Source organism: Atractosteus spatula, chromosome 13 (genome assembly GCF_055471065.1).
Source record: "Atractosteus spatula isolate fAtrSpa1 chromosome 13, fAtrSpa1.hap1, whole genome shotgun sequence".
Lineage (NCBI taxonomy): Eukaryota > Metazoa > Chordata > Actinopteri > Semionotiformes > Lepisosteidae > Atractosteus > Atractosteus spatula.
The window spans coordinates 6,518,686-6,768,480 of record NC_142718.1 but is presented as its reverse complement, the minus strand read 5'-3'; the positions used below and the strand labels follow the sequence as shown (position 1 = coordinate 6,768,480).

The 249,795-nt window shown below is 42.0% G+C and overlaps 3 protein-coding genes across 5 annotated transcripts; 2 read left to right on the top strand and 1 right to left on the bottom strand.

Moving 5' to 3' along the window:
* Nucleotides 1-4,459: 4,459 nt before the first annotated feature.
* usp40 (ubiquitin specific peptidase 40) lies at nucleotides 4,460-37,896 on the bottom strand. Its single transcript, XM_088931099.1, has 31 exons — nucleotides 36,802-37,896; nucleotides 36,182-36,249; nucleotides 35,037-35,150; nucleotides 33,001-33,165; nucleotides 32,581-32,727; nucleotides 31,355-31,498; nucleotides 29,699-29,827; nucleotides 27,644-27,754; nucleotides 26,331-26,438; nucleotides 25,884-26,166; nucleotides 25,670-25,751; nucleotides 24,954-25,125; nucleotides 24,393-24,474; nucleotides 22,575-22,645; nucleotides 21,260-21,576; nucleotides 20,010-20,154; nucleotides 19,195-19,255; nucleotides 18,324-18,377; nucleotides 17,209-17,297; nucleotides 15,861-15,947; nucleotides 15,729-15,765; nucleotides 15,302-15,366; nucleotides 14,729-14,803; nucleotides 13,503-13,626; nucleotides 13,152-13,231; nucleotides 12,668-12,786; nucleotides 11,181-11,246; nucleotides 9,914-10,124; nucleotides 7,846-7,941; nucleotides 6,816-6,907; nucleotides 4,460-6,156 (listed from the first exon to the last, which is right to left on the bottom strand). Exons 1-31 carry the CDS (start codon nucleotides 37,001-37,003, stop codon nucleotides 6,042-6,044), a joined length of 3,711 nt encoding a protein of 1,236 aa, XP_088787225.1. The 5' UTR covers nucleotides 37,004-37,896; the 3' UTR covers nucleotides 4,460-6,041.
* A 1,145-nt stretch (nucleotides 37,897-39,041) lies between these two features.
* Nucleotides 39,042-71,892, top strand: LOC148821712 (uncharacterized). The gene is made up of 22 exons (XM_088931467.1): nucleotides 39,042-39,244; nucleotides 41,442-41,597; nucleotides 42,533-42,676; nucleotides 44,031-44,108; nucleotides 45,024-45,094; nucleotides 45,301-45,466; nucleotides 45,934-46,040; nucleotides 46,884-47,123; nucleotides 49,582-49,720; nucleotides 52,342-52,485; nucleotides 53,830-53,990; nucleotides 54,076-54,225; nucleotides 54,624-54,780; nucleotides 56,063-56,209; nucleotides 56,598-56,828; nucleotides 58,565-58,758; nucleotides 59,488-59,615; nucleotides 59,873-63,234; nucleotides 64,435-64,617; nucleotides 65,699-65,776; nucleotides 68,771-68,836; nucleotides 71,164-71,892. Exons 2-22 carry the CDS (start codon nucleotides 41,457-41,459, stop codon nucleotides 71,389-71,391), a joined length of 6,315 nt encoding a protein of 2,104 aa, XP_088787593.1. The 5' UTR covers nucleotides 39,042-39,244; nucleotides 41,442-41,456; the 3' UTR covers nucleotides 71,392-71,892.
* Nucleotides 71,893-77,679: 5,787 nt separating this feature from the next.
* Nucleotides 77,680-246,094, top strand: bmpr2b (bone morphogenetic protein receptor type 2b). Of its 3 annotated transcripts, none has more exons than XM_088931447.1 (13): nucleotides 77,680-78,932; nucleotides 159,053-159,223; nucleotides 161,866-162,045; nucleotides 215,173-215,280; nucleotides 217,590-217,678; nucleotides 219,462-219,692; nucleotides 222,367-222,481; nucleotides 230,771-230,931; nucleotides 232,069-232,216; nucleotides 232,936-233,072; nucleotides 233,434-233,606; nucleotides 235,617-236,908; nucleotides 241,185-246,094. In XM_088931447.1, the coding sequence occupies exons 1-13, from the start codon at nucleotides 78,770-78,772 to the stop codon at nucleotides 241,430-241,432; spliced, it is 3,216 nt and encodes a 1,071-aa protein (XP_088787573.1). In that variant the 5' UTR covers nucleotides 77,680-78,769; the 3' UTR covers nucleotides 241,433-246,094. The 3 variants fall into 3 exon arrangements, with proteins under 3 accessions (XP_088787573.1, XP_088787572.1, XP_088787574.1); XM_088931446.1 differs by having other exon boundaries at nucleotides 217,587-217,678; XM_088931448.1 differs by lacking the exons at nucleotides 77,680-78,932; nucleotides 159,053-159,223; nucleotides 161,866-162,045 and adding an exon at nucleotides 199,624-199,700 and having other exon boundaries at nucleotides 217,587-217,678.
* Nucleotides 246,095-249,795: the final 3,701 nt, after the last annotated feature.

Below are 249,795 nucleotides of genomic sequence, written 5' to 3'. Positions count from 1 at the left end.
ACTGTCCTACACCCACTTTTTGTCACTCCATGACATTTACTTACTGTACATGTCAAAACAGAAGACAAACCCTCTCTTCTTAGAAGTGGAGCAAACCAGTAAAAACATGTTAGCTGGTTAGTTGGAAAGTGTGATGCATCGGGAAATTACTATGAAATTAGAGGAGAGTCAGAAAAGCCGTTAAAAACGAAAACATGCAGTTTATGCTGTGACTTGTTACATTGGGACACACAGAGCCTTAGAAAGAACCGATTCCACACTGAAAATAAACATTGTCACAGAGTGAGCTGCGTTTCTTGCCAATTATATGTTTAAAAAACATTGTATATATTTAAGGTGATACAGCCAGTTTCCAGCTTTCCTCTTACAACAGTATGAGAGAATCTGTGAAGTATAGCAGTAGGTTTGAATGTGCATTTAAAATCTCTTATCTGCTTTATTATATCTTACTGCTGTTACATCTGCTAACAGAATTATCAGTTTCAGTCCTATTATTCTTGGAAATAGATCAAGAAAGTGAAAATGTGCTTGAATGTTAGAAAGTATGTTATAACAGGAAATTGCAATATACATGACTACTCCATATCTCTTGTTTACTGTTGCAACTCCTCTGAAGCATTTGTTAAGAGAGGTTGCAATTTAGTGGCAAATTCAGTTGTTTGTTTATTTCTTTCATGACAAAATGTATGTAACTAAAATTATTTCAAACTATTACTGGGATTTCAAAAGCAGAGTTCATTTTCTAATAGGAAGCATTTAACTTAAAAATATAAAGTTTGTCCATGTGCCTGACGTCTCAGGCACACAAAGTAAGAAGCACTTTAAGGAAAAGGAGTGGAAGGTTTAACATTTGCTTCTTGTTACTTCCATTGTGACCTTTTCTGATTACTGTGCCAGTAACTACATTGCAAACCTTAAAAAGAGCTGATGCCACACTGAAAAAGAAAAACGAAAGAAGAGGTTGGGTGTGTTAAGGCTCTTCAGACAGAAATGTTTTTGCTTCCTTCTCTTTACACTCAGAGTGGAAATAACCACTTCTTGACCTTTGCAGTACTCGCTCTCACACAGCTCAGCCTATCAAACGTTTACCTACAGTGTGTGCCAAAAATAAACATTCTCTGTTAGCCAGATTAAGATTTCTATCATTAAACAACAATGTAAATGGAAATTATTGATTTACACAGCAATTCAATAACCTTCTCAAAACCTTGCAGTGGAGTATGTTTTATTAGCATTATGATGACGTAAGATCACTTATAAAAGAGAGGAGGCTGTTCAAACATCTAGCCCCGTTGGCAGTTAGTAGCTAATTGAGCCAAGTATCTAATCCTGCAGTTAGTTGAAGGAAACCAGGGTACCAACTTCTAACATGCCTGGGGTGGCTTGTACCACACTACCAGAAACACTTTGGTTAAAGAACTTTGTTTTAAATGCACATCCATGTAGTTTCCACTAAGTTGTGTTTCTCTGTTTATTCTGAAGGAGTCCACTGAGTTCACTGCATCAGTGCCTTTGAGGATTTTACATATTTGCATCAAGTGCCCTTATAGTCAAAACCTAAAAGTGTCAGTTCCTTCCGTCGGAACTTCCCTTAAGCACTGGAATTTATCTGCTTACTGTTCTAAAGACCTGTTCCAGAGTAGCAATATATTTTGCTTAGCATGATGAAAAGAATTATGTACAGTAATCTCAACGAGGCCTTACTTCTGCATAAAACAGTTTTAATATAAAATATGCCTTTAACTATATACTGCAATATCACATTGCAAGATTTTCTTTGTGTTCGTGTTGCATTCTTAGGGAACATGAAGAATAATTTCAGATCATGAAACCTGAAAGTGTCTCCTTTCTTCTTTATTTTTTTATTTTCTTGTAAGAAGAACCTTGAACTGCAAGGCAACACTATTGAGATTGTACAAAATGATTAGCAGTAAAAAAAGCAGAAGTGAAATACTCAGTTAAATATCACATCTTGACATATATATTTAAGTTGAATATTTAATAATATTTTGTATATATAAATGAGATGAAATAGGCACTTTCCAGATCTCCTCTTAAACTGGTATCAGTGAAGTACAGTGGTAGGTTTACATCTGCATTGCATTGAATTTAAATTATCTTATCTGATTACATAGGAATTTGAATCATTCATAGTCCAAACATTCTTGGAAGTAGAACAAAAAAGTAAAAAGAAAATATGGTAGCAGAAAAATATGTTACAACACGAAATTGCAAAATACATGACACTTTGACATCCTGTTTAGTGTTGCACTTACCCTGAATTCATTTTAAAAAGATAAAATTTTAAATACTAATTCAGCCTTTCCTTTATTTATTTTCTAATATAATAAATGTAACTAAACTGATCTCAACCTCTCCATTGCTTGGTTGTGTTAGGTGGAGTAATATCCCGAAAAAAGTCTTTTGGCCTCTGAATATCCTTTCCCCGTGTCTGACATCACAACCTTAAATTAAAATATAATAATAATAATAATAATACTTGCTTACACTTATATAGCACTTTTCTGGACACTCCACTCAAAGCGCTTTACTGGTAATGGGGACTCCAGATGGAGTGTCCAGAAAAGTGCTATATAAGTGTAAGCAATTATTAATTATTATAATTCTTACTTGTCTGTAACAGAGGATTGGAATGCTCTCATTTGCTATTTTACAGCAGGGTTACAGTATTACAGCCTGATCTCATTCTATCTCAAAAGTCAAGCAAGGCTTATTCTGGTCTTTACTGAAATGGGAGAGCTGTAATGAAAATCAATGGCCTTTTTCACCATGACCAGATGTATTCACTCTAGCATGACAGAGATGCCGCAACATTCAGGACCATTAAGTATTGATTAATATTGGCCTTGCCTTTTAAGGGGAATGTACATGTGTCCAAACCAGGCCAGCAAAATGTGTCCCACAACATTAGAGACCCACCAGAGCACTTCCCTGCTAGAGCTAAGCACCGAATGTTGTAGAGTTATTTAAATTGAGGTGCCGCGCATACTGTACACTCATCCTTTTGTTGACAACTTAGGGAAAGCTGTTTCATCAGACCAGATCACAATTCTCCACTGCTCACTAGTCGATTGCCTGTGCTCTTTGCACCACTGGACTCATATGCTCCCTCTCCAGACTGGCTCTAGAGCTAATAGAAACTCTCTGCTTTATATGCTGCTATACCAGCCAGAATTTGGTGGCTGATTAGAGATATACAAAATGTAGAAATAGTTTGAATAACAGGAAATGCATGCTTCAAATTATTTTAAAATTACATTTGGTGAGTTTAAAACCTTGTGTGTGCTTACAGGAGGGCTAAGAGATAGCAGCAGTTGTTTTAAATCTCTTTTGCTTTCATAAGAAAATGTAATCAACCACCATTCTTGGAAATGGAGAAAACATGAAAACACATGTTAGCGTGGCACTTGGAATGTGTTACAACAGGAAACTGCACCATGTTCAAGATAAACTATTTGGAAATAAAATCTGTTTTCAGCTGTACCCTGCTCATACATACTGTAGGCATCTCCTGTTATTTGTACACGGATTTTAAAGTACAAATACCTGTCAGGTGAAAGTCAGGGATACATGCTGTATAATAACTAAGGATTTAATTCTGATTTATTATGCATGTAAACACTGCTGAGGGGGAAGCAGAAATTCACTGTGCTGAAGGTGGAAACAAGAAATGCAAGTTCTGTATAAGGAGTCTTTCGTAGCTTCAGTTCAGAGAACATTTCAACGTGATTTAAGAGCTCTGAGAGAGAGGATGTCTGTGCTGTAAGAATGAATCACATCATGGCAGATGCATCATTAATTGACAGCAGGTATTGTGAAAGATTTGTCCTGTGGGTTTCAAATTTTAGATAATCCTTAAGGAATGCCTAGGAAGAGCCAAAGAAACTAAATCAAGAAAAACGGACCTGTTTAACTTATGATGTATTGTAAAGCAAGGCTGGTGCACTGCTGTCTCAGAATGGTAACTATGCATCACCCATGCATGGAATAATGGGAGAAGATCAGGTCAAGAAGTGGAAAATTCCGTCATAAATCAATTATGAGAGAATGTTCCATAGGCAATGTTGTGCAATCCCAGAATGGAATTTAGTCAGTATCAAGCAGGTGTTTTTTTCAAATATAAAACATGATGTGTTAATGTACTGGAACAGCTTTACATTTTCTTTTGCTTTGATTTTTGTGCAATTAACTCAAACTACTGTACATTAACTAAAATCGCACATATTGGAATGTAAAAGAATTGAAACGATTGTGTATTGGTGTTGGTGGGTTTAATATACCACCAAAACCAGTTCATTAAAAGAAATGGCAAACTGCTTATTTCTGAAGAGTTGGCGATTCTCACAGACCCGATTCAGGCTTCTGTTAATGCTGGGAACAAGCTGGGAAGACCTTCACATTTCAAAAACACAGTGACCCTCACACAGACTCTTCCAAAAATGTCAGATTGGTTTTTAATTTTGTTTTCATAAAACAAATATGCAAACGTTAACAAAACCCATATTTCTGTAGTAAATCAATTTTTTTTCCTGATTTTCACAAAATAAATGAAAAATCCTGAGATGTTCAATTGGATCAGCATGCCACTGCAGTTTAATAAGAGGCAACTCATACTTCCAGATGCCACTGCAAAGCTGTGCCTTCTTCTATTTTTTAGATCATTTTAAGAACATTGAAGCAGGCTGCATTTATTTACACAACAGAAAGAATCTATACAAAAAATAAGAAAATAGCCATTTTTCCTACGATTTTCTCAAGCCAAACATTTGATGATAGAGCTCTGTTTTTCCTGCACCAGCACCACAGTCGCTTTCACTTCATGTGCTTGTCGACTGAGCAGAGATTAAATGTACATTTTCAGCCATAAAGCTCTGTGGAGATGTGGCGTGCTTGGATACCTCAATCTCATGTCCAGCCCAACTACATTAAGATGATTTTACAAAGCCTTACTACAACATGATCAGACACCACAAAGAGTATCCTGAAATGGGATTTATTGTCATTAAGAAAAAAACGAACTTAAAATCATCCCATCCTACTCCCTAAGCTTCAATACAAGCTGGTAATACAGAAGTACGTGACAAACCTACATTTTGTCATTAAAGTACAAAATATTTTGTTTGTAGCATCTTTAAGCAAACTGTTTATGATTGATTCTTGTTGTTAACATTTATGTACATTTTACATAAAAAACTAAATTCCTATTAATCAACTGCTACTTTTGCCGTTTGATCTCTAATGACTATTAGGGTACAAAATTAACTGGCACCTGGAAACCAGTCAGTTACTTGTTTTCGTTTGTCAAATTGTGTTGGAAAACTGCTCAGCATGTTAACACTAGGCTTAATTAAGCACATGATAAATACTTATAATAGCACTTCATAACCACAGATTGTACTACGACTTTAATTGCATAGTTATAGTATGTTCGAGCAGGGAGTTAATTTAAAAGCTGCTTAAGTGTAGTTGAGTGACCAACCAGAAGAGTCCTGAAGCCAAGTCTAAACTGTCCCTGCATCAACAGGTATGTCCCTTTACAATTTTTGCTACCTGTAAATGTTAGGCCTTGCTTATATTTATGTCTCCAGCCCTGGCCCTAGGGAGTCCCTAAGCAGCAATTTTCATTAGTAATCATTAAATCATCAGTTCCTTAAGACCTGAAATAGTCATCAGTTAAACACATCAGCCCCTAAAGACCAATTTCTCTTAACTGAACAAATTACTGTACTTGCCCGGCTTGTCGATAACGTCCATGTGTCCTTAACCTAAAAACACAAGTGGTTTAGGGTGACCCAGAAGACTAACCGCTCTGCTACACCATCTGGACGTCCGCAATGGTTGGCGCCATTTCACCTCTTCAGGCAAACTGCACAATCGACCAAAGCCAGGCACAAACCAGGTAGAGAGTGTGGAAAATATTGTTGCTTGACACAGGAAAAGCGACCAAAGGAAGATTTAAAAAAAAACAACCCCAAACAAACATCATATGCGTCGACACATTAACAGATGAGAGGTCACTGCTATCTGAAAACTCCAACGTTGATGGAAAGGGCAACTTCGGGTTTCCTGTTGCGTCCAGACGGCTTCCTCTCTGGGTAAGACTCTGCGTTCTGAAAGCTGACCCTCTTCCCACTGCTGTAAAGAGATAACAATGAGCTAAGAAAAGACTGGAGCATATTTGTTCTAGGATTTGTGCAGTTTCATTTTTTTTTAATTATTCCAATCAGTGTTTTATAGTCTCAGCTTACAGTTACAAGAAGATAAGAAAGGTTACAAATGCGAAGAGGCAGTTCAGCACATTCAGTGGGCAAGCTGGAGGAGTCTGCCTACATATCCTCCAATCTCTCCTGTGTGATGTGGCACAGTTTTTCAAGGTCCTCATTGGCACTGATAAAACCAACCCAGTGGATGTCTTCAGAATGAAGAGGGCCCACTTGGAAACTATGTGGACGTGCATTTAAAACCGAGAGCACAAAGCATGTTGTGACGCATAGAGTTGTGGGAGTATGGAACAAGCTACCCAGCCATGTTGTGGGGTAAGCTGCCACTCAAGATTCCTTTCTGAAAATCCTGGATGAGATGCAGAGATTGATAAGCTACCAACTACCAAACAGCCTGGACAGGCTAAATGACCTCTTCCTGTTTGAAAAGCACATGAATTTTAGAAAAGCTTAGGAGCACCAAATCACTTAAAAAAATATTGTGGGCCTGTTATCGGTGAAGAATACTTGGATATTTGGACATTAGAGTGGCAAAAGACTACAATGGGAGAGGATCAATCATGAATAACCTACTTCCTCTTGTTTTCCACTTCCTGCCTGAGCTGCTGCTTCCCAATGTCATCTCGCAGCGTGCTGAAGTCTTTATTGTGGTCTATAAGAAGGTTCTGTTACGTGAAAAGACACTTGTTACTTTTAACCACTATTCCGCACCCTAGGGGTCAATGCAGGTTAAAAAAAACAACAAGAACAAGTAATTATTATAAAGAACCGCTGATGTAAAACCTACATTAAAATACAAATTAAGCAACCACTCAGAAGACAATTTAGTTGAATAACCTCAAAGTGACCTTAATGCATAACTATTGAATATACATATAAAGTAGTATGTATAGCAGGTTTGCTTTCATTAAGTTTTGGAGTTAGCATACCTCATACATAATTTTTGAATATACAAAGTAAGTTTAGCACACAAAGTCAAAATGAAAACCACAGGTAACCTGTTAAAATGATGTGTCACTTAAAAACTATTTCCAAAACTGTTTAGGGTAAAACAATGCAGTTCAAGTAACAGAAATGTAAAAAAATCAACAGTTATTGGAGAACACTTAGAAATATGAAGAATCGTTTAAATTGTAAAGCTTTATTGCAACTGCTAGATCTACTGCACTTCCCTAACAAAGATGTGAAACAGGTGACATCACGCTAATTCACGGATGGCACGCACGCAGTTTCACAATTTCACAGGAGCCAGTTAACCCACCAGCACGTCTTTGGACTGTGGGAGGAAACCAGAGCACCTGGAGGAAACCCATGCAAACAACGGCAGACCATGCAAACTCCATGCATATGGCACCACAGATCCAAAATTGAACCCAGGGCCCATTACTGTGAGGCAGCAATGCTAACCACTGTGCCACCATGCCACCAGAAAGAAGAGTTATGAGCAGGAATGACAACAGAAAAATAAATGCTATTGCAGTTTCTAACAAAGAACTGAAAATAGAAGTTTAAAAAATAGTACAGCTAAATTACATCATTACCCATAGCTTTGTCCCTGGACACATTCATAATGCTTCTGGCTGAATTTCAAACAGAACATTACCTTGACCCCTATGACATCCCCATCTTTTAGGTGAAAAGGTGCCCCCTGTAAATTCTCTATCTTTTTCTTCTTTTTACGTTTGGATACCTGCTGGCTCTGAAAAAAACAAAACAAGCACCTAATTAAAGGCAATTGGTGCACAACGTGATTTTTTCACTGTGCGTGTGCAGCCTGTGGACTTTGATTTCGTAAACGCTTTCAAACCTTTGTTTCCCCAGAGGTAACCTGTACATTATAAATTAAAAGAATTTGTTTCTGGCCATACAGCTACAAAAGAATGTGTAATAATGAAGTGTAAGTTTGGAAGTTTCAAATACAGTATGTGAAAAGCCACAAAGTCAATCAAAAAGCTCGCAAAGTAACTTAACAGACGTAAGCTGGAAGCTGTTGGTTAGAATCACAGATAAAAGCAGCTGAGGCTGGGAAAAGAGAATGCTGGGATAAGAGGTCACTGACAGGAGTCCTGCGTCTGTGTTTCCAAGTTTAAAACAAATACAGTCGATTCATAGCCCACGAAGTGTCAACTTAAATGGTGGCTCCGGAAAATAAAAAAAAAATGAAGAAAATGCTTTATTCTGTGAAACATTTGTCATGCACACGTATGATAGCAAGTTAGTAAGCCTATACAGTCGTCTTATTTACTTTTATTCACTATTTTTATACTTAAATATCTTCCATAAGAGATTAAAAGGGTTTTTTTTTTTATAAGGGTTATAGGGTAAAATCTGACTATTGTGAATTTGGGTTTATGTCCTTCTCAAAATCCCTAATTTGTCAGTGCCAGATCTAGCCTTGACCCATTCTCTGCAGCTTTCCTTCTCCATACTGACCCACAAAGCTGTCCCAAACCTGTTACTAAGACTTATTCTTCTAGTTTCAAGACCAGTCACCTAGGTCCCAAAGTTTCGACAGCGGTGCTGAGCAGTGATTAGGGGGTTCTGGGGGCTGTTCGTTCTCACCTGAAGCCTCTTTGAAAATAAAGGTCTAAATAAAAAAAACTGAACAGCAGTAAGATCACAAATGGGAGAAGGTCACTTGGCCTGTTTGGTTATATTTCTCCCAGCCAATACTGGGACCAAAACTCACCATGTGTGAAGCACCCCTGCATTAAAAGACAATTTTAAAGCACCGGTAGGTGTCGATGGCCCGACTGAGGGGATGGAGGCTTCGGTGTGAGGTTAGCAAGAACCGAAAATAACACAAAAAAGGGGGCAAAAACAATAATTAAAAGGAAAAAGAAAAATGTGTCGCTGTACACCCCGAGTCCAGTCTGGGGGGGGGGGGGGGGAAGAACCGCTTAGCGCCTCGGTGACCAGACTGGACTTAACAGGGTTCCAGCCTGGAAGAGCAGGGAGCGCGGGGCCAAACACAAAATCAAAACTCGACGTGTGAAAAGGGTCAGCCTGACACATGACGGGACGGGCAAAAAGAAAAAAGAAAAACGATGGAAAAACAGCGGCCTTACGCCCGAGTACAATCCCCTCCGGGACTGCCGGTGGACGTTCCTCCCCTTCCTGGGGGGTGGCCCTGCTCGTCCCTCCTGGAGGGGGGGGTGTCCAGTGTGCTTTTAAAGAGCCCTCACAGCTGTGGCTCGTCCCCAGGCAGCCGGAACAGCTGGGACAACACAGGCTAACGCTGAACATGCCCCCCCCCGTGTAGTGCTATACAATCAAATGGAATAGTGATGCGCGGTTTGGTGTTTTTTTGGGGGGGACCCGCACCCACCCGGCCCCCCGAGTAAACCCACCCCCGCCCCCATGGGTGCGACTCAACCCGCGCATCACTAAAATGTAGTCTGTGTAAAAAAAACTGGAGCATCAGAGAGAACCCAGGGGGAACAGAAGGAGATCATGCAGACTAGATACAGACAGGCAGGCCTGCATGCATGGAAGAAATCAAATGGATATGGAATTAACAGATGGGCTCAGGAGCATCTCACCTGCTTTCCGTGCACAGTCTAAATGTGAGAATATTGAGAAGACAGGCTGGCCTAATCTCACAATGTAAGGGGCAGAAGCAGTTGACCGACGCCTTACATTGGAAACCAGAACCGCCGGTCTCGTCTTACCCAGCTGGACACCACCATCCACTCGTACTTGTCTGGGAAGTATTTGGCCACTTCCACCTTGTCGAGGGGCAGCGAGTAATGGCTGGCAATGGCCTGGCGCAGTGCCCGGGCTGTGCACTCCTTGGCCGTGTCCCATACCAGCTCCTCAGCCGGGTAGTATTGGCGCTGGGCTGGCACGCCCATTTGCACTCTCAGAAGCAGCTCCTTAAGACTACCACAGGGCACTCGTTAATAACACTGGCTTTACGAATACAACCTAACTGTGATGCTATGCAAAACAAACACATATCATCCAACCACGTTCAAACCTCTTTATCCAATACAGGTTTCCTGGCAAGCAATGGGCGCAAGACAGGGTACACCCTGGACTGGACACATGCCCATCGCAGGGCAGAGACACAGAATCAGACCTACAGTACACACACCCACACACCAGGGCCAATTCTCCCAGATGATAATTAACCTACTAGCATGTCTTTGGACTGGGGGGAAAAACCAAAGCGCATGGAGAAAACACCTCATTAACACAGGGATGAACATGCAAACTCCACACAGAGAGCACCCCAGGTCTGGAATTGAACCCGGAATCTCATTTTACAGCAGCTTAGTTCGGCATGACCACACACTCCTAGTGATACAGTTAAGAAAAATCTTTAGATGAAGGTAAGATCATAGTATAAAGGTAACCTGCATGAATGGAGAAAGCTTAATTTGGTTTCACAAAAATGTGTTTCCATCAGGAGAACTCAGTGCTCTATTATACAATACCACCACTAAAAAGTAATTGTTGGGTTCAGGATATTTATTCTAAATAAAGTATTAGTTTTGTGTTATGCTAGCAACACAGAGATGGCCAAGTAACCTGTGAAATACAGGTGCGCCAAAAAAGAAAAAAGAAGGTGCATTTAATTCTTTTTGTGTTGATCACATCTCTGCAACATCCTGACCAAAAGTGGAAAATAGTGCTACCTCTCATGAGCTAAAAAAAAATAGCTGTTTTATGTATAATAAAAATGAGGACATCTTAAAAGTATCAATTTTACATACAAAAATGATATTTACCAGCACGGTAGATCAAAAACAGAACCTAGAAAAGTGGTTAGTTTTCAAGGACAATTTCATAAATATAATTGTGATAATATTCTTGTATACTGAGTACATGCAAATACACAAATACTCTAACAAAATATTAAGCCTGGGTCTAGACCAACAATTTTATAGCTCTTAGTTTAATGAAAGCAGCTTTTTAAAAATGTTTACAACTTACCCAAGGTTTTCTTCTTTGCAAAGACGCTGGACACAGATTTCAGTCCCACTTCCTAATTTTAAAGTGCTGTTTAATTAAAAAAAGGGAGAAGAAACCTTCAATCAAAGGCTGTTTTAGATTCACCTATGTGTACCATCTTGGGCTCATATTGTATCTTGCTGGAGGAAAAAAGAAAATATAACCACAAGATATAACCACAAGAAAGGCACTAAATTAGCTTCAAGACTTTATTAAGATACTGGCTGGTCAAGTGGAATGAAAACTAGCTGGTTTGGGATACTGGTCCTGGCCCAGAGGATGATGAAAAAACAAAGAATGCCATCTTCCATTTGGATATAAGTGACTTACAGCAATTTCAGGACGTGTTATTGAAACACAGGACAATCTCTGAAGATGGAAAATAGTGAATTCAGGAACTGTAGGAGGCTAGCATTGAAAGTTTCAACGTGCAAGTTATATTCGCTAGGCAAAATGGCATCAAACTAAATAAGGGCAATAATTATGTGTATTTAAATCACCAGATGAAAACCAGATGTCTTAATTCAAGAGAAAAACAATCTTCCTGCAGCACTGAGCAATATTAAGATAACAATAATAAACTTTATTTATATAGCGCTTTACAGAATGACAACAACAATAAATAAAAAGAATACACAAGATAAAACACAATTACAATACAGAGGAGACTATGGATGGTGGTACAAAGTAAAATAGGAGCAGAGGGATAAAGAATGGAACCAGTTAAGAAAAGGCTTTTCTGAAGAGGGTTTTGAGTCCGGATTTGAAGGAGTTTAGAGAAGCTGACTCTCTGGTATCCTTGGTGAGAGAGTTCCAGAGCTTGGGGGCATAACAGGAGAAGGCCCTGTCACCCATACAATGTAGGCGGGCTTGGGGGACAGTTAGGAGACCAGAATTAGAAGAATTAGAAGATGGGAAACTGCCTGTTTCCATAAATAAAAAGCATCTGACTATTGTGCTCTGCCTTTACTATAGTATGGATTATTATTACTACTAACGTATTTGCTTATTACTAATGCTTTCATCCACATTAACTCACATTTATACCCATTTAGACATCTGCAGATATTCCTGCAGAAATCTGGCTGACGTATTTGCTCAAGGGTACAACAGCAGTTCTGCCCTGCCTGGGATTTGAACCTGCAAATCTGAACCTTTCAGTTCGAGTCTAGAACCCTAACCACTGCTCCTCAGTGCCACCTCCATTCCACGGTACTGCTGTGACACGCTTGGAACAATAAAACGAAGAAGGAAGTGATAAAGTAGCGTCTGACAACATTGTACAGCCTATATTAAACTTTAAAAAAAGATGTGGTCTTTTAATCAAACTATGGCCGGTGTTGTGTGTGCACACTATAACATGACCAAGGGCCAAAAAAATACTACAAGAGGAGGGCATTCAACCCCTCTAGATCTTTTGACTTTCTTGTAGTTGACTCATCCAGGTGTTTCCTGAAAAAGCCACTTACTTGATCGGCTGCTGGTTTCCCCTGAGGATCTTGGCTGGTCGTTTGCCTTCCAGCACCCAGACTCTGAGAAATTCGGACGATGGCACACACAGATCCTGGAAGTTTGGCAAGGTCATGACCTGCGACATACCCAAACAAAGCAAGGAAATACAATTTGGGGAACTTATTTCACTTCAGCCACTGGTTTGCAATAGTTTTTGCACACACATCACAGGATCCACATATAAACTAAAAATAAAATGGATGCTACAAGCATGCAGTTTTCTATCATGTGTGTACCTTGAAATGGTTGGTTAAATGCCAAATTAATAGTTTGCTACCGACCAGACAATTCTTTTGTGCTTTTTTCACCAGGAAAGTTGAAAAGTGTGCAAAAGGCTAACTGCCACTTAAAAAAAGTAACAGTGAGGTCTGTTTGTTTAATGATGTACTTGATAGGCTTGTACTCTATATAGATCTCCATGAGCTTCAAAGTAAGATATACCTGCATTTTGAGATCTTCCAGGCTGGCTTCTCCTGAGATCTCAACAAGTCCCATAAACTGAAGATGCAATTCCGATGCGTCTACAGACCAAAGAAAATCTCATCACAGTTCTGACCAACACTCCTCAATTAGACCACCATAGATCCCCAAGAGCATAGTTATTCACTCCTGTTCCTAGAGGCCACAATCCACTAGGTTTTAAAGGTAACTTAAAATCCTCAATGAATAACAACCTGGAAACACAATTTAAATTGCTTTCTTATTTAAAAACACTTAATTCACAGCTTCAAGCACTTTCAGGATACAGATGTTCTAAAAGTTTCAACAGGAGCTCCTGAAGGGAGTTCTCACCTGCAGTGGAAGTGTCCAACGACAATTCTCCTATTTGCTCCGCAACATGATTTATCTGAGGGTCTTGCTGGCTTAAGGAAATGCTCGGCTCTCCATACAGCCAGACCGGTAACCTCAAGAAGCCCTGCAGCATGGGAGAGGAGGAGAAGGCGACAGGGATTTGGGAATCCTGTCCCTACAATCCACAGATGGCCGATTCCACCTAAGCTATTTCGTTAGCTGGCTTTGTTCAGCATTTCCCGAAATGTGGCGCACGGATCATTGAGCAACGCTCAGGCTGGATAGTTCGGGCACTGAACATAGGTAACTAAGACCTACGGGGCACTTGCAAACTGGCAAGTGATGCCACTGAGAAACATGCTGGTCACAATTAGTGCCCAACGTATCCACTGTCAAAAGGTGGATCGGTGGCGCAGAACCACAGTACAGCGGTTGTAGCAGTAAGTCAAACAGATAGAGATTCCAAACAGGAAAGTTTTTAAATGAAGAATACCACTGTCTCCCTAAGATCAAGGATAAGAAATAGAAAATGGCACTGCTTGTGAAAGAAATTGGGTTTCCATCTTCCTGTGGAATCATCTCAATGACGTTTTCAGAAAGATCACTGTTAACATGTTATAATAGCAAAACTAGGGCCTTACAGAACCACAAGCTTAACTCCTCGTCATGTAGAGGCCCATCAATTTTTTCCATTTTTTTTCTTCCATTTGATCACTCAGGTGTTCTTCACTATAATGGATCGTGTATTGACTTCATTGAATAAACCAGTCCTTAACAGGGGGAATCCTATTCAGAAAAGCATGACAACCTTGTCATATTTAAATGTATACAGAGCTTGATCTGGAGGTCGGTCCAGGCTATGGTCTAAACTTAGGCAGCTTCTAAATAAGTACAGGACGAGTGCAGACCACGGTACTGGAATCCTTATTTAGACTAACAAAGGTATGAGCTACATTCTCATATAGCTGGGTATCAGAATTCATACTTCATGTTGATGTTTAAATTAGTCTTTTGCCACAAAACCCCCTTTCGGTTCTGTATGTAAATATATGCCGTGTTCATGTCCTAAACGCAACACTGAGAGGAACATAATTTATGGGAAGTCTTTCAACGTGGAACTGACTCGCGCTGCAACTTCCTGTGTTACTCATTTAGAAAAGGAGAGGACTAAGCGCTGCTAAAGTGAGGCCGATGAGGAACTTATTTTCCCCGGGGAATTTATCTACCTTCGGTGGGAGGCGGCCCTCTGTGACCACCAAGGTGTCTCCACTTCTGACCTTCAGTTTGGCGAGTGTGGTGTCCTGGAAAAGAGGAGGAAATACACCTGATGACAGGTGGGACAGAGGCCAAGACACCCGTGTGCTTCACAGCCTGTACCGGATTTGCCTTATCCACTAGTACATTGTATGGACACCCTAGTCTTCCTTTCTGTTTTACTATTTATTAATTATGGCGACACTTAAAGCAGGGTAAAAAGAGAACGAGTCTTAATTTTTTTCAAGTGGCATCTGGAAGAATTAATCATGCATGCTGGGCTGAATGTGAAAACTATACATTGCCCCCAAAGCAGTTTGCGTATTCCAAGAAATTTTTAAAAGAACAAACTGCCTGAGCTAAAATATTTCTCAAGATTAGTTCGCTGAACATGGGGCCAGGGAGAGTGAGTGTTAATGCATTAAGTTTGCCCTAGTCATCAGAATAAACTAAAAAGTGAAAAGGCTTAATCTCTTTCTCTCCATCTAATGAAGGATATAAAGAATAAAACAGCTACGTCAGCAATCCATGACATATGTACTCACCTCTTCATTAAGTGGATCACCAATTTCATAGCACCAATCTACCTTTCTGAGGTGCCAACATTCCCCTGCAAAGAATAAGACCTTTCATACACACAGGCACATCAACATCGGTATTTTAGAATAAGTGAAGAATGCTGAGGCATAAGACATCACACAATCCTTTTAAATCACATAATCTGTTTTTGCATTATAAATACGAAAGTGTCTGTGGAAAAGCTACAGAAGACCTTGTGAAACAAGTCATAATATATTACTACTTTGGCCCTGTGGAGAATTATGTTGAGAAGCCCATATGAAGGCATTCTTAGCCGACTGATATCTTTTGGGAAGAAGAAAACTAAGGGCTAGAAATCACACACAAAAAAACCAAACTCTTGACTCATTTCAACGCATTTGAATTGCACATCAGAAACAGTTTTCTTTTTACCTTCCAGTCCTGCCCTCTTCAACATGAGCTTCAGGCACTGCAATAAGAAGAGTTTTATGTCAAGAAAGCTTGGCCAGTTTTTTTCGCCCGTCAAAATGCTGGGAATGGTGAGGTATAGTTTTTGCCCCCTACCTCTTTAACAGTGACTGTGTCCTCGACGATTATCTCCATCTCTGGCCCAGCTGGAGGATCTGTGCCAACAGTGAAGTAGAGAAACAGCTGCAACACAAGCAAGGAGAGCATATCACAGCAACAAGCCCTGGTGAGACTATCCTACCCTCCTTCACACACACACACGTGGACTGGGTAATTTATCTATAATTGTCATATATATTTACACTTATACTATGCTTGTGAATTGTGCCATACATCTATACAGTGCGATACATTTTCTTTGTGCACTGTACATTCTGGTTTATTTTGTATTGTGTGCAATTCTTCACACACACGCACATTTTTTATTGCATTTCTTACTGACTGTATTTTTGTGTTTTGTACTTGTATAAATGTATTATTGCATTAGTAAGTTGTACTGTGCTGTGTTGATTGTGCCTAGTTGCTGATGCACTGCAAGTTCCCTTACCGGATTAATAAAGTATGTATCTATTTAGCTATGTAGCTATCACAGGGGTACAGTGCTGCCAGGTGTGTTCTTTGGGTGTTAAAAGAGAAGCTTTTAAATTAAACATCTTAAAAATCAACAGTCTGTAACTCATGTTAAGAACTCTGATCTTCACACCTGACTGCACAGGCTTATTAAAAGCGCCCCCTTTTCAAGATCTTTATTAGGAAGATCCTGAAGTCTTACTCTAGTGTGAAACTACATAAAAGAAAAACAATTGAAAACATCCACAAGAGAGACCTACCTAGTTTATACTGCGTCCAACAACTGCCACATTGACTAGCGCCAAGTGTTTTTTCGCTAATTTATTCGGGTGATTAGTAGTTTCTTTGAAATTCGTGTCATTTGATGTTATTAATTTTCCCCACTTTCTATTCTATTTTAACAAAATCGTTGGGGTTCAATACCAGGAGACGGAGTTGTGTTGGACAATACCACATTGTTTGGCACTTTTGTTTAACTGAAATTATTTGCAGTGCCTCAAACCAAATTATATACCTTATAAAGTCACTGCTGTTCCTACAGTTTAAAAAGCTTAAACTCTTAAATGTGTAATGTTTTATGCTAAATGTGGTGAAATCTGAATAGCAGTGCCCAATATTATTTTTACATGGACAGCTTTTATTAACTGAACTATAAAAGGTTCTGTTAAAATTTCTCTGGTCTTGTTGCAAAAGAGCATCCTATTCTCTACTAATATTCTTCCAGAATCTAACTGGCAAAAAACAAAATCAAGCCCTCCTTGGGCTCAAGAAAAAGGCTTACTTTCTGTTATCTTTAGCCATCTGTGCTATGTAAATCTTTCAAATTATTTCAGATTCTGCAAACTTCGTATTCAATCCGCATGGGGAGACCCACCTGTTGTGGTCCAGGTGCTGGGCCTGGGCAAAGGGACAAAGTGCTCATCAGTTTCACCCCTGCCTCACGGATACTCATATCCTCCCGCACTGTAGGGGACAACAGAACAGCATGCGACACATCACAACAATCGCAATCATTTTCCATCCATTCCTCCATTTTCTAACCGATTTCTGCAATACAAGGTAACAGGGGGAGCCAGAACCTATCCAGACATGCAATAGGCACAAGGCAGGATACACCCTGGACAGGACGTCAGTCCAGCACTTGGCACACAGACACACTCACACCGGGGACAATTTTCCCAGGAGCCAATTCATCTACCTGTGCGTCTTTGGACTGTGGGAGGAAACCAGAGCACCAGGAGGAAACCCACATGAACATGGGGAGAACATACAAACTCCACACAGACAGCACCACAGGTTCGGAACAGAACCTGAGGCTACAGCACTGTGATTTTCAGCTACTTTAATTCTGTGCCGCTTCTCAGCCTGTTGCAACTATAGTAGTTCAGGTGGGTAGCTGCGTCAGCATGCATAGGCTGCAAAGAAACAAGTAGTAGGTTTATTCCATGCTGAAAAAAAGAAGAAAGAGAACACAACGTTTTGGCCGTGGAGCCTTCTTCAGGTGTGACCTGGTGCTAGGCGGGTCCCAGGACATCCGAACCCTCAATGCTGGGCGAGGAGGAAAGGGCAGTACCATTCGGGCTTGGTTGGGTCAGGTCTCGGGTATGGGCCGGGTTCAGGCTTCAATTTCATGCCTGTGCAGAACTCAACTCAGAAGTAAGAGTGAGCCCACTGATGGGGCACCCTGTTTTCTTAGTATTAGCGGAGCGGTGGCTCTGTGGCTAAGGATCTGCACCTGTGACTGGAAGGTTGCTGGTTCAAATCCCACAGTTGGAAGAGGAATCCTACTCTGTTGGGCCCCTGAGCAAGACCCTTAACCCCAACTGCTCCAGGGGCACCATATAAATGACTGACCCTGCGCTCTGACCCCAAGCTTCTCTCCCTGACTATGTGTCTCATGGAGAGCAAGCCGGGGTATGCGAAAAGACAAATTCCTAATGCAAGAAATTGTATATGACTAATAAAGTGATCTTAGCTGTGCAGGCATACCTGGGGGCAGGAGCCTGCCGCTGTTGTCAGCCTGTCTCAGACAGCACTCGCTTCCTAGAGAGAAGAGGAAGCAGTTTTTGAGGAAGGGTGAACAAAACAACAAGGCGCACAAGCTCAGATGGAGAACGAAGGTCAGACAGCATGTGTTCTGAAAATGCTGCAATCATAAAACTGTTTTTCACATAGAGGTCACAGTCACTTTGACGGGAAATCTGGTGCGAGGCAAATATCAAAACTAACCATACTGTAGATCAGACTTACATCACTCTGTGGCAATTGTATGCCCAAAAGCATTGCTACAATGCAACACTGCCAATGTTGGAAAACTAAAAACCTGGTTTTGGTCATCTAAGGAATTTCATTTGAAGCGAGATTTGGGTTTGAATTTTTGGCATACGTTTCAGTTTTAATTACTGAAGCTGAAATAAATGTGCTATCACGCAGATCCCCCTTCCTGCTAGAAAATCCACATCCAAACACACTTTTAAGGGTTTTGCACCTTATTTTGAACTGAACAAAGAGCTAGTAATAACATGCTCTTCTTCACTCTATCACTCACCTTGCCACTGCTGAGAACGGAATACATTTATGCATTCACCAAAATTACAGTGTCGGCACTGGGATTCTGTACAGAATTTTCAAGCAGTGGGTTTGTGACTTAGATCAGACTTGACATTATTTCAATAAATCACTACTTTCACAGTCACATTGACAGAAAAGGGTTCTTGTGTTTCATTCATTATCACAGAATTGTGAATTGTGTATTATTCTTTAATTGTATTACAATCAGATTTACCAATGTTAAATAAGTGATATTATCTACTGCTGAGACACGCTGTGCTGTCTTCACAGATGTTTTCTCCAGTCTTACCTAATAATTGGTCCTGTAAACACAGTTCCTCCATGGCCTTCAGTTTAACCTCTGACAGCAGCTTCAACACAAAGCCAAATATGACTTTACAAATTGAGCATCCTGTTACACTCCATCCGTCTCTCTTAAGCAAATAATTCACCAACAAGTTATCACCTATAAAACTAGACTACCGAACGCTTAGCAAAGTATTAGGTAAAGCAAAATATTTCTTTACCTAGCGTTCTGTACAACTGCATCATTCACTTTTTAGTTCTAATCATAAAGCTCAATTCAAAGGCACATCTTCATTTTTATTAAGAGTTAAACAGAATGAATAAACAGATCAAATCACGTTGTTCAGCATTCCTATGAACATGTAAGAAAGATAATAATAATAATAATAAGCAAATAATCCTGAAATGTCTAAATGGCTAGGTGGCTCTTATTTTTCATAGGTACATGTATTATAAATAAGAGGAAGGCATTAGGCCATCTTTCTCATGTGGCTGACTCAATTCACCCATCTTGTCTAGTCATTTCTTGAAGTCATAAAAGCATTAAAAAAATGGAAGCCATTTCGCCCGTCTTTCTCATTCGGTCAAAATGCCAGAGCGAACTTCGATGGCTAGCCTACAAGTCCGCTAACCGTTTTCTACGTCCAGGACCTAGAGACCTAAAAGACACATACTGCGCCAAATGTCACATCTCGAACGCGAGGCAAGACAAGATGGCGTACACTTTCAAAAGGAGAGTTAAGTACAATATTGTTTTTGGGGAAACTGCTAATTCACTGTTGCTAAGAGAAACTGTAACTCCCATGAAGGGAGGCTCACCATGTCTCCCGAGGCTGGGACCTTAACCGCTTTGCCATCCACCTCTCCTGCTGCTTCCCCTGTCCAGGGAGGGAACTCCACCTGCAGCCACCTGCACTCTGAGGGGGTCGTCACGGCGACTATGTCCCCATTGAGAGTGAACTGGCTGCGGACAAAACAACACACTTTTTTGTTATGACAGGAAGCAGCTTTCCTCAGTTAGACAGAACCTTGCCTAGTGGCGTCCAAAAGAAATCCCGCTTTTAACATAGGGCTGACCGTAACTGAGAACGAGCCATAGCTGATGAGAGATGATGTACAGTGTCAGCAGTCAAGGCAGAGAGCATACATTATTATTGCTCCACTTAAACTGAATTAAAATACACCATTTAGTTGCAGGCAAGCTGTAGATTTATCAATGCAATATAAATTGCATATTGCAAGACACAGAAGACTGATTATTATTCCTTTATGGTTTATAACCATACCATTAATAGTCCGGTCAGTATTACACACTTTGGGTACTAACTACCTTGGCTTGTTAAGCTATCCTTTTGCCTTCTTAACGAAGGTGCTCAGTTGTAACCCTGGCCAGTACCAGGATGGGAGACCTCCTAGGAAAGCGAAGGTTGTTGCTGGAAGACTTGTTAGTGGGACCAGTAGGGGGCGCTCACCATGCAGTCTGTGTATGTCCTAATGCCCCAGTATAGTGACAGGGACACGGTACTGTAAAAAAGGCTCCATCCTTTGGGTGCGATGTAAAACCAAGGTCCTAACTCTCTGTGATAATTAAAAATCCCAGAGAGTTCCTCAAAAAGAGTACAGGTGTTAAACCTGGTGTCCTGGCCATATTTCCTGCTGGTCTTTACCAATCGCAGCCTCCTAATAATCCCCATCTATGAATTGGCTTCAATATTCTGTTCTCCTCCCCACTGATAGCTGATGTGTGAGGAGCGTACTGGCGCACCATCACCCAGGTGGGGGCTACACATTGGTGGAGGTAGTGGGATTCCCCATTACATGTAAAGTGCCTTGAGTGGAGTGTCCAGAAAAGTGCTATATAAGTGTAAGAAATTCTTATTGAATCAGCTTGTTACTTGTCACCATCAGCTGGTGTCACAGCAGTTGATGGAAGATGAAGAACAGATACTGATGAGAGGCCATTTGGCCCATGAAGCCCCTTTGGTCATTAGCAGTTAATTGAACAATCCAGCTGTTTTGCAACACTGGATTAGAAACGAAAGGTAGTGTGACAGGAAGGGGGGTCAAACCTCAGGTCCAAGGCCTGGGGCTCCAGCACCAGTATGGAGTCTCCGTCCCTCAGGGCCAGCTCTTTAATGGTCTTGTGCATGTCTGCCGGTGGAAACACCCTCCAGCCTGAGCCATGAGTGCCAAGCCCCTTCTCTTCCTGGCACAGCAGGAGCTCCTCTTTACCCAGGGCCTGGCACACTGCTCCCAGCTCGAGGCCCCCAGAGAAGCCCTGGGGTGCCTCCGATAGCCCAGGGTCGTCACCGCCAACAGAGGGCCGCACCAGGTTCAGCAGCACCGGTTCCCAGTCCACACCCGTCTGGACATTCACGCCACCCACCTGGGGAAGACAGGGGAACAGCCCGTTTCCAAAACGCAGAATTCCTGGAGGGCTTTTATGGGGCAGAGGGGTGGCACTGTGGCTAAGGAAGGTTGCCGGCTCAAATCCCGCGGCCGGCAGAGGAATCCTACTCCGTTGGGCCCCTGAGCCAGGCCCTTAACCCCAACTGCTCCAGGGGCGCCGTATAAATGGCTGACCCGGCTCTCTGACCCCAAGCTTCTCTCTCCCCGTCTGTGTGTCTCATGGAGAGCAAGCTGGGGTATGAGAAAAGACAAATTCCCAATACAAGAAATTGTATATGGCCAATAAAGTGATCTTATCTGATCTTGGACACCTTGGGGTGCTACAGAAATTGTTGATGTGGGATTATACTTTCAAAACAATAGTTGCACATTTATAACAAGCATCGTTCACAAGATTATCAATTGGATCTTTAAAAAAGTGGCGCAGTGGTCTCCATCACTGCCTTAAGGGCTGGGGCTCTGGTTCAATTCCGGCAGTGGGGTGCTGTCCGCATGGAGTTTGTATGTTTTCCTCATGTTCCGCGTCGGTTTCCTCCAGGTGCTCTGGGTTTCCTTCCACAGTCCAAAGACATACTGGTAGGTTAACTGGCTTCTGGAAAATTGGCCCTGGTGTGAGTGTGTGTTTGTGTCTGTCTGCCCTGTAATGAACAGGCGTCCTGTCCAGGTTGTATCCTGCCTTGTGCCTGTTGCTTGCTGGGATAGGCTTCAGCTTCAATGAATGGCTTGAAAATGGATGAATGGATCATTCAAACACAGCACGATCCTTGGGTCAGCATGGTACTAGCAATTATGCACTTCTCCTCTCTGTAACCTTTCTTAAATTATCTAAACACTATTTGTCTTGGAAAGCATTCATCCTGGTCAAAGAAGAGATATGTCACATTATGGAAATAAAGGTAACAGGGATATTAACAAATGAAAAACAAAATCAAGCCAGATGAGCCAGTATTAAACAAAATCTCCCATTGCTCCTACCTCTCGCCCATTCCACACAAACAGATCCATCCCATCTGTGATACCAGAGCTGTACAGAGACAGCTGGTCATCTGTAAGAGAACAATGTCAAGCTGTTTCCCCAGAAAAAAAAGCAAACTTTAAGACAGAAAATGTTTTACTTGAAGTAGGTAAAAATAAGTCACTGTAATGTTATAACCAGACTTAAAAGCATTGCTGTTGGATTCAACAGTCAAAGAGCCCAAAGGGAAAATAAAGACAAAATACTTCATACTGAATCTTTAAATCTGCCAGGAGAACTTAAGAATATTTCCACAAAAGGTTTACATTTATAATTTAAACCAAATTCTGTTTTTATTTTGTCATGTTACAGAAATATTGAAGTAGGTGTATGACATAGCAAGTGACACCAAGTTCAGTGTCTGAAAATCAAAGTTTAAAGAGAAAAAACAGACAAAAACATTATGAGTTCAGGTCAACTGAGTACAATGGAGAATGGCGTTGCTGAGAATTCAGTTTATCAAAATTAAAATTAAAATTTAATTCCTAAAGTTAGAAAATCCCCAATGATATTCTACCAATGGTGCTAAATGAAATGAGGGACATAGCTTATACACCATTAACAAAACTCAATGTAGAAACCAAGAGATTCAAGCCTGAAGTGTCCATTCATCAAGCCAAGCTTTATTGTATGCATACTGTACATGGAACCACAATAAGGACCATAGTAGTTCTAGTAGTTCAAGGGGGATATGGCTCTACACAGCTTATATATACACGTTCCTCTACATCCTCCCCCTCCCGTCTTTGAGGTAGCTCTCTCAAGAAACGCCAGGACTCAGAAAGCCCTTAAAACATTCCTTTCTTATCAGGGAGTTTAGTATAAACATTCCCCCATCAGGGAGTTTAGTATAAACATTCCCCCATCAGGGAGTTTAGTACAGAAGATGGGAGTTCAGTACAGGGAGGGAGAAGCATCTGTGCTACAGCAAGCGTGAAGGTGAGAGTTTAGCATGTGGATTCAGCAGGAGCCTGTGGGGATCCAAAGTAATAAGTAATAAGTAATGAGTGCTCAAATTAAGGTAATGTAATTAGTGGAATACCACAGGCAACAATAATAGGACACCTGCTCTTCTTAAGATTGAGCTATATTACCTAGCCATATCCAATCATATACAGTACTATTGACACTGTACATTTATCAATTTCACCAGATGATACCAGAACAGGTTAATTAACAAATACTGAAAATTTGTTATATGCTAATAGATCATTTTCCTCCTCCTCAGGACTTGAAAGTAAGAATGTAAATCAAGGAATATTTTATTTTTTTCCAATGCTTTAAGTTAAAGAAATTTCCAGTACGGACCAGCTTCTCTGTTTAAGACAAGATAGGCAACCAGTTTAAATTATTCAAAACCCTCAAAGGCATTAGCAAAGTCAGCTGCAAATGAACTTCGGCAGGATCAACAGGGACAAGACAATAAAAAAAACTACTTTGAACTGTAATTTAAATTAAAAACAGGAGGCATCTTTTTATACAAAGGGTTGTCAGTGTGTAGAACAAACTACACATCCATTGTGTTAAAGATGACACCTTGGTTTCAATCAAGATATGTTTAGGTGAGAACCTCCCATCAATAAGCTACTCATTACAAACTGGCTTCCTCTTGTTTGAAGCCTCAATGTTCTTAAAATGTAAAAATACTAGTGTAGTGACTGACATAGAGAAATCTATATGGTTATTCTGATCTTAAGAATTGTCAAACTCAGATGAGTCTGCATTTCTACAGTACATACCTGATCAGGTTCATCATTAATCTTAGCTGACTGTCTTACCTATTAGGGTGTCATACAGATGGAGGCCTGCTGGTAAACTCTTAACAACTGTAAGAGCCATATCTCCTTCCCAGGAATGCATCTGAAATGCAAGGGAAAACAAGAATGAGGCAGTGCATCTGAATGAATACACCTTCTCATTAAACTTACTGTATAAGGCTCACACAGATTCTCTTGAATGACTTGGACAAAAAATAAGACTGCAATATGCAATGAGTTCAAGGAATTGCATTCTATAAGTTATTTAAAACACATTATTAGTTTATTATGGGGTTCTATCTGTGTGGAGTTTGCATGTTCTCCCTGGGTTTGTGGGGGCTTTCTCTGGGTGCTCAGGTTTCCTCCCACAGTCCTAAGACATACTGGTAGGTTAGTTGTCTTCTGGTGAAATTGGTCCTGGTGTGAGTGTCTGTTTGTGTCTGTCTGTGCCGTGAGACAGACTGACGTCCTGTCCTGGGTGTACCCTGCCTTACGCTCGCTCTTGCCGGAAGAGTTTACAGCACCCCCACAACCCTGAATTGGATGAAGTGGTTAGGAATCGGGTGGATGAATGAATGTTACCTGGTAGATGGCCTGTCGAAGGTCCCCCACAGTCTTGCGCCGGTCGAAAGCCAACGGCAGCACGCTGTCCTGAGGTGACGAACTCGGGTGCAAAGCCCCGTTTTCCACCTTGTAATGTGGGGCCAGATGCAGACGCACCTCAATGGTGTTGCTGGACTCTTCAAACTCTGACCTATAGAGAGAACTATGCAAGTTCATATCACACTCTTCACCGCACAGTAATGACGGTCTACGTCTCAACACCTCTTGCAGCCATTCTTTTAAATATGATTGCACTGAACATATTAAACGCATAAACATCAAACAATTTGACAAATGATATTTTGTGCAAAGAGGTTCTGAAGCCTTGCAGGTTACAGCACTGTCACTGTCAGGCTATAATATTTAAACACATTTTAATGCCCTGGTTTGAGCGCGTGTGTGTGTTTGTGTCAGTGTGTGCCCTGCGATGGACTGGCGTTCCATCCAGGGAGTATCCTGCCTTGCACCCGTTGCTTGCCGGGATAGGGTGGATGAAGCAGTTATGGAATGTATGGATGGAAACGAGGTAAAATTGCATTATACAACACACAGTTATAAGGGAATCTAGTATACTTTGAAATGGAACTCATTGTTTTCCTCAACAGCTCTCCACACACCAGACCAGGAGCAGGGAGCGATACAGAGGAGGTTCATAAAAGCCCTTTTAGTCACGTTTTCATGGCAACAGCTGCTACCTCATCCGCTGCAGTTTCTTGTTTTCTTCCTCAGTTTCCTGAAGCAAATGGACAGGAACTTTGTATCTTGGGTTCTTTCTGGCTGTGGAAAATACAAACCCCAGCGTAAATTGATCAGTTACAAAATCTGTAGAGCCCCCACGGACACAAAAACGGGTTTTCTACCTCTACTGCTGGAACAAATTTAGCACAGGTGTACAATGTCAGGCCATACCTTCCGCAGGCCTCTGGAGCTCGGCTTTCCTGTAGAACAGCATGTAGGCACTCTCCTTGCCCTGAAACTGCTTTTCAATGTCCTGCTCTCTGATGGGCTGCACAGAGGTGTCGTTCAGGTCGAACCAGTGGTGCTCATCACCCGGTACTGGCACCTCTGTCCTTTCTGGTGTGACCGGGTCGGCCTTCTGGCTCGGTTCTACAGCCTCCAGTCCACTGGGCTTGAGGTGAACTCGGGTGCCATTTGAAACCAACAAAAATACATCCGCATGGCTCTGGAGAAACTGGAATAGAAATGGGAGGCACAGTAAGAGATGGGCATTTGTAACACCAGAGGCTGTATTCATAAAACATTTCTACCAACAGAGATCCGGGTTTGGAGTTTGGAGCCTTCCTCTAAGTCTCAGAACTCTGGTTTCATAACCCAAGTTTGAAAACAAAGGCTCACCTTTCCGATTGGTCCGTGCTGTTTGCGAAATTTTTTGTTCCAGGACACCCCAATTTTATCTAGTAGCTTTTGGCCCAACTGGTCGACAAGGATGCTCTTTGATTCTTCCTGCAGAGAATAACAAAAATCTTCAAGAACGCAGCGACCGTGAGAGTACATCGGAAATAGAGGAAGAAGAAAACAAAATTTATTCTGGCATCTTGATGCAGCACGAAAAAAATGGAAACAAGTGAAACAGGTGCTACTGGGTTGATTTCCTGCAGAGGGGAAGACTACCAGGCAAGCAACTGATGGATTCCTTTCCCACACAGGGATACATTCAGTTTAGCCATAATGAGAATTCAGGAAAGGTGGTCATAGAGGTTCATTAGGCCTAGTGATAGCATAACACAGCAGTAGTTCAGGTGGGTAGCTGTGTCAGCATGCGTAGGCTGCAAAGGAACAAGCAATAGGTTTATTCCATGCTGAAAAAAAGACGAAAGAAAACAAGTTTCGGCCGTGGAGCCTTCTTCAGGTGTGAGGGTGTGTGCCCTCACACCTCAGATGTGGACAGATGTGGTGTGAGGGTGTCAGGTGTGTGCTCAGGTATGTTTTGGTTCCACGGCTAACGTTGTTTTCTTTCTTCTTTTTTCAGCATAAAATAGACCTATTACTTGTTCCATAACACAGCAGTGCCTAGTTATCTTCCTAGGCTTATCCACTCAGACCCCAGTGGGTATTTTCATCAATGTCAGGGTCAGGAAACACCTAGCCTCAGCCTCTGAATCTCTTACATGGGACAATGATGAAATCACACTACCAAGCAGCGTTCTCGACCACAAAAAGTAGAAAATGCACCCATCAGATCCTAACATACAAAGTTTCAGAAATGCTAAAGTCTGAAAATGAGCTGGTTTTCTTTGCTTTGGTGCATTTTAGCCAGCAGACATGAGCCACGCAGTGAGCCCTGTTGGAAAACGTTTCTGCAAAGGGGACTGCAGAGTGGAGCACGGGATGAGCTCGTGTATTTTAGGCACGGCTAATTCAAAGCGAGGCAATGAGACTAGCATGGGGCTCAAAGCAGCAGCTATAGTGCCATGGTTTAAAATGACACAACAGTGAGTGCACCACAGAAAAGATGTATAAAAATAAAGAAGAGAAAAATAACTTTAAAATATCCCATCAGTTAACTTATACTCGAGAGAGGCTAAAAAGGACAGAGCAGAACAGGCCCCTTTTCCTCAAGCACAAACAGGAACACAGACTGCTCTGTGGAGGTCTAAGGAGCTGAGCTGTACTGTACAGTCAGTGAGACAGTGCAAAGCAGTACTGACCTGAGACAATATGGCTTTCAGCACTGCCAGCGGGTCCTCTACTTCCAGCTCAGAATCAGGAGCTTTCACGTCTTTTTTTGGCAATTTCGGCTTGGCTTCTTCTTCCTGAACCTGCCACCAGCGGCAACAACAAGAAAAAAAAGACGATGGGCCGACAATGAGCTTGCTTTTTAAAACTGAAGCCATCTTGCGCTTGAAATGATTAGGCGGGCTTAGTCAAATTACAGTTTTCACAGTGGCAGCATATTTTCCCAGCAAAAAATAAAGGGTGGGATTTTTTTTTAAAACTGCAGGCGATTCTTTGAAAATGGTAACCGTAGGATATTCTCACTGCTCTTGTCAAGCTGTCAACAGGGGAGGAATAATAAAGTTTCTTCATGAGCAAGGGTGTGGGTTCTTGTCATTTCTGAGTTAAACTGTCTGTTTTGTACAGCCACAGGGCCAGGCACGAGTCAATACTCCTGACTGTAAAACCAACCAAACGCAACGTGATTCTTGCCGATGTGCAAAGATTACATTACAAAGCTTAAAATGACGTATTAAACAAAACTAGTTTTAGCTCAAGATGAGGAATATTCTCACCTCCAGGTCTGCAAGCTGTAACGGCTAAACCCTTTGCTAGCAAGTTTCTTTTATTCCTCATTACCCAAATAATCATGATGTCATTATTGCCGTTATTTTTATAAGTTTGCGTTCAATTTTTCAAACTTCCCATATCTATCTGAACGTAATCTGCGTAGAGCCTACAGCAAAAAAACTTTTGATTTTGAATAAATATGAAAACTCTACGAAATACAAAGTCCAAAAAACGTTCTCTAGACAGCCGTTTTCCTGCTTTTTGACATTATAACCTAGCAGATAATATATACTGTATTTGTTAAAACTCTGAAGGGGTGATTATAGAGGGCAATGCAAAGTTTATGTTTAATCAATGATTTTATTTTGTGTAGCTATAACAAAAATCGAACAAGTTCCAAACATTTTAGCATACTGAATTATGTACACGTCCCCGTACGATTAATATCATCTGCTTGAGTAACAATACGATCATCTTGAAAATCGGTCATGAATTCTTCCCGTTTTGACCATTTTCAATACAGTAACTTCATTGCACAAGTACTCCAAACTACAGAACCAGTAGGGTGATCCAAACCCGGGTCCTGTTGAACTGCTGCCTCTTCTGCGTTTTGCTCCAGCTGCGATCTCAATCACAGATTAAGTGATTTTCGTTTACTTATCGATACACTGTCACTCCCTCCTGTGCCTGTCAGACATTGATCACTTATAAATGACTGTTTAGTCAGAAATAAGATTAAGTGGAAGAGAGACTAATTAAAAGTCTGTAAGCTGATGTTTGAGGGCATTTTTGAAATGAGGAAATTAGACATCTAAACAAGCAAGCAAATGAAGGTACTGGAAATCATTAGTGAACAGTTAACCCAGGTGGAACAAAAACTAATGATCCCTCATAACCTGAGCTGGGGACACCTGTTCCAATGTATCTGTGCAAAAACACAGAGTCAACAGTAGCTTTGATGGACAACTGAAATCTGATGTAACATGCCTGAAAGAATTAGAGCAGAGCAAAGCATGAACAAAACGAACTGCACCTCAACAGGATGGCCCTTTCACAATAATGAAGAAAACCATCTTAAAACAAAGCTGTTGTGCCGGACAGTTATCCCCGTCATGGAAATGATTTCTAAACTCACCGAGGTGTCTGTAAAGAAAGGAAAACTTGGGGAACCGAGACAATTTTGCCCCAAGGATGGTGGGTAGGAATTGGGCAATATGTTCCCTTTGACAGTAAACACTCCCCCATGCTATGACAAGTCTCTTTCATAATATTTTACGAATAAACTTCAAGTGGGAAAGTGACTGGAATGAACAACTAGTAATAATGCCTTCTCAGCTCTTTTTGATCATGCAATGTAAAGCTACTGCAAAGGACAGAACAGCAAGCACATCGTCCTTTTAAACAAAACAAACGCATGAGTGATGGGGAAAAAAAGGTAACACCATCGTGTTCAATGCCGGACCCCTTGTCATACTTACGGGAGACTCCCAGTTGCCCAGTTGGTCGAGATCTTTGATATACACGTGGTAGTGTCCCCCATAACAGCCACCTTTGTGTATAATAACAGAAAAGAGTTCATATTCATACTCTGAGTCTGCCCGCTCTGCCTGTACAGAAGAAACAGAATGGGTTACAGGCATGCCAGCTGGTAAACAGGAGAATAACAACCACACAGTCTGGCTGCAGAGAAACATGAACTTGAGCTACCGAATTTGTGCCACGAACATCAGCCACCTCAACCGAGAAGACGGAAAAACACTACTTCAGATCTTCCTATTTTGAATTTTCACGGGAAAGGCACAAAAATATTTCTTACTACATTGTTTGCACTTTCAAAATGATTTCACAATTATCTAGAACTGTTTAATGTCACCACCCGGTGGAAGAATGGGCTGATCACAGCTTAAATGTCTCAATTTTAGTTTCATGGGATTCTTACTCAATATTTTTCTGATTCACTTTTTTAGGACATGACTATACAGTTCTAATTAAATTCAAATTAATATAAATAAGCTCTATAATGATATAAACTATAATGATAAAAAGACATCAGAAAATGAAGGGGCATTAATGACATTAGACATCAAATGACAAACAAAAATTCAACCGCAGTTTTGATATGCTGTTTTGAATAAAGGGCGGTCAATAAAAAAAACACAATAAAATAATGAGAAATGTCATTTAAACCCAAGGGGAGTCAAGATCTATTCACAACAGAGGCTGAAGTCCACACAGTTCTTGACTCCTAGTGTTGACCATGAGGTTTTTCAGAGACTGACCAGTGTGCAAGTTTAATCTAGGTTGTGGCTGGTGATGTGTGCTGAACACTGATGAGTTCACGTGCAGAAGCAGCGACGATGTGCCACTGACGTTTGGAGAGGGTTGGGGGAAAAAAATATTTAAAACCCAACTTCAAAATGATGCATTCTGCTTGACAACGCCTCAGTGTTTCAAAGTTCTAAACATACTCAAACAGATCCACCTGATGGAGGGCTGAACAATGTGGGTTATGATACAGTACTTTTACCCCACAGCATACTAAAGGAATCAAAGGAGATCCCAGAATATGAAGTCTATCGCAAAACACATTGACAAGTAATTCAAAACCTGGACATTACTGGAAGACTCATCTCAGTTTAAAGTATTACAGCCTTTTACTGACCTATTACTCTATATTAACATATTAATAAAGCTTTATAAATATAATATTCTATATCTATCTGTATTATACAGACCTAATATTCTATAACTCTAACATTATATTTTTGATTAATACATTTTATGCACACATAACCCTCCGGTCTGCTTTGGCCTGCTCACCAAACCTGTTACACAGGTAAAGTGAAGGGAGAGTCAATGTGTATTCAAGTCATTAGTGTGACGTATCTTTTGTGTCTCTGTTTTGCTAGGTGAGCACGGAACGAAACCCAGATGCATTACTGCAAAATTCATAAATGTGTTCCAGAACAACCACTGAGAAAACCGGGCTGATTCTGAAATGACTGAAACTGGGAAAATGGCAGATTGTTTCTATTTACACTAGACTCATTCCATTCAGCCATTTTACTCCTGTTTCGTGCTTCATTGGTATCCATGTTTTTCGACAACGTTCCAGGCAGTCTGCGGTCTCCTACCTGCTCACAGAAAGGCCGGAGGTTCATTCTGACGGGGAACGTGTATCGGCCTGTTTCCTTGTACCGCTCACATTTGGTAAAGTCAAAGCTGAACCTCAGCAGGGAGATAGTTAGAAAGGGAGGCAGCTTCCTCAGTTTGGCCGACTGCAAGAACAGGCACAAAGGAAGTGACAGGAAATGGGGAGGGAAGAAAAACTAAAAACTCAGCAGCTGGTTGAACGCAACATTCCAACAATCTCCATCCACCTATTTTCAAAACCCAAAGTGCTTTATCCGGTACAAAGTCTCGAGGGAAGTCGGAGCCTATCCTGGCAAGCTAATTCCTCCCGTGGAATTGTTTTCAGCCTCAACTTTGGTTAGCAGGGGACTTTTGGAAACAAACATTTAATGGGAAAAGGCAAAACGTAATTAAAGTGGCATTCTGCTCCACTCTGCAATCACCCTTATTCTCTATAGTGGGTGAATCTAACCCTACTCCTAGTGAGTCCCAGTACACAGCAAGCTTAGTATGTGGCCACTAAACCACCAATTTCTAAAGATCTCGGACACTTTAACTGATATCAATTAAACCAAAGATGTGTGAAATTTATTAGAGACCATTCGGAACAAAAATCAAAATACCAGACCCTTCATCTGAACAATATGTGAGTGAACTACCTGCACACCTGCACTACCTGGATACCTGGGGCGGTGCAGTGGCTCCGTGGCTAAGGATCTGCACCGGTTGCCGGTTCAAATCCAGCGAACGGCAGAGGAATCCTACTCTGTTGGGCCCCTGAGCGAGGCCCTTAACCCCAACTGCTCCAGGGCCGTCATATAAATGGCTGACCCTGCGCTCTGACCCCAGGCTTCTCTCCCTGTCTGTGTGACTCATGGAGAGCAAGCTGGGGTATTCGAAAAGACAAATTCCTAATGCAAGAAATTGTATATGGCCAATAAAGTGATCTTATTGTCTCTCTATAGACTAAGGGGACTGGGGCGCTCCAACTCCAACTTTATAAAGTGCACACATGACCAACGGATACAATTTACCGTTTTAGATCTCCATCAACCAGGCATGAGTTGAACTAGTCTTAATTGATCACGGGTATTTATAAATGAAAAGAGTAAAATCAGATGAGTATTGATTCTAACTAGCATTTCCTCTAAATCTCAGCAGCTCATGCCCCCGTTGGTGGGATACGGTCAACTAAAGTCAATCTAATACAAGCTCTGGCCCCTCTTACCTTGGCCGCCGTGACCAAGTTGCCACAGCAGCTACAGCGATACAGGTTATTGCCCTCAAAGAACTCCTCCTCCACAAACATGCTCCACAGCGCCTCCAACAGGCCACTCAAGCCTTTCACCGACACCGTCAGGTCCAGAATGTCCTCCTGTAACACCCCAAAAGTTACATGAGGACACGAGCTGAATGTCTTGATCCACTCACCTCTCCGTTCACACATTTCTGAAAAACCATGCAGGAAGGAAAAGGTGTAATACCAGCAGATACAGCGTTTTAGAAGAGAGGCTTACAGCGTTCCAACACATGCCTGAAGAAAAAGATCTACAGACACGTGGAAGGTTGGCCAAGGTCAACAACACTTCTCTTAAAAGGCCAGAGGCATCATTGTTCGTGACAGCCCTTGAATGTGTGCTGGACAGACCTGTCGCTCGCTGACATTGCCACACTCCTTGCAGACAATCTGATTGACGACTGTGCCGTGGTAGAGACGGCTTATGATATCACTCCCTGACGTGCCGACCAGAGAGCTTTCCAGGGCACTGAACAGGATCCGGTTCAGCTCCTGCACATCCTGCTGGCTTGTCTCCTGTGAGAGAAATTCCACGGATTCAGGAAAAAAAAAAACAGGACAGAGCAGTGGATTGGAAAGAGACGAGCAGGAGTTTTAAACAAGGCACTTCATGCTTCATTCGATCCGACTACACAACCTGTATAGAACCATTTACTGTATTTAAGGCTGCTTACAATTTATCTAACAATTTTCAACTTTGAACACCATAGAAACCAGAAATTTTCCCTCTACTATACACCTAGTTTTGTTAAAGACTTGAACCAGCCAGAGGGGGAAACAATCTCTCATAAGCCTTTTCCAAAAAAATATTCTCTTTAAAATGTTCTCATTATGCTCAATTTAATTAAAGTTTCATGCAGTTCAAAAATGCAATCTCTGTTAAGCATGTCAGATGGGCAAAGGACATCCTTTCCTTACAACCTAATCATGTCACAATTATTTTAATTTTTTTCCTGTAATTATAAGATAGTAACAAACAAAGATTTAATCTTTATTCCTGGTCATAGAAAGTCAAATTTAATTCTGTTTTGCATGCGTCCCAAGCTCTCAGTGGCTTAATTAAATCAATTACTGACTGAAATGGGTCGGTCCAAAAGGAGGTTCCGTACATGCTGAAATATTGTGGACAAGGAGAGAGAATTCCCATTTAAGATGATTAAAGATGATTTCTTTTCAAGAAACGCCCTGGGATTTTTAATGACCACAGAGAGTCAGGACCTCGGTTTTACGTCTCATCCGAAGGACGGCACCTGTTTACAGTATAGTGTCCCCGTCACCATACTGGGGCATTAGGACCCACATGGACAACATGGTGAGCGCCCCCTGCTGGCCCCACTAACACCTCTTCCAGCAGCAACCTTAGTTTTTACCAGGAGGTCTACCATCCAGGTACTGACCAGGCTCACACCTGCTGAGCTTCAGTGGGTTGCCAGCTGTGAGTTGCAGAGTGATATGGCTGCTGGCCATTCAAGTAGGTAGCTGTGTCACTGTGTCAGCATGTGTAGGCTGCAAAGGAACAAGTAAAGGTTCATTCCATGCAGAAAGGAGAAAAAAAGAAGCACAACGCTTCAGCTGTGGAGTCTTCTTCAGGTGTGAAGACCTTCAGGAGCTGAAGAAGGCTCTACAGCCGAAACATTGTGTTTCTTTTCTTCTCCTTTCAGCGCGGAATAAACTTTCACTTGCTCCTAATGCATACATGGATGTGAAATGCTGAAGGAAAACTAGGCAACTCCACTCTACAGGAAGGGTTTATATAGCAATGTGCAAGGATTCCATTGGAACATTCATAACAGCAGCCAGCAGCCATATCACCCTGCAACTCACAGCTGGCAACCCACTGAAGCTCAGCAGGTGTGAGCCTGGTCAGTACCTGGATGGGAGACTCCTGGGAAAAACTAAGGTTGCTGCTGGAAGAGGTGTTAGTGGGACCTAATACCCCAGTATAGTGATGGGGATACTATACTTTATAAAGGTGTCATCCTTCGAATGAGGTCCTGACTCTCTGTGGTCATTAAAATTCCCAGGGTGTTTCTCGAAAAGACTAGGGGTGTAACCCCAGCGTCCTGGCCAAATTTTCCATTGGCCCTTACCAATCATGGCCTCCTAATAATCTCCGTTTCTGAATTGGCTTCATTACTCTGCTCTCCTCCTCACTGATAGCTGATGTGTGGTGAGCGTTCTGGCGCACTATGGCTGCCGTCGCATCATCCAGGTGGATGCTGCACATTGGTGGTGGTGGAGGGGAGTCCCCATTACCTGTAAAGCTCTTTGAGTGGAGTGTCCAGAAAAGCGCTATAGAAGTGTAAGCAATTATTATTATTATTATTATTATTAACAGCCAACGGTAAGAGTAGAGGAATAGGGCTTCCTGCAGTGCTTTACTGTACCTCATTACTGGTCCATCCAAAGCTATCAGTGAGGTCTGCTGTAGAGGCAGCCTGCTGATCCACCAACAAGAGGTAAGCAAACAGCCGCTGCAGCTCCAAGGGGATCACTCTCACCTGGAGACAAGAACCAAGAGCATGAGAGCTGTATGGGAACAGATGCAAAACGTATAAGGAAGGAAAAGTTAATTCCACGCTGATAGAACAAAACTGATGTTTTGGCCGCAAAGTTTTCTTTGAGTGCGTCAGAAAACCCTTTTAAGCATGGAATTAACCGACTCGTTCCATTGCAGTTCCCCTTTCTTAACTCCAGAAGACAGAAGTCCGCCAAACGTGCCTGAACAAGCACTCCTGGAGTCAACAAGTCTGAGCTTCGCAATGCAGGGGGTGTAATGGTTTAAACTTCATTTTGTAGTGTAGAAAATGATAGGGTGACATTAAGGCAACCTGAGCAGCATAGTGGTTCAGTGGTTAGCATTGCTGCCTCACGGCGCTGGCGTCCAGGGTTTAATTTAAAAAACTGGGGTGTTGTCTGCGTGGAGTTTGTAGGCTCTCCCCGTTTTTGTGTGGGGTTTTTCGCCACATACTCTGGTGTCCTCCCACAGTCCAAAGTCATGCTGCCAGGTGAACTGGTTTCTGGGAAAACTGGCCCTGTTGTGAGTGTGTGTCTGTGTTTGCCCTGCGATGGACTGGTGTCCCATCCAGAGCGTATCCTGCCTTGCGTCCGCTGCTGGCCAGGATAGGCTCTGGCACTTCCACAATGCTCAACTGGATGAAGCAGTTAGAAAATAGAGAGACAAAAGGCAACCCTGACTAGACTAAGAAGCTCTTTACCCTTTACAGTCTATGGACATAAAACCAAGATCCTGACTCACCACGGTCACTAAAAATCCCAGGACATTTCTCGAAAAGAGTAGGGGTGTTACCCCGGTACACTAGCCAAATTTCCCCCTGGCCCTTACCAATCATGGCCTCCTAATAACCCCCCCCATCTATGAACTGGCTTCATTACTCTGCTCTCCTCCCCACTGGTGATAGCTAGTGTGTGGTGAGTGTACTGGCGCACTATGGCTGCCATCACATCATCCAAGTGGGGGCTGAGAAGAGTGTATTAATAAGTGTATTATTATTACTGCTTCTCCTACTACCTTGGCCTCAGGCTTGTCCTTGTCTGACAGATAACCCAGCTCTTCTGGTCCCAGACTGAACAGCACCTCTGTAAGAAGTACAAAAAAAAACTGAGAACGAAACATGACAAAAACCAAAGTGAATTCAAACAAGACATGGTGTACTATGACTGGTGAAAAAAACAGGTAGGACCCCTTTCTCTTTTCATATGTTTGATGTATCAACATATGTTTATATTTGGTGTGTGATATGATATTTAATATTATATTTTAAATATCACATCATAATTTTACATTGCTAGTTTTGTATTATTGACCACAGAGAAGAGATTCAGTGCAGTGGTGCCTCAATACTCCTGAACACTGACATTCTGAAAAAAATCAAGAACTCAAAAGCAGAACAAAGCAGAAATATTAGGACACGCCAACTAAAAGCAGAACCAACCTGAGAAAATCAGACGAGTCAGTAACTTGAAATGAAGACTACTGATTGACCATCTGCTCTCTGAAAGATCCGCCGTTATCAGTTAAGGGAATCGGGTGTCGAATGACAGCCGGGCGTGAAATGAAAAACTCAGGAAGGCGTGTCAAGTCAGTCACTACATTTTTACCCACCACAAAACAGAAGTGTCATAGCTCACCTCTGAACTCGGGTGTGAAGAGCAGCGTCTGTAGCAGGGAATTGAGGTAGCAGGTTCCGCCTTGATTCCTGATTCCAGACAGATTGACCATTCCCCTCGGCGGTGGGGGCTCACTGTTTTTCCCCTGACATTTCGTGCCATCGGAACTAGTGCTTTGGGGCACAAATGCTACGTCGTCTTCTTCGAACAGGTTCCCGAACATGCCCGGCAGTGCGAAACTCAACGCCCCACGCCAAAAAAAATAATAATCTGATATTCAATTTAAAACAAATCAAGTTTCTTCCGCAAATACCTTATCTTATACTTGTTTGTGCACACTGCTCTGAAGATTCAGTGACAACGGTTTGCACTGAAGTAGGGCTCATAAAACTTAACATTGAAACCGCCGAGTTAATTTTTATACAAAGAAAAGCCGACTGCTGTGAAGTCAAAATAAAAGGTTTTGGTGCAAAAATGCCATATTTCACCAAAAGACATTAATAATTTTATTGTCACGCATAATTTTATTCCACGTGCGATGCTCAAACGCCCCTTTTTTGTCTATAACCTCATATTTAGCATGTCGGTTTTTTAAACGGTCAAGAATTTTGATGAAAATTACGAAAAAGAATCAAACATAACATAAACACACACTTTATTCCTAACTAAAATCATACGCAACTTCTAATCTAAAAATATGTTAAGTATTTTATTTACAGTATTTTGAGGCAATATTTAATAAATCACGTCCATCTCTTTACAAATTATTAAAATAAAAAGCATAATTCAAAAATGATTTGCAATGCTTCCTAGTAGTGCTTCCAACAGTGCCTAGTTGACTACAGTTCAATCGTGCTGGTGAGCAATTCTCCGGGGTTTGAAAAAACCTTCGAATTTGCTTCATTTAAATCTTTCCAAGTTGCACGTTTACCTTTCAACAGCTGCTTTGCACGATAGTTAGTTTTTAAAATGCGGATTGAAAATCGAGGAGGTAAAAAAACAGCAGTGGATTTCAACAGCGTTCAGCTCACTCTCACAGCTGTCGGTTCCTAGACCAAACAAATCTCAACTACTTTCATTTCCACTGAAACGAAGCACAGAACGTAAATAAAGACACCCATCGTGTGTGCGGCCATGTTTTTTAGGCAGAAGCGGACGGCATCATGATGCCCTCTGGTACTTGTAGTCTGGGGGGGGGCTATCTGAACCACCAAATCAATCTGAAGCGCTTTGTTCAAGCAACTACAAATCCCAGCTGTCTCTCTTAAAACCGACCATGTGTGCCATGCGTGTCGGTGTGTGTAGTGTTCTCTTTCAACTTAATGAAGACTGAGTGCCGTTTTCTTAAAGTCATGTTTACACTGTTAATTTAAATAACCATTCATACAAGCTGTCAACTGAAACGGAAACAAAAATGTTGATACCGCTGGCCATAGTGACATCAAATATGTACTGTGTCCGTGAGAATTCATTGTCCATGGTCTCATTTTTACGTGTAACAAATTCCAATTGTAATTGTTCCATAGTGCAGTTTTTTTTTCAAATAAACTGATCTAGCAAAACGCCTTCGTGAACTCCCTGTAGGTACTGTATACATACAAAGAAAAAGAAGCACACAGAAGGACTGGTTAAAGTCTGACACGAGCGAATTCAAAATGCCGCAGGTTCAAATGGTCATTTTCAATCACAAAATAAGTACAGCACACGAGTGCTTGATGAAAGATAGGCTAAGCATACACAGACATCAATTTCATGCAGATTGGCTCTCTGCCTTGCATTACAGACTCGCAATACTGGGGCTCTGGGTTCAATTCCTGAGGTGGTATCTCCATGTGTTTTTTGTGGGTTTCCTTTGGGTGCTATGATTTTAATCCCACAGTCCAAAGTCATGCTGATGTGTTTGTCTCTGCTCTGTGATGGACTCTCGTATTCTGCCTTGTGCCCATTGCTAGCCAGGATAGGCTCTGGCGACACTGTGACCCTGTATTAGACAAAGTGGTTAGAAAATGGATGTATGTAGCCATTGTATGTCATCTTGAATATAGCCATCACCTATATTAAATACACAAACAGGACGCAAGCTTACATCAATGGAACTCTTTCAAAGCAACAATCCAGAAAACAGACTTCTATGCATCTCCTGACATTTTTTCCTCCCGTCCACTAAGCGGCGCTGTTTAGATTTAAGACGTGTTCCATGCATGTATTTCTCTTTTTTTTCTGTTTTCGATGGAGGTCAAGGGTTGAGTCGGTGAATTTGAATCCGGTTAAAAATGGTTTTGTAGGCAATAGTGAAATAGTTTGGAAAAGTTGTTTTTAATAGTATGCGTTCCTCGGGGAAAAAAAAAACTGCACCAGGAAATCGGACATGTCACGTCCATTTTTCTGTTTTACATTTCGTACGTTAGGGGATAATGTCAGCGATCCGTCACGTCTGCAGATTGAGCCATAGTTGTTAGCCGTGGTAAGTCACAGTTTAGCCTTTTGTATAAGTAAAACTATCCAGGGAAATAAAATCCCTTCAGTGACACCGTAAGTTGTAGGAGTATGTTCTGTAATGACATCCTTGCAAAACAAAACCAGGACACAAGTCTTAACGTAGTGTATCATGTTTGTTGTTTTATTTTTTTTTCACTATTCGGACATTTAAGTTGTAGTACCTTTAAGTACCTCCGTTGATAGACGAGGTTAAATTAATTTTATAGGTTTCAGGATTTTACTGATCTTTACTTGCACTAAGTGAGATGCGCTTAGAGAGTGACCTTTTATTTAAGGTTAGTAGTTCTTATTGGAGTTTTTTCCATCTCTAATTCATTCTGCTATGTCACCTGCTACCCACATTTCCTGGCTCGGAATCCAAGGTAATGTGCGCACATTGATTGAAAACTGCAGACTAATAGGGGGCATTTCATTTCATGGGCTTAACTTCTCAGTGGGTAGGCGCGATGTACTGTACCTTAGGAATCCGTTGCCTTTCATGGTCTACATCAACAATTTAGAGTCTGGAATGGTCAGTGTAATTAATCATGCAGATGCAAGTGAGTAACTGGCAAAAAAACTGACAAGGGACTTATAAAAAGACGTGGATTCCATTAAATTGACAAAATCGTGGCAAGTTTAATGTACTACTTAGGGACTTGTGTGCTGTTATTTACTATGCCTTCATCAATGGGTCAATTCAGATTAAATCTGCCAAAAAATGACCCGTTTGTGACGTAATCCCGGTTTGATTTTAACAAGCAGTTCCCTAAATGTTTGCCCTTGGGAGAAAGAGACCATTCGGCATTCAGGAGACACGTGTGCTCTAAAGATTACCATAGAAGGGTGATTTTGATACTGTTTTAAAGCCTATGATCAGGCATGTAAAAATGTTTAATAATTTGTTAAAATTAGTTATGAAAACGGGGTTATTTGACCTTTCATGTCAATAATCTCAATTTATCAACTCATTTTTATGTAATTTTCAGATATATTATACTTTAGACCCTTGCTCTCATCTCATGAAGTTTTTGTTGTATCCACCATTGAGTCACAACATACACTTGAATACAGTTTGCAAGGTCAGGTGTGTTCAAACAGATCAAGAGAGGCCATGTGGCTGTGAGGTTCTCTTTGTAACCAGTGTTCTGGGGCTTCTGCTGCTTTGCTCATCTCTTCTGGACTCAGTGTGTATATTCTGTCAGTTGCTGTCTTAAGTGAACTTGATCAGCTAGGTTAGGGAACGTAAATGATCTAGAACATCCCTTTGGGCAAAGGAAAGTCTCTGTAGGAAATCCTCCTAGTCATTTGGATCATCAGACAAGACAAACCCAAGGCAAAGCTGTGAGCCAGGGCCTGGGCTTCTGCTTCAACTGCAGCAGCCATGTCACCCTGCAACTCACAACTGGCAGCCCACTGAAGCTCAGCAGGTGTGAGCCTGGTCAGTACCTGGATGGGAGACCCCCTGGGAAAAACTAAGGTTGCTGCTGGAAGAGGTGTTAGTGGGGCCTAATACCCCAGTATAGTGATGGGGATACTATACTTTATAAAGGTGCCGTCCTTCGGATGAGGTCCTGACTCTCTGTGGTCATTAAAAATCCTAGGGAGCTTCTCGAAAAGACTAGGGGTGTAACCCCGGCATCCTGGCCAAATTTCCCATTGGCCTTTACCAATCACGGCCTCCTAATAATCTCCGTTTCTGAACTGGCTTCATCACTCTGCTCTCCTCCCTACTGATAGCTGGTGTGTGGTGAGCGTACTGGTGCACTAGGGCTGCCAGGTGGGGGCTACACATTGGTGGTGGTAGTGGGATTCCCTATTACCTGTGAAGTGCTTTAAGTGGAGTGTCCAGAAAAGCGCTATATAAGTGTATCAATTATTATTATTAACTGTGGTCAGTTCTCCAGTTTGATTTATCTGACTGAACCATGACGTGAAAAGCTTGTTCTCTGCAAGCCTTTGGGCAGTCAGGGGTTCAGGGATATGGGATATCTCCCTTGTTGTGGAATTTGGTTCTGCTCTGCATTGCAACCCAGTTCTTGTAGCTGTTAATTAATTGTTTCTCCATCCCAAAGTCATTTCCCATGTGCCGTTGCAAAGAACTTTGCTAAAACTAAGTTTTATGTGGTGTGGTGTCTCAGAGAAGTGAGACGCACTGAGGCCTGCCATTCTGTTGGTTTCAGCTCCTGCTAAATAGCATGGATACCAGCCAGCTGATTGGATGGGGAGAGGAGAAGCAGGAGCTGAAGGCCGAGCTCTCCAAGCTGCAGAATCTGTTAGCTGAGAGCCGGGCAGAGAGAGACGAACTGGAGGCGAGGAACCAGATTCTGAAAGACAGAGTGAGTGATTCTTGGGTGTTTGTCCGATACCAAACCATGGACAGGGCAGTCTTAGTCTTTTCATGCTCTGATCTTTGGAGTCTGAGAACGTGTTTTCAACCCTTCCTTGGTTGGCCCAGTGCTTTTGCTGTCCTTCATGAACAAACTAGATCAAGCTCCTATGGAAGTCTTGAATCGGCACGCGATGGTCTGTATTCATTAATATGCTATTCTATAATATAAGTGAATATTCATATTTATTAATAACAATGTCCTTTTCTGCTGTGCTACGTTTTACCACTGTTTACCGCTGTTCTTTTGGGGCATAACACAAAAACATGTTGGAAAGTATCACAGCCATTTTCCAATGTATTAAGAAATATTACAATATATTTTTAAAGCATTTCTCTTGGAATTTGTAACATTAAGGGTTTTGTCTTTGTCTTTTTAGAGTAAACCTAAAGTGAAGGATTTATGAATATGGTCTGATGCCTTTGCTTAACTCTGTTCACCAAAATAATTTGTGTTTTGCCAGCTCACTTCCTGTTCCTCAGATACACTTTATGTATTCTACCTCTTATGTTCTGTGTGATTTATCTAATGGTGCACAAAAAAAATTAGTTTTATTCTTTTGACTTGGAGGAGTTATAATTACTAGTGGTGAGTTATTGCATATTGTTTTCTCTGCAGTAGTTATCAGGTCATTCCAATTACTCAGCCCTTTGTGAATAGCTCTTTTGTTTTGTACCTTGTCGTAGTCCTTCGTAAGTAATAAAATGCCATTTTCTTTTACATTCCTTCCAGAAAGGGCACGTAAATCAGCCAGGGTTGGAATTTGTTTTCATCATTGAGACTAAAGTCATCTTCCATTTAAAAAAAAAAAGCAATGTTGTCATTGGTCCACTGGAGCTCTGTGGGGCCTCACAGTTACACATTGACGTGCTCTCTCTCCTCAGCTCTCTGTCTCTCTGGACCCGTCTCTTTCTCTGTCCCTCCGACACCGGCTGGACTGTGACCAGCGGGAATTCAGGAGGAAACTGCGAGAATGTCAGGAGAGGGAGGGGAGGCAGGCCGTGCTTGTGCAGAAGCTCCAGAATAAAGTAAGTGTGGGTGACGTGGAGAATGATTGCAGTCGGTGCTGCTCGGTTTCTCAGAGCTCCTACAAGAGACATTTCTCGTGTTGATCTGGTCTTTTGAAACAATTAGAGATAGAATGAGGAAAGCAGAGCTGAGAGAAACATACAGGCAACTGTGATCACAAAGTGTTATGCTTTGCAATTTGAGATAGTGAAGAAAAGATTCTGCTTGAAGCTCAAGACTGGTGTGTCCTAACATTAATTATAAATAAATATTGAACTGTAAATGATATGAAATCACTGTTTAAAATCAACAAAGAAGAAAGCAACTTGCCTTTATATTCTGTCCTAAATATTATTAGCATAGAAGAGGCAAAAGTGTTTCCTGCACTAGAAACACTCAGGATCTCCAGAGCCTGATGGTATCCTGCAAATTGTACTCAAGGAAATGAGAGATGTTATTCATAAGCCATTGACACAACTCTTTCAATAGTCAATCAAGACAGGGGCAGTACCTACAGTATAGATGGGAGAATTAGTAATGTAGTGCCCAACCATAAGAAGGGTAAGGTGAGTCAAGCAGAGATAAATAAATATATCTGACATCGATTCCACTTAAGGTAATTTAAACTATAATGAAAGTTAAGTTAGAGAATCATTTACATGAAGATAAGATCCTAGGTTATAGTCAACACGGATTTAGAAAAGGCAGGTCTTGCTTAACTAGCTAGTTAGAGTTCTTTGAACAAGCACAACGAGTTTCTCTTTGAAGCCTAGAGCTTGAACATAATTAAGACCTCACGCAAAACTGTAAAAACTTGAGATAGAATGAGGTGGAATTCGGAAATGAGATAGAAAAATATAAAGGATAGAAATGAGATGGAAATCTGATAGAATGAAATAGGAAAAACTTGATTCAAGAAGAGAGTCTTGATACACATTGATACAGGGGGTTGGTTCTCCCTGCTAGATCAATACCCTTTTGCAAGTTGTTGAATGCGGTTATGCCTCTGTCTTTTAGCGTGAATGTATGTATGTTACTAAGGAGTATCTGCTAATATGGGCAATTTTTAATCACTTGCAGCCTGCATGGTTAAAGAAGGGTTATACAGGTATGTTAAGTGGTCTGATTAACGGAGAAAGAGGGAGAGATCAGTACAGGAAGGGAGAGTCAGTCATTTTCCTCCATCAAGACTATTTGAGGTTAGCAGTTTCAAGAAGTATGTCTACTGCGATCCCCCTCATTGGGTAAAAGAATTGGGTCTTGGTTGTCCAATCGCGGAAAGTCTCCGATCAGCTCAATCCGCACAACGGTGTCGATACATTGTATTGCTCCAGCGTGCAACAGGGGGTGTCTGAGTTGTTCCCTTTCTCCCAGGTGTGCGAGTATCGAGCCCGTTGCCAGCAGCTGGAGCAGCAGCTGATGACCAAGGACAGCGAGCTACGCCACAAAGAGGTGCCTTGAGACTGGGAAGGGGCCATCCAGTGCCCTTCTGAGACCGACACGTTTCTAACGGGCCCACGTTCGATTGCACACAGAGCTGTGGCAGCAGCAGAGCATTTTCCACGAGTGTGTGTTTCATTTCGGATGTGGATTTCTTCGCTGCTTTTGTCTGTGCGTGCTGTATAAAGACGGCCTGTTGAAAATTCACCCTCCCTGAGCCCTTTCAAATCAAGACTCAAAACTTTCGTTAGAATGCTCTTCTTTTAATTGCTTTACTTTTCTGCTGTATTCCAAACTCTTTTTGTAACTGTGTAATTCTTCTGCTGTTAGAGAAGCCACTTTTAAAGGCGCCATATATTAATAATAATAATAATATTTTAGAAACTGCTGTAGTTCCAGGATACTGCCATGTTAAACCCCCTTTTCTTTTGCTTAGGCATATGTAAGTCACTGTTATGTGCTTGGAAAGTGTTGGGTTTTGGACAACAGTGTGCCTTGGTCTTGGCCTCACACTCGTCTTTCTGATCTTGTTCATGTTACTTTCTGGAGCCTGTAGGAAGATCACTGAACCTGGAAATGCACTTACACCCCTGAGTCAAAGAAAAAGAAGAATCGACTGATTGAGATAGTTACCTATTCAAGCAAAGTTGTTTTCTAAGTCTAAAGAAACATGGTATTGTAATTTTAAGCTATTACCAAGACACCTTTTTTCATTTTTTTTTAACAAAAGGATGTTCTGTAGAATGTTTGCGGATGATAACACATGCTTGATTTTGTTTTAATTATGGTGGATCTGGAAAAAGAAAAAAAACTGGAGGCTTCCAAATTGGCATAACTCTTTGTCCTTTGACATTGTTTCACTTTCCCCGACAGTTGCCTGACTGTACATTCTCTCATTGCTAAACAACACTCCTTCTCTTGTTGTAGATGAGAATTCGAGATGAGCACAGTGACAGTTTAGAGAGTGCCCTCATCAGGTTGGAAGAGGAACAGCAGAGGTGAGTAGGATTTCTTCATAAAGGGTTGATGGAATACAAAAGATGGAATTCTGAACCCTCAGTGCTGAATCCTCTAAAAACAGAACCGTGGCCCTTTGTAGTGTCCAGTAGCTCTTTGATAACTCGGCAATAAATGAGCAGTGTGTAACTGAGACTAGAGGTGAAAGACTTCAGGATATCCTGCCTTCCTGGCTCTCTCTCTGCAGGTCTCTGGGGCTTGCTGAGCTGAACGCACTCCTGCGCGGTCAGCTCAACCAATCGTGCGAAGTGAATGAAGCCCTGAGAGAGGATCTGGGGAAGCTGACAGCTGATTGGACAAGAGCAGTAGAGGAAGTGGGACTGAAAGAAGCCGACTGGCAGAAAGAGAGGGAGGTAAAGAGCACAAATGCATCAGGGAAAACATAATTCAGTCTCCGATTTCCGTGAGTCAATCCCCAAGCCAATCCGAAGCAGAAAGATTGTGTCTGAAACGGGTTTTTCAAAAGCCAGAAAGTCGACCTTCATAGATTTAACTAAATGAAATTATTTTGCACGTCACTCTATTTGTATGTCATAATGAAGGAATATGTATTTTTCACTAGAATTATTTTTTTTGCAGTCTGTAGAAATGATTGTTTTCTCGAATGAATTGATATATATAAATTTAGTTGCCCTAGTACAGCTCAAATACTGCTGTGTGAGTGTGTATACTTGTCATTGCTGGAGACTTGAACCTCTTGAGTCTTATTGGGGAAGAGCCCACATTGATCTGTCCATGGAAGTTTTGAATCAAATTCTTTTAGAGGTGAAAGGACTTGTCTGGTAGCCAGTAATAGCTGCTCATCTCTGTGCCCTTTCAGTTGCTGACAGCTCACATTAGCCATGAGCATGATCGCCTGCTGTCTCTGTGGAGAGAAGTAGTGGCTTTTCGTCGTCACTTTCAGACCATGAAGACTGCCACCGACAGGTACAAAATCCACTCCCTGGGCTCCTGGGTTGCTCAATCAGAAAAGGCTTCTTCTCTGAACACATTGAGCTCCATAGTCCAATGACTGCTGGTTCCAGTTGGGGCGCTATAGTCCAATGACTGCTGGTTCCAGTTGGGGCGCTATAGTCCAATGACTGCTGATTCCAGTTGGGGCGCTATAGTCCAATGACTGCTGATTCCAGTTGGGGCTCTATAGTCTTATGATTGCTGATTCCAGTTGGGGCTCTATAGTCCAACGACTGCTGATTCATGTTATTATGTGATATCCATCTCTGCTGCATTAGGGTTGTCTGAGCAGTTGATGAATATGTGTGGGTAGCCAGGAGATATAGGACATAGAGAAGAAATTGTAATTACAAGGATTCCTGAAGATGAGACGCAGAACTGGCTCAGTGCTCCCTAGATCAGGCCACAAATTAGCCAGCCTGGCAAAGCATAGCTGCTCCTGTGACATGACGATCATGTGGAGGCTTGCAGTGATGTTAGCTGCCACTTCCCATCAAGTGCTAACCCTCCCATACATCACTGCAGAGCTTGTAGTACGGCAAAAGTGCTTGATGGAATGGTTTGGTTTTGTCTGCCATTCCCTGTGTGGAAAAAGGTTTGTTTTTTTGAGCCAACATGTACAGTAAAGTGGTAATTCCACTTTACAGTGCCCAAGTATGAGTATATTATAAAACTAATTGGCAATTCTAAAATTTGAAAACCCCCCAAAACAGTGAGTTGTCTTGACTCCGTCACCAGTTGTGCTACTAAAGGTAAAGATGAGAACCATCAAAATGGATGTTTAAAAGTAAGGTCGACACCTGTCCCTTTCTGCAGGGATCTCTGGGAGCTGAGGGCGGACTTCTCGCGCTTGTCCACGTCCCTGCTTTCCAGCTGGGGGGCACTCGGCTCCAGCCTTCCCCCTGCCTCCCTGTCCGACGCATCCGCCCCCTCCTCCCTCCCTCGGCCCCCAGCTCTCACTCTTCAGGACCTCGCCGACGAGCTCCGCGAGAAGGAGCAGGAGGCCGCGACGCTGCGCCTCCAGCACGACGCGGAGAACGAGGAGCTGAGGGCCAGGTGAGAGCCAACGGTGGAACTACGCCGCTGTTTTCCTGTTTCGGGGGTAGGGAAGAATCGGCGTTGATGAGGGCATTTCAAACCCCAGTAAAAGTAAAATGTACACAGTAACTTGTAAAACCTCCAACTGACATCACAAAAAGTTTCCAGGTATATACAGCACCATGTTCTGCGATTCAGAATGAGGCAACAAAACGTCCAGTGACGTGTTGCAACCTAATGACACTGTACACAAGCAGGCCCGTGAATTACATCTCTTATAATCCAAAAGAAATACTGCTTCCGGTTTCGAGACAGTTTTGGTGACAAATGCTACTTGTTAAGTCTGCATGCAGAGCACAGTGGAACATTTCTGTGTGGAAATGTCTGCTGCACAACCTTACCCCCCCCATACGTCACCTTACATTAGTCATTAGGGTGACTAGTGAGCAGGAAGGGCCGCATCTCATCGCAATTTGTGGGAACTTGAATGCAAGTTTGCAAGAACACAGTGACCTTCAAAACTTTCACAAAGCTCATGGTTTTGTTCCTAATTCGAAATTTGAATTTTGTTTCTATAACATCATTGAATTTGTTTTGTTACCGACATTTAATAACTGGTCTGAGAAATTGGGACTGCAGTTCCCCGTTAATATTATGAGAAGCTCAAATGCTCGAGTACAGTTCTTCAGCTTAGAGTTATGTAACAATTAGTTGCTTTTTAAATTGGAATTTTCATCCACAGGAATCCGAGACCACTTTACATATAAGACGGGACCCACTTCATCCACAATTGGGTGAAGGCAAGAAAGCTATGACAATGCATGAGTTTGTGAATTACTGTTTCTTACCATGCTATCCTTGTTTAATCACGACTTGCTCTACCAGTTTGAGACAGTTTTTTGAGACACATTCAGTCATAGATGGAACAATTAGTTCAGTGTTGTTCTGTATCAGCAGGTTGTGGAGGAAAATGTTAAGCCATTCTTTTGTCAGCTGCGCGGAAAGACCGATGGGTCATGGAGCAAGGCGATCTTAAAAATACAAGTAAATTCAAACAGCATAGCTAGAAAACAAAAATTTGCACTTTGGATTGGCAGAGTCAAAGTCCGACTCTAAACCGCGGTGAAACGAATGTTAATTCATTCACCTGACTCTAACTGTTTATGCAGGGAAACCCTCAAGTGATAGAATGCACCAAATGTCATCAATGCTGATGCAAGAGACATGAATATTCACAGGAAATATCTAGTTGAAGTCCTGGCTGCTCAAGGAGGTGCCACAAATTAAGATATCTAAGGGTTCACTCACCTATTCACAAGTGCATATTTAAAGTTGGGGCATTATGCTATATATTTATCCAAACATGTCTTATGTCTTTGTATTAAATGTTTAATAAAAGAAGAAGTTAACCTTAAGACTTTCTTGACGATATACGTAGATTTAAGTCTAAAAAGTACAGGAATATGGACCCACCCGGGGAGTTCGCAAACATTCTCAGCACCGTCTGTGCCAGCAGACACACTGTACTCTGTACGACGGATCAGATCGAGTGAGAAGTAACTTCCACAACGGAGTTAAGGGGAGACAGATTGTTCAAGTCCAGAGTGGAACACTAGGGTTCGTTAGCATCATATCCAGGGTGTGTGCCAGCTTGGGCCAGCTGCTTGCTGGGATAGGCTCCGGCTCTTCCATGACCGTGAATTGGAAGAAGGGGTTAGATGGACATGTAGAAGAAATAAAGTCATGCCAACAAAGGCAAAACCAGACTGAAGAGTAGACGCTTTCAGTTAATGGTGTTTAATTATCGAAACCACTTTTTTGATGTACATATCATTTTGGGGATTACAGCCTTGTGTCCATCGCATGCCGGGATAGGCTTTTGGCTCCCCCATGACTACGTATTGGATAAAAACAGTTGTGAAAATAGAGGTTTCTTATGTATTTGAAAACAGCAAATTCACTGTAAAAGCAGGTTTCTACCTAGAAGCTCTTCGAACTATTTGCAGAGCGTTGTAAATCACTGTGTACAGAATGGTTCATGTTTAATTTTGTTTGAATGTTGACAAAATTAAAATCAAATCAAAAATATTGTATCGAGATTTTCTGTTTCAACTATATTTATAGTCTTCAGACCTAAAAATGGCTTAGACTTTTTTTATTATTGCGTCTCTGCTTTAGTATGTGAAAAAAATCTCCATTACACAGCAGGGCCAGATTGGTTTGGAATAGAGGGACACCAGCCTGCCTGGCCTAGGCTGTTTTGTTAAATAATTCCCGTTCCCTCTGAAACTGAAGGGTTTGGAATCAATTTCAGAATAGACCTCCAGGAGTAAAAACATCACTGGTGGTGGAACTATAAATCAGGTATACAAAGAAGAGTTGTTTTGTAGATTAGAGCTTCATTGTTTCCTTTTATCGATGGATGTTCAGCACTGCTTTGGAAAGCCTTATTAATCCTTGAGGTTCTTCTTTCCAGGATTGCAAACCTCACTGTCTCCCTGCATTCCTTTGAGCTGGAGAGAGAGGAGTGGGAAACGCAGAGGCAGAGATACCTGGACAGAACCCGAGAGACAGAAATGGATTTGGAATCAGTCCGAGAAGCCATTGAGAAGCTGGTAAGAGAAATTCCTCAGTTGTTCCGTTAGGGCAGAGAAGGGCATTTCTTATTGTATCCGAGCCCATGTGAAGATTTTCACTCGGCCAAACCACGTATAAGATGACGAAACATGTTTTCTTACAGGGCGATACCATCTTCCTCAATTTCTGAAAGCAGACTGTACTGTCTGACTATCTAATCTCCTAAGAATGTTTCAGACAATTAAGAGTTTTTGCAGTTGACATAAAATTGAAAGAAATCTAAATTTTAGCCCTGTTACTTTGTAGTTATCTTTGAAAATGAAATTGTGTTGGATATAAAGTTTTGTTCTGCAATGGACTGGCGATGCAGCCGGCCTTGCCTTGGGCCTGTTGCATGCTGGGATAGACTCCGGCTCCCCTGCGATGAAGAAAATTGGATGAAGAGTTTTGAAGATGGATGGGCTTGAAGGTTGCAGTCTATCATCGCCCGCCCCCGCAATTTGACTGAGTTTGAACAGTTCTGTAAGGATGAATGTGCAAATATTGCCACATATAGGTGTCCTACATTGGTACAGACATATTAAGACGGAATGATGGTAATTCTAGCAGAAGGTGCTTCCAACAAAAACTAACACAGTGGTGTGTCCACTTATCCAACCCATTTTTCTATGTTTTCAGTAGTAATAGCTTTGCAGAATGTTTTTCACTTGGCAGTTGTGTGTTACAATGTGTAAATAAAATATAAAAATTAATGTGTCTTGATTTCAGACTCTTAGGCCACAAAATGTGTTACTTTGAAAAGGATGTGTAGACTTTATGTAGGCACTTTATATTCTGTCATTAACAACAAATAAGCTGGACTTTTTCTGACATAACAATAAAACATAAAATATATATCAATTTATCAGTTTAGAACTGTTTCTAGTGTTTGGGATTTTAAGTATTGGAAATTAATACATTCTGTGAACTCTGAAGTTCTTACTTGGCATCAGTAATTGGAAATTGGGAGTCAGAAACTTCTTTAACGCAGAGTGCAGCTGTCCATATTGATTTCATTAACTTTGCTCGAAAACCTTTTAAAGGAAGTTAGTTTCACATTGCTGATGATTCAGTGTGAACAGTTCTTCCAGCTTTTTCCAGTCTCTGGTTAAGAGAGGATCTTTTATTTAAAGAAATTAAAATGCTGGATTTATCTTGTGAAAATACTGGAATTGATGGTAAAAAATCTTTTTTTTAAGAATACAAATCGAGCTAATTTTCTGTCTGTTAAAAAAAAGGCCCAGTTTGCAGTGAAAATGTCAACTTGATCCCATACTGTCTCTAACCATTTATTGTCTTTGATAACCCTCAAGTGACCCTAGATGTCTCTTTTTGGCTTCAATGCAGGTAAACTACTATGGCATTTCAGCATATAAAATAATTTCTATGTTAATAAAGGACATCTAAAAGCAGCACTAAATATCAGCTCATTTCCTAGGAGGGGGGAATATGGAGCACAGATCACTTCAGCACAAAGCAGAGGAGAAAGAAGAATGTACTACAGGTCACATACTCAACATGATCAGCCAGAAGAAAACTCACAGTAATAGAACAGTGAACTTAGTCCTTAATCATGGAAATGCAATCGAAGAAATTAAGAGAGTTGAGAGACATGGCAGCCCACATCTCTGTCATAACCCTTTTTGCCAGACCAGAAACAAAAAAGTCAGTGAGTGGGATTATTTGGTCTACAAGTACAGTATATCTAAACATGCCCTGTAGCAGCCAGAGTATCCAAAAAGAAAAACTCTGAGTCTAGCGGCCAACAGCAAAGGAAAGGGTGCAGTCTATCAGCTAGACTTGCCTCTTCATATCCCTGAGCTCAGTCTTTTCTCTTCATGTGCCAGTGGGCTTGAGCTGATCTTCAGCTTGGCTTAAACCAGAAGCTCGGTTCCCCCCGGTGGAAAAGGTTTTCTGCATTTTTGTTTCTACATAGAGGAGTAATCTAGCAATTACAGTAATGACCCTCTGTCGTGCAGAATTGGTGAGTGAAAAATGACTTTAAGAATGAGTTGTCAGAGTCTATCAAAGATGTAGAATAAAAATGTGCAAATAAATGTAATAGGGTGGTAGCAAACAAGATTAGCCATTTTGGTAGGCATTCTAAAAAAACGAGTGGGGTCATTTAAGTTGATGCCCTGCTGCAGCCTGACTTTATGGACGTTGCAGTCTTCAGTCACAAACTGAAGGAACTAGACATTCTCAGTCTTGAACAGCAAAGATTACAAGAGGACCTCATGCCAGTAATCAAAATCCGCTAAGGCATGGATGTTAACCCAGAGGATTTCTTCCAAATTAACTGTGAAACAGAGAAAAGGAGACACTTGTTTTGCCAAAGGGTTGTGGGAGTCGTACCCAGCAGCTGGTAATGGGGATCCCCTCCACCACCGCCACCACCACCAATGTGCAGCCCCCACCTGGAAGATGCAACCGCAGCCATAGTGCGCCGGTACTCTCACCACATACCAGCTATCAGTGGGGAGGAGACCAAAGTGATGAAGCCAACTCATAGATGGGGGTTGTGCAAATGAAACTGGCTTATCCTTGTGTTTCTCTAGGCATTCGTTTTGTGTCATGTACAAAAAGATAGGGAAACCTGACTGTCTTGTCCTCTGTGCAGTCAAGAGTTGTCTGCAGTCAAAAGGCTTATGGGATGGCTGCAGCTCTGTTCCCATCAGCACCTTTGACAGAGGGTCTCCCAGCCCTCCTGAACGCCATCGCTGAGGCTGAAAGCACCCTTCAGTGGAAACACCAGAAGCTCCAGGTACCAGCTGAGGAGAACCGCCACAGTATCACTCATTAATGGTTTTTCTGTATAATTTGTTACACATTGTTAGTCACTGTAATTAGGTTATAGTTTTCACTAGCTTGTAGCTGTAATAATTTAATGTTTTTCAAAGAACAATTCTTAGTTCTCAGTTCTCAGTTCTTAATGACCTTTTTTAGGCTACTTCATAAAGTAGGAATCAGGAAGCACTTGAATAGATCAGATGAAATCAAGTGAAAGCTGTCAGGGGGAGTCTTTATAGTCGGACACAATAATGCTGATTCTTTGATCAAACTTTTGTTTCCTAATGAACTTGATGTATCAATTTTTTTACATTATTATTTTTGCTTTTACTTTTACGTTTTAATAAAGATTCAGTAAAAGTTTAGTAAGTTTTAGTGTTGTTTCACAGAGCTTGTTTTATGTGCTAAATAACTGGCTTTTACTGGAAACAAGGATATATGTACTTTAGATCTGCTTCAATTGTAATAATAAATATTACTGCTTCTAGAACAGTGGTCCAATCACTAATAGGATCGTATGGGGATAAGGTACATTATGCGAGTATGAGACCTGGTTTCCCCCTTGAGAAATAACTAATTGTAGAAGAAAGTGTAACGAGTTACATTTTTGTTAAGTTGAAATAACTGTGATTACATTTTTGCTCATCTTGCCCAAAGATTATCATGAAATAATTCCAAGCTGAAAAGCAGTAAGAAGAAACAACTCTTTTTATCAGTTGTGTGCTGTAGCTCTAGTGTGATATCAATCCTTTGCAGCCAACGTTAGCTGTCACACATACCCACTCAAACTTCAGAACTAAATATATTTCAAAAGTAACTTCCCCCACCACTGTGTCTGTGTTTGTGGGCACTGTTTAACAAATATGCCAGCAGCTATATCATCCTGCAGCTCTCAACTGGCAGCCCACTGAATGTAAGCAGGTGTAAACCTGACCAGTGGCTCCAGGAAAAAACTAAGGTTGCTTTTGAAAGAGGTGTTAGTGGGACCAGTAGGGGGCGCTCACCCTGGGTCCTAATGCCCCAGTATAGTGACAGGGTCACCATACTGTAAACAAGGTGCCGTCCTACAGATGAGATATGAATCCAAGATCTTGACTCTCTGGTCGTTAAAAATCTTGCGTTTCTCGAACATTAGTAGGAGTGTTACCCTGGTGTCCTCATTGGCCTTTACCAGTCATGGTCTCCTAATAATCCTCCATCTTCCCTACTGATGACGATGACGGTAATAATAACATGAGCAATAATAATAATACAGTTCTTGACATCTAAATATTTTGTTTCTAATTGAAAATTTGTCTCTTGTTGGCATGCCTTTCAGGAAGCAGAAGTGTGTCTGAAAAAGGCAGTAGCAGAGCGAATGAGCGACCGCGAGGCACTCGAGCAGCGAATCAAAGAGCTGGAGCAGGAGGGGATGGAGCTAATGGAGAGGCTGGAGAGAGAAGCCCAGGTGCTGAGAGATGCACAGGAGTCGTTACAGAGGTAACATCAGCGCAGGGCTTTTTTCCCCCCCATTTACTAGCTTCTCTGTAGGTCCTGACCTGTGAAATTCTGTGCCTTGTTACAGTGAGAAGGCATCTGTGGCCTCCTGCAAAAAACAGCTGGAAGAGATGGAGCACCAGACTGAGGAGCTGAGGAGGGAGAACGAGTATCTGAGAAGGCAGAGGGAGAAAGAGGAGGAGGAGAGGAGAGAGCTGGAGAAGGAGAAAGAGAAATGGTACTTTTGCTTTCAGAAAAGCACAAAATGTTTTTGACATTCCAAAGGAAACGAAGTGGCAGCACGGTCTCCTTCATTCCAGGTTCTACGAGATGCTAGCTCAACAAATTCTGTTGATACAGTAGAAATATAAAGCATACGTTATCATTTTGAATTAAGTTTCACCCTCCTGTCCATTTAGATTTTTACAAAACAGGACAAGAAGCATGATGTACTGTATCTAGCACCGATATGGAAAAAATATGTAAAATATGGAATGGACCAAGCTGCTGTCTAGTAGGAGACATTCCTGTATCACCATTAGTAGAATTAGTGAAGGTTAATTGTGATTTTTATCATCATTGTAATGAACTGATCCAATGGTCATGCTATGTGATGGGATTGCTACACTGTGGCAGGCTGCATGGCCAGGAGCTGGAGAACACCCAGTACAGTGAGAGAGAGGCCGAGAGGAGACAGGAGATACTGGCCCTGAAGGAGATGCTGGAGAAGGCCCGGATGGACAGAGTCCTGACCGAGCAGGAGAACAGTGAGCTGAAAGACGCACTGTTCACGGTAACTGTGCTCATCCCAACTCTCTAATTGTCTCCTTTCCTTTCAGACGACTTTAGGAAATCATTCCATTCATCAAAAGGTAGAATTCCAGCCCCAGACTTTAGTGCTTATTTTCCTCATTTAAATTATGTATTTTTCCTGCGGGACAAGTAGTGAGTGAGGAGGTTTGGAAAGGAATCAATGTCTAAAGTGAGTCAACTGACTTGGATCGGGCATGGAATGGTAGGGGTGGTGATGTGATTCCAGGATTCCTCTTCTTCCTGTATAATATCATGGGTTACTAAACACATATCCCCTGTGATGTACCTTGCTCTACCCACTTCAGTTTGCTATGTCACTGTGCTAAGAAGGCCACACTGTGGCTGATCCCTGGAGCCAGCATGGCATCTAGTACATGTTCCATGCCATTCTGTAACTGTGCTGATCCCTGGAGCCAGCTTGATGGTATCCGGTGTGTGTGCTGACATGCCAGTGCATGCTGTCACTGGGCTGATCCCTGGAGCCAGCTTGAAGTTGTCTGGTGTGTGCTGATATGTCAGTGCATGCTGTGACTGGGCTGATCCCTGGAGCCAGCTTGGTGGTATCCAGTGTGTGTGTGCTGATATGTCAGTGCATGCTGTCACTGGGCTGATCCCTAAAGCCAGCTTGAAGTTGTCTGGTGTGTGCTGATATGTCAGTGCATACTGTGACTGGGCTGATCCCTGGAGCCAGCTTGGTGGTATCCAGTGTGTGTGTGCTGATATGTCAGTGCATGCTGTCACTGGGCTGATCCCTGGAGCCAGCTTGAAGTTGTCTGGTGTGTGCTGATATGTCAGTGCATGCTGTGACTGGGCTGATCCTTGGAGCCAGTCTGATGTTTTGTGTGCTGATCACAGGAGCACTGCAGTCAAAGCAGCCATCAACTAAACTGCCAAGACTGAAGTGAAAATATGTGTCTATAGGTGTTTAAGATGCAGTTTAAGAAACTCATTATTATACTTAAATATTGCTTGAGCTGTGGACTACCACTATCTGCGCCTGCACATTTTGAACTGGAAACAAGTGGAAATGTCTTGTGTTTGCACTCTGCATGGCTAGCCTGGTATTACTTTACATTTCACTCCCATTTTGTGCAACATAGTGTTTTTTGCCTTACTTGTCATGTTTTAGTCTTTAAAATCATCGTCTTTAGTTTTAACAAACAGGTCTTGAAGACAACATTCTTCCTCTCCCTTCTTATCAACGCTTTTTGCTTCACTTGTTCTAACGCCATCATGACCACTGTCTCTTTCTGTCTGTGGAGGCCCGGGACTCTGTCTGTAGCCTGTCTGTTTCTCAAGACCAGCTAAAGAAGGATTTGTCTGACTCTCGGGATGCCTTGGAGAAGATGGCAGCACTGAATGAAGTACTGGCTGCAGACAAGAGAGACCTTAGTGCTCACGTGCTTCAGGTCTGTGAAGGCAATTCTAGTACTCAGGCAGTGAACCCTCCCCTATAAGTACATCATTTACAAACTCATTTGCAACCTTATTTCACTTTCTTTGTGTAGCTCTGGCTTTTGGTCATCTACTGCACAGTGGCAAATATGGTGTCTCTCAGTGGCTGCAAGGACATTAGATAAAGCATAACATTATTTTATGTGTTTGTAAGATTTTTTGGTAATTAGAAATGCAATGCTTCTTCTTTTTTAAAAAGAAAAAAAAATACTTTGGTGTGTATTGCTTTTAAAACTCCAGTTTGTTAAGGAGTTTTATGATTTGACTATACATCTTAAAAAACTGTCCTGCAGAAAATGAAGTGTAGCTTCTCTCTCACTTTTCATCTTGGATTTGTGGCAGCTGGAGACGGAGGTGACTAGTTTACGATCCCGGCTGGAGTCTCTGACATCCGAGAGCCTCTGTCTGAGGCGGGAGCTGAAGGTGGTGTCCGAGGAGGCGGACGAACTCAAGGCCCAGCGGGCCACGAGCAAGGGCTCACTGCGTCAGGCCGAGGAGAGAGAAGGCGAGCTGGAGAGAGAGGCTGTCAAGCTGAGAGAGGAGAGGGAGAGAGACCAAGAGAGACTGGAAGAGGTAGGCGAGAATGGAAGTAGACACTATTTTCTAGATTTCAGTGGTCATTTGAGGAGGTTAGTCGTGAGTGGTTCTCACAATAATAGCCTCCATTTGAGAGTGGCTTCAGATGTTTCTGATTTAATATCGTGACCACTACCCAGCTCTAGCAAGGATCTGCCAGAAGCAGTGCAGAATTGTTATATTGGGGTGAATAAGATGGGGAATTCTTACTTCACTGTGCACGACAAATAATATTATTAATAATTGCAGGCATTTGCAATGAAGTTAAAATCCCAAAGCATTTTGCAATGAGGTTGGAACCCATTTCATCCACTACTGAAGAACCACGACCACTTAGGTGATGTATGGCAGCCATTGTTCAACAGTACAGTACAGTTCAGCAGCACTGCAGATGAGGCCAAGCAGTGAGAAACTACTCTACCCGCTGAATTAAGGGGGATATTTTTGGTAGTTTTGATTATGCAAGCCCAAAGCAAATTTCACCAGGACACTGAGGTTATCACCTTTACTAGCCTGTGCTGCTCCCAAAAAAGAGCTTGTTTTTAACATTCCAGCAGAAGGATGGCACCTCCTTCTGAGGGTCAGAGCTGTGAGATAAGCAAGCTGAGGATGCAGCCATCTTTAGCCCATGCGCATTAACAGTTGTATGTTTTCTGCTCCTGAGCATTTCGATATATGACTGGTAATGTCTAGAGGCTAGGACTCAAAGTGAGCTGCAAATGAGCTTTCCTTGGTTAAGCCTCTCTGGAGCACCCAAATTCCCAGTTCTTTACAGTGACTACAGACAATAAATTAAATTTCAGTCAAACGGAATTTATCCTGAGTGCACTTTCATTTTCATTGGTGAACTCTTAAGGCACTCAGCCAGATGGTGTGTCTCAGGAAAATAAAACTTCCTCAGGCTTGTACTTCATCCATTTTTAACCAGTGCCAATAGGAATTTGGACTTTTAACCTCTAAAAATCTCAAACACTGGGGTATATTAATTATAAATAAAAAATGTTATTAAGGCTGAGAAATTAGCTTCTTTCAAGAAACTCCTGGATGACGTCCTCCAGTCAGGACAAGAGGCACTTTTTTAAACAAAGAGGTGTTGAGCTAACCAGCTGAAGCTGAAACTGTGGCTTGTTTCAAGGAAATGGATCTTATCTGATGACCAATTAGCTACTAACAGATAGGCTAGCTGGGCCTAATGGCCACCTCGCAAGTGTAGTCGATCTTATCGTCTTAGTGGATAAGGTGTTATTCTTGTGGAAATTCATCATGTCCGATAGTTTCATCCATCCATCCATTTTCTAACCGCGTCTTCCAATTCTGGGTCGTCACGGGGCAGCTGGGGCGAATCCCAGCAAGCAACAGGCACAAGGCAGGGTACGCCCTGGACAAGACGCCAGTCTATTGCAGGGCACACACACACAGACACGCATGCAGTCACACCAGGGCCAATTTTCCCAGAAGCCAATGCACCTAACTGTGTGTCTCCGGACCGTGGGAGGAAACCGGAGCACCGGGACACGGCGAGAACATGCAAGCTCCACACAGATAGTGACCCAGGTCTAGAACTGAACCCAGAGCCCGAGAGCAATGCTATCCAGTGCACCACCGTGCCACCCCTGACAATTTTATATTTAATGCTTTGTCTTTTGAACAACTTTCCTCGGTCTCGTACGGGATAGTCAGCCGATAAAAACTGAGCCACGAAAGCTGAGGAGAAGCTTTTTCCATCCACCCAGCTGTCCCGGCTCCACGGCGCCGCCTGTTCGGAGCTGCAGGCTCTGCGGGAGGAGCTGAGCCGGATCTCGGCGCTCCAAAGCCGCGCAGAGCGGGAGAAGGAAGCTCTACTCCGGGAAGGAGAGAAGCTGGAGGCCGGGAAGAGGATTCTGGAGAAAGAGAAAGAGGGACTGGAGAACGAGAGACAGGAGCTCAGGTAAAACACGACTGCCCTTACAGTACCTTACTGTGAGTGTGGCAATATCTTGTGTCCTGTCTTCATCCAAAAATGTAATTGCCTTTTAATTAGATTGTGCACGGTTTTTAACCGTTCCAAGAATAAGTGACTCAAAAGATTCTATAGTTAAATTTTTAAGAAAGATATAAATTCTTAGCGTGGTGAATGTCATACTCCACACCATTGTAAATAACCAAACAGAATATCTTACGGTTAATAGTTTTTAACTTCTATGGAGTCTTTCTTTGGAGTTTATTCCAACTGCTACTGCTAAGAAAATATTTTCTTAGATTTTCTGCATTGTTTTTTTTCTATTTTGAGTTATACTGTGCCCTAATTTGTTATGAGATAATACTCACCACAAATGTTTTCCATAAAAAAAAACATAATTTGCATAAGTGACTTTCTTCACACTGTGCATTTGTGTCACTGGCGCTGAATGGTGTCAGATACAAATGTTCACAGCATTCAGAACTTAGTATGTCAACCTCTGCATTCAGCCACACTTCTGTTCTCGTAAATATGTCACACTATTATCTTTACCGCATTGCAACAGATTTAGATTCATAGTTGTGCTATTGTTTATTCTTTAGTGTAAATGACAAATAGGATCCACACCGCAGATGTGCATAACTGTGTTTTTTAATCGGAGAAAGTGTACGGTCGGGCAGTTTTGTGTCAGATAAATTTGCTGTGAAACCTCCACAGGTCGCATGTTGAGTCTCTGCAGGTTCAGCTCTCAAACACCAATCAGAGGAACTCCAACGTGGAAATACTGCAAGGCCAACTGGAGGTCAAAGTTCAAACGCTACTTCAGGCAAAGGAAGTTCTGCAAGGTATCGTAAACAGACTACTTAGCCTTGGTAGATAGACTACTCAATCTTTGATTGGGTAAAGAGAAAAACAATTACCATGTCATGGGGGTGAATATTATCATAGGTGTCTTCCAAAGTCCAAACTGATCTGTTCCTCCGAGGAAGATCCAGACAGTTTTTTTCAGTGTCATACATAGTTGCACAAAAACCTCACAAACCACAAACCCCTTCAATATGAGTGTGACAGGGTAAGGTGTCAGATTGCGTCTTGTTTCTAGGTGAGATCCAATGCCTGCGCGCAGAGCTGGAGAGCGAGACCTCCCGGGCAGAGCAGGAGCGGGAGAGACTACAGAGGACGACGGAGCAGAGCCGGAGAGAGACTGAGAACCAAGAGAGGGAGATCCAGAGGCTCCTGCAGGCCCTGAGCACGCTGGAGGACAAGAGGAGGAAGGAGGATGAGGCGAGACAGGGGGAGAGGGAGGGCTGGCAGAGAGAGAGGGAGGTGCTGAGTTCAGAGCTGGGGGAGCGAGACGGAGAGGTGGAGACACTGGGGAAGAGGCTGGAGGCCCTGCTGCGAGAAAAAGAGGAGCTGACGGCAAGGGACGCCGAGATCGAAAAGCTCCAGACGCGGTTGGGAACAGAGCGCAGGGCCAAGGACGAGAAAATCAAAGAGATCAATGAAGACGCCGCCAGGCTGAGAGCTAGAGTGCAGGCTCTGGAGCAGGAGAGAGAAGGGCTGAGGGGCAGAGTGGAGGAGCTGCAGGCTCTGGAGGGGCAGGCACGGGCACTGGAGCAGGACAAAGAGGAGTTCTCGGCACGGCTGAGGCAGAAAGAGCTGGTCCTGAGGGACCGGGAGGTAGAGATCGAGAGCTTAAAGACCAGGTTGCCCGATCTGGAGGGAGAAAGAGACAGGCTGGCCTCGGCCCTGCAGGGTAGAGAGGGCCTGGAGAGCAGATTGGCCGCACTGGAGGAGATCAACTCAGAGATGAGGCAGAGGGAGCGATTGATGCAGCAGGCCCTGAAGGAGGAGGAAAAGAAGGTGCAACAGAGGGTGGAGGAGATGGAGCTCCTCAGGAGCCTGGGGAGAGAAAGGGAAGACAAGCTAAGGAGGGACCTTGGACAGAGAGACTCCGAGGTAGGCCGGCTGAAGGCCAGGGTGGAGATACTTGAAAGAGAGCAGGAAAGAGACAGAACACAGGTGGAAGAGCTCCAGAGGCAATCCGAGAGTCAGAGGGCCCTCCTGAGGGACAAGGAGGAAGAAGTGGAGAGGCTGAAGGGAAGACTGCACAGGGAGAAGGAAGAGGTGTCCGTAAGCGTCCGGCAGAGGGAGGAAGAGGCCGCAAGGCTGAGGGTTAGAGTCCACGAGCTAGAAAGACTAGCAGAGGGGCTGAGCAGCCAGCTCGGAGAAGCAGAGAGCCAGCTTGAGAGGGAGAGAGCTCTCTGGATGGAGAAAGAAGAAGAGCATAAGAGTGCGGTTGAGGAACTTGAGAACGCAGAGGGAGAGGTGAGGAGGCTGAGTGAACAACTGAATGAGAGCGAGAGGGAGCGGATGAGAGTTTCTCGGTGCGTCGAAGAGCGGGATGGAGAAGTGGCCAGTTTGAAGGAGAGAATGGAAGAGAGGGACAGGGAGATGGAGAGGATTTTGGAGCGGCTCGGAGAAAGGGAGGGAGATTTGGAGGAGCTGAGAGCAAGGTACAAGGAAAGTTCCTGCAAGTGGGACGAGGTCTCCCAGTCCGTCAGAGAGCGGGAGCAGGAGATAGAGAGAGTTAAGGAAACGGCATGTATGATGGAGAAGGAGCGGGAAGGCATGGCATCTCGGCTGAGTGAGAGGGAGACCGAGATTGAGAGGCTGAACAGGAGAGTTGGGGAGCTGCAGGAGCGCCAGCGAACTTTGTTGGAAGAGAAGGGGGGACAAGCGAAGCTGCTGGGAGACCGTGTGCAGGACCTCGAGGCTGAAAGGGATCATCTTCTCGCTGAGATCAGAAGGAAAGATGGAGAGGCTGCTGCTCTGAAAGACGAGATTGAGCAAGCATGCCGAGAGAGAGGGAAGATGAGTGACTCCCTGAGGCTGCAGGAAGAAGAGATGCGAGAGCTGAAGAAGGTGGAGGAGGCCCGATTATCAGAGATAGATTCTTTGCAGAAGCGAGTGGGAGAGATTAAGCAAGAACTGGAGAAGACGAGAGCAGAAGTACGCGAGAAGCGGCAAGAGAATGAGAAAATGCGAGATGGGCTGCAGGACAGCATTCGAGAGATGGAAACTTTCAAGGAGCTACTGAAAGGCAGCCACCAAGAAGGGGAGAAGCTGAGGACTCTTTTGAAAGAGAAGACGGAGGAATTAGTGAGGGGAAGAGAGGAGCATTTGAGAGTAGCCAAGCGAGAGACTGAGGAACTGAGGAACAGGACAAAGATCCTAGAGCAAGAGAGGCAGGAGCTGCGTTCTCAGCTGCGACAGAGAGACAGAGAGGTGCTGAGTGAGAAGGAGGCGAAAAGCAGAGAAACGGGTGCCCTCAGGGAAAAACTGGAGGAAGCCCAGGAGGAGGAGAGAAGGCTTAGGGCTGCGTTGAGAGACAGGGAACGTGAAGTGGCCAGACTGAGGGACACGGCTGGGAACCTGGACCAGCAGAGGGCTGTTTTTAGTCTGGGGATCACAGAAAGGGACATGGAAATTACTGGTCTGAGGGAGACAGCTAAGGAAATTGAGAGAGAGCTGGACATACTCAAAGAAGAAAAGAGCCAGGAAGTAGAACGATTGAAGGAGCGCATGGTCACCCTTGTGAAGGAAGGAGAAGAAAAACTGGGGAGACTAGAGAGGGAGGCTGCAGTTCAGAGAGAAGAGGGAAGGGAACAGTACCTCAGGGAGCAGCAGCTGCGGCGAGAGAGGGAGTCCGAGATCGAGCGGCTGAAGACGGTTGCGTCAGAAAAAGAAAGGCGATTGGAGCTGGTATCTAAATCTCTGAAAGAGAGGGAGGAAGAGATGGGGAGGCTGGCGGAGAGTAGAGAAGAGACTGAAAGAGAGAGGGACAGGGTGTTGGCACGCCTCAAGGAGCGAGAGAGAGAATTAGAAAGGCTGAGGGAGAGAGTGGAGGGACGGGAGAAGGTGGCCATGGAAGGCAGCCGACGCGAAGCCCTTCTGAGGGAGGAGATGGAGGCGGAGAGACGCCGCATTTTGGAACTGGAGACTGAGAAAGAGAAGCTGAGGGCCCGAGAATCCCAGCTCTTGAAAGAAGCTGCAGAGAGGGAAAATGAGGAGTCGAAAAGTCTGGTGGCTGTGCTGGAACGAGAAGAGAAGACAAGGGTCACCCTGAGCGAGAGAGACAGGGAGCTGCAGGAGCTGAAAAACAGCTTACAGACCCGGGACAGGGAACGGGAAGACTTCCTCTCAAGGACGGAGGAAGAGATGAAAAGGCTGAGAGGGAGGGTGTCTTCCTTACTGGTGGACAAGGAGGAATCTGCTCAGGTCCGGAGAGAATTGGAAGCAGAGATGCGTGTGCTGAAAGAGAGAGCCGAGGAGCTGGTGAGGGACAGAGAGCGGTTGCAGAAGGCACTGGAGATGACAGAGGGGACTCTAATCGAATGGCGTGAGCGCATTAAGGAGCTGGAACAGGAGCCAAAGGCCTCAGCAGCACCTCAGCTTCTGCAGGTCAGTCAAACACATGCCCGTTCTCTATCTACCCTTATACTCTCTGTAGTGGAGTGCATTTCTTTAGCATTTCTGGGAACAGTGATATCTAATCTAGCTATTGTTATGCATGATTCATCAAGGCGCCGTGTAGGCCTTAGGCCCCATACAAAACTCTTTTCACCAAGAAGCTTTGCGTTATCTACAACATTTACATCAATTTATAATATTGTTAACAGTATCGGGCACAATGTGTTTTGGTTTTTTATTAAACCCACAAGGCTGCTGATTCCATGGATCATCTGAGCAGGACAATCTAAATTGTTTAGCAGGAGACACTATACGTGTTGTTATGAAGATCCATTCGGAAGCATCGCCATTTGATTCTAGGGTACCCACCGAGATGTGAATAATGCAGATGGGCATATATTGAAGTTGTGATTATTTGTACTATGTGGAAAATCTTTGAGTGTATAATGATGCTGTAATATGCAGTAACAGAGGCTAAAACTAACAAAACAGAGTAAGTGTGATGAAAAGTATCTCTTTGCCTACATTCTTAGTTTTACGACTCTGATGTTCTCAAAGTTAAAATGAAATAATGATCACATATTTAGAGAAACCAGAAAGTCCTCAAAATTTACCAGAGTGCATCAGGTAGCTGTTTAAACCCAAAACATGTTCCTAGGGGGACATGCCCATAGATCACTACAGGATTATGTCTACCTCATGAGTGGTATTCCAGAAAATGTCTTGATTAGGTGGCAAGTCCAACATTCATATGCAGTTATGCCCTTGGGCATTATCATCTCAAACTCAATGTCCTTCTAACCCATCCCAACACAGAAGTGTCATTTTTGATGTTGATTGATTTATATAGGCAGATATAATATTTCTCTGAATTTCTTCAGCCATTCTGTAGTTGATCTGCTTTTATGCTTCGGACCTTTGTCTTTCCGCACGTTTTGGTGTCTTTTCATTTCGTATAGCATAAGTTGGGCAGGTGCCCACGACACGGCATGAGTGGAATTGGGGGGGAAACATCTTTGTGAGATGGGGGGGGGAGTCAGATTGCAAAGTACTGTCTGTGAAAAACTAAAAGAAGCAGAAGGAGAACGAATGAGTGATATCTGCTTTGGGAGGGGGAAGGGGCGAGCGGGTAGAGATGGCCTTGGGCCCGGTGCCAGGAGTTCAGCTGTAGTTTGTGTTTGATTCCCGAAGGACGGGAAGGACGCCTCTCCACCAGAGGGCGCCTCTGCCCCGGAGAGGCTCCGTGCCATGCAGCGGGCCGTGGCACAGCTGGAGCACGACAAAGAGCATCTGGAAGCAGAGAGGAGGCGTCTGGAGCGGTGCGTTGAACGACTGAAGAGGGAGCGAAGCCAGCTGAGAGAAACCCTGACTCAGGTGCCCCCTCGTTAAGAGAAGATCAGATCACTGTGTTGGCCATATACAATTTCTTGCATTAGGAATTTGTCTTTTTGTCTTTTCGCATACCCCCAACTTGCTCTCCATGAGACACACAGACAGGGAGAGAAGCTTGAGGTCAGAATGCAGGGTCAGCCATTTATACGGCGCCCCTGGAGCAGTAGGGGTTAAGGGCCTGGCTCAGGGGCCCAACGGATTAGGATTCCTCTGCCAGCCGCGGGATTTGAACCTGCAACCTTCCAGCCACAGATCCTTAGCCACAGAGCCACCGCTCCGCCCCATTTTTTTCTTTAAGAACTGAGAGAACAGGTTTCCCATTGATCTGTCTATTTGTGTGTGATTATCTGTTCTTTCTGACAGTCCATTAACGCCTAACCCATATGCAGCCTCATCTTTCTCTAATAGTGTATATAGATTAAAATGAAAGGAGCAAACCCTTGTCAAGTGCTGGGATTTACAGCTGTGCTTGCCCTCTTTAAATATATTCCTGCCCGACGATTTCCTTTCTTCAGCATCTAACACATTTTTCAAATGACCTTTACATTCAAAAACACAAGGCATTATTCATATTCTTGACATATTACTTAGCCATTAACTTTATTATTTATTTCTTGGTCCAGCATAAGTGCATGGTGGTTGTCTTACTAGGGCAGAATTCTGAGATTAATTCCCAGAGCTGTAATTCCTAGATCTTTATTCTAACTAATACAAGTGGTTGACGTATTCAATTGTTTTGACTATATTATTTTTAAAAATCTAGGTACATTAAAGGAAACACATTATAAATTAATGCCTTTGATGGTTTAGTTGTAGTTAATTAATATCAAGTTTTAATTGCAACAGTTACTGTACTGGTGGATCTGATGACCTTAGGAATGTGTTACTAATTTTTTCTGTTCAGTTGCCCGAATCCAAATAAAGTATGCCATGTTTTTTATACAGAGCGAGTAGTTTGTTCTGTGCAGCTTTCAAATTCACAGAGCCTTATTCGCATGACTGCCGAATTACATTGCTGCCAAAGCAATGGCAATTATCATGAAACCCTGTCTTTTTTAATTAGGTGGAGGAGGAGAGATTAAGACTGCGACACCAGCTGTCACACTCGGACTCAGCGAATAAAAGTCAGGCCAGCTCCGAGGTCAGTAAACAAAGAGTTTAGTCTTACTTTAAATGAAAGTCTGAATAACTTAACTTCATTTCTTTAATATCCTTTAATGCTTGTACAATTTTCATGTTCTCAAGTGCTTAAAACGAATAACATCTAACTGTGCCTCGATCACTCTGGTACAAAGATTCAACCATAAATATGCTAAATAGGGAAAAAGATAAATTGAAACGCCCACACACAGCTTTTAGCCAACATTTGGTCTATAACTGCAAAAAACATGCATAAACCTCTGGACCTTTGTTATGATAACACCTGAGCAACATTGCGTTAAAAAGTGAAGAACCACAGCATACAGGATACAAAAGCTAATCCTTACTCCTCATCGCCTGGAGATCGGTTACGGGCGTGCTGAAGAGTACTGTGTGGATAAACCAGTGTTGAATGCAGTTTTTTTTTGTTTTCTGTTAGAAAGTCCTAAAGACTAAAAAAGACTCTAAACACAAAAACGCATAAACACTAAAAAAGACTCATTACGTCTTCTGAGGTCTGAGGTGCTCCTTTTCACTTCTGTCCAAAACAAAAAAAATGGAAAACAGCCATTTCGTTTTAAAACAAAACTGCCGACAGATCGTTTCATTTACATTTACATATGAGAAGACCCAGCTATAGCTGCTAAACCCTCAAAGGTACACTTTGCTAATTTAAAAAGTTTGTGTATGGATACACTGGAATTAATTCATGTGGAATAATGATCACCCAAACTATCTTTTACAGTTCTTTAATAATAATAATTATTATTATTATTTAATTAAAGTAGTCTTTTCCAGACTATTTTATTATTTTAATACTATTTTTCCAATTCTTGGAAAGCCTGCCCTCAACTCAACTGCTGAATAATAATCTAAGCCAACCAGCTACGTCTACAAGGGGAAATGTCTTAGATAACTATATAATAGCAGGAAATCGTGTTTTAAAGCTCTTATTGTTTGTTAACATTAGCAAAAAAAGAATTGTAAGAGAAACACGGAGAATAACCTTAAGGCATCAACATGACAGATAGCCAACCCCAAAACTGTAAAGTACACTTTCCATCCACCCATCATCTATCTATATCTATAAAAAACAAGTGAGTGGGCTGCATGCCTTTTCATGTGTTGTCTTTGAGTCTCTGTGTTTCTGTCCTGGTTCAGGTCCTGCCTGGTAATTTCTTTAATTGGAAGCACAGTTATAGTAATAATAATAATAATAATAATAATAATAATAATTGCTTACACTTATATAGCGCTTTTCTGGACACTCCATTCTACCACCACCAATGTGCAGCCCCACCTGGATGATGCGATGGCAGCCATAGTGCACCATGCATCAGCTATCAGTGGGGAGGAGAACAGAGTAATGAAGCTAATTCAAATAGTTATAGATTATAGATTGTTAGTCAGCGTGTTTCAACAATATCAAGTCAGCTGAATTGCTAAAAACTGAGCACCTTTTATGGCATTTTTATGAAATTGCATGACTTGAGCTCACTTCAGGACCTGCTGTAACATTTCAGTGGGGTTTAGGCTTGAACTTTAACTTAGCCAATCCAAAATGTAAAATTTCATCAGCCATTGTGTTGTAGATCTGCTTGAATGCTTAGGAGCTTCAGCTGACGAATGGATGATCCGAGTTTCTCCTCCATAATTTGCTAATTCAATGCCGAATTCGTGGTTCTGTCGATGATGGCAAGTCATCCAGGGCCTGAGGCAGAAAATCATGATACTCCCACCACCATGCTTGATGGTAGGGATGAGGTTCTTCTGTTGGAAGGCAGGGTTTTGGGCTTTTTCAACCCAAAACATTTGTCATTATGGCCTAAAAGTTCAATTTGTGACTCATCTGTAAGCTAAAGATCAGTCCAGTAACCTTGTGAATCCTCCTGCTGTTCTTTGGCAGAAGTGAGACAGATAGGAATGTCCTTATTAGAGAGAGCATTGGTTTCTTTTTGGCTATCCTCCCATGAAAACCTTTCCTGTTCATTTTTTTCTGATAATTGAGTGATGAACACTGAACTCTGCTGCAGCAAAAGAGCTCTACAGATGCTTAGTCGTTAGCCTGGGGGGGTTTTGTGACTTCACAGGTTGCTTTTAGAGAGATTTTGGCAGGACATTCTGTGTGGAATCACTATGATCTTGAATATTTAACAAAAGGGTAAAGATTGTCAGCTCTCGGGCATTTTATAATGATAAAAAAATTAACATAATCCTCCACAAACTAAATGTCTCATTCAATTTGAGTGATAACTATGTTTTTTAATAGATTTATAATACTAACTTGTTGGACTTTTTACTTTAAAGATGTGACTTGTTTTCAGCTACACATAGAAACTGTGGATCTGAGGTAATTAATAGCATATAGCTTTTTTAATTGTGTGAATATTTAGGCATGACTACCTACTCTCAGTAGTTTTTAAAAAAAATATTGCAGTTTTTCAAAATCTCAAACCTACAGACTTTTTCCAAGCTATGTCTATAAATATGAATATTAAGCCAAAAGTTAGATTGGTCATACTGTAGCTGTGACAAGTAAAAATTCCCTTAGACTGGCTTCTTTATGTCTGCATACATCCATCTGTTTTCTAACTGCTTGTTCCAGTACAGGGTAGCAGGAGAATCGGAGCCTATCCCAGCAAGCAACGGGCGAAAGGCACACACTCACACCTGGGCCAGTTATCCTACCAGTTTATCTTTGGACTGTGGGAGGAAACCCACACAATGGGAGAACATACGAACTCCACACAGATAGCACCCCTGATCTGGAACTGAACGCAGACCCCCCAACACTGTGAGGCAGTGCGGACCACTGTGCCTCTGTACCTTCCTTTCGTATTCTTTTGTAGTAATTCATGCTGCCTGGGAGGCACAGGGATATGAATAAATACACTGTCTACTGTGGCAGTGGGCAGTAGTCGTCTTAAGTAGTACTGTCATGTGTCTGCAAACAGGAATAACCAGCTAAATTAAGGCTTCCTGTCCACTCCTCCAGCAGGTGCAGTCTGAAGAAGAGCAGATGGGTAGACTGAGAGCTCGGGTCAGAGAGCTGGAGGAGCAGGTAAGAAGAGAAAATGTTCTGAGCACAAGCAGGCAGCAGCCCCGAAGGACAGTGAAAAAACGTTCCCTGATACCGCAAACCCCGAAGCAGGGTCACAGCAAACAAAATAGCTTCTGCTTCAAATAATAGATGCTAACGTAAAAAAGGTTGTCGGGAAGAAAAGGGGGTGAGCTTTCAAAACACAGATGATTGAAAAACTTTTCAAAATATGTCAAATCAGTCCGTTGTGCTTTGAGTTTGCTTTCTTTGCCAGTTTTGTATTCCACAAGGATATCATTATTTTATTGTTGATTTTAGATTTGTTTTGCTCATTAGCCCCTGAACCCTTCAGTCTAATGATCTGTAATTCACTTAAATCAAAGCATCACAAGCATTTCATTTCATTCCCGTCACGTAGTTAACGAGCACTGTTAGGATTGTGATCTGTTGTTTTGCTCATAGATAGTAAACCCTTGTTCAGTCATCACTCCTTTGAGCCTGTGCTGATGAGACATTTCCATGGAAGCTACAGAGCAAGACTGAGGCGTCTTCAGTCAGAGCCACCCACCCAAGCCTGACTCTGGGCACTGACACATCGTTTTTATCTTCTGGATTCTGTGGAGAATCAGTAAAAAAGCAGAGGCTGTGGTTAAAACTGTAGACTTTAAATCCAGGGATGTAATGTTAAAATACAGTTCTCTCGTGAGCCCTTGTTTAGAATATTGGGTTCATTTTTGGTCACCAACATGCGAAAAGATATTTCTGCATTTAAAATGCGAAAATGAGAATAGACATTTTCTTACCCAGAGTGATCCAGCTACCCTGTTATGTTATTGAAGCTTATGTCTTTGCACCTTTCACACAACAGTCAGATCCTTGATTAGCTAGAAAGGCTGAATGGTATAATCATGACAGTGTTCATATTCATACCCTGCAATGTCTTGCATCCCCAGTCGGGCTTTCTGTGGATGCCCACTTAACTGGTTTTTAATTTGGCAGAAAATAAACCAAAACCATACTCACACTTTTCAGGTTGCTTATCGAGGTAGTGTCATGCCCCACACTCTCCCTCGCAAACGTTGTTGCATTCCCAAACCCACTGTTTCCTAATTGAACCCATCACATTCCCACGTGCACCAGATTCCACGAAATCTCACTCCCAAACCAATTATCCTACCACATCCCTTTCCTTTCAGTATTTAAAGTTCCCTCTCACTCCAACCCTTGCTCGCTATTGAGAAGCCTCTTGTAGTATTCTCCAGTGCGCGTTTCCAAGCCTTTTGACTGATCTCCCGTTACTAATCTTTTGACCTCGCCTTCTGGATTTTGTCTTTTGGATTGTTTTTGGTTATCTCTCGTTACCGGACCCTTTGCCTCCCTTATCGACCAAGCCTTTGGATTTCGTCTTTTGGATTGTCCCTTTGCTACTCTGCGTTCTGTGGTATTCACGGTCACGCATAAGGATCCTCCAATTCTACCTATAGGTTCCCTGACAGGTAGCACTTTTAAATTAGGAAACTGTTAACATTTAGAGGATGGTGCTTCCTTTTGGGAATCACACTGGTTACTGTCCAGTTCCTGGCTCTGCATTGTTGGATAAATGTTCCAGCCATTCCCTTGAATCAAACATGCTTCCCTAGTTTACATGCTCTGGATCTACTGTATATAGCACCAGAGTGTCTCAGTCTTACTGTAAAAATCTCAGAAAATCAGTAGTCAGAAATCAAGCAGCATGGCTGGTGTTGTGCTGTGATGGTTTTGAATTTACCAGAACAATTAGAAATTGGACCAGCAAATTGTTAAGAGTGGTTTTGTGGTTACTAGGAATTATAGTCACACAAAAAAAATCAGAAAACAGATTCAGAATATATAATAGACAATTGTATTATTACACAGCAAACCTGTATACAATAATCAGTCTGTCTTGGTGTAAATGGCTGATTATTCACGTAGGGATTACAAAGATAGGAATAACATCACAGTTAAAATACATTAACTATAGAATTTATGGTCCAGCTCAAAAGTTAATTCAGTCCCTTCATAGGTCATTAACACTCATAATCTTGAAGCAAACATAAAATTATGAAACTCTATCAAACACGTATGGAATAATAGATTCTCAAGATTTCTAACGTAAATATCGATGTTTTACTCGTCCTAGAGCTACACACTGGCCAGGCTGTTGGAGGGTAGGATTTGGAAACTCTGCAGACTGACAGCTGACCTGGGTGTTAATTGTTTATTTACAGAGTACGCAATCTACATCGTGCTTCGCACTTGCTGTGGACACAGTTTTTATGTCTGTGTCCATGACATGCGCTCAGAGATTTTCTCTCCCTTTCTTGCAGGTGCATTACCTCAGATTAACTCTGGCCATTGATTTCCAAGAGAGGGCCGAGTTCATCGAACGCGCATCCAGAAACAACCAGTGGTTGCTGGGCCTGCGGCAGGACCTGAGTGACTCTCTGGCACAGGTGTCGAAGAAGCCCCTCCCCTCGGTAATGGAGATGGAAACTCAGCGATTGGACAGGAGTCTGAGGGAGGAGGAGCTCCGCTTGTCCCTCAGCCAATCGTAAAAGAGCAGGAAGCAAAAAAAGGCTAAGGCAATTTTGCACTGAAGGTGGACGTAATTTAACACCTTTTAGTTGACTTCTTCCCCCCCAAAAAAGTTTACCTGTTTACTTACAGCTTCCTTGTTTAAATGCACATCCTGTTTCACGCATGCAGTATGGGTTTTGAAGCACAAAGTCTCTTGAACTACCTGTCAGACACAGATAACTTAGTTAATTACATGTGACTTCTGTCCTCTAACAGTATATTCACCAGAGTATGTACAGTATATGAATTAAAAAAACCTGTACTGAGGCAGCCTGTGTGTACACTTGTATATGCTTGACATAGGATATGATATTTACTGTAACATTAATTTAGAAAGTTCTCATAAGCTTGAAAGTGTCCTGTATGAATTTGTAAATAGTTTACCTTATTTATATTGTATGCACAGTACCTTATAAACCAATTTAACCCCTGTACATCCTAAGATCTTAACATTTTTTTTATTTTTGTAATTTAATGACTGTTTTCCTGTAAATGTAAAAAATCCTAAATATAATATTTTCTTTATTTTTTAAATATGTTGTCTATTTTTTGAAGGAGTGGGGTGCGATAGGAATTTAGCAGGGATTTGTCATTCTTATAAGTTAATATAGCTTCAAGTTATATAGTCATTGACATTCTTTTAATTGATGTATCATCTAAAGTGGAGTGTTTTTCATAAAAGACCAAGGTTTAGTCGCCTTTTAAGACACATGGGTCAAGTGAAGAGCCAATTCTTAATTTCTAGTGTGGCAAGTGTTTACAGTGGTTTCAAGACAGTGACTGTAGTGTGTGACATTACATAGAACTGCCAAGACGAAAGACAATCACGTTGAGCTTTTCCAATTTGGAATTAAAAGTTTTTCTGGAAGATTTAATTTGTGAGAAATTATCATCAAATTCTTGTCTAAAAAAGTCCACACAAGTCTGAAAGGGCTGTTTATGTCTTAACCTTAGTGTGTAACGTTAGGATGTGAGCAAAGTGAATTCCAAGAAAGGTGACCTCTGGGTGCTTAATAATGGTAGATATTCAAATAGCCAAGAGGTGTTGGCAAATCACCTCTCGAAAACCCAGAACTGTCGGTTAATTTAAAGAAACCAGATTTTTTGTATTCTTCTATTTGTCAGCAAGTTTTTGTGTTAAATCAGTTTTTAAAAATAAAACCAGAAACATTCTGGACCTGACAGGAATAAATTGAAAGCCATTTGTGTGCAACGCTTCTCAGAGCCACTGACTCAAAAAGGGATGACCTTTCACTACAAATCAGGATAATGATATAAATCTTTTTTTTAATGGGGGACAATATTAAAAGTTTCTGTACACACTTGTGAACAATTCCTAAACATCTGTATTAATGGTTTTTCGATTTTTATACGGCACAAAACAGAGGTTCTCCAGAGGTATCAAACTCATTTTGAATTGATCGAAAGGGAGCAGGAAACAGTAAGGTGAGGCTAAAATTTTTTATATCAAGATGGAATCTGTGTTTGCTCTCGGAATGAATATTTTTTCAATATTGTCGGAATCGTCGCACAAAGGTGGCGAAGTCCTCACCAGACCCGAGGAGGTCTGCTTCTGCTCCAGAAAAGATGCTGATATATTTCAGGAGATGGAACTTCTTCCACCTGTTTTGCTTTTAAAGGACTTGATAGCCAGAGTATAAAGGATGCAGGAATCCTAACAGGCTTCACAGTCACCAGAGAAGCTCCAGGACTGAGGGAGCCATTCCACACCGCTGCCTGTCAATGCTGACCCTAGGTTCGACTGCAAGGATGAGGGGGTGAACTTTAGAACCCATAAAATATAACTATAAGACTATAAGTGTTTAATAAGAGGTACTTATTAAAAAAGTGTTAATTTTTCTACATTACGTTTTGCTAGGTAGTGTGACACAGTGGTTAACACTGCTTTGCACTACTGTGGTCCTAGGTTCAATTCCAGAGGTGCGGTCTACATGGAGTTCGTATGTTCTCCCTGTGTTTGCATGGGTTTCCTCCAGGTGCTCCGGTTTCCTCCCACAGTCCAGAGACATACTGGTAAGTTAATTGGCCTCTGGGAACATTAACCCCAAATGTGAGTGTCTCTGTTGGTGGCTGTGCTTCTGGCCTGCGATGGACTGAACGGAGGACTGGAAGTGGACGGAGGGGTAGTGGGAGTTCTATACAAAGACAAAATGAACGAGGTCCTGCTCTTCGAACTTTTAGATGTTAAGGACGCACAACAACCTCTGGGAGCGATTTTGTTTCCATTTGAGAAAGAATGTTATTCCATCACGAAGGCAGAAATCTGGATAGCATGTCGTTAACACAGAGACGTATTCTGGATATTTACAGCTGGAAACATTATTTCCTAAGGGAATGAATGCGGAATTAGGTTTTGCCCCATTTCTTTTGAATCAATATTTCATTATACTACAACAGTGGTATGCCGTAATGGTTTATGGACTCACTTTTTTTATATCTTTAGCGTTCAATATGACATATTGTTAATATCTTATGTATTATATTTAGAGTGTTTTCATCTAACAATAATTTTCCTTGGAAGAACCAATGTGCAGAATTATTATGAATGCCCTGGGGACTATAATTATGTTTGTCAATAACCAGAACAATGTGTACAAAGTCAAGCTGTAAGCTGAACCTCGCACTGCTGTTAAAATAGCATGTGGGGAAAGGAAATCTTTCTTTTTCACTTCACTGTCCAAGTATAGCTTTTCCTCAGTCAAGATGTTAAAGGATAGAATCAGAAACAGAAATTTTGGGGCTGATGGATTCTATCCTGCTGGGCTACCTAATACCCTTAAGTAGGTACTTGCATTTACAATCAACTATTCTAAGGCCAGCCAAGCAATTTAAAGGGAGGGTGCCAACATAGAATTCAAACAGCGATAATAAAAAATACTGATAATTCCAGACTATTTTATTATTTTAATACTATTTTACCTCTTTTCCAGACCTTTTCTATAATAATAATTGCTTACACTTATATAGTGCTTTTCTGGACACTCCATTCAAAGCGCTTTACAGGTAATGGGGACTCCCCTCCACCACCACCAGTGTGCAGCCCCACCTGGATGATGCGACGGCAGCCATAGTGCGCCAGAACACTCACCACACATCAGCTATCAGTGGAGAGGAGAACAGAGTGATGAAGCCAATTCATAGATGGAGACTATTTGGAGGCCATGATTGGTAAAGGCCAGGGGGAAATTTGGCCAGGACGCCGGCGTAACACCCCTACTCTTTTGGAGAAATCCCATGGGATGTTTAATGACAACAGAGAGTCAGGACCTCAGTTTTACATCTCATCCGAAGGACGGCGCCTTTTTACAGTATAGTATCCCCGTCACTATACTGGGGCATTAGGACCCACAAACAAGGATGAGCGCCCCCCACTGGTCCCACTAACAGCGTTCACAGGAAGGCTTCCCATCCAGATACTGGCCAGGCTCATACCTGCTTAGCTTCAGTGGGCTGCCAGTTGTGACTTGTAGACTAATATAGCTGCTGGATTTAGAATATATAAGAATATATGAAATCATCATAGTCTGTGAAGTGTGAATTAACGTTTATTAATGCTGCGCACAATTTGTAAAGACAGTAAAAGAAGATGAAAACCTGCATGAACTTTGTATGCTTTTCCCCATGTTCAAGTGGTTTCCCCCTCCACTCCAAAGACATGCTGGTAGGTGAATTGGCTTCTGGGAAAATTGGTCCTGGTCTGAGTGAGTGTGTGTTTCTGTCTTGACTGGTGTCCCATCCATGATGTGTCCTGCCTTCCACCCATTGCTTGTTGGAATAGGCTCCGTCTCCACCCGAACTGCAAGAAGTGGTTAGAAAATGGATGGATGGAAAGCCATTGAGAACGAATGGTGAATATCACTGAGTGAGGAGATGGTAAGTTCAGGCAAGATGGCTGTTCTTGTCCGAACTACATTTCCCAGATGGCTGTGGGAAATTTTTTGTTGCCCACAGTCTCCTGAAGGTAAGGTATAGTAGGTGAAGGCTAAAAACTAGGAAGCTGAGGCTTCCAGAAGCGTGAACATTTTGGGTGTCTCTTACTACGACACCCAAAATACCCAGGTGTATCACAGTTAATTCACACCTTTATGAGGGTGCTGAGAACAATTGTAACGCAGAGTCGTCTGTCAATGTCATGCATTTAACTTTGCTTTGCAAAATTAGGCTGCTCGTGGATGAACTTCGCCCTGTTTAACTTTCAACCAGCAGGACTTCTTGTTTTCCTGCTTCTAACCCCATGGAGACCAGCTCCCTGCCAAGGTCTCCAGTAAAGCACTCAAAAACAAGGTCTTGCAGAAATTAAACAATAATCAAAAATACTGGTCTCTTTCAAAACTGTTGCAATGTAAAACCCAGGAGAAATTTCCTCAGCTGGAGCAAATTGTGCAATCTCCTGTAAGTGCTGCCTAGTGTATTTGATTTCAAAGGTTAAGAAGGAAAACCATTTTGAATTAGTGTGTTAAAGAACAATACACTGCTCCTCTTTTACTTTAACAGTGTTGTTTTGCCATTTGGATTGCAACACAAATAAATGTTGACCATTTATCCTGATTGTGATGAAACTGGAAGAAGCCTTCTGTGTTTTCAAAATTTTTTGATCACTGTTATTAAAAAATTGTATCCTGATTTCTAAAAAGTTAGAACTGAACACAGCTGGGCTCTTGCATGGCTCAACCCAAAAAGTGTTAGCTCGTAGAGCAAATTGAGCTCTGTAATCCAAATGCCTGGTTCGTGACACTTAGCTAACAGTGACTGGGACTCCACCCTGGTGCCAGAGCATAGAGACTCAGTGCTGCCGGTGGTAGAAGAGTCTGCCTGATCAGGACCCTGTGCAGACGGTATAATCCGGAAGTAAGTGGAGAAGGACAACAGGGAAAAGATGTAGAAGATCAGGATGGGTTGACAGACAGGGGGAGCGTGACGATGGTGATCCGGTGCTCGGGGGGCATGGCGAAGGCAAACGAGTCCAAACAGTCCCAAGGGGAATCCGGGGCGCAGTCCAGGGTCCAGGAACCGTGGGAATCCATCCAGGACGAGACAACCAAGGTTAAAATCCGGAACGGGATCCGGAACAGGGACAGGGAATAAAACCAGGGTAATGAGGCCAGGCGCGCCGAGCCCCGGACCCAGACGGTCAGGACGCTGTGATGAAGCCTATGCCTTCGGGTCTCTCCTGAACCCGCTGGTAGGTGGGATTCCGGGCGTCCATCTCCCAGCGCTGAGCCAGGAATGGCGAGAGCACCAGGCTTAAATAATGAGAGACAAAACAGGTGCACATAATCAACCAAAATACGAAAGTATCAGAGCGCCCTTAGAGTTAACTTTTTTTCCATTTGACATTCAAAGCAGAACTCTGCATCTCAGACACCTTGTGGGTTGCCTATGAAATATCTGGGGTTTCACCAATATGGGCCATTGCAAGCCTTAATTCACAGCGCCACCATAAAAGAGTTTTCTCCTGATACAAGTTTTGAAAATCCTCCAAGGCACAGACAAAGTCCACTCAGAGGCTTTCTCTGGAAAGGAAAAATGAAACACAAACCAGACGGGGCGAGTGGAAACGACGTGAAAGTGCATTTAAAACCGAGAACACGTTTCACTTCTTCACCCACAGGGCTGTAGGGAGTGTGAAACAAGCTACCCAGCCATATCTGGATGAATTTCTTGTATCGTTTAACTATTACCTACCAAAATGCGCCAGATGTGCCTAAAGGCCTACTCTTGTTTGTAACATTTCTGATTTTCTTCTGAATATGCAAGTCAAGACTTTTTAGTAAATACAACTGCTCGAAAACATATAGCATTGTTTTTTTTTAAATGAGAATAACCACTCACGGAATGTTTGTCTCCACATAAGAGATTTTAAAAATCAGGTTTTTATTTAACATGCCAGACTGTTTAACGTTTTTACAAGTCGGGTGGCGTTTTGGATAACCTTCAGACGACGGCTGAGAGAGCACAGAGGTGGTTTCAGAAAACGTGCGCCCAGCGCACGCATGCCTGCCCTAAGGCGGACGAGCCCCAGGCCAGCGCCGCTCTTTCCGCGACCGGCTGTGCACCGCTAGCGGGAGCTCTACTCCTTTCCCACACTGCGCGGAAGTGAGACGGCTCGGCTAGCGTGTTTAGTGCTGCAAGCGCCGCAGACAATCCCGGGATGAGGCGTATCCCAGTCACAGACGCTCTGTCTCGCTGTCTGCTGCTCCATGGTCACTAGCGCTGACAGCCAGCCAGCCAGCCCTCCCTCCCTCCTTCTGAAACTGCAGACAAACCGAAACGGAGGCAGTCTGCTCCCCGTAACCAAAACAGTGCAGAACTAAGTGTTGGGTGGGGGGGGGAGGACGTGCCTGTTTACAAAATTTTTATTTGGGGTGGGGGGGGGGGGGGTAGGTTGTAATTTTTTTTTTACAGAAATGGGCTTTGCGCAAGGATTTTTTTCGATGGAGATTTATTGGAATTCATAGCCTTGTTTAAAGGTGGAGATCTGAAAGTGTTGAAGGAAGAAAAAAAAAGGGGGGGGCCTCCTTTAATATCCTGGACAAGGGGGGGGGGGGGATCTGCGAATCTCGGCTGGGATCGCTCCTGAAAACAAACACCGTGCCCTGCGTAGGAACAGCAAAACGGGAGGGGAAATAAAATGCTTACAGTTTTTCCTGTTGGCAGCGAAGTTAGCAGGCGCTTTTCACAAAGGGGCTTCATTTAAAGGGAAAAGAAAAAACGGAATTTGTGCACCGCGGACTTTAAAAGTCGGAGCTGCTTGGCAGAAGCCGTGGGTTCTTGGAGGGGGAAAAAAAAGGCCTTTTTTTTGGAGGATTGCAGGAAATTTCTCGCCAAGGACTTATTTTTTTTATTTTTTCACAAGAAAAAAATGGAATCCTCGGATTTTCATATTAAGTTGGAGACGCGCTCGCCTGCACGTTAATTGTTTTTGCTGAAGGACATTTGCAATTCGGGAAGCTTTAGGGTAGCAAACGTTAGCTACCCAACCTTCGTATATCTGCAGAAACCAAATCAAAGGGAATAGAATAGCTGTTCAGACCGATTCTGGTTGTCTTAAGGTTTTTATTTTGCAGCCGGGAGTGGAAATTAAAGAACCGAGCCTCCCTATTTTTAAAACCGGAATCACCCAGTTCATTTCACGAATGATGTAACTGGCGAGGGCTTTTTATAAAGGGGGAAAAAAAATCTAGCACGTTAAATGATTGAGATAAGTAGCTGGCTGTTCCAAGAAAATGTTAATTTTAACGCCGGCCAGCACGAAGACGAACTGAAAACAAAAACGACGAGGCACCGGTGGACAATGATGGGATTCTTCATTTGAATCGGGATTACAGTCAACGAATGTTTCTGGATTGGTCATTTCTAGGAAGAGGAAAAAATTATAAAACTTTTTGGAGGTGTTTATTATCGCGGATACCGGGTTTGGTGCTCAGCATGGCCGCCTTCCACCGCCTGTCTATCCTGGTGTTGGGAGTCTACGCAGTCCTGCTCAGTACGGTAGCTGGTAAGTGCCTACATAACTGCAGGCTGAAATCAGACTTAATGGCCCTGTAAAAAAAAAATGATTTGGGCTTCCAATAAATAAACACTGTTCTATTTCAGGTAAACGAAACGACACCGAAAATAACCCAAGCAGAGAATCTCAATATTTAACTTTTTTATACGGCCGAATATGTTTTCGACCGTGGTTGAACCGCCTTGTTGTAGCTTTTAACAGCCAGGAAAGGTTAAATTCACCCAAGAAAAATAAAACTATTATTTAAGTAACTTCATGGGCACCTCTTGGTAGTCTCCAGGTAACCAGGGTCTCCAGCAAGGTCCGACAACATTTTATTTTCCATGAGTTGGACCGCGGGTGGAATCGCTGAAAATCTTTCCAAGAACAAATGAGAAAACGCTTTGCAATCGAGTATAGCGATTATATAATTGTTACCAAGGGATAGCACAATTGAAAATACGGCAGGCGTAATAATGTCACAACTTGAGATACATATATGGTGTGTAATGTCATAGGTGTAGCCTAAGTAATGTGCAGTATTGCATGTCTCGGTCTCTCATTTATTACTCCATTAACAGTAACGTTCAAATGTGCATGTCACTATTTGAGTAGTCCAGGTTTTCAGATGTGACAACAGCGGTTTCAGTTATTTGGGTGACTTGAACTGAATGCTTTAATAACGTGCAATTGCATCTGTAAGTACGGTAGTTAAGATCCTGGTGTCTGCTGTGCGCTGTCTGTGAAGGGTAGTGCACAGACCTCAGCATCGTTTTATCTCGTTCATTCACTTCACATGGACGTGAGATGCACCTTTTTATGACAGAACAAGGGCTCTTTTTATGTCCTGCCTTCTTGCCATCTTGCCATTAGATCCAGTGTAGATTGAAATATAAACATCTGGATTAAAAATAAGTCCTACTTTTAAAATATTTTCCCCTTTCCTCCTCCTAAAAGTGTCACATCACCAGAGTATAGAAAATGTCTATTGGTCATTGCAGACAGTCCCGAATGAGTAATATGTTAATTTCTGCTTTGAGGTGTTTTTTAATTGATCTTTTTTGACGTACTTCCTTTCGGTTTAGAGGGAAAAACCCAACCAGTAAAATCTGAGCAAGTGTTCTGCCATTTGTCAACCATGTTGCTCTGATGCCTGGTGATCCTGACAGGCATTTGAACTATAAGGCTTCAGTGATGTCTCCTCTGATAAGGCAGTCTTTTTAGATTCGGTTTTTTTTTAGTTTGTGTTCCATTTTGAAGTGGGAGAACATGCTTCTGAGATACTCCCCAGTTGTCCATAGGTTGAGTCTTGTAGGGTTGGTAGCCTTTCAGTCCCTGAACGCGTTTTCGGGATCATGACCCTTTAAGCAGGTTGTCGAGCCAAGCTTTTCTGCCTTACACAACACAGCTTGAGCGACTGGGGAAGATTAAGACATCTTGTATAACCTGAGCTAATTCTGACAAAGGTTTTTTTTCTTCTTCTAAGAACTTACTCCTATTTGGCCACAGACGTGGTCTAGAAATTCTTATCCTTTATGTTTGTGGAGAAAAAAATGTGTGGCGCTATAATTCAGATTCCCCTCTGGCCACGTCTGATCCAAAAGGACAACTCTGCTGTGTCCACTTCTTAGCAATACCCAGACTTTCGATTGCAGGCATTAAACCACTGAATGGAAACGAGTGAGGCCGTAACTGTTGCCTTAGAGATACTCTAAATGAGGGGCTGCCCAGTGACGCAGTGGTTAGTACTGCTGTCTCACAGCGCTGGGGCCCTGGGTTCAATTCCAGATCTTGCGTGCTGTCTGTGTGGAGTCTGTATGTTCTCCCTGGGCTCGCGTGAGACTTCTCCCACAGCCCCAAGACATACTGGTTGGTTAAACTGGCCCCGGTGCGATGATTGCGTTTGTGTGTCTGCTCTGCGATGGACTGGCGTCCCATCCAGGGTGTACCCCCGCCTTGCACCCGTTGCTTGTCTGGGGTCCCCAGTGATCCGGAACTGGATATAGCTTTTCGAAAACGGATTAAGAACAAGCACACAGATTCTCTCGTTTCTCCTACCTTTGAATCGCATGCCCTGGGGTCAAACGGCTGCTCTGCTCCCTCCCATTCCCACACGATGATGCTGTGAGGGTCTTGAGCCAGGCTCATGCTCAGTCATAGTCGGGGTGTAAGATGAGGCTCTGCAGCTTCAGCCTCTGTGCTGCAGAGGTGGAATGAGAACCCACGGAAGTATAAGATCCTTTAACACATTGAGAATCACCCAGTAACTCGCAGCAGGGTTTCACAACTCTGTGCCCGGAGGCCCACACAGCAGCAGTTTCCATTCCAGTGGAGCCTCATGACCTAATTGAAGCCTTAATTGAACTAGCAAGTTGCTTTATGGGAGTATTCCTCAGTAGCGTTTTCTTTTCCTCCTCGGAAGTCTTGGATTTGATGTTACTTGTGAAATGCAGTAGCTGAAAGCTGCCCTCCAGCATTTGCAGGAGCTGAGCCCAGATCAGGTTGTCCAAATTAGTCCTATTTTTTTAAACGTTCTTTTTTTTTAAACCTTTAACAGTAGCAGTGAGTAGTCGGTTAACAGCATGCTGGTCATTGACATTCATAAAATCCCATCCTCATCCGTGCATACAAAAAGAAACTACATAATGATGTGTTTGGGCATATAGGGACAAAACTGCACAGCCTTCCTGTATCGATATAATCCCAGAAAGAAAAAAAAACAAAATTAAGAAAGCTGGTTTTCCAAATAAGTCCAAAGGGGAGAACAGATCTTCCTAAAGTGCTCTGATCGCGAGCGGAGATCATATCAGTTTTTCTAGGGAGAGCCACATTTAGACAGTTGGTACTTGTAGACAGGCATACATTTCCTAGCATAATGATCAAGCGTAGAAAATAGACATTCTGAATCTTTGTCAAGTTGGAGTGTATAATCGCTGTCTAGAAGGTATAATTCTGCCGACATGGTAAAATGCAAACCAAAGATGTTTTCGATGACAGAATGTACATAATTCCCATATTGTTTAATTTTATCGCACGGCCAGAATAAATTAACAAGATTACCTATCTGAGAGTGAAACACTGATTCGATCTGCCTGGGTATATCTTTTGGAGTAGGACTGGGGGGGTCAGATAGAATTCATTAAGTTCAGCTATTGTATAGTAATAGAAGTGCACTTGGGAAACAGATTAGTCCTGTTCTAAAGTCAGTTAGGATCCAGTGATGTGCCCGAGAGCTCTACTAGAACAAAAAAACCAGCAGGTGTTTTGGCCTCCGGGACGAAGACTGGGCATTCCTGCCTAATAGGGCACTCGCTGTGGAGTGGAGGAGCAGGTGCATGTCTCATTGACCTTACTGCAAGGCTAGCAGCAGGTCCACAGGAGTCCCTGTTTGCACTGAAAAACAGAACAGACCCTGGCTGAGCCCAGGTGCTCAGTCAGTAGTGTGCTCAGTCCTTGGATATGCATGACGCAGGATGATTTCTGGCCCCTAAGCTCGACCCGCACTTTAGCTACTCGTGAGCACTGGCATCTGAGCTAAAGAAATGCAGTGGCAGTGCTGTGTACCAGTTGGAAAGGAGACTGTGTGATGTTCTCTTAGGCTGTGCAGTGTGCACCTTAACCAGGTGATTCATTGAATGACTTGTGCTCTGCCTTGGTTTGAATCTTTTGTTTAAAAGAAAAAAAGAAAACGGATCATTAACATGCATAAAGCATGCTATTTTATCCTCTGGAAAAGATACAATGCTAGCTGTCTGAATAGTAACATTATTGTGTACAGGATTTCTGTGCATTTTGACTTATCGCCTTTAACTGGTGTTGTGACAGCTAACACAGAGGTCTTAACCTTTATTTTCTGATGTGCATATTTGAATCTATGGGGTTACATATCACCACATTCAGATGTTCTGCAGTGAATGCATGTCTGGTGCAGTGGTTGGGTCACATTTAAAATCGCTGATATGTGCAATAACTGCACACTCATCTGAATCAATTAGCGAACAACAAAACAAGCAAGTGATTCAACAGGAAAGCCATTCGTCAGTAATATGAGTGTGTGAGTGCTTTATCTTCTAGGGTCAGCGTTATAAATCCTGATCTGATTGATCGTTTGCTAGGCTTGAGTATTTGGAGGTGCAGTCCGTGATGTTTATGCAGCAGTTTTTAAGTGCTCATTGTACTCTGTCCAATAAAAATAGTGAATGATTGTGCCTTGCAGTTCCTTAAATGCTTTTCTAAGGATAATCAGCACCCCCTTCATCATTGCTCATGTCTATCCTGGTTTATTTTTAGTACGTGGTTGTAGGATTTGGACAGTGAGTTCATAAGATAGTTCTCGTCACTCCCATTTCTGGATGTACATTCATTGTAAGCTAATTTTTTTTTGAAAGCTTAGCATATTATAGAGCAAACATTACAAAAAAAAGTGAGATTCTTTAATAGTGGATGGCTCTTTGTGTGGATAAGAACTTGAGTTTGACACAAGAAAGAAGTAAACAGTAGCTGTTAGTAGGCTTAGCCTTCACACAAGGCCCTTGGGGGGTGAAATAAAGCTTACTTTAGGCCTTGAAAAAGATAAGAGAGCACAAACACAACCAAACAGGAGTTTTGAAGCTTCCATGTCTGATATGGTCATGTGTTGCGCTGTGAAGACACTGATGTGATTTTAATAGTTCTGCTATAATTCTTACAAGAAAGGGAATAATTAAAATCAGCTGTCCCTGGCTAAGAAAAACTTAATTTCATATTTATAATACTTAACAGGAAGCCGGTCCTTTACAATTTCATCAATTTCCCTATGGGATTAATAAAGTCTTATCTATCTATCAATTCTTTGTGGCTGTAATGTTCATTTTTATAGACACAGTTATGTACATATAGACTTTGATTTCCTACTGAAGAGACTATTTATGGACACAGGAAATTAGGCGATTACCCACTGATGGACGTATTTAGAGAGAGGAACACAGAGCTGAATTTGAATATGCACAGTGTTTAACATCAACTCTTAAGGGGGGAGAAAAAAATGGAAGGCAGGAGCTTTATGTGTTCCATCATTCATGGTGCATGTTAAATTTGTAGCCATAAAGCATCCATTTTCAATGACTTTTCAGACCCATTTAGCTTTAGTATGGCATTATCCACCATAAAAAGACCAGCGCCAAGCATGACAATGAGTGTTGGGTTTAATCTCGTCCAGCCCTGACTGGGAATGTGTCTTCAAATCAACTATCACAGCATCTACAGAAATGTATTAGAACTAATGGCAGCCAGATAGAAACTCAGCTTTTTTCCTAGTCAGCGATGAAATAAAATAGAGATCTGGCCATTTAAACATCTGTGAGCAGAAAACACGATAATACGAAGATGATAAGGAAAAGATTGATCTGAAATGAAAATGGAATTGACCAATCTGAAGAGCAAATATGTGAAGTGTCATTCACATATTATTATGCACAGTCAGTAATGATCTTAAAATACGAGCACACCAAGATGTCAGCTTCAGTAAGAGTTGGCAGGGTAATGAAGTGCTGCCTAGTTTACTGGCACATAGACAATTATAATGTTTTTTTTTAACCAAAATGTCACCAGAAGGCTTAGGAAAACGAGACCTGTGCTTTGAAATCTACATTGCTTTCAACGTATGATTAATAACCTACACAGCCATGAAGTGGTGGAATGAAAATTGTTTACATTCATGAGACGTTATCATCTGTTTGCATAGCTATTGAATGATTTGTGGGAGGCATGTTGGCGCAGGGGTTAGCATTGCTGCCTGGTAGCGCTGGGGTCCTGGGTTAAATTCCAGACCCCGGGTGCTATCTGTGTGGAGTTTGCATGTTCTCCCCTTGTTCGCCTGGATTTTTTCCCACAGTCCAAAGCCATACTGGTAGGTTAATTGGCGTCTGAGAAAACTGACCTGTTGTTTCTGTGCGTCTGCCCTGTGATGGACTGGTGTCCTGTCCAGGGTGTACCCTGCCTTGTGCCTGTTGCTTGCTGGAATAGTCTTCGTCTTCCCTGCGATCCTGAGTTAGAAAAGGGCAGTTAGAAAATGGGTGGACTAATAATTTTAGTTTTTTTTTATACGTTTTTGTTGGTGTCTGTGCTGTAGTGTTAACGATAAAGCAGATGTTGAGCAGCTCTTGAGCAATATGGAGCTGAACAAGTTATGCTGTGGAGACAGAGCCGTTGTAGACGACCAGTTGCATCAAAAGTACTATGTGATCAGAACACAGAATGTCTGAAGCAGTTTAGAGTATGTTTTAGGATCATGGTAAATCTTACAGGTTCATTTGATACAACAAAAATTATTAGGTGTTTAATGTGTGCTCTGTGACATTTAAAAAAATGATCTTGCTGAATGAAGGAATATGTCATTCTTGTTGTTTAAATAAAATGGATGCAGGTTAATACACTTCCTATTCAAAAACATCAAATGTCAGTTTACCTCTTTATGGTAGATCTTTTTGTTACAGGAGTTTTTTTTCCTTATTATTATGCCGTTAAAGTAAATGAGGCTTCTGTTGTAGGGAGTGGTTTTGCCCAGGGGCATGTTGTCAAATCTGAAAGCTGCTTAGCTCAATTTCTGGGCTGAGAATAACATTGATTTACTTGCTTAGTCGTTGTTTTGCTGGGACTCCTTGTTCATCAGGAAACAAATGAGAGGGTTAGTCATCGGTGTTGTCTGAGAATTCATCTGAAGCAGACATGTGGTTGATTTGTACTGTGCTAATTAATGCAACTGACATTCCCTATTCAGGTGCTCAATCGACAATAATGAAAACATTTCTATTATTTGTTGGGTCTTCGTTATGAGCATTTGTCTTTGATGTGACGATATGATGTCAAACTGTGGAGGATGACGATTTCTGTGGACATTGGAAGCTTTTTTTGTTCAAATGCAGGCATGATGTTCATGGCACTACAAGATTGATACAAATCTTTAATAGGGTTCTTTGGGCAGCTTCAAGACTGGGGTTCTCTGGTCCTGGTTCGCCAGAGTGTCTTTGGGGTTTCATTCCAGATTCTCATCCTTTCACAATGATAATGGGTTATTTGCTTAGTTACACCAGTTCCTCTCAGCCTTTAAAGAAACTTGGAAAACCAGCAGGTGTACTGGCAAACCTGCGTTATCTTGCTACAGTAGCATCTGTGTCTGTGTCAGATTAAGCGTCAGGTGGTTTGCTTTTTATCTTTAGGAATCTCCTTTGTTAGTGTTATCTAAGCTGTGTAGTTTTCTTGTGACCCAGCTGCAGAAAATCATGTATGCCTTCAATCTGACCATTACATATTTTGAGTCTATATGGAATCAGAACATTACAGTCCTTTCCTGCTTAGCCCACTTTAGAAAGCCAGAGCAAGGCCAGTGCTTACAAAGAAAACTTCACAATAACGACCAGGTTGAGTTTCCCTCACTTAATGTGAATAGTGTGGCGTGATTGTCCCGCCTAATCCCACCCAAATTGGAATTGCTGGATGAAAGTGCTACCCTGATATCACGGCCCCTGTTCAGCTGGTTTCCTTTTTTTTGTTGTTAATTTTGTTTCTGTAAGAAAAGTCTGCTTCACACATGTAGGTTTTTGTGAAAGGCAGCGATAAACCTGCTTATTTTACTCATCAGTAGATATTCTTTGGATACTCCCTATCAAGTTTGATGGATTTATGCTGTGTTTTCATCACAGCAGTGATTAATTCTGTTTGCTCAGGGGTCAGATTTAGGTCTAGTTTGGCCTCAGAAGTGTCTAGGAGTGAAACTGTCTGGGTTGCTATGCATCTTTTTTTTTTTGTCCAACGCGGCAAATCCACCTTGCAATCATCTTGCTGCACGTGCCTAATGAAAATCGCCGGCGTTGAGCACTCTGCAGATTCGTTCCTTCTGCCCAATAGGTTTAGCAAAATCCCTCGCTGACCGGAGCTGCGCTACAAGTACGGCTTCTGATATTTCTGCGGCTTTCGGTAACGTCACCCAGAGGCCAGCTCTTGAATTTGTCGTAAAACAAAAAAGAAAAATGCTACAAAAATCTGCTGCCCAAAGTAGCTGACCGACTGAGAATGAGGGTTCATAAGGTGTGCTCCTGTTGTTCCCTTTAGGGATAGACAAGTGGATTATCTGTGCATTCAACGCATTTTGTTTCTAAGTGCCACATTGGGGTTGGCTTTAGCACCTATCAATGAAGCCTTCTTACTTCAGGAAATCTAGACTGTATGCCCTCCACTGTGCTGCCTTCTCTTTGGAAGGCTGTTCAGAGGAGATGCAGGCATCCTCTCTTGTCTTTATTGTGGGAGGCCTTTGCTGTACATAGTACATCTCTCCCCTGCTGCTGCTGTGGTATTGGGAAGCTGTGTTTCTGAACTTTTTTTTCTTATTACAGAACAGCAGGTATTTTTTTGGCTTTTCTGGTTTTTATACAAACAGGAAAAATCTGATTCTCCTTACAGCAGTGGGCGGGATGGAAAAGCAATATGAGTGATTGGTTTTACTTAATCAGCTAGGTTATCCACAGATGTCATTTTTCAAACTTAATAGGTGTTTGGTTCAGCTCAGAATGTACTGCATGCCAGATGTTGTTTGTGATTTTGTTTTCTATTGGTGCTGTCATTACGTATCTTATTTTAAATAAGCGTTAACATTTGAATTGGCAAGCCAGCCCAGTTCCTGACATTCAGTGACCTGTAATGGTAAAAAACTGGTGCCTTACGCCTTGGGAGATTAAAAGGCAACCATTTAGTTTAAGCTTTTAGTGGAACGGATTTTCTTTCAGCATTGAAACTTACAATCAGAAGACACACAGCCACCTAAACAAACATTGACGACATAATACAGTAAGAAAGATATCTCTACTGCAATCTTATCCACCTTGTGCTGATAAACTGGAGTTGATCATGTTGAATTCTTGCTTTCTTCCTTAGGAAGAGTTAGGTGTGTGGGCACAGTCAGATTTTCAGGGGAAACCCCCCCCCCATTAAAGTCAGTGTGGGTCAAAGGTCATTTTTTAATAGCACTTGGCATCTGTCGGTGTTTTCTTTTTTTAATCGGAGGTTTCTAGCTTAAGTTTCCTTTCCATGGTTACTTGTGAAATGTGCCCCAGATGTGAAGAGAGGTACCCAGCTGTGGTATTAATACCGCTGCCGCCATGTGATGTCATTGGCTCGGGTCTGTGCTGATCCGAGAAGGAACGTTAGACAATGTCTCCTGCAGTTGTGTTCCGTAATCATTTCCAGTTAAGTGCTGCCTCCAGTTATTAAAATAGCTTGAATCTCCATTTTTTCGTACTTTCTTTGTGATGCATTGCTGTGAACATTAACCAAAGGGGAATGTTGCTGTTTTTTTTATCGCAAAATCACCTCCTCGTCCTCGTTTTCCTGTCACAAATGGGGTGAGGCTTGGAACTCCCGAGGGCACGCTCCCATGCCACGACTTAAAAAGTCCAGGGTTGTCTGCCATTTTGACCTTCCGGTCTGCGTAGTCGGACTCACCCTTCCTCAAGACACAATACTCTGAACATGTGCTCACAGAACATCGTTTCCGCTGATTCTCTGTTAAATGCTGCTGTGTTGTACGGAAGGTCGTTCAGCTGTTAAACCTCCGCACACGTGCGTGGAGCCCAAAAGCCACAGGAGCCCCAACAGCAGAGATGTAAGACATAAGAAAAGATACAGAGAAGAAGAGGCCCTTCAGTTCATCTTGTCTCTGTGGGGCTCCGGTGCTGTTTATCCAGGGGAGAAAATGAAGGCCCATACTGTTTCTTAGCGATATAGTAATGGCTGCGTAAAATGTTTTATTCCTAAGTTTTTTATTATTCATTTAGAAACTGCACTTAAGAAATTGAGATATAAAAACAAGTTATTTTAGCTGTTTTTGTATACTCTACATGGACTATAATTAGTTACAGAAGCTCCCGTGATCTCGGTTAATCTTTTAGCTTATGTTAAGGTAACATAAGTTCGATTTTCAAAACCGGAATTGTCAAATTCCGGTAAGCCATCGCTATCTTGGCCTGCAAAGACTGTGGAGAGGTGAGAGGCGGTGAATTGTAGCAGAAGGTGCTCTCCATGCTGCCTGCTTAGTGCCATGCATTATTCAGAGCAGTCAATAAACCAGGGTTATTATTAGAATAATGCAGGTCAGATGAGTGTACCACAGGCCCTGACTTGGCACCTTTCTTTATATGACGAGGGAGTGAGTCTATGGGTGGCTCAGCACCATAGCCATTTCTGATGGACATTTTAAATTCTTGCGCACTCCAGGAAGCTTTTAATATCGGTCCTGGATCAAAGGACTATGAAGCCAGTCCTCTGCGGACTGCGGTCTACAGCACGTTCCTGACTAGCACAGTGGGCTACAGTGCTTCTGCAACCTTGTGTGCTGACAGCATGTGGGAAGAGAAACTATAAACAGAAACAGGCAAGTCCACAGGTATATACTGTAAACGTAATTGGGTATATGAAAATAATTGGTCGAAAATGCGTATGAGAATGTTTTGTAGTTTTTATGAATTTCCTGGGAGGAATATAACATCCAGGCACCTTCTAGCTTCCTATTTTCATCTTAAATCAGCTTTATGTAACAGCTCGTTAGTTAGGCAAGCTTGGGCAGAATGATCCAAAATGGTTGAGTGCTTTCTCTTTGGCTCATCACTTGAGCTCTTGTCAGCACAATTCCCAAACTAACAGTCAAAGCAATAGTCTAGAGAACAGGAACACGTCAAAGCTTTATTCCATGCTGAAAAGCGAAGAAAGGAGACTCCAACGTTTCGGCTGAGGGAAATGTCGACACAGGCACCTACTTGAACTACTTCTAGAAAATAGTGCGAGAATGTCCATCAGTAGGGCAGCAATATTGTTAGACCCTTTTTATCGTTATTGCTCATTTTTGTTGACTCATGGGGTTGACGCGGGACTTTTCTTTTTGTGATTTAGTTGATTTCTTGTCTCAGGGTTTTCCAAGGTTGCGTTGTCTGTTTAAAGAGCAGGATGCCTCACTGTAAAACCACACGTCTCCCTCTCGGGGAGCAGGGCGGAGGTGTAGCTGGGGATAAGGCTGGTATGCAGACTGCTATAGGAAATGAGCTGCGTGTGGCACCAGATAGCTACGAGATAAAACGATTGCAAACGTCTTTACAAACAGGACGATAAAGCGATTGCCTTCTTAGCTTGCCTGCTGTTAACTTTAGCGTGTACTGTTTGTCTTTGAATAATATTTCAGAACTTTTTTTTGTCTCTGCTTTGTAAATCTTCATTTTTTTTACTGTTTATTGAGAAGGTCTCTCAAGTCTTATAGTTCACATTTAAATGTCCTCTTTTGATTTCATTTTATGAGACTTTAGAATTTAGGAGTTCATTAACGCCTTGGTTGTCTATGGGACATTTTGGTTTAAACAAAAATACTGCAATCAAACAAAGGGAGCAAAACAGTTTTCCGTTTGAAATCTCTGCTGTTTCTAAATTAATATGACAATAAAGGAGCATGTTAGTTGTAGCCTGTTGCATGTACTGCATCTTGTAATTATTGTATCATAACAGGAATGTCTCATAACTATCTTTAAACATGATAATATCCCATACTTTACTTTCTGGACAATACATTTAAAGTAGCTGGCACCTTGTTTATGAACTGCCAAACCAGAAAAGGATCAAATGTTTTTCAGCGGTAGATCTTCAGCCTATTGCCCATCAGGTTTTTGTGTTATTCAAGTTCTCCAGTATCTACAAAGCACAAAGATGTTCATAATTTAGTATCGGGCTTTGCAGTCTGATTACGTGAAAAGTACTTTTTCACTGAACAGCATCACAGAGGAATGTTGAGCAAGTATAGGACCGTTCCTGTTAGTTTTGATAGGAGGTATGCAAAAGAGAGCCATCTAGGATGCTTTATTATCTGTAGGGTATGGGGCAGTAAAATCAAGTCAAACATTGGGTAGAAAGAGGCTATGTTACTCTTTTGCAGCGTTGACTATGTGCTTCCTGCAAAATCGAATTTTTCGGTTTATTGCTCTCATGTCGCTGTAATTAAACAATCACAACACACCGCGCTGTTCAGTCGGATTTCAGTTAATTAGACGTACATATTTAGAGCCTTATGATATTAAAGTGTGTAACCTTGACATGGCAGTGTTACAGTTCTGCGAAAACACCAGGCACAAAACAGAAGAAGCACTAACCCACCTTAACTGAGACTCATCTTTCATGCTCCTAAATGATATTTAGAAATTGAATGACATGCTTTAGCTATTTTAAGATAAGACATATCTTGCACTAGAAAATCATTGTGAAGTTACAATATTCAACTTTTAGTTACTAATTAGTTGAGATTTTTTGGTGGCAGAACTTTGTTCTGGTTCAAATACCGAATTGATTTCTGATTGTTGGGTTTAAACTAGGGAGACATTTAAGCATTTATATTGGAAGGCACTGTCATGATTTAATTTTTTATTTTTAAACGGATGATTATTGTAACTTAAGCAGGTTTATCTGCTTTTGATATTGCTTGAATTAATTGCAATAGTTTATGAATTACATTGTTTTCACAGAAATCACTTATTATGGAAGTGCATGAAACTATAACAGTCTCTGTCATAGGTTTCCACAGTCATAAATCTGTAATATTTTAAGTTCTGAAGCCCTTACGAATTCCCTCTTTGACCTGGGAGTAGGAAAGTAGGTGATATTGAACTAATATTTCTGCTTATATTTGCCATCATTGCCAGTTTAAAAGCAGCATTCTTAAAATCTATCATGAATGAGGAATAATCAAGATGCACAGAAGAACTGGAAAGAGGACTTCCAGTGCATTAACTGTTTCCCGCTGTTTGGTTTAATGGTGGAACAAAATTAAAGTTTGAAGTGATGATCATGTCTTTCGTATTTAAAATAATTAAGACCTAGAAAAAGTCAAACTAACTATTGTTAGTGATCAATCCTCCTAACTACTAGTGTCTATAGATTTGGAGATGTGGACAAAAACTTTGATATAATATTTGTGTAGGCACACGTTCCTACGAATGTAGCTTACATTAAGTGATTATTTAGGCTTTTATCTGATCTGTTGAAGGAATTTAGGGTTTAGCCTCTCCAGCGTGTGCTGATTCCCTGCTGAGATTTTACTATATTAGTAAGTGTATCAGTATATTTATTCTGTGATGACAAAATGATACAGACAGATTATGTCGAAGAGATTTAAGTAATCAGATGTGATTTTTTGGTGGGGGACAATTTCAGATTACATGCCTTGTTTATATACTGAGACATTCCTGTCCTACTCTGGTGAACAAGTAAACAATTCAAAATCACAAGCCCAGAAACAAGCCCCTTCCGTAAGTAAAAAAAAAAATAGTTGGGTTTCGGGCGCTTTTGAGATTTCTGTGAAATAATTTGTAGTTCTGATGAATAATTGTTCTGTTTCTTTTTCTAGCATAAGCCTCCTTAAATTGAGTGGAAAGTTAATCATCAATCAGGTTTTGGCAGTATTACACCCTCTCAGATTTTCTTGTAACGGAGCATGAGGGAGTTTATGAGCGATTGTTTTCATTTAACAATGTTCTGTTCAGTTTATATTTTATCTCTGCCTTATTGTTTTCATTTAACAATGTTCTGTTCAGTTTATATTTTATCTCTGCCTTATTTACAGCACTAAACCCCTTGCCTCCTTTTGCATGTGCCGTCTTCCTCCAAGTTCATTTATCCTTCGGGCCAGACACCGATTACTCTGACCTTGATAAAGCTTTTTTTTCCCCGGCGTGTGTCATCTGAGCGCCGTTTCTTCAGGCCCGACAACAGGTAGGGCAGGAGGTTAATCTCTCTGAACCTTCGAGCCTCAAACACTCCGCGCAAGTCTCTCATGAAATACAGATGGACCTCGGGGGTCTCCGAGGATATTGTGGCCACCCAGGTTGTTTGGAATTAGGCCCGGTCCCGGGAAGACAGGAAAAGGGTCATGGAGACCAAACTGACACTGTGACAATGAAAATGGACTGTTTCAGTCCGCTTTCCCCTAGTGCGATGTCCAGGGAGCTGTTTCCTGCTATGTGTAGAGATTTTTACATATAGAACCAAATAATAGGCACCCACAAAGAAAGAAAGCAGGGAGAAGACTGCGAGTTAGGCGATAGGATGTTTTGGAGCACATCGGTGGTGTACTATTTATTTTCCAAAAAGCATAAAACTGAACTTGCATCTTTGCACTGTGGGGTCTTTTGTGTAAAAGTGACATGTAGTTTGATTGTTGTCGGCAGCTGATTTGGAGTGTTCCAGGCACAGCTGATTAAGTGTCAGTTCTGTACAGATAGACTGATTGTACAGCAGCTCTAATCTCCAAAAAGTACTAAGCGGCTTCTCTGAATAAGCGCGGGACCAATTCTGTTGTAGATGAAGGAATTCTATAAAACCCCCACTTCTGAAAGTTAATTAAACCCGCAATCTGTGGCGTGTACAACATGTGGAGCTTCCTGGAGGAATTTCGACTTCCTCTCTACATCTACCTGGTCTTGGGAGTTTTATTTCAATCTTTCTGAATCTGTGAAAACGGCCACAAAGTTCAGTACCTCATGGAAAAGGGGAATATACTGGAAACTGAGCTGCGTGGCTTAAGAGATCACCCCGAGTTGGAAGATCGGGCAAATCCCACATTCGTGGAGGTATGTGGGATCGCCGAAGCAGGAACACTAAGAAGCTGACGGAGAGGAGCAAACAGTACAATCCCAGCTATCCTGACAGTGTTGCTGATTGTCAGACAAGTTTGCTCCCTTCCAGGACCTGACAACAGACATGAAAGACATGAAAAAACAAAAGACATGAAAGAGATAGCAGCACCCACAACACTCTCTGGGCTTGTCTGCATTGAAGACTGACCCGGTCTTGAATTTTATTTTGTCTTCTTGAATTTCGTTTGCTGCTGCTTCTACAGCATTTGTTAATCCTCCTAATTTGGTATCAGCTGTAAAACTTGACTAATTTATCAACTAAGCCAGCATCTAGATCATTGACATAAAGTAGGTGGAGCAGTGGTCCTTTTGTACTCCCTTATCTGTACCCCCTGGAATCCTGCCTGAAACATGCCAAGGTCACCAACTGAAAACCTTCCTCCTTAAACACGGGATGAGTATACGGAGTCCACTTTCTCCACCTTTCTGTGGCGAAGGCCACCTTTACAGGCATGATGAGTTGTGTCAGACTGGGCAGGTATGATGACCGGTGTGCTAGGGGCAGGTCTCTGTCTAAAACCTGAAAATAATAACAAGATGAATGGAATACAGCTGAAGGGAAGGGGCGGAAAATCCACTTAAAATTTGCACGGGTGCTACAAAGGCAGCAAACCAAGCCACCAAGGGGACTTCAAGAGAAGCACCAGTGCTGCAGCAGGTGACTGCAGTGTAATTAGAATCATTGAAGCCAGTGATTGAAGAGGAAGAGGTGAAGGTGTAGCACTATACATCAGGAACAAGACTCAGACACGGGACGTTAAGCTTGATGAATCAAGGGTCTCAATCTGTATGGGTCAGCATTGTTCCAGAAACGAAAGGACATAGTGTTAATAGCAGACTATGTGCCATCCAATTCCAATATTTTATAATTAGGTAAGGGATGTGTTTGTACAGTCAGAAGCGGTGATAATGGGGCTTATTTTTCCTTGAGTAGAGTAGGAAAAATCTTCAGGGCTGTCATTAGATGAAGCTAAAATAGCAGACGTGACCAACAATTGCTTCCTTACTCAGTTTGTCAGGACATTGACTAGAGGGACTGAGTGCTGATCTGGTCTTTTAAACACCGAGGAGAGAGAGGAAAACCGAGGCGAGAGAATGGCTGGCAAATTGATTGAGGTATGGTGTGCCTTGAAGTATATTTTATCACTGTACAGGTATGCTTCAAAGTATATTTTGAAGCTAGCGTGCAAAACAAAGGTTTCAAATTTCAGGAAAGCAGACTGGAGGAATGAGACCGTAGATTTGGAGGACAGACAAGGAATGAAGTAGAGAAAGCAGGGTATCAGTTTAAATATAGACGTTTTGATTGGTGCACAGAAGTGATTTATCCATGACTAAGCAAATTCAGGGCTAAACATACACCAATTGAAAGTATACACAAAGAAAGGACTTAAACATTTACCAGCAACTGTATCACCCTCCAACTCACAACTGGCAGCCCACTGAAGCTCAGCAGGTGTGAGTCTGGCCAGTACCTGGATGGGAGACCTTCTGGGAAAGCTGAGGTTGCTGCTGGAAAAAGTGTCTGAGATGAAAGTGGGGAAACTTTCTAAATAATAAAAATAATTGTATCAAAAATTGAGCTCAGGTGTGTTAATTATTTTTTTTTAAAGATACTTGTCTTTCAGGTCTAGCACTGCAGAGGAAAGCGGTTTTGTGAAAGGCACAGGAGAGCTTTTTGTCTGCTTTTAAAGGGAAAACAAATGTGTGCCACAATCCAGTGGCTTGCGCAGCTGAATTGCACAAATAGTGGATGATGCCGTTTCTGAGGCTTCCTTTGGGTCTCTCGGCTGGTGAGCCCAGCCCGTCGGCGGTATTTTCACAGTTTGGAATGAGCCTGGCTTTATCGGAGATCTTCGGTATGTACAGTGGGCTGCCTGGCAGAGGCTTAGACTAAACAATAAGTTCCGCGCTCGGCTGGTGAAGAGACCATTATGTCGAAGCAGCAAAAACTTTCCCCGCGGTCTCTTTCTCCCCCTCCACCTCCTGAAGCTGAACAGATTGGAGATTGAGGTCCGGCGCGGGCTTCTTATTCACACGGCAATCGTCGTGCCCCTGCCGGTGGCACTCTTCACACTAATTGAAAAATCGTTTCGGTAGCTCGGTGTTTGAGGGGCCGTCCTACTGCAGAGAGCTCCGTTCTGCAGCTGTCCGGCCTGGTTTTTACCAGGATCACATAGATGGCCACCCGCAGGCGCCACAAACGCTCGATTTTTTTTTGTCTTTGTTTGATTTTGTTTAGTAGGCTGTGGGGGGGGGGGGGGGGGAAGCCTAAGAAAGCTCACAAGCGAAAGAAGGTAGCGCGAGTCGTTTAGCTCGTTTGGTTTTTTCATACCGGATTGACGTGAGGAGCCCGCAGCGTTCTTTCTCGAAAGAAACGACGGGATTGGCTTCGACGACGGCTAGGGATCTTGTTCCAGACGGCCACCACTCTTATTTTAGGACACAATATCTCTGGATGCCGCATTATGGGTCGCTGTTTCCTGCGTAAAGAAAGGCCAGCCAAATGCCTGGCACAGTCTGCTGAACAGACCTGTGGGCTGTTAAGGGTCAAATTTAACATGGCCTATTTTATCACAGAAGAAGGGCTTTTCTTGAAATGTCTCCCATTGATACACTATGTAAGGAAACCCTGGCCACACAAACCACAAGCGGTGTTAATAGCGAACTGGCTTGTTAAGTCAGGTCGGCTTATTACCTGTTGATTCATAGTGGTGGGCAGAGACATTTCCACCCAGGAGCGTGGAAACTATTTCCATGCGGCTTTGTGAGAATAGAAAACTTATCAACTGACCTGTTGCACAGCACCTGCTAATGGCATTCAGGAGAGAATGGCGAGTAGCAGTGATGCTTTTCTTCAATACAGGATTTTGTTTTTCTTAGACTTCAATCATTATTCTAACTGACAGCTGCACTATAATTCAGCTCTAGGTTGCTCAGCTTGTGAAAAGATTGTGGCGACAATTTTACACTAAAACACAAATTTATACAGAGCGTGCATGTTCTACTGAACAGTAAGAACATACCTAAAATAGTTAAGTAGGTTTAAAATTAAGCTGTTGTGAACGCTGTGTTATACGCTAATAATTAACATTCTATGTCGAAACAGGGAAGGCCGTTTAGCAGCACGTGACTGCAACCAGAAAGACATTTTATTCACGAATCCTATCGGTAGGATCACAAAACTGAATTGAGAGCTCTAAGTGTAGAAGGCTCCATCGAGAGGGACTTTGTTACGGTCCTTCAGTCAGCGATCCGGCGTCTTAAATCACTTGCTGGCCAAGGCCACACAGGTGCCTTCTCCTTGTTGGCAGGACTCTTTCCTCGCTGCCGTTTGGAGAACGTTGGGCTCGGTGTTATTGTGAAAAGAGGCTCCAAACTCCAAAGGAGCTGGAGGGGAGCAAAAGTCGGGACACCTGCTCGCCTGCCTCTCCTGTGGCCCTGTCCCCTGGATGGCTCCTTGCTCCAAAACAAAGCCCCAAAACAAAGCCCCCCCCTCTGCCCCTCCTGCTGGCAGCCCGCCACGGGCAAGCTCTCTTCTTCCTCCCCTCCTTAAACTCATTTTTCTAAAAAAATAAAGGCGAAGGTTTTCATCCGATACGTAAATATAGGTCTGTAAGCTCTAGGTTTTGGGGCGCCTGCAATTCGTATTCATGTTGGTCATCTGATTTTTTTGTCCGCCCCTTTCCCAAATATTTAATCTGGGTAGTCCTCGCAGAAGATGAAGAAAATATATCCCTTAAGTAGTCAGTGAACGTTTTGTGTGCGCATGCTGACTGCACATTGCAGTTGTCGACACTGTAATTTTGACTCCTAGCTTTTTTCTAACCAGGTGTGCAAATTTGAGGGGGAAAGAAGTTCCTCCAGCTGTTTTGCCCTTTTCTGTGCTTTGTCTTTCATTATCCCTTACTTTGTACCGACCAGAGGTCCCTGGAGAGGGTTTCTTTAACGAATCCTTTACCCGGATTTGCCGGAGGATTTCACGGTAAACTATGCTTGATAATGGCTACTTGCATTCGTACAGCGTTTCAGTGCAGAGGCTGCACAAGTGCCTTCTGTACAAGAGGAGATCCACTTCTTCCACCACTAGCGCAGTAACCATGTGCACCAGCAGCCCAGGTATACTGCAGATCAGGTGGGTAAATGAGAAATTGCTTCACAAGCAGAATTAAGGGGAACTTGAGGGAGATCAGGTTGTACAGAGTGCAATTTCACCAGCATACCATGAAAAACCCCTTATAAATTCTTATAAACGTTGCTGTCAAAAGACTAACCTTTAAAGACATGCTGTATTGTGAGCTGTGGTTTAATAAGTCCTCCTGGGGATAGACCCTCCTAAACAATACTGGCAGGGCCAGTGTGGTTTGGAAATTCTGGTCAAGACAACCACCTGCTGGTCCACCAACATCACGCGTGGTAGCAACCTGGTTTGTCCTTCGAGATATCCCATCCCGGGCCAGATGTACAGGTAACGCTGCTGTCAGCCTGTCGAGTTAATTCGTTTGTCATCAGAAATCAAGCGTGGCATAACTTTCATCATTGAACACCTGTCATTGAAATGTGGGTAATGGTTTTGAGGCGGGTACAGAGTGCTGCACAGATTGATTACTTGAGTGCTCAGATTTTCTGGGAAGGGGGTCAAATTTGCACTATGGTGAATAATGCTTTAAATTGAGGCACATCTTTAGAAGAAAAGATCACTTTATTGGCCATATACAGTTTCTTGCATTAGGAATTAGTCTTTTCGCATACCCCAGCCTGCTCTCCATGAGACACGCAGGCACACAGACGGAAATGGGTGTTATCAGAGGAGCACGTTATGGAAATATAGTTAAGGAACTGATCCAGCCTAGATGATAGGAAAAGGATTCTTCCCGTCTACCTTTATGTTCGTTTTGTTCTTGATTCAGTGAATATCAGTTTTGTAGTCAGGGCTATTGAATTTTGAACACCATAATGCCATTCTGCTGAAAATGTAGACCGGATTGCAGTAGAAGGTATGATAAGACAGTCCTCCACTGTACCGCCCATCCCTGATAGGGGAGGGTAAGTAGTTACAGAGTAGAGGCAAGGTCAAGAAATGAACATGCCTACTGATTGCCTGGTTTTGACAGTGCGCAGCAAAGGAGCGAGATTTCAATTTGAGATTGAGCTACTAACAGCGGTGCTAGCTTGTCATTGTGGCTTTTGTTCCTGGAATCCTTCTCGAAATTCCCTGCAATTTCCTTTTCGTGCAGGGAATCGTTTTGGTGCCTTTTCATTTTTAGCTGGGCTGTTTGATTGTGGGCTGGGATGGTTTTAGCTTTGTCCTTTTGCTCCAAGCAATATTTCTCTTTGAAAGTGAGCATTACCAGTTTAATGCTCAGAAAGACCAGATGAAGTCTTGCAAGCTTCGGCACCATTCATTTTGGTAACGGCTTTTAAAAATATGTGGAAGTATGGTTCACTTTTTTAAATGACGTGTCGCTGCAATAGTAAAACATTTAGATGAAAGGCCAGAGTCACAACTGAAATACCTATGACCATATGATGATTTGAAAAGAAAAGCATCTTTGTAAAGCTTAAATTGGCAGTGCGCAGTGACCTCATTTTTATCCACATAGCAGACAAGTTTTGTATTGAGTACTGTCAGCAGTAATGTTAAATCAATGATTTGTTTTTAATTTGAGGACACCACAATGTGATAGAGAACATTTTGATTACAAAGGTTGACCTGTCCCAGCTGCTGTGACAATTGTCTTACCCAGTGGATACCCCATTCAGAAAGGAAATCATTCATTTTCTCTGCAACACCACCAAGATTGTGTGCATTTCACTGTCAGCTTATGTTTTCAGGGGAGTACAGTGAACTAGGCCACAACAGCTTCCAAACTTTAGTATAATTTTTTTCTTTCAGCCAAGTGATGCAGTTTTCTAAAAAAAAATTATCAAGCCATTTGGTGTCGGGTTTTTCAGTCTCTCTTGGTACTATGGCAATCTCTGCAGCTGCACATTATCTAAGACGTTCCTCTTGAAAGGACGCCTTGTGATTTACAGGAACAGTAATCCTGTTAAAGAGGGCCTTGCACAGGCTATTCAAAGTTCAAATTGTGATCAACATACTGAGCCTGCCCTGGAGAAATAATTTAAGAATGAATCTGGGGGGGGGCAAGACTTCTTTTTAACGAGGAAGGGGTGTGTGAAAAAGATGAGGGCATAACCGAACATTCTGAATATTACAGGTTTTCTCAGTTACATGAAGACTTTGGCATTTTCATTAATGAAGAGTGCAGCTGAGTGGTACATCAAAGTTCAGAAGCTTGTTTGCATACCAGCCTGCGCAGAAACTTTGGATATTTAACTTTTACTATGGTAATTGCAATGTATAGGGGTAATTTGTTGGGAACAATGCTCTAAAAACCGTGTAAATTAAGATATCGGTCCTACTGGGTCAATTAAATGATTTGGCAATTCTGAATTCTCAGGAGCTGGGGTTGTGGTTTGACCTACAGTACAGTCATGAGTCTTGGCTCTGAACATATCAGTTTAAACTTGTTTTGTGGTGAAGTGGGGCAGTAAAACCTTCGACTTCCAGACCTTCGCAAGTTTCGGATACCGAAAATATTTTAGGAAAACTGTCTTTATTAGTGACAGTTTTTAATTCTGATGAATTCTGAGTGTGAACCCTCAGAACCTTAAAAAGTCATCCCCGCTCAGAAAGCAAATAAGCATGGCGGGAATTTCAGTTTTGCATGTCAAATTTAAATAGGAAAGCCTTTTATTTAAAGTCTAAAAAAAGTGATTTATAATTTTAAACAAGTTTAAGAGTCGCTGTCACTCTTTTTGTTTCAAACTAACAAAAAAAAAAGGCCCAGCGGCCTGCTGTGTACACTTTGGCAGTTTGGCCAAAGACCTAATATGCCCGCTTTCTCTGAAGTGAAAAATGAACACTTCTTGGCACGTCTCTCTGCGTGTTTGGGTGGCAAGTTCAACGTTCCTCTGCCAAAACAACATGAAAAGAGTAACTAACGGAACCTCTGTGAGCAGTCTTAGAGGTGGAAGCTCAGTTTACTAAATCCAGTAGAAAGGTCAGGCAGCGACATATTAGTTAAGTGACAAGTTGCAGCAACAGTTAAAGCAAAGAGTTGAGGTCCTTCAGTCTTTTGTGGTTTTGTCTTTGTTTTTCCTTGCTCAACTTTAAAAACTGAGCTGGAAATTGTATCTAAACACCACCTTGTGTAATAAGTTAGACTTGGTGTTTAAACCCATTTCAACTTCACTGGGGGATAGCTGCCATTCTTGGTTTGTATTTTTAAAATTGCGAATTTCAGTCGGGAGTCCAGACTAAACTAAAAAAAAACAGTTACACCTGGTTTAAAGCTTTCGTTCTTGAAAATGAACCTGGAAGAACCTACCCCCCTCCACAGCAGTTTTCATTCAAAAAAGAATTAAAAATATGTTTCTTCTTTTACTGCAAATGTGTGAACCCTGGTCTCGTACCTTTTCACAGGAAGATCACTCAGCCAAGGCAACCTGAAATTTTGTACCAGGTGTCTGGCTTTCATTGTAGCTGGGGAAGCTGTGATTAAAATAGGAGTTCAGAAACCATTATTCCTCTTCTGGACCCTTGTCTGCCGCCAGTCTCTCCTCCATTTGAAATTCTCCAACCTGTCACGTTTCTGGAAGGTTCTGTCAAAACGAAAGCCTCTGCTGCCAGCGCTAATGAGGCCGGGAAGAACGCCTGCTGTAATTTTTGACTGAAGGGTCTTGAATTTTACATGTTTGCAGGGAAACGGACAGAGCAGTATGAAGTCATTAACCCGAATTCCCACTAATTAATGGCAAGGACGGGTGGGAGGCAGTTAATTGAGAGGGAAAGTTCAGGAGGGAATGATGTAGAGCAGAGCATGTCAGGAATGTGATTTTTGAAACTCGTGTTTTTATCAGTCTTTAATTTCGCCTCACTGCTGCTTTGTGACAAATTGAAGTTGCTGATGTGCCGGCTTCATAGATTTAGAAATATCCCTTTTGTTACTGGTGGGCAGTTTCATTTTTTCATTAACAGCATTGTCACCCTACACCCCTCTGTCATTGTCACACTACTTTTTCTAGCTGCGGCTTTTGTCTTCGCCGACTTTCTTTTAAAATAAACCTCGCGGAACGTTTTAAGAATCTGTCTGTCTGGATACATCATACAGCATGGAAGAGCCAAAAGACGTTTGTTCAATATGAAATAAAAACCCCGTCTGTACACGAGGGGTGTAACAATACCCATGCAAACAAATCCCCGATAAAGTGCAAAAATTAGCATTCATTTAATTAAAAACAAACTATTTACAGAAAAGACAGGCTTGGAACAAAAGAAGATCCAACCAAGCAAGAGAACAGCACACACTCACTCAAATGGGCCTTTCTCGTCACTTCAGAAGGGACGATTTAAATATTTTAAGTCCCACCCAATTCTCCCAGTTTGCCAGTCACCGAATAACCTTCTCAAAGGACCATACAGAAGCCAACAACAACAACACACTAGTGCACGTGTTAATGATCCTGTCCTGGCCAGGTGTTGGATACTGTAGGTGTGTCTGTAACTTCACAACAAGAATCGGTCCAGTTTGAGGGTGCATCTAAAAATACGAGCCTGCAGTTAATGAAGTGACAGCAATACAACACACTGAAATTTCATGATAAACAATACAGTCTGGAGGTAGTTTGGCACCTTCCAGCCCTCTCCTCCGTCTATCATACACGTGTTTTGCGTAAAGCAAAATCCATCTGCGATGATCCTAAACACCCCTTGTTTCATAACTTCCAGTTACTCCCATCAGAACGCAGATACTGACTCCCCAACTCCAAAACCAACAGATTCAAGTTCTCATTCATACCTGTAGCAATATCGTTACTTAAGACTTTACCTTCTATGTAAATATGTCTGTATATTGTTGTTCCTGTAGTTTTTTTTTTCTTCTGTCCGTCTGTACAGCAACACTGCCCCCGGGGATAATAAAGACTCTCTCTCTCCTTTAACCAAACGGCAAACTCCATCTTTGTCACGGAAGTCCTTCTGTGCGCTTAGGAATGATTTTTATCAGCTCTTGATTTCAGCCACATTGCAAGCTCCCGACTTTAACCTTTGGTGACAGCAGCGTGTAGGTTCTTCAGACGGGTCTTTCTCAGTTTGAATAAAGCCCAGACAGGACAGCAGTCAGCCTAGCCCTGGAAAGATGTGATCTGCTTGGGTCTACTGACCTTTGGTCAATCTTGGAAGCTAGAAATTCATGTCCTGTAGCCAAATACAGCTGAAGCTTTTTAAGGACGCTCTGTCACGTCATCAGGACTTGCCAGTCATGGCTGGGTTTAGAAAATTAGAGAACTTGAGCTGAAAATACTTTGCCCCCTCCTTTTCTTGAACCTGTGGGTGCACCCTTTAAATACAGTATAAGTAGCATTTTTCTTTTTGGTCTTGTCAGCTGAGGCACGAAGCACGGTATTATCTAGCGATGGCTTTTGAGTTATGCCATCGGTGTAAAATCGAGCTGTTGCCAGTTGCCGTGGTGACCATGTCGAAGCTTGGAGAGCAAGGGCAACCAGCTACCTCTATGGCTAATATCCTGTCAAGGCTATATTGTCGGAATGAGATGTATTGTAACACTAGAGGCTCCAGCGCCTTTCTTAAGGCATGTATAGCCTTCTCTCGTCGTGACAAAAGGGCTACAGCTTGGAAATATTACAATATCTGTTTTACAAGCTTGCCTCCATTCTCTTGGTGAGAGAGACAGGGCCTTTGTGTAGCACAAGGCCAGAACTATGGGGGTTTTGTATCGTTATGGAAACCAGCAGCCTGATGGTACACCTCGTGCATCTAGCGCATGGAAAGCTTTCAAGTCGGCGAGCTCTCTGCCGACTGCCAGTGTGAAATTAGGAGTTTTTTGTCACGTGAATTGAAACCTACAGAGCTTCTGCAGTAAACAGTTTTAATTAATGTTCATCATTGTTGGTTGAACTCCGCAGTCGGTTCAAATTGTGAAAATATATTTAGAAAATGGAGGGTTTACACAATTTCCTAAATTCTTTTTGTCATTTTTCTGCTGTGGTCAGAGGTACGCTGAACTTCACCATCAGGGTAATGGCTCTATTTCTGGCTGAGTATGCTGGAGTAAGGGATTTGTAAAATGGAGACTGCGCAGGAGGCTGTACGACTGCCAACACAACTGCAACAAGTCTTACAGCAATCCCGAGTCACCAAGGACAATGTGTGGAAAGTATGTGTGAGATAAACAGCCTCAAAATAAAAAGCAGGGGCTGTGGGATCGAAGAATTTTTTCTGCAAGTTGTTTTTTTTCTCTCGGTCTGGAAACCAGTTGTTTTATTGTCAGAGAAGCTCATTTGAGGTCTCGGTCGCTCGAGTCACGTTTTACCCCATAAGCCAAGGACTTCGGATGGGATCGGGCTCCCGAAACCGCCACGCTTCTCTCCTCTCAACTGAGCAGTCTGCCCCCCCCAAGCCCACCTGCCCCTGTGGCACGTGGCTGTGCGCGTTTTCCTCTTTTCCGCTGTTCGTACGCGGGGGAGACGCATCACAGGCGCGGATCCCCCTGAGGCTGAGTGAATCTCGCGCTGCCATTTTGTCGGGACGGTGGCGCGTCTCGCCTTGCGAAAGCCAGCCTCGAGAGATGCTGAGAGATCTCCCAGCGGGTCCCACCCACTATCCTGGCTCCTGCACCCCCTAATTCGCACCACCCATTTACAATGAACAGGTGGCGCATTCGGGCCTGGAACCAGTAATCTACAGGCTTTCGGCATCATCCTGCATTCTGGACAGAGTTGCCTCCACTTGCACAAGCTGTCTTTGGGAGGAGCGTTTTGTCTTTTGTCGCTAGATAAAGAGCTGTTGTGTAATTAGAAATGTATGAGCTATTTGCCTCCGATTTGTTGCAAATCCTGAACAGGTGAAGGACTAATGGCTTTGCATGCCTTCGCTGCAAAAGAAATTTGGTTCGATAAGATTTTTTTTTTGCTGCAGTCTTAAATGCCTTGCAGTGCCTTCTGTTTCATGGTCTGTTATGTAGTCATGTTAGTCAATAGCTGTGGGTTGTGCAGTATCAAGGCCTCTGGCTGGAAGCTATTAGTGGAAAATAAGTATTTTCAAGGAGAGCTTTTCAGTGACCTTCCTCGCTATGCCTTTTCCCCCTCGGGAGTATTGAATGGATAGTTTGTGAATGCTCTCTGCATTTAATGAGTGAAATAAAAAGGCAAAACTGACATGATTGCATTGATTCTAGAATGAATGCTATTAGGTGGAAGAACTTTCATTTTGTTTTTGGTTGTCTCTGTCGTCTAGGTCTCAGGTCATTTGTCTCAATGAGCTTACCTGGTTAGAATGCATTTCTAAAAACTGTAAATCCGCTAGTTGGTCTTGGTAAGCCATGCGGTTCTTTTTTCCCCTAGAACGTTTCCTGCAGGATATCAGTCAAACTAGACACAGCTCTATCTCTAAATAGCAGCGTCCCTTTCCGCTGTCTTATCAATTCAATTTACGGTGTAGAACCACCCTTTTCAAAATGTGAGGGCTTTGGGTTAAGGGCAAAAACCATTTGCAGGATCCAGATCTTAGGAATGATCTAAAAAATGATGTTCTCGAGTGACGTTCAGGAGAGATCTGGAAAAGGATGTTCCCTGGTGACGTTCAGGGGTGATCTAGAAAATGAGAGTTCCTCAGAGTAATTGTGCTTAACCTCCTGTTACCTGTGGATCCTGGTCCTACCAACTGCCTCCATCTGAAACTATAGTTGTGTTTCTGGCAAACGGCTGTTGTCGTGTCGTTGTTAAGGCAATCATAGCGCTGAGATGGATTTCTACCCGTCTTGAGATTTGTGCTGCCTCTGAGAGCATCAAAAAAAAAGTCATAGGTGCAGCAGATCAGCAGGCCAGCTTTAGAGATCGTTAGTGGCGTTCATTGCTTAGGACTCTATTGCAGGGGTGACACAGCCTGTCTGCCTGCTTTTGAGCCACGTCAGGCATGAGTCCTGTAAAGTCTTCACTGTTTAACTGATCCTATTCACTGGGGTCAATTTAAGCATGTTGAGTTAATAAGGGAATAAACTACTGGTTAGCTCAAATCCGTGCAGTGGCTTGACATTGTATTGTCTGTTCTGGGCACCTTTGTGTTTAAGGTGGAGAGCATGTACGTCCCATGAAGAACAACTGTTTCACATTGTGACGGAGGTAATCTAAACACATAACGTTCTTCACAATTCCTGGAAAGCCTGCCCTCAACTCAACTGCTGAATAATAATCTAAGCCAACCAGCTACGTCTACAAGGGGAAATGTCTTAGATAACTATATAATAGCAGGAAATCGTGTTTTAAAGCTCTTATTGTTTGTTAACATTAGCAAAAAAAACAATTGTAAGAGAAACACGGAGAATAACCTTAAGGCATCAACATGACAGATGGCCAACCCCAAAACTGTAAAGTACTCTTTCCATCCACCCATCATCTATCTATATCTATAAAAAACAAGTGAGTGGGCTGCATGCCTTTTCATGTGTTGCCTTTGAGTCTCTGTGTTTCTGTCCTGGTTCAGGTCCTGCCTGGTAATTTCTTTAATTGGAAGCACAGTTATAGTAATAATAATAATAATAATAATTGCTTACACTTATATAGCGCTTTTCTGGACACTCCACTCAAAGCGCTTTACAGGTAATGGGGTCTTCCCTCCACCACCACCAATGTGCAGCCCCCACCTGGATGATGCGACGGCAGCCATAGTGCGCCAGAACGCTCACCACACACCAGCTATTAGTGGGGAGGAGAGCAGAGAGTAATGAAGCCAATTTATAGTAGATGTATAGATGCAATTATCACCATTTCGCAGTTGTTCACACCCGCTATTCAGCAGTTTGTGAAGTGTGTATAAAATGATTTCTAAACCTTTTTCACAGTGATAATTTTATTTCCAGTTATCAAACAATGATTTATCCTGGCACGTGGCATTTTTCTAGTGGGCTCACTCATGTACAGTACATCGCCGGCTGTGAAGACGTGTATCTGGCTTGTAAAATCAGTCAAGAATTCTGATCCCCTGTGGCTCACTTTTAAAAACAAAGAACCTTAAAATGACCCTGCCTTCTTAGTTTTATTTAAAGCTGTGGGTTTGAGTTTGCTTGTCGTGTGTGATTTATACAGGGCATAAGTACTCAACCCCTTGCCGTGCCATTACGAAGTAAATGCATTTTTTGAAAGGAAATATTTTCAATCAGAATCCAAACCGAATGCTTTTGATCAACTGAACATTAAAATAAGTTGTTTGCGTGAGAATTGAACTCCCCTAGTGAAAGCACCTTAGGCGCTAAATTACAAAAGCAAGTCCTTTTGCAAGTCTTTGTATATGACTTGATATTTGAATATATGACATTGTATATGACTAACTGCAGTGCCTCAGACTCAATGCACGTCTGCACCATGCACTTTTTGCATGGTTTACCATGTTTTGTCTTTCAGTTCTACATATTTATTGTTCAGTTGTTATTATGTTGTAATGTATCGTCTAAATTGTGTGGCGTTGTCCGCTGTACCATGAATATCCCGTGAGGTTAGCTTGAATAAGAATTCCAGCGTACTTGTACATATGGCAATAAACTCCTCCACTCTATACAATGCAAGTTCAAATGCTAAGAAACAGAAATTATAACAAAATGCTCTGGAATAATTCAGGTATTGTTAATTTGAAATAATGTGCTACAATAAACTGATTAGAACAAAATGCCAGTGGGATCCTTAAAAGCAGGCAGGGTCCGTGCATCCAGAAATACTGTCCAATTAAACCACAGTGTATGTGTTTTGTTATTTTTGTAGATGTTTAAAGGCTTATACTTCATCCATGAAGAGGCATAAGGACTTTTTGTAAGCTATGTGTGGTAATAAAAGCTTGAAATATGTTTTTGAGATTCTGAGGTTTTAAAAAAGCACATCATCTTTTTTTTTTTTTTCCTCTGCTGCGTCGGGGGCTGCTGGGATAATTACTGTTGACGCTGCCGGAGCCGCGGACCGGCCCCCCTGGCGGGCGCGGCATGCACAGCGGCCCAGCCCTGATGGGGCAGCCCCGATCCCGTCACCGGTCCTGCTGAGCTGGCTGCTCCTCGGCTCCGCTGTCCCCGACCAGCAGCGTCGCCTACAGGGTGTAAACCCACCCACGTCCTCCGCCGCCGGCTCCAGCTCCTCCCCGCGTCCCCCCTCACGGCCCAGATCCCACAGCCTGTCTGCGAGAGAGACCGGGGAAGCAGCCTGTGAGCTCAGCATCGGGCCCTCTGCGCTCGGAAGAGCTGCAGTCGTAAATTGCCTCTGCCTATCGGTTTTGTGGTTTTGAAGGCACGCGGGAATTTTTCTGGTTCTTTTTACTAATCCCAAACTGAACGATCGCCATCATTCCTTGTAGTTTTCTCATGCTCCTCATCCCAGAGGCTTCTCACCTAGAAGGAGACTCTCTTCATCCACTTTCGAAGTGCAGGCTTGTTTATCCCGGTTTCTTTTAAATAACGGCCGAGGGAGATCCTGGGATCCATTCACCACCACGTGGTTGGTAAGACGGTTAGTCAAATAGCCTCCTGTTGTGTGTAACCTTTATTATGGGGTATGTATGGCAGCTGTTCTGCACCAGCAGGACCAGTACACAGCTTAACGGGAAGGAGGTTCACTTTACCAATTGAATTAAAGTAGAATTATACAAACCCAGTGTGGAATTTAGGTAGAACACCAGGGTAGACACCCCTTACTCTTTCGAAAGGTGCTATGGGACATTTAATGACCCTGTTGTCAGGATCTCCGTTTGATTTCTTATTTGAAGGATGGCAGCTCTTGCAGCAGAGTGTGGCTCCTGTTACCACATTAGGCCATTGAAGAGTCTACTTACTTTTCCAGCAAAATCAATTGCAATCTTCCCTGGAGGACTCTTATCCCAGTACTGACCAGTCCCAGCCTTGCTTTCCTAGGAAAGCTCCACTCTTAAGCTGCACTACAACAGTGACTTGATTTCATAGAGCACTCTTTGAACATGTCCTAAACTTCACTTCAGTTAACCATAGGACCTTAGTACACACAATACAAACAGCCTGAGCAGGATTGTGGAGGTAGCCAGCAAAGTTACTGGTTTCAGACTTCTGTGTCAGAAATCCAGGGCAGAAAGCCAATATAATCATGGACTGTCATGACCACCTCTTGCATGGTGAATATGAGCTCCTTCTATCTGGGTGTTGACTACCTAAATTCAAATGTAATAGAACTAAGTTATTTTTTATTTCCATTGCATTACATTGCTTAATTTACATTGCTTAATTTGCACAATTGATTGTACATTTTACTTATTTTGTATTGTGTTCTGTCTTTTAGCTGCCTGCAAAGCACATTTCCCATCTGGGACAGTAAAATGAAGTGTGTAAGAGATGTAATGAGACCAGCCTACGGTGTGGTAACACTGCTGCCTTTTGAATGTGTTTTTTTTTTGTTTTTAGTGGGGAGGGGGAAAAAAAAACTCACCACTGATTCAGTTGAGGCACACGGAGTCCGAACCTGCATTTGGCCTATTAAACGTGATTGTTGTGATTGTGCCATGCATGTTGAATAGCATTGCGACAAGGCAGAGGCGGAGAACCGGTCTGTCTTCATTCCAGACACAGTCACAAGAAGCGAGACTTAAGTCACCTTCAGGGTTAAGTTTTCAGAGAAAAGAAACGTAATCACGCTGGCTGAGACCTAGACACCATTGTTTACAGAGCCATGCGAATGGATTTTACTGGAAGCACTGTGTAGGAAAATTAGCCGAGGTTTCGCTCATTGTGCTTGTGCTGTGAGCGGTTGAGTGATTCAAGTTAGATAACCTTTGGTCTCGGGCATTATTCATATAGTTTACTATGCTCTTTAGGAGGCATGTGGGAAACCAGAATCCATTTCATTTGGTTCTCCGTTTCATTTGGTGTAAAGGCTTTTACCTTAGAAGGTGAGAGCGACCGATATAAACTGGGGTGTGAATGGCTGAGGGTTGCATAGCACAAACTGGAAATGTACGTGTCCTTTAGAGAGCAAATTCCTGTCTTCGAGCATGGTGCTATGGTGATAATTCAATTTCAGAAGTAGTAGAAGAAGAGAAGATCACTTTATTGGCCATATACAATTTCTTGTATTAGGAATTTGTCTTTTCGCCTATCCAAACTCTTCATGAGACACAGACAGGGAGAGCGCAGGCTCAGCCATTTCTACGGCGCCCCTGGAGCAGTTGGGGTTCAGGGCCTTGCTCAGGGGCCCAACGGAGTAGGATTCCTCTGCCGGCTGCGGGATACGAACCGGCAACCTTCCAGCCTCAGGCGAAGATCCTGAGCCACAGAGCCACTGCAGTGGAATATTCTAGCTTTGCAAAGGCCCGTTTGATCAGACAGAACTAGGTATGGAGCAGAGAGCAGCAATGCTTAGTCAGCAGTGTACTTCTTACACAGAAGGCTTTTAACTTAGTGCTTTTTGAATCCTTGTTTTAGTTCTGATACACATCAACCTGCTACTGAAGCTCAGTTTGTGTGAAGTAATGTTTGCGTTCATTGTGTGCCTTTGTCTGCTGTTACAAAATTTGATACGTTTAGATGATAAGGCAACTACAAAGTGAGGAGTGTGAAGGTTGTAATAAGGGCTGTGGGGAATTCTGCACATCCTGAGATCTGGTTTAGATTTCCGTTATCACGGATGTGTCTGAGTTATGGACCCCTGGGGATAAAGTAGGCTCTCATGATTATGCTAAATGTCTCCCATCATCATCAGAGAGAGAAGGTGTTGAGAGCACCAATGAAAGCTTTTGTTTGGCTCCAACACAATAATAGAAGTGCAATCTTGCTAACATCGCAGTTTAAAGAAACAAAATTGCAGGCTGACACCACTTAAATTTTGTCTTTCAGATTCTTACCTCAATCTGCTGTTGCTTCTTTTGGCCCTTCTTGTAGTTTGCTTCTGCAGAGCGGGAATCTGGATGCCGAACAATGGCTGTGTTCATTCACCACCCTAGGAAGCCAGCTCGTTTTGTCTGTTTGGAAAGGCTTCCTGACTGCTGTCTCTTGACAGTACAGTGTACCCTTTCCTGCCTGCTTAGCTTACTTACCATTGCAGAATGTCACCGTGGATCATTTTAGTGAGTGAACTGGGATGAACCCCACACTTCACAAACCAGCACTCTGCATTATTCAGAAAAGCTGCATCTCTTCCTATGGAATGCTCATAGGAATAATAATAAAAATTGCTTACACTTTTATAGCGCTTTTCTGGACACTTCACTCAAAGCACTTCACTGGTAATGGGGACTCCCCTCCACCACCACCAGTGTGTAGCCCCCACTTGGATGATGTGACGGCAGCCATAGTGCACCAGAATGCTAACCACACACCAGCTATCAGTGGGGAGGAGAGCAGAGTAATGAAGCCAGTTCAGAGATGGGGATTATTAGGAGGCAATGATTGGTAAGGGCCAATGGGAAATTTGGCCAGGAAGCCAGGGTTACACCCCTACTCTTTTCAGAAATGCCCTGGGATTTTTAATGACCAAAGAGAATCAGGACCTCGGTTTTACGTCTCATCCGAAGGACGGCGCCTGTTTACAGTATGGTGTCCTTGTCATTATACTGGGGCATTAGGACCCACATGGACCGCAGGGTGAGTGCCCCCTGCTGGCCCCACTAACACCTCTTCCAGCAGCAACCTTAGCTTTCCCAGGAGGTCTCCCATCCAGGTACTGGCCAGCCTCGCACCTGCTGAGCTTCAGTGGGGCTGCCAGTTGTGAGTTGCAGGGTGATATGCCTGCTGGCTGCTGCTTCTGGATTTCACTGCTGCAGTATAAAAAGATGGTCAGGAGTGATCCTTCAGAGCCGAGTTACTTGACTTAATTGATCTTGTGGGCTGTTCTTGCTTAGGAAACTGGATGAGCAAATCCACCTTTTCTGAATTTCATGACATGTTATGCTACCAATGGGAACCTCAATCTGAATGTTGGCTGATTTTTGCATTGCTTTATTCTGTGTGTCTGCCTAGCTGGGATCATACTCATTAATGCAACAGTTTTAATTTATTATATACAATGCGAATTGCCAGTTCTTTTTAGACTCGGTTCATAGCGATCTTTAGCAGAGCGGGCAGAAGATTTAGCACCACCTGGAGGGGTGACATGACTTGAGTTCGCAGCAGACATGCCTGGATGATAGTTCTCAACCTGCATTCTGAGCAATCGTCTTTACTGGTCGAGCTACTTAGAAGCCTTGACATAACGGGCTTTAATGATAATGGGTTAATGAATCAGAAAAAAAAACATGGCTAATAGAGCATAATTATACTGATACTCCAGATAAATACTACAACAATTTAGGGTTTGCTAAAATGCTGCATGTTCTCCAAATTGTGGTGAAAGGTTTACTGTAAATACCCAGGTTACATTTTTTTATTTCACTGACACGGTTCATTCAATCAATGAAATAGGAATGACCACCATGGGTATCTTTTCGCATTTTAATGAGCGAAATCACAAAGGCAAAAAGAAGTGTTTAGTAACAGAACATGAAAAAACATAGAAACAATTTCCTTCCGCTTGGTTCAAGTCCGTCGGCGAGTCCAGAGCGAGCCTGTGGACTTTTTGCAGAGTGCGGGCGTGGATGTACAGTATGTAAAAGGTCCTGTCTCTGTACCGGAAAGAGGGGGGAGTGTCGATCTGTTTCTCTGGATGGAAGGGCATTTGAAGTGACCCGCTCTGCTGGACTGGAAGAGGAGAATGAGACATGGGTGGATAAGAAGGCATTAACAAGCTTGTCCAAAGAGGAAAGAAATGTTTCACCTTGCCATACTGGACATTTCTGAGCCCCTGCTTTCCCGTGTCATCTGAAGATAAATTTCAAAGACGCGTAACCGCTGGCCACACCAGGGTTGTGAGTTCAGTACAGCGTGCTTGACTTACACCCCTGCTCTGGGTCCGGAACTGTATAATACAGTTTAAAAACACTCTACATCTTCAAAAATCTGAGTTCTTTCACTAATGAAAACCTAAGCTTAGGGAGGGAGTCGATCTGTTACACAGGCCAGTTTTTAAATCGGCTGTGAATTTCGCTACTTAGCGTTTAAAATAAGGTCGAACTCGTTTGACTCCAAATCTCCATTGCTAGAAGCCCCAACTCTAATTAAACATGGGGGGGGGGGGGGAGTCCTGATGGCAGCTCATTCAAAATATTTTCCTGTCTGCTTCTCCCACTCGCCCGTAAGGAAGGGATCTCTCGCTGCTTCTCTTACACTGGACGGTCGTGGAGGTTATGCTCGAACATGGACAAGCTGTTTAATTCTCTCCTTCTGCCCAGAGTTTTTAAGGGATGAAGGAGCTGTGTGTGCGGTTCCTGTCTGGTAAGCAAGCAAGCTGCCGGGCGGTTTTATGGTTTTGTGTGTGTGTGTGCGCGCGCGTCTCTGTGCCCCGAATGGCGTCTGTAGGACAGGGGGGCCTGCAGAAGCTCATTACTGGAGTCTGGAGGGCTGCCAGGCCAGCGATTCAGCTCGAAGAGGCCCTGCCGCTTTCCCTGGGAACCAGCTGAAGGAGGAGTGGCGGGGCCTGGCCACGATCTGTTTCGCTGCTGCAGAAACAGGGAGGGAACGAGGGGACAGTTGGCTCAGCGCTTCAAAGCACTGCCCCGTCTCGAGGCTCTTGTTCAGGAAAGGGCAGCAGTACTCCTTGAAGATTATTCCACTGTATTCCTTCTTTGCCCTCTTTTCCTTTTTTTTCCCTCCTCCATCCCCCCCCCCCCCGTCACCTCAGGTCCTGTCAACAGCTGCACGGGAGAGAGAACAAAGCTGGGTGTTTCACCAAAATGAAAAAAAAAAACACGAAACAAAACCAGAGAAAACCTTACAAGGGGAGACGGGACTTGTTTTTGTGAAGGGTTTGTGAAGACCCGCCGACTGCGCTCGATTTGAGGGGAGTTCTTTAAGATCGGCGGCAAAGCCAAGGACCCGGGGACGAACCGGGGAATTTAGGCTCAGGGCCACGCGAGAGGCGGTCGAGGAAGTCGGTAACCGGCTTCGAAGTCAGGAAATCCAAGCTATTGGGAATCCTTCAAAAACGGGATAAGTAGAAGCCTTGAGCAATCGCATGAACTCATTTGGAAAGTTTCTTATGAGGCGAGGCTCCCAAGGAGTGAAACTGGTGCTCAGCTGGTTGGCCCTGACTGCTTGGCATGTGTACATGTTTTGCCACTTGCAGACATAACCTCAGCCTCGGCAGTGATTGGCGATATAATAGCTAGGTGGTGTCTACATAGATAAGGCAATCAGTAGAAAAATAATAGTAATAAGTACAGTTTAACCCTAGGCAGAGGTGTAGGAGATTATTTGGTTTGGGTTTTGTAGATTTCAGAAATGAAATCATGTGTAATAGGTGATCCAATTGATAATAAATGATATTATCACATAGTAGGTTAATTGATGTTTGAGTTAAATATTTTGGGATTTGATTGATTAATAATGCTTAATGAATTTAACACATTTAACAACAATCACCTCAGCTAGTCTAACTCATCTTTGGGAATAGTAATCCTAAGGAAAACTGATCTAAACCGGTTCGATTTTTTGCATCTCCTGCATGCAGACGGGTGAGGGATGGTTAAGGTGCTTACAAAACATTTTCTCTTTTTGTGTGAACTGGAGATGGAGGGAGTAGCTGACAAGTGGTAATGATAATTCCATACACTGTGCTGTTTTCCATTCCAACAGATCCCCAAGTGCTTTGCTAGTGGAATCGGGGGACAACCTTGGAAAGGCCACTCACTGGGATTAGTCCTCGCCCCTCCTCCTCCTGAAAACATGGGATAAATCATCAAGTAGTCAGGATCTGATGTTGTCTCATCCAAAACAATGGCAACTCCTACAGCACAGTGTCCCTGGTCACAGCCCTGAGCCACTGACTTGGCAGTTCTGTTCCATTTGGAAGATCCCAACCTACTGTGTCACCAGCAGCACTTGGAGAAACCACTAGGTTTCTCTATAGGCCTCCCAGTTCCATAATGACCAAGCCTAGCCTTGCTTAACTTGTTAAGTCTGATACAGTCATTAGCTGCAAGGTGATTTCACGGTAGAAGTGTCAGAAACTGCTTTATTGAGGGCTTTAGCTTCAAAATATTATACTTCCCAAATGAATGCTTCATCTCCCTCAAAGCCTCCTATTGATAACCCCCAAATGTATGGCACTAAATGCTTGCGTGACCCAAAGTTTTGGTCTTTTGGTCCTAATGAAGATTATTTGCATCAGACAGTTTACAAGATGGCCTCTGCTAAAAATAAAATTCATTTCTACATCACTCATTCAAGTTGAAATAAAAAAAAGATCAAAAATAATGTTCTCCATCTTAAGGGTTTAATAAAAGTCACATTGCCTGGGTTTCGTATTGCTGTAGTTAAAACAAGCCTTAAGCCGGTGTTCTGTCTAGGAGGGTGTAATTAAATGTTCGTTAAGAATTCTGTAGAGTAAGGCAACGTACAAATTACCCCAGCTGCATGGAGGTTTCCTGTCAGGAATCCATTGGAATATTTTGGGATGCAATATGAGAGTAATTGTATCGCATTGAAGCACATTAGGAAAAAAAAAGAGATTGAATCTCTCATCTCTGAGGAATTTGCTGGCAGACTCACTAGGCTGCAGACCAAAGCTCGCTGTCTCCAGGATGGTAACCTTGCCTTTTCATTTAATTTAAATTATTGCCAATAAAAATGTTTTAAAGTGGGATACTGCACCCTCCCTTCCAGGAAGAAGACTGCTCTTCCCAAGTCTGCTTGGATGTTTCATGAAAATGTGTACATTGGACCTAGAAAGGAAAGCATTTTCATTTAGTCATCATCAAGTGACATGAAATTGTGACATGAAACATATTGTGGTATTTGGTGGCTTGAGACTTACTGGTAGATATTTTTTCAGGCTTACAAGAGCATTTAAGTAAATGTGCGGTTTTTACTGAATAGTTGAGCAGGTGTTACATTATTGTTATCTTTGATTTGCCTTTAGCCAGGTTGTCTTTGCATTAATATACAATATCTAGTATAAAGATAGTCGTCAAAATGAGTACACCGGTTTAGTATAGTTCTTGTGTAAATGTGGCATAACTCAAAAGAAATAATTCAGTAAGTGTTTTTATTAGTGGTAGGACATTTATTCTGGGCTGTGTTCATTTTTAAAATTTAAAGCCATTAGTACTCAGAATAGATAAGAAATTCATTTCTAGTTTAAATTATATGAGTAGAATCTTGTGTGAATTTTTATTACATTTCGGGGAGGCACAAGTTGGAGTATTTGTCTCTCCTCTCTGTATCAGGGTGCTGTTACAGTGATTCTAAAAGGAGGGGTCCTGTGTTAGCCTGGTCCTTACCTGCACCCATTGGGACCAAATATCAGTCTAAACCAGGGTAATGCCGTGTAGGCAGGCTTGCTTTCTTTGAATATCGGACAGCTTTGAACTAGCCAGTACGTGCATGGGTGGGCATTCAGAAATGGTCAGCTGAGCTCCTCTTCCCCTGAGGAATCCTGCTCTAGGTCAGCTGCAGCAGGTTAAAGTGATGCCTGCTTTTGCAGTCTGATCACAATTTCTTTTGCAACATTGGCTAATGCTTTTTTTTTAAATAGAATTTGCCTTTATTTGTAGATGTACAATAGTATATTATACAATATTGCTTTAGTGTTTAGTGAAATGTTAAGACTTCTTGTGTTGCGACTGTTTTTTCTTTAGAAACTGCATTACGCTGGGATACACTTTCCTGCCCTTTTCCCGTTAAAAAGGTGGAACAAGATGTCATTTACTTGAGCTGCTGAATAGTTCTTCATTTTGATGGCTGCTGCTCCAGAATAATTGATAAGCGTACTCATTTTTAAAGTTCATATTGGTCATTGATCACATCAAGTGTACATATATACAGTACATTTAATATCTTAGGTATTATTGCTTCATTTTATGTATTGCAGATCTGAGGGCTGTTGTATTTTTAAGTAATGCAGATTATCTGCTATCTGTTTGTGGGCTTGACATTCTGTTAAGAATTTAAGCTTTTCTGTGAATTTACATTGTCCTATTAAAAAACGTTTTCTCTCTCTGTAGGAATATTCATTAGAAACCTGATCACTAGAGGTCATTGTGTTGTTTGTTTGATATAAGGGAGGGCAGAAAATGAAATGACGGTGAACCTGGAGATGTTTTTCCTGTTTGTGTAGCTTGCATGCAGGAGCACCACTGTCATTTTCTTCCTCCAAAACCTGCCAGCAAACCTCTTAGAGGATGACATCTGAAGCTTGTATTTGAGGGAAAGAGATGCCTGTCCTTTGGGTTTATGACCCTTTGGTGATGTTTGACAGTGTTCTGGAAGGAGAAGAAAGGGCTTCCGTCCTTAGGGTAAAGGTCATTATGTTGGGTTTTGACACGAGCAGCTGATCCCCATGTGGCTTCTGTTACATATAAAATACACAGGGCATTTAAAGCAGATGTTCTGCACAGGAGCCTTCTGCAATGTCTTTGCTGGCATTGTCAGAAAACCCAGCTGTTTCATTTTCCATAGTTTATATGTGATATTGCTCAAGGACACTAGCATGATTGGTTTAACTTTCATTGCTGTTTGAATGAAACAAGTTATGAGCAGGAGCCTCAGACTCTTTATTTTATAAAGAATGCGCTCAAGGACTTTTCCTTTTACAATGTCTTTTATCCAAAAGTTAATGTAATGTTTTTTGACAGTTGTGCTCTGTTGGTAAAGAATGAGGGTGGCGCAGTTAGTCGGTTAGTATCGCTGCCTCACAGCGCTGGGGCCCTGGGTTCAGTTCCAGACCTGGGCTGCTGTCTGTGTGGAGTCTGTATGTTCTCCCTGCGTTTGTATGGGTTTCCTTGGGATGCTCCGGTTTCATTCCACAATTCGGAACAGGGAAAATGCACAAATAATAAAACAAGGTAAAAATAAATACAGTACTACGTAGGTTTGAAGTTCAGGAACATCGATATTGCACTATGGGGTAGGCTATTAGATTATGGTGCTGTGTTTCTTGTGCTTTAGTGAATTTTCTGCAGTAAATTTACAACACATGAAATAAGGAGCTTGTATATTCGTGATAAAAATAAAAAATTGAGATGTATATATGTAATGGTTCAGTTTTACTTAGTTGTAATGGTTGTAATGGTTCAATTATACTTTTTCACTTATTTTTTTATTTTGAAATTATAATAAAACCACAAACAGCATCACGCCACATTTTCAAAAGTTTTATTTGCTACATTTTCATTGCAGTAAAAGACCTCATTGCATAATAACGGATGAGAGCTGTTATCTTACTGCCAAACAGTTTTTCTGCTGCTTGAAATTAAGATAAGAAGCCGTGTCTAATTGGTGTATAGTTATGGATGTGTTCGGGGCTTGGTAATTTGTAGGTCGGTGGCAGGCCTGTCCAATCTGGACTTTACAGAGGCTACTGCATCTTGAAATTCAGACCATTGTATATCTGAGCCCAGCAGGACCGTAATGTGGGCAGCTGTATGAGGAGGTGGATGATCAATCCACTGTTGTAACACAGTGTTATGACATCAGACTTTTAACAGACCCTGGTATAAACACTTTCGGCATACATCTGTATTTGCATACAGCTGCAGCAGTTCAGTAACTGTAGTACAGTGACTGCTAAAAATGGAAAGGAGGAGCTTAAAAACAGGGCTTCTCAAAGTAAAGCACTGAAGTTGAAATAGATCATTTCTGTTCTATTTTCTCTGTTTCTGTTTTTCTATGCTCATTGTTGCCTTTTACGGTAGTAGCATTTATCACATTGTAGCCTGATCTCATCAGATCCTAGTTGGCACTCGGTTGGGAGACCTAAAAAGAAAGCCAGGTTGCTGTTAGACTGTACATGGCTCTTTTACCAGAATTTACCAGGGCTCTGTCCCACTGTGGTGCCCAGACATTATACCGAGGTCCTGACTTGTAGGGATGTTAGACTTGGTCTCCTGGCAATGTTAATCTGGTATTCCTAAAGCTCCCCCTTAATGCAGTTGAAGTCGTTTTCACTTCTGTGCCTGATCTGCAGTGCTACACATCAGGCTATAGGTACCCAGCTAGGAGCTACACTTCGGTGAAGTGGGTTCCCTCTTGTGTGTAAAGCACTATATAAACGCAAGAAATCATTCATTTTACTTCAGCTCTCTGCCTTTGACACTTGACTTCTGCTCGCCCTGATAAAGGTGGACAGTCCTTCACAGGTTGAGCGCGAAGGGGTGTATAAAGTGGGCAGCCACTGTGATGCCTTGCTGTCAGTTTTCCATGACCTGTACGGAACTGTAGTTTTGTTCCACTACTGTTAAATCTTACTCTACTGTGACATTATTTGCTTCACTGTTTACATTCGCTTGGGAAGAAGTTGGTCTGTGTTCGTCAGGTTCAACAGCTCAAAGATTTTGAACCAAACCATTTATATAGCCTAATGCAATTTATTTACTGCGAAGCTCCTTTGAAATAAAGTGGGAGGCATGGTGGTACAGTGGGTAGCATTGCTGCTCAATTTCTGAGGTGCTGTCTGTGTGGAGTTTATATGTTCTCCCTGGGTTTTCCTGGTTTTCCTCCAGGTGATCCTGTTTCCTCCCACAGTTCAGAGACATACTGGTAGGTTATTTGGCCTCTGGGAACGTTGGTCCTGGTGTGAGTGCCAGTCTACCCTGTGGTGGACTGGCATCCTGTCTGGGCTGTATCCTGCTTTGTGCCAGGATAGCCTCCATCTGTCCTGCATCCCTGTATTAGGGAAAAAGCAGTTAGAAAATGGATGATTGGCTGACAAAAGTTTTAAATGAATAGTGAGGAAAACCGTGTATTTTTGGCATTTCTTTTAGACTGGGAGCAGAAGTTTTAGTTTCGTCTCCCTGTGACTTAGGGCTTTGTCCGTGGGTGTTGTTATTCAAATTGATCTAAAGTAAGTTGGCATGAAGTTGGCAGTGCCCAATTCTCAATGAAGATCCTCCTCTTCCTCCCCCAGTATCTCCCCAGGAAGAGATTGTCCCAGGGCGGGTATGTCTGCCTGTGAAGAGAGGGGAAGAAATATCCGAGGCAGCTCTTTATGAATGTAGGCGGTCAGGCAGAGCCCCACAGCGAGGAATGGGCAGCTCTTGGAAGAGATCTGGGCCTGGCAGGGTGGCTATGGGGCCTGACGGCGTTTCCCAGTGTTCCCAGGCTGTGCCAGCTCCCTGCCAGACCGAGGGAAAGATCGGAGCTAAAAAAAAACACCTCTCTTGCCATTGACAAGTCAAGAGCCCCTGTGAAGGGAAACTTCCTTTTCAGATTCCCCCGGGCATTGTCTTTGTGGGCTATCTTTCTTTCCCCCCCTCTTCCCTATTTTTTTGTTCTCTGGCATTAAATGAAAGTCGGATGACATGCACTGTCTGGCACTGTTTCAGTGTGGCACCCTGATTTCAGGAATCTGCTTTACATCAGAATAGCGAGGGGGGGGAACGGCTCCAAACCACTTTGTTAGGAGGCAAAAGAGGGGCTCGATTTGCTGCTGTTAAGAAAGAAACACCAGGGCCGAAAAGAATCTGGCATCTTGGTCAAACATGCAAATTGACCTTATTTGAAATTTAAATGGCCTGCGGAATGGGTAAAAAGTTGCACTTCACCTTCAAACGCTCTTGTCGTTAAACACGGGGTGCAGCCCCAAGTAACAAACACAAACAGGCCGGGATGTGAGAGCAGAAACTCATTAATTATTGCAGTTTTTATGTGATCAAATGAGATGGAATCTGTAGAGTACTGTGACTAATTTATTTTTTAGATCGTACTGAATGTAGCAAGCACTGACTAACAGGCTTGATTCAATGAAAATGCAAATTACTACTGTACCAGAAAGCGGTTTGTTTTTTGGACACCTAGTTGTTTTTTTTTTTCCCCTGAATAATTTGGACCAACTGCTTCATCAATTGATTTTAATGGCCCGTGCTCTGTTTTAGCAGCTTAGCACTGCATAAGCCCCTGAATTGGCTCCTGCTTGATGCCGAATGATTTTCTTCCACTAACCAGGACGTGATTCACCACGTGTAGTTTACATCTCATGTTTGCAGTGACCATTACATTCTTTTGTGCTGAACTCATTCACTTTCAAATGGTCTTTCTCTGCGTTTCACTGCAGGTTTTATCCAGAGTGGCTAATGAGCCACTTGGTGCTTGTTTGCTCCCGGGTTAATTAAATGTGGATTAAAATAGGTTCTCTGCAAGTTAATTTCTAGCCGTTCTTTGTGAGATTTTCGGCAGCGTCTAAAGATGGAGGTGGGCGAAACCTTGGAATGTTTTGAATAATTTTATGTTTCTGTGTGCGCATTCATATCGTTTTACCCCTGCTCGGGGAGTTGAAGGTGCAGCTGACCCCTGCAGAACAATTTCAAGATTGAAAGAAGGTGTTATTTGTTCCCATTGAAAATGCCATAAAAATTCTAATTGCAAAAATTGTATTGACATTACACTAAATTATTAACACCCCCTTCTTTCATAATGGACTTGTCTGCTCGTGACTACTCATAATGAGGCTTCTGTGCACTGCCAGCCTTCAGAGCATAATAAATTCTTGTCTTCCACGGAGAAGCTATCAAAAGACCGTGCTGAATAGACCCGAGGCATTGTGAAAATAGATGATAAAAGCCGAGATACTCCCTTCAGTGCTTCTGCGGCTGCCTGTCTTCATCAGATTTGAGTCGTTGGTTTTATCTGAAGTCTCTTAAGTGAGCTAAGCCAACTGCCTGGGTGAAAAGGCATGGTCTCCGAAGCCAGGTGATTTACCCTGCTTCGGAGACGCAACAGCAAAGGAGTCTCCAAAATATAATCTCACACCCAGCAGCTGTGAATGAGGTCTTCAGATGTGCTTCACACACTCCTAGTTTTAATGGCTGAGGTCCCTAGCTAGGATCTGAACTCGCTGGGAGTTGCAGTGACTCCACAGGTCTAAAGATGTTTTATTTGCCGTTGTTGAGCAATGTTTCAGTCAGAAATAGTCTTTATCATTTAAGTTGTTTAAATGTAAGTAATTTTTTTTTTAGAGCATCCATTACAAATAACAGTGAAGGCGGTCAGTTGCAAGTAATACTGAATTTGAAGTCTCATGTTAGTCTAATGTTGTCATTCCGTTAATGTTTGTCAGTATTTTGTCACAACTATTACGCTAACATTATCCTCTCAGAGATCTATTGTCACTATCATTCTCAAAACGTAGCACAGAAACACTAACCTCAACTTAAAACAGGGATGTAGTAGGAACACAGAGGAGCTATGATTTCAGTATTTCTTCTTAAAAGCTTAACTCTCAAATTACTTTAGTGGGCATTTGTATGTTTGAATTGAGAATGAAGTTATATAGAAAACAGTACAGGTAAGGGATAAAAGTTCAAATTGGGGTGATGTAATTACTGTAGTACCTTAAGGTTCGGTACTTGGACCTCATTTCTTCCTGATTTATTTCTGTGATCTAGATTCTGGTGTAGTTGGGAGGCTCAGATTTACAGGCGATACCAAATTAGGAAAAAGAGCAGCAAACTAAATTAAAAAAGAATTAGATAAAACTCAAGACTGAGCAGTACCTAGCAGATGTCATTCAATGTAGATAAGTGCAGGGTATTACATGCAATTAGCAAAACCATGCTATGAATACAAAATGGGAAATGTTGAGCCGAAAACACTGTTTATGAAAGACTGTTTTTTATGTTGACATATTTCCAAATCATTTATAGACAATACGGGGAAACAATAATGCAAACAATCTTAGGATCTACAGTTAATAACAGAATTGAAATCAATTTTTAAAGTCATACAGTGCACTAATAAGATGTAATCTAAAAAATGAATATAAATTTGGTTGCTACCAAGATATTTCTGGCCTCAAATCAGGTCAGAAAAGAGCAACCAGATACCTTCTGGGACTTTCAGTGCGACACTGAAAGACTGAAAGAATCAACAGTTTTTTTTATTTTAAAAGAGAAGACTGAAGGGACCTCCCAAGTATTCAGAATCAACCCAGTGGGATTCTTTAGTAAAACAGGAACCAGTGGGCGCAAGTGGAAAGAATGTAGAATTTAAAACCAAGAAGGCACTTCTCTGTGCCAAGAGTTGTGGGAGCATGGAACATGCAACCCAACCATGTTGTTGAAGCTGCCTTGTTTCAGGAAAAGACTGGATAAGATCCTCGGATTGTGGCTCCTTCCAAGAAAAGACTGGATAAGATCCTCAGATCAATTAGTTAATAACCACCCCGTGGGCTAAATTGACGGAATGGTCTCGTCTCATTGAAATCCCTTATGTTCTTAAGTTAAAACCATAAATGTTGAAGGCATTAAAAATTAAACCCTTAAACGGGATCATTCTTTATTTCTACTTGACGTAAGTCTGATTATATTAAAAGGAGACACGAGACCAGGGGTCTTTTTCGCTTATAAAAAAGCTGTACGTTATGCAAATGGCTGGGTGTTTGTGAATCGTAAATGCCCCATCTTGAGATGTGAACCACGAAGCCTCTTGAACTTCACTCTCATGGGACAGAAGACACTTTCCTGGTTTCATGATTTCCAGTGCAATTTTTATAGATGGTCTCTCATCCACTATTCATTAGTGCTGCTGCAAGACATTGATCCATCGTTTAATTGAATCGTGTAAAAACCATTGATAGACGACATAAAAATTGATTTTCAACAATGGAGAGGATACTACAGGGAAAAATAGCCTTTGAGGTTCTGGAAATGAGTTTAACCACCTATGCCAGTACTTCCTTAAATTAATAATTAAAAGACGCCCCCATGAACTACACACTAGTGCTGTTTTTTCCCTTATAGAATTTATTTGCCAGCAGTAGCTTCTTAATAGAGCTACAACTTTGTAATACAAAAAAGCCATCAGTTTTTTGTATTTACGTTGTCATAATACAAAAGGCCAGGAATTTTTTTAACCAAGGAAACCAATCTCGATTATTTTGCGCAATTTAGCTGAGCTGTGTGAAGACAAATTAGTTTAGAAAGTTGACCATCCATCCAGCACGACCAAAGAGCAAGTGTTCACTCCATTTGTGAAGCCAAAAATTTGACCCAGGAACTGCCAGAATGAGGGACACCCCTGATTTAATTGTGAATAATTATATGAGGTATTAGAATATCCTTTGTAGTATCAGTATTCATTTATGAAATTGTTTTGCAGATTCTTTTGAGACAGTAAAAGAAGTCAGTATTTGTATTTCATATTTAGTGAAGAGTATAATACTGTCGAAGAGAAATGTCAATATTAAGAGTTATTCAAAGTATTTAAAGTTGTCCATTTTTGCTTCATAAATATTACCACACATTGTTGAATCATACTGATAAGGTAGTGGTATAAGAAATGTTACTGTTACTTTGAATTATAAATCCATTTACTGAGGCTTTAAGAAGTGTTTGTTGAAGAGGAGTGCTGCAGAATACAGTGAACACAGATTAAGAGAGAGAGAGATAAGATCACTTTATTAGCTATATACAATTTCTTGCATTAGGAATTTGTCTTTTCGCATACCCCAGCTTGCTCTCCATGAGTCACAGATACACAGACAGGGAGAGAAGCTTGGGGTCAGAGCGCAGGGTCAGCCATTGTACAGCGCCCCTGGAGCAGCTGGGGTTAAGGGCCTTGCTCAGGAGCCCAATGGAGTAGGATTCCTCTGCTGGCTGCGGGATTTGAACCGGCAACCTTCCAGCCACGGGCACAGACCCTGCGCCACAGAGCCACCATTCCACCCCACGAAGATTGAAGAAGATTAGAAGATTGTCCTGTCAGTTCTAAATGAATAATATGAAATAAAAACTCAGAAGACTCAAATGTTATGTTGCAACCGGTGTACAGTTGTCTGGTTCTCTTGTATTTTAGTGATGTCAGTTGATTGTTATTGATTTTCTTTGTCTACATTCAGCAAACCTCTTCATCTTCGCTGGTCCCTTTTAAAAAAAAAATTGGTTATCGTAGTTTGGAAACACTGCTCATTTTAGAAATGTCTCAAAATGTGGTGTTACAGTATGGGTTGCACAAAAGGTCTTGACCGACAATTCAGTCAGCACAGACGCAAAAACAAGTTGCATATACAATGGTCTGTATATTTAAGGATTTAAAGATTGGGGCTGTTCTTTTTTTTCCTTTTCTGCTGAATTTGAAACAAAAGGTAAAATGCTTTTTGCTTAACATTACAAGCACAGTTTTAAAGGTGACCCTGTTTCCTTATTCTCCTTCAACTAGTTTAAGGTGCCTTTCAGTCCAGTGGGTTCTCCCAATTTAACCTTATTTGTTTATTGTTATTGTGCATTTCTTTTCACCAGTAGTTTTACATTTGTGTCCACACAAAAGTGCTTTTCAGCAGAATAAAAGCTATGCAATAGGCAATAAGAAGATTGCTTAAGTAGTCAATAAAGCCCCTAAACCCAGAAAGAAATTCAGCATTTTCTCTAAAATGGGACAAAGTAGATGACAATCAACAAAATGGTGATTTGTCACTTGAAAAACTGAAAGCGCAGATCCCTGCCAAGTTGTGGCACGGCACCTGATCTGTAAGCAGCTATTTAACCTGTGTAAAAGGAACCAAGTTTGCATGGTTCTTGCAGTGGAATTGCAGTGGATATAGCCATATCACCCTGCAACTCACAACTGGCAACCCACTGAAGCTAAGCAGGTGTGAGCCTGGTCAGTACCTGGATGAGAGACCTCCTGGGAAAAACTAAGGTTGCTGCTGGAAGAGGTGTTAGTGGGGCCAGCAGGGGGCGCTCACCCTGCGGTCCATGTGGGTCCTAATGCCCCAGTATAGTTACGGGGACACTATACTGTAAACAGGCGCCGTCCTTCGGATGAGACATAAAACCGAGGTCCTGACTCTCTGTGGTCATTAAAAATCCCAGGGCGTTTCTTGAAAAGAGTAGGGGTGTAACCCTGGCATTCTGGCCAAATTTCCCATTGGCCCTTACCAATCATGGCCTCCTAATAATCCCCATCTATGAACTGGCTTCATCACTCTGTTCTCCTCCCCACTGATAGCTGATGTGTGGTGAGCGTTCTGGCGCACTATGGCTGCCGTTGCATCATCCAGGTGGGGGCTGCACATTGGTGGTGGAGGGGAGTCCCCATTACCTGTAAAGTGCTTGAGTGGAGTGTCCAGAAAAGCGCTATATAAGTGTAAGCAATTATTATTATTATTATTAATTACGAGCAAACCAAGCCACCTAAAAGCAAGAAAACAAGCCCGGAAATCTCCTCTCCGCTTCAGAAACAAACTGTACATTTGAATGTCAATATGCGACCACACCCGGTAATCCTAACTGGGAATGTTTGAAGCAAGTCTGGTGTGAAATGGTTTTTCCCCGACCTTATTGTTCTTGCAGGAAGTGCACTGTAGATTCTGTTGGCGATCCTTTCCCTTTCTTCGATAGTGGCTTGCGTGGGAGGGTCTGAAAAAAGGCAAAACTTTGCTGACCTCTTACCGCTGTCCGTGCAGTGTTGTTGAGCAGGGCTCCAAATGGTTTTATTTGGATTATGACGATAAGATTGTTGCTGGGAGGTGAGTGAAGACATAAGTAAAATAATGTGATATACCTGTCATGTGATATACCTGGCTATTTAATTCTATCACAGTTTCACTTTTACGTTTTTATTGAACTTTTCTCAACTGTTATTGTTTTATTTAACTGTCCTGATCGAGGGTCATCAGCATTATGGTGTTCTTGTGTCCTAACCAGGTAGTGGTTCAGCAGTCCGCAAGAAAGTGGCAAAGCATTTTTCCGTTTTTTTAGAGTCAAATGGTGTACTTATACAGATTTTTTTCCTAGCAAAGTAATTTTGCTTTTGTATAGTAATAAGCTGAAAAATCGTAATTTAGTCATCTGTAGCCAGACGTGTGAAGAAAAAAAGGCCTCCGCTCACAGCCCATGTATTAACGTCTCTGCTTCTCCTCGGTAAGAAAATCCTTTGAAATTGTATTCCTGGGTTTTCATTTCATATGATCGTTCTATGCTAAATCAAATCACTGACCCCCACTGGCGTTCACAAATAAACCCAGTGCTTTTCAGCATTCTGTTTGGCCTGAGATCTGCCCTTTTCATTATCAACCTGATAAAAACTTGCCACCGAGAACTAGGTTTGTGATCTGTCAATGGGCAGGTGACCTGAAGACGTAATTGAATACAGGCCAAATAGCATGTATTTAAAAAATGAGTTCCCCTTCAGTTAAGTTTATTGCAGATAGAATAATGATCGAGCAAACTCGAGGCTTATCGACAGAGGTCTCTGTACGGTTTCTGTCGGCTTTGATCGCTTATCTCCCAGTGAGCAGTCTGTTGTTGTCAGTGTGTGCAGCAGACAAGAGATTGGTGCACAGGGTTGTGTGGGTGATAGACAAAGGATGAAAGAATGATTAAAGCAATTTTTTAGGAAGCATTACCTTTTCTGAATCTATTAAGTTTTTCCTTTTTTATTTTAAATAAGGACTAGTGTGTTTGATCCCTTTGAGTAGGAAGTTTTCTTTGGCTCCACTTTAGATCTGAGGAAACGTACTTAACTCAGAATTTCCTTCTAAGTGTTTTTTAACTTGAAAACCAAGAATGAGGTTTCAAGTCTTTCAAGCTGGCTGGATATTGCCGTTTCCCCCCCCACCCCACACAAACACTCACCTTGAGATTTTTCTGCCGGCCATTTCAACAAAACACATTTTTTGATCCATTGATAGATGCATTTGCAGCTTGTAAGAAACCAGACATCCTGTCGGGTTTCAGTGCGTTTACTGACAATTAAATGAGGGCGCAGCAGACGCAAACAACAACAAAAAAAAAGATAATTACAGAAAGAACTCCGGGCTCTTCTCTAGCTCGTCCGATAAGAGCTTTTTCCAGGAATCCGGGAGGATTGCACGGTTCAAATCCTGGGGCGTCACTCCCTGACTGTAGGCCCACTAGTAGACCTGGATTGGTTTGAGTATCGTCAGGGTGCTACTGTTTTGATTGAATTTGGGAGAAATAGCTTTTAACGTGGCCTGGCAACTGTGCCGTTGTGCGACTGTAAAGTGCTGTCGATTAGATGAAATCATTCTGTTTGAACCTTGAACTAAATTTGAGCAAAACCCTAAAGCCCAACATTTGCCTGTTTGGAATGATAGTGCTGAAGGCAGAAGGAGCTCTCTCTGTTCCTGCATGCTATAGAGAGAGCAAGACAACAGGCCTGCTGAGTCATTGTCAGATCACACTGCTTTGATTACCTTAGGAGACTGATGGCGGTGGAGAGCCAAATGATTATAATAAAAGCTAACGGGTTATTCAAAATAAATTTTTATTCAGTGGTTCGTGAAGGCCTCATTTGCTCAGAGGGTGCCCCTGAAGTGATTCTACGAAACAGTAAGGAGAGGTTGTCTGAGATGTCAGTGCCTCCTCATTCAATTAAGTTTTAAAAAAATATATATATTTTCCTGCAACGCTAATTATATTTGTCTGCTCTCATAATGAAATCCTTGTTTATCGCAAAACCACATACAAATTTGGCGTATGCAAGCTCTGTGCTGAGATGTAGTGAGATAGAAATTTCACTCCCTGGTTTTCTCTCCATTTCTTGGTCTTTTAATAAGAACGCATGTATCCGTCTTGAAGGAGTCTTAGAGTTGACTGCTGTCTAGCTTTTACAACAAGTGAGGAAGTGAATCTCTTTGCATGTTGTAGCTTTCCCTAATGAGACCTATCCCTGCTCATGAGTGAATTACTGTGCTAGGAAATTAGATATGCTGTTTTTTTAGATGGTGGCATGCTGGAGCAGTGGTTAGCATTTCTGCCTCGCAGTGCAGGGGCTCTGAGTTCAGTTCCTGGGGTGCTATCAGTGTGGAGTGTGTATGGAACAAGTAATAGGTTTATTCCATGCTGAAAAAAAGAAGAAAGAAAACACAACGTTTCGGCCGTGGAGCCTTCTTCAGGTGTGTGGCTGGTGTCCTTGATGTATGAGGGAAGACTTTCAACCAGCGGTCTCGTGAGGCTGTCGAGAAAGGCCGAGATGTAAGTAGTCGGAAAGTTACATGCTGAGACGATGGGGCGTCCAGGGGTGTCCGGTTTGTGGATTTTGGGGAGGAGGTAAAATTGAGATACCTGCGGATGTTCCATGATGACCCGGTTCGCCTCCTGGGGGAGCTCCTTGCTGCTGATAAGAAGGGAGATGGTGGATACCACTTCCTTTTGGTAGTCAGTGGTAGGGTCCTGTTGGAGAGGGAGGTAGGCAGAAGTGTCAGTTAGTTGTCTAGAGGCTTCAGAGATGTATAGATCCTTACGCCACACCACAACAGCGCCTCCTTTGTCCGCGGGTTTGATGACGATATCATCTCTGTTGCGGAGAGACTGGAGCGCCTGAATTTCTCCTTGGGTGAGGTTGGACCTGTGTTTACTGGGTATAGAGAGTCTCTTGGGAGTGTATATGTTCTCTTCACGTTTGCATGGGTTTCCTCTGGGTGCTCTGGTTTCCTGTCGAAGTCCAAAGACATGCTGGTAGGTTGATCGGCATTCCCGGAAGATTGCCCCTGGTGTGAGTGTGTCTGCCCTGTGATGGACAGGAATCCTGTCCAGGCTCTGTCCTGCCTTGTGCCTGTTGCTTTCTGGGATAGACTCCGACTCCCCCCTGTACTCTACCTTGTAATAAAGTTATTAAAAAAAATGGACGGGTGGTTCCGTAGCTATTTGTGTCTTTTTGATATTTTTCTGAACAAAATAATGTGAGAGTATGTTGTAGAGTAAGAAATGGTTGCCCTTTGTAGCAGTGTCTGCTGCAGTCGGCACTTTACCGTTTGTCCTGGAGTTGAAGTGCTTGCATTTTAGTGCAGTAAGGTCTTTGTGTACAAGCAAGATGGTTTTACTGATTTCAAAGAACCCATTTGGAGGCCTTATGCGATCAAAGCTGCCATTTGTAGGCAGATCCATCCATTTCCTTACCTTTTTATCCAGTACAGGGTCTCAGGGGAGGCAGAGCCTATCCCGGCAAGCAACAGGCCCAAGGGAGGATCACCCTAGACAGGACGCCAGTCAGCTGCGGGGTACATACAGACACAATTACGCACATACACACCAGGGCCAGTTTTTCCAGAATCCTGGTCATCTACCGGACTGCGGAAGGAAATAGGATCACCTGGAGGAAATCCATGTGACCACAGGGAGAACGTACAAACACCTCACAGACAGCACCCCAGGAATTGAACCCAGGCTCCCAGCACTGCAAGGCAGCGTTACCAACTAGGCCATTGTAGGCAGAGATAGACTGTTCAAATTTAAGCATTGTTGAAAAGGAGCTGGACTGTGTCTCCAAAAACCAGGCTGATTTCTCTGTCACTGTGGGGTTAGCCTATACATTTTTCTGTGAAATCCTAGGATCTGAAAGAAACCTCCACAGTCCTATGTGTACTTGTCAGCTGCTAGCTCCGCTCGTGTGTGTATCGAGGTGGGGGGGAACTGCTACAGGAAGCCCTAGTTATCCTGCTTCAGGCCCAAGGCTTTTTTTTTCTGCCTGGCTGCTTCCTTTGAGATAAACTTTGACTTCCCTTCAAAGCTACAAATACTTCGACATTTTAAATTACCGCAGTCTCCTTGGTGCTGACACACAGAGCCGTCCGGTTTGTGGGAACGCTGGGGAGCTGGGCGGCTCTGAAGTGTTGTAACAGAAGGAGAAATCTGCTCGCTCTAAGACATCGGTTCCCGACTTTCTCTTAGCAGCGCCCATACGAGCAGGCAGAAGAACACTCCTAGCCCTTAATCTGAATTTGCTGGTGCTTTAAAATGGGAAACGAGGCCTCCCAAGAAATCTCTTTAATATGGCCTTAGAAAAATAGAGGGAATGGTCCAAAACAAACCAGAATTTTATCATAATGGGCAATGGGAGTTTCGAAATATCTAGAACGTTACATGACCCTTCAGTTTTATTCTCTGTGTGTCCAGCACTAGGTTTTTATCATTCGCATCAGCTAGAGGTATGCAGCGACCGGTCCCTTCATAAACAAAAGACCGCTACAAGTTTGTTTCTTTCCCCAAAGGATGCAATTCTTTAACACCAGGGCAGACGTTATACTTGATTGAGGGGATTATGTTGAGGGGAAAAGGTTTATCAAAGTTTCTTTTGGAAAATATTGGTTTGGCAGCGCACAAAGCCCACACATTTCAAAGGAGTTTTTTCTGCCTGAAAATGAGCACACAGCAGTATATTGGAGTCCGGATAAGTGAACAAAATATCTTCAGCACGAGACAGAAATTCTTACAAAATGGGGCAGGGTGGTGACGTACAGTCACAGGGGAAGCAATTTTATCAAACTTAGAATATTATTACACGTACACATAACAGGATTGTAAGAATCACTATTTAAGATGATGATGGTTTCCTAGGAGATGTCTGATTATATACATTTTAATAATACTCACAGTAAATATCTTTGTTTCCCGAGTGTCGTATGAAACACGTTTTTTGTCTGTGTATGTGATGTATATTTGATCACAGAAGCTCCACAGCTATCAAGAGTGAAGGAAGGCTGAGATGTCTGTAATACTCAGGGCTGTTTTCTTCAGCGTCTTTCTGATTTTCTTGAGGAAATTGGGGTAGAGAATCTTACGACTGTAAAGAATTAAATTGAATTTTCCACACAAAATTTAGTTTTCAAATGTAATAGCCTTTTCTTTATTTAGAGTAATAAACTCCAGCCTAAAAAAATGGTTAACATATTTTAATACATTCTTCCTGTAGCTCTCAATAAAAATGGTTCTTACTTAGAGCTCATATTTCTACAAGGGTTTGTTATATACGTGGACAGTTTCGACAGGTGCTCGTGTTATGTTTTCTACTACTAGGTAGTAAACCTTTAACTGTATTCCAGATAAAAAAAAAACTGTGTTGGAATTGTGCTGTAAGCTCTTTGGAAAATATATAAGATGTTGGTATGAGATCTGAAAATATTTGTTTAAATTAAATACATTACTGAAGGCTAGTGTGGACTCCGTTTAGTGAAGTGTTCTTGTGAAAAAGTAATTAAAAGAAGCTGATGCCAGGTATTTACTCACAGATTAAATGGGTATGTAAATTTGAACGAAGTGGAGCTAAAGACAAATGTGAAACCTCGCGGAACGGTTGTGGTACAGGGAGGGCACTTTGAAGCAACAATGTCTTTTTAAATCCCTAAATTATTGCCAGGAGCTGGAATGACCAGTGCATGTAGATGCTTACATTTAATGGTAATTGACCAGGGATTATGCAGGCAGCGAGCTCCATTCGCTTAATTGGGTTGAAAGGTACAGGAGGTCAGGAGCGACATAATGAGCTCCTGCAGCGGTCTGGCCCTCATGTTCCTGGTTGCCACTCCAGTAAGGAAGTCAGTATAGGAGCTCAAATCCACCCAAGTGCTGTATTGGTCTTCAGCTGGACCAGGCTTACATACCCCTTCAGTGTCCATCCTTTGGCAGACTTCGGTGACGATGATGACAGCGAGATCAGCCTGGTTTTACAGACGAAAACAGCCTGGCTCCTTTTCTACAAAAGCTTAAATTTGAACAACCTATCTGCCCACAATGGCAAAGGGGGCGCAGTTAGGCCCTTTTTGCAGCTTCTGAACTCAGGCCAGTAACGCCAATCCTAGATCTGTCAGTTTTAGGCCAAGACCATGTGGAGTGCCTCGCCAGTATCTCCCAAAGGCGGTATGTGAACTGAAAACCACTTATCCCTATTTGCTTTTCTCGTACAAATATTGAGTATTTTTTGTCAGTGAAATAGTAGGCTTGTATAATAGACAATTACACATAATAGCTGGTACAGCAGGCTTGGGAGGTGATGATACATTTCATTAGTTTGCTTTATTTTTCTATTTGTTTTTGTTAAATATGACTAATTTTGGGTGCCCCTGGACTCTAAAAAGGATGCAATGTCTCAGATAATGCAAAGAAACAAGTCAACCTGCACATCTTTTTCTCAAACAAGGCTCTGTGTGCTACTGCTGTCTGATTCTAATCAGGTCTCATACTGATGCCCGTCTCTGTCTGGGAGTCATCGTTACATTAACCTGAGAGGTCAACTAAAAATCAATCATATTAAACCTGATGGTGCAGTGCAGTTTCAGCCTTTTCTGTTGGGGAGAAGCGAAGGTTTGTGTGCGGTTATTTTAGCGTTCTCGAGGAAGAGCTTTGAATGGCTAAGTCACACATGACCGAAGGAGATCTATGATTGCTGATCATGAATTGTGTTTCCTGGGAATCCGTGTGTCCAGATGTGTGATCCGTGACTTGTTCTTCTGGGGAATCCACCTATCCAGGCATGCCATAGATGAACTGTTTCTTGGGAATCCACCTATTTCTATGCCCTTACGCTCGTGTCTGTTTTTAATCCAGTATTACAGCACCCTGGTGTTTAAGGAGGGCTCAGCCCCTAAGATAGGAATCAGACTGGTTGAACGTGTGCCAAGTCGTCTGTCTCGGCCATGTACAGTGTCAAGCAGGTTTGCAGTTTGTTAGATGTTGCTGAGAGTGGAATGACTACAACTCTGGGTTCTGGTTTGGGGGTAATGGATACTGTACTGGTGCAGCATTAAGGGATTTTGCTGTTATTTGCTCCAGTAAATGCTCCACAGTACTAGTGGATTTTCGAGGTTGTCATTAGAAATGAGAATTTGCTTGCACTTGATGCATGTGGTTAAATAACGGAAGAAGTCTCCTTAGCTGCTTTTGTTATTTGGATTTTATTGATAGGAAACGGTTCCACACTTTGACAGCTTCTCTATTGCTGCTTGCCACACAGCGATGCACGATAGATAGTAAATGCTTAAAAAGACAGGATTAGGATCCTGTTTTTCCCTGCTTGGATTACCCTTTCAGAAAATTAACTTGACATTGAAGGTATTATGACAACTGGAACTGAAATTGAGCTTTGGTTTTGAAAGGCATTTGACAACGTGGCGTTGAAGTCAATCTCGGGTTTGAACGTTTTTATTGTGGAGCCAACAGACACAAGGAGCATGTGTTTTGAATATAAAGAAAATCAGTCTTACAGCAAGATGGTAAAACGTACGATATAGCTCCGTTGAAGGAATTTTAGATGTTTTTAAAGGTATTTGGAAAACAAAGTGGAAATGGTCATTCTAAAAGTACCTGCATGGCCAGAAATGTCCTGATATGAGGCCAGATTAGTGAGCTTTTTCAAATCTAGACGCAAAACCTTCTTTTACTTTTTTTATTTAACTTTCTGTGTGCCTCTTTCCCATCTGCCATCTCCTCTCGTTGTTTTTTCTGTAAAGCACTTTGAGAAGCCACTTTTAAAGGCGCTATATAAAAATAGTATATCTAATATAATCTAATAATAATCTATATAACTATAACTTTGATGTTTGTTTGTTTTATGCGGGACACAAAATATCTTAATAGTAAAAAATACTTTAAAATGTCTTATTAATAGTATCATAATAAAACTTTTTACTTTTATAGAAAGAAAAATAATTTAATGGAGGCACGTGTTTTGTTTAAACTGACTTTTACACCTGATTTCTGACCAGAGGTTTGGGAAGCCTCTGAAAACCTGTTTGTATTCTGTATTAATGTTAAAATACAAGCAGCCTCAAATCTCTTAATTTAGTTGCAGTGGGACAGAGTTTCGTCTTGGACTTCTCATAAAAATAAAAAAAAATATCATGGTTGAGAGAGGGTACTCTGAATACTCTTATTTTCTTAAATGTTGGTTTTACATGTAAAAAAAACACAGCTGCTTCATTAGTTCTGAGAGCAACAGAACTTCATTTAAATTGCTGGTTAATATTTCCTGTATCATATAGTTAAACAGGTTAAAAAAGCAGGTAACACGTATTTTAGGTGAAAAAACAGTATGTTATTACTGCCTTTTGTTTGCATCAAAAACATAAATGTTGCAAATGACACAGGCCCAGTTAGAATTCTATGCTCAGACACCTATGAAAATGAGGAAGCACATATCTGGTCCATAGGGTTTGTTTTTCTTGTAAAAATATTAAGTGTATTTTGTCAGTGAAATAGTAGGCTTGTATAATAGACAGTTACACATAATGGTTGGTACAGCAGGCCTGGGAGGTGACGATACATTGCATTAGTTTGGTATTTTTTCGTTTTTGTTAAATATAAAAAAGTCAACCTGCACATCTTTTTCTCAAACAAGGCTCTGTGTGGTACTGCTGTCTGATTCTTATCAGGTCTCATACTGATGCTCGTCTCTGTCTGGGAGTCATAGTTACAGTAACCTGAGAGGTCAACTAAAAATCAATGTTTTGTATCATATTAAACCTGATGGTGCAGTGCAGTTTCAGCCTTTTCTGTTGGGGAGAAGCGAAGGTTTGTTTGCAGTTATTCTCAAGGAAGCTTTGAATGGCTAAATCACACATGACTGAAGGAGATCGTCATTTACATGCATTTGGACTCTGCTTGCCCGTTTAGTTTCAAAATATAATTTGAAGGGTATCGTATATCTTCATCAAGATAAATATCTACATCAGGTAAAATAATTTCTGTTAGCAAATTTTGTTGGCCAAATAACCTGCCTTTTGTATCGGTATTCTTCTATTCTAAATTCAGTTATTCTTTTCAGTGTGTATTTTTTGCCACCTTACCTGTGTATTTAACATTTTCTTCAGAAGGCACTGTCTGCTTCCTTTGGCATGAAAAATGAGGATATCAGCTGGAGGTCATAAACATCTGTCAAGAGTTGGCGGCGTTCTGACACATGAACTTATTATCCTCCATGGAATCTTCTCCTCCATCTAGTTATTTTCCTGTTTTTCCTGGGAGTCGGGGAATCCTAGCCAGAAAAATCCCAGCGGCTCTCAGCCATGCAAGACGGGGGGGAAAAAAAAGAAAAATACGTCTTAACCCACACATCTGCCCTTTAATTAGTTATTCTAATGGATGTTGGGATGTTAATAAGATATTGGATTGCAAAGAATTCTGGACCAGCTCCTTACCAAGGACCAAGGCAGAGACTGCCAAAGTGAAGTCCTGTCGGTCTATGTCTGGTGGCATAGCACTATATAATAATGCTTTTCATTGTCTGTAGTGCTATGGTGCAGTAGTTTCGCAGAAAAGCTGTAAATGTTTGACAGTGAGATGGAAGAGACCTTTGCCTATACCCGTTTTTCGTCCCGGTGAAATTTCAGTGTTTTCAGAAAGTGCTAGGAGCCCTTAAGCAGTGCTAGAAACAGCCTCTCCTTTGGGTGTTTCAGTGCCCTTGAAAGCAGATAGCATCTGGATGTCTTCAGGGGCACTGTGTCTGCAGCCCCTGACTGAGATCTTGTCCCTCGTGATGGTTTAGGAGGTCTCGAGCAAGTGTCTCTGGGGTGCAGTGCAATTAGAAATGGTGGATTTGCCACGTGCAGACTAGTCAGGGTAAATTAAACCATTTTCCTTAGGGTTTTTTGTTAAACGTTATGGTTTTCTGTTAGGCAGTGATTGTTATTTAGTTTTGAAGTACGATTTCTACAAATCATAAAAATAAAAGCATGTGCAACACAAAAAGGAATTGCACTGTAGATTTTCTTTAGTTCCATTACATCTGTTACACATTTGCAGGGTGTCTTACAGTATGCTAAAAATGAAATACTGTTCTCAGAAGTGTTGAAATTAAAAATAGCTTAAACTGTGTTTGCTCCTAAACTGTAGTACATTACCAAATACAATTGAAATAAGTATTCAAATACAGAAGCAGGCAGTGAGAGACAACAGTTAAATTAGATTATTGAGGTGTTACACCATAGTGTCTGTTATTCGTATATTCAGTGACATTCGACACAAGCAAAATGTTCAAAAATCCGACACAAGCAAAAATGTGACAAAATTGGGCACAGGTCTTGTGTATCTGAAAAGGTGTTGCTTATATGCAAATACGTAGACTCAAGAAAAAGTAATAAATGATGTTGTGCAATCTTACCTTATATTATCTTTTGCATTAATTATACACACAGAATCATTTTAGTAACCATCAACTTAGTCTGGGAAAGTCACTAGATAAAAAGCATTTTTGCCAAGGAGAATTGATTTGAGCTTACTGCAGACTTTGCATGAAAATTGGGAAATGAGGCTTTGTTCCTAAAATGTGCATTCTTATTGCGGAAACAATAAAGATTTATTAATAATAATAATTGCTTACACTTATATAGTGCTTTCCTGGACACTCCACTCAAAGCACTTACAGGTAATGGGGAATCCCACTACCACCACCAAGGTGCAGCCCCACCTGGATGATGTGATGGCAGCCATAGTGCGCCAGTACACTCACCACACACCAGCTCTCAGTGGGAAGGATAACAGAGTGATGAAGCCAGTTCAGAGATGGGGATTATTAGGAGGCCATGATTGATAAGGGCCAATGGGAAATTTGGCCAGTACGCCGGGGTTACACCCCTACTCTTTTTGAGAAACGCCCTGGGATTTTTAATGACCTCAGTGAGTCAAGACCTCGGTTTTACGTCTCATCGGAAGAACAGCGCCTGTTTACAATATAGTGTCCCCGTCACTATACTGGGGCATTAGGACCCACATGGACCGCAGGTTGAGCCTCCCCCTGCTGGCTCCACTAACACCTCTTCCAGCAGCAACCTTAGTTTTTCCCAGGAGGTCTCCCATCCAGGTACTGACCAGGCTCACACCTGCTGAGCTTCAGTGGGTTGCCAGTTGCAGAGTGATATGCCTGATGGCAAAGTACTTTTTTTGTAGTACTTTTAGCACTACAAAGTGCATACCTGTATAAAGTGCAGTGACTGTGTTTAATGTAAACCCTCTTTTGAAATCTTTTCGTGAGACCAATGAAAGTCTCCAGTGTACTTTTAGAAAACTGTTTTGCTCGAGATTTCCAGGAAGCCTGAATCGAGGATTCGGTCCTGCCTTGCACTTATCAGTTTGACCAGATGCACTTTTAACATTTGCTGATTTGGTGGCCGAGCTGAGGGGATTTCATTGAAATTCAGTTCCCTTGAACTAACCTTGGTTACTAATGGCAAAGTGAAACACTGTTTACAGAGGTGGGCTTTGGCAGCCCTACAGAGAAGCTTCAAAAACAGCCTTCTGAAACGCAACCCAGGGTTTTCGTTTCCCTCTCACTGAACTCCAAAAAGCTCATGAAACTTAATTTGTCAGAAGTGTTTTGTGGAAGTCTTATAGTATTTCTGGGTTCATATGTAATTAAGGTATTAAAATATCCAGTACGATGCAAGAGTATTATTAAATCAGTAGAGAAATATACCAATAAAGGTGATCAAACTGCAGCATTTGTTTAAAGAATATGTGTACCTAATACCCAATAAAATAGGTAATTAACTTTTTGTAGCAATTAAGCTTTAACTGGTCTTTGCAGGTATACCATTTGTGTAATGTAATACACTTGGAAAAAGCTTAAGATCTGCTCCCCTGAACAGATTATCTTCATGTTCTTGATTCTTTTCAGCAAGAAGCATAATCTATCATAAAACGCCCTTAAATATCTGTTACACTGGACAAGCATTGTTTGTTCAGTCATTAAAATTATACCTTGTTTCTTTTGATCCACATTTCCGAACCCAGTTTGATTTGTATCTTGTTTCATAGTTGTGAATTTCAAAGTTTATTCAAACCTTCTATACTTGTTTTATATTGGTTCTGAATCACAAAGTGTACTTTTATAAAAGTTTTATTTTGTGTGTGAGGAGTATAAAAACTGGAAACTTTATTAATCAGAATGAATATCGCTATTCTTGGTTTTAATCAAGAAGTGGATAAAAATACCCAAAGATGTAAATTAAAAATATCTCTTCATATAGATATACATGTCTATACTTCTGTACACGAACAGTATAGGCTTGAAATTTCAATATATTTCCTAAACTCGGAATGTGAATAAATGTACATGAACAAGTGGCGAATTTTCTCAAACTGCCCTGTGAACATGAGGTATGCCGAATTGTATAGTTGTTATGCGTAAAATGTATAATTCAAATGGCTTAATATGACCGTTTTAAACAGTTGCAGTTTAAAATCTAATCCCTGAAGTGAAAACGCTTTTGGAACATTACAAACAAGGAACAGCTGCCAAGAATCCGGTGCTGTTTGTGGTTTTGCTACTGTGCTTTTCGACCCAAAGATACTCTGTGTTCCGGCCTTATCTGTCCCCTCACTTACACATTATCTGCAGTAAACCCAGGTTCAGGGACCCAGCCGTGCTGAGATTAAGCTTTTTGTCTGAACACCAGCTGTGGGCTGACGCGGAGGCAGCTGGGTGTCGGAGCCAGCGTCAGGACGGCAGGAACCTGCCAGATACCCTTCGTTCTCCTCAGTAAAGCTGCCTGCCTTCCAGCCTTCCTTCTCCCCACCATCCTTGCTGTCCGTCATGGAAGATTCAACTGCAAACAACCCCTTTGGTTAAAAGAAGACTATTATTTCCCTAGTAGTCTTCGCCTGCGTCTCACCAGCGACCCTTGGCCACTCCTCCGACCCATCAAGTCGTCCACGTTTGGATAGGGTCCGAGCTCTGCAGCGACATGCAGGACAGCCAGTTCTGACTGGAAGAGAATGCGTACCTCACTGATGTCACTGCTTGCAGCCAGGAAGCTCAGAACGTCTTGCCTGCCCTGGGACCCTAGAGAGCCCTGCCCAACCAATCCCAGCCCTACTGGTGGCAGTGCTGAGACAACTGTGCTGAAATGTCTTGGGGGGAGGGGGGGGGATCCTGGTCACAGTTGGTTAGTGACATGACCCAGACTACAGCTAGCACTACCTGGAGTATAGATCTCCACCTGTACTGGATAGGCTAACTGGTCACAGCTAATCCTGGTCACAGCTGGCTAGTGGCGTGACACAGGCTAGAACTAGCAACACCTGGATTAGAGATCTCCACCTGTACTGGATAGGCTAACTGGTCACAGCTAATCCTGGTCACAGCTGGCTAGTGGCGTGACACAGGCTAGAACTAGCAACACCTGGATTAGAGATCTCCACCTGTACTGGATAGGCTAACTGGTCACAGCTAATCCTGGTCACAGCTGGCTAGTGGCGTGACACAGGCTAGAACTAGCAACACCTGGATTAGAGATCTCCACCTGTACTGGATAGGCTAACTGGTCACAGCTAATCCTGGTCACAGCTGGCTAGTGGCGTGACACAGGCTAGAACTAGCAACACCTGGATTAGAGATCTCCACCTGTACTGGATAGGCTAACTGGGCACAGTTTATCCTGGTCACAGCTGGTTGGTGGCTTGACCCAGGCTAGAACTAGCAACACCTGGATTATAGATCTCCACCTGTACTGGATAGGCTAACTGGTCACAGCTAATCCTGGTCACAGCTGGCTAGTGGCGTGACACAGGCTAGAACTAGCAACACCTGGATTAGAGATCTCCACCTGTACTGGATAGGCTAACTGGTCACAGCTGGTTGGTGGCTTGACCCAGGCTAGAACTAGCAGCACCTGGATAATGAGGCATAATGCTTGGCCTTGATTTGGGGAATCAGGAGATGTTTAGAAGACATGAACAGCATGAGTGTCCTGTGATGGACAGGAGTCCCATCCTGTCCAGGGTGTGCTCTGCGGTTGCTCCCCTTGCATGTGCCGGGATAGGATCTGGCTCCCTCGCGACCCACAGTTGGAACAAGCGTTTAGAAAATGGGAAGATGAACAGCACGAGGAGGAAGCGTTAATCTCTGTACCTATGACTTAACACTGAATTAGTCAGTGAGATCAGGTTGTGCTTGAACACACTTGACATCAAGAAGCCCAATCTTGCCGGTCATTGCTAGCATAATAAATATTTTGGTGTTGTCATCTGTACATTTAGATTAGTTCAACCTGGTCTCCCAGTTGATTGGGAGATCACGGTTTTCTTTCTGGTGGTGTTATCAAATTTGATATGGTAAATTTGGGTCAAACACAAATTCCAAATTTAGAAATCCTTTCTCGATGGTCCTTAAGAGATGAACCCTTCAGTGTGATGAGTTGTAATATCAACTGTGGAAAGCAAGAGCAAGGTAAAGAATAATATAACACACTTGTTGCAAGTACAGCAGTTAGTTCCATACTGACTTGTATTCCACTTTAATAAAATATACTTTTTTAGCATTTTTTAGATTCAAAGCTTTCAGCACAGAACTACAGTCCACAAATGCTTTAGGGAGATTTATGTCAAACTTCATTACAAAGATTGCCTGGAAACGATATGGACAGGTGTCTCATAACTCATAATATTGTGTGTAGTCTTTCTGATCAGTTATGTGTAGGTCATTACTAATTATGTGAACAATATTGGGGACATAGCAGAACAACCTACAAGAACATCAACTCGAACTGGCATAACCCTTTCCCTTCTATGTTCTGTTGAAAGCTCGTTCCTTGCTTTTAAGCTAAGCTATTGAGCAGGCACTAAAGCTTACAAACTATATTAGGACCAAATGAGAATGAGCATAAGCTTTAGGTGAGTGGCTCTGCATTTGTTAAGGTCAATTATATATGCATTGCTCGGGCAGATGGAATATGCCTGGATCACCCCAAGGCGGTGACACCTGCCAGCCATATTCTACCACCAGCCACTTGCCTTGCAGTGGTACAGTAGAGGAACCATAGTGTCAGAGCTCCCACTGCGCCACACAGCTCAAACTGTCTGTCTTGATCACGTGTCTCTGCGAGACCTGGTACACAGACCCATCTGCCACTGGGGCTACGTCGTTTCCTACTGCTCGCTGGCCTACAGCTGCGGGTGGTGGGTTACAAGAGCTGGTCCTGACGGGGCCCTCCTGTAGACCTGCCCTCCAGTACCTACGCACGCCACAACATCAAAACGCGATTCTGGGGTTTTATCACTGCGATGCTGTGGGCTATGCAGTCAACCTGTTCACAATACAGTGCACATAAATTGAGCATCAGAGGCAATGCTGCCTCTAGGTATAACAAATACTTATGATCTTTTATATAGCACTTGCTCTGATGTTTTATTGAAATGCATGACATGGGTAAAATTATACTCTTTATAATTATACTATTTCTAGTGTTGATCATTAGGTGATGTACTATGAATATTGCAGGCCAGCAGCAATGGCAAGGAAGTACCTTTCATGTTATATAGCTTGAACCAGCATCTGCCTGTTCACTGGTGTCTGAGCCCTAGATGCCACATGTCCTCGCTGCTTCTGTCACAGATTTTCAAAGAGGGATATAATGACATCCATGGCTTAGCTGGCACAATCTCACCTCACAGGAAAGCTATTGTTACACAAGCGGCATGAAACAGTTCCTTCCATTTTTTAAGTGCTTTATCCAATACAGGGTCAGGAAGTAGTCCGATCCCATCCTGAAATGCAGCTGGTGCGAGGCGGGATACATCCTGGATGGGACACCAGTCCATTGCTAGGCAGACACAGACATATACACTCACACCAGTGCCCATTTTCCAAGTAGCCCATTGTCCTACCACCATGTCTTTGGACTGTGGGAGAAAACCAGAGCACCCAGAGGAAACCCACAGAAACATGGGGAGAACAAACAAACAGAGATAGCACCCCAGGAATTGAATCCAGGGCCCCAGCACTGTGAGGCAGCAGTGCCAACCCCTGCTCCACCGTACTACCCACAGAAAGTTGTGAAGTGTCCTACTGAAATGTTGTCACACCAGGATAAGCCTGCAAGAAAGGCAGCAACTGAGAGGTCCCAGCACTTGATCAATGTGGCACTGTCCATTCAAGTTGCCATCAATCACTTCTAGAGCAGTTCAGCAGTGACTAGATGCTATTGCGCGGACTGTCACACACAGACCTCCCCATCGATCTTCTGAGGTGCCATGACTCCTTTTCTCCAAGATAATGACCTGATATTGAAGGACTGTGTTTGTCTGCAACGTCTTGACAGATTAAGAATTACTGGCTGTGAACACCCCACATATGTACCGATGACACAAAAGCACTGGTCTCTTGATAAGAAGAACATATTGGCTCCTTGCTGTGTTTTCAGTTCTTCATCCTGCTTGATACCCAGTACCCCAACAAATAAGTGACTAAGTCTCATTAACAGGAATGCTGTTATGTTATCAAGATATAAGGATTGTAATCTGTTACTAAACTCTCCAAGAAAAAAATAAGATAGAGATTCTGGCCTATTTGAGAAATGATTTCCTTATTTGCCATCCTCTGTCACAACTTAAACAATGAAAAATGGCGATAGTCAACAGGTCTATTAAATAAACTCAAAGGATCAGAAGAGTTGATCTTCAGACAGTGATCTGGGCTGGGATTTTTTGCAGAAGTCTTTTGTCTGTAAATGTTTAACACCCAGAGTTTTAGCTACAATTGTCCCATACACGCTGGGGTACAAACTACAAATTTCAAAATTCTGTTTCGCAAGTTACAGTGAAAACTGCAGGGGTATAAAAGTTTGTGCAGTGAGTTGAGGGAACGGCACCTGGGGGTTCCAAAAAGAAATTTTGGTAGGCTTTAGCCACAGGGCTGGTATGAGGAGGCCTTCAGCTCTGCTCAGACAAAGCATTCCTGTCTGCACGCCAATCAAAACAGCTCTGCTTTGAGGTAATGAGGGGTGGCAGAGCGCATGGCCTGCACACAGCAGCCAGAGATTAGGCTAGAGAAAGGATGCCAGTGGGAGACGGTACAAATGAGCCCATTGCAGGGCCCAACAAAGGGTACAGCCAGCCTGATGTGGTTTAGCCTGCACTTGAAGATTTCTGTTATGTTAAATAATGAGTTCCTTTTGAGCCCCGAGCCAAACCCCATCACCTTTTATCGACAGAAACCGCCGTGTGTGTGTGTGTGTCCGTCCATTCCTTTGAGCTGGTTTCATTTTGCTCAAAATTGGTTTTGTCAGTTCCCCTCGGCAAGCTCGGTTCTGCCTGCTTGGGGATTTCAAGGGACTGAGAACCGGGAGGAGAAAAAGTGGAATGTTATTTTCTCTGAAAGACGCGGCAAACATGGCGTGGGGTCATGCTGGCCAAGGCGGCCCCCAGAATTTTTTCCGTAGTTTTTCTCCCAACCGGTTGTTAGAACATCGCGGTTGTTTTCTCCACACGGTATGGGTTAGCCAGCTGCGCATTGCTGTTGGATTTTGGGGTATTTCATTGTTAAAAGATTAAAAAGTAGCAGCCAAAATATCCTGTTAAAAACATAGTACACGTAATTTCTTTCCTTATCTTGTATAGTTATTTATTGCGTTACATGATAGCTAAAACCATGTGTTTTAATTAACAAGCTGTTAATTTTACCTGCCTGTTTTGAGCAATTACATTGTAATGGCTGACCTGTACAATCTGGAGCAAACAGAGAGGTACTGAGGGTGGTTTCATCTTATTTCTCTTTACTCCTATCGAATAAAACTGTAAATAATCTTTTTTCATGCAAATTCCTCATACAGGTTGAATGAAAACATCTCTATTATTCCATTGATTTAACATTTCACTCAGTAGATGAGTATTTGTTTGCAAATGCCTCATTTGCTGTGCCCACCATTTTCATTCTCATGTCTGCAGTGTTTTCTAATTGTTATTGTTGATGGGTTAAAGCCTTCGTCTGAATCGGTGATATCTCCAGGCAGCGAGACTTTATTGTGTTTGAATCCAGAAGGGTTGGCATTCCGATCATAACGATTATTTTTTTGCCAACTGCACGTTGCAAGTACCAGGATACAAGACAAATGGAATTTGAGCATCCATCTCATGACTTTCCAACTCTAAATACGGAGCCACGTTCCAAACAAATGCCCTGCAACAGAGTTGGGAGAGCCATATAGCTCGTGGCACGGATACTGTGGAAAGCACTCATTATCGCAATGTCTCCCTCTATCCTTGAGCACTTCATCATAAAGGACAGAGCTTACCAATGCATGCTAGACTTATTTCCTATTATAATTTTAAACCCAACACAGTATTGAGCTTTGCTACAGCAATGTAATGTTAAGACCTTAGGCTGGGAGCTGTAAGGAATTTCCTATTGTTTTATAAGGAATTTCCTTTTTCCTTTTGAATTTCCAATTGTTTGCTTTGAACGAAAACTGGGTAACAAATTGTACACCCTGTCCTTGAGAGTTGTGTGGTCGAAGGTTGGGTTAGGGTTGTTTGATTGCAACACATTCCATAAACAGAGATCTTTGAGTTTATTAGTAGCTGTCGGTGCTACTAATTTGACTTTTATAAACCCCGTGTAATAGCCGGTGGTCTGGTAGTATTTTGTAGGCAGGGAAAAGACTGTGGCTCAAGTTTACATTGTAGCTAAATTGCTGAGGTCTGCAGTGGACAGGCAGGGCAGTGACCTGAGCTGAATGGCTGCACTCAGTTCTTTGAGAGCGACTGGCTCTGCTACGTTTCTCCAAACTTGTTTGCTCAGGACACTTGAGTTATGGCCCAAAAAGCCCCAAACACAGCGTTGTCCCATTGTGCTTCCAGAAAGCAGACGAGCCAGCTCTCTGGGTGTGACTGATAGAGGTGCTTTAGAGCTCAACCGTCTACATCCATCCAGGAACTCTACAACACCAGTAGTGTGGAAAAAGCCACCAAAATTATGTCTGACCCCCCTCACCCCAGTCACAACCTGTTCGTCCCCCTACCATCTGGTAAAAGGTTCCAGACGATCCAGTCGCACACAGCAAGACTCCGAAATAGCTTCTTCCCCAGAGCCATCAAGCTGGTGACGCCCCCACTCCCACCCACCAAACTATGTCCTCTCCTCACTTCTTCCTATACCCACAAAGACTGTACGCCTACACCACTACATAAGCCATACCTCCGACAATTGAATGCAAGCCGACCTTGAACTTAAAACTGTACTTGATTGAGTTGTACTATTTGATAATCGCCATATTATTTTGCACTGTTCGCTCTGTGTACTTTTGCACAGTTTTTAACAGATATGGGTACTGTCGCACTGTTACCATACTTGTTTACATTGTTGTTGTATTTGCTGTCTATTGTCTTGTCTGCTGTTCTATATATATACTGCACCTGAGAGACTAATGAGAAACACTTTACATTATACTATGCACTTGTGTAAATATAATGCAAAAAAAAAAGTTGAATTGAATTGAACAGTGGAGTTCTGTTTGCAGACAACACAACTGCTGTAGCTAAAACATTCTCTAATCTCATTCAATCTCAGCAGGAGCACGCGTGTGACAAGAGATAAGTCTTGGAGGTTTATCCGGCTTCGGTATGCACCACGAAGTGCTCTGCTCTGGCCTCCTTGTAAAGAGTTGGGGAGGGAATTGTTTGTACCATCTGGATTTTGCCAGGAATTTATCGCTCACAGTGCAGGAATAGCAGAAGAACCACCCCACCATAATAAATGAGAAACAGGAGGAGCGCTAAAGTAAAGCACATTACTGCCCTAGGATAAGTTGGTCCAAGATGCACAGAAACCATTTTCAAGTATAGAGGTTTACAGTATAATTGATTGTAATACAAATGCAGAGATTTATTATGCTTTTATATGATGCCAATGATGTTTACAAGGAAAATGGGTGGTTTATATTCACAGACAGCATTGATGTTCAGGTAATAATAATTTACAATGTGATTTACATTTTTCTCATAGACGCCTCTGAGAAATACACATTTTTCCTATATGACAGCTGTGTCCTCTTACAGGCCCCTTTCAATCACATGATTCAGTTTTTTTCCCACAAAGGAGATTCTTGTTTTGGAAATTAAAGAACTGTTTTTTCAGCAAGTGGTAAATGACTGAATATCCATTTCTTTGCTCTATCCCCTTGGCGATTTTGGTTTTTTGGTGTCTTTCATTGTCTTTTGCTGAAGCCTCTTTGTTTTTAATCAGCACCAAGGAAGAATTTCAGCCTTTTTTTTCCGTTCTGTAAATGGTTCCTGTAGCTCTCCGGACGTGTTGATATAAACAGTGTGTGTTAAACACCCACCCACCCGATCTGAGACTGAAGGCAGCATCTTCACCAACAGCAGCCATAGACTCCAGGGCAAATACTTAGCTCTTTTACAGTTTTAATCATATGCTGTAACTAATGCTTAACATCATTACCGACGAACCATTGGACTGAAATGTGACTGTCTTGCCAGATAAATCTTTACTGCCCTTTTTAATTTAGAATGCTTCTTTAAAGAATGCCTCAAGCCTCCTTGGAAATCTCTGAAAAATAAGAACATAAGAGTTACAAATGAGAGGAAGCCATTTGTTCCATCGAGCCTAGCCTGTTTGGTAGTTAGTAGTTCATAAATCCCAAGGATCTCATCCAGCTGTGTCTTGAAAGAAACCAGGGTGAAGAGAGAAACTAAGATAAACCAAGACACTTCAGAAGGTAAAAGCACTCTGGGAACCTTTGGGATGAGAAGCATTAGAAAACTGGAAAGAATTACGATGCTCGTTCCTGATTATTACAAAACAAATCCTCTAGGATTAAAAAAGACGCTGTCTCATGGAGTTAGTTTCATGGAGCAGATCCAATAAAGTACAAATGCCAGCCAAAGAAAAATGGCTAAGTCTTATTAGCCAGTAGGACAACGGTAAAACCCCATAAAAGTTAATGTTGTCGTGAAGGAAAAGGCTGACATTTTTCGGGGAAGAGCCCCTCCTGGCTTCCAGCCGGGCTGACCTTGTGGAGCTGCAGGGGAGGGGGTGGGATTGCTGAGCCTTTTTGGCTACAAAAGCACAGACTTTTGAAATAAACGAAGCTGGACATTCACAGAAAAGCGGTCAAGTGTTATTTTTCAGGGAAACGAGACCCTCATGACAAGTTTTTTGCGAGCAACATGTGATATAGTACAATTAATAATTATATCAGTGATAATAGCACAGATATATTGCTTTTGCTGTTGTAGGCATTTTTTTTTTCATTCTGGTCTCATCCATTATTGTCCTTTGTGCTGTTGGAGGTATTTACTACTGTATAAGAACATTCGAGAGTCTACAAATGAAAAGAGGCTTTTTGGCCTATCTTGCCTTTTGGGTAGTTAGACGTTAATCCAAGGATACAGCCGTTTCTCGAAAGAAACCCAGGTGTCGGCTTCAACAACATGGCTGAGTAGCTTGCGCTTTACTCAAAGGGTTGTGGTGTTCCTGTTCTTGGTTTTAAATTCACTTTGTTTCCACTTGTGTCTTTTAGTTTGAGCTCACTGAAGAAGTCCGCTGTGCAGTCTTTGCCGGTACCTTTGAGGATTTTGAATACTTCTATCTGACCCCTCGTATTCTCCTTAGTTCAAGACTCAAACTGTTTACCTCCTCTGTCAATGTAGACCAGAATGTATCTGGTCGTTCTTCTCTGGACTGATTCCAGAGCTGTAGTTCTTTTCTGTCCAGAAACCGTGCGAAGCTCGGGCACTTTCCATTCTCCGAAGACTTGCTTTCCTTCACTATCTTCCCTGGCACAGTCTTGACCCCCCCCCCCCCCTTCTGCTTAAACAACGAACAGCAGACTTTAATTGGAGTTGCCACAATTAACGCGGAGTCCTCCCATCACGGTGAGAGCTTTATCACTGTCCCCGCGTGAAAAACGGCTGCTGGACTCTGATGTCATTTCAGCTGCGTTTATCTTTTCCCATCATCCCTTCTTTTCCGTCGACTCGGAAATTAAGTGAGCAGGCGGTCTGTTTTTTAAGATTTTTTTTTTTTTATACGAGGGAGAAGATACCGACAGTTGTTTCAGTTTTAATAAAGCTAGCCGTAGTCTGATGCTGTTGAGTCGGTATCAGTACTGCAGCACCATACAGCTGTGGTATCAGCTTGTATATTAAAATCGTCCGCATACAAATGTAAGGTTGCTGAACCCCCTGAGTCGAAATACATTCTACACTGTGCTTTTGTGTCCGCAGTTGATGACGTGAATACATGAGTTTTATTTTCTCTCTGGGGCTCACTTTCATTGGGGAGCGTATTGTTTTATTTTTTTTTTCTTTTCTGATCTTCTTTAAAGGCAGTGAGTCGTTTGAGCCCTCCCTGCATCTGGGAATATGCAGGCTGCTGCCGGTAGCCTCCATTTGTCTCGGAAATTACAGGAATTACAGGAAATGGCAGTGGCTAATGACCTTTCATCCCCGCTCTGGGGATTTGTGCTGGTGCGCACACGTCCTCACAAACGTGCACGCAGATATACCCGCAGCAACACACATACAAACAGTATTATTCCGCAATACAGGGCTGTCATAAGCTCTGTTGATAATTTACAAGTGCCTTGGTGGTGGCAAAAAATGTTTTCTGCCATGATTTTGACCGATTGTTGTTAATAACCAGCTGGTACACTCAAGTGAGTTTCATTTCTGCATAAACGTTAAATCACCTCTTTCGCGAGATGCCAGTTGAGCACAGGTAATAACATGATTTAACCTGTTGAAGGTTTGTACGTCTAGGAATCAATATGCCCTGCTTATCAAAAGTCAAAAGTCAATGTAATCTTTCTTGCCGTCTGAGGTGTTCAGAGCTAGTACTTCCTAACCTGGCCAGTGTTGCACATTCTTTCAGTGATAAACTGTGATCTGGGTGTCTCACAGCACTGTACGAAGATCAATGTGGAGATCCAGGTACGATGGGCTGGTCCGGTATGACTAGTTTCTGCAGAACTCCTTTTATAGTGACCGTTGGCAACTGCATGGAACTAAATCGAACCGATCTGAAGACCTCGCATGCTGTCCTTCCCGTGGGCTCATCCTGACATTACTGTAGGATAACGGACATCCTCAGCCCGCTCAGTGTAACAATGTTTGTGTGAGGGGAGGTTCTGGCAGGTGTGCTGTGGATGGCCTAACTCCCTGACTTGAGCCCCTTGGACCGTTAGATGATGGTGGTTGTTGCAGCTCATCCCACGTAGTCACGGAGAGCAATGAGCAGACTTTACAAGAGAAAGGAAATTTAAGCTGTCAAAGTAGCAATTGCAACTTGGTACAAAGAATGAATGTACAGTATCACAGATCGACATGTTTTTTGGTGACAAAGTTTAATCAGTGTAATGAATTTACCCATGTCATGCTTATTCAGTTAAGAGTGCACCTGCTACAAAAAGCTGTTCCCCACACAAAACTTTCAGTCCTGATGTTTATATGTGCAATGTTTTTTTTTTTGCAATTAATCCACAACTTTGCAATGTCAACTATTACAATTACTACAGAACAGGACAGTTGATTAGTTGTGATTTGTTATTCTCTCTTTGGTTGTTAACCCATTTTGTACCTTTGATAAGTCTAACATCACATTAAAAAAGTCCCATTTAGGTCGAGCTCAAGCCATAAGATCATTAAGAATGTGAGAATGGTTCCACAGGAGAGACAACCTTGCTCAGTTGGTTAAGTAATAAATCCCCAAATCCACTGAGCTGAACCCGTAGTCAACAGCATATATTATTAAGTATCTGACCATCAAATCCACAGTTATCCTCATCCTCTAACTGTTGGGTTGTTTCTTGTTAGTCTCGTGGTCTAGGCAGGAATCTAGAGTTATAGCTGGACAGTTGTAGGTTCGAATCCTAGGTGTAACACAGCTGTTGTACACTTGAGCAACTTAATTCACGTGGGAATTACCAGTCAAATGCCCAACTATATAAATTGGTGCTAATGCACGTTAGTTGTTTAATGAAAGAATCAACCACATAAATTAGTAGTAATATTATTAATTTTTCTAAATCTGCCATTGTGATACAAGCATGGAAAGCATGGCAGTGCTACTGTGGTGAACTTGAACTTTATTGCCATATGTAACCGGTACATGTACTGGTACAATGGAATTCTTACTTACAGAAAGTCTCTCGATTGATTAAAAAAAAGTGTAAAAACACAAAGTGCAGACAGTGCATGAAGGCAATAAACAAACCAACAGTAGACAACGTACAAGCAAACAGTTCGAATGCAAACATTGCAGACAATAACTGCAGGTGTGCAATAAATAAAATTACAGTGAGGTAGATGCTACAGGTGTGGTCCGAGGAGCGTGGCCAAATGCGTTCGCCCATCGCACTGCTTGTGGATAGAAGCTGTTGAAGAATCTGGTGGCAAGTGTCCGTATGCTCTTGTACTGCATCTCTTGCCTGGGGGCAAAGAGCTCATGCCCGGGGTGGTGACTGTCCTCTGTGATGGCCCGAATTCTACCACAGCAGCGGCCCTCATAGAGCTGTTTAATCTCTGTGAGACCACAGCCGATGATCTTCTGGGGTTTGGGAAATAAAACAGTGCTGGTTTATGAGAGTTTTTGAAAATCAGTATTATAAAGCATTACACTTTTCAAAGTTGGGATAAACCTAATACATTGAAGGCCGTACTGCTTTAAGGTTTAGGAGAAGTGCTTCTAGGTTTTAGTCTGACTTGCATAATTACAGTACGTTACAGCTGTAGTACGTAGTATGCTACATTGGGCACAAGCTTGATAAAAGACGAGTGCCCTTTAAGGATGAATTACATTAGCCTGCAATACAATATCACATCTTTAACCCTTTTTGTCTTGTCTTATCTTTTATGTCTGAATTTAATTACACATGAAATGAGATTTGAAAACGCGGCAGCTTCTGAGATTCACGGAAATTGACAGCAAAAAGCATTCAGTCGTCGCACTAGATCACAGTCATTTACTTAACAGAGTAAGCAAATAGCAAATTAATTGAAGCATTATAATTCTGAAGGTTGAGTGACTGGTGATTACTATGATGTAAATCTATGTCTGAAAGATTGTCCTTTTTTAAATATTGCTTATTATAATAAGAAAACATTGCTTGTATTATTTAGTTATGTCTGAATTCATTGGGCAGTGTGGTGGCTCTGTGGCTCAGGATCTGTGCCTGTGGCTGGAAGGTTGCCGGTTCGTATCCTGCGGCAGGCAGAGGAATCCGACTCCGTTGGGCCCCTGAGCAAGGCCCTGAACACCAGCTGCTCCAGGGGTGCCGTATAAATGGCTGACCCTGCGCTCTGACCCCAAGCTTCTCTCTCCCTGTCTGTGTGTCTCATGGAGAGCAAGTTGGGGTATCTCTCTCTCTCTTATCTCTGGTTTTATCTAAAACCATTTCTTCTCAATAGAAACACAATTTTTTTTGAAAGCAGAAATCTAGTCTTGGGCTCACTTCCTGCTTTTTGCTGGCATGGTGGTGGTGGTGGAAAACAATGAGGATGAGCACATGACATTGTCATATTCCTGTCTCAGCTGACTGCTGAATACTGGTGAGTGAGTTGAACTTTCTTTACTGGAATGGTTGTGGGACTCTAGATGAAGCTTCCAGACATGTTACTGAAGCAGATACCTTTACTACTTTCAAGAAATAGGTAAATGAGATCCTTAGAACAGCAGGCTACCAGCAAACAAAAGGGCCCAGTGGACTGATCTAATTTTAATCTTATGTTCCTTTGGGTTTCTAAAGATAGAAATCACTGGCCTTTCTCTGTGAGAGGAGTCCTGAGCAGTCTTGGTGAACTGGTATCTTGCATCTCTTCCACAAAGGTTAAATTCATCGTGTAGCTGACTTCCTTCAGTGTACCACAAAACGGAGTATGAGGTGCTCACATGTGGCCTTCAAATTTTTTCGTATCCTTGGTAAAATTGTGAGTTACAGATTTTCCTAATGTTCCTAAAACTGGTGCACTGCACACAGTTGTAATAAATAATGAATTGAGTCCCAGAAGACACAAGGGTTACATTTATTCACATTTTGAGTTATTCATTTAATAAAAATAAGCAAATTACATATATTATAACATTGTTTTTTTGGAAGAACAATGGAAACTTCTGGAACTGTGTAGAGGCTTCTGATGGTTTCTTGTTTCCTATTGGTATTAAAGGAGAAAACACAAACAAAATACATTTATTAATAGTACGTCATCATCATGATTAAGGTCATCGACTCCCACTAGTTATGGGATGCCTATGAAAGAGACAAATGATTTGGGAGCAAAACCATAAACTCATAGCTACAAAGCAAACATAAACTACAGAGCTGTGAATAAATGTGACCATGTTTTCAAGTCCTAAAATAATTAGCACATACGGCTTTGTTTTGAGCTGCACTATTAAGATTACAGTGTAACATTGAGATTCTTTAAAGCACCATGGATTATTGAATATGTCATTTTTATTCTTATTTCATCAGGGGTGTGAATAAATCCGTATTAAAAAATGTTGTATAGTAGGGAAAGCTGAATAGTCTTTATTGTGAGTGTCTTGTCACTCCTTTATAGTGCTTTCTTTGTGTCCTCATTGGTTTTATCTAAATCTTTTCTCTAAATGTTATATAACATTAGATAAATGTTACCCCAAAGGAGCTGTTTTAATATATCAAAAAAGAGGGGCTTGACAAATGAAAAGATTTGCTCTTATCTTTGCTCTTATTTAAATACGTCTGCCTCTTCCTTCTCCTTTCAGTACTGCACTCATATGTTGTAAGGTATGTTTCCTCAATTTTAACTGGGAGCAATTTCAAAATGCACTGTCCATGTAAGTGTATTCATTGTATACAAACTCTACTATTTTGGTAAGCAATGCAATTAATTAGACACAGTGATAGACACTTCTATTTAATTTTAAATTAGTTCCCCTTGCAAGCAGGTGTAAGCTCTATTTTGCACCCGTCTGCTGTTGTCACAAAAGCTGCAGTGCCTGCGCATTGCAAACTTGAAAGAGTGCTGCTACTGCTTTAGGATAAAGAGGAAGATAAAAACAGGAACTTGGGAAACCCTTCTCAATATAATTTAGGCTTTACCTAAAGAATAAGACAATATCTCATGATTGCATTATAAATTGTTAATTGCTCAGAGGAAACTCAGAATGCATCTGTTTGCATAAAACTGTGAAATGATTTTTTAGATAGAACATAACAGGTAACACAGTCACTTCATATTTATCAGCCTTGCTGACGTGGGTCTCTGGTAATTTCCCCTAAAGATCCAAGCTTTTTTGGTGGTCTTAGGTCCTTGTTAAGATCAACAGTTTATTATTTTACATTTCACTATGAGAGCCATATCATTTATTTACACAGCCTTTATGGAATAATGATCAACAGCCTTCAAATGTAAGACTTGAAGGAATGTGATGCACTTCCATCACAGTTGGGCGAGACATATTGTTATGATAGTTTATTTTTCAGAAAATCCCTTGTGGGGAATTCAGGGCCTGAATTACTATGTCTGTTACACAAGGTTTCTATCCTGATATTTTCAAACTGTGTTATTAGCCAAAGCTGGGGATAGGGATCTAGACCAGCTTGTTTTTCAACAAATTGACAGGAAGCAACTGAAAGGTACAGCACAAGAAAGCACTGGATCATGTTTATAAATAGAGTACATTATCTAGATGAAGATAAACCAAACTAATGCACTTGAAGTACTTGGACTTGTGTTTATTCTCTGCAAGAGCTTCAAAACGCAGAAGAATTGGAGAACTTCAAGAACCCACTGTGTAGGCTGTCTCTTAACATTCAAACAGGCTTGTAGTCTTGTTCTTAGTAGACCTTATTGATCGGTACACACGCGTTAGAATAAAAAAAACAACAGCTACAAATATCATGTGAATTTCCTGCGCTAGCGTTTTTTGCGTCTGTAAAAGAGGAAGCTAAAATAAAAGTATAAGTAATAAACAGGATGTGTTTTAATGAAACCTTAGGGCTGTGCTTAAATGTTTATTTTGAAAAGCGAAATAAAAAAGAATCGTACACGTGAACACAGATTGTGGAACAACACTTCCTGTTTGTCTTGTCCTCTCATTTAGTTTCCCCAATGTGGGATGAAATGTGCTGCTTTAATTGATAATGTACTGCACTCATGGCTCGGATTTGGTAGAAACAAGCACTTAAAGCACTTACCGAGGGAACAAACAGACTGTTCCGTTCTTTAATGGCAATTAGCCCTGTAGCATAAGGATGCTTAAAAGATGCCGGTGTATGGAGAATTGAACTTTAATAGTATAATAATAAACTTTTTTATATATAGCACCTTTAAAAGTAGCTTCTCAGAGTGCTTTACAAGTAAGAACAAACAATGATGAGGAGGTAAAGGTAGTACAATAAAAAGCAAGGGTTTTAAGTGCAGTAGAAGATGCAAATAGTGGAAACAAACAACCTGTAACTAAAAGCCCTTTTGATAAAGAAGGTTTTGAGTCTGGATTTGAAAGTGCTCAGGGTAGGTGGCCCTCTGATATCCTTGGGGTCATAGCAAGAGAAGGTCCTTCTTATATAGTATGAAGACGTGCTTGGGGGACAAAGAGGAGAGTGGAGTCGGAAGAATGAGGGGTGCGAGGTGGGGAGTTGGGAGATTAACAATGGTTACTGCCCTTAACTATTTGAACGGGGGGAGGCCGGACTAGGCCCACATTAATCAACTTGTTGACAGGCCTGCAAAGCCCATGGAGGGTGGCACCCTTTGTGCCATCCTGCCAAATGTCAGGGTTGGGGACAGCTGGCTGCTACAGCATCATGCCAGACTCTCTCAAGGGCACCTCTTTCCAGGTGATTCTTCCCCTGATCCCTGCCATGATCCTAGCATCATGGCTGAATGCCTGTGTCCTAAGCTTTATTTCCTGTGCACAGCGGAAGATAACATTACTCAAACTGATAGGTCTTTGTGCACGACTAATCAGTCTAATTTGATGTTTTGAATGTTTGTTAGTATTAGGATAGACGCCATTGTTTAGCATGAAAATAAGTCACTTGTTTCTGTACTTTATACTGAATTAAGAATGATTCATTCTAGAGGGCAGCACAGTGGTGCAGCGGTTCGCATCACTTCCTCACAGCGCAGGGGCACTGGGTTCAGGTCCGACCTGGGGTGCTATCTGCTTGTAGTTTGTATGTTCTCCCCGTGTTTCTTCCCACAGTCCAAAGACATACTGGTAGGTTATGGAAGAATTGGCCCTGGTGTAAGTGTGTGTGCTTGTGTCTGTCTGCCCTGTGATGGACTGGCGTCCCACCCAGGGTGTATCCTGCCATGCGCTCATTCCTTGCCAAGATAGGCGCCGGCTCTCCCTGCGACCATGAATTGGATGAAGCGGTTGGATGGATAGATATTGTAGAATTTGTGTGAGTTTGTAGTGGGCCTGTGCTTGCAATGTAGGGCTGGGCTATGTAGTACCCTGGTACAGATCTTGGTTTCTCTTTTTCCGTTGAGATTTCTGAGCAGAGGATGAGCGAGGTCGTGGCTGGCAAAAGTATTCCTTGTCTTGCTGCACAGCAAAGCCCCCTGTCTTTTGACTAGATGGCTGTGATCTGGCAGAGTTTTCAGAAAACCGCAACAGTGTTCCATCTGTGCTGACCTGAGCTGTTTGCTCAGCAGGTTTGCAGTGTGGAGCAGAGAGAGATACTTGCAGCGCTAGTGTCCACGCAGATGAGGTCTCCTCTTGTGCTGGTATAAGTGATGAGAGGTGAAATGAGTTGACTTACAATGTATTATTACATTTGGGGTCACATCAGTCTGTGGCATTTTCAAGATGATTGAAAAAAGTCTCAGTTCTGTGCGCAAAGCTGGGGAAACTGAAGGAAGGGAAAATTGTGCTGCCTTAGTTCAGTTCATCTTGAGAAAAGGGCATTCTGCTGTGGAACCAGCAGGCTCTCTCTCCTCTAAACTGTATCAACTTGTTTATAAACACTTAATATTTAGTTACATGATATGTATACTTATAATCTTAAGTGAACTGCATTGAAAATAAACATAACATAAAATGAACAAGCAAAGCAAGCAGATTTCAGTCTGAAGCCCAGGTTAATTAAAAGTCAGAAATGTGTATAACATGGTGTTAGAACACTAAAAGAAGTGTAGAAATTTTCTTTGTTAGATGTTCTCACAGTTAACTAGCATGTTACCTCATTTACCTTTTGTCACCAATTATTGGTAAACAGGTGAGGGTAATTAAATATTAAGTGTTTATAGACAAGTTTAAAGCAGAGATAATCAGGTAAAACCTGGTTTCAAGGAGTTGTACTCAAACGTTTGACTGGTACTGTAGTCTGCTGCATGATAAAATGAAGAGCTCCATTCTGATTCTCCCACAGCCCAGTGTTAACTAGTGCTTCCAGGTTAATCCGAGAGTCCAAAAGGCACTTGACTGTGTTTGACTTCTACTAAAATGTTGGCCTTATTTTACCATCAAAGAATCTAACAGTAGTAAAATGAAAACCCTTGTAGAAAGTAAAAAAAAAAATGCTAGCAAGCAGGTTGACTAACCAATTAACCAAAATTACATAAACTGGTGTGCATTTCAGCTTGAATATTTACGGTATATTGCATTATGGTATTGGCATTGTTAACACATCGAGAAGTTGGGTGGCCAGGATTTTGCAATACTTAATTAGACTGCTATTTGAATGTAGTACGTTCTATTTTCTATATGAGTGCTATGTAATGTACAAAACTGTTTTATAAACTCAGTTAAGGTCACCAGTAAGAAATTTAGTATTTAATTTGCTTCACTTTTCTTCGTATTGGGTTTTCAATGAAGTACCTTAATTAGTATATTGATTTTTCAATTTCTGTGCGTCTTGTCTGTGATTTATTAAGGTGACAAAGGATCAAAAAAAGTGATCTGTTTCTGCTGTCCAGAAGTTTGTGCCCTGCTTTACTCTTTGAACAAAAAAAAAGTGCTATATGGAGTCATTTTCTCCAGGAAGAGCTGTTTACACCTGCTTCTCAGTAGTTACCATGACGCCGGTGTGCTAAAAAAAGGAGTTATCATTTCTGAGTGCTTGATCAGACAGGTATGGAGTACACAAACAGGTAATTTAAGACCAGGAGTTCAAGCTGAAATGCTTTACTTTTTTTTTGCTTTTGAAGTGGCATTTGAAATGGAAAAAATGGCCCATGTATTTTATGAACCCCGGATGTTGTTTTTTTTCCCTAAATTCCCAGAAATTGGTTCTGCCACTCTCTTCAAACCTTTTCTTGATATTGTTTGAAGGTGTACATCCCTCTTTTTTGTCCAATTTTTATGCCAAGTACTTTGATATACTTCTATATTTGTAGAAAAGGGAAAATATAACCAACAGATGTCTTCACAAAGCAAACAGAGCACTTGGCCTTCTGGGTTTCAGTAACACAGCCTCTGCATTTTCCCACAAGCCCTTTTTTGCAGCACTGATGACGTGCAGTTTCCATCGGGCTGTGCTTTTGTAGCATCTTCAGAAGCACACAATACTGAAACCCATAGTTTATGAAAGTACTTGCTGCCCATACTGGATGAGGCTCTTTTTTGTGGTTCTCATTGAATTTAATCATTGCTGTTTCCTCTTCTAAGCAAGTTTTTTTTGTTGCCAACATTAAAAATAGAAAATAGTGGGTAGATAGGCAGGTTGCCATGAATTTAATGATAGATTTGTGACCCTTTGTCTCTTTTTACCAAAAATGTCCATTTTAATCAACTTCAGCTGCTCAGAAAAATAATAAATAGCAAAAAAACACGAGACAAGCTGAACGTTTGACATTTTGACGGCAAAAGATGTTTTCGCTTTTTGAGAAGCATGCCCATTTTAATGATTTTTTTTCCATCTTTTGACCACAAAATGCCTAAATAAACATGTGCCAGCCTCCCTAGATAATTGATTCTGCCTTATCCCACAAACTTTTTCTTACTTTTCTTACTTTATTGTTACTTTATTGTCCCAGGTGGGAAGTTAGCTTTGCAGGCAGGTAAAAGACACAACACAGCACAGCGCATTTAACACAACGTGAACCCATTTACAGATAAAAGACATGCATGTATGATGAGAAAGAAAATAATATGTGTAATAACGCAAAATATACAGTCAGTTGTCCAAACTGAGCAGTTAATAGCTGTGGGAATAAAAGGTGACTTCTTTATTCCCAGTCTAAATCAACGCTCAGGTGGATGGAGCTCATATTCACTGTGCAAGAGGTGGTCATGACAGTCCATGATTGTATTTGCCTTCTGCACTATTTGCTTGATGTAGAAGTCTAACCTTTGTGTACCAATAATTTTGCTGGCTATCTCTACAATCCTGCTTAGGCTGTTTTTATTGTGGTTATTAAAGTTTACCAAACCAGGCTCCTGCAGGGAATGTTAGGACAGATTCAAAGAAAATTCCATGGAATCATGTCATTGTTGCAGTGCAGACATTAGAAGAGCAGAGCTTTCTTAGGAAAGCAAGGCTGGGACTGGTCAGTACTGGGATGAGAGACCTCCAAGGAAAATCAGCTAATTACTACAAGTGAGTTTGGTGGGAAATTATGTAGATCCTTCCATCCAGATCAGAATTAAACGAAAGATCCCAAAGAAATTGTTGGTATTAAACAGAGATCCTGAGATGTTTTTATTGTGTTTATTAAGGTTCCCAAACCAGGATACCACAGTGAATGTTAGGACAGGTTCTGTGGAATAAAATCAGGGTTGTGACGCACACATCAAAAGAGTTTTCTTAGGAAGAACAATCGCTAAGGCTCTTCTTACACACGGCATCCGTGTTTTTCCTCAAAGGCTAGTTTGTGATCAGCCATGTTTGTGACCGCTGACGATCCTGCTCTCCCGCTCCTCTGTCTCCCCGCAGCCGCGCAGAGTGAGGAGAGGGTGTGCGCGTTCAACGACCAGCAGCCCCAGTTCGAGGAGCAGGTGTCCGGGGACACGCGGGAGAACGGCACCATCCGCTGCGCCAAGGGGAGCCGCTGCTACGGCCTGTGGGAGAAGGCGCACGACGGCGACATTCGCCTGGTGAAGCAAGGTGATGCCGCGACCGACCGCACGACCACACCGCGGGCAGTTCAGCCTGGCCAGGAGTGACGGTTTGCAGCCCTCTGAGAGCAGCTGTCACCAAAAAATCTTTCTTTTGAGTGACATGAAGATATAATAATAGAACCATCAGCGGCAGCTTTATCTTCAGAGGGGAATTGACGTGCAGCGACTTGAAAAAATATTCAAACCCTTCCTGTGGTCTCCCATTTTTGTGAACTTAAAAATAACGCACACACACTCACAGATTTACACAGCACACACGTTTTTAAATTATACTTTTGTATCAAAAACCTGAACACTCAAAGTGAAAACTTCAAAGGGTTTGGTAAGTTACAGTAAATGCCAGCAGAAAGTAAAGAGAAAACAAACTGAAAAGTGTTGATTGCAGAAGCATTCAGGCCTGTGAATTCACAATTTGCTGGAATTACAGCCCCCAAGCTTTTTGGGGAAGCCTCAACCAAAATTTGTATGTTGATTAGTCTTGACAGATTTGATCGAGCTCTCCCATGTTACTTGGAAGTCATTTATGGATGGCAATTTTCAAGTCTTTCTGCGATTTCTCAATAGAAGTCAATAGAAAGGAAGTCAGGACTTTGACTTTGTCATTCAGTCACATTCTCATTCTTAGGCCAGTCCGCTGTAGCTTTGACCTTGTGTTTCAGATCGTTTTCCCACTGAAAAGGAATTGTCCTGGTTTTAGATCTGCAGGTTTTCTACTTAGATTTGCCAGTGCTTTGCTCCATCTACTGTATGTTCCCATCAGTCATGAGAAGTTGCGCAGTCCCAAGCGACACTAATGATGGCGTTGACTGACTCATGTGGGGTGCTCATCAGATGTAACGCTTACATTTTGATAAAAAAGTTGGAATTTTGTCTTTTCTGATCGTAAAACATTTGATCACAAACCCGCCTTGTGGAGTCACTAGGAAATTGTTGACTGTTGGACTTTTTCTCCCATCTCAGCTTGTGACCTCTGTAACACTTTCAAAGTAGCCATTTGCCTCACTCGTTTTCTCCTTGCCCAGCTGCTCAGTTTGGAGGGACTGCCTGATCTTGATAGTGTCAGGATAACTTCCACTTATAACTATGGACTTTGCCATGCTCAGAGAGATATTAAAGGTCTTATAGATGCCTTTATGCCATTCACCTGATCTGCACCTTTATACAACTTTGTCCTGGAGTTGGTTTGTAAGCTCCTTGATCTTCATGGGTGAATCTTGGCTTGAAATTCACTACCTGACTAAGGGACTTTACAGAGATAGGCGCATGTATTGGGAAATCGCTTGAACCACTATTGGTGCACACAGAGGCCACTCAGTTCTGTGGCATGTCCAGGTAACTTTGTGTACCTAAATGTAAATGTGTTTACCACCACATAGGCTATGAATACTTAGGCAATTTTGTCTTTTCCATTATTCTTCCACATTAATTTTCAATTTACTTCTTTATCTTTTATGTTTTTACTTTGGAGTAGGTTGTGTATACAGTATATCAAATATTTCTATCAAAATATCATGACTCTGTAGGCTTTACAGCAACAAAATGTGAAAACGGCAAGGGTCTGAATGCTTTGGCAAGGCACTGTATATACAGATGTAGAAGGGTGGTGTAATTAAACTTGTGAAGAATAATCTCAAGTGGCAACAGTCGTTTGACTCGTTTGAGTTTGTTTGTGCTGTGTAAGCTGTTGTTGTTTTTGAACAGTAAGGAATTGCTGTATTTCGCTGCGGAATTGATCACAAATGCAATCTCTGAAGAGCTGCGTCATTGGTTTTCAGCCAGTAAAAATGTGATGCCTCAGCCTATGGGCCAGGACTGCATTGCATTCCTGCTTTTTGCAGTCTCTGCACCACTGCTGAGAAATACCTGCCTTCCTTGGGTTCAGCTAACTGTGCAGCTGGTGTCATTTTAAAACAAGGTTAAACTGCACTTTTAAACAGGGATCACTTAGAGTGGATGTGTATTATTATTTTTATGTGCAACAGGACACTAATTAATAATTAGTAACTCATTGTGTGTAGAACCACACAAAATTAATTTGAGCGCTACGTCTGGATTTTAGTTATCAAACCTGCCATCATCTGATTGCCCACTCTGAGTAGTTGTAGAAGCCGTATTGTGATTTTAATGTATTAGGCCAAGTGTTTTAGCTTGAATGTGTGTGCATGTCGAAGTAACCCTGCACTCCGTTTCCCGACCAACTGCGTAACTCCATGCATTTTTAAAAAAAGAACAAGTTCTTCTTTCACTAGGGAGCAAATAAGCCTTTGGTGATGGTTCTGTTTCAGGGTCGACGAAGACCAGATGGTGGATATCTCAGGCTTGTAGTTTTGATCACGTTTTCCTACAGCTAGATGTCAGCTGTACTGATTTTTGGTGCACTGTTACAAGGTGAAGTGTGAGAGTTGACAGCTTGAAGGCTGATTTGCCTCCTTACCTCCTTCTACCCGTGCTGAAGGTCTGGGAGGCCTTCAGAAGTCAAGGCCCAAATTGTCAGTAAGACAAAACATCTTCAGCAGCTCCTTAATTTCCTTAAGCTCTACCAACTGGCATGTTTTGGAGGAGGAGGGTCCTGAGGCGAGTGTGTGGGTCTCCGGTCCCCCCCCCCTCATGAGCGTGTCTGTCCCGCAGGGTGCTGGGCTCACCTGGGGGACCAGCAGGAGTGCCACGACGATCGCTGCGTGGTGACCACCACCCCGTCACAGATCCAGAACGGCACCTATCGCTTCTGCTGCTGCAGCACCAACATGTGCAACGTGAACTTCACCGAGGACTTCCCGCCCCCGAGCCCCACCAGCGCACAGCCCATCAGTAAGTGACCGCGTCGGTCGTGTGAGACGGGCGGGGGGGGGGGGGGGGGGCAGACCAGACCATCAGATCCTGGTTGTTCTTTTGTTTCCAGACCTCCTGTGCTGGCAGTGTTCTTATCTGGGGCTAGTTGTTAGTCTTAGGTCAAAGCAAGATCTGTAGGTTGTAAACAGTGGTTAATTACAGATTAACCCATCTCTTTAATAATAACATCACTTTATTAAACCTTTACAATTTCTTGCATTAGAAATGATCTTTTCGCATATTCCAGCTTGCTCTCCATGAGAAACCCAGACAGGGAGAGAGCCTGGGGTCAGAGCGCAGGGTCTGCCATTGTACAGCGCCCCTGGAGCTGTTGGGGTTAAGGGCCTTGCTCAGGAGCCCAGCAGAGTAGGATTCCTCTGCTGGCTGCGGGATTTGAACCAGCAACCTTCCAGCCACAGAGCCACCGCTCTGCCCCATTAACTACTCTTTGCTTTTTTTAAAGCTATTGTCCAGTTATTTTGAAATCTGCTTTCACTGCATGTGTCCTGCATGTACTGCAATGCTAGTGTAGGCATATAGTGTTTGAAATGCAGTTAATGTGGAGTTTTTCCACTGATCAGGTTGTAGAAATCTTTTTCTCTGTCCTGTGCTTCAATGTGGTGATCTTCTCTTTTTCATTGCACCATTTAAAATCTTATTGTTTCATTATAACAGAACTAGAATTGCTGAAATTATCACTTGAGCGAGGAGGTCAGGTATCCTGGTGCAGTGGGGAAGTTAAGAGTGAATGCCCAGTTTGTCCCATTAAACATTTAGAAAGAAGTCTGAGGCTGAAGTGAGCAAGAAGTCTAGACTATACAGTTAATGAGGTCCAGGGTTCAAGTCTAAGACTGGGGAAAACCTACTCTGCTATCTCTGGAAAGTGGGCAGACATCTAGAGAAATCCTACATGAACATGCAAACTCCACACAGAAGGATCTAACCAAGAATCAAGAGTTGTGATGCAGTACTGCTTACTGCAGTGCAGCTGTGCCCCCAAACAAGAGATTAACCCCCCCCCTACCCAGTCTGCTTAATAAGATCATTTGAATGCATTTTACTTACAGGTTTGGTACTGAAATGCACCATGCAGTCTCTGCGTAATGCAAATAGTACTAATGCTGCAGTGGTCTATAAGTCTTCATGTAAGCTGAGGAGAAGAAGCTAGCTAAAAGCAGAAAAAGGCTTCCAGCCCTCTCCCCAGAAATAAATCTTGACAGAAAGCGGAGGCGTGCAGCAGCTACAGTATAAAAATCCGGTAATGATCAAAAGAAATGCAAGGATTGCAGGGATTTCACACGTTCTCCAAGGCAGCATCTACACCCAGATCACATTCCCATCGATTGCCTGGGGGTCTTTGGTCTTTTGTCTTCAATTGAAATCAACTTGATTTTTCTTTTATCGGAGTCATCACCTTCTAATTCACTTGGCTCACTTCCTGCAATCCTGCAGTCCGGAAGTCAGGCCCGCAGCAGTCCGGAATAGATGTAGCTTGTCTGGTGTCTTCTCCTCCTCTCCCGGTCAGGCCATACCTAGCTATTATGCCAAGAGAGACTGATGGAACCTGTGATGATTATTCAGTATGCCAATCCTCATATGCTGCTTGTACCGGGGATTGGTGGGAAGCTTGGACAAATTCGCCTGTGTTTGCTTTTGAAGTTTCTTCAAATATCTCTGGAACAGCTTAGGCGAGATAGCAGTTCACAGAGTGTGAATTATCATGTACTTATTATCATGAGTGTCCGGTATGCAGGCATGAAATATTTCTGATTTTTGGCACTGCAGCTACAGAGTTCTGCTCATAAATGCTTTAGGAACGTCCTGGCTTGGATAAGTTTTACTATCAAGTCCTTTAATCATAGCAGAATGAAAAGCACCTAATTTGGACGCCGTGAGTGAATGAGTTGAAACTTGACTGCAATAAAATTGTGGTAATGGTAGGGCAATTCATATAACTGATGGAGTTTAAATTATGAGCTTGTTAGATTGCTTAGATAGTGGCTAAGTATGCTCAGCAAGACATGTATTTGTGACGGTAATTACGCCGATTTCACTGGCTGCGTTTTAACTTGACATCTCATTCTCCGTTGAAATACTGTCTCTCACTGTATCTAATTTAAAACAACAATTTAGTTGTGTGGTAGCCTGATCTTGTCAGATCTCGAAATCTAAGCAAGGCTGGGGGCTGGTCAGCAGTGAGATAAGAGAAGATCATTTTATTGGCCATATACAATTTCTTGTATCAGGAATTTGTCTTTTCGCGTACACCGGCTTGCTCTCCATGAGACACACAGACAGGGAGAGAAGCTTGGGGTCAGAGCACAGGGTCAGCCATTTATACGGCGCCCCTGGAGCAGTTGGGGTTAAGGGCCTTGCTCAGGGGCCCAGCGCAGTAGGATTCCTCTGCCAGCCACGGGATACGAACCAGCAACCTTCCAGCCACAGGCACAGATCCTTAGCCACAGAGCCACCACTCCGCCCAATGGCAGATCTCCAGGGAAACCCAGGCTGCTGCTTTAAGAGATGTTGGAGAAACAGTAGGTGCAGCTATTCCCTCTTGACATGAATGCCCAGTATGGTGAGAAGTTGCGCCCTGCTGCAGAAGGATGAGATGTTAAACTGGGTTTCTGACTGCAGGGTCACTAAAGACTGTGGGATTTGAAAGAGTAACCCCTAGTGGCTGAATGCCACTCTTGTATTGAACAATCTGGTCTTCGTAAAGTCTGATCTTCTGTATTGTGGAATGGTTGGTGTAAACTGACTGTCACGCTTCACCTAGATAGATATTGCAATTCTGTGATAGAGGAGAATATATACAGTATATGTGAAGGGCTTTCTGCTCCTTTGGGATGAAAAGTGCTGTATAAAGGCAAGTCTTATTTTTTTAATCTTCCAGTTTTCTGGTGGAAGACTTTTTGATTTTATCAGCTGTTAGCTAAAAAGAACAATCGTTTCCGTCCGTTCGAAACAGAGAGATTGGTCTAGAACAGTAAGAGTTCTGCTGCCTGTCGTAGTCTGCTGTGTTATCTCCTCGTTCTGGTTATTTCACAGTTAGGAAACCGCTCCTTTGATTATACAAGATTTTGGTTTTATTGAAAGGATTAAAATTAAATGGAGTAAAGTAGTTTTTGCTGCAGACAACAATGATATAAAGCACCAATTACAGACTCTGGAACAAGTATGAATACATTTATTTTTAATACATTTGTTCTCCCTGTGACTTTCCCCACAGGGAGAAATGGTTGTGGCATTGGTGAGCCAGTCAGACGGTTCTGTACTAAATCTGTCGGTAGTGACCGCAGGAGGTGTTTGTGATCTTCAGCTGTTTGGGGATTGTAACAGTACAGAAACGTTACAGAAGCCTGAGGGTGTACGGCTTCCGTCTGAGAAAAATAGAGACACAAAGGCAATTAAATTAAAATGGTATCAGAAGAGAGATGAAGACGTGTAGGGAAGGTTTTCCTTGAGTAATCACCAGTTCTCTGGTATGAAGGTAGAAGTAACCTCTAGGCACTCCTGGGTAACAGAACAAAACATTTTTCTGTTCTTTAAGTGTTTTCTCAGAGGTGGGTTTTGAGCAGCAACGTTTGACTGAAACTTGATACTTGATATTCAGATGACACGACTGTCTATGATGACTTAAAATCAGTGAACTGAAAAATGCAAAGTACGTGGGTAGATGTTGAGTGGGATAAAACAATTTGGTTAATCTACAAAAGTTCCCGTAATACAAGGACCGAAACAAGGAAGAAGCTGAAATAAAATTATAAACAGACAAGTATAAAATATTTGAAAAAGGTTTGAGTGGGTAGCTGTGCTGGCGTCCATAGACTGCATAAGAACAAGTAATGGTTAATTCCATGCTGAAAGGAAAAGAAAACAGAGACAACATTTCAGCTGTGGAGCCTTTTTCAGGTGTGAGGGAGAGAGGGAAACCGGCAGAGAAATAAAGCCATGTTTAATTTGACTTTATCCAAAAGCCAAAGGAAATTTGGTCTTTATCTGTGAGTTTCCCTCACACCTGAAGAAGGCTCCACAGCTGAAACAGTGCATCTTTTTTTTTCTTCCTTTCAGCAGGGAATAAACCTTTACTCGTTCCTTTACAAGTATAAATCATACAATCCGCAGGCAGAATCTGTACAGCTGGATCTTTAGGAGGTTTGGGAAGGTGGAAGACGATACAGGCCTGATGTGTGTGGGTATCTGGGTCCACCACAGGTTTGCCGAGGAGGAGTGACTAAGCTGTGAGCAGGAATGACAGTGGAAGGAAAGACATGATGTATGAAGATAGGAGGGGGCAGAGTAATAAGGAGCTCGTAATGAACCAGAAATCCAATTACGTTAGCAGCTTTCCCTTTTTGGTAAAGTGGAAATTATCCAAAATCGATTGTTCCTGGAGCGAAATGCGCATCGCTTCCCCAGTGAATTGTTTCTCCCTCATTCCAGCAGTCCCAGGTGGAAGTATCAGATCGTTTTGTCCAGTTCCGCTTCAAAGGCTAGAGATCCTGCCTTGTGCTGAGCAGTCAGGGCTGGTGGGGCCAGTCTCCTACTTCCCTATGGTTTACAGACCAAGGAAACTCAGTCTCGCAGAAAGGAGACACAATAGAAACAAAACTTCGCACTCAGCCCTAGAGAAAGTGGCTTGTCTGTGACCCAGTGCAGCAGAAGTATGTACTAAGTGTAACTTAAACATTTTGGTGCACTGTGTACAAAACCACATGGTATAATGCAGTAATTCGCCTCCATCAGCCTTCGATTGCAGGGTGACTGGGTTCAGTCCCCTGGTAGTGTTTAGTGGGCCAGACTGTGAAGCAGGGGCACGCCAGCTGTCTGTCTGGGTGTTTAACAGGGGGAGGTGGGGCCATTGTAGAAACTTCCTGCAGTTCTCTGAGAGCAAGGAAAAGTACAAACAGAAAGAGAGTGGACCTGGATTTCCCATAAAACGTAAAGATATTTGCCGATATGTATTGAGTTGAGCTTGAACAAGATGGAGATTGCAAAGTGTATTTTGTTGATGATGATTTGAACATTTTTATTTTAAGTAAGGGTCTATAATCATGCATAATCGAATGCATTTATTCTTGTGGATTCGATTCATGAACGCGCACAAAAACTATTCAACTTGGATTTTTTAAAGTGTTCGTGATTACTTCAGAGGGAGCAATGGAGTTGTTTAACCGAAGATGACTAATCTTTTAGATGCAATGGGTTCTGGGTAATGTAGTGTTTGTTCGTTTTTCCTTCAACATTGCTTGTACGCTGAAGTTTTTGGCTAATAAAATGAGTGTGCTTGAGAATTTATGCAAAGGAAACAAAATGTGACACCAGTTTTTTAGTGCCTGTGTTCTGTTCACAGTATCCTTGATGTCTACAGGGGGCGGTTTTCATGATAACTGAGGTGTATTTATTAGAAAGAATTATTCATTGTACATTTCAGTTGCTATTTTTTGGTCTGTCCTTAAAATACTTTTCCAAAGCCCTGTCAAAACCCGAAACTTTTAGATGAGTTAACTTTTTTTCAAGAGACTGTGGAAGGATTGTGTTTTTAGAAGACGAATCCCTTATCCTCTGTCTTAGATTCAAGAAGACTGGTGCCACAATGCAAATGACAATTGCATTCACAAAGCAAACGTTTCTAAAACTCTTACTTAGTGCTTTCTTTAACCTGAAGACAAGCGTCTTGTCTTTATTTCTCACCCTACTCGAATGAATATTTGGAGTAATACCTCGAAATGTCGTTTTTGAAAAAACCTTTAGCTTTTTAAGCCTGCGGGCGTTTGGGTCAATCATGGTGGCTAAGCAGGATGACCGTTGTTTCGTTTTGAAGCCTTTCTCTTGATCCACCCTTTGGATACGCAGCCGCAGTGCTGGTTTGCCAGGTGCGGTGACCGTCCAGACGTGTGCCGGGGTTACTGCTCAACCTGCCAGCCCTCGGCGGGCGCTTCGCAGTCTGGCTGTCAGCCAGGGATGTGCGCTCCAGATAAAATCAGTTTCCGGGGCCTGCACGGCGTGTGCTCGGAGGGGTGTGTCTTGGCTGGCAGGAGCAAGGTCACAGGGGCTGTGCTCCTGGAGGCTGGCGAGGGGGAGGGACCCTGGGGTTGCTATGGCGCCGAGGTGTCATGTAGACCAATGGTATTTGTGATTGCTGGTTACAGGGCCCCCCACTACCACTGGCAGCCCTACTGATGGTCATCCGTGCCCATGGGGGGGTGCAATCCAACAACGAAAAATTGATTTTGAATAAGCATTAATTTGCCAGACACTGACAAAAAATCATTCTGACCTATACACAGGCTGTGATGAATGAATGTCTACTAAATCAATATACAGTACAGTAAATTGCTGTCTATATAGTGCTAAAGGTGCATAAATAGCCCCCGAAGAAGAAGCAATTCTTTTCTTTTCAGCCGACCCAGCTAGAAGCTGCCTGTACAGTCTGCACTGTCATTGGTTTTACAGGTTTTAGTCTCGACTTTTTTACTGTTTACTTTACTCAAAGTCCTCCCTCCAGCACTACACACCCTGCTCAGATCAAATTGCTATGCCATCTACGTGCTGGTGTATCTGGCTTTGAAGATGAAACAGTAAAGAAAAGCACATGGCTATTGACCTTTTTTTATTTCAAAAGAAATATAAAGGAAAGAAAAAAATGACAGATGCAATTAAGTACTTGACATTCGAATGCTCACAAACAGAGCAGTCCGGTTCCACTAGGTTGATGATGATAGATTTTGGAATTGGAATGGGTGGGTCAAAAACCGCTTGTGAATCAGTCTTATAAGTATTAAAAGTAAGCTTACATCACAACTATATTTGCATCTGCGCTTGGTTGTGAGCAACACCCCACAGACCCAAAGCCATAAATGTCTTTTTTTTTTTGTAGACCGTAAATAACATTTATGTGTATCGCTTAACATTCAGGAAATGTTGCAAGGATTGCTCATTATTCAGGCAGGTCTCTTAAAATAGGACGGTAACTGTTAAATCTGTGATTTATAGCGGAGGAGAAAATGTGAAATAATTTGAAATGACATGCTAGGAAACTAAAATCCTTCTATTTCTCAGAAAAAGACCAGCCAGGCAAGACACCAGCTTCTTATTTCTACAGGCATGTGGAATGGGGCCTTGGGTTTTTAAGGGAAGCATGTTTTTTTGTTGTCCCTGGAGACTCTCAGATGTTCTTAGTGAAGTCTACTTCTTTTTAAATTAGCAGTCTTGCACTGGGAGAAACCTTTTTCTGTATAGCATGTAAGAAATGCATCCAATCAGAAGAATGTTGTTTCCAATATTAAATGGAAAAAGTCACACAGAGCAGGCAGATCCTGTGTGCAATGCTTTCCTTTAGCCTAGATCTTTAGAATGGTCGGACTAAACCTTGTGGATGGCTGTGAAGCATTACATAGGTACATACATAACCCCTTGTTTGATTCCAAGACTGCATCATGCTCTATGGCTTTTTCTTCCTTAAACAGTCCATTGAAATGTTTTCTTTTTTAAATACAGTCCTTCGTTGTAAAAACAGTTTTTTGATCACCTTTAATTGTTATAAAGAAAAGCGTATTTGCAATTGTGAAATCAACATCTTTTTAACCAGCTGCCTGATGTCAGGACTTTTCATGTTGCTACATTAAAAAAAAATCTGAAAAGAAACGTCTTTTAGGTATAATTGGAATCAGTCTCCTGGGATGATTTCAGGACATGGAGGCTCTCCACAGACGGCACTAATTAATTTTACTTGAAAGGAGAAACCGAGTAGAGATTTCTGCCTTCGGCTGGCTTTTATACAAATCCAGCTTTTTCCTGTCCTGTTATATACTACTACAGTTCTCTGCGACTTAAAGAAATTAAACACACCTTAGATTGGAAGGAACCAAAATTTCATGGAGCTGTACTGGTTTTAAGATTTCATTCAGGTATATGTTATTAACACAGTTTTTTGTTTGCATTTCTTGGATTGATTTGCAAACATTTTTGCACTTTGGGTAATGAAATGTCATGCATGCCAAAGCATAGCATGCATGTCAAAACATTTGTGTTCCCTGCCTTTTAAACCTAATTGGTTATTAGTGCTTCCAATTTGGGGATTCTCATAGTATTATCATAAGAGCAGCTTTTAGTAGTCTCATCCTTGCTCATTTTCTTATTTTAAAGGGCGCCCTGCACAACCACTCCACCCTTAAGCTGGATAATTATTTGCAGTGTGTGATGTGCAGGCTGTGCCTCAATCCTGGCAGTGTGGCTGGAGGAGGTTTCTTTGCTGAAAGCTTTGTGTTAATGCTGACTTCAGAGAAGTCTCTCTCTGGCCTCTATTCCGGCTTGCACTTGCACCCCTGTTTTGAAGAGCAGATTAAATGAACCGGAGTTGGCAAATCAGTAACAAGCACACAAGTCTTTTCTTCAGACACTGCTGCTTTAATCTGCTTTTAATTACGGGCTTCTCCTGTAGTTTTATTTGCGTTCCAGTTGGCTTTGCAGGCTAGGCCTGTGGCACAGTGTCGACTCCTTCTGGGCAAAAGACTGCAGCTCCTCACACAAGCCTCCTGTCTTGAATATTTTGACTAGTTTTGAGTAATAAGGACATTTTGATATAATTCTGTAATTGAAACCTTGTTGATAACAGCATTATTATTTATTTGATTACACAAACAGTTGTGAAACAGACAGTGACTGTTACAAAGCTGTTTTCTTTGTTCTTTTGACATTTTTTTGCTTGTGGGTTTCCAATCCAATCACCAATCCAAAGCCATCTCCCATCTAAGATGTTGTTTGTTTGAATGTAGCTCGTCATGATCTCTTACAGGAAATGTAACAACAGCAGTGGTCAGGACTGCTTGTGATGGGCAAGGTGCGGTTGTATCAGGCAGGACAGTTCTAGTATCAGAGGCTTTGAGAAATGATTTGAAAAAGGCTTTTCTGCGGTCATAGCTGGAAGTGTAGGATCCTCTCACTGTCGAACACCCAGTCTTTACACACAGCAGAGTTCACACCTGTCTAGGGAGTGGCTCGGTGTACTGTATGTCCTCTGCTTGTGAGCAACTGTGATCAAATCCCATGGAAACATATGTCCCATCTGACGATTTGTGGTTTCCTGGCTGTTGAGTGGGATTTGTTTGGCAGGCTTTGGCCCACTTGAGGGATAGACGAATGTGTTAATTTGTGTTTTCAGCCGCCTCTTTAGTGTGCTTTTTGTGTATTATTCCCTTTTAAGGACCGAAATAGCGCTTACGACCCCCAGCATGCCTCAGTAGATTGTGCCTGTAGGAAAGGAAATCATATCTCATCCTATCCTTGATTTAGCTTCAATTACAGACTGTGAACTCTACCACAGGGTAATGCGTTCCTGCTGAAACACGTTTAATGGGTTGCAAGCATAAAAAAGCAATACCTTGAATGTGAATAGCAGAAATTTGAAGAGACATAAAATCCAAATAACCCTGTATAATGTATGTTCAGCACAGTAGCTGTCCCCACTTTACACTGATTGAAACACTGATTTCTCAGTCACCTGCATTAAACAAAGAAATGTGGGGTGCAGTGAGTTCATATAATACTGTGTTTTGCAGGAGTACTGTTCACAGGAAGCATTTTAACCACATAACATGCCCAAGTGCTGTTGGTGTGTGGAAGTATTTTTGCTGTCCTGGAACGACTTGTGAAAAGCTGCCCAGGTTTGCCAACTACAGTCAACTGTAGAGCTGCTTTCCTAAGACAAAATATTAGTGTACTGAAACCTCATTTTCAGCATCCAGGAGTGGGCATATCCATAAAAAGTGGGGCTTATGTTTGTCCAAGCAATTAAGCTGACTATTTCAGAAAGCTAACATTTTCCTTTTTAACTCCTCGAAAGTATTTTGTTTCGAGGCCTAATGGGGCACATTGCCACTTAAGGTCTCAGTCTGAGATATGATATTGAATTGATTTACTGAATTAAAGTGATTTTATTCCGAGACTTTTGATTAAAAAAGTGCACAATTCTTGATTCAACATGATTTAATATACGTTAACTGCAAGACAGATTTCTCTAGAACATGACACAAATTTGGTGCACGTCACTGACAATTTAATTTGTAAGCATAGTCCAGTTTCGTCCTCTGAAGTTTCTTTTCACCTCCAATAAACCCTTTTCAGTTTTGACCTTTGTACTGCCATTGAATAATGCCATTTTCTAGAAGCACACAATAAATCTGAACTATCAGCCTATTTAAACCATGCACACCTGACCCTGTAATGATGCCATCTTATTTTTGCAATGCTTCAAGACTAGCCAGAACCGGGGAATTCTTATAACACACTCTGGAAAGATAAAACTCACTTCTAACATTACAGCTACAGTACAAAGTACAAAATTGGGAGAAAGTACTTTGGTGTTTGTGGTGTTTCTAACTATATTTCTGCCTTTCTTCATAAGATTCTTCAACCTACCCATCTGCAAATGTCACTGATTATTTTTAGTTTATTTTTTTGGATTGCAATGCAATTCTTAACATGAAATGGAAATACTTCACAAGTAACTTTTCATCTTTGGGCTGTAACCACAATTTTATTGAGTAATGCATATTTCAAAGTAAGTCTTACCAGATAAAAGGATTTCGGTCCCATTTTACATTTTGCAATCAAGTATCAATCAACCCATGCTGTATGGAAAGCTTCTTTAATGCTTTTGAGATTGCAGTATGATCATATGCAAGCCTCCAAATACTAAGCTTGTGTAGCTTGACAGAAGCACGCAATGACAAAAGCCACATATTCATTTGTAAGAAAAAGATCAAGATAATCATTAATCATAGCTTAAGGAACAGACAGCATACAGCATTTCCTTATTTTTAATCAGTTTTTAATTGCTGGAGGCATCTTAGTGTGGTGGGCAAGACTCTGGTCTCATGATTAGTGAGCTGTGGGGTCAAAGCCCATTTGTGGACCTGTTGTTGTACCCTTAAGCGAGGTGCTTTACCCCAGGTGCTTCAGTCTAACCAGCACTGGGTGGGAGGAAGTCATGTGATCTGTTGTCACTTAACGCCATGGAGACCAGGACTCTGGCCCAATGAGCCACTGTGACTCAGATATGGAAAAGGCCGAGACAACATTCTTGATCAACAAGCTTTAATTATTAGTGAAAATGTGCAGAAATACAGCAGCTTTTTATTTCTCCAAAATCATTAGACTATCGTTGGAAGGTTACCTTCATGTTTGTTCTGTGCATTTTTGTGGAGGTGCCAAAGAGACTGCCATTCATTTATCTTCAGGCATATTTCCGGTGTTACTTCTTTAAAAGTGATGTAAGATGATCAAAAATAGCCTCTCATTAGTAACTTGTCTTTCTGTGCTGACCTCCTTTTTTGTCAAAAATCTATTGTAAAATTGAGGCAGCTATTATGGCAGCTATTTTGTGAATTACAGTTTTTGTACGACCAACAGTTAAATAGTACTTTTCTACTATTTAAAATAAATTACAGGTACGGTTTCATAAGTGGGGATTAAGCAGAATATATTTTAATGTAAACTAAAATCTGGAAGTGTTCTGAAAATGTACAGAATACAAATTTCTGCAGCAGTATTTTTCATGTGGCCAAAAAGAAAGTTTTTTTTTTACTTATTCCTCCAAAGGTCTTTTGAAAGTGTTTTTTGATAGCGTCAGCCAGGGTGTTTCAGTAGGTCTGCAGTGCCTATAATATTGTTTTCAAGGTTACGGCATAATGCCTGTTTTTACAGAAAATCCCTTTTGATATTCCTGTAGTGAAGAATTGGTCATGACAGTAAGGATTTCATTAGCAGTTCGTTAGTATTAAAACCCAGTATATATCCTCAGCAGGCTTGTTTTGTGCACCTTAGTGAACATTTAGGGCATTGGTTTTCCATCATTTGAGATACGGACATGTTCACAATTTAGCAATCTCTCTTTGTGTCAGAGAAATTAAATGTGACAAGAATAGAAAGCTGTAGAAAAAAAATGAGTTTGTATCACATTGAAGCACTCTGATGTGAAAAGACTCCAGGTGAGAGGCAAGCTGAGAGATTATCGTAAGTGGGCTTTCAGTGCAGTCATTTCCAAAAAAACATTTCCTGGTAAGAAGTGTCATCCAGTGGCTGACAAGACAAAGCTTTATAATAAAGATCAGTAATGCAGGTACTACACAATGCTGTTGTGTGTTGTAGAACACTTAGATTTCTCCTTTTGTTGTACATCACTGGACTTCCACTGCTGTTATGTTCCTCCCAAAAATTAAATTTGTGAAGTGGTTGGCACATTGCTTTAGAAAATTATCCTGTACTCATTCCCCAGCCTGTGAAAAAGTTCCATGCCTCAAATATTAAGGAACCTGAATTTTATGTAAATCATAAATTTTATATATATATATTTAGCTGGGGCATATTTTTCTTGGTACTGCCTGCTCCTTATAGGCTGATTTAATCATGTTATCAATGAAACAATTATGGAATATGAGCCAAAATACCCTACAGTGCAATACATTGGAAGTTCTGTGTTCTGACACAACTTGATTAATGTACTTTTTATGCAGCCCCAGAATGTGAATGAGTAATAGCTGGCATTTGAAGGTACTGTAGACATGTTTTTGTGTAGACCGCTTGATACAGAGCCAAGTGATTATTAAGAACTTCCTGATTAAAATCCCTTATGAGAGCACATTTGATTCTGTAGTAAGCTGTGCACTGCCGTGCCAGTTGGTTCTGTAGTTATAAAGGCTTGTTGAAAGTTACCTGGGAGGTGCACAGTTCTGTTCTGTTTCTGAAAAGATACATGACTGGTTTCGTCTCAGTCTAAAGAATTGTATAAGACAAGTTACTTAGAACCATTTCAGTCACCAAGCAGGTGATCTCGGCAAGTTCAGTATGGGGATTCCTATATTTCGAACAGCAGCTACAAGACATTACTGCAATTCCATGTCAGGTGACTGGCATAGAAAGCATGATTGAAATTATGTATTAGAATAAAAAAAATACCTGATCAATTTAAGCTCTTATTAGCAATGAGCATTTCCATTTTTACTTCACAGTGTACTGCAAGGGTTTGAAATTTGACGATTGACTACTACTTTTCACATTTCTCTCAATTTTATTGTCTTTTGGTGTTTCATGTTTGAGACATTTAAAATGGACAGTCTTATTAAGACGTTTAGTGCAAAATAAGGAAATCCTGAAACACTATCAAAATAACTGTTGTTTCAGCTAGTACAACTTTCAGTCCAAGAAACTTTGAGTACATCAAATTGAATTGATGATGTGGTCTGAAGCAGCCTTTTGTAAGTCCCAAATGCATTCATTGTCTAACAGTGGCATTAAACAGTGTCGGGACATACCACCGTTTATCCCAAACCCTAGATGTAATAGTTATGTCTGTTAATGTGAATGATGTATTGTGTTATCATATGCAAGCTGTCATTTTGGCTTTTTTGATCAAGCCTGATGAGGAAAATAGGTAACAGAAGCAATTTTTGACAGCTCTATAATTTCATCCCCAATTTTGAGACCAGGGTGAAATTTGAACTTTCAAGAGCACATTATGAAAGGCTGTTCAAGTTCTTTATCAAACTGCCTTGAAGGGTTGACAATTGCTGCTAGCTTCCTACACACCTAGCTATTCCCTGCCTAGACATTCCAGCTTTATTTGAAGTTGACATCCCTTCCCTGTAACAATGATGTTTTAATGGATGTCCTTGTTGTGTAACGGTAATGCATTTTTTGGTTACGGCGGGCAGCTCATGAAAAGTACTGGAACAATATGGCATTGTATGTGGAATTTAGAGCAGTTTTTTTTTCAACGGGCTGAGCTGGTAAGCCCAGGTGTGAGAGAACACGTAGCTCATGAAAGCAGATGACAAGTGAAGATCCCTCACGGGACACTGAATCACGGATCTACATGTAAGGTGAGGGGTGAAGTTGGGTTTGACCAGGTCACTTGAACATAAATAATCAATTTTAAAATAGTGGATTTGAATATGTCGGATCTTTCTCATAAGGGAAGCAGATGACTAGAGCACCACTAATGTAATTCTTTGGTTAGATCATCAAACCTGATAGATGTTTGTAAGACACATCATAGGACAAGCAGTAGGAATCAATATGTCGGATCTTTCTCATAAGGGAAGCAGATGACTAGAGCACCACTAATGTAATTCTTTGGTTAGATCATCAAACCTGATAGATGTTTGTAAGACACATCATAGGACAAGCAGTAGGAATCAAATTCTGACGGACATCTAACATCAAGAAAATAACATTATACAAAGCACTATTAAATGTGTTTATAAAAGCAGGTCTATCATAAGGTACTTCGTTAAGCTTTAATTTTAAGAATTTAATTATTTTGAGTTAATTATTGTGTGAAGATGTTGTTTGGTACCTCCATGGTGGAATGATGCTTTTATTATGATACCCTTTTTTCCATTTTAAATTCCATTTCAAATTTTGCAGTAGAATCTTAGAACTTTGCTAATGTGAAGCATCTTCCACACACCTGAAGGAGGATCCACAGCTGAAACGTTGTTTTCTTCCTCCTCTTCACTTGCTGGTGATTGCCTCTTGTTCAAAGGGTCAATGAAAGTTCTTTTTTTCTTTTGTATTATAATTAATAATAATAATTGCTTATACTTATATAGCACTTTTCTGGACACTCCACTCAAAGCGCTTTACAGGTAAAGGGGACTCCCCTCCACCACCACCAATGTGCAGCCCCCACCTGGATGATGCAACGGCAGCCATAGTGCGCCAGAACGCTCACCACACACCAGCTATCAGTGGGGAGGAGAGCAGAGTGATGAAGCCAGTTCAGAGATGGGGATTATTAGGAGGCCATGATTGGTGAGGGCCAATGAGAAATTTGGCCAGGACACCGGGGTTACACCCCTATTCTTTTCGAGAAACACCCTGGGATTTTTAATGACCACAGAGAGTCAGGACCTCGGTTTTACATCTCATCCGAAGGACGACGCCAGTATAGTGTCCCCGTCACTATACTGGTGCATTAGGACCCACATGGATCGCAGGGTGAGCGCCCACTGCTGGCTCCACTAACACCTCTTCCAGCAGCAACCATAGTTTTTCCCAGGAGGTCTCCCATCCAGGTACTGACCAGGCTCACACCTGCTTAGCTTCAGTGGGTTGCCAATTGTGAGTTGCAGGGTGATATGGCTGCTGGCTGTGAGTATTGACACCCATGGCTAAATCAAGTGAAAAAAACAGGATGACATTGTGTCTTTTTTACATGCTGATGTATTATTTCTTAATGCGCACGAATGCTGGTTGTATGTGTATCTGCACCTGTGGCTGGAAGGTTGCCGGTTCGAATCCTGCGGCCGGCAGAGGAATCCTACTCCGTTGGGCCCCTGAGCGAGGCCCTTAACCCCAACTGCTCCGGGGGCGCCGTATAAATGACTGACCCTGCGCTCTGACCCCAAGCTTCTCTCCCTGTCTGTGTGTCTCATGGAGAGCAAGCTGGGATATGTGAAAAGACAAATTCCTAATGCAAGAAATTGTATATGGCCAATAAAGTCATCTTAATATTTTAAAAATTCCAAATATCGTAAGAGCAAAAATGATATAAAATTCTTGTGAATTAGGAATATGTGCTCCTGAGTAAGATTTGATGTTGTAACCTAGAACACCTGATTGTCTATTTGATACAAGGTCACTCTTTTCTTGATTGTTGGAAAAACACTGTACTAATCTGGTGGCACAGATTAGTAGTAGTGCTACAGTAATACAAAACTGAAACTACTGATTTTTTGTTCCAAATGAAATCTCTTGTTATTACATGATCTTGAGTGTAAGCTCTTGAGTTGAAATCTTTTTACTGTAGATGTACAGACTACGTTCCGGTATGTCAACAAGACCAACAGTACAGCAAGTGCTGCTGAGAAGAATCTTTGTGACAAAGTTTGCAGCTACAGTATGTGGGAAAAGTGCAAAGATAAAAGTTAGAAAACATAACAATTTATCACTTTTGTAATACTGTATTTTGTGCTTTATTGGAAAACCAAGAACAAAATGAACAAGTAGATTAAATATACACAGGACACCTAGCTGGAAATACCCCCCCTCACCTCCAAAACAATTAAGCTAATGAAAATGAGAATTTTAGAAAAGATTCAAGGAGATTTCATTACTCCCCTTTCACTGGTTTGTGAAACCTGACTCCACCCTCCACTGGAAGAATGTTGTGTCTGTGATGTGGGAGATCTGTACTGCTCGGTGTCTCGGAGCTGAGAATTTCCAGCTCCCTGCTCTGAAATAGTTCTTTCCACATCACACAAATTGAAAAGGCTCAGCTGCGCCCTTCAGATATTTGCTGCAGGTGATGGAAATGATCCTTCATTGAAAACCAGAATGTCGGGCTGCGAGGCACTTCAGAAACAGTGGTGTGATAGTCTCATTTTTTTACCCTGTCATTCTTTATATCCAGACAGGGAGGCCTAAAGCCGTTTGTTTCTGTCTATTAAGTTACCAAGGTTTGGGTATCCTGGGTAACCTGGTAAAAGGCCACAATGCATCATTTCAGAGCCCCAAGCACTGTGGATACTCAGGCTCTGTCACCACCTAATAAACCAACACCTAATAGAATCTTGCAGCCGGTTGTCAGAACTGCTAGACGATTTGTCATCAAATCTCAAGTACTGCTTAATTTTCTGCAGTGAAAACTCCAGAAAGATTTTTTTGCACTTTAATTATTTGTGGCTGCAGTTGGTGGTTTGCGAAAAAGTCCATAGTTAACACTGATAGCAGGTCTTGCAACAGAATTTTGCTGTAGGCTGATGATAGTTACTGACACTACAGGAAGTTTCACACTGGTATTCATGTTGTACCGTGAATTTTTTTGTGTTTTCTCCTTAAGTGTATCATTTTGGTGTTTTTATAATGCCTGCAGGGACTAGGACTCAATGTTTAAAGATTATTAAACTGTTTGCTCTTAATTCCTCAAGAAAAGAGATGTGAGGAATGGTACTCAGAGATGAAACTTTGCACATGGTTGTAGAGGAAGGTCAGAAACATCTGGTCAGTCAAGTGAAAGGTTCTCTTTTATTGATAGAGGAGTAACTTAGAAAAGGGCCTAAAATTTAATTTCCAACTAAACTAGACATTTAAATTGAGTCTGGAATGTTCACACTTTAACCAGGGAGCTTCAGTTAATTAGAGAAGTCGCTCTATGAACAGGGCTAAGAGTTTATGTGGATTCATTGTTCTCGTCGAAAAAGTTACTGTGGTTTTCTGTTGTTTAGCTATTATAACAGTTATAATCACACTTCCATAGCATTTTTCTGGACACTCCACTCAAAGCTCCTTACAGGTTATGGGGACTCCCCTCCACCACCACCAGTGTGCAGCCCCACCTAGATGATGCGACGGCAGCCATAGTGCGCCAGAACGCTCACCACACATCAGCTATCAGTGGGGAGGAGAGCAGAGTGATGAAGCCAATTCATAGATGGGGATTATTAGGAGGCCATGACTGGTAAAGGCCAATGGGAAATTTGGCCAGGACACCAGAGTAACTGCTGAGCTTCAGTGGGCTGCCAGCTATGAGTTGCAGGGCGATGTAGCTGTTGGCTATTCAAAACATTTTTGAATGTCTGTTTATCCCCACGATCAGAACAGGCTAGTTTTGCAGTAGGTGAATAGTATATGTGGCTTAAAAGTACGTCAACCCTATCAAGAACGTCAGTCCGCCAAGCCTAAAAAAAGAATTTCTTTCGTCTGGGAGAGATGACCTTGGGGAGGTTGGATCACGTCATTCAAAATCTGGGAATCGGATTGATGTAGTCAACCGCAGCCTCTTCTTTAGGCTCAGCCCAGAGTGAGACCATTAGACTCAAGGCTGAGAACAGGAAGTCTTTAAATAGTTGAGGACAAATTACCAGCCTGTGTGTGGCTATAGATTTTACTGGCATCTTTCAAGAAACAGCCTGACAAGATGATGGGATCAATAAGCTACAGGAAACCAGACAGGAGGTACGGCAAGGAATCTACAGTATGTGTCGTCACACAGTCCACAGGCCAGTTGATGAACTGCTGTGTGATGAAGCCCAGACCACAGTGGCGATTTAAAAGACACCTGTGGTTCGAACTTTATCAATCGATTAACTACATGATCCTTGTAATACTTCTGACCTGTTTGATACTTAACTGTATTTTGAATGAGGTGATTGTTTTGAGCAATCAGCTGTAAATTGACTTTAAAAAACCCACTATGTACAGTATGACTAACAAAGAAAATAGATTGTTTACTTGCCCACTCAGATTGGGAAAAAAAACACCTTTGACTCTCCAAGTGTGTTACAAGCACTAATTTAATCATGCAGGCAGTGTTCGCTTGCTCTCTTCCTCTTTCCCTTCCCCTACCAAGACTCCATGCTGGTGTTGTTTTGGGTTTACTATCCTTTTGACTACTCTTATCCATTGCATAATTAACACGACTCTTTCTTCAGCTGGGGTGATGCAGCTTTTGAGTGGAGAATATTTGAGGCTAAGTGCCTTGTGAAGCTTGTGCTGCTGTTGTGGGCCAATATTGAGAGACATTTTTCTGTTATTATGACATATAGAACTTAGTGATGGTCACAGCTATCACTTTTGTCTGGTTTGTGTCACACTGTTTTTATATTTTTATACTGTTTGGTCAGCTTTTTTTATAAAGAGGGTTTATCTGAGTAATTGTTATATGCGACTTTACCTGTTTCTAAATTGTATTCATTGCATTGCTTAGCTGAAATAATACATCTATATATTTTGTTAGTGCATTTGTAAAATACAGGTTAATTTTAGATTTATAATATAAATAGTATAGACTTGGGAGACTTGGGGATTGCAACTGGAATCTTCATCTTTTCTTGCACATGCTTGTCATTTCCAGTGATGTTATCTTAAGTCTACTGCACATGCCCAATAAGGGCAATACTCTTGGTTGCTGGGAAAGATTGACCTTTCCTTGGCTTTGAAACGGTTTTGAATTTTTAAGAGTTTGAACATGTGTGGTGAGAAACACCATAGAAGGGAAACACCTTGTTGTGATTATGTAATGTGTCTGTTGCTGCAGGTTGCCTTCACGTACTGGATTGTAATGAGCCGACACAGTGTGAAACAACCCCAAAGGTTCTAGTTAGGACTTTCATGGAATGTTTAATTACCACTGAATCGCTCGCACCTACCTTGAAGCAGACTTGTTTGATATCGTCCGTTGTTTAAGTGGGGAGCCGTGTCAGCATCCGCGAGGAAAGAAAGGTTAATTCCACGGCAAAAAGCAGGAAGAAGGCACGCGACTGTCTGTCAGCACATCAGCACACCTGAAGAAAGCTCAACAGGCAGCACGTTGGGTTTCTTCTTATTTGTGACATAGAATTAACCTTAGCTTGTTCTGTCATGAGTTGATGTCCAAAATAACCATGATGAGGCTTGGAGTTTCAACTCTGGGTACACCTCGTCAAGCTAAACCCATTACCTGTAACGTGTGACAATAAAATTCAACGGGCCGCTGAAACAAAAATTAACTTATGGTACGATTTCCCATTTAGCCTTGATCGAGAGATGTGCCCCTTCTTCCTAGTACTTAATAAAGCAGGGGTACAGTACAGTGTGATATGTATTTTTGTGAAGCTGTCTCTTACAGACAGCTCTGAGGAGCTCTCAGACATATGCAGGGCTGAGCAATATTGCCTTTCGGTCCTGCTCAGACCTGGCACTGACTCATTTTGGACTGCAAAAATCCCTAAAAAAGCTAGTTTGCTTGTTAAGTTAAACGTCGTATTAGCCTTGTGGGTCTTTTCCGTGTTTAGCTAGCTTTTACTAAATACTCTGTCTCTCTGTAACTCCAAAAAGCATAGTTACTACCAAAAGGTTTGCAAATAGTATCATAGACTTATGAGTCTCTGATAAACAAGCCATCCAGCTGGTTTGAGGGAAACTTTCATTCATGATTCATAGTTTCAATTTAGTCTTGACTCGGGCACCAGGCCGTTCATTTCTCCTGAATCAGTGGGTTGAGTTGGAGGTACAGAAAGAGAAAAATAGAACTGAACTTATGGGTTCCTCATGTTGGAATCTGTGACGTCACTGAAGCATTTAATCTTATCACCCATTTTGCTGCCTCTTTGAGGTGAGTGCATTAAGATGATGCAACAATCATCTCAGGACAAGCTATGAACCTTTGATTGACATGCAGCATTATATGCTGCATGTTACTGTATTGGTCAACATTACAGACTTGGTTATTGCAGCTTCCAGTATAGCTGTGTACAGTGGTTTCCTATGGGTTCATTGGCCTCAAGCTTTAAGAGATCAGCTGGCTGAGTAATGTTTCAGGGACTATTTACCTCTGTCTTGTCTTCTCCTGGGTGTGTGAGTTTTGCTCCAGCCTTATTCACAGGCACCAAAGATGACTTCACTGACTGAGTCATTGACTGTGTGTGGGATCTGAAAAAAGTAGGAATATTTATTGAGCCTTTAGTTTACCAGGAAAGCGTTTCATATTTGAGGGACAAACATCAGCCCCTAATGGCAGGAATGCTCTCGCATGCCCACTTCAGTTCTCTTTGTGCTGTTGTGAAGAGGTCTCGGCTTTCAGAACATGTTCTGGAAGTTGAAATGAGATGAATCATTGCAGAAAAAGTGCTAAGTTGCTTACAGCTAAGACACTTTTCTAATGAAACATTTCACAATTGTTGAGCTTCTTACAGTTTGCCCCTAAACTGTCAAACCAAAAAATGAATCAAAGAATATCTGTAGTGATATTACATCAAATATATATCATTATTTTAGTAGCAGATAAAGATTTCCTCCAGTTTTTAAGGATAGGAATTGAAGATATAAACATCTTGACATATTGCTCTCATGGCTCTCTGATGTCAGTGCTAGCAATAGGATGTCACAGTGTTGAATACTCTGTTTTGCCCCATCAACAGTGTATAGCAAGGGTTAACATTGACAGCCGTTTGTGAGGACATGTCTTTGATACAGTGTACTCTAACCAGGTAGTGTGATACTTCAGAGGACCAAACATTAGTGTTATCAGGCTTTGAGTGAGTCCTACCACAGCCTTTTGATCTCATTGAACACATTTCAGAGCTGGATTTTTGTGAGACCCTGGATTGCCATCACAAACAGCATCACATCACTTTTTTATAACTGTTTATCCAATTCAGGGTCACAGAGGCCCAGAGCCTATACCGGGAAGTGTTTGGCGCAAGGTGGGACACACCCTGCATTTGACTCCAGTCCATGGCAGGACACACACAAACACACAAACATTAACACCTGGGCCAATGTTGCAGAAGCCAGAGCTAAATGCAGCACATGTATTTTCTGATCTCCATACTACACACTGTAACATGAAAACAGGTACAATAATGTCAAGACTTTCCTTGCTTTTACATTTTTGACAGACAATTTTACGTGAACGTTGTTCTTCCCCACAAAATTCTATGGTTGACGTGACAGAGGTGTTAGGTCAAGCCCCTTCCTGAAATGTTGGCTCAAGTGGCAATCCAGATCTTTCAGCAATTTTCATCTAACCACAGAAATTGACAAAAAGATTTAAAACATCACTAACATCAACTAAAATCAGCAAAGGGGCAACATTTCTTTTAACTTTGGGTATGAGCACAGTGTAAGTCAATTGATTTGTCTTTGAAAAAAACACCCTTCTTCTTCATTATCTGTACTGTCCAGCACTATGACAAATTTTAGAAAAAAAAACCATAAGTATTGCATTCTTGTAACCATAATGGAGAACAAAGCTGAAATCCATGTAATTTGAAACACTTCAAAAATCTCTGGTTTCTAAAGCCATACATTTTTACTTGATGGAAAGAAAATAGTTAATAGAAGTTTCAGAAGTCAGTATTCCTCAGTCTGTAAAAACATTGTTATTCGAAACTCATTCCGTTGAGACTGGTTCTCATCACCATCCAGCGAATGTGTCCGATTCAATCTGTGTTGAAAGTTGCAGTTCATGCATTTTCTGATAATAAAATATCAGCCAGCTGTATATCTCTTCCACTTCCCATTTGTTTTGCTATTTGATGCAATAAACCTGAATACTAGAAATTATTTACCCGTTCCAGAGGAACATGGTGACCTTCTTATCGCTTATGTCTCTGCTGAAAAAGATAAATATTTACAGAACCTTTTCTCTAGGTTAAAATAAGTCTGGTGAATTCTGCTGAGCTGTGTGCTGGGTGTTTTCTGAGAAAGCCATTATTTTTTGTTTTACACATGGAATATTTCTAAGGTCTGTGGGCCATTGTCCCAGTGGGTTTATTTGTGTCCCATCTCAAACCGTGTAGCCTTCTGTCAGTAATGCCTGGGTGTGGTTTCTTGCCTAGGTGCCTGGGTGCAGTTATCACTTAGTCTTCTGTGAGCTCTTTATTAAGAGACCTTGAAAGCAACATATTTAGCTCCAGATATGGGACTTTATTAGGAGTTACACAAGCCCTCCTCCACCTACTGCTTTTGAGAAGTAAAAAGGAATCCTACTGAGTCTTGGTCACTAACGTTGACAAGCCAGGCTGATTAGCTGTCAGAAGAATGATGATGGATACCAAAGCAGTTGTCAGTTCCAACAGGATCAGTGTGCAGGTTTCCAAGTTCTCTTTAAATCCATTGAGTGAAATCTCAACTAACCTATAGGATTTAATTCTACACATTTAGTCATTCCAGGCATGAAATGTTTGTCATTAAAGCGAGTCACTTCAAACATAGTTTATCTTAGCTTTTGCTGGGAAGCATGCTTGACATTCATCTCAATAAGTCGTGTATCCTCTATCGATGTATAGTGTCTATAAGTGATTGCTGTAGTTATTCCTTGTTTTGTATGAAACCTGTTAGTTCTTATCACAGCCTACCTGTAATTATGAAGCCAGCAATGCTATTGAAAGTTATTAAAATGGCTGTTGGTTGAAGATTGGAGTGGATGAAGGTAAATAAATACTGAAAGATTTTTCACTTCATGAAAGAGTTAGGGACAGATCTGTTTTTTCCTGCATATCCTGTAAGGGTTTAAAATGATATATATTAAAGTAGTACTTGTGAAGTGTAACTGGTTGAACAGATGAATATTCTTATACCTTTTTATTTATGTTGCTTGCTCCATCCTGCAGTTTTCTCAAAGAAGGGGGCAGATATTTGTTGACAACCTTCAGAAAGAGAAGCACACGTCTAAGTCTTGTTTCCAGCATTTCCTTGGAGTTACTGAAGGTGCAAAAGCACAAGTTGCTGTTTTTTTGCATCTCGAGGCAAATTGACCTCCTCCAATTAGCAGATGTTTTGCTAATTCCCCACCAGTTTACATACTTTTAAATATAGTATTGGAAATAATTATGGAAACAGATGACAGAATAGGCATAGAATGCAAAAAATATTAGGAAATATACATGGGTGTAACGGAAGCGTTCTTTCCGTACCCTATGCAGACAACACAATCCGGGGATGAGTGAGGAAAACACGGGGGGAAAAAGCATGCAGGAGTCGGGAATGAAAACAGGGGGCGTGTCCATGGTGCACAGGTGTTCTGGGGGTCAATCCAAGGCAAACTGTCCAAAAGGGAGTCCAAAGGGAAATCCAAGACGAGGCAAATGTCAAGAGCTGGGCGGTCCATTAGAGACGAAGACAAACGAGATTAAAAATCGGAGCGGGGTGTGGTGGAGGGTCGGGGGGAAAAGGGGGGGAACGAGACCAGACGCTACAGGTCCCGGACTCACCTGGTACAGGAACCAATGCAGAGCCTGGAACAGAGTGAGCGTCTGGCTTTTAAGGTGGGCTAGATAGGAGGCTGGAACAGGGGGCAGGTGCACAAAATCAAGTCCGAAGTGAAGGAGCCGGAGCGCCCTTAAGGGGGAGGGACTACAATCGTGACAATGGATGTGTAAGCCCAATAAATTAATAGAGAAAACATGCAAGAACAAATGCATGGCTTGCAATATTAGTATTTGGTATGTGAGCCCTGTGCCTTTTACAGATCCTTATTTTCACTCTCCCATACAGTTTATCACCAAAGGAATGTGGGATATTCTTTTTTACAATGTCCTGTTACTCTTTGCACAGTTCATACAAGTTGTTGGTTGCTGTTTTCAAAATCTGAGGAACCCCACGTGGCTTCAAAGATGTTCATATCAAGGCTTTGTGAAGGTCTTTGAGTGTTATCTGTATTTCAGATAGCTTTTCAACACACAAGTTGTATACCTGGGGGTAAATGTTGTGTTGAAAGATGAATCCCTGCTCAAGGAGATGTGTTTTTGTGTGATTTAATGCAAGCTGCTGCCACCCTTACCTGAGATACAACCCCACACCTGTAATGATCCATCTTGGTTGGAGTTGTAACTATTGTTCACTAACGTTTATAAGATTTTTCCTAGTTTGATCACTCCCCTGTTTCATTTCTGTTGCCCATTATTTTGGATTTTTTTTGTTGCCATAGTTTTCCAAGCATTTACATGCCCTAAATTTTGCACTAAATGTGTAAAGAAGTGTTCTTGAACAAACATTAAGATCTGTGCCCGAAGCAAGAACATGCGCAAGACAAAGGCTAGATTGTGACCTGTCCGTGCAGGCTGTTTGCTCTGAATAACTTCCCTTCACTTTTGGATAATTATTTTCTTCCTTGACCACTTCTGTTATCAACATGACTAGTTTCACAAACCCACTTCCGAGTCTCACTTAATAGATACACTGGCAGAAACATGAGCTTAGGCAACATGTGATATGTGGTAAGTGTCCTTAAACTAAGACTTTGATTTGCTATGTGTTGGTCATATATGGTTTCCTTGCCAGAGCCATTGTGAGCACTGCAAATGACTAAAATCTTTGCTTCCTTAGGCTTTGTGCGGATTTTGCAACATGTGATTGATTGCATTAGCTAGCAACCCACTGCAGTTTTGCACCAAATGTTATTCTTTTGTACAGGTTGTATTATTTTACTGTATATCAGAGCCCTCAGTTTCCATACCTGTTTCTAATGCAGTTTATTTAGGTATACATGTGTTATGCTAATAACTAAGCTGAATCAAAACTAAAGCCGTAGACCTCCAATCCTGTCATACAGAAGGTGTGGCATTTGAGTCTCTGCAGCTCTCAGATGTCAGATTGATTTCTTTTGATTGGAAAACAGGTTTACATTTGTATGGGCAGAATTGGCCTGAGAGGAAGAAATAGTTTTTGTGTGGAGCCTTGTTTCTTTAAGAGGGAGCAAATAAAGATTTCTCTCCTTGGAATAGTGTGTAAAAATCAGATTATTGCTCCGATTTCTGTCCTGTTGGCCGTTGCCGCATTCTGGGGGAAAGAAACCAGTGTAAAACGGAGATGATCACATGTTCACGTGCTAATTAGTCTTGGAATTTTGAACTGTGACAGTTTTGAGACGAGAAGATACCAAGATATCTGTGTGTAGCTAGAAAAAAAGCTGTGAATGCAAATTGTGTTTAAAATGACAGAACACTAATAATGAGATTTTGTTAAATTTTCGCCCTTGAGGTATGAGAGAGATGCTGTTGGATTTACCTTGGTTGAATGCTTTCTTCCCACCTTTGGGAGCAAATGTGCATTTTTCATATAATCTACCTTGTACATACATTTATTTCCCCCGGGAAAACAGGATCCAACTTCTATATTTCAACAAAACCTCCTCAAAGACATTGACAAAAAGCCACATTCATCCGTGAAATGATTAAGAACTGGTGTTTGTTTTTTTTCTAGCAAGTTTCCTTGTCATTGTGGAATTTCATCTTTAGTTTTCAGCCACCCAGAACTATTAGAATTGACGATCTTATTAAAATGATAATCAATCTGATGATGTTCACTTGGCAGCTCGGAAATGATAGTGTCCTCTCCTGGCGATAATCTATTTTGCAGTAGGAAATGGGTTAGGCTAGATGTTTTTTTTTTATTAATATCTACTTGCATGATGTTTTCTACTTATTAGCTTGTGATTTATTATGGCACTTTCAAAGCTAAGTCATGCTCAAAAATATCAAGAATCATACACAAGCATTGCAGTAATATCCTGTAGATGCGTATAATTTGTAAGGAGGGTAGCTGTCCCATTGGATAAGGAAAAGGGTGAATGCATAATTGTCCATAATCTCTACATTACAGGGACAAAACCAAACACTAAACAGGCATATATTAATTATTTAAATTTGTGAGCTTGTTTGTATGCAAGTGTTTACCTATAAATACCCCCCACTCTCCACTGTCCCATTCCAAGTTTCACAGAAGTGAAATTCTGCAAAATTGAGCATTGTTATTAAAAGAGTGAGTCGACCAGTAATTTCATTAATCCACCCATGAATTTAGAAATGTAATAGTTTTCTGCAGTTGTGCATATATGTGGAACAGCTCCCTTCTTGAAGCTGGAAATCACGTCAATTACAGAAAGCGATCTAGGATCTCCAAGGATCTGCCAAGGATTTTATTTTTAATCTCTTGTATTGGGAGATGGAAACCTTGTTTACATGTGTGTCTTCAGAACCAGTTCTTGTTTTCCCCCCTGGGGTTTGGGGTTTTCTACACGTTTCAGAAGAGACATGCAGAACATGACAGGCATATTCTGATATAAAATGCAGTTGTTCCACATGCTGACATATTTGTTGGTGTGTATCCCCACTGAACCAGTATAGGCCCGAGGCTGTCTCTTAATGAGTTGGACTTCTGCCTGCAAAACCAGGTTCCTTTTTCTTCCTCCAGGTTTAGTGAATGGCTCAGAGAATTGCTACTTTTGTGGGCTAACCTCCCAGAACGTTGCTTGCTAGGGTCATCGTAAGCGTTTTCGTGAAGCTGAAAGGGCAGGTCTGTGTTTCCTCCCTCTCACTTGCCAGGATCCATAAACATCACTCTTTACTAATTTGCTCTGATGAGCTGCTCATTCCATCTGGGCGCTGCTGTGAATTCTGATGACTCACATGTGAAAATTAAATTGGGGGATTATCTGGGTCATAGTTGCACAATCAAGGCGATTACCTTTCTTTAAGGAGTCTTTAAATTGAATGGGGTGGGGAGTTTGATGTGTCCTTTGTAAAATACGATTAGATAACAGGAAAATAAAATCTGATGGTTGTAAATGATTGCACTTACAAAAATTACAGGTTGAACAGAATGACTCTAGGCTTATATGTTCTTAGTACCCAGTGTACCCATGCTTTATCCTAAAGTAAGGCACTTGGCCACAAATAGTCTAATCACCCCACTTCATAAAGAGTTTAAGTAGCTTAACTGTGATGGATTAATGTCCCACATGAGAACTTTGGAGCTTTCAGTTCACGTAGTGCTACAGAAAACAGGATAAACTCTAGAACAATGAAATACCTAGCTCATGGAGGGCTTTAAACTTGAGTATAGTGGGTTTATTCCTTTCCCTGTATTTAACTACGTTTGTGATGCTGTACAGACTCCAGGCAATTTTCTTGGGGAGTTTTCTCAAAGTATCTACGAAACAAAAATGAAAAGTCTCCTTTTCTTATGGGTACTAGGCAGGATATGTTTAGCTAATTATAGGGCTGCAGACACAGGTTTTGACCACATGGTGCAGCTAAAAAACTGCATCTGGTTTCTTTCCTTTGGCTTAAGGTGTAAACTAGAGAGCGAAGCTTTTCATTTGCCCATCTTTAATCTCCCATTGTATTATTACAGCTCACAGCAATATGCTGTAGGCCGGATTTTTCTTTCTGAAGTTGTCATTGTTGATGACGTAGTGGGATTTGAAGATGTTTCTTAAAGAGGCACTAAATATGCAGAAACACTGAGCTACTGCATGCCAGGTGTAGCAAGAGAATATATGTCTTGGTCCTGAGATCACTGCTACACTATCCCATTTCTGCATTTGAACTGTGGTTTGTGTAGGTAATTAGATGGTCATTTTACTCACAGGGCGGCATACTGTAGTGGTGCAGTGGTTAGGATAGCTGACCTGTAGTCCTGGGACACAGGCTTTGGACCTGAGGTGCTATCTGCGTAGAGTTTGTTTGTTCTCCCTGCTTTTATGTGGGTTTTCTCCAGGTTCTTCGATTTCCTCCCACAGTTCAAAGACATAATGGTGGGTCAGTTGGTTTCTAGGAAAATTGGGCCTAGGTGTGAGTGTCGAAGAGGCAGTTGAAATGGATGGGAAAATTGTTCCACTAACTGACTGTGTTCAGAGGACTTACTTGCAGCTTCTGTGTTCAACCTGCCCTCATGAGATGCTGTAGCTATGAAAATCTCTTGCATCTTTTCCCTGAGAAAGTAAGAATTGCTTGATCCTTGGAACCAGATCATTTGTAACATATCCTTCACAGAGCGCCACGATGAAACCACGGGAAGCACCCCAAAGGGCATTCTCCCTTGTATTTGTCTGAGCCCATCAGTCATATCCCAAAATCAACAGGTTCTGATTACCATTAAGCTTGGTAAAAATAATGCAGTAAGGGAGAATTTTCGTTTATTCATTTCTCCTTAGTTTTGGTCCTTGTATTTCATGAAAGAGTGGCATGTTTGGCAATCCTCTGGAGCTGTAGAATTGATAATGCCTGTAAAGTCCCATTATCCAGAAGTGAGTGTGTTTTTATGGGAGGCCCAGCCCAGCCCATTGGCTCACTGGGAGATATGGAGAGAGTAAATCAGAAGCCTACACTTGCAGCTCATTACACACAGGAGGTGAGGAGAGGGTTACACTGGCTGAGACCTGCTACTCCGCTTCCACTAAATCACCCTGCTTAAGCATTAAGCCCCAGTTGTTTCCTGCGGTCTTTTGATGTTAGAACGCCCCATCTGAAGACATGGCCTGTGGGCTGGAGCTCTTTTGAAACTGTAATTGGTGACACGTGATTACTGAAAGGGGCAGATGGAAGTAAAGACAGCAGATGTTTTTTTTTTCCTTATAATGTTTGCATGAGAAAATCAGATCTTTAATTATTTGACTAGATCCTGCTGGATCGGCACCCTAGGAGCACAGAGATAGGGATACCACAAAGCAAGCATACGTTGATTCAAGTGGGCAATATTGTGTGCACCCAACAGTACTTTTAAATGGGATTAAGCTTTCCACGAGGCATGGTTCAAGTGTAGACAAGAGAATAATGTACTCCTGCACCCTAAAGAATCATAAACAACAGTTCGCCTAATTTTATTGCAGATGCATCTGAAATATTAGTCTTTGGCATAAAATGCGATTGTACAATGTTGTGTGGTAAAGAAAACAATCTACATGGGATAGACAACACACTATCAAGTATGATAACACATCATCAAACAGTGTGCTGGAATCAAGCAGTAAGGCCCTGCAACATAAGTTCAGTTTATAAAATGTTTGAATTGTGGTACTTGATTATCTGCACAAAGTTTTAAACATGCTAGACAGGAAAGCAATGTTCCCTCTAATTTTTAATGGCCTGTGTGCGCAAACGTTTTGAGTGTTTTTTTCCCCAGTGACAAAAATGCACTAAATTGAGTGTAAAATGTAAAATTGTAAACCTGAAATAATTTTTTGTTAATATAGTCATTCTCATAGAAGCATAGAGATCCAAAAGACCGGGACAGCGATTCAATGAGCCCAGTCATAGAGACTGCATGAGCAGGGAGGTACGAGACTACGAGAGCATAGATATCGATTATCGAGTAGCAATAATAATGCCCACAGCCAAGTTGGGCCTCTCGCAGCCAGTCTCATGTGGTCAATTTAGCATTTTTCAATTGATGACCGTGTTTGTTTTATTATTATATTTTTGGGGGGAATTGAATTTTTTGTGCGCAGTTCAATTTCCTGTGTGCACTGATTTCATAACCTGTGTATGCGTGCACACACACACAGCTGAGTGGGAACATGGCAGAAAAGTATTTTAATCAGTCCACAGGAGTCTTACTGTTTCCTCTTCTGCGTACTGTATGATTGGCAATTAAACATGACAAAGAACGTTGATGAGGAGAGGGGGGAATTAAGAAATTGTGGGACTTCAACCCAGCAGTGCAAAGAGCCTTTGAAATCTGGAACCTGTTTGCCTGTCCCCTCTCCTGAGTCACTCTCTGAGCTAGAGAAGTTTTAGGTATTGATGTAGGTCTAGAGAAAGTTAATGGATTTCCATCAAAGAAAGCTCATATCCTGCTTTTAATGGTTTGCGGATCAGTCTGACCTGAAACTCGAAAGCCCTTTTTTTTTGTGGGAACAAATTCACTGCAGTGCGTAAGCCTTACACATTTCAGACACAGTAGTTATAGTACATCGAATATAAAAAACCTTGATTGATATTAATATGGCTTAGTTAGAGTGGGAAGATCCAAAACTTTTGATTTTAGCATTTCCCACTGATCAGAATCTTAAAATAATGTAACAGCGGGCAATATGAAGTATTGTAATACCGAGTCCATCCCTTGCACCAATACAATCAGATTGACTCATTGTTATATTTTCATATTTAACAATCTGTTCATATCCTTTAAGTTAAAAGGCTGCTTTTTTTTTACAAGAGCACACAAAATAAAGTGAAAAATGAATTTATCTTAAAATAATATGGTTAGAAGATGGCTATATAGGTGTTTCTGCATAAAGAAGTGAAAACGGTAAAACAATGCCAAATGAGTTACTGACGCACATCAGGGTGTATTTGTAGTACTGCTTGACTTGCCAGTCTGTGAATAGAAAACCCTTATGACAACCTCTTCATCTGTTTTTCCCTCAATCAAGATACATCAGTGCTTTCTTTAATCAGATGGTACTTTGTGTTCTTTGCGCTTCTCTTTGAATTAACCATCAGTTCTTTATTCCTTCTGAGATCGAGCTGCTTATATTTGTACTGCAGTCTGAGAATCCAGTAGTGCACTTGTCCAATGTCTTGATTGATAATTATAACTTGAATAACAGTTTTTAACTCCTGGGCAGTTTGTTGTCTGGGATTAAATCAAGTTTAAATTTATCGACACCGCTGTGGTCATTTGGAGGAGGTTGAACTGCTTCTCTAGTATGTCTTTTCTGTTTACATTCTGATGTCGATAAGGCGCAAATCTCTATAGTGATGCGTAGGTTTTTGTTGATGCCAGGCAAGACTAGTACTTTTCCACAGCTTTAAGTTTCCATGACCAAATTGGTTTCCCTTACCAATTTCAGAATACTGCTCTGTGAAGTCCACTTCTTTATACACATCTTCAGACCTGATGCTGCTTTACAAAGGATTGTCACTGAGCTATCTTTACTCTGAGCAAGTTCAGCCAAGAAACTGCTCGCGTTCGCGATCATGACTTCCTGATCTCCCTTTTCTCTCTTGATTGTCTTGAAAGATGAGATTTGACCAGTGAGAAATCAACTTCCCTGCTTCAGAAGCAGAGCTGGTCAGAGTAGTAAAGAGTTTGTCAGTCTTATTTTTTTTTGCATATCACATTCATTTAACTTGGTGAGGCAAAATCTCAAAGCCAGTCCGAACGAGTTGTTCCTAGTAAAAGAGGTAATGCAATAATGTGATCATGTTTAGCAAAATTTATGAATAGTTCACTCTTTGAAGAAGTTATTGCACCACGTGTAGTCCATGTAACAAAGTAACAGATAATTGCTTACATAAACTACAAGAATTATTTTGTGAATCTGGCTTCAGAATTGTCTTACGAAACATTGTGTAGGCTTCGCACATCCATCCATGTATTTTCTAAATGCTTCATCCAATACAGGGTCATTGGGGAGTCGGAACCTATCCCAGCAAGCATTGGGCACATGGCAGGATACACCCTGGATGGGACACCAGTCCGTCACAGAAAAAACCACAGACACACTCACACTCACACCAGGGGTAGTTTAGCCCAGAAGCCAGCTAACCAACCAGTATGTTCTTGGACTGCTGGAGGAAGCCCACAGGGACATGAGTAGAACAGACAGACTCCATGCAGAGAGCATTCCAGGTCCTGAACCCAATGCCCCACTGTTGTGTGACAGCAATACTAACCACTGTGGGACTGTGCCGCCCAATCTTAAACATAACACAGTCTAAACCTGTTTTTTTCTCCCCAAGCCATGTAATTGTGAGCTACTTCCTTTTACAAAAGGATCATTACAAGGTCCTTTTTTCCAAATTAGACCTCTGTATGAAATACACTCCCCTTGTCTACAAGTTTTTTAAAGATCTGTAGCATTTCAGCTATAGCTGAATATAAAAGTGCTGTCCAACCAGATGGTGCTTTTCTGGTTTAAGTGAATGTCACTGAGTGTGCAGATGTTTCTGCTTCTCCTTAGCACTTTCTTTCTATTTAAATTGGCTTCTCCTTAATCTAGATTTGATTCTCTGTAAGACAGGCCCCTGCTGTAAAATCCACCCTGCATGTTGTTCAGGGCCAGGATACTTCAGTGCTAGCCAGTGAATTTGCTGTAATATCCCAGGGGAAGGATATTAGATTAGTGATTTTGAATAATAATGAATGGGACTGTTACTTTTAGAAGGATTCTTGTAAACCTAAATAGGTGCCTCCTGATAAGAATGCCAATGTGTTTTAATATCATTGGTCTTTAATGGTGAAATTTTATTCAGTAGATTGTTTTTTCTGTTGTGGTCCTCTGACTAGCCTAACCTTAATATACTTCTCTTCTCCTGAAGAACGAACAGCATTTAAAATGCGTCCTGGGAAGCACAAATCGGTTGCCTTGCAGGATAAAATAAATCTTGTTTTCTAAGTGTTATGATAAAAAACACATTACTGTGACTCAGATTCCACAGATGTACTCTCTATATAAATGAATGAAAATCTGGTAACAAGACAGAATGTATGTATAACAATAAGGAACAGGACTTGCACAATAGCCCTAAGCTTCCCCTGGTTTCCCTGTATACAGAAAACCTCATCTGTATTTATTCTCCTCCTGGGGGATGTGACATTCCAGTGTGCTGTAAAGATGCCTTTTGCTGAATCAATCGCTGCATGTAATGCATGCAATTAGCTGATAGAGTTGGGCACTGAAAGAACCCCACAATGGCCACACCCCTTGTCACTCTCAAAACTGGGGAATGGATGCAGAGAGCTACAGTGTTCAGAGAGAAGTCCAGTCTTCAGGTTCCACCAGATTTGGAGAGAGCAGATCTCAGACATACACCAATGCAAAGTCTTATTGTAACAAAAGCCGCACCTGTTGTTACTGCAGTAGATTTGTGATTCACGGGGAGCATTTCAAATGCAGTTTGTCCTTCAGCAGATGGGGCATGCGTTGGCAGCAGGGAGCATCTCATTATAAACAAGCTGGCTGAGGATGTGTTTCACGATTATTCAGCGTTTTAAATAGTGCTGCAGAATGCAATGGTACTTAAAAACTGGGGATTTTGAAACCACTGGGGGCTTGATCAGCAGGTAGCTTGTATGACATTGTAGGACTTGTATAAACCCTTTAACTCTATAAATATGTTACACATGATCAAACTCTTATGAATTTCACCTTCCTAAGCAATGATATCAGCCTTTCATAGTCCCTTCAAATGACAATGGAGAAGTCACATGCTTGACGTTTTGAAGAACTAAAATCTCAGCAATATAGTATTAGTTGACTCTTAAGACCCGAGTTAGAACTCGTGTAAATTTCCATAGGTCAGAAGGGAAAAGAAGACACAGTGGAAACTGTGATAGTTACTAATCTAATAAACATTTTGATTTAATCCAGGTCTGAGATGTGCATAGGCTGATGCACATGCTTTTGGGTTGTGCATTAGTCAGAAAACAAAGAGTACAGATGTAAATCCGCTGGAATAATGTGAAGAATTGTGGTCTGCTATACCAGAATCACTTCAGAGAAGAATGACCAGATATATCCCTGTGTTTATGAGACTGTCCTTCACCGACAAGTTACAAAAATCAAATCTTCGTTGGTTTCAAACAAAGGAGACTATGCGATGACCTTATGGAAGTATTCAGAATCAGAGTTAAACCAATGGACTGCTCTTACGTCAAAAGTGGAAATTATAGGGAAGTGTATCTAAAAGTGAAATGTGGGCTCACTTTTTTGTACACAAAGGGCTGTGGGCATTTGGAGACAACTACCCAGCCAGGTTTTTGATGCCTATACACATTTTTCAAGAAACAGCAGGATGAGACTCTTGGGTCAGTTAACTACATGGAAAATGGTGCAAAATGCAATAGAGATATGAGCCCCCTTTTTCTCTCTTGACAGCTTACTTGTTAGTGTGAGGATGTGAAATGTGAGAAGCGCTTCTGTTAAAAACTGGACTCCAATAAACTTGAATTATGGTAAAGCTGTAAATTTGAGGGAAAGCATTAAATATGCAACAGGTTCTGTCAACAGAATCTTAAGATTTGTATGTGATGTGATCCAAATGGGAATACCTTCAACAGATAAATTGTAAACTAGTCAAAAATATATATTTTTTACTTTTTAAATTCTGTACAGGATTATTTATTAACAGGCACACAGAGCCTTAGAAAAGGTCTGCTTGCTGTTTTTCCTGAGCACTTGTATAGAATTATTTAGTTTTGTATAATTGTGTTGTATTGAAGGCAAATATATTCTAATTTATAATTTTTTAAAGGTACCTTAGAACACTTTGGTTTCAATGAGCAGTCAATTCTGGCTGTTTGGTAATTGGATCTGGTCACATTTGTTATTGAAAAGCCTATTTCAGGTCTGTATGCAAGAAACAATCTTCATTATATATACTGTATTTTGTAACGCCATCTGAAGGCAAATGAGAAATGTTCTTTAAACATCAGTATAAACTATTATAAAAACAAAGGCTCCATTTCCGGGATTTTTGAAAATGTGCACACCTTTTCTCTCAACTGCAACTGCACTGGATCTCCTGCTTATTGAACGATTTTCACAGGTCTCTTAAGGGAATCCTGCAAAAAAAAAAAAAGGCTCAAAATAACGACCGGTTTCCAAACTCCCGTCAGTGAAAGATGCAGTTTGTGTCAGGAGAGATTAAGCATGGGAACATAAAAAAAGGGCAGCACTCATTAGGACTTCTAAACATAACACCTTCTGTAATCATTATACACTGTAGCCAAAGCTAATTCTTCCACAGGTGTGGGCCCTCTGAAATATCCTATCTGTGAACGCAAACCAGAATGGAAAAAGGGGGAAAAAAAAGCTTCTATTGCTTCAGATAGAAAAGACCCTCTGAAAGACTCGATTTAAAGCCGAAATTCTCTTCCTTTTGTGGTGACAGTGAGATATCTGCACAAAGGGGAGTAAGAGCATGAATCTGCATGAAAAAAACTCTGAACATCATTCTGCCTGAATGTGCAGTGTACAGTGGCAGATATTCCGCATTCAGTTCAGTCATCCTCCCAGTTTGCCCGTCTGAAAGGGACTGTGCTGTGATTAAGTGCTGCTGAACTGTGAAAACGATGTTTTATCACAAAAGTTCTGCAGGGTTGTGCAGGCAATTATTTGATAACGGATCGTGAATAGGTGTTGGGTAAAGTTTAATGAGAATGAGACCACACAGCTAGTACGTTGTTTTTGGTTTTTTTGCACCGTGGCACAGTACAGTTGGAGTAAAAGTACAATAACATTAAAATCCCAGTTGAATCTGACATGGGATTTCTTTGTTTGTAACATTTACAGATGATATGAGGTTTTCTGAAGCTCATGGATTAGAGTCCAGCACAATTGCCCTTTTTTTAAAAAACGTAATCCGTGATAAAAATCTGCTTGTTTGACTCACAAGGGGCATAAGATATCTGAAGACATGAGATATACATAGGTGTCTAAAATATTTCTCAGGGCTCCTTTTTACATAAAATACCAGAATCCTCTGCAAGTAAATGACCTTACCTTATGTTACTGCAAGATTAAGCCAAAGTCATCAAAGTTTAGTGAGTTTTATGAGTGTGAATACAGTCTGAACTTTAAATTTACTTTTTCCCCAGGATGGCAAGAACTGATCAACTCATGTATGGTTTGTTTGATCATAAGGGTCAATGACCTACAAAGTCAGCAGTTAAGTTGGCTTTACCCGATAGCTTTTTATAATATGTAAGGTACACACTGGCTGGAAGTCTGCAGTGATTCACATTACATGGAGTGCAAAAAAACTGACAAACCCACACAATGAAATATTTAAGAAAGGCTTTTAAGAGAACTGACAAAACTCTCAAAGCAGTAGCATATAGCACAATAATATTTAGCCTTACCTAAACTAGAGAATGCCTCTAACGACAGGTCAGTCTATTTCTGAGTACAGGGTGACATGCTATCAGTTCTGCTATATGTCCATAGAATTATAGAACTCCACAGTCAACAGGAGGGGATGACCTCTGTATGAGATGCGGTTAGCAGCTTCTTGTTTTCTGTTTTCAGCTTCCAGTTGCTTCTCTTTTTTTTTCCTGCCAGCTACTGACTTCCTGTATTGTCCCAGATGGGACATTTGCTTTGCAGGCAGGTCAAAGACATAACTCAATACATAATACGTTCAACACAACACAAGTCCATTTAACAAATCAGAAACTCACAACGTGAACCCATTAACAAATCAGAAAACCTTTGAGACTGTCTTAATTGACAAATTAGTCAGGTCTGATGTTGCCTGGCAATGCGCTACAGCCATGACGACCACAGCAGAAAATGTGCCTCTTGCGAGGTCACTAACAGTACCTCAGCCTTTCTTATTGGATGATTCATCCCAGTAGAATACACTGTTCTGAAATGTTTTGGTAGGCCAATGTATTACAAATATTACATTTTGTAAGGTTAATTTTTAACCTTATACTGTGTTTTTTTTATATCTTTTCAGAAATGGTAAAGTAAGAAGGATGATCTGCAAAGGTTTCTTTCTGGTTTCAGAGTATGAAACTAATGAGAGAGTGTTACATTATTTTCAAAACCTTTCAAAAGATACAGATTACCTAACGCTGGACTACAGAATGAGTATCGATAATTTGACTTTGACTTTAACCATCTGGCTTTGAGGGTGAACCCCTGGTCACAAGGATGAGGAAATAAACCTGTCAACACAGCCAAGGTGACCCTGTAGGAAAAGTCATGATTGTAACAAAATATTGATCACCGTGAAGAGGAATGACAATCAGTAGTTCCAATAATACAATTGACAGAAATTTCTGGCATTAACATGCTCGTCTTGAGAATCACTGCATGGCCACATATTGAAGAAACAAAGCAAGTAATTGAGAATACGCTTGCCTTGAGGAGAGATACTGATGAGGATGATAAGTTCACAGTAAAGTATGGGTAAGGTTTGTGTTAGTCTCTGTAATTTCAGGGATAATGCTTAGCCACCTGTAATCAGCATTAATAATAAAGATTTTTTTTAAGCCAATTTGGATTACAAATGCAGAGAAGGCAACAGTTACAACCCGGTCCAGGATGAGCAGAATAAACAATTCTTTTGCACGAATACGGGACATTAACAATAGAGGTTGCTTGACATGTTTGGAGGAGAAAGGGGGTTTCAAAATTCACATGCTTGTCCTGGGATGGGAAAATCTGAAATTCAGGGTCAGCACTGACAGAGAGAGGAATGGAATGACTTCTTCAGTCCTGGACCTGCTTCGGTCTCTGTGAAGGCCTGTTAGGATTTCCTGCATCCTTCACACTCAGACACATGAGGCTCTGGCCCAGCAGCACAGGCAGAAGAGGTACTGCTTGGAATATTTCAACAGCTGCTCTGGCTGAAGAGACCTCCAAGCCTCTAGGTCTCCCCGACATTGAATCATGGACCTGTTCTGTCAAGGTATATGTGGATGCTGGTGTACAGTGGTTCGCTGAGGTGTCTTTCTACAATAATCCTGTACCACAAGATCGTAATAATATAATAAATGATTATATTAAGGGGAAAATGGGTAGCATGGGGGTGCAGTGATCAGCATTGCTGCCTAGCAGCATGGGGCCCTGTTTTAAGTTCCTGGGGAGCTATCTGCGTGGAGTTTGTATGTTCTTCCTCTGGGTGCTCTGGTTTACTCCCATATTCCAAAGACGTACTGGCTGATTAATGGGCTTCTGGGAAGATTGGCCCTGGTGTGAGTGTGTGTGTTTGTGTTTGCCCTGTGATGGACTGGGCATCCAATCCAGGTTGTATCCTGCCTTGCTGGGATAGGCTCCAGGCTCCCCCACAACAGTGAGTTGGGTAAAGTGTTTAGAAAGTGAATGGATCAAGGGCATGTTGCATTCACAAAGAAGCAGACTGTTTCTAAAGATAAAAAAAACAATGTCAGGATATACTGTAAATTAGTAGCCTGAGAAATTGGAGCTGTGTGAAGCAATATCCTTGAAACATTACAAAGGGATATTGGTGTGCTGGAAAGACTTCAAAGAAGAACAATCAGATTAATTAATTGATATACAGATGCTGAAAGAAGACTCCAGCAGAGGAGATGATAAGAGAATTTAATGCAAGTATTCAGAACCCTAAAAGTTATTGACAAGTTAATCTAATGTGCTACATCGTGACGCTGAAACAAGGACCCAGGGAATACAATTGGATGCTGTATTAAGAGGGGCAGTGTACTGAAGACTGATGGAAAGCTTCTCTTTCCACAAGAGATTGTGCATATCAGGAACAAGCTGCCTGTCCATGTTGTTGAAAATTGTGTCCTGACGTCTTTTACAAAGCACTTAGAATGTAGTAATCTACCAGTAAGTAAACAAGCAGGGTTATTTTCCAAAACAGCTATTTGTTAGTAACCTTTTCTTGTGGTGACATAAGTGAGTCGCAGAGAACATTTTTTTTTTCCAAACTGCAAGCCAGCACTCCGTGAAATCATGTTTGATTTATATTATTTTTTTTGAGGGTAGATTTTTGTAGACGATTATACAGGTGTATACCAAAAATAATAATGATAAAATAATGTAATAGTAAAGATACAGTTGACTTCTACATTAGCCCATCTTTTTGCAGCCTGAGCTGCTTTTCAAAGCTGTGCTGGGCTGTGCCGTGTCTGTACGGGTGTGTGCTGAAACAGCTTTATAATGTCACACACCAGCCTTTGAAGAATGCAAAACTGTTCAGAATGGCACAAACAACACAACGTCTTAACATGTGGATTTTCGGGTAGTCTACCTTGATTGTTCAGATCGCTATGGTTTTGTAACGGAGACCAGGAATCCCACATTTAATGCATTTAATCCATTTTAAAAATGGATAAATCTGAAGGTCCCCCTTGCTTGCCGAGGAACCCTGTGTCTTTCCCTGCACCTCTGGGTGATCTGCAGTGTTATTACGAAGACCTGGGCCCACAACTTTACTTATCTTGTGCTGTGGAACTGCAGAGCAACTTAGTCAAGCTTATGGTGACTGTGTTTGTCCTACAGTATGAAATGAAAAAAAATCTACACTGTTAGAAATTCTACACTATGTAGAATGAAGATTCTACACTGTTATGAAAATTGAAATATGCAGACTTTTTGCATGTAATCTTAAAACTTTATCTTGATTTTGTGACTGCAATGAAAATTTCTACAGAATACGAATATGTGCTAACATTTGGATATTAGTCATCTCAATGTTTTTTTTTAAATGTGTGGATACATCCCTTCCAGAACTCTAAATGTAATGAAGATAAGGTAATGCTCATTGCAGTATTTATGAGTTCAGAATAAGGGCTCGTGCTAGTTGCTGTGCACAGTGGTTCCAGCGAATGCATTGTTAAAAATGCCACTGATTGGCTACAATAAGGAGCCCTGATTTCAATAGGCAGGAAAAAGTAAACAAGCAAAAAGTATAAATTGTCTCTTAAATGAATTGACGCCATTTCTGGTAGAAACTGGAAAAACAAAACGTGATTTGTAAAGATATCTGGAGGTTTCAGCTGTGTATTTCTGGTGAGCTAAGGCGTCTTTGGACTATAATAGACTGTCTCCAAATGCCACGTGTACAGGCAGAGTCTGGGATGTACTGCTCACATGATTTTCTCCTCCGTTAACCTTGTAATTGTCAGAGAACGTTTGGGGACATCTATTCTGCCTGTAAACACAGAGGCTCGAATGACTTATTTAAAGGTCTATGTTTCTGATTTTCTTCCAGGTCAGTGGTGACTTTGTTAGAATACTGAACCTCTGCGTCTCAGACTGTCACTTTCAGCTCTAGTCATGCGAGCCCAGAGAACCATGAATGTTGGGGCTATGAGAAAAATAATTCAAGGTGACACACATTTTTGCTGGTTGTGGGCAATGCTTAACTTAGCCATGTTTGTGAAAGACTCAACGCAGCAGTGTTTTTGCAGGTAGCAGCATTGTGGTAATTAATTTTCCGTATGTCCATAACAGGAAAAAAAAGCTCAATGGGTAATTGGTTCAGCCGGTAAAGATCAATTTGATCACAGAAATCACTGGCTTGAGTCTGGGAGGAAACCCATGTGAGCCGGGGCAGAACATACAAACTCCACACAGATGGTACCCCAGGTCCCCAGCGCTGTAAGGCAGAAATGCTAACCACCGTGCCGCCATCCATGGTTTTATCGGGATTGATTGGTTTTATTGGTGGGAGCTACATTTGATGCTTAACTCTGCTGTCAACACTTGGCAGAAAAAGATTGGGATAACCATGCTGCATCCTTCGGGCACTGCTTGCATTCAGCCTGTGGCTCTCCTTTGCAGAAGGGGACAGTTGGAGTTTCCGCCAACTGGGAATATTTAGTGATAGATAAATGCTGATCTCACTTAAAAAAAAAAAAGGAGAAACATCCGGAGATTAGGAAACAGTCCTAAAACCCAGCACAGCCCACAGCATACTTCTCTTGCCCTCCCTCCCTCTGGGGGTGGTCTTCCCATGGTAGCGAATTGGTTGGAGATCATTTAAAAAAATTCTCTTGTGGGGATTTTGAGCCCTACCTTCTGTGTGGATTAAAGGGGGGCTTTGTCCTATAGCTCCATAAATCCAGGACCTCATTTCGGGAGAAGCACAAAAAATTTTATTCAGAAACTCCATTCCTACTGATTGCCGAAAGCAGAACACACAGAATACAGGCACAGTTGCAAGACTTTATAATGTACAGTTTTCAAATGGAAATTGGGCTGTGTGAGAGCATTCTGTATATAGTATAGTTAATAGCTGAAGGGCTAATGATACTGTAAACACTGTGAAATGTAATTTGTGAGAGATTGGCATTAAACGTCCTCAAAAAACATTACTAGCAGGATCTTTTTCCTTAATATTATTGGTCATTCTTTGAGGATTTGATTGACGAGTGCATGTAGAAACTAAATATGCATATTAATTATGAACTAAGGCATGGGTTACAAAGTCTATCATCTCTATTTAGCACAAGTAAGACATCGTTAATATTAAATAAGATTTCGTAAAACGAAGAAAACCACAGAACAAAAATGGTGTAGAATAGTTTGTGATTTTGAGTGTGGGGTTTTTCCTATGTTTGTGTTGGTTTACATTTAGATTCTTGCAGATGAATCCCAATTCCAGTCAAAGAAAGAAGCGTGGTGTTCTGATGTAAAAGCCAGACTATAGAATTATTACCCAGGCTCTCAAATTAGCTGATGCTGCTGGTGTCAGCAGAGTCTTTCTCCACTGTGAAAACCTGATGCAGTAGGTTGTAGACGATATACTGTATAACAGCATTTGCAAAGGGCCCAGCAGAAAACAGGATTGTGGCTGTGTTGCATTGATGAAAGACTTGAAAGTGTCTTTAAAATTGAAAGTAAATGCAGCTTTAAAATGTAAATAAATTACACTATATTGTATCATGTGCCATTTTCCTGGCAATTGGTCTTATTATTCAGGCAATTTCTTGCTATTAAATCTTTGTGTCGGATCCTAGTAATAACTTGCATTTCTGTGGTGGTTTTGATCATAAAGGATCCCAGGGCACTTCATATACAGTAGGAAAATGCGATCTCTGCTGTAGTGCAGTACCCACCTGGGTGAGACACAACAGCTATTATTTGCCAATAGCACCAATACGCAGCAGGTCAGGAGAAGAAATGAGACATTACTTTACAGGTTGAGGTAAGGTGGAGGTTTAAGGAGGCCAGATTGTGAGGCTTAAAGTAGAAATGACCATGAACCCTGGAGTTAACGCCCCCTATGTTTAAGAACAGTGTCATGGGATTTTTAATGACCGAGGAGTCAGAACCTCAGTTTAATGTTTCTCCATGACCCACATAAATAAGGTAAATGGTGCGTACTGTAATCCCGTCCTTTTCCTAATATAGTTGATGTACTACTTGTCTTCACTCGCCTCCTTCCTTGTTTTCTCAGCTCTGGTTAAAATCCAGACAGCTATCTGAGGAGGGGGTGAGGGTGTGGGCAGTTCCTTCCTGCAGCCAGCTAATGTCTCCAAATCCAGAGTTCACGCGCAGTTCACTGGAATGGTATGGCCAGGAATGCCAGGAAAGGGCAGGCATGTCTGGTTTTAGAGCATTGTACTTGCAGACGTAGGGGTACGTCCAGTAGAATTGGTGAAGACCACCCACTCAGTGGCAGAATTCCCTCTGGACCAGTGCTGTTGTAGACTAGTGGTCCCCCGTTCTGCTTTTGGAGGGCTTCTGGAGCCCCGATCTCTTCTGATTTTCATTCCAGCACAGGAGTTAAATAATGAAGCTCATTAAAGCCTTCATTGAACAGTTTTTTTTTTTAATAAGGAACAAGTAATAGGTTTATTCTGTGCTGAAAAGAGAAGAAAGGAAACACAACGTTTCAGCTGTGGGGCCTTCTTCCGGTGTGAGAAAGGTTCCACAGCCGAAACGTTGTGTTTTCTCTCTTCTCAGCATGGAATCAACCTACTGTATTACTTGTTCCTTTGCAGCTTATACATGCTGACGCAGCTCCCCACCTGAACTAGTTTTTTTTAATAGTTTTGAGTCTTAAAAACATAGGACGGGTTTAGAAATGAGTGTGAACCCTCTGCTAGCTGGGTAACTCTAATGCCTGATGATTCTGCTAGGTTTTAGAATTCTTCCCATTACTGTTTACATGTAATTTTACCGGTAGCATTTAACTTATATGTCAAAAAGCCTGTTGATGGCTACCAGATGTTTCTTTGCATTTTACTTTTAATTTATAACCAGTTAGGAGTTATTTTAAAAGCTATAGGAGAGCAACACTCTTAAACCATGGTTAAAACATTTGTTCCATTTTTTGGAAATCTCCAAGAATGTGATTTAAAAAATAAATAAAACTAAGGCCCGCCTGCCAAAATTTAATTTAAGAGCAGCTTATGTAGGCATATCTTCAGCATCGAATCCCAACAGTCTTTCATATTTTGCAGGTCTCAGAAGAATATAGGTTTATGACAAAACTTGTGATTTTGTCTGGGGAACAAAAATGTTTATTAATGACCCAGCATCTGTTTCTACTACAAACTCTTGAAATACAAGAAATTATTCAAATTTGGAGTTCAGTCCTAATGTCACATTAATGTTAAACACATTAACAAACAAAAAGGTCTTCCAACTAATTGATAAAACAGTGTTTTACAAGTCTTCTAAAAAAATCTGGTTTTGCCTTGGGGGTCAGCTTTATCCGAGTGGGGCTGTCGGAAACTTTGAGTGGCCCGTCGGAATTGTAACTTCAAAAAAAAAAAAGTGAATTGTGAACTGTAACTTTAAAGAAATTATCAGACAACATCAGAAAAAAAAACTGGCAAAAAGGAAGTCTGTTCTTGTTTAAAAATGCATGGTCAGTGCTGCTCGAGCCCTGAAGAATGTTTTGTCATTCGCCGGTGTTCCGTTTAGTGTTGGGAGGGCAGGGAGTCTGCGTGCCTCCGGGCTGTCTCACTCTGGCTCCACGATGTGTAAACAGTCGAGTTCCAGAATTGGAACTCCAGCCGAACGATAAACTCGCAATCTCGACTAATTAGGGCGCAAAGTTCACCACACCACAGTGGCCGATTGTCCCTCTGCTTAAGAAAAAAAAAACACAAATTAAATGCTGTTGGTCACGTAAACAGACTAGAATCCCGAGCCTTTTTTTTTCCCAACCCATCACGTTAAACCTATTTTCTTTCACGCCATTTCCTTCAGCTCGCGTTCAGTTCGCGGCTGCACATTTGCGCAGTTTGTTTCCTGCTTGTTTGTGAGAGGCATCGCTTTATCGACGCTGAGGCGTCATTGTGAAAACCAAACTTTTTCAGACGCTGTCAGATAAACGTTGCTTTGAAATTTGTAGGATTCAAGATGTCTGTTTGACAAGAGGAAGAGGAAAGCCAGGGTACTGCCAAATAGATTCCTTGCAAAGCAGTTGCATTGTGCTGAGACTTAGATTTGTGTATAATATTATAAAATAATAGCCCATATATGAACTGGCAGAGGTCTTTATTTGTAGGAAAGCTTTTTCAAATATGGTAAAGCTAATAAGGAGTGAGATAAATTTTGAGTTTATTTGGTGTTTGACTGTCATGTACTGTATACATTTTATTTCACATCCTTTTTTGGGGGGTACAGTTGTTGGTTCAGATTATTCTGGTTGGGTACCCCAGGCATGTTTACTGAAACTCGGTACATCTTTCATTTTGAGCAGCAGTGTGGCATTTTGGGGAGGGTCCTGCAGTTGTAACTGCAAGGCGCAGATCCTGGCAGGGATGCAGTTGTTGTACATTTGAGTGAGGTACTTCATTCAAATTGCCCCTGTATAGTGCCCATCTGTATAAATAAGTACACTCTTCTACATCAAGTGATATTTTATGTTATGAATCGTTGACAATTAAAACATACCCTGCGATGGACTGTTTGGGATCTCACTTATTGTGACCCTGTATTGGACTAAACAGTTTTATATTAAAGATGGGTGAATGAAAATGAAAACTCTTCCTATTGAACTTTAGCACCATACTCATTTACTTCAATTCAGTATCACAAATTTATCCACCACTGCAGTGGTAAATTAGCTGCTTTCTGAAAGCTGCGTAGCCTAATGGCAAAATGCTTGTCAAAGAAAATATTGTTTTACTTACAGTACAAGGTCATGTTGTTTTTTTTTTCTATCACAGTGTAAAATCGCCTCTAAAAATCAACTCTGTTGCGGAGTTGAGCCCAGAGTCCCTTCTAGGTGTGCTTTGAGGATTGAGTTTGGGTTCTAACACTTGACCTCAACTCTGCAAACTGCAGCTCATTGGTTTGCTGTCTTTGCTAAGACATCTCTCCACGCTTTCTGCAGAAGTTCAGTTTTTACCAGTCCTGCAACTTTGAGACAGGACAGGACTGGAAAATTGCTCTTAAATGAATTCATTTGCAAATTAAGCATTTCGCCTTTTTGAAATTGAGTATCGTTTCACACTAGTGCTGGGCGATAATTCGATAACGATAATTATCGCGATATAATTTTCCTTGATATAATTTTAACAAATGTTCGATATATATGTTTATGCTTTGCGCATGATATGCGAGTGCGTGTTGCAGACCGGGCAGTGAACATGGTGGTGTTTACCCACACGGTGGTGGCTGACAGGATTGTAGTTAGAGTGGAGAAATGAGCAACACTGAAGCACATGTAGTTCTGCCAACGACCAGCTCGAAGAACGATGACATCGTCGACAGAAAAGGTCATTCAACTTCGGTAATTTGGAGATATTTTGGAGATATATTTAAACTTGAAAGAAATAATGATTTGACATTTATCGTGATAATTATCGATATGGACTGATATGAAATTTTTTATCGTGATGTTTTTGGCCATATCGCCCAGCCCTATTTCACACTCTGAGAATTATAATCCAAAAGGTATTCATGATGTTTTAATGTACAGATCCTATGGTTATTAGTCATTTTATTGCACCTTCTGTTTTGCATTTTGAATTTGATGGTGAGTTTTCAGCTTTTTAGTTTATACAACCTAAATGCAGTGAGTGTCCATGAAATATCAACAGTGCTGATCAGCTGTTGACTTGATCTGATGTGTGATGAAGCAGTGAAAAACTGATCAGTAGTCTCAAGTTTACTAAGCATGATCACTGAACAATATTCATCTCTGCAAAAGTCTGATACTCACATTCATGAACACGTAGGGTGTATGGTCATACAGTAGGTAATCCTATACAGAAATTTAGTGCAGTGGTATGTATTTATAATTTTCACATAAACGCAGAGTTGCTTTTAAAAAAAATCTCCCAAAGTTTGGAAGCATTTACTTTAGTTCAGAATGTGTTTTTGAGTCTGAATATGTTTTCTGTAGTGATTATTGCAGGTTTCTTTGAATAAAGGCATCAGCTTGTTTGGGTAAATTAGAATAATTTAGCATAGCATTTTATATATATATATAGTGTAGACTGTGTAGGAAAGTGTATTGTGATGAAAATATAGAAATGTAATCACCACCATCATAGTAAAATCATATTGCTCTTTTTGCAGCTTTCTAATACGGGTTTTATCAGTGAACAGCAGGATTCAAAGCTGTTTGTTCTCTTCACAGTAAGGGGTCTAAAATCTGTGTTGCCCCCTTTTCTTTAAAAACACAAGTGTTTAGCATTTCCTCGCTCACAGTGGCCCTCCTGAGAGTTTTGTTGCTTTCTCTGAAACCTGAAAGTTGGCAGTTGGCAGCGATGATGCCCTGTCACAGTTAATAAGCCAACCTCTCTTGGGATAAGAAGGTGAGTAGTGCGAGTGTTTCCCTGCAAAGCATTCCAGGAGAAAGAGGGATCAAAAACCAGGAGACTTGAGGGATCTGTTAATTGTGTCATGGCTGATGGAGCCTAATTGAAAACTGCAAGGCAGCCAGAGAAGCAGTTGTCAGAAAATAAGATCATAGTCACACTTTTAACCTGCAAAAAAAAAAAACCAAGACAGCTGATGTAGGCAGAAAAAAAAGTATTTCCAATACTAGTTTCTACAACGCAGCTCCAGCCTGGAGAGACTGGAGAGCAGCAGTTCTGAGTGTTGTTTTGTTTCCGCAGACAACAGCAAATGTAGAGCCCTGCTACCTCTGACTGAGCAGCCTCATCACTGAGAGGAGATGGAACACATTACTAGTCAAAGACCATGTGCTACACATACACTGTGTCACCTGGACATGCAGAACGGCTATATTATGTTATGGGGACATACTGCTAAGCCCACCCTTCAACAAATGACGTACCATTTTAAATTCAAATGTAAAAAATCAACTCCCAGCAGCCTCTGTTGCCTTTGTGCAGTTGCACACATTACTGGTTGGCATGATACCTCTCCCACTCCCTGCTATAGCACAGTTTAAAGCCCATTTACGTCCGGTTGCTTTTGATTACACCCTTATGTCATGCAACGTTGACACTTGAGTCTAGTCAGATGTTTCATTTTAAAGATGGACAAAATTGTGGGATGGTAAATCCTTATGCAAAATGAAAAAATGTGAATGCATTAAAAGGATCAAACTCACTAATCAAGTGCTTAATTGTTACCTGTGATACGTCAGATTCCTTTGTGGACAAAACAATACCAGAGTGCCAGCAAAAAGGCGCATTCTTACCATTTATTGTATCAGCCTGTCCCTTGCTGATGCAAGAATTATTTTTGGGGAAAAATTTGACGCCAGTATTACTGTAGGTCTGTGCCATATTTTCAAAATCTATTCTTCTGATTTTTTTTCCTAATGAAAATGTCTCGTTCTTTTAATGCCAAATAGATACACATATCCTAATATCAAAGTTCACTTTCCTAATTCCTGCTGATTAGAATGATCTTTTATAATACAATTAATCAATTCTATAACAATTCTGAAATGAGTGAAAATACTATTCCATTTTTTCAAGTAGTCTTGCATCACCTCTGTGTATGTGCTTGCGTTGTAATATCCTCAATAATGTCCATCCGTCTGTCTTTCAATTTTCTTACCACTTCATCCAGTTCAGGGTTGCAGGACAGTTGGAGCCTATCCCAGCATGCAGTAGGCACAAGTCAGGATTCAGCGCCAGTCCATCACAGGGCATGTGCACTCGGGCCAGTTTTCCCAGCAGCCAGTTAACCTACCAGTATGTTTTTGGACTGTGGCAGGAAACCAGAGCCCCCAGAGGAAACTCAGGCAAGCTCACGGGGAGAACATGCAAACTCCACACAGATCCTCAGATCTGGAATCGAACCCAGGGCTCCAGCGCTGTGAGGCAGCAGTGCTAACCACTGCACCATGGTGCCACTCAAATCCACCCTCTCTACAGAATAAAATATCTTCCCAGCCTGCATGAATGGAAGAGGCTGTAAAACGTCAGGATTCGGGTGTGCAGGAGAGATTGTGTGTGAGAGAACAGGTGTCCTGGAAAGGGCAGATTCCCAAGGGCAGGACCGGTTTACCTCTGACCTGCTTGGCTGTTGTTTGGCCCCTCACTGTCCCCTCCAGGCACCTCAAGCCAGCTGTTGCCATCTTCCTTAGGCTCAGTAGAAGTCCACCACATTTCTCTTCAGCTACTACATCAATCCCAGACCCCCCATCAGGATTTCTTCAATAGACCCCAAAAAAGCCGTGTGTAGGCTGCACAGTTTTGTTTAATACCACATCAGCGTTTTCGGCAGCTAAATTGCTTCCCAGCTGTACTTGAACCCAGGACTCGCCAGCTGGCTACTGTGGGCATACAGTAGATCATTCAGCAGTATTTTTTTGTTTGTTCTGTCATTTATATTCCGGTTGTTGAAGCTGGTGGGTGCAGCTGTTGTCACAGTAATGATATTGCGGTTACTCGTGCAGTTAAGGTACAGTACATACAGCCTAGACGCCAATGACATGAGCTCGATGCGAGGTCACTGAGGCAAGTCGAAGTGGTTCTCGTCTTTTCACGAGAACTGACCAGTCAGAAGCAAGTTAAAAGCTTTTAGTGCCCCCTCGGCTTCAGTGCTTCCGTGTTTTCCTCCTGGAATCACATCCGCACCTTTTTTAAAAGCAAACATTTATGGGCTAAACATTCTAGTTTGTTCATTAGGATTTGTGCCAGCTTTTAAACCTTTGCTTTGTTTTTATAGTCACTCTTACGAATCCCGTTGTGCATTCCCATCTTCATGTTGTGCTTTAATACTTGCCTTACCCAAACGTGTATCATACATGATTTTTAAGTTTAAAATATACTCTGATAAAAGGTAAGTAGTTTTTTTTAAGAGGTTCAGGTGTTTGTGTGTGTTGACTGTAAAGGCCCAAGTGAGGGTTAATTCCCCAGAAAGAAGAAATGCAGCTCTTCTGCCTTCTTCAGGTTGGTGGTGTGCGTCGTTTTTTTCTTTCTACTTTTCAGCGTTGAATTAGCCTTTGGCATCACAGATACTTTCCTTAAAAGACGTATTAAAAACGCCTCTATCTACGCTGTTTGTAGACTAGAGCACAACCGCAGTTGGGGAACTTTATGCTTCTCCTGCAGCCGGTAGGAAAGGCTGCCACGCTGAATCATGTTCCACTCTGAAGGGCGGAGGGAAGGGATTTGGTTGATTTGAACTGAAATCCGGAAATTCCATCAAAACATCGGATCGTCTTCTTTGCCCTTGTTCGACAGAGCTCGCTGGCAGCCGTTTCCCTTCGGCAATGTTAAAGCAGCACTGACTTGTCATTAAAATACTTGCCACTTCTGTCTGCATCGGGTTTTTTTAAACCATTATACCCCCCCCCCCCCCCCATCTCTACAGTCCAACCCCCGTCCCCTCCCTACAGTAGACGCATTCCTGGCCTGACTGTAAAAGAGATAACAGCAGCAGCAGCAACTGCGAAAGAGGCGTTTGGAGGTGCCGAGGAGCCAACCTGGGCTGCGTCCCAGATCCTCAAAGCCCTTGGAGGGTTTCCTCTTTCAGACGCAGAAAGGAAAGCTGGCTGCGAGCCAGCACTGTAAATTCTAATAGGTGGTCTGGCTGGCTCGACTGTCTGCCTACATGCCTGTCTGAATCTAAGCCTCATCTTCAAAGCCTGCGTTTTGTCAGTCGACTCCACCCAGCCCGAGCCGATTTCCTCCCTGCAGGGAGACAAGTCTGTAAATAGTGCTTTAATGTGTCTGGCTTTGGATACAGGAGGGGAAAGTACAGGTTCTCCTCTCTGGCCGGTTATTCCCTGTCTGTGTTGCCTACGGCAGTTTCCTAACAGTTTTTTTCGGCTGTGGGGATGAGTTTACACTTCTGGCTGAGCAGTCCTTGTAGTTTCCGGAGCGTTTTTAGAAATGAAAGAGAACAAGTGCAGTTTCTGACCCAGTAGTACTTTCACGATGGAACTTTTTCCATCGTTAATCACTGGCCCTGCTTGGTACTGTTGTGAAGTTTCTAGCGGTGGGGAGTTTCGTTCTGTGCCTGTGGCCGGTTTCTCTCTGTCCTTTGAATTGCTTCCTGAGTCGAGTTGTGAAGGTTCTTCCTCACTGTAAGCAGGCGTTGTAATCCGCAGGGCAAGACTGTACCTCAGGAAGATCTCCCTGTCATTAAGGGCAAGTAGGTTGTAGTCTGTCCATCTATCCATTTTCTAACTACTTCATCCAATACAGTGTCACAGGGGCCAGAGCATGTTCCAGCTAGCAATGGGCACAAGGCAGGGTACGCCCTGGACAGGACACCTGTCCATCGCAGGGCAGACACTCTCAAACACAGACAGGCACACACTCACACCAGGGCCAGTTTTCCCAGAAACCAGTTCACCTCCAAGTACCTCTTTGGACTGTGGGAGGAAACCCACATAAACACAGGGAAAACATACAGACTCCACACAGATAGCACTCCAGGACCAGATATGGACCCAGGTCCCCAGGACTATGACTAGTAATCCTAAATGCTAAGCACTCTAACATTGTACCGCAGAGTGTAGTCATCTGCTCTATATTTGTGACGTTCTGTAACAGTTTACAGTAACATAAAGATGTTTTCTGACCTCAGTCCACCCGTATAATCAAGACAAAATTCCAAACTGGTAAACTGAAACAACTCAGATTACATAGCACAAAATCACTGCACGTTTTAAAATACGTGCTCGTATGGGAAGAACCGCTTCATTCTAAATTTCATAATGACTTTTAGTTTGATCTTAGGAAGTAGGTCACGCATAGATCAGCTCAATAATTTGAGTGCAAAACCCATATGACTGCTAACACAACATACACATTTATCAGACAGATTCTGTGATTTGTGTTTCCTTCCTGAGTTTTTTGTTAGTAGGTTCTGAGATGCAGACTTCTGAAACATATAACATCTTATTTTCTTAATTGTAGAATGGTATTTGATAAAGAAAGCGAATGTAAAGTGCTTAACAGTAAACAAGGCATTTTAAAGTAGGAGACCAGAATATCAATTTTCCTGTGAATGGCAAACCATTGGGAGACTCTTACTAATATTGCTTAGCATTTTTATTTCTTTAATACCTCTTTTCTTGGACAGAATTTGCAGCTGATTTGCCATAATCTTGAAATATGTCTGTGCATTGGCACGTAAAGAGTTGTAATTCTTAAATATAAATGACTGCTGTAACAATTCTCTTGAGTATTGCTGGTATTTGTAATGAATTAAATAGAATTGGACAGGTTGGAATTACATTTTATTAAATGGATGTCACTTTGAATTTCCATTTTAATCATAAAAAAAGCAACATAATATGTTGTTTAAGAGAAAGTAGCGAACCATGTCTTCGACCTCTCTAAAAGTCTAGTATTTCTTAGAGGGTGTGGGGGTGAAGGGTGGGATATTATGAGACAAAAAAATGAAACGTACAGCCAGTATGATTCTCCGTGTTTAGATGAAATTTCTGTCTTCTTTTTTGCTTTAATAGCAAAAAGAAGTGACCTACATAGGTAAAAGAGAGAGGTGGTATTTTGCATAAGCTGCTGTATCAGATCAAAGTTGTGCTTTGTGGCACTGCAGCTCCTAGTATGATAAGCACTGGAAATGAGGTGCTTGACTTGCTTAAGGAAAGCTGTGTATTTGTGTTTCTTGAATAAACACAATTCTAAATAATTCATTTTAATGCTCATCCTTAATTTCGCAGACTAAGCATAATATCTGTGAAATGGTATTAATGAGATTAGTGTGGTAGCAGACTGTTTTCTTATTTTCGTTCCCAATAACTGGTCTGAGCTCTTTTTGCTTCTCTGGTACAGTCTCTTTGCCTTCTGTAGCTGTTATAGCGGCAGCTATATCACCCAGCTCAAAACCTACTGAAGCTCAGCAGGTCTGAGCCTGGCCAGTACCTGGATGGGAGACCTTCTGGGAAAGCTAGGGTTGCTGCTGAAAGAGGGGTTAGTGGGACCAGCAGGGAGTGATACCTGAGGGGGCTCCAGCATGAAGAGACATGCAGTGTATCCTCACATTATGTAATTTGTTTTACAAGCAGCAGTTTTTTTTTTTTGGTTCCTGTTCCTGTTTGCATGAAGGGGCAGTAAATTGAAGAAAAACTTAATTTGATCATAATTGCTTCTTTAGTTTGAATTTGAACTTTGGCGGACTAGAGCATAGAGCTCTAGATCGAATTCGGACTTTACAGCCTAAGGCAAGACATGTTCTTAGTAATGTATCTCAACCTGTCTGCATGTATGCAGTACTGCCTGACATAATGTACCTCAGGGTAATTGATGTGATGGGACACTGGTCATTTAAAAGACTGAGTCACCGGCAGAGGATTTTGAAGACAGAAAATTCATATAAAAGAAGAGTAAGGCCTAAATTCAGCTTAGAGTTTTTTTTTATAATGAAGATTAGAATAAACTGATCAGGGATATATTAGGGGAATGAGCTCTCCTAAAGAAAAAGACAGACACCTGCAGTCTGGAACGTCTTAAATTCTTTCTTGATCTTTTTTAACTTCCTGATCTACTTAATATGACATTTTTTTTAAACTGTAAATGGCACATCTTGATTGCATGCTAGAAACACTGTATCAGTCAATAGGAGTGCTCAATACGACCTTAGCAATATAGGTGATGCTCTTTTTTACTGGTTCCTGCCATTTGTTTCACTTGGCCTTGTAGTGCACAGAGCGCATGTGCTGGAGAGGAGAAGTTCTGTCTGCAGTTATGGCTAAACTCTGGCCAGCTCACCTGAGAAGATGCCCAGTTTCCACTGAGTCTCTGGGCGCCTGAGTGACTCTCAGTGAGTCCGTATTCCCGGATAGTGCAGAACGTGAACCACTGATAATACACAGAAGTTCTTTGGGGGGGCAAAAATCTATCTTACATCGTGAAGTCGGTGATGGATCTTGAAGAGAAACCTCATTATTTTTATTTAATAGCTTTTCCTTTTGCAAGAGAGCCCCTAAATTACACAACGTGACGAAGTATGTCACACAAAGTCTTTTGATTTTTTCCTGCGGGAATGAATCTTTTTCTCAGCATTCTTCATGTTCTTCCTTGCAGATCCCCGGCCCCTGTACCGAGAGGAGACCATCGTCATTGCTTTGGCTTCTGTCTCTGTAGTGGCGGTCCTCATTGTGGCTCTTTTCTTTGGCTACAGGATGCTGACAGGTAGGAACAACTTTTTTCCTCAAGAAGGTGGGGAATCGTAACATCCTTAAGGCACTAGCTTGCAAGACGCTGCTAGTGGCAGCAACATTAGTTGCCACATGATAAAGCGGTTCAGTATTCATCTGCTGTAATTTGGCGGCAGTTCTGTAATCTGTAACAGCTGTTGAGGTACACCTGATCCACTTGCTTTGAGAGAAAGGTGTCCAAATTTGCACATAAATGGGCAGACATAATAATGAAGATCCTTAACCATAAGCATTGGGATACGATCTTATTTCCTTTGCATCAGCAGCAGATAAACACACTGGGTTTTTCCTTCACATGCTCGGTTTAATCCTACACAGAAACATTATTACTCTATTAAATAATCAGATTAAACAAGAACCAAAAGCTCTCATTTCATTTTTCTTTAATTTCCAAAAGATGTTCAATGTTTATACCTTGGCTGCTGGGTCTGGTACAGGAGAGTTGCGTTTTAAATTGGGGAAGGAGCTACAGACCCCCTGTCGTATGAAAATGAGCACTCCCCTGTAATGGTTGAGGTGGGTAGCTGCGTCAGCATGCGTAGGCTGCAAAGGAACAAGTAATAGGTTTATTCCACGCTGAAAAAAAGAAGAAAGAAACCACAACGTTTCGGCCATGGAGCCTTCTTCAGGTGCGTTGTGTTTTCTTTCTTCTTTTTTTCAGCGTGGAATAAACCTATTACTTGTTACTCCCCTGTAATGGTTGCGTTTCACCACAGTTCCTGTTCGCTTGAATTCATGCCAGTATTCTTAGAGTCTGGTTCAGGCAAGGCTCCCACATACCAGTGTGTATCTTTTTGTGTGTTGTGGTTGCCGTTTTGTCAGTAATAAGCAACCTGCGGGTGCTCATTTTAATGTGGCATGGCCCTGGGGCTGTAATTACTGCAGCTACCTCGCCATTGAACTTCAGAAATATGATGTCAATGCCAACTGGCTTCCATCATGGTACTAGAGTCAGAAACTGTAAGCCCTGGGTGGCCCTCCTCCCTCCATGGTTATAAACCGGATTCCCTCAGAGTCGGGGACAGGGGACGTAACCCCTGGTGTTCTTCCTTCACCTTTACTGAAACATCAGGGCAGCTGGTGCCTCCTGCCAGCTCATTTCCATGCTGCGGTTGCGCCCTTTCAGTGTTCCGCCTCTTTGGCAACATTTTTAACTCCGGCTAGGATGTGGCAGGAGTCGTGGGGCTCTATACCATTAGAGCCACGCATTACTGATCTTAAAATAGACACGAACTACGTACCTTCATCGGCTCATTATTTCTGTCCAAGGTGCAGTTGCAAGTGATAACTGGGGAACAAATCAGATGAAAAAACCCTGCTGGTTAAGTGTGTGCTTGCCTCGCTTGCTGAATTCCAATCATTTTAAAAGCTCCTGCGGTACCTTAAAAAACAAAAAGCACCTTCCTTTCAAAATAAAAACATTTCAGTTCCTTGTTTCACTCCCTATGGTATCCTGTGGATAGGTAATGGGGGAAAAAGCCATGAAGTCTCACCTAGCGTATTCATTTTAAAAAAGAAAGGGTTCTTGAAATCAAGATGGTAAAGAAGGTGAATTAAGCGGTCAGATGTACTGCTAAATATTTCAGTTTCTGATGTAGAACAGGACACCAAAGCAACTGTCTCCAGCAAAGTAATGGGTTGCCTAGACTTTGCCTTGGGCAGCGTAAGTGCTGCGTACATGCTTTGAGAAAGTTCAAGCTGCCCATTCTGAGAAGAATATCTTTCATCCGCCGAAATTCCCTTGAACTTGTGAGGGATGAATCCAAAAATCCAAAAAGCAGAAAGCAATACTGCGCCGAAAAGGGCATCATTTTCCGAGTCCCCTGGCATGAAACAGAACTGTCAAGGGGAGTGCTAATACTTTCGTACTCATCAGCTCTTTGGCATCTGAAGTATGTTTCTTTATTCATGACCCGCCCTGTGTTTGCAGTGGCAAAGTGTGAAAGAGGTGAAAAATGTAATGAAAAATGTTACAAATCTGGAAAAATTTGATGTCAATGGCAGAAGTTCTCAGGTTCACACAAAAAAAAATGTATTAAAATAAAGTGGGGGTGTTTGTATAAAACACTGACCTCTTTAATTCTTGTATTAAATGCCTTTTAGCACATACAGTGACTATTGACTGTTGCAGTGCCTGCAATGAATACCGTTCAGAGGACATGATCTTCCATGTAGTTTTGCCTTAAACCTGTGACAGTGGAAGAAGTGTCGGCCTTCTGCGCGACGCCACATGGCTGCACCTCTACAGTGATCCTGTGCTGCCTCTCTCTCTCCCCCCAGGAGACCGCAAACAGGGCCTCCACAACATGGACATGATGGAGGCGGCTGCCTCCGAGCCCTCCCTGGATCTGGACAGCCTCAAACTCCTGGAGGTAAGCGCACTAAGCCTTGCGATGGCTCTCCTCTGGTGTTTGTTAACACCGGCGATGAACGTCATTTGTTATCTGATGTTCAGAAAATACATGGCATGTCATTGGCCTGGGTTTTTGAAAAAGCCATAGATACGTTAGCCCCATCAGCAGTGTAAGAAGAGAGTAATTGACAGGTGTGGGTTTCCTCCAGTTGCTCCGGTTTCCTCCCACAGTCCAAAAACATGCTGGTGGCTAACTGTATTCTGGGAAAATTGGCCCTGTCGTGAGCGTTCGTGTCTGACCTGCAGCGGACTGGAGGAGTTCCTGAATTGGAAGAAGCAGTTAAGAATGGATGAATGGAATATACCTTTTTCTGTCTTTATAACGAAACAGCACTCAGTCATGTCTTTTTGTAAGCCCCTTGCAGGGAGCCATTAGTGGCAGATGGATGTGTGCAGACCTCTGCTTTTGGAATAAAAAACATTTGGAAGGTGTTTTGTCAATTTTCCAAGTTTTGCTCATTCGTAATAATTTGCCCCACCAAAATCCACTTCCTGCATTTCCTCCGTGCTTATTAGCCACTGGGGTTCGGAGTGTTTTTAAGGCTGATATTGCAGAGGAACTGGAAGATCCAGGCCAACTCTAATGAAATATGGGTCCAAGTGTACTCCTGAGGGGCTTAGTGACATGGAGACCTACAAGAAGAAAACAGATTGAACTTTTAAACTTTTAAGTACGTCACCCTTGACTGTTACAGGCTTGGAGTCACAGTACATGATGACACTGTGACTTCTCAAATGTATCGTTGCAAACAGTGTGTCTCCGTTTCATTTTCATAACTGTGTAGGTGTGAAGGATGGTCATGTGACCTTGATCTCTTTTGCAGATGGTATACAAGTTAAATGGTGTTAGATATTAGTGTACCATGTGTATATGCTAAATTGTTTCTGTATTGCATGTATAACAAGACAAAAAGTATGTCAATATCTTTAATCTTCTCTGAAATAACATTTTGGATTCATAATCTCACTTCAAATCATCCGGCAGATATACGTCTTTTTCTTTTGGGGGAAAAAACATGTGGTTATACATGTTTCATCATGATATGTTGGGGAGGGACAGTGGCAGTTTTTAAATCATTGACTAACAGATTTATAGCTCTGAATAATTGATGCAGTGGTTCTCAGTTCTGCACCTGGAATATACCTGTGTCTGCTGGTACTCACCAGTGATAAATGGTGCCTGTAACTGATCGGCTTGCAGATAGAGACTTTTTTTCTGCACTCATTGATTTCAGAAATACCCTAAAGTGCAACTTCAGCACACGGAACTTTATGGAACTTCCTGATTAAAAGTCTGCACTCTTATTTCTGACTAAAGAGGACCTAATAGGAAATCCAAACTCAAAACTCCCTTTTTTTTACCGGGACCTACAGTATGTCTGATTGCCCTACATGCTATCTGTATAGACTTCTATGCTCGTCTTCTTTATTTTTATTTTACTTTTTTCTTTATCACTATGTATAGCATCCTTGAGTAAGGAAGGGTGCTTTATAAATAAAAGTAATCATAACTCTTAAATTGAACATGATAGTATTAAATTGTATTCCTCATTAAATATAAAACATTATTTTACTAGTGCCATAATGATGGATTCTTGAAAAAAATCTAAATCTGCAAAAAGACCAAATTTATACTAGCTACAGTGTACGTGCTTTCATGAAGCGGAGTTTTCCCGCACGAGGAAGTGGAGGGATTCGAGCTAACCCTGCCCCCCCCCCCCGGTTTCCCCTTGTTCCACCAGCTGATAGGCCGCGGTCGGTACGGCTCGGTCTTCAAAGGCTCTCTGGACGAGCGCCCGGTGGCCGTGAAGGTCTTCAACTACACCAACCGGCAGAACTTCGTCAACGAGAGGAACATCTACAGGCTGCCCCTCATGGAGCACGACAACATCGCCCACTTCATCGTGGGCGACGAGAGGCTGACCACCGAGGGCAGGATGGAGTATCTCCTCGTCATGGAGTACTACCCCCACGTGAGTGCCCAGGGCCTTTTTTTCTTTGCAGTAGGCAGGGAACACGCCTCCCCTGGTGTCTTCTGTTTCGGTTTTTTGATCCCACCAAATTTAACAAGGCCTAGCCCAGGTGTTTTCAGTGTTTCAACCCTATATGGCCTATACAGACCTGAAAGTCCAGTTAGTAGAAAAAGTCTAATCATTTGAATGACTGCAAGTGGACAAAGGCCAGAGCTCATCTTCCCGTGAGCTGGATGTGAGCAGTGGCTTTTAATTTAGGAATACCTCTTACTTTGTGCAATCACAAATTCAGACCATGAAGGGTGGTTAATACTTAATTTAATTAGTCTAGTGCATGCATCTCATGGTTTATCGGGGTACCAGTCAATTAACAAACAATAAGAATTCATGACATGAGGTGTGGAAAAGACTGACTGGAAAGGCACACCCCGATATTTGCAATTCTCGCACAGTAGTAGGCTATGCCCAGTCCGCAGGCTCAGCACTAGGATTGTACTGGTTACAGACAGCCTTCTGTTTGTCAGACATAAAGTAAACCAACACAAACCGTGACCCTGATGTGACGAAAATTCAGTTCGGCATGAGTTTAAGTCGAATGGGTCGTTTTGCCTCGTCTCAATGCCCTCAAACAAAAGTGCTAAGCAATTTAGTCTTTGTCATTGTGGGTTCTTTTTGTGAGCATTTCGTTTTTGTGAACTAAAACGAAAAACGAGTCGTTTTGGCCGAACGTTTTCGGTATAATTTTCGTTAAGAAAAAATAATAGAGGCGATGGATTTAAACCGCATCCCCATGAATAGAAAGGTTTGCTGGGAGGAGGGCATAAGGAGATACATGACACATTCTTATGTACAATATATCTGAGACTTTGGTTTATTCCATAGACCTGGGTTAAAAAGTCTTAAAATAATGCTTTGAATTATTTAAAGGTGCCTTTTTTGCAAAATTACAATGTTGCATCTGTTAGACAAATCTGTAGTTAAGGAAGCTGTTATTCTTTATTATTGCTGATATTATAGCGCAGTGATACCAGTCAGTATTATTTGACAAAAGTCAGCTGAAAATCTGAGACCTTTTGGTCTAAGGTAAAAAAAAATGGGTGGTTAAAACTTTTAAATGCACCGCACACAACGAACGTACCTTCGTACAGTACCTTTTGGCTTGTACCTTGAGAAAATCCTTCTGCACCAACAATTCCAAATACCCTGCGGATGATTCATTTGGAGAAAGCGCAGCTCCGCGCTGCAGGGTGGTGGCGTTCAGGCCACACACAAAGCAGAGCGGAGAGGAGAATGCAGCAAAGTGTCTGGAGTGTCACACAGGCTGCGGCACCGCTCCGCAGTGCTCAAAATGCGTCTCAGTGCCTTGGGTACTTCTTAATGAGGAGGCTGTGTCAGTAGAGTGTGATTGTGCAAGTTACCAGGCACGTTGTTCGCAGAATAAGAACGCAGGGTGACTGTTTTCTACCTGTGCCTCATTATCATGGCATGTCTCTCGCAGGAATATGGTAATCTGCTAGCAGAGAAGACGTAAGGCATAGGTCCTGAACAGATACAACAATTGTCAGTAGCCCAGCATATTTTTTTTCACGGTAGCACACATGATTGGGACACGTATTTAAAAAAAAAAGTTTCACTTTTACCTATGTCGACACATCTGCGAAACATTCCTTGCAAATTAAATATATTGCTTTATGTAAAAAAAAATCACTTTTGTATTTCACGGTAAAGGATTCAGGTAGATGTCGGGAAAAGATACATCCTCGAATGGTGACTTTGTCTGAAGAACAGTACTGCTCACTCCTCAGGAGGGAAAAGCAGCAGGCACTGTTGGTTAACAGTGCTTCTCTTTTCTGGCATCCCTCTAAAATAACTCTCTGCACAGGTCTTGCATGACAGCAAAAATCCTGTAATTCACATCATGCAGCATCCACAGCAAATATAATTACTAGCTGCCTCTGGTGTCTTTCTTGAAGTGCCAGACTATCTAGTAGAGAAAACCGAATTCCTCAGGCTCTTTATGCATTAAAGCAAGACTGCAGCATGACATTGAAGCCTCCTGTTTTAATGCAGTATGCAGGACATTATTATTTATTAGTTAATACATCGTAGTTTGATCTGGTGCCACAAATATTCTATTTTTAAATCCTTTTTCTTGTCTAATGTTGAGACCTTAAAAGTCCTTTCTTCCAGATCCTTATTTCCATCAGATCACATATTTGGCTCATTTTTTGCCTGTGCAGTCTTAAGTTTTCTAATCTTAAAAGCAATATTAACTTTATAATTAAAAATATAAATCCTTTTTTTAACCAGTTGAGTCAGCTGACAACACATTGTTATTTACAGTGATCATCTAGCCTAGAAACATGCATCGTAGCTACACTGTTTATCAGAGCAGTAAAGCCATTCATAAAGCAGAAAAAGGGTTTCTATTCCAAGATTTTGTCTGGCGTACAGGCTGTTTTCAGTGCCAGCATCTAGCTGTTTCTCATTAAAATCGTGGCCCTGGTATAGGGGCAGGCAACATTTGGTCTCTCAATCCTTTCCATTGGAAGTGTTCTTTCTGGGAAGGCGGTAATCGGTTAAGTGATCTTGATTAGTTCTTCAAATTGAAGTGCGATCCCAGTCCTGGGTGGGATTTGGGAATGCTGATGTGTCCCCCGTGTCTGTGTTTCAGGGTTCCCTGTGCCGCTACCTCAGCCTGCAGTCTGGAGACTGGGTGAGCTCCTGTCGCCTGGCACACTCCGTGACGAGAGGGCTGGCCTACCTCCACACCGAGCTGCTGCGAGGAGGTGAGGGACATGTGCACCCCGCTGCACGGGCTTACTGGGAGAGGCTGACCATCACTGATCGCTGGCCGGTCTGGTTATTGAAAGGTTGTTTCAGTTCCGCAGTGAGCGTTTAACATTTGTTAAACACTCCGCTCAGTGCGATTTACAGGTAATGGGGAATCCCACTACCACCACCAATGTGCAGCCCCACCTGGATGATGCGACGGCGGCCAGAGAGCGCCAGTATGCTCACCACACACCAGCTATCAGTGGGGAGGAGAGCAGAGTGATGAAGCCAGTTCATAGGTGGGGGTTGGGGGTTCGTGAGGGGTTCAGGTTTATTATAAAACATTTTTTAATGTTCAGGTGGGTAGCTGCTCACACCTGAAGAAAGCTTCACGGCCGAAACGTTGTGTTTTCTTTCTCCCTTTTTTTCAGCATGGAATAAACCTATTACTTGTATTTTTTAATGTTGTCAACTGCAGAGCATTCACACGGCATTTTTTTTTTTAATTTAAAGTTTGGAAACACTGACGTTGAAGAAGCTGCTAATGTAACAGTCTGAGGTGTTTTTATTTTGATACATCATTTACATTTTCTGCACAGCTGGGGAAGTCATAAAAAAAGGCAAATGTTAGAATATGTAGTTAAAAGTTCGTTCAGTCAAGAATGTTTTAAACTTAGGAAAAATCATTTAGAATTTTGTATACAGTTGAGGTCAACACTTTGACAGAAACATACTGCTGCTCTAGAATTAGTCCAGCAAAGACTGACCAGACGCAGTCCTGTGTGTGCATGTATTATTGATTTGCCTTCAGTAAACAAAACACAAAGAACACTTTATTTTTTGTTGGGTGGTTTTTCATAGTAAGGTAAGTAAAATGAAACACATTGGATGCTTTTGATATTATAGTGGGTGCATTTAATGTTGATTTATCTTTCCGATTATGTAAATAAAACACAAAATATACTTTGTTTCTATTTTTTTGAGATGTGTTAATGCCTAATTTTCACCAAAAGGTGGTCGTTTCCTTACTGTGTTGGATGGGAGTCTTTCTGTAATTGTCAAATAATTTTTAAAAATCATTTAAAAGAAAAATCCTTGACTTTCAAAACATTTGCTTTATTTCTTAGTAATTGTCATCTTATAAACTCCGTAAAATATTACAGATGAGATATTGTTTTGCAAGTATTGCTTTTTTGTCTGTAAGAACAGACAGTAGAGACAGAATTCCTAAAAACCCATTTGAATGAATGTCTCAAACTTTTCTTTCAGTGAGTGAAGGGTCCTGTTGGGTGGGTTAAAAAACATTGAGACTGAAGTACTGTATTCACTTTTTAATGCCAGCTCCGTGATATCCAAAAATGTATGCTACACTTTTACATTCCCCTCATTTGTGTTCATTTTTGAAGTAGGAAAAGAGTAAAGGGGGGAACCTTCTCCAGCGTAAAATATTGTGGAAATATTTTCCTGTTACTAACCACATTCTGGAAGTGCGTTCACAGAGGCGTCAGTGGTTGGAATTGAAACATGTTTGCATATTATTCAGTTTCCTTGTTTTGTGACTCAAGCAGACTCCCCTGACTCCCCCAGAGTGTCAAGGGGAAGGCACAGTGACCAGAATTCAAAGTGGGAAAGCCCAAGCCCTTTACTGAGCGCTCTCGTGACGTCTTTCTCATTCTGAGCACATCACAGCCTCCTGGACAGAGGCCATACTGAGCCATCGCTCTCATTCAGGGGAGCGATGAACAGCCAGCATTCGCTCAAGACAATCGCAGTCAGCTCCCGGAATCTGTGTGAGGGCATGTGTCCTTCCCTTTGAAAGGCTGTAATCCGAGGTCCTCTTTGAATATACCGCCAACACGACACATTTAAGAAAGAGCTTACCCCTCTGTCTAATGCCAGCTTAGTCCAGTGGCTGTTTCAGTGCGGTTGCCAAGTATTCGGACAGTTTAAAAGGAAGCCAAGCAGAGCTACAGCGGCTCAGTCCCACCTATTTTGAAAACATAAGGCTCGCTAGTGTTTCTGAGGGTTAAGGTTTTTTTTTTTTTGTTTGTGTTAGCTGTCTATACCCCTAAGCTTCTATCACTGGCAGTGAAATATGAAGGGCAGTCCGTGATAAAGGGAAAAGGCTCTGGTACGTTTGTGGAAAACGTGCCTTTTGGAGAGAAAAGTATGGTAAAAGAAGCTGTTTTATGCTTTAAAATTTCAGAACACCCTGACGCAAGACTGTAAAGGTAGACCCGATTATCGTGCAATGCAGTTTGAAAACCCTTACTCAAATCTGAGATGTCAGATATGTTGTTAGTCATTCCTGATTAGGTTTGCTAGTATTTACTGTACTGTATTTTAAGACATGAGAATGACGCGGCCGTCAGGGGAGTGAAAACTCACAATTTTTATTTCAAAGCAAACGCCACAAACAGCCTCAAGAGCCAAAAGGAGAAATCTGAGGTTTACTGTACATTTCAGGATTTAAAGAAGGCTAGCCAACATCAGCTAAATAGTGGCAGTACATTCTGTCTCCAGACTTCTCTGCTTCAACACTAGGACCTCTGGGGCCGGATCCTTTCGGTACAACTGATGAAGTGAAATAAAAAATGGAGACTTCCTTTTTCATAGACTGTCAACTGCCTGGTCAACTAGGAAAAACTATACGCTCGTCAGCTAAGCTATCCCAGAAAGTGTCTCACATAAGTCAGTTACTGTACATCACAATTTTGGTATCTTTACTTTGGCACATGCAAATGTAAAGTTTCCTGTATATTTGAAAATCGTTTAAGATGTGTATCCTGAATGGATGACATGCAATTGATTGCACTTGTACATTTGCTCTATTTCATAGTAAGGTCCCTAGCTTGCATTGCTGTGTAAATGTATTGGAAATGCACAGTGTACAGTATATTGCTGTCTTGCACTGTAATAGGCTTATGTAGCATTTCAGATCTTATGCTACTTGAGGCACACTGATTTATAAATTCACCCTGTTTCGTTCTTGAAACAATTTACTGTATGTTGACAGCCTGAACTTGAAAACTGTCAAATATAATTTCCTCTTGTACACTTATGGATTGGACCACAGGCACACACTTGATGATCTTTTGCAGGAAGGAAAAAAAAGTTTAGGAAGCTGTTGAAGGCCGTCCTGCAGGTTCAAGGAATCGCACTCCACTGCCTCTGCGGTCCTGTGTCCGGAGCTGTAGCGCGAGTTAAGAGTGCACATTGGCCCAGTGTGGCCCAGTGAGCCGCGTCTCCACAAGTGATGTCAGGCTTGCAAAATCCACGAGGGGGAGAAAGTGTGCTTATCTAGGTCAAGGCTGCCTGCTTGCAACAGTAGTTTTTACAGTGCTTTTGTATGTCAGCTTGAGCTTACTCAACTCGGGAGATACTTTATCCAAAGGCTATGAAATAAGACTGGAGACCTGCTTTATCCAAGTTTTCAACACTGTGTAATTTGCATTTTGGTAAGAAAAAAGATGGTAAGAAATGCATCACAATCGATTTTTATTGTAGAAACACAGGGGCTGAAAAGTCTCAACGCCAATAGGGGTCAAAAGGCAGGCTTTTTTTTTTCAGAACTTGCCTTCCCTTTGCTCTCTCGAAGGAGAAGGTTGGTTTATGTCACAGAATTTTTGCAGGAACAGTAGATTCACGGCCATGCACTCATGACCAAAGAGAGAACAGTAGTAACAGTAATTCACCATCAGCTCTTTTTCTCACATGATGATGGTAGTTGCAATAAGTCTGGAGGATCAATGACAATAGCTCATCATGTTCTGTCAATCATTTTCCTTATTGTAGATGGACTTATGCATGCAAATTGAATTTCTGCCAGTTATTTGAGCTTTTCCTTAGCCTGAAATAGTTGATAGTGTGTCGTGTCCGTCCAAAACTCAAGACTGGGGCTAAAATGAATTTGTAGACTCCCTCTAAGAAGACAAAGGTGACTTTAGCCACCTTCCACACAGGTGGTGTCTTGCACTGAAATCTTACTTTTTAAAGACCTGGACTCTTTGGACTGACTTGTACGTAGGGGGAAGGCTGCTTTTGCATATTCTTTAAGTGGCTTAAACTGTTGCTTGATGTCACTGTCTTAGTTTGTTCTCAAGTCGAAACTGAGCTTTGAGACAGACTAAGTGAAATATCTTTAAGTGCAGTATGCCGGGAAGTCAGAAAGCATAAAAACCAAACCTTTTAAGACCTTAAAATAGTACTCTCTAATTTTAAATGAGTCCTGCTTATGTTAAGAAGAATAATGTTAATGTGCTGTACAATGGAGTAATTAATCATATTTCTGAGCAAAATAGCCTTTATCCTTTTTGTGCATTCGTTTCCTGTCTTAACAGGATTGTAAAAGGTTACGTAAGATTTTGATTGCCTTACAATAATGTAATTGTGGAATGTTTGAATATCCTTTTTGAAGTATTCTTTTGTTAGCTTTTTTTCATTACGAGTGTTTTGTTTTAACAATTAAGTGTACTCTTCCATTTCTAAAACCAATCCTGTCCTTTCTTTACATAGCATGCCTGAAGCCCAGTCTAGTTTGCAATCCAGGCTCAGAGATACTCTTCCTACGTTCACAGCCAGGGCTCGAGTCCCACCTGATCTGCCCTAATGAACACAGCAGTAAAAGAGTCATAAGGTTCACCCAGATACCTTTTGCTCATGTTGTAGTAATGTTATGTAATGAAATCTGATATTAAGCCGACACCAGCTCATTAATAATTAATGACAAATGTCACATTTTATAACTTTTTGATTTTCTCTATATCCAGGCCATTAACATGGTTTTTCGACACCAAACAGTTTTTATTCAGGAATGCAGTTATTGGCGTTGGCATAATCTAGACTTACTGTATGTAAAGACTTCAGCATGTTCCAGTAAAGTCTGGAGTAAGCATACATGTGCAGTAGGATCAGGTTTTGGCCAAATCTGAGGTATTCCCATTGATTTTTAAAAGATAACTATCGCTCCTCTAATGTTTCTGGACAGATCTATCTGACCTCTCCAACACATACAGTATATTTAGGGCAACTTCATCTCAACTCTAGATGTATAGACATAAAAAAGTTAAGAAGTGGGCCTAGTATTAAGGTAATTATGAGAAAGCCTAAGATGTTTTTTTTCTACACTGATCTTTTTCCATGTGTCCACAAATTAAAAAGTTGAGCATGTGTCTGGACTGTATCACTCAATACAAGTGAGGTCCAAGAGAACCGCAGTGTCCAGCACCAGAATGACTGATCTTGACATTGGCAGAGTGTTCTGAAGCATGGCGTGACCTACTGTAATAGGCACAGAATTGCAGTTTGTGATAGTTTGTTTTGCAGTGAATTTCCCATTTAAGGAAATGTAATTATAAACCACACAGAGCGCACTGACATCTGGAAATAGGATAGCATTTTTGATGGCAAATGGTCTGTTACCTAAGGGACTGCATTTTTGCTATGGTATTACAAGATTGGTTTAGGAAATAGTTTGGCTAGAGATAATGTATTACACAATAAGACTAATAATTAATGGACCGTATTAGAATCAATGTAGTCATAACCGGTACCCAGTTGTCAGAAAATATTCTTTATTATTTTTGGCCTCATGGAACCAGTTTATCGGATTGTTGCAGCATGTCTTTTTCCCTACTCACATTCATGTTCGTAAGACCGTTTTTCCCATGGTTCAGCAGCCAGGAATTTCGCTCTCTGGTCATCAAACCACAGGCCTTCTCAACACAGGATGGGTTGAGCGTTTACAGAGGACGACAGTATGGTTCCTCGGCATATTTATCTTAAAAAAAAGGGCGGAGCGGTGGCTCTATGGCTCTATGGCTCAGGATCTGCGCCTGTGTCTGGAAGGTTGCCGGTTCAAATCCCGCGGCCGGCAGAGGAATCCTACTCCGTTGGGCCCCTGAGCAAGGCCCTTAACCCCAACTGCTCCAGGGGCGCCGTACAATAGCTGACCCTGCGCTCTGACCCCAAGCTTCTCTCTCCCTGTCTGTGTGTCTCACGGAAAGCAAGCTGGGGTATGTGAAAAAGAGGAATTCCTAATGCAAGAAAGTGGCCAATAAAGTGATCTTATCTTATTGACTGCCCTCTAGTGGTAGGAGAACCATATGACAGACCTATGCCGAGAAATTTACCAAGAAACACGTTATATTAAGTGACATTTTAAAATCTGTTTTTTTTTTTTTTTTATTGGTTTCACTTGCATGTGTTTGCAATTTACCTGTTTTTATATCTGGGAAACCCCCTGGTCTTTGCCTGTTTGGTAAATTCCTGAGGGACAAAATGCTTCAAACCTGCGACGTGACATCCTCAGTGTATTTGGTTTCCAGCACACCACTACTAAACCACATATGCCGTCAGAGATCTTGTAGATAGTCGTACACTAAAACTCCTGTAGCTTGTTCGTTTGTCTTGTTTCACTCAGTTTCCTACTGCAAAAAAAAAAAGATCAGACAAGGCATTGCTATTGATAGGAAAGAGTAAAAATAATGCATACTATTCTTTATGACATATCACACACATACACATTGTGGAAACATGCACACAATCATTAAAGAAGATGCGATGCACAAACTCGCACAATGCTTTTGAAGCTCCGAACAAGTCGTTACACGCAAACAAACCTTTCAAAACCATTCCAGGATGTTAGGCTTCTCTCCTTTCTTTTATCTTGCATTGCTGCATTGCAAAATAATGTGGTCAACTCTGTTGTTTTCGAGCACTTTAGAATATCATCATGTATCTTTGTGCCGAGCAACAATCAAGGAAAGTTGCTGCCAAAAGACCTCTGCGCTGATCGATGAATGTCAGTAGAGAACTCTCAGAGGTTTCTGGGACAGTGCAGTTTAATTATTATTTTAAATGTGGAATTCAGTTAACTTACAGTGAAACCGTGGCCCTGTAGCACCCTTTTTATATTTCATTAATGTGGACATTGTTGAAATTGTTGACATTGTTTACACTGTTTTTGCATTTGATTCAAATGTTACTAGGATCAGTAGATTGCAGGGGATGGATGAACGGAAATCGATTTGAAATGGTCCTTATTTGTTGCTTGATTTTTCAGATGCACATTATATCCTCAGTAAGTTTGCTCAAATTAGCCTGTACGGCTTTCTTTTGCAAGCCTTACTTTTCCTTCCTGCGACAGATTTCAGCCTGTTTTTTTTAATCGGTTTTAAGTCGGTTCTAATTGTAACATCAAGCAGCACTATCGACTACAGGTGCTCCTGCCTGAAGTTTGACTTAAGATTCATCACATCAGTACAGATAGTTACCCAATCATACTTTCTCATTGTGAAAAATGCCTGGGCAGCGATTTCTATTCCTCTGAAGAGAGTGCTGCAGACAGCACTACATACTTAGATATGTCCGTTTCTTTTCTATTCATGTACCACACGCCCTAAATTAACAAAACGAGTGTTCGACTACTCCTATAAGGGGTATGGGCAGTGATATTCTGCAGAGCCACGCGGCCTGTGACTTGCTACGTTTCATTTTTCAATTTGAACGTGTTTTGACATTGTTAGAGAGTGGATGTTGGAACGGCAACTCCAGTCTTTCAATGGAAAGAATAAAGGTGCATCTTCTCTCCTTTATTTATTCCTCAAAAAGCTTCTTTTGTCTAGTTAGGATCTTCCTTCCATTTGAAGATGTCAGCACCTCTGCTGCTTCATATAATAGCGTGTTCCTGACAGTCAGCCTGTCTCTCTCGGTAGCTGGGGCTCTCCTGCAGGTGCATGGTGTGATTGTCATTTCCCGGCTACCTCCCACACCTGCCGAAGGTAGCGCATGTTTGTAGAGAGAGGGCTCTCGGATATCGCAGCCGGTAACACCAACAGCTGCACCCTCTCAGATGGTTGCCAGCTGACAGTCTGTCCCAGACAAGTTGCATTCAACATAGTGCGTGTACTTCCAAGTGAGAGCAGCGACTGGACCAAGATTTTATTGCGTGGGTTCAAATCCCCCTCCTGGCAGCTACTCTTCTGGGGCGGGGCGGTGGCTCTGTGGCTGTGGATCTGCGACTGTGGCTGGAAGGTTGCTGGTTCGAATCCCACGGCCGGCAGAGGAATCCTACTCCGTTGGGCCCCTGAGCAAGGCTCATAACCCCAGCTGCTCCAGGGGCACCGTGTAAATGGCTGACCCTGCGCTCTGACCCCAAGCTTCTCTCCCTGTCTGTGTGTCTCACGGAGAGCAAGTTGGGGGTATGCGAAAGGACAAATTCCTAATGCAAGAAATTGTATATGGCCAATAAAGTGATCTTCTCTTATCTTATTTTTGTAATTCCCCTACTGGTCTCGAAACAGATCACTACAAGCCCGCGGTGTCACACCGGGACCTGAACAGTCGGAACGTGCTGGTGAAAAACGATGGCACGTGTGTCATCAGCGACTTTGGCCTGTCCATGAAGCTCACCGGGAACAGGCTGGTGAGGCCAGGAGAGGAGGACAACGCCGCCATCAGTGAGGTGGGCAGTTGCCTTTCTACTGCTGGGACAAGTGATAGTGACAAGCGAAGTGTGTCACAGTAATATGGTCTGGTTCCCCCAATAAATCTACACTATAAATTCTGTAAAGGTTTGCCAGGCACTTTATCATGATAACAAACTGCTGAAGAATGTCACTGGATCACCAAAACGCCGAGGTCTTAATTTTTGCCAGGTTTTTTAAAGTATGCTAACAAAACTGTTTGAAATACAAATAATATTGCTTTGTACAGGAAAAAAGAACTTCTTGCATAATTATACTTAAATGTGTTTGTATGCAGTTCAAACCCAAAGATGTCTATCAAAATATCCAAACTCCACTACAAAAATTATTGTCCACATTGTTTTAATAAAAACCTCTTTGTTAATAAGCAGAAATGGATACAGGATATTCAGTCAATGTTGGCTTATAAGTTGAAGTGCCTTAAAGGGATTTCCAAATATTCCCTTTTTGACGTTTTAAGATGTCTCTTAAAATGGGCAGGAAATATTAATTAAGAAGACTTATGTTGCAGGTTAAGACAAGCAGTTCACCTTCATCCAACACATTGTACCATTCTGATTCCAAAGTGTTTGAAGGTTGTCTCAGCAATTGGTAATGATAAGGTATCGGCTGAAAGATGTGAGGACATTTTGCAACAAATGTGTTTTTAAGACCAGTTAACTCTGCAAAAAATGTTCTTCGTCTGATTAAAGAATGACAGTAGACAGAAATGAGAAATGCTTAGTTCCATAATCATTACACTTATCAACTGCAAGGATATTTGCACTGCAAGCTGGATTCGTTTAACTAAAAAATATTCCAACTAATATAAAAATCTTGAACAAACAGGAGAGCAGTGTTTATAGCAGCACTGACATTTAATCCGAGTGGCAGATAAGGCTGAAATGTCCCCAGTTTCAAAACGGAAACGTTATTCTTAATTATATTTAAAGCAGTGTGTGATTCATTTTAGGAACCACATGTCCCGTAGGATGGAGCAGGGTTTGGTAAGATCATGAGGGGGACATCTTTGAGCTCAAGGGCTAGGTCGTCATTGTGAATTAAAACTAGTCCCCCAGGTTGAATAAGGGATTCCATTTAAAACTGATTTTAATGGAGGTTGCGATCTGTTTCAGGTGGGAACCATTCGCTACATGGCACCAGAGGTTCTGGAGGGAGCGGTTAACCTGCGGGACTGCGAGTCTGCCCTGAAGCAGGTCGACATGTATGCCCTGGGACTCATCTACTGGGAGATCTTCATGAGATGCACAGACCTGTTTCCAGGTGGGGTATCCTGTGCAGAGCTCAGGCTGGAGGGGGAACGATTTTAGAACGACCCCTTGTTAGAGTGTATGTGATGGGATTCATTCAGGCATCACACAGAGGCATCCTACACAGGCTCTAGAAGGCTGGGCGCGTTAAAAAGAAGAATTGATCACGAACGCTGATTGAATGCAGTGAGAGAAGAATACGCTGTAAGGGCATGTTCTAGCATTAGTCATCAAAAACAACCATTATAGTGAAAAAATAATGCTGTATTATTGTACTTGGAGAAGCAACTGCTTTCTATCTTCAATTCAGCTATGATTTACAATCCCAGTGGATTTGTTACAGTAGCTCTTGCTACTTTAAATTATTTTTTTCCTAAAAAGAAATCGAAGATGACAGCTAAGGCCTAACCGTAATTCACATTTTAATAGGCTACAATGAACTTAAGTCTTGATGTCAGGAAGTCTTGAAAGAATACGACTGCTTAAGGAATATTTACATATAGCAACAGCCTAATATTCTGTTTCTTTGGGATTAGTATTTGGCAGAATGTCTTGTTCTGAGCTTGTGCAGACACCCCTGCCAGCTTCTTCTGGCAGGCGCGATCATTCTGTCAAACAGCTCCCCCACAAGGGTAAACTGGCTTTCCTGTTCCCGGAGGCACTGTTAAAAATCAAAAATCGGCCAAGCAGCGTTTTAAGCGAGCCACATCGTGCACCATTCCTTTCCTCCAGGAGAGACGGTGCCCGAGTACCAGATGGCATTCCAGGCAGAGGCTGGGAACCACCCCACCTTTGAGGACATGCAGGTGCTGGTTTCCAGGGAGAAGCAGAGGCCCAAGTTCCCCGAAGCCTGGAAAGAAAACAGCCTGGTAAGGGGGCATGGAACTGAAGAGCTCAGGGAAGAAGGTTAAATTAAACCAAATAACCCCTAGAGCCTTGTCAGGCTTAGGTCATTTTCTTCTAGAGCTGAACTAGAGCTTGCATTGGAAGAGAGATGTCCCCGTACACTGAGCGGTATTGTTTTAAAAAACAGAACGTCGAGCTATAAAGGAATCTATAAGATCCAGCATAAATGCAGTGACTTTAGATTAAAAGCTGTTTTGAGGCACGTCCTAAAAACACCCCCAGGACGCCCTCTGATCTAATCTGGGAGGGAGTTCCCCAGCCCCTTGGTCAGTGTCAGCCAGCTGTGCGCGGTGCGCTGAGCATCCCGGTGTTGGTGTCCGCCAGGCGGTGCGTTCCTTGAAGGAGACGATGGAGGACTGCTGGGACCAAGACGCCGAGGCCAGGCTGACCGCCCAGTGCGCGGAGGAGAGAATGGCAGAGCTCATCATGATCTGGGACAGGAACAAGTCCGTCAGCCCCACCGTGAATCCCATGTCCACGGCCATGCAGAACGAGAGGTGGGTGCCCCCTGGTGGCTGAGAGAGGACATTGCCTTCTGTCAGCAACACAGGGGAGCTTCTTAACATTTTTAAGAGCTAATATTTTAATATTTAAGCAACATGATAATAATGTTGTATTCTCATCACAGCCAGCGTTTTCCAGCACGGCAGCAAAAAATATGATATTTCAGATGTTCAAAGCTTTACTTTTTGGAAATTTCGGATGAAATCATATTTATACTAAAACGCATCTAAAACACAGTAAACAAGTATTGCAACCAATAGCATTTTTGTGTTTTTAATGTCTCAGTATAAATGTGAGCAACTGATGAACTGGACGTGAAAACTATGTTGTTACAGCACCAGTGTTTAGTTTAATGTTGGCATACATTGCAGATGTTCACAAGAAATTAGTTTTTAAAAGTAAAGTCAGTAGTTTGATATAGCTTGTTATATAGCCACATGCTTGCAGTTCAACCATCCACAATTTAAAAAGAAGGCTGACTATTTTGAAACGCATTGTAAGAGTGCTACATAAATGAGTTTGATAAAAATAATCCAGTATGCTGTTTTTAGCTGTTAGGTTGCACCTACACAAAACTGTATTTTTACCATTTCAGCAGCAGCAAAATCATTTTTTGACAAATTCAGAAATCATGAATCAGTCAGGCAGCATTCCCAATGTTCCAGTGTCATGCTTCTTGTATCAGTGTTACCTTGCACACAGAACCCAGTGTGTTGAAACACTCATGTAACTTAATACTGCAGTGGAACAGTCTGAATGTGTCACTCCTATTTTATGGGTTGGGTTACGGTAATTATTATCAGTGGATATAAAAGGAGTAAAAAAAAAATACTGCTTATGGAGATGCTGAGGAAGCGAAGCCATACAAAGGAACTATTATCATAATTTACGTGATCATCAGGTTTAGCCACTTGTGACACACGTGAGAATGGAACAGCTCTCAGCAGACACTGTGAAAGGTGGAAAAGCAGATGTAATTGAAAGTATAAAGTAATTTTGGAAATTACAGATTTCAGAGGGAAAAACATTTTTATTTTTAATAATCTTCATTATTAGCATTACCTTTCACATTTGACTGATGTCCCAGTGTGTAAAGGTAAATGGAAATTTAAAGAGGAACTGCAACACTATATTTATATTTCAGGTTTAGAAAGAATCAGCATGGATGAGGGCATTTCAAAGCACAACAGAAGTAAAATGTACATAGTAACTCATAAAACCTCCAATTTATATCACAAAATAGATCAAATTTCCAGGTATGCGCAGCGCCATGTTCTGCAATTCAGAATGAGGCAACAAAACTTCTGGTGATGTATTGTGGCCCTATTAGATTGGTAAACAAGCTGACTTGTGAATACATCTCTTTTAATCCAATGGAAATATTGCTCTTGGCTTCAAGGCGGTTTTGCCGATAAATGGAACTTACTTGTAAACTTTGCGTGCAGATCATGATAGAAACTTAATGTGGTTAAATATCTGCTGCACAACCTGTACATAATTCACTCGTACATCACATGACATTAGTCACTACAGTGACTAGTTAGCAGGAAGGGCCACACGACATCACAATTCTTACAAACTTGCACTCACCTTTGGCAAGACCAAGGCTTTGTGGCGATGTGTCAACTTACAGGGCTTTCACAGTTAAGATTTCATGCTTAATTTGAAATTTGTACGTTTTTTCTATACATTACTACGTTGCTGAGATTTAAGAACCGGTCTGTAAAATTGGGGCTGCAGTTCCCCTTGAAACCTCTTAGTGCTATACTGAGTCTTTGATGAATTGCACAACTCAGTTACTTTGCTTTTATTTACATCTTTTCCCTACTGCCCTACTTCTCTATAACCAGAAAGCCATTGTTTCAGTATGTATCGTAAAAATGATGTATCGTTAAAATTGGCTTTACTCCAAGTTGTTTTATCTCAGTTGTAGTCTGTATGGTTGTAAAGATGTTAGGATAATAGAAGGATTCGATCATGGCCCTTTTTCCTGCATTCTTTAGGAACCTTTCACACAGCCGGCGGGTGCCAAAGATCGGGCCCTACCCAGACTACTCCTCGTCCTCTTACATCGAGGACCACGAGGGCATCGTCAAGAACATCTCCAGCGAGCTCTCGACCTCGGGCACGCCGTCCGTGATGGGGGTGGGGGGCGTCAGTGGGGAGAAGAACCGCAATTCCATCAACTACGAGCGGCAGCAGGCCCAGGCGCGGCTGCCCAGCCCGGAGACCAGCCTCACCAGCCTCTCCGCCGCCACCACCACCACCACCGCCGGCCTCACGCCCAGCACCGTCATGACCACCATCTCCGAGTCGGCCTACCCCGAGGATGTGGCGCTGCTGCAGCCGACGGGGCCCACTCCTGTCTGCCTGCAGCTGACAGAGGAGGACCTGGAGACCACCAAGCTGGACCCCAAGGAGGTGGACAAGAACCTGAAGGAGAGCTCCGACGAGAACCTGATGGAGCACTCCATGAAGCAGTTCAGCGGCCCGGACCCCCTCAGCACCAGCAGCTCCAGCCTGCTGTACCCTCTCATCAAGCTGGCGGCCGAAGTCACGGGCCAGCCCGATTTCGGCCAAGCCAGCGGCTCCTCCTCGGCCGCCGGAGACGTGCCGCCCATGTTCCCTCTCCCCAAGCAGCAGAATCTGCCCAAGAGGCCCACCAGCTTGCCGTTGAACACCAAAAACCCCACCAACAAAGAGTCCCGACTGAAGTTCGGCAGCAAGCACAAGTCCAACCTGAAGCAGGTGGAGACCGGAGTGGCCAAACTCAACACCATCAACACGGCCGAGCCCCACGTGGTGACAGTGACCAACAACGGCCAGGGCCGAGCGGTGGTGGCCAACGGCCACGCCGGCGCTCCTTCCGTGGTGCAGATGCCGTACGCCAACGGCTCTCTGCCCGGGGCCCAGACGACCAACGGCCCCGCCCTCCTGCAGTCCCAGCTGAGTGGGGAGGACAGCCGGATCAACATCAACTCCAGCCCTGACGAGCACGAGCCCCTGCTGAGGCGAGAGCAGCCCGCCGGCCGGGAGGAGCGGCTGATGGAGAGGCTGGTCGACAGGAGGGACCACCGCTCTCTGGACGCCGGCCGCACAAACTCCAACAACAACAACAACAGCAGCAGCATCGGCGGCGGCGGCGTCAACCCCTGTCCGGTGGAGGAGCAGCCCACTCCCGCCATCGAGCAGGGGGCAGAGACGCAGCTACGGCAGCCCAAGGCCCGACGAGCCGAGAGGCCGAACTCGCTGGACCTGTCTGCGGCCAGCACTTTGGACTGCTCCTCCATGCAGAGTAAGTCACCTCTTCCCTCCCACCTGGGGTCTCTTTTCTGGAAGCAGATTGGCAAGATCTGTGCGCGCTATGAAGGGATTTGATCTGTTTTCCAGCTCTCTTTCGCTTCTTAATTTTGTGTATACCAGAATAAATACATTTTTGCACTTGCAGTTAGTAAAGCCTCCAGAGGCAGACGTACAAAATTCTGTGTGTTGTTGTGGGCAAGGGTGGCACAGGGGTGCAGTGGTTAGCATTGCAGCCTCTCTGCGCTGGGCCCTCGATTCAGGTGCAGATCTGGGGTGCTACCTGTGTAGAGTCTGTATGTTCTCCCCGGGTTTCCTCTGTATCTGCTCTGCTTTCCTCCATAGTCCAAAAACATGCTGGTAGGTTAACTGCCTTCTGGGGAAACTGGTCCTGGTGGGAGTGTGTGCGCCCTGCGATGGACTGGTGTCCCGTCCAGGTTGTAAAACACCTTGATCCCATTGTTTGCTGGGAAAGGCTTTGCCCAACCCCCCCCCCCCCATTCCCCCCGCAACCCGGAATCAGAAGGAGCAGTTAGAAAATGGAAGGATGGATATTGTGTACATTTAATTAATAGGGAAGTCAATCCTAGGCAGGAATATCTAGTAGGCCCAGTCTAGTAGTGATTGATGGCAGCCTGACCTGACTGCACAGCGCTTCATTAACCACGTTCTGGGACCTCAGTTGCTCCCCATCCTTGTGCTGCTTACATAACAACGCCTTTCTTGCAAGACTAGAACGTGACAGTTAATACCTTGCTTGACAGACTGGAGACCTATTGGACATCTGTGGGTTGCGAAGGGATGATGTGTGGCATATAGGACAAAGAGACCTTTCAACAGGCACGTGCTTCTCTAGGCTGTACAAGAGAAATGGTCTAGAATCCGGCAGACTGCATCTGCACCCTGGTGCAAAGCAGGTGTTGCAGATTTACAGCTTGCATTGCTTCTGGCTGCCAACCTGTGGCTTTCACAGTAAGACCTCCCTGTTGATCAGACATGTTGACTAATTTTAATCAGCACATTTAATTTATGCTGTGTCTATTCAATAAAATGTCGACGCATCTGCTTTAAAAACATTTATCTTCCCGATATTAACTGGGATTCTAAACAATGACAGAAAAAGCAAGTAAGGTGTTAAAAGTAATGTTTTATTTATGCTATGCATGGATTTAAATTTAAATCTAATGACAGAAAAGATTTGATTCTGTCCATTTTTGACCCATAACAGCTTAATGTGTTCAGTGTCACAAAGTACTCACACTGGGGTTCGTTTATAAAGTCCTTTCAAAATGGGAATCACGGATGTAGCTAACGATTCTCTATGATGACCGTTTTTCCTTCAAAATGACTAAAAAGTCTCTTTGACAGATTATTAATTTTTGTAACTGTAAAATTGTATAGAATAATTAGAAATCCCAACTAATTTACCCAATTGGAAAAAAACGTTTTTCTTTTCCGCATTTATTTTTTGTGTATGCCTGCATTTTCATTTTTTTGTAACGAGAAAAAATTCTTGAGCGAAAAGCTTTTAAAAAGGGTCCCTTCAGTGCTTTCAGTTTCAGGTGCTGGCTCTCATTTCTGCTCTGTGTTAGGAGGCTGGGAGAATACTGTTCCCTAGTGTGCTTGCATTAATTGAACAAGTCTGAAGGAGAGTGGTATGAAGGTCCTGTGGAATACTGTGGGTTTACTGTAGATGGCCCCAGAAAATCATCCTCTGATTGGCATCTGGACCAAAGCTGCCCAAAGAGGCAAAGTTCATAGAGATGCAGGAACTACTGGTAAATTGTGAGGAAATGATGGTCAAAAGAAAGAGCACTAACAGATTTTCCCTTTGAAGACAGAAGTTGAAAGAGAGAATAAAGTTAACTGTATTACCTTCTAAACAGCTATTTCAAATTCAATGGAAGACCTCTGACCACAGGTTACAAATGAGGTGTCAAACCAGATGATAGAAAATAGAGGAGACGTCAGTACTTGCAGCCTAGTGGTTAATTTTAGAAAACCACCTCAACATGCCATAAAGCAGGAGTTCCTATTACTGAAGGACCAAGCATCCTGCTAATTTTCAGTCCAGCTTGCAATACAATTACCTAATTGAATTAACAACTTGATTGTTATATTTGTTAGTAGTTTTATTTCCTGCTACAAACTGGGAATTTCTTTTATGCCTGAAGTGCAGAAGCTAAAAGGCGACTTCCAACATGTTTAACAGCTGAACACAAGCAGTTCTAAGAAATCCTATTATTAAGTCCCTCACAGGTACTGTAGTTATGTGACTGGGATCTCGGCTGGAACAAAACCCAGCAGCTATGTGTGGACCTCCTGATCCCAATATTAACTGAACACTCTCTCTCTAGTACAGAGGGAGAGTCCTTGAATTCAGCAAATAAGAGGGATTGATTGGATTCTTGGAGAACAGGCCAGATAAACCAAGTTCCCCTCGTTTTGCTTTTCTTGAGGTTATTTTTTTCTTCCCTGTACAAGCACAGTGTGTGGGTGCTTACTATGAGATCCAGGAGATTTCCATTATCTGGCATTAGCAGACAAATCTGAACAGCTCATAATTCCCTAAAATATGTCTAGTTTTTCCTTTTGAGCTGGTAAATTGGACTCGGAACATTTGCAGTTGCTGTATAGATCAGAATCGCCATGCGTTTGCTGAGAAAGTAATTGGCGCTGCTCCGTGCAATACCTGTTCCAACTGCCCCTGAGTGACTAATAGGCGATTAGTGCTGAGCCTTTGTATTCTCGACATGGGTAATAGGACCTGCAAAACAAGGGAGAGCTGAAGCAGTTCGAAATGCCTTGATTCACAGCCAGATACTTCAGAGGGACGTCTCTCTATTTGAGGGGAAGGAAATTCCATCGCTGTGATAAATATCCGGAAAACCGTCTGCTGCAATTAGACTTTAAAAAGGCACTGATTTCCAAAAAAGCAATAGACTGCTGGCCACGCACATCATGCCACTGGGAAACGGGTTCTTACCTCCTACCAGATCAGAAATGTTTACAAATCCTTTGTGTTGTTGGCGACAATCAGGAGTCGCCGGAGTCACCCCACCCCTGCCTGTGCCCAGTTGCGTGCCAGTAGGAGATGACCAGTGCACACAGACTGCATCCAATGCAGCTGTCCCTGTGCTCTGATCAGAGGCTGATAGCAGATGAGCAGCACCCCTTGGGCTGTTTCTCCTGCTGGAGACCACATGGAACAAGCAGGGAAAAAGACATGTGTGAAGCACATGATCAGAAGAAATTTACAGTAGATAACGGTACAGCTTGCATTGACTTGTTTGATTAAAAAACAAGGCATCATTGAACATTGTCACACTTATATTCATCACAGTGGTGCTTATACAGGTGGCCCTCTTTTAATAATACTTGCCCCACAATTATGGCCTGATTTCATTAAAGTAACCTACAGAAAGAAATTTGGAAGAAGAAGGAGGCAAAATGGTGTCTTGTTTCAAGAGCTTGTGTCGTACATTAACCGAAGATTAAAAGCTTTTGAAAAAAAGCATTGTTGCATAAGTATATTTACTTAAAGGACATCAGACAGTTTGTGCTAAGGGTCTGTTAAGCTGAAGCCCAAATTAACATTGATTTTGGTAGGAATACAAAAGGTCACTTTCTGTTGGAAATCATAGGGTAGGTTTCACAGAATAAATGGTAGGGGGCACTGTGCATTTGTGATTATTACTGCAGAGCTGCAGGATATAGATTGAACTTTATTTACCTCTGAAAAAGTAGCTACACCCAGATGTGTGTTTTTTTTTTTACTGTACTAATTGATTGAGAAAGTGTGTTTCTTCAGAAACCTGTGTGTTTTCTCCTTTTTTTGTAATAATTTGACTTATTTTTATCTGTACTACATTGCTCTTCTGGGTGGCACAGTGGTTGGCATTACTGCATTGCTGAGGCCCTCAGTTCAATTTCTGGAGTGCTGTCTGTCTGTGTGGAGTCTGCATGTATGTTTTCCGTGGGTTTCCTCCCACAGCCCAAGGACATGCTGGTGGGTTAACTGGCTTTTGGGAAAAGGGGTCCTGGTGTGAGTGTGTGTGTCTGTCCTGTGATGGACTGGTGTCCCATCCAGGCCGTACCCCTGCCTAACGCCCATTGCTTCCCAGTATAGACTCCGGCTCCCCTACAACCCTGAATCAGAGAAAGCAGTTAGAAAATGGATGGGCAGATGATGTTCTTGTAATTGCTGTTTTAGCATTCTGTGCCAAAAAATCAGGCGGCCGTTGGACTCCCTGTCCTTTCTGTCTTTCCAGGTGAGAACGCGAGAGATTGCAAAGGGGGCTCTGGCGAGAAGATCAAGAAGCGCGTGAAGACCCCGTACTCGCTGAAGAGGTGGCGCCCGTCCACCTGGGTGATCTCCACGGAGCCCGTGGACAGCGAGGTGAACAACAACAGCCACCAGGAAGCCGGCCGCTCCAAATCCAGCACCGCCGTCTACCTGGTGGACGGAGGCACGGCCACGACAACCGTTCCCACGGAGACGGGGATGACTTGCCTGTAGACTGCGCCCATTCCCCCCCCCCCCACAAGTTCAAATTACTTGAAAAAAAAATGAAAAAAAAACAACAAAAAAAATGTACAAGCAGCTTAACTTCCCGCTCACTTCTCCTTCGAAGAATCGCTTTAAATAGAATCCAGCTATGCAGCAAAATTGGCTTCAGATGCTTCCATTTTTTTTTGTTGTTTCTACGTTTGTTTGAAAAGCTTTTCACGGCACTTTTTTTTTTTGGCATAATCTTAATGACACAGTTAAGTCTGTCTCGTGTGACCCGTCTGGTAAAAGTGGTCTTAAAATTTAGCAGGAGGACTTAAAAAAAAAAAAAGATGACAATGTATTCATTTACAATCAAAATAGACCATTTTCCTTTCGTTTTCAATCTATATATAAATTGGTCTATAAAAAGATTGGTCTTTAAGACAGGGTTGACTGCAATCAGTTTTTGTTTTACTATATTTTTGTTAAATGTATGCAAAGTAGAGTTATATGTTTATGTATCCATGAGTGTAATATCTTTGTATTCCTTTTTTTTTTGTATTCTTTGTTTGACACGTGCAATAGGCTTTAGCTTCCAGCGCTTTTGTTGAAGTGTTCTCTCTATTTTTTGTGCCAGCCTGAGAAAGCAGTGCACTTATACCGCGGCAATCCTGCGATCCTTCTGACTCGGCTCTGAGGCCCCGTGGCGCAGAAGACAATCCTTCGCTTTCTCACGGAGTTTGTTCAAGACCTGAGCGGATAACAAACTGAGGGAATGGGGGGTGGCGTTCATTTTCTTACCTCCTTCGAGTTCCTCCGATGCTGTGGGGGGGGGGGAGGGTGGAAGTAGTGTGCGAACTGAAAACAAACCCAACAAAACGCCGCGCTTATGTGTAGGATTCGATTGTTACGGGAAAAAAAAATTGTTGTGTGTTTTTTTTTTTACCATCCATGTCTCCCGCAAGCCTGAATCAGAACTGTGCTTTTTAATGTGTTGAGCAAGTGGTTACTCCTGTCCCATCACTCTATGCAACTGGAACCCTTGTGCTTGGATCATCAGCCCGATTGCTGTGCGTGTCTCTGCTAGGCCCGACCTGGTTTACTCTTCAGAACAAGCTTGTGGTCTTTTTTTTGTCTTGTTTTCCCGAGTTCTCAGTATCTGAGGATTGTGACAAGCTCTGATCTAGCTCTGAGGTTGCCTGAAAGGGAGGATAACGGGTGAATCATTTTAGGGAAGGATCTGTCAGCCTTTCCAATCTGGACTTTAAGCTATACAATGCAAGCTCTTAACTAAAGAACTTTTGTTTTCAGTTCTTTTTCATTTGAACACTTTCTGTTCTCCCTGCAGGGACAACAGGACATTGTAAATCATCTGTTCTGAAATTTCAGCTCGAAACTTTTTGTTCTCTTGTTCTGTGTACCACACTTAAGCTACAATCCATTGCTGCCAGAAGGGGGCAGCATACAGGTTATGTTTTAGAGAGCCAAACGTTTTATTTTTCTTGTTACTGGCATTTTCAGTGCTTCTGAAAAGCATCTGATGTGTCTCATAACATTTTATTACATGTATGATAAAGCTATAACAGCTTAAAAGGATGTTATTGCTACATTTGTGTTGCGTTACTTGGCAGTTTTAGTTTTGCGCTGTCATTTGTACAGAGTCGAGCACTTCTGTTTTAGTTTTCCTACATTTCCTCATCGTGATCTCATTTAATGGGATGTTTCGTAAAAACACTAAGATGTTGCTGTACCTGTTTAGATGGTTTTTTTTTCCCCGACTAACACACTTTTTTTTAATGATCATACAGTAAATTCTTGTTAACATTCACGTGCTTTTGTCTGTGTGAAATTGCTCAGCATTTCAGAAAACGTTCAGTACACCCTTGCGCTTACTAGATGTGGCCAGCTAGTCACATACAGCCCTTGAACACATATCTGGTGACCCCCCCTACCCCCCCTGCAAATCTAGAATAGTGCATTTTTCTAATGGAAGAGATGTACAGATTGCAGATTATGATTGTTGAGGTCTCCTCAGTGTCACAGATACAGCCCTCCATACCTCCAGAATATCGGAGGACGAGTTGCTTAAAGAGCCGCATACAGCTGTCCTCACCAGGTCTGCTGACCAGGGAGAGGAGACTGTGTGGATCCGAGGCAAGACGCTGCTCCTTCCCGGCCTCGATTGTGTTTTACAGCAAGGAGGTCCCTCACCCTCCTTGATCCCTTCTCCCCCAGACGTGAAAAGACTCCAGCACCTCTTTCACTTGAGCTTTTTGACGTAAACCACGAGAAGCTCAGGGACCGTCAGTCCCTTAGGCTGGAGAAGAACTCGAACCTAAATTGTGCTTCAAACTAAAAATCAACTGCTAGACACCTTCAACAAGACTGAAAACGTCATGCCATCTGGATAGTTCCCATATTTGTATTAAAGAGAGGTCACGCAACTTATGTAAATAAGTCTGTATATATAATACATGTGCATTCATATGTGCATATATACAGTACTTTCATTAATCCAGTGTTTTCTGGCTTTTTCTTTACACTGCTCAGCTGTTGCGAGGGAAACAATCTGTACACGAAAGAAGGGTTTCATACTATGTGGTATGCTGTCCTGTACAGTGTAAACTGTAAAACTAGTTGTAGAGATTATACAGGCATAGTCAACTGTTGACAACTTTGACAGTTTATTACAAATTAATGGCATGGGTTACTGTGACAAAAAAGGTTTCAAATGAAAGCGTAAACATCAAAGTTTCTAGCAGTTACCTTCCAATCCTCCATCCGTGGAGGAGAAAACAAAACTTTAGTAAAATAATTGGCATTTATACTTGTCGACAACATTCTGACTAACCCTGTATATAACAAGATCACTGTTAATGAGGTGGCTGTGGACCTCAAAGGCAAAAAACCAAACAGAAACTGATTGGAAATAACAAGCATCACATTTGAAGGTCATGGAAAAAAAGTGATTATAAAACAGTTTGCACTCGGCGTGTCTTCCCTGTTAAACAGTGACACAAAGTGGATGTTCCACTTCTGTAATTTTGTACACTCTGGAAGCTAGGGCTGCTGTTGTATGGGTTTCTGCCAAAGGGCTAGGCTAGGCTTTAATGTCTGCAGGCATGTTCTGTAGAAGACAGGTGAGGAGCCACCACTGGCTACTGAGTATTGGTAGGAGTATCAATAATGGCTTTACGCTGAGATGTTGCAATTGGGCTTGGCCCCAGCTACACCTGCGTCCGCCCTCCTCCATCTCTTTAACCAGCAGTGTGGGGGTGCATGGCAGAAGACCTTATCCTTCTCCATCCCCTGGAGCAGGCAGTAGTCTAGAGCGCTGAGCTGCACTCGTTCTGCGATAGCCCCTGTCCGTGTACACCAGACGGAGTTCTGCAAAACACCTGAGAGTTGCATCGTGGGAAAAACTTCCAGACATCCCAGATTTTAATTGACCCAAAAATGTTGATCCTTAGCAAATGCTGAGCAGTAAAAATGTTTATCATTCCATCCTGTGATCTCCAAACATGATCAGTCCACATGTTCCTTTCTAGCTGGTTTGCCCAGAGGAACATTTTTTTTTATTAAACAAGCCCCGATGTTATTTCATACAGCTGGTATTAATAGAATGGTAGATTAAACTGTAAATGGGATTATAAACACAACTTCAAACGGCTGCAAATAATTACATTTCTATGACACGGAATTGTTCCTTTGTTTGGATCAAGTTTGTTTTGTTTAAACAAGCCTTTATTTTAGCTTGTTTGTGCTAACTGCAGCACCGCCCACATATACACAAGTAAAGCGCTGAAAAACCTTGCAGGATATCAATATTATTCTTTTCCTTTTTCTGTCTGACTCTTCCTTTTGATGCATCTTCGAAAAAATAATACAGCCGTCATCGGAGGAAAAAGCATTCCGTCTTGGGACAGCACTTGTGATGTCTAGATCACCGAGTTTCCTCTGTGATGGTCTGCACATTCACACAGTCACATTGAATACACTCTGAAATCCAGCTTCTAAAAGTCTACCTTGCATGGATAAGCACAAAAAGGCACACAAAATAAAAACACTGAGAATTTTTCATTGGGGAGTCCTTTACAAGAAAGACTACATGAGCTGAAGTTAGGCTAATCTGTACCTAAACTGGGACTTACTGACAGTCTTTTGAGATGTTCAGAGGACACAAAACCAAATTCCATGAGATACCCGCCATAATGTACTAAAAACTGCCATATGTTATCAATGTAATTCACAAAAAAATCAAGGAGCTGCTCTTAGAAACCTGTTGAATTGTATTGCTCTAAAAAGTATAAATTAAGCAATGATTAACATAATTACTTCTTAGCATCGTATGAAGGCGCAACCTGTAATCTTGCAGCATCTATTTTAAAAGGTTTTCCGATTTTGTAACAATTAGGAGGATATGTAGCCAAGCTGTTAAAGTTGTGTTTTCTGAGATAATTGTGAAGATTTAAGGCGTACTGGTCTTCTGACTCTTCAGAAGCTATTGTCAAAATCCGCTGAACGTTTTATATTGATGCTTGTAAGTAAGCGCTTTGGTACTTAGGTATAAGAACAAATGAAACTGATGCTTTAGTTTGTTCAGGAGAATACATGTTAAAAATGACACTTAAAAAAGCTTGCTGTAAAATGATGCATTATCCCATTAATTAAAGATTATATTAATGAAAACTTTTTGTGAGTTTAATCTTTGTGATTTATTTCATTATCTGTTTTGTATACGCTTTTGGTACTGTGCATTATAGTTATTTCTTACATGTGGCTTGACATTTTGCACAAACTCCTTCTTTTGACTAAACTGTTCATTTGGGGACATTTGTTCAGATTTTGATATAATGATTTATATAATTTTCATTAGAATACAAATGTATATTATATAATGATCCTCGGAAATGTTGGTGGCAAGATCAGAAAATAAACCCATGTAATGTTTTCACTTGATAAATTCCCATTCCATAGTTGTGTATATATATATTTAAAAAAATTAGCATACCCAGTTCTTTGCAATGTTTCACCCCAACACGGTAGGTTTCATGAAAGCCACTGTGGAGTACATTGACATTTGGGTAGAAATTGTATCGTTAACAAACGGGTCCAGTGTGTTAGCAATATATCTACCGCCAGAGGGCACTCTCATCACCAGTGTCCATTAAACAGGCTGTAGAGCATCCGTCATGTAGAGGCATTACTGACGTGAGCGCCCTCTAGTGTCACTCATGGTGACTCGTGTGCTTTCCTATTATCCAAAAAGTAAACCCGTTTCCTATATTCCCATTTGAATCTGATTTAAATCGCGTTGCTCTGCCATTATGCACAGTTTTTGACAAAACAGTCAAATGTGCTGACTTTTGAACCATTACAGATAACATTTGCTATGACATCAGTCCCTTTTTGTTTTAGACAAAACTCCTTGGAGAATGCTACATGAAGAAAAACTTAAAAAGCAGCTCAGGTAGGAATATACAGGACATATATAAAGAGCTTTGTATGTGATAATTGCATAAGGCTGAGCTGATGGTTGGACAAAGGACTTCTATTTTAATATATAGCGTGCCATGAAGATTGTATACACTGTAGCTGAACTACACTACATATGTGAAGTATTGGGATCTCACAAATTTTATACGTAAACTAAATACCTGCGTAAACTACAGTGTGACTAAACTTCACAATGTGTGTCTAGCCACTCTGTGATTGCAGTAATGAATACAGTGGATGATTCTATCCCTAAAAATAATGATGCAAAGACCATATTTTTTGATTGTCCATCACAATACTTGTCTGGCAGTATTCGCCCTACTAGAAATAGCGGATTCTGAACATCGTGCAATGACTTGTGTGGATCCACTCTGTAAATCCCGTAGTATCACCGGGAAAACTCGGGAAAGGCAAAAGCTGGTACTGAAGGCAGGATCGTGAAAAAAGAAGGTAACTTTAGTAGCTTAACACCGAGGTCAGTCCCGATCTCTGGGTTATTGCCCTCATTCTTGCCATGTCACCCCGTGTCTTAATGATGCTATGACTGGACATGCCACCCAAGACAAGCTGATGAATACAGACTGAGCCCAGGGGGGAAAAAAAAAAACATTTTTCTTAACGCAACTATGATCGATAATGCTGCCATGCTTGGAGCTTCCTGCTCTTCCTCCCTGCTGCCCTCAGCTTCCAGAGGTTAAGCGTCAGTAACAGGGGGACAGGCTAGATCCAGATCATCCATCTTGAGGAAGGAAGCCTCACCCATTCCCTCAGCAGATGGCCAACATCTGGACGTTTCTCCTCCACGCTCTGTCACTCCACTCTGGTACTGCCTGGATTCTCCACAGCCTGCATGCCCTGTGCCAGCCCCATCCAGGCACATTCTGTTACTCGATTGGATGCCTTTCTGGCTTTAGGTAGTCCTGATCTGTAGCCAATGACCGAAGAAGACTATAAAATCAGCAGGACTGGGATTCTCCCGGTCTAGGGCTGTCTACATGACGTATGAAATCAGAGGGCAATGTAGAGGGTAAGGTTGGCGTGGCGACACAGGGGTTAGCACTGCGGCCTCACAGCGCGGGGCTCTGGGTTCAGGTCCAGAACTGGGGTGCTGTCTGTGTGGAGTTCGTATGTTCCCCCTATGTTCGTGTGGGTTTCCTCTGGGTGTTCTCCCACGGTTGGAAGACGTTAATTGGCTTCTGGGAAAACTGGCCCTGGTGTGAGTGTGTATCTGCTCTGTGACGGACTGGTGTCATTCTGCCTCACGCCTGTTGCTTGCTGGGATAGGCTCTGGCTCCTCTGCGACCCTGAACTGGAAACATTTGGAATTAGAATTTGGGTGGATGTGCTGTAGTGTGTTACAGAAGTTTCCTTATATGCATAACAGTTTGCGTAGCGGAAGAAGAAATTCAAGTCCTGCGCACAGTTCTGCACAGCAGATGTGCACAGTTTCCCTTATAGCAACATTACTGAGAGACTTCCTATGGAAAGACTCACAGGCTCGCTGGTTCTTTTACTGCATCATTGTGACTCTGTTATTATGCATTACTCACTGCTTTTGGGAAGAATTGTCTTAGCAGGATTCTCTGCCCTTTGCTTGTGTGGTCTCCCACATGCTGGAGCTGTACAATGTTTGTGCACTGTGTACCAAACTGCACTGTGCTAATTAACTGACAAATATCTAACTTATACGCTTTATATCTTTGTGTCCTGCAGCTGCAAACCAAACAACTGGCCTAGCTAATTTAACCACACAATCTGCTCATTCTCTTGCCGGGACGTACTTTTTTTTTGACAACGATTCATTTTGAGAACGTAGCCTCTGGTAATAATACGTAAGAAGAAAATCTAGTTATGTACTCTAATGTCTTCAAAGTCTTAATTACGCAAAAAAAAATCCTCACATTTTCCTTCTAAAAAAAGCTTACTTAGTGAAATGAATGAATAATACGTTCTGTGGCCACGGGTATTGTTATTAATACCACATCCCATCGGCGAAAAGATCTCCCTGGTGGGAAAAAAAAAGATGCAGAAAACGACTTCGGAATAGGGGACGAGAAGAAACCAAACATCGTTTCTCATTCACACCTCTCTTTGAAATGCAACTTAAATACACAGTTATCCTGAATATGCTGCCCAAACCGACATCCGATTAGACCACAGCATGCAGAAAACAAAAACAGGACCGATCGTGCAACGAAAGGTGAAAACTGAAAATGATCAAACACGCAAGCTCGCTAGAGAGCGCTGTTACCGACCCCTATTTAGTGGATAACAACACGTGTCTCCAACAACAAAGCAGCTCGAAATAATCTTCCCCCCCCCCCCTGTAAAACTTTGAACGCGTCAAGCCAGGAACACTGGTAGTGTCGGCAAAATGTTATATGGCTCCCACACGCGTCTTATGTATATAAAATCAGTCGATATGTTCGACCTCTGGAAAAAACGCCAACAAGTACTCTGGTTAAAATACAAAAGGGACACCGACGAAAAGACGTGAACCGCGGTGGATCCAGATGAGAGCTGGGAGACTTCGGACATTGCTAACCGATTTAAAACCACAAAAACAAGTTCAGTTCTTCACAATACTGCACTGGTATCTGGTGCATGTGTGTGGTCAAAGTCCCCCCATGCTATGTGTCCTGTTAAGTCTGGGGGTTCATTACTGTTATTATAACATCTATATATAATATAATTAATGAATAATAATAAACCTTACATCATAATAATAGGTTTTCGATATGAGTTTACACCATGAAACCCACGCCATCTAAAAAGGTGAAGGCCGACTCTAAAAAGCGGAGACGGAAAACCACTAGAGAGACCCCCCCACGCCAGACCCACTCCTCGGGACAATTTTACACCTTGTTTTCATTTTTTTTTTTGACACGCCAGAG

What these genes read in the sequence shown, in the direction of transcription:
- usp40 (XM_088931099.1), bottom strand. Translation starts at nt 37,003, where the DNA reads ATGTTCGGGAACCTGTTCGAAGAAGACGACGTAGCATTTGTGCCCCAA. An exon ending in AGGACAAGCCTGAGGCCAAG is followed by an intron (nt 35,151 to 36,181) that starts GTAGTAGGAGAA and finishes TCTTGTCTCCAG; the next exon opens with GTGAGAGTGATCCCCTTGGA. An exon ending in GTGATCCACTTAATGAAGAG is followed by an intron (nt 14,804 to 15,301) that starts GTGAGTACATAT and finishes CCTCTTTTCCAG; the next exon opens with GACACCACACTCGCCAAACT.
- LOC148821712 (XM_088931467.1), top strand. Translation starts at nt 41,457, where the DNA reads ATGGATACCAGCCAGCTGATTGGATGGGGAGAGGAGAAGCAGGAGCTG. An exon ending in GGAAACACCAGAAGCTCCAG is followed by an intron (nt 52,486 to 53,829) that starts GTACCAGCTGAG and finishes CATGCCTTTCAG; the next exon opens with GAAGCAGAAGTGTGTCTGAA. An exon ending in TGAAAGACGCACTGTTCACG is followed by an intron (nt 54,781 to 56,062) that starts GTAACTGTGCTC and finishes CTGTCTGTGGAG; the next exon opens with GCCCGGGACTCTGTCTGTAG.
- bmpr2b (XM_088931446.1), top strand. Translation starts at nt 78,770, where the DNA reads ATGTTTCTGGATTGGTCATTTCTAGGAAGAGGAAAAAATTATAAAACT. An exon ending in TCATGGAGTACTACCCCCAC is followed by an intron (nt 219,693 to 222,366) that starts GTGAGTGCCCAG and finishes TCTGTGTTTCAG; the next exon opens with GGTTCCCTGTGCCGCTACCT. An exon ending in ACAACGCCGCCATCAGTGAG is followed by an intron (nt 230,932 to 232,068) that starts GTGGGCAGTTGC and finishes GATCTGTTTCAG; the next exon opens with GTGGGAACCATTCGCTACAT.